Raw genomic sequence first — 228343 nt, forward strand, 5'->3', positions numbered from 1 at the left:
CCTCTTTATGTTGTAAATGGTATAGTTTCAGAATCAAACCCCAAAACCGTTAAAGCCGTTCCACTGCTCTATTGTATTTATCACTTGGGATAAGACCCTGCCAAGATCAACCATTCCTGAACCAAATATATTCTTGATTGCCATGGCAAACTTTTAGTACAGTACAGGTTTTTTTACAAGGGTTCATATCTGCCCCCGAACCTAATATAAATTCTAAATTGAAAAGACCTTTCCAATGCAAAACAAATTTTGACCTTACTTTACCATTGCTAGTAAGTTCTAGAAATGAAGTGAGGCTTGTTTTAATTTTATCCTTACAGCCAGGTTTAACAAGTTAAATGTAAGCTTCTACTCATTGCCCTCTACATATGGGAAAGCCAATGTGATCAAACTCACTAACTCAGTCACATTTTAACCTGTACTGATTCAACATTTAAATTTTATTATCTTTCATGCCTAACCACTAAAGTTATATCAATGTCAAAAATACCAATAGATATTTAGTTTTTCACTTGTCTTTCCTTCTGAATGAAGTTTCATTCTAAAGATCCCCAAAATATTGATTAAAAAAAGTTGCATCAAAACAATTTGAGATTGAAGAAAACTGATGATTTATCTCCCCTTATTGTGTTCATTCAAAAAGAAAAATATTCAACGATACACAGAACAATACATTAATTCACAAACAAGCATAGTGCATCAGTGTTGTCGGTCATTAATTTTTGGATTAGTTTTTTGTTACATTGACCTTTTTTGAAAATAATGTAGAGAATGCAAAGAACTATGTCTTTTTGTACCCATTCTCAATTTGTTTTGATGCAACTTAAGTTGTGACAAAGCATATAGATTTTCTACACATTGAAAATGTAAAATATCATCCCTGGGGCTACTATCTGAACCTTTTGGTGAGTGAGCACAGCAAATAAGCTAAAAAGCTTTCACAAATAGGTGATGTTTTACGATATCTATACAAAGATTATCTGTTGATTTCTATTGCTGGTCTTTTCCTCCTCCATAAGACAGTTTTTCACTTGACAAAAGCCAGCTGTTAACATCGCTGATAACTTCTCTTAAGACATTGTGCAGAAGCTGATGATGCCTGCTCTCGTCTTAGAGCCATGAAACAAGAATTATGGAACAACAGAGCAAAGTGATATAGGTGTAAGGAAAGAAGATAAACATTGTTTCTTGACAGATGATTCAAGTTATCTATTTTTATTTCACTAGGGAATCGCAGTAATTCATTGTAACCAATGCAATAAATGTTTTTTTCAAGGTACTGAGATTGGCAGGTATGTGGAGCAATAACAAGAGAACAATAATGTAACAAAGTTGATAATAAAAGAAACTTTATTGACATATTATATATATTAGCTTTATTAAATTAGTAAACAAAGACCAAAAGTAACAAAAAAGGAATGTAAAGGCGGAATGCTAAGTTAACCTACATCTTTTATACATAACCTACATGTGTAACACACAACCTACATGTGTAATAAGACAAACAATGTGTATTACATGTGTAATAGAGATTCTAATTATATTGCACTGATTAACTGAGTATGAGTGATGAGAAAGCTTACAGTGATTGAAACTCTACCCTGGTAAATTATAGATGTTAATATTTTACAATACATGTAGTACAAATAGACCAATTCAGAATTATACATGTTACCGTAATATTGTGTCCAAGAAATTTGATTCAGGTGAGTCATGCAATATGATATGAATACAGAAATATTTTCCAATTTCTAGCTTGGTTGTAACAACATCATTAATTGTATTGTACATGATGTTTATGATGATGATGCACATTATGAAAGGACAAATTGCAATTTGGTCAGAACTTTATATGAACTGCAATAGGTGTAGAGCAACACTTACGAGGCCCCTCATGGGGGGGTCCTAGTAATCACATAATCACCATTTTTTTGCCAATATAATCACATAATCATTAAATATTTGCTTATCTTTAGTAATCAAATAATCATAAACTAAAAATACAGTCCTAGGTAATCAAATAATCATGAAATATTTGGCTTAATAATCAAATAATCATTAAAAAAACGGCCAAGTAATCACATAATCAAAAACCCCATGAGGGCCCTCACTTACAGTCATGTCACAATAACAAGTTCTAATACGACAGAACCTAACACAAAAATTATAAAATAAAATAAAGAAGAGATAAATATATTGCAAACACTTTTCATTTTACCCTAAAAAGAAGCCATTTATAGCCATGATATTGATCAAGTAGTTAAGAAGAATGAACATTTCAGAATGTCAAAGGACAAAGGTCAATTTGATTGTTCTTATCACATACAACAAGAATAATATTAACCAATTAACTTAATTGGCAGATCAAAACATTTTAATGTAGCTATTTGAAAATATTACCCAGTATACCTTAGATTCTGAAACGACGAATTAAACAAAATTATGACAGATCTTAATCTTCAATGACATATTTATAACAACATATATATAGGTAAGTTTTAAATCTATACAGATTGTCAGATCTAGAACAAAAAGATTTTGAGCATTTACAAAACTGATACAATATAGGCATAACAACTCAAATACAGAAAGACGGACACAAAATAAACAAACTTCTACATGATTATATACCTAAACAGAAGCTTAACTTATTAGTACAACATCAATTGTTTACAAAAAGAAAAACATAAAGTTCTTTTAATCATGTAAAATACAAAATTTGATTGCTTTAATAAAGTGAGGGAAAAAAAGAGAATATTACACACAACCATTACCCCAAAATTATACATAAACAAAAAAACAATAAACTATGTAAAAAGAAAACATTTTAAACTCACAACCTATTGGTGTTTTAACAATGTTAAAAAATATCCAACAAAATAATGACTAAAAGACCTGAAGAAATAAAACTAAACTGGTCAACTATGCATGTAAGCAAGCAGTGTTAAATAGAACTTTGTTAATAACTAAAATTATGAAACAAAAGTTTGGGGACAAAAATATTACCTTAAAGTGAAATTAAGCTCCTATTTACAAATACGCATTCTTTTGTTTTGGCTTTTCAAAGAAATTCTGACAAAAATATACTGAACATTTTAGTGGCATCAACAACAAGATCATTTTAAAGATTCTATATTACCCTAAAATATGGGCATGAATTTAAATGAAGAAACCATTAAAGACATTCGGTCACAAGTTGAAAAACAAGCATAATACTTAATGCCATTTCTAAATTTTTTAGTGTCCACAAACCCCCACTTTTCCTTAAAAAGAGGAAGAAGCTTCCTATCCTCTCTACCACAACAATAAGCGTTAACAGCACCATATATTGAATACATATCTACATGATAATACACATCTAATATTATCAAAGAATTATAAAACAGATGTTAAAATGGATTTCCTTTCCCTCTCATAGAGATATTTAAACATACAAACAATCAAAACAATAACTGCACAACATATGCATCACAACTCTTATAAAACATGATTGATAATGCAGGAAAAAACTAACATAACAAAGCACCTACGATTCTACTATCTCTGTCTTCAAGAAATAAGAAAAATATATTATCTAACTAATTTATAGGTAAATAATTATAATAAGATTAAAGTAAAAAAAAATTTAAAACTTTTATGTTTTATGTTAACACTTAAAAAAAAAAGTTCTGGCTATTTTACAAAAATGTCATTTTAATGGCACTGTGAGTTAATATTAGATATGGCTTGATTTCATCCTTTTTTAATTATAATTTGATGTCTGCAAGTTATGAAAGGTTATACAGAAGGACTTTTTTTTATATATATACTTGTTAAATATATTTCATAGAGGTATAAACAGATTTACAAAATTTTTAGTGGCAAATATTTTTCCATAAGTTAGTGCATGGCTCTATATAAAATACAACACAATATCTTGTAATGCCACAAAAATTGTTTTATCATAAAAGCAATCAATCTGTAAATTATACAAGTAAATAATTTGTAAATAAATTCAATCAAATGTGTATATGCCATTTACCTAGAAAATAATCACAATAAAGGTGTGTAATGATACTTTGTATCTGTTCAGAGAATAATGAAATGGGTCCTTTCTACAATAAACATTGGAATAAAAAAAAAATATTGGTCCCAGTGTCAAGCATAATGTCAATAAACAGCTGCGCCATGAGCGCATGATACGCCCGACGTCTTGTGTGGAAGTTTTATGCAATAATCATAAATAGTTTCTGAGAAAGTTTTAAGCAATTACCATTTATTGCTTTTGAGACACGGCAGGACATGTGAAACCCCCCACCCTGTTTTATTTTTTTTACAAATATCACTAAAATAAAATTTTGAATCAAACCAAAAAGTATACAGATCTTTAGATTAATATAACAAAGAAGTGTGTACAGTTTCAAGCAATAATCATAAATTGTTTTTGAGATACGGTGCGACATGTAAAAAAAAACCTCCCCTTTTTTACAAAATACTCAATAACTCAAAAATAAAATTTTGAATAATCACCAAAAAGTATACAGATCTTTAGATTAATATAAAAAAGTGTGTAAAGTTTTAAGCAATAATCATAAATCGTTTTTGAGATACGGCACAACATGTAAAAACCCCCTCCCCCTTTTTTACAAAATACTCAATAACTCAAAAATGAAATTTTGAATCATCACCAAAAAGTATACAGATCTTTAGATTAATAAAACAAAGAAGTGTGTAAAGTTTTAAGCAATAATCATAAATCGTTTTATAGATACGGCGCGACATGTAAAAAAACCCTCCCCCTTTTTTACAAAATACTCAATAACTCAAAAATGAAATTTTGAATCATCACCAAAAAGTATACAGATATTAAGATTAATATAACTAAGAAGTGTGTAAAGTTTTAAGCAATAATCAAGAATCGTTTTTGAGATACGGTGCGACATGTGAAAAAAAACACACCCCTGTTTTAGTTACAAAGTGCCGTAACTCAAAAAGTTTAAATCTTATTTTCACCAAAAAGTATACAGATCATTTGACCATCATAAAAAACAACTATATTAAGTTTCATGAAATTTAGATAAGTCGTTCTCAAGTTACGGTGCGACATGTTTACGCCGGACAGACAGACGGACGGACAGACGGACGGACGGACACCGGACATTTGTATACCATAATACGTCCCGTCAAAATTTTGACGGGCGTATAAAAATCAACCTATCTTAATTGCCTTATATATTAATATTTCAACACATTAGTTGAACTGTTCTATATCAATTAAATCAATTATATATATTTCCTTTCTCAATTTTATTCAATTCATAATAAAAAAAATTTGATAACCAACAATTAAACAAATACATGCACATGTGCAACATTTCATTTATCCATTTTGTATTAAAAACTCAAATTAAGAGAAACTTAACTTTACTTTAATAATATCAATCATTTAGAAAATCTGCAATTTTGCTGAAATATTTGATGAACTGAAAAATAAAAGATGGTTATATATTTTTCGCTCAAGGAAAGACCCTCTGTGACTTAATTATAAATGAATACATCAATGATCATTGAATATAATATTGAGACAAATTGTAACTTGACAATAAAAGCAACACCACATGTTAACTACTGGATTTCATTTTTGTTGAAATGGACAGATACTTAAGGCCTTCTTGGAATAAAATCATATCTGTCGTCTTTACGTCAGTGGTATCTTCTCAGAACGTCCGGTCTCAAATGGATTCTCATCGTCCTGCAATGATTATTAAATTGGTTTTATGAAAGACAGCATAAAGAACCTTATATTCCCATCACATGTTTTAACAGTATAATTTTCTTTTGCCAATTATAAGCAACAATTATTTTCTCTTGATATGCAAGGTTCTGGGCAAAGATGGTACATGAAACATTAATCTGAGAAAACTTTAATTTTATTTTGCCCACAGTATATATAACATCAGAATACATTTTTTTCAAAGCTATAATAAAGTTGTGACCTGCCAACTATGTTTAACTCTTAAAGTTCAGAAATAGAATCAAACAATCAGTTGAATATGCAAAATCTCAATCTTCAGTAAATTACAACTGAACAAAAGTATCAGATTCTTCAATTTACATCAAAACACCACAAATCAAGTCTTTTTCCTGATGCTAGAAATTGATATGCTTAAATGTCTTTTAATTTTTAGAAAAACATTAAAACAAAAACAAAACTGAACAAAATTTTTAACTACGATATCCAAATAAATTAATAAAAAAGTTGAAAACAAAAACTAAATAAATACAATATTGTTTGCCCAGGTAATGCAATGTTTATCTGCAGACAGTCTGGTAGTACTTACTGGATTATAAAGCTGATTTAATAAACAAAGAAGTATAACGAGGTTTTCAATATGACAGAAACAAAACAGAAAATCATTAAAAAATTCTCAATTTCTATGTAGACTTTGAAAAGTGTCTTGAAAAGCATGGGAATTATATAATCCTATTCTCATGCACATCTGTAACCTCACTTGACCTTCACCTCCTATACTTACTGATGAAAATAAGTCTAATGCACTCTAGAAAAGTTTTAAAAGCAAGTTGAACTGTGAGCTTCTGCTCACTAATGATACCATCACTGAATGAAATGATGACCTTACTCCTAAAGTTGGGGTATAATTATATATATTTTTAAAGGTATATGGAGATGTGGGATTTCTGTCAATGAGACAGCAACCTGAACGACATAATAACCAAAAGACATCAAGAGGTGGATTTACAGTCTTCAACAATAGTCCTTTGGCTCTACAATATGTTCAGCTTTGAATCACACTTTAACCCACTAAATTTACACAGAAATTAAATTGAATAAAAGAACTAAGAAGTTTAAGATGGCTTGAGCCAAGATTATTGTTAAAGACTAAAATTTTCAAAATTTTTAAAGAAAATTTTCAAATTGATTCATTTCTACCTGATAACTAAATTACATATTTATTAAAAACTTTATAGATACAAATCTTACCTTATCTGTTCTTTTGCCTCTTATTTTATTGAGTATTTTTGATCCTCTGCTTGTTTTAAATTGTACAGAATCAAATTGATCTTCTTCTCCGTCGGACAAACCACAAGAATCTACTCCTGGTAACTCTCCATCATAGTTTGGTTCATTCTGGTGGGTTAATTTCATATACTTATACTCTAGACTGTAAAGTAGATCAACATGGATAATCATTTTATATCAATTAATTTTTTTAAAGCTATGATTTTATTTATCAATATCATTATTTGTCCTTGTTTCATACTCTTATCTAAAATCTCCCAGCGTTTTCCCAAAAATGTCTGTTTATAAACTTCCTTTATCATCAATGGACCATGGCTGTGTCGGCAGAGTCAAATAAATTGGATGGAAATGACATCCGCAAATGCTAATACAATTGGATTCTAAATATCATTTACTAATAATAAGTTGTCCCCTACTAAACTGACTTTGCTGAGCCCTGACAAACACTTCTTTCTTGTTGAAGTTAAAATTGCTCATTTTAGACGGTACAATCAAAGCGACTTTACCTAAAACTTACCTGACATGTACAACTAACTGAGACACACTATGTCAAGGTACATTGCAGTATACTTACTGATTATTATTCTTTTATAAAGATGAAAAAACAATCACTTACTTTTTATTTCTCTGCCAACAGTATATGACGCATATCAGTAAAATAAGTCCAAGGGCAACAACTGGTGGTACAACTACTTTCACCTAAATAAAACAGCAAGAAATAAAAATCTGATGCCATTACAAAATAGTTTGTTCCCCAAGCCTGTAATACATCTGGTGAAAGCAATGTTTTTTTTTCTCCTCCTTTCATCCACAAAACAGGTTTACTGAGTACAGGTTTTATTTAAAAAAACTTTTGGTTTCCACAATAGATCATTTATGAGACATTCATCTATGAATGTGGAAGTTTATTACCAGAATGAACATTAAACAAGAATGTGTCCATAGTACAGGATGCCCCCTCCGCACTATCACTTTCAGTGGATCGCGAAAATTGGGTAAAATCTCTAATTTGGTATTAAAATAAGAAAACTTATATCATAGGGAACATGTGTACTAAGTGTCAAGTTGATTGGACTTCAACTTCATCAAAAACTACCTAGACCAAAAACTTTAACCTATAGCGGGACAGAAGGACGAACAGACAAACAAACGAACAGACGGAAAAACGGATGCACAGACCAGAAAACATAATGCCCATAAATGGGGCATAAAAACGAACATTGTTTCAGCTTTTATTGTTAATCAAATAATGAGAAATAACTTCAACCTGACTTTTAACCTAGTTTCTTAGATTTTCAAGCATAAATAAAATGTAATTTTTAATGAAGAGGCAGGTTCTGAAAAATAAGTTTTGGAGTGGTCTTCGATATATTTTTCTGATTTTTTCTTAATCAAATGCAAATGAATTTCAGTAAATGTTTGATTACAGATTAGTTCCAACATTTGGGATTTTCTATTTCTCAATTTGAATGAAAAATAAATACCAAGAGACTATTGAATCGTTCATTAAAAGAATACAGAATGCTTTTCATATTTCAGAATATTTCTTCCTGTCTTGTTTGAATGTCTTTATTGGATACAGTGAACATGTGAAATTCAACTTTTTATAAAAATTGTAATTAAACAGTAAATCATCTTTTCATAACTTAATTCATTAAACTTTGATTTAGTTATCAACAAATAACAAGAAAAGGACAATTATTTGTACTTACAATGAAAGGAAGTTTAATCGCACATTTCTGTGTTTCAATTGCTGGTGGTTCTCCTATACAGTGACTGAAGTGAAAAAATGTAAAAGGTCAAATAAGGAAGGTGTTATTCAATGTATATTCTACATATAGATGTAATGATGCTTATTATTTTTCAGAAGTAAGTTATTTCAGTTAATAAAAAAGAGAAACCTTTTAAACAATATCAGTTGCTGAAGGCAACTGCTAGTATCAATATTTTTAGAAGTTACTGGTATAATTATCAAGACTATTTCCAGTCTAAAAGGCTGTCAAAACCATAGCAGCTACCCCTGTAGTTTTTACTGAAGAAATATTTCTACTAATTTTGATTCCTACTCAATAGAAAATCATGTTAATAAAACTCAATACTATATGTATTGTATAGACTCTTGTCTTAGTATTTAAGAAGTTTGTATGTTGACCTTTAGGTGTCTTTTTTTCACTGTTACATTGCTGTCTAATTGATGTATACCCAACACCACCTTATATGTGTACAAGACTAATAATTTTCCAACATATAAACAGTTATAACACTGATATTTACTCTGGTGTAGTATAATAAATATAAACAGTTCTACCACTGATATTTACTCTGGTTTTGTATAATAAATTAAACAGTTATAACACTGATAGTTACTCTGGTTTATAGTGTAATGAATATAAACAATTGTAACACTGATATTTACTCTGGTTTAGTATAATGAATATAAACAGTTATAACACGGATATTTACTCTGGTTTAGTATAATGAATACTCTGTGATCCATCCACACATTCTGCTACAATTTTGACAAAATCTTCCTTAGCACACTTGGGACAAGCATAAACAGTTTTCCACAGGAGATGGAAGTTACAGCCATCACATGTTCCATACACACATTTTGGCGGGAAAACTATTTCTCCATCATCTTCCATCTTTTGATCACATTTCAGGGAGATTATTGTATTACGTCCCTCTGGACAGGCATCTGTGGAACTAAATAGAAAATCAAAATATTATTTTACATTCATAAATGTATTAACAATACAGTATGCATAGTATAAAACAAGAACAACTTCAATTTCTCAATTCAACTCTTGCTTGATTCTGCATTTGACATATTCAGTTGTAGAAATCTGGAGTCGATTTCACAAAAAAACTTACGACTAAGATTGGTCTCAAGTCATGAGCAAATCAGTATACTTACGATAAATCTTAGTCGTAAGTTTTTTTGTGAAATCGACTCCTGATTTTAAAGTTGTTAAGGAGGTAGATTTAGGTTAAGGGAAATAACTCTTAAAATCATCAGTGCGTTTGTGTCAGCCATTTTCATAAATATGTTCTAAGCTTCTTGGATACATAGAATATTTCCAATCTGTTTCAGGTAAATGCTTAAAATTCATTGACGAAACTTGACTTTTACAAACGCATAACTGATTTAAAGAGTTATCTCCCTGAATCAAGGTCTACCCCTTAAATTACGTTGAATGCAGAATAAAATTGATAATGGAAATGAGGAATATGTCAAAGAGCAGACAACAGCAGACCGATGGGTCTTCAAAGCAGCAAGAAAATCCTTACTTGACCTATTGAAGGTAAACAAATGTTTGGGTATGATTTGAATGCAGCCTTTCAGCAAAATGTGAGGGAATACAAAACTAATATATATACATTAGTAAGATGGTGGTGTAGTTTTTGAAGATTATCTCTTGTTAAATGTCTCACTTTTCCATGTAACAGTTATACAGCTTCTACACAATATAAAATAAATCCTTTCCTCACAAAAATAATCAGGTAGTATGAGATACTTACTCTTCAGATTTAGAATAGAAATGTATGTCTTTTTCTGATCCTAAAATAAAACAGGAAACAATTATTTTGATTGACATAACATATATGAAGGCAATTAGAATGTGTGTTATTAATTAATATTCCTACTTTAATTTTTCTTTCAGCTAAAACTTTCAGCCAAATATCGGATCACAATATTTCATTTGGCTTTATGGAAACTTATTTTCCCCATATCAAACAATGGTCATTGGCAATTAAAATTTTAAACATTCAGGAAATACAGTTTTAGTCAAGTTGATTTAGTAAACATTCAGCCATTAAATTCAACACAGAGTCATTTTAAATTCTAAATCTTTAAAAGATGGTATATAACAATCCAAAAGTTATTTCATCAAAAAAAAAAAATATTACAAGCCTACCACATGGAACAGATTTGTATAGACTCATTGGTTCTCATAATCAGCATTTATGAAATAAAATGAAACAGCCAGCAGCTTTTTCATAAAAAAAAGTAGAATACTATTACATGTCTTTTGATAAAGTTTCAGCTCAGTTCTTATATTTACCCTCAGTTGGATATCCTTCTTTTTTGTACATCTCTACCAGGCTTTTGTTTGTTACTATCTTGTCAATGTAGTCACCAAGACTGGAAAAAAATAAAAATCAATTAGACAAAGGCTTTTGTTGGTATCACTTTGAAGTTACTATTAATTCATAAATCCTTGTGATGTTCATATCATCGGTTAAAATGGTGACAGGTTTGACAAAAAATAAAAACTTTTTGTTTGGCAGTATTATTTGCTTGTTGCATTTTATATTGAATTTTGTACATTGTTCAAATATAATAATAATTGCAAAAAACAATTCCAGTGACTAAAGCAGGACTGAGGGGTGGGACTCATAGCCAACACTGACTTCCAAATTATAAAATGTATACAACCACAATTTTCTATCTTGCTTTGACAATGCCTGAAAAGTCCAGTATGCAGCAGGTTCATATTCATATCATAAATATATGTCCTTGTATAGAATGTAAGATTGGTCACTATACTTTTAACACCAATACATATACATGATATAGATTATAACTGGTATTTTTCATATCAGACCACCTATCAGCCCGAGAGCTGATGGGCTCGAGGGATGATTTTGACCATGGGCTGATAAGGGGTCTGATATGAAAAATGACATGTAACATATATACTTCAGCAGATGACATACAGACAAAAATTATTTCTAAAATTACAAAAAAACAAGAATGTGTCCCCAGTACACGGATCCGCACTATCATTTTCTATGTTCAGTGGACCGTGAAATCTCTAATTTGGCATTAAAATCAAAAAGATCATATCATAGGAAACATGTGTACTAAGTTTCAAGTTGATTGGACATCAACTTCATCAAAAACTTTAACCTGATGCGGGACAAACGGACGAACTGACAGAAGAACGGACAAACAAATGAACAGACGGACCCACAGACCAGAAAACATAATGCCCATAAATGGGGCATAAAAATGAATTTGTTGTAATATATTTTACAGATTCTTAATATGTTTTTTTTTATCCAACTTTGTTATGTTTAACACAAAAAAAAACCAAAACTACCATAGAGGTGTATTTTCTGGAATTTGCCATATGACGTCGAAATGTCAAGCGCCAATGTTACAGAAAAGCATGCAATAATAACTGAAAGCAGTTGATATAAAACAGAAGCAGTTGATATAAACCGGAAGCAGTTGATAACAAAAGTCATTTAACACGGCTGAAGCAATTCTTCAAATTTAATGAATAAATATATGTACAAATTAGTTTTATCATGGGGTACAATTATACCATTATTTTCTATAAGTATATGATTAATTCATTTGTCTTAGGCTGATCAACTGTACATACCTGGTAGGCTGAGTAGAGAGTGATTTGGAAGAATCAGTGGAAGGTATAATTGTAGATCTACAAACTACTCCTTTTACTACAGATGATTCTGAAAATTTACTCTGAAAGAAAAAAACAAATATTGTCTGTAAAATTAACATACATTGATGATTAAACAACATATAAACTATCATAATGTGACTTTCAAGTTTTATTTGACAATTGCATTGCATTTTACATATTAAGTGTCCTCCTGAATCTCAAATGACAGGAATATGGCCATTTCAGAACTTTTATCAGATTTTGCATACTGAAGTTTGTTAAACTAAAACTAAAAAAATATCTCTCTAATTATCTGAAATATAATTGAATTTCTACAAATAGATGCACATATATGTAAACAAAGCATGCTGAACCAATTAAAAATACTCTTCAAATTGTCTTTAAAATATCATCAAATTTTCAAAACTAGTAAAAGAACAGCATTCTGAAGTCCACTTTGTGGCACATAATATTTTAGCTATTAAAGATCAATAAATCAAAAAATAAATTGTTTGTGATCTTTAAAACTTGGTTATAAATATATTACAAGACTTGCAACAAAATAATATTTTTCATATAATTTCTATTTCAAAGAGGCAATTTCTACTGTAAAAATAGTTAGTTATGACTCTTCCAAGATCTTGCTGATATAAGTGGTTGCCAGTAACCAATCTTGCTATACTAGTAAAACAAAAGGAACCATTCTTACCTCTGATGTTGACTTTTCAGGTGATGAAACATTTTGTGTACATGTGACCATTTTGTCTCCTCCACATAAGCTGATGTTAAATCCATGGTAATATTTAGTTCCTGATCCAGTAAACAGATTACTTCCCTTTACAAATGTTATCCTAAAAAGTAAACAGATTACTTCCTTTTTACAAATGTTATCCTAAAATGTAAACAGTTTACTTCCTTTTTACAAATGTTATCCTAAACATCAAATGGATTACTTCTCTTTACAAATGTTATCCTAAAAGTAAATACATGTACAATACTTATTTTTTACAAATTTTTCCTACAAAGTTTAAATTACTTCCCTTTATAAATGTGATCCTAAAAAGTCCATAGAGAACTTCCCTTTACAAACTAGGGCCTTTGTGGCTCATAGTCTAAGTAGTTCATCTACAGTAACTAGCAGTCACAAGCCTGTCAACTCTGAGCTTGTGTGTTCCAACCTTTCTCTGGGCAGGTGCATTTGACTCCAATCTTAATTGACAAAGGTTGCCAGTTTTCCTGCAAAACTTCCAAAAGGTTGGGTGTTTTCTCAAGGAATTTGGGCTCCCTCCACCAATATGAATTATTGATATAGCCAATTGAAAAAAAATGGTGTTAAATATCAACAACCAATCAGTTCCTTTACAAATGTTATCCGAATAATTAAACTGATAAATTCCCTGTAACAGGAATAACCTGTCAAGAATAATAGAAAAATTACACTGAAACATCACGGTGTAATACAAATAACACCTATAATAACATACTTGTTTAACTTGGTGAAGTCATAAAGTTTGCCCTCCTTGTCAGTAAATGTACAATCAGTGACACACTTATCTCCTGCAGCTGAAGCCTTAAGACCCTGTCCGCATTCCACACAATTATCTTTTCCCCAGGCATTAGTTGGTCTGATGATTGTATTTGGAGGACAAGCCTGACAAGTTGTAGAGTTACTGTGTACATCAATGTAGTGACCAGCTGGACAGGGAACACACCTGGAAAATAGAAAATAAATGTGCTTACACATAAAAAACAGAAAATAAATGTGCTTACACATAAAAAATAGAAAAATAACAAAATTTTCTGTCATATGAGTCAAAATAGTAATACCAAGGTAAAAAACTAATTGAGAGAAGTAACAGAATATTCTTTAAATGGTTCCCTGTGAGCATTTATGAGTTAAATACAAAAATACATACCGTATATTCCCAATTTAAAGCGCATCGTTTTATAAGCCACACGGCCGTTTTTAGGGGGGAAGATTGTTTTTGTCCTTACATAAAACGCACCTGAATATTAAGCGCACCCTGAAGAAAACGTACATTTATTCTACTGACCTTATAGTGTCATGAATATTTCCTCCTTTTGCAACTCACACCGTAATTTGTTTCATTTCTATTTTCAGATTGGTGAGAAAGTTGAGAGTATTTTTGAATATATTTATTTGTGTCATATTAAAATAAAAAATCTTAATAAAATAATTAAACTTTTCTCATTGTTTTAATTATGCCAGTTTCGTTTGTTGTTTTTTGTCAACAATGGCCATGTGTTGACAGCTTGGGTGTCCATTGAACCTTGTTGTTTTGATTAAAATTAGTATGGTATTGATTGCTTCTTTATTGTTTGAATTGGCATTATGGATTTTAATTAATCTTAAAAATGTATGCATGAAAGGTCACCCAAGCCATAAAACTGCCATTGTTTACCTTGATTATGACCTACTTACCTGTACCCACGTGTGAAAACTGTTCACCGATAAGTCAGAAAAAAATTAATTAAATCAATCTTAAGAATTTTATTGTTGTCTATAAAATAAAAGTTGAAGTTCTGAAAGTAACAAACATTTTTCAATTTTAATTTGGATAAATACCACATACAAAACCATTTACTTTTTGCAAGTCATTGTCTATTTTTAAATGAAAGTGATATGAGCCATGAAAAGGGGAATTCAAAAAAGATGGCAATAAATAAATGTCTTAACAGATTAAATTATAAAAATTAGTATTCTTTTTTTTTTTATTTAAACATCCAATAATATTCCGTAAAGATATTTCATTTTGAAACACAATAAAACGACAAACAGTTACTCCTCAATATTATATCCTGTATGGTACCTCTTTTCAAACACGATTATCTCTCTTTGTTTATGAAACACTTTAAAGTGTCGATTTAAGCACATGCATCGTCATTAAAAGAAACTTGGAATATTGTCAAGACACACAATCACTTTCTTTATTATTTCATTAGAAAATTTTATATTAAAACACATTAAATCAACTAACAACTACGTATTTATGATAAATACACAATTAATATCCTGTATGGACACAGTTATCTTTCTTTGTTTATGAAATGAACACTAACACATGGTTATCAACTTCCTGTAAACCAACAATGATTGAATGAAATAAAAAACAAACGATAAAGTAAATATATTTATTTATTCATAACAAAATATGCCACATTAACAATTTATCAAGTCACTGCAAGCACTTGACAATCTGACTGTCTCCAGAAAACAAATCCAGATATTTTTTTTTCACGGTCGTCCTGAAAACAGAAAATAATACGTACATAACACGCACCCGAGTATAACACGCAGGGACAAAGACAGAGAAAAAAACCTGCGGCTTATTTAACGATTTTTACGGTACTGTGGATTCATTTTATTTTCATGGATTGAAGACCACCTGCATTTTCATGGATATTTGATTTGGTGGTTTTGTCAATTTGTGCACACAACACCATAAAAAAATTGTTATTCGTTGAACATTTGAATTCATGGTTCACTTGTACCAACGAAACCCCGAAAAATTGGTATCCAACGAATAATAATGAATCCACAGTAATGACACATTTTTAAATCATTTTTTTGTTGGGTCTCATGAAACAACTGTTGAATTATGTTCCCACTACACAGCTTTAAAAGATATTTATAATTATTGCTATTTTATGCATTTTTCCTTTGATCTTTTTTTGTGATAATTTTTCATATCATGCTACTTGCTTGAGATGGAAAATTATTGCTAGAAACTAAGGAGGCACGTGGCGTTGCTAATAAAATATACATGAAGATGTCAACATCGTCATAGGTAAAATAGTGATAAACAGATTATCATTGGTCATCTCCAACTCAAATTGCTTTTCATGCTTTCGCCATACCGGCTCATGCAAGAAAATCAATCTCGTTGAGATGATCAATGATAATCTATAAATATATATCTACCTGTCTCTCTGGTAATCAGTTCCTTTAGAAAGCATACAACTATGTCAATTTATTTTCAGACAATTTCAAATTGTAGAATAATTCTTAACGATTGTTCCAGAATTTAAGCATGAGAGAATGGGAGACCCATATTATATTGGTTATTCTCATCGGAAGTTGTCTAATGCTTAGTCCGTTGCTGTGTGTGTGTTACATTTTAATGTTGTGTCGTTGTTCTCCTCTAATATTTAATGCGTTTCCCTCAGTTTTAGTTTGTTACCCCGATTTTGTTTTTTGTCCATAGATTTATGAGTTTTGAACAGTGGTATACTACTGTTGCCTTTATTTATTGAAGTTTTCATTTTAATGATAATTTTCTTCTGAGGAAATTGCTACCATCCACAATTATTCAATTTGTGTGCCTACCATCCCTCTATTAAGATGAATAATGGAATAGCCCAAAGAATGTTTGATACAAATGTCAACAATCAGTACACATTCCTGAGATATTTAATATGGTGGATTCATTAATTTTTGTTGATTTAAAAGAGAATTGTATTTTTATTATTTCATTAAGTGGTTTTGCCAAAGTCTGTATACATACCAATAGAAAATGTGTACTATGTTAATAATTTAAATTTCTGGTCTACCTATACAAAGGAAATCCAAAAAAATGGTATTTAATGAAAATAATGAATCCACATTATCAAAAAAAGGTCACACTAAAACTAAGAGTCAGATAATGATGATAACAACACAATACAAATCAGTCTAACAAAACTGTAATCAAACTTTAAACAATTTTGTAACATAACAAAAACTAATTTATCAACAATATGTTTAACATTGTGGTAACTTTTAATACCGTGCTACAGGGGTCTTTCTGTGAAAAGACAAAAACATTCCATCATTTGTTATACAGCAAGTTCTCAGCCATGAAACCAATATTAATCACAAACTTGGAAGCAATTTTTAAAATACTGGCATTATAGAATATAAGTGATCTGTGAAAAATTTGTTTAACAGTATTATCAATTAAACTACTCTGGGCATTTTTTCTCTCATATTTATATACAATTGTATACCTTTCATCAACATTAACCTTTGCACAATTATCCTTACCTATTATCAACGACACCCTTTGGACATTTTTTACAGCCTACAGCACCACCATCTAGTGAATTTGTTATTTTGATACTGTACATTCTAGCAAGGTCATTTTCAGCCACATGTCCATTGGTAAGATGTCCAATATAGGAGCGTTGGAAAGCCCAGGAGAATGTCATGGGACCTGATTTAGATACATCAAACCTGCAATAAAGAATCTGCATTAAGTAACTTTTATCCATATATTTAGAAGTATTAATGAAAAAAAAAGTTAAAATTATCTATTAATTCTGAAGAATGTAGCTAAGAATAGAAATCTCCTTATTTTTTTTACAGTTAATCCTGTAAACATGAAAGATTTTTAAAATGTTGATAAGATGGATACAGCTGTGACATTATAAATATACTTGCATGGATTTTTGAGAAATGGAAAAATTCCAAAACTCAATATATTCCTTGATGAATGTATACACATGACAAACCTATACAGTTCACATCTAATAAATGCATAAAACAAAACAGAAATAAGACAAGTAGCCAAAACAGATAAATTTAAGCAAAACTGTAAAATACTTACGAAAAGTGTGTTTTTCCCTTAGTACCTGACCACTCTTTTTTAACATCACTATGACCATCATATTCCTATAAAAAAATCAAAATTGTTTAAATTTACACAACTATATATGTTTCAAGCCACCACTTACTTACACATATTATGGGTTAGACACTGTTAGACAATGATGATGGCTGGCTTTTTAAGGTTAAGTGGCAGGTTAATTGCATAATCGGGATGAGAACATATTAATGTGATATCAATATGAAATATGCTTCTACTAGACAACTGAATTGCTTGTAATCAAAGTCCACTGGAAGACATGTCATCTTACCCGGACACATTACTCAGACCAAGAACAGACCAGTGAAGTAACAAATATCAATAGTTAAAGAGTACTAGAACATTTCCCTTAATATTCTATGTAAAATATGTGTTCAAAATAAAATATAATTATCTTTCCTATGAGCCCTATTTTTGTCTGCTAGGAGCAGGAAACAAATATGTAAATTTTTTTGGGATAGGACCGCCTAAGTAATAAAACAAGAATGTGTCCATAGTACACAGATGCCCCCTCTCACTATCATTTTCTATGTTTAGTTGACCTTGAAATTGGGGTCAAAACTCTATTTTGACATTATAATTAGAAAGATCATATCTTAGGGAACATGTGTATTAAATTTCAAGGTGATTGGACGACAACTTCATTGAAAACTTCCTTGACCAAAACTTCAACATGAAGCAGGACAGAGGGACGAACAAATGAACAGATGCACAGACCAGGAAACATGATGCCCATAAATGGGGCATAAAAATAATCTAACAATATAATAAGCTTACTACAAGAAAAACAAATTCACATCTTCCAGTGCACTGGGTAGAAAATTCAAATGAAATAGTTCCAACAATCTGTCTGTGGTCCTTTGATTCAGCAGTTCTAAATCCTGAGACTGTCTGCATCAGCAATAGATAAGCATCCTCACTGCGACCAAAATGTGTAACAAGGTGGTCTCCCATTGGCACCCAGCTGGAGTTGTACTTACATGTATCATCTATAAAAAACAAACAGTCCTTTGTTATAGTAATACTATTAAAAACATATTTAACTCTTTTTTCAAATTAAATTTATTCACCTGCAGACATTACAGTTTAGAAATTATAATGTGCAGAAAAAACCAGAATGTACCCATTGTCATGCTTAGAATATATATTTCCCTTTCATCATCAAAAGTAAAAGAAAACAGAAAGTGAATGTCTGGCAGATCCAAAAAGTGCACAAACTTTAAAAAACGGTTGAGCTACTGATCAGATCTGTTCTTTCATATCTTTTATTTTTTTAAAGGGACAACCTTTCTAATTTTTGCTCCACAATCTGATTATTTTCATAAAATGTCCCAAAATTGGGGTATCTTTCTACCACAAACAGAAACAAGTTTTACATGCAAAACACATTATGTGTATAAATAAACTAATTAGTTTTCTCATTTGAATAAATCACATTTTTAATGTAGGTGCCTCTTAGATGACTATACAGTATGGATTTTTCTCATTGACAAATGCAGTACAGCGGCCCATAATTGCTTAAATCCACTACATTTTGTCTCTATTGGATAGTTACCACACTGGCAATCATACCACATCTCATTGTTTTTATATACATTGTAAATTTTTGGTAGTGACATTACAGCTTATTATAAAACCTTACCAGAAAAAAGTATACATTCAGATGACATGTTGTTTGGCATTGTATTAAACCAATTCATTTCTAGGTTAAAGTCAGGTGAAGTAGAGGCAGGACATTTCTGACATGGTGTTTTTCCATCCGACATCTGATCATCTGGACAATACTGACATCCAGCAGTCTTAGATAGAAACATTCCAGGGTTACAAGGTGGACAGTCTTCAGCATCAGTTTTACCAGGCAGTTGAATGGACTCTGGTACATCTTTACGACATATTTGTGGTTGTATCCACTCAAATGATTTCTGGGTCTGTCAACATTATATATTTTTTAAAAATTTGCACTTAATCTAAATTAATCATTTACTTTAATATTCAGATTTTAGTTTGATCTCACAGATTTACAATTAGTCAGTTAATCCAGTTTATCCAAATAAAATACACAGCTATGCATTTTACATTTTAACAGGAACACAACAATTAATTAGCTGGTGTCATGAAGACAGACAGGCTGACAGAAGGATAATGGTAAACGTTAATACTAACAGGATAATTATCGTAATTCATCTCAAAAAGAAGGCTGTACGGTGACCTATGACCTATAGCTGTTCATTTCTGTATTATTTGGTCTCTTACAGAGAGTTATCTCATTGGCAATCATACCACATCTTCTTTTTTTATATATCAATAATTTATTTAATGATTACACATCACCTTTCCATTGACACATGGTAACTGGATCTGATAGTAGTCATCCTTAGTACATGGGGGTCTCTGGGTACAAACACCAGCGCCTTCATCTATAAATAGAAACATTCAGTATTTCTTCATTGAATACTTTTTAATTGAATGCAGGTTCCCTATTACATAATATTTATCCTGCAATCTTCAATTTTGTATACATGTAATCTATATGCAATATTCCTCCTGGTAACAATCGGTCATTTGTTCATAATTTTTATATGATTTGCAAATCTATAAATACTTGAACAGGATTCGTCTATAACACTTTTTCCCTTGGTTTACACTTCAATAAACCATGTTTCCGAAACTACTTTCAATGTGATCTATTCATGCGCAATACAAATACATAAAGGGATCCCAGGATTTTCAGCAAATTGAGATTGAAAAATAATAGCAGACTTGTTTCTATTTCAATGCGTGTATAACAGAAAAGAAATAATGCATTAAAGAATGGCAAATGCATCAAGTTTAGATTCGTATAAAATTCTGGGAAATTTCACGAATAATTTGGCGAATTTACGTCATGACAAAACACGACGTCATACAATTGAAAAACCGAAAGATTATTTCGTTACTTGTACGCTTCAAATTCAGATTATATCTAATTAAAATGAAGTTTTTGAGGTAGGTGCCGTTTCATTTTAGATTATGTTGCATTTATCGGACACTTATGGTTTTTAGAAAGTCAAGATGGCGGCGTACTCCTCAGTAACATGCTATTCTGCTTTTGATGTTAAATATAGTAGCCATCAAACAAAAACTGTTAATTGATAATCGCGTATGTTTGGCTGAAGAATTATAAGGATTTAACACATTTTTTCTACAGGTTAATATTGATGTGTAAACCAGGTCTCTAACTTACAAACTTGACATAAAAGTCGTTCGGACTTTGCATACATTAGGTGAAATAATTATATGGCTGCAAAAAGGGATTGTGCATTAGAAGCTAACACACACATCTTTAAAGTCCCACGACTTTCCTTTTCAGATTGAAAAATAGTAGTTATCTCTCACTATAATTAAATGTATTGTGAACCATGGTAAAACAGTGGATTACAAATCAGAGAAGTATTATACACTAAAGATTGCTTTGATTTAAACCACTTTTTTCTTTTCTTTTTTAACAGACCAAATTGGAGAAAGGATTAAATGTATTGAAATGGAGAGTAGTTGGAATTCAGACTTTTATTCAGTTTGTGAGTTAATCGCCCCAGTTTACACATCAATAACCTCTAGAATAAATCTGTTTAATCCTATAATATGGAGTCTCTTTCTCATATTAAGTGGTTTATTCACAATAACCTAAAGCACTGTTCATTTGTTTTGTGTGTGATTTTTGTTGATGTTGTACATTAACTGACTTTGTGTCCTGGATGGAGACTCCATATCCTATGTTTTTCTATTATATTTACTTTAACATCCATAAGCAGCATCATAATATCTTATATACTTACATGAATATTCAGTAGCCGGGTTACATGGTTTACACATATCTGCTCCTGGTTTGGAAAAGGTGTCAGGTTTACAAGGTGTACATATTTCAGAACCTTCACTGCTGTACGTCCCACTTTTACATGGTGCACATACTGAGGTAAAACCCACACCTACAATATCAAAAACAGTTACTTATCCATTTTATATTTAAGAAATAATTCATCAGCGAAGGGTAAAATATCAGCATAAAGGGACAACCCGTGGTAAAATCACGATATATTCAAGCCCCCATGAATTATTTTGATTCTAATAAGACAAATACGGCAATTCTTTTGGATCGAGGCGCCTGAGGTGGAGGTAAATATACACACTATTAAATTGGCGTAAAAGAACAGAACAAACTGAATTAGTGACATGCTTAAACTATTAACAATAACGTATCTAGATAGTTTTGAATGAATTTAAATGATAATTTACTTATATGTCTTAAATGTTAAATATGGCTTATACCACATTTTAGCATCGTTTGTTTAAGTTTTCTTGTGATTATTTTCGTTTTACAAGCGTGTATTTTCCCGTAAAATGCTTATATTCCTACGTCATCTTTCTATGACATTGGGTATCTCATTCATAAACCAGGTGCTCCGCAGGGCGCAGCTTTATACGACCGCAGAGGTCGAACCCTGAACAGTTGGGGCAAGTATGGACAAAACATTCAAGCGTGATACAGCTCTGAATTTGGATTGTGATCAAATTTTGACATTACCGGTACATGGTTTTTTTTTACACAAAAGAAATGTCAAGATTTTACAAATCAATTAAAGATTTCTTCTTCAAACTTTTTAAATCTAAAATTAAATAGTTGACACAGCATAGGTTTCTGACACAGAATGAATGTGGTCTAATGAACTTAAAAGGTTTTTTTTGCCTTTGAGCAATTCACTATGCTGTTGAATATTAATCCTCTCAAAAAAATGTTTGAAGAAATTTTCTTTTTATTTATGAAATCTGAAATGAGAAAAAATTTAACCCCCCCCCCCTTTTTTCACATCCCCGTTTCCCTTTTTCCAAAACTGATATCAATTCAAATTTCTAATGGAGTTTGCAACAATAACTACTCTTTTAAATACATCATAAAATATTAAAATGTAAAATAAAGTGCTTGTTATCACTGAATGGTAAAGATTGGTTGGTAGTAAAAGTGAATATACATTCTTTATTGTATAAAACAATAAAAAAAAACTTCATCAGCAACATTTTATATTGGCAAATTTCCAATGAAGTTATTTACATAAAGTTATTGGCAAATAAAAATAGAAAATGACATCATAGTCATGTCTGGCAAATGTCCAACATACATTATCTAAAAACATTTTAGATAAGATAAGGAAAAAAAGCTTCATCAGCAACATTTTATATTGGCAAATTTCCAATGAAGTTATTTACATAAAGTTATTGGCAAATAAAAATAGAAAATGACATCATAGTCATGTCTGGCAAATTTCCAACATATATTATCAACTACTATTCTATACAAAGAAAGATAACTCCAATTGAAAATTAATTGCTATTGCACAATATTGTGCAATTAGATATTTCTTGCTATTGTGCAATACTGTGCAATTGAAAATGTCTTGCTATTGCACAATACTTAATATGGAATCCTGATTTGGACCAACTTGAAAACTGGGCCCATAATCAAAAATCAAAGTACATATTTAGATAAAGCATATCAAATAAGCCCAAGAATTTAATTTTTGTTAAAATCAAACTTAGTTTAATTTTGGACCCTTTGGACCTTAATGTAGACCAATTTGAAAACTGGACCAAAAATTAAGAATCTACATACACAGTTAGATTTGGCATATCAAAGAACCCATTTATTCAATTTTTGATGAAATCAAACAAAGTTTAATTTTGGACCCCCATTTGGACCAACTTGAAAACTAGGCCAATAATTAAAAATCTAAGTACAATTTTAAATTCAGCATATCAAAGAACCCCAAGGATTCAATTTTTGTTAAAATCAAACTAAGTTTAATTTTGGACCCTTTGGACCTTAATGTAGACCAATTTGAAAACTGGACCAAAAATTAAGAATCTACATACATAGTTAGATTCGGCATATCAAAGAACCCCAATTATTCAATTTTTGATGAAATCACACAAAGTTCAATTTTGGACCCTTTGGGCCCCTTATTCCTAAACTGTTAATAATGCTTATTTGGGCCCCTTTTTGGCCCCTAATTCATAAACTGTTGTGACCTCAACTCCAAAAATCAATCCGAACCTTCCTTTTGTGGTCATAAACCTTGTGTTAAAATTTCATTGATTTCTATTTACTTATACTAAAGTTATTGTGCGAAAACCAAGAATAATGCTTATTTGGGCCCTTTTTTGGCCCTTAATTCCTAAACTGTTGGAACCAAAACTACCAAAATCAATCCCAACCTTCCTTTTGTGGTCATAGACCTTGTGTCAAAATTTCATAGATTTCTATTCACTTAAACTAAAGTTATAGTGCGAAAACCAAGAAAATGCTTATTTGGGCCCATTTTGGCCCCTAATTCCTAAAATGTTGGGACCAAAACTCCCAAAATCAATCCCAACCTTCCTTTTGTGGTCATAAACCTTGTGTTAAAATTTCATTGATTTCTATTCACTTTTACTAAAGTTAGAGTGCGAAAACTAAAAGTATTCGGACGACGACGACGACGACGCCAACGTGATAGCAATATACGACCAAAAAATTAAAATTTTTGCGGTCGTATAAAAAGCATATGACGTGGGAGTAGGATCGAAACAGCCCAGGAAATATATTCATATTTTACCACGGGTATGTTCTCAAAGCGTTTGAAGGACGTCATGTTAGAATTTGTATTATCTATATTAGTTCAATATATTCTATATACTGTGGATTCATTATTATTTGTTACATACCAACCTTTGTGGATTTCGTGGATACAGTTGAACTGCAAAATTAAATGTTTATCAAAAACTATTTTTCTATTTTCACTAATTTTTTTATCTGAATGCAGACTCCGGCAAAACCACAAAATTCAATATCCATGAACATGCAAATTTTCGTTAAAGTAATCCACAAAAATAAATGAATCCACAGTAACTAGAAACAAAGAAGATGTCACAATAATAAACATTCACATTTCAATATGGAAGTAAAATATGAACAAAAGGAGCTAGACATATAACTATGACACTTAAAATGTATACTAAATGTGGAACATAATCAGCAATCTATGTCTGTCATAACCTTGATCAATATCCTGGAATGGTCTTAAAAACGATAATTTAATTACATTTTCTATACAAATAATCTTTCCACCATTATAATGCACAATATAGCTGTAACTATCACAACCTTCCTGAAATGGTGTGAGTATATTGACTCACCTACAAATGACACATGCTCAGACGGACAAATGGATGACCAGACAATAACTTAATTCTATTTCCTGGTCTCCTACATCATGTTAGTTTACCTGTAACTTCAATTTTTCTAATCAGTACAGGTGCAACTGTTTTTTTACTTCTGTCTGAACCTATACCCACTACTCTCCATTTCAATACATTTAAGCCTTTCTCCAATTTGGTCTGTTAAAAAAGAAATAAAAGTAGATTAAATCAAGGCAATCCTGAGTCTATAATACTTGTCAAATCTACTGTAATACCAAAGTTATTAATACTTATAAGCAAAAGCATAGATGACTTCTAATTCTTAACTAAAAACGAAAAGTCATGTGACTTTAAAGATGTGTGTGTTAGCTTCTAATGCACAATCCCTTTTTGCTGCAATATATATCAAACTGTTTCGCCTAATGTATGCATAGCTACATGGCATGTCCATTTAATCACCAAAGTTTCATGAAATTCTATTGCATGGATTCAGAGGAGTTGGATTGACAAGAACAGGACTGACAGACAGGTAAAAAAACATTATACCCTTTTAATTAATGTTCAAAGCTTTTCATGTTAATAAATGGACACAGTTTGACAGCTGCCGGCTGGCATACATCCCAAAACCACTTACCAATTTTTATTTCAAAAATCAGGTTAATAAACTTTTTTGCTGTTACTTACACCAATGTGTCCCCAAGCTCCACTTTTAGTTTTTGATGGCCACTGATTCTTGTGTGAATGATCTAAATCAGATTCACATTGGTCGTTTTGAATCTAAAAAAAGAAGCAATTAATTCATACAGATTTTTAAATGCAATAGAATTTTAAGTGTAAAAACTGTTCCAAGAGTGGATGATATGCCTTTTCCTGGCAATCATTATAAAAAGGTTTGGTGAGTGAAAATTGTCAACCAAAAGTACAGACAATCAAACAAATATTTTCAATAACATGGAAAAAATGAATAAATTGCTAAAAGCAAACTTTGAGTCATGTCATGTGATTGACTTCTGCTGTTTTAATTATCTTACTAAATTTCATACTGCTTACAAATAAGAATGTGGCAGCTGAAATTGTTTAATGATTTTGCTTATTCATATTGCAATACACATTTCAGGCACACTTAAGCAGAAAACCTAACATTGAAAATTGGTAATTAATTGAAAGTCATTGGACCATGATCTGAGGGGCAGGTCCCTGAATTAGTCTTCAAACTGATACATTTGTATGTACTGATAGTAATGCAACTTTCTAGAAAATATCATTGATCTTTTACAAATAGTACCTATCAAACTGACTTAAACAGAATTTGTTTTTGTTGTGGCCACTACTTGTGAAGCAGATTTCAAAGCAGAAACTGCATACTCCATGTGGGAGAATCAAAGTTCATCCTCAGTTTTCAGTGGAGTTTAAGTTATTAGATTTCTTGTGTAGTGTTATGTGGAATGGTGTTTGTCTTTTTTATTTGAAACAAATTAAATAATTGCACTTTTAGTTCATAAAATAATAACAGAAAGATTTATTTATATATCATGTATCATGAATATAATTTCCTTAAAAAACTAAGGTAATTATTACTGAATATATCTAATATTCTTATTTTTTCTAAACACACTTTATAAACTTACTGTAAAATGGAACAAAGCAGACCCTTCTGATTCCTCGGGATATTGAAACTCAAACAGAACTGAGCCTGTCTTGACTAGATTTACAGAGTATGTCAACTGAGCATTGCAATCACCTGGCGTTACAGATAGATAACTTCCTTTGGCAGTAAATGCATTGCTGTAAAAGTGATTATATACCTACTACAAAAGTATTCAATTAAATACATGTATATATACTAAATTATCAACAGTACTTGTTGATAATGACTTAAATAAACAATGTAGTACAGATATTCTGTTGGGATGTGCCTGAGAGATATTCAAAACCTAATCATTATATATATTTAAGATGTAAGTTCAAACTGTTATTTCATTTTTTGTCAAAACTGATGCCGATATTGCACTATGTTCTATGTGAGTTTATTTAATATAATAAATTTACATCTACATATCAAGATTATATACTATGTACTGAGTTATTAGTTATAGTACAGTTTTTGATTGATAAGGAAATTATTGTTTTCACTTCAACCAGTATTACTGTTATAAAAAGACGATTTTTTCCTTATAAATTATTGTATATATATCTAATATTGTTATGAGATTCTATATAGGCTTCAAAGGCATACTCAAATAGAATGATTTGATAAAGTTATTAACCTTGAGCAGTTCACCGTGTCCTCATCCTCTCCCTCTCCCATTTCAAAATGGCGGAATCTGAATGATTCTGCTGTAGATGTAAATCCTTCTGGAATTTTCTCCCAATTTTCAAATCTGATGCCATCACCAAGTGAGAATGTACCAGATTGACAATGTTTACATTCCTGGTCTCCTGATATATCTAAATACTGCCCTTTATCACATGTAAAATCTACAAGAAACATACATAATCTACAATTCAATATACTTTGTTTTCACTGCTACATTTATCAATCCTAATTTTTCATTTACAATATTTCATTTTCAAACTATATTACACCATTTGTACACATAGTTTTCATGCCAGACATAGTATAGTACAAACTGGCATGGTATTAATCATAATTTTTTCCCGCAAAATTTTATAAACATTTCAAAAAGGAAACTCATATTCCCCTTTTTGGTTGATATTTCTGAAACAAAAGAATAGTAATCTAACAAGAATTTGCCTCAAAGGACACAATGTTCAGATCACAATTATTCCATGTACAACTGTAAGCTAAAGGTGAATTTTGAAATCAGGGTCAAAAGCATAATTTGAAATATATATTGATCAGGTTGATAATAACTTAATAAACAATGCAGTACAGATATTCTAGTGTTTTTGCTGTTACCACTTTCCCCCAGAAACTATGTTCATGATGTTACACTATAATCATGACAAGAGAAAGATTTTTTTGTTGCAGATTGTTCTTGCCAATGGCCAATGGGTTATTTTCAACTGCTAATAACCAAAATTCAGAGAGGGTTACATTTTAATATTTTTTTTATCTTCTGAGCCATGTGTTTGAAAAGAATGTCTCCTAGGGAGTGCAATCATTAACCAACAAAAAAATGTCATTTTAGCAGGAAGTATAACAACAAGCATAACTCACTTACACTCAGTCTCATAGTAATGATTTGCTACATGTCATGCATGTATAGATCAGTGGGGAATGATACTTATCTAATGCATTCAAACAAGTATATCCTACATGTATAGATCAGTGGGGAATGATACTCATCTAATTCATTTAAACAAGTATATCCAAGACTTTTCCCAGTATCTATAACTTACCACAACTTTTACCCCTGATAGCAAGATGTGGTGCTCCACAGTAAGTACAGGAGTTTGTAATTACTCAGTATTAATAACTTACCACAACTTTTGCCCCTGACAGCAGGATGTGGTGCTCCACAGTACAGGAGTTTGTAATTACTCAGTATTAATAACTTACCACAACTTTTGCCCCTGATAGCAGGATGTGGTGCTCCATCAGTGCAGGAGTTTATTATAACTCAGTAATAATAACTTACCACAACTTTTGCCCCTGACAGCAGGATGTGGTGCTCCATCAGTACAGGAGTTTATTATAACTCAGTATTAATAACTTACCACAACTTTTGCCCCTGACAGCAGGATGTGGTGCTCCACCCGTACAGGAGTTTGGTTTCTTTGGTACTTGGACTCTCCATCTGCCACCATTACTATCACATTCTGTATATTCAAAATGGTAATCTCCCTACAACAAAACAATACCATTATACCATGTAGTTATTACTTTGTGTAATATTTTTTAGTTTAATTATCATTTCTGAGTTCTTTTTTTCTTTTAATATGAAAATGGGTAAAATTTATTATGACACTTTTTATTTGTAGATTAAATACAACATGAATAGATGTTATACCTTCCTCCACATATATATAGTTTATTTAAAGTCATATATTTTAAAATTGAGAATGAAAATTATGAATTTATCAAGGGGACAACAACCTGACTAAAGAGCATAAAACAGCCAATGGTCACTAATGGGTCTTTAACACAGCGGGAAATTGGGAAATCCATCACCCAGAGGTGGGCCTCAGCTGACCCCTAAATAATAAATTGTACTAGTTCAGTGAAAATGGATGTCATCTTTGGTGACCGTCTGCTGTTGTCTGTTCTATGGTTGGTTTGGTGTTTCTTTGACACATTCCCCATTTCCATTCTCAATTTTATACTAAACTCTTAAACATATGCTAACTTTGAACATCAAAACAATAAAACCTTAATGTCTCTTCATAACTCTATAAAATTGACTATCAAATTAGGGTGTATCAGAAGTTTTACAGACTAATAATCTATATGTATATCAAGCTCAATAATCTTATTTACACCTATGTGTAGGAATTATTTTCATTTAAATGTGTATGATACATGCATGCTTTTTTTTACTGGGCCTGATTTTGTTTATCTGAATTATTTTTGCAAAAAATTTCTCACAAAAATGTCTAACTGTTTTAAAATACTTTAACAATGACATCATCAATATTTTCAAATCATATACATGAAATACACTAAATTCTTGCACAATGCACAATTTGAAACTGAGTAACTTTGTTTGGTTTTCTTGCAAATGTTCATGGATAGTAACTGTATACTTTAGAATGTTGTGCTCAATAGACCATGTTGTTTTTTAATATCAAAAAAGTTGTGATAAAATCTGTAAAATATGAATGTAATCTTTACCCCTTAAAAAACTATAATAAATGAGAGTCAATGAGCTTATTCAGAAAATTAAGGTTCCAATACATGCATGTTCCACTATTGCTGGTAATATTTTGAAGCATACATGTATGTACATGTATATGTTCTGTTTTTATAAATTGTGTACATGTTGAAGGTCATTAACATTAGTCTGATTTAGAAACTAGCCCCTATATATAAATCATGATTTTGTACTTATTAGTTAAATTTATTTGAAGGAAAATATTCTTTATAGGTTACCAGACCAACAATGCACCGAACATGAGGACAATTAGTTACAAGGACCTTCAGGCAAGGTGATGTGATCTACATTTCTGTAAATGTCAACTCCACAGGCATTTTAACAAACTTTCACTTATTTAACAAACTTAATGATAAAACATTCTATAAACATGGTAATTTCCTTTTAAAGAATACATGTTTTCTAAAAATAAATCTATACATGGTTTTCTTAAAAGCTTTTAACTAGTAGGAAATCTAAGATTCAGTATATATTTAAAACCTGATTTTATTCATGTAAATTCATGGCTGACACTGAAAATTATTGATTTGAATTATAAAAAGTTTCATCTCCATGACTCCATGTACATTATTTAAAACACAGTCAGTCCAATCTTTAAATGGATATTAGTTTTTCTATGCATGTGTGTTCCAAATTCCAAATACTGTTTTTAAAAACACTAGGCAATGATATAAATGGAGTTTTTTTTTAAACTAATTCCAATTCATTCTAATATAAAACAGATTATATTTCATAATTCATGTATATTATCATGATCATACATGTCAAAAGTATTACTCATAAATCATGAATATTGCATAGCTAAAAGCTGAATAAAAAATTATCTGATAAATTTCTTGAAAAAATCAATATGTAAACAGACAGAAATTGGAATGAACTTTGTATAAATGCCAGTATTACTTCTGATATGACCATCAGACTATAGATAAGAATGAAATGAAATATTACATTGTATAGTATCACATTCTCCCATAGAAGGTAACTAATACAAGTATCCAATCCTAATTGATAAAGTAACATAAAACTCTCTTGCGGAACATAACCAATATTAGCATGTTATAATCCCCAGTAAAAATATCAATAGGAATAGGATTGAAGGAAAGCCTGTCATTCTTATCTTTACTGTTCAGTTTTACTGGATCACCACACAGATACATCGTTAATCATTATAGTCCCCTTCCTTTTAATATCATTCCCCCCTTGTTTTAGAGATATTCAGCTCAATTGGACTGAGATTTCTGATAACACCCAGCATATCAACTTATTCCTCTTTTCAACATGTTCTCCTCATGCTCAAACGAAAGCTGAATTAAATTGGAAGCATTTACAAACAATATGAAGAATAGTCCCTCTACTATCACTTCCATTTTTTATCAAAAAAGTTATCTTAGGAAATTTAAATTATTTGGTCTGAAACACAATATTGAATTATTCTATTAAATGCTTCTAATAGAATTTTTCCTGCATCATTACCAGTCTTTCCAGCTGTATGACCTTACTGAATACATCCTAAAATTTTATTTCAGAATCCGTGTTTTAGAACATTATACAGTCTTCACGCTGAACCACAGGCACAGTAGCCCAGGTTTGTAAAATTACTGTTGGGCCTGTAAAAATCATCCCCACAAGCCAACAGAGTCCAACTAAAATTTTCAACAATTAAAATTCCGGGGCCTGTAGATTTGAAAGTTTATTGTGAAGACTGATTATATGTATTAGTCAAAGCTTTTTGAACATACTAGACAGTAGCAATAATTGTTAATACATGTACTAACTAATTTAAAAGACTTATCGTAAATATTTTTACTCTTTCCAAATTTAACTTTAAGTGACAAAATAGATTTGAAAAACTTTTGTCATTTTGAAAACTATTTGGTAAATGGTGAACATGATGCAAAACAATGAGTGCCAGTTAAATCACTGCAATAGAGAGACAGATGTAAAACAATTTCTTGCAAACTTCTCATAATCTACTTTGGGAATTTTATAAGACATTGTAAGAAAGAGGAATAAATGAATCTCTTGCAGTTACATTTGTACTTCATTGTAAATGTTTATATCGTACATGTATTTATACCTAATACTTTGAATTAGTATAAATGAATATATATGTGTGTGCTTAAGTGCCATTTTAATTCCCATGAATATCTGTTCTGAGTTAATACATGAAGGTTTGTATAATTGAGTATTTCAGAAGTCAGGTTTACACCTCTGGGAGAGTTTGGAAAAGATCTGGAAAGTTAGAAGGTCTACACATAAATGATAATTCATCACATATATATATATATAGCTAGTACAGTGCAAAATTCATAAACATATATGCATTTATTAAAGTTGAGATTGCATGTATTTCTAATTGTGTAAATAAAACATGTGAGTGTGTGACTTTCTTAGTGGTCATTTATTGGTTTAAATTTTAAATAAAGTTTGTGTTTAAAATATCTGATATTTCGGAATGGTCAATATTTGTCATTAAACATTTTTTAAATGTAAATATATTGATCATGAGTATGATGATATAATACAGGTTTTTGTTTCATTAAATCATTTCAAAAAATCAAATATATTTTAAGTAGACAAGAAAATATAGTGAAATGTTTGTGAAGGACAACTGACCGAGCTGCTACCATTTGTCCAAAAAAAAAAATCAAAATGCCTTTGGCTACTAATCATGAGGCTTTAGATAACATGTAAAAATCAATGTAACAGCAGGAAGCTAGGCACATGTAAATTGTAGTACATGTTGTATATTTATGCCTTTTATCTTCAAGTTAACAGGTGTTTCAAAAATAAACAATACAAATCACCTGGAGGCAAGCAAAGGTGATTATCAGTATATTATATTATACTATCCCTTCCATGAGATTTGTTAGATATGATATGAAAATAACCTTTACATGTACATATATAATACTAAAATTACGAGGTCCAATTTGTCAGCCGTCATCTGGTAAAAACGACAAATCAAAGAATTCAACTCTATCTATAACTAATATAGGACAATGGTGTAGATTAAAAATTACACCACTCCAGACCCTTTTGTTTTCAGCATAATTAATATTGCCAATAATTAACAAGTTCCGGGTCGAATCCGATACCGATAAAAATAGTATATTCAGCTATTACCTTATCTGTACGTTCCGCATTTGACAGGCGCACCACCAAACGGTGTATTTAGGATTTTGCTATATACACGGGTCATAATCAAAGGACTGACACTAAAAAATTCAATCATTGTCAAATTGTTCCCTATTGTAGTTTTATTCAGCAATCAGCAAGACTTTCTAAGATAACTAATATAGGACAATGCTGTTGATTAAAAAATACTCCATTCCTGGATAGCCAGGATCTTTTGTTTTCCAAATAATTAATATTTCCAATAACTGACAAGTTCCAGGTCGACGGGTTCAAACAGAAAGATCAGATGACAATACCAATTACTAAAATGAGGCTTAGGCATAGTTATATACTTTAATTCAGTCACGGACCCGCGATATCACGGGTGTGTACTTGTATTATATATAATTATGTCTTATTTGTTACAAGGATAAAGTTGATGCTTTTTACTATTCTTTAAAAATTATTGAGCCAGTAGAAATAATAACTGTATGCTCAAGGCTTTCAAATTTATTAAAGTTAATTAACCTTTAACATTAAGAGCAAATTGTATGCATGCTTCTAGAAAATTCATAATCAAAAGACTAAGTTGCTTCTATTTTCAGTAGCAGCTCAGGTATAAATCAGTCTTATTATGCTTTTGACTCTTGCATGGAGATTATAAAATTGTGTTTTCAAATCATGGGTTGTCTCCCTTTATTACAAAACAAAATAAGACTTTCACAAGTCTATAATTGTTATATATGCAAAACAAATTTGAACAAGATCAAAATATTGCAAGTATTGACATCTCCAATCATGTTGATAATCTACCAAAATTAGTCCACCCTTATACATCGATTGTAAATGTTGTAATATAAAAATTCAATGGAGGACAAATCAAAATTTAGAAAAATAAACAGTGTTTGACATGGGAATTGCCAAGGAATATAAGGTTTAAATGCAATATATACAAATGTATAGATGCAATATGAACAACATATATACCGAATTCGTTACTGATTCAGTTAGGCCTAAATTAAAATATTGTTTGTTTGCCCTTTTCCGACCCTATGTTTTGAAACAGGGTAGGTAGGTAAGTAAAATCTTTTATTTTACTTTTCCAAAAAATAACTTAGCTTGAAATATTTTCTGTTATTGGTAGGCAGGTAGGTATAATATTTTATTTTAGAGAAACAAAATCAGCATGGTGTCCTTTTTGTTTGTATTGCTTTCGTTTAAGTATGCTTTTACTAATAAGTTTCTGGGACCATTAGTATAATAGTCTCCAGAAGTTTTGAAAAAAGATTATCGTGTAGAATGTGAAGTTAATTCATATGCACTACTATTTTGTTTTCAAATATCAAAATATAGGGCTGTGTGGCATATTTTCAACATTTATAAACTGGAACTTTAGCATGTTTAAGAGTTTTAACTTGTACTAATATTCTGTACCTCCCATCATGTACTCTTACCTCGACCTAAAGGTTTTCTGTTAGAGATAACTTTATCCTGATAAAATATGTACGGGCAGACATACATTACTAGTAGAAAAAGTCCCTAGAGTGCAGGCATGGGGTAATCGTAATCAGTAATCGTAATCAGCTGTAATCGATTACATTTTGCAGTGTAATCCTATGTAATCAGTAATCATGCCATTTCTGATTACAAGTAATCGTAATGTAATTGATTACATGGCAAAAAACAGGTGTAATCATGATTACTTTTCAATTACTTTAAGATTACATTCATATGATTACTTGCTGATTACAAATCTTGTATATATATGAAAATAATTTTTGATAGACAAGATGAAAATAAGAAAATGCAAAGCTTGAATGAAAAATCATGAAACTAGTAATCACAATGATGACGTGATCATCTATATAACAAATCTGTATAACCAAGTGTTTTATTTTGTTAACAGTTTACAAACGGAAATTTACTCTCCAATATTATTTTGTGAGATTGAGCTCTTATGATACAAGAATATGCCTTGAAAGCATTTGTTTTCCTTTATTGAAAACTTCTGATATTACCTCCAATTTCATATCAGTTTACCCAATATTTTTACATAAATACATTGAAATTCAAATGCAGAAAACATTTAGTTCCTATTTAACTTTGATGGTCGGCATGAATATGTAAGCCCACTTAATTTAAAATGGAAGTTAAAACCAGGTTTCATTTATTGACAAAATTGAATAAATTTTATTTTCCATAAATTCGTGTATAAAATGTGCTTTCTTATTTTTATTCTTTATTAACTTTAAGCCTGAAGGCTCACCAGTATAAACAAGTACATGTACAGTGTATACATATGGCATAATATTGCAAACAATATGCATAGTAAACAATAGGTGACGTCAGAAGTTTCATCAATACAACAAACTGTTTCTTAATATAAAGAAAAATGTATAATCTTTCCTAAGTTACAAAACTGTTTTGTGTTTTCACCTGACAATAATTCTATTAATTTCAATTAGATCAAGTATTAAAAATGTTCAAACAAATAATGACAATCAACCACTTTTAACTTTATTGATATTGTTATTAAGACAATAAAATTTTAATACCCAAGCCCACCTATTGTTTGTTTAAAAAAATGGAAGTAGTGATTAACACCTGTAAAAACATTAATGGATGTGTCAATTAAGTCCCAACAGACAATAAAACTATACTTAATTTTTCCTTATTTCATTTTCAGTTTTTTGTTAACAAGGCAGTTGGTTACAATTTGAAGTTAAAAATAAAGTTATATCTTTTACATAGAGAAAGACACTTGTCTATATCAAATTACACATGTTACACCGTAACTGTAACTGTCTTGTCTATAAATTCTTTTAAAAAGATGAATAAATTAAGGCTTTTAAAAAAATCACCAAAATAAGCTTTATTGTGAGGATAAAAAGTTATCAAAAAAACTTTGATATAGCAATATACAATGTAATCATAAGTAATCTAAAGTAATCATGATTCAGGGGTGTGGAAATATTTGTTGTGAGCACTTGTCCCTGGGCAAGTAAAACAGTAAATTTCACTTGTCTGGGAAAAAAGTTACTTGCCCCGATGGTCCCAATAAATATTGAAGTATTTAATTGTTAGCTAATATCATGAATATATGATTCTTAGCACTTTTTTGCATCACAAACAAATGAAATCCATTTGTTTATTTTGTGTAAACCTTTAGGAAAGTAGGAAATGGGTTAACATCAATGGGACAGAAACCTAACAGCAAACCAACCAATGAGATAACATAATGCAGAGGACGATTTTACAGCAGTTTTTTGTTTAAAAAAATTGTAGCCAGTAGGTACATATACTAAATAATTTAAGAGGACAGTTAGTGAACATGGTGAAGTTTTGGTGTTTCTCTCTAGTGACACACGTTTTGTTTCTTTCGTAATTGTCTCGAGGGGCAATTCAATCATCTCTTCTATTTACCACTTTGACAACAAATGATGCTGACCTGTCTTCTATAGATGAGACAACAAATTATTTATTTTACGAATTTCCATCCAAGATAGCCAGGGCAATCTAATGTACACTATGTCTGAAATTCTGGCTTTCGAATCTTTTTTAAAATACGTGTTCTTCTCCATCTGCGTTTTAGGTTTTCTACTCGACTCATAACTCTTTTTGTCTTGCTTAACCGGTGTCTTTAATATTTAATATTTATCAATCTGACTGTCGATACAAAAACTAAAGAAAAGTACTTCCGGTGAATAATGGATAAAACCTAATCGACAATCCCGGGTCAATGGAAAAAATCAATGCAATGTTACGCAACTCGGGTTCGCATACCTATTTTTTTATCAATTTCCTTATCAATCTATTTCGGTATTATGTAATATTTTTCGTCATGGACATTGATGTTTATTGGTTTCTTTACATAAATTAATCATCTTTATATGTTTTGGAATTAATTCTACATTTTTGTTGGATTTGAACTTTGTCTTGTATATTTTTTTTACTTGTCCACGGGCAACCGAGACAAAAATAATTACTTGTCCGGTTGTTCAAATGTAAGAGTCGGGCGAGTCGGGCATAGCATTTCCACACCCCTGTGATTACAATAAAGAAAAGTAATCTAATGTAATCGATTACATATGAAATAGGGTGTAATTGTAATGTAATCGATTACATTTTATTAACAAAGTAATTGTAATTTAATCGATTACATTTTAAAGTAATCGACCCCATCCCTGCTAGAGTGTTTAAATTTCCGTGTGTGCCTGTGTTTCCAATAAAAATGCTACAAGACTTAAAACTCTCGCATTTATAAATGATCTGCATGGAAAATTTTTTACTGCCAAATATTGTCTACTTTACAGACCTTTGGTTCATGTCAGATATAAATAATATATCAATGCTGGTCGAAGGCATCGTTAACATAATCATCTTGATCTACAGATCACCGAAGGCCATCCCTACAGTACATAGGATACAAAATCTACACACGTTGATAATTTTGTATTGGACCAACTTTTGAATGACAGTAACCCTGCTCTTCAAGTTAATACACACAGAGTAACATTTGCCATATCAGACAAATCATGATTTCAAATCTTTCAAATCAATTTCAGACAATTGCTTTGAAACTCTAATTTCAAGTGTTCATGTCAAACACTCAAGTGATACCAAACAGGGACAAGACCTTACACGTCAGAGGCGGATTTAGAGGGGGGCCCAGGGAGCCCGGGCCCCCCCTTTTTGGAAAAAAATTTGGTTGCCTATTTAGGAAATCACTGAAGCCTTAGGTCAGTCAGTGGGCCCCCACTTATGAAAATTTCTGGATCCGCCACTGCACGTACAGGGAAGATAAAACCCGAGGATTCCGGTAAAAACACTTTGAGCGGGAAATACAATTATAGAATTTCTGGTAGGAACGAAAAAATAAAATAAAATCTTGCTGGTAAATAAAATACAAATAAAAGATTTTCAGGCGGAACAAATTTATAGGGTCGGTCGGTAAAGGGCAAACAAACAATATTTTAATTTAAGCCTTATTGAATTCGGAAACTATTACAGAGTAGACCACTTTCAAGTTTGTCCGTCACCAGAAAAAACTCGTCAATTATGTGAGACTTTACCAGATAAAGGGGATCGCCTGTATTCCTGCACTATAAACGTTCATCATGATCAAGCATCTTAGACAAGAAATAATATTTATTCTGTAGATACTAAATCACATTTCCCTAATGATACATGTAGTAGTGCTGAAAGACAATTATGAGGACACAATTTGCCAAATTATTCGTGCAATTTAGCTTTATAGTTTTCCAACCACTTGCTCAACATTGGAACGGAAGTGACTACTCCACTAAACAAACGAATGATAATTACTAAAACCAAAGTTTTTGACGAAAATGCATCGAACTTGAAATTTATATATTCAACATTAATTCGTTAACAATTAACCAATCCGGAGATTTCCAGAACTGTACAGTGTACTGTAGACCGAATAATCTGTCTCTTGTGTGGGTACATTTGTCATTTCATATTTTCTTTTCATCATTTGGCTATTTATTATTTTTTTTTTTTTGTGTCCACACGTGGACACACACAAAAAAAAAAAAATAATAATAAATAGCCAAATGATGAAAAGAAAAAGAAAATATGAAATGACAAATGTACCCACACAAGAGACAGGTTATTCGGTCTAAGTGTACTGCTACCAGTTAATTTAAGGTTTTCCTTCAGAAACATATATCACATTAATCTATTCATTATATAACAAACGATTTTTCCATCTGATGCATATAATTATTAAAATTGTAAACCAAAACTGCAAAAGTCTAAAGGCAAAGCAGCAATTTCACTGAGCAACTTCACTTCAGCAAGCAAAATTATGCAGATTTTTTTACAGACGACAAACTTACTTGGTGACATGTTGGTAAATCTAGTTGAAAACTCGGCCCAAACAAGAACAAAATAAATGCCAACTTCAACATTTCAATGGGCAGGTTGATGATTTTATGATGACAGTGCCCGTTATTCAACACACAGGGCTGATAGCACGTCCAAATATTGTTCTATTCCAACGCACAATGACAATTGCACCGGAAGTTATTATGTTTACAAATTCATTTTGTATGTTTTTTTCTAAATTTTAAAATCTGTTTGCTTATCTTGGCCATCGATTATGTTTTACATTAAAATGTTTTTGGTATAATTTTATTAATTTTTTGTATTTAAAACTTATTCTCACTCTATCGTGACCTCCAATGTGCACGCGAGATTTGGCGTTGCCAAGGTACACGAACTGCAAGATTAGTACCACTTCTGTCAGACAAATAGATTTATTTGATAAGTTAAAGGCCTGGAATAAACATGGCATCTAACACTTTATCTTCACGGAATCCCTATCCATTTCCTAAAGTACAAAATGATGCAGACTTTTACGGTCCAACATTTTCAGAGGTAATATTTCCATTTTAAATTATTGTCAATGTCGTGTAAAAAAGTTTATGTGATCATGTTAACTTTATTTTCGGACAGTCAGACCGCATTAGGTATCTTAACTCTTAATTGGAAAAGTGACAGCTATCATCAAACCATTAACGAAATCAAAGGAAAAATAAAAAATTTAAATGAACATGGAATTTTAATCAACTTAAACTGGACACCAGGACATGCCAACATAAAAGGAAATGATGAGGCAGACTCCCTGGCAAAAGAAGCTGCTAAAGAAACAGAAACACTAGCAGTTGATGACTTAGTATTTACAAAACAAGATGTAAAAAAAGCAGCTAGAAATTCAGTTACAAAAAAATGGCAACGCAGATGGGAAAACAGTAATGCTGGATGTTATTATTTCAGATTTCATCCTGAAGTTAAAAATAACGTAAACAAAAATTTCCCGTCAAAAAGAATGTACAACATAATCAACAGTTTATGAACAGGTTATTCTAAATTAAATGCATACCAATTTACATGTATAATAAACCAGCACATCAACTCGGAAACCTGTGATCACTGCAAACAAAAAGAAAATGTACAACACTACCTTTTTGAATGTGACCTGTATTCAGATGCCAGAGACAAATTATTCCATCAAATATACTTCATAACAGGACAAATTCCAACAGATTTAGACAATTTATTAATCAATTTGCCAAATGCAGAAAGTATCAATCAACTATTAGCGGAGTACATAGAGGAAACAAACCGTTTTAGTGGATAATTTAATACAAATTTCTTTTAATTTTTAATATTTTTTAATTTTTCATGCCATTTCGATAACCTAATTAACCATTTTTTTCTTTTTTTTACTTGATACATTTATATAATTCTATAATATTTTAAAGCGCCACCTACAATATCTAAGTACAAAGGAGAAACTACATTAGTGATAATAATTTTACAAGAGAGGATAATTCACAAGAGAGATTACTCTGTCATCACGACAAAGATTGAAGATTGAAGATTGTTAGGGTGTTCAAGTTTTTTTTTGTACCAAATTCTGTTTGATTAAATGATCTCATAATCTTTCAGAACTTTCTTTCCTGAACATTTTGAGCCTAAGTTTTTTACTGTAGGACAACACATCTCCGAAAAATTAATGTTTGAAGGTTTAAAGTTTTGACCATTTTATGGAATTCTATCTGGTTGCATATGTCCATGTGCTGAAAAAATCTTTTGTATTTCGAATGCATTGACTTTGAGTCTCTCAGAATTATTGGTCATCTATATTGGATCACCAATTTCTTTTCTCTGTTGTATAATCCAGCCGCATTTTTGCGCCTGTCCCAAGTCAGGAGCCTCTGGCCTTTGTTAATCTTGTATTATTTTAATTTTAGTTTCTTGTGTACAATTTGGAAATTAGTATGGGGTTCATTATCACTGGAGTAGTATATATTTGTTTAGGGGCCAGCTGAAGGACGCCTCCGGGTGCGGGAGTTTCTCGCTACATTGAAGACCTGTTGGTGACCCTCTGCTGTTGTTTTTTATTTGGTCGGGTTGTTGTCTCTTTGACACATTCCGCATTTCCATTCTCAATTTTAACTTCTGAAGCAAATGATTAAAAGTTAAAGATATTAAAATTTATTTGACGTATCTATAGTTTACATTTACATTACAGACATGGACATGATTGTATATGTTAATGATGACCAAGACATACTTCCCTAGGATCTCTGAATCTGAAGGAAAAAAACCTGCATTGGTTATCTTAAACAACAACATATACATTGAAATACATCAAAGTACAAAAATGCATCTTCAAAAAATAACACAATGTGTGCAGATTCATATGTTTTGGGTTTATATACAAATGTATGTCAATATTGCAATACACCTTAACGATATTCCCCTATTTCCAACTGACCCGGGAATCTGTCCTGCTTGAACTATTGTCACTTCTATACAGCCTACAAATATTTTTCATAGTACAAAATTGTACATGTATCATTTAATTTTCTTAATATAGATGATAATACACTTGTTATACATGTACTGTACATGTAGCTTAATGTTTTTGAATTACTTCAGTATTAACATTATATTTCAGAAAGAACCCTACAAACAAGCAACCCATTTAGCACAGAATGAAGATCCATGGAATAGATTGAATTCAAAATGCACTCTTAGTTCTTCAAGAAGAGAAGTGTTTCATTTTGACCCTCAAGCACCAAAAGACAGTTTAGATTTTATACTAAAATCAGAATATGATCATCATGATGAATTTCTGAGAGCTAAAAATGAAACATTGTATCAACCTGAAAGTAAAGGTTCAGAGCATGGGTAAGATAAGAATTATACCTTAACTGTGTATTTAAAATTAAGTTTCCCCATTTAATATCGATTTGATACTGATACAAAGTAACATGTACATGTAGATATCAATTTCATTTTAAATCTTTTAAAATGCGGTCATTTAAAATTCTTTTTAAATTATTCAATCTTACAACTATCGAGGACATTATACATTATACAATAAGGCTTATAAAGCAGAATTCTGTTTGTTTATTGCTAATCTGCAAGCCAGCAAATTGTTCTTACTGAAAACAAGGACATTATACATTAAGTCTTAAAGCAGAATTAACTGTATATTTGTTTATTGCTACCTATAGCTATAAGCCAGCGAGTTGTTCTTACTGAAAAAATTTTTGAGGTTTTATTCATATTTAAAAAAACTTAAACCATACCTATCGCTTCGTTATTCAGGGTTTTATAGGTTTTTCTAGACATGGTTGCTGCTGTTACTATAAAACAAATCTGATAGATATTTCTTGCTACAGAAAAAAGGACTGAAAGTGTGTTTTTGTTTGTCTATTTGTATGTTTATATTTGTTTTCTTTTCTTTCAGGAGAGTGTTAAAAAACAGAGAAATAGAAATTGTTCCTGTCAAACCATATCTATGCCACCCTCTACATATAACTGACCAGAAAAAGAAGGATAGCATTCATACCATTGAAAATGCTATAGGTAAGATTAGATTGTTTCTTAAGAAATAGATGTTTCTTCTGCAATGAAAAATCCTTGAACCTGCATCTGAAAAAGTATAAATACACAAACACAATAAGTACCCTAGAGTAGTAAAGCATGAACAGATGCATTTTTTTTTATTCTTATGATTTCCCCCCTGTTTTGCATGACCGACCCTCCATCATACACATGTACCTGTTTGTCCTACTATAGATCCCATATTCTCAGTTTCTTTCTAATTGCAACATTTATTTTTCTGTACATGCATTCCTCAATGCTTAATTTGATATGATAGGAAATGAAAGACATGTATTCATGATGGCTATATATTACTAAGGAATGTCATGTAGAACAGAAATTTCAGACTTTTTTATAGGGGATTCAGAGATGGTGACTGGGTCTAATTAAACTCCTTGGTTCTAATGAGGTTATCAATATTCTTAATGTGTTTTGAAATAATCATTGGTTATAAAAATTGGACAAACAATGTTCATTATTTTTTATAATACATGTAACAGATAATTCAAACAAGCTTCCCCTCGGCTCTGGTATAAACTATTATCAGATTATAATTTTCATAGTTCATAATATTATGCTACAAATTTATAAACTAAAATTCCAGACATTATGTTAAATCAATTAGAAAATTTGGAACTAAATAAAAAAAACATGCAATATTTTAACTTGTTATAAATTAAACATATTGACTTTTCAGATGGGCACCACACACAGACAACAAACAAAGGGTATTCTCGTAAACCTGATGGTGGATTTTTCACAACCTAGGATTATCTCCCCTTTAAACTAAAATTATTTATTACATGTCACTAACTATTATACATTTCAAAGTGAAAATGTTATAAAACGATGAAATGAAGAAATGTATGAAAAGAATTTTGAACTTAACTTTAATTTTGGTCAAATGTATGAAGGCTGATGTTGGTTGATTCATGTTGTATAATCTATAGCAGTTGTATTTATTTATGATACTAGTAAAGGCTAGGCTAGCTTCTATTGGTCAGATAAATATATATATTTTAATACTCATTCTTACTATAAACCTCTTGCTTATTTCTAAAGAACATGCATACTAATACTAAACAATATGTTTAAAGCACTAACAGTATGCTTGATCTACGCTTTCATCTGTCTTCCACTAACACTTTAGTCTTTTACCATGTTTTAACATTTACACTTCTGGTATCTGCTTATTCTGGCTTGGCTTTTAATTCCTTTTTTTATTGGTGGAAGTATTTTTTTTTGGCTATTTTAAATTAATTTCAATCTAAATTTTCAACATTTGCATTTAACAGTATTTATTACTTAGCTTTAATGATATAATCAGTATTTGAATAATGTAATCAGCATTTGATTATGATAAAAGTTGTAAAGAAAAGTTCTGACAGTACTATTTTCTCAATCCACATTTATATGGTTGAGGTATATTGTTTAAGCCTAATATATATAGACTGTAGGACTTAATTGATTTGAGCTTGAGCTCATCCATAATCTATGACTAGTTTTTAACATTGAAGAATTTTTCATTAGTTTAGTTCTGAGATAGTTTGTTTTTCTGTGTAATGTCACATTTTATACCCATAAAACCAAACAAGTCACATGCTTTTGGCAGAAATCAATGTAGAGTTGGATCAACAATACATTGTTTGCATGACATGTTAACTTATGGGAAATGTCACCATATCATTGGTTTCCACCTTGGTGAGTGGGTTAAAGTGTGGTTTAGTTTTTTAAGTGAATTTTGTTAAAATCATTCGAGAAATCTATTCTCTCATAGCGAAAGTGTGAAAGACTTTAGATAGATGGATAAAAACTGTCAACGTTGAAACAGAAATTATCTTGGAACTCTTTTATTTTTGCATGTTTTTACTGACTGGACATTTTGTGAAGTTATTAGATCATAGTATTTGCTACTAACTTTTCCCTTTTTCTCCTCTAACTTGCATCCTATAGAAAGCTCCCACAGTGATGGAACTAATGGTGGTTATTCAAGGAAACATGATGGAGGATTTTACTGTACATAGGAAGATTCTTCTGTACATAACTTACTAACACAGAGACCAGCATAAAACAGAGCAAATAACCGGCCATCTTGTTGTTTTATAATATCTTTTACCTCTAGATCTTTGTTCTTATGATGCAATGCTTTTATAATATTTATATGTAATTATGCAAATTTTCTGAATAATTGTGTGATGTAGTTTACAGTATTAATTAATCAGCATTTAAATTTATATTAGATTTATAATACCAAAATACAATTTTAGATGTGACATCGATTTACAAAATGTACATAAAATATTATTTTTGAAAAAATTTATTCATGACAAAAATGTCCTTTTGAATATTTTATATTAAAACAGTTTTTTTCTTTTCCAAAATTTTGGAGCTTAATTGATATAGAAAGAAAGGCAGTGAGTTCTTGTTATTTTAAACATAGATACATACTATTAGAATTTTTTTATATGCTTTTTTATTGAAGCTTTAAACCAGTGACATTCTGTGAAATACTGTGATATTTTTAGAATTTGATCAAATTGATTTTTGTTCTGTTTCTTTATGTCATTACAATCAAAAACAAAAATCATTTGATACAACTTCATATGCTTAATCTAGATGATTTATGGATGTATGTATCCTCATATTTTACTTTATTTTGTAGACTTCAAACGTATACAAGATGTTTGTGATGATATGCATTGATTTGTGATATTTTATAGTTATTATTAAATTTACAATTTAGTAATTTGAAATATTTTTCTTTATTCCTCCCACAAAAAAAATCAGCAATAAAAGCCTGGCTTCAAAGATATTGTCTTAAGGTGGTATAAATCTACATTTGTAAAAAATCACTCTGATTGCAAACAAAATTCTCTGTAATTGACATTATCAAGGTGATTCATCTCTTGATTGACAACATATTTGTCACATTTTGAGGACATGCTTTTTAACAAAGAATCACATGGGAACAAACTGTGCTCCTCTTACTGACTTGTTCCTTTATTTATATGAGGCTCTCTTCAAACAGGACTTCTTAGGGCTTGGGTAGAAAAAAAGAAGTTAACAGTATCCTTAAACTTCACTTTTCGCTATATAGATGACATTTTCTCACTAATTATTTCAAAATTTAGTGACTATATGAAAGGCATCTATCCTATCAAAATCGAGATAGAGTATACAACAGAAACAGTTAAATCTGCCACTTACATCTAGAAACTAACAAAGGGACGGCTTTGACTTTCCTATTGTCAACTTTCCATTGCTATGTAATGTTGTTCCAGCAGCACCTGCATACAGTGTAGATATCTCCCAGTTGATTAAAATTCTAGGCATTAATTTCTTATTCCTTGATAGTTCCAAGTGATGGAGTTGAAATCATCAATTAGTAAATTTTATGGATGCATTTAGGATGACCATTATGGAATATCTGTTTCACAGAAGACTACAGATATGTTCCTTATGTGGTTACACAAGCTTGTTCCCAGAATGTCAGTGGATTAGATTGATCAGAGGGTTTGTACTCACATGAGCAACACGACAGATGCCTTATGGAGCAGGATCTGCTTACCCTTCTGGAGCACCTGAGATCTCCAGATTTTGGACAGGTTCACATTGCTCAGTCTTAAGTTTTCTATGCTGTGTTTGTACTGTTGTTGGTCTTTTTTTGATTTTTTTAGCCATAGCATCGTCTGTTTATTTTTCGACAAGGTTTGGGAACCCCCTTAATTAATCACAGTATCTGTTAACTATGAAACTTGACACTCAGATGACTGGCAGTGTACAGAATTCATCATAATAATATGCAATTAAAATTACAATATTATCTCAATTTGGTTGATAATGATAATGATAATCTCATACTAGTATTATAACACTTAAATGTTCATTGATGAAGTAAAAAGTAAAATCACAAAAGTACTGAACTCTGAGGAAAAATCAAAACGGAAAGACCCTAATCAAATGGAAAAATCAAAGGGTCAAACACATCAAAGGAATGGATACTACTTTTGGATATTTATATAGAGATGAAAATAATTCATCTTTGTTTACAACAATGTATAATGACTAACAATTATGAAATCAAATGATTTATTCAAATAAATAAATTACAATGAAACAAGCAACAGAAGTTTAGCACTTATCTTAAAATAAAATCTTTTTTTTTTTTTTTATCTTATATCAATCTAGTTGCAAATAAACAGTATAATAATCATGTATTGTCTATTTTAACATTTCACCTAAATAAAAAAATATTGCATTTCTATCATCACTCAAATTAGATCTTCAAGTGTAAAATGTTTGATTATCTACAAATAAATGTTCATGGGTACGTCTTAAGGGAGGTACCTAGACAATGACTGTATTATGTTATATCTTTTGGTTTTTTTTGTTAGAGAGTTCAGTTTTATTGGCAGATGTTTGAAAGGTTATGTTTCAATTATTCAAAACTTTGTTTTAAACTCAACAATTTAGAGCTTGGCATTGACTTTTAAAACTTCTGTCTATTGCTGAAGATTGAAACTTGACCTCAACATAAAATAAGGATACTTGGGATGATTGCTAATGAGACAACCAGCCAGCATAAAGGTCATTGTACGGCCTTTGACAATGAGCAAAATCCTTACCACATTGCAAGCTATAAAAGGCCCAGATATAACAAGATGTTAAACAATTTAAATAAGATAACCAATAGCCTGATTTTATACAAAAACAACTAACATGATAGAGTGATATACAGAAACAAATGTCAACCATTGCATTGTAGGCTTCTGATTTGAGATTTCTCTGACAACCTGAATGTGGCCTTATTGTGAACACTTGGCAACTCAAAAGAATGTTTATTGTCATTTTTGGTGTTCATAGGTTCAGTGCCTTTCAAATAGATGATTCTATATATTTCCTAACATTATAATACATATCCTAATTGGCACCTTTGTATGGCCGGTCAGCTTCCATCACAGTAACAATATTCAATAAGTACAATATCACTGTGTATTATCAGTACACCGGATATAGGTACTAACCAAGCAGGCATGATCGATTTTGACCTTCCATGGTAACGAAAATCTTTGTTTTGCTTTATCAATATTCAACGTATATTTCTCAACATTTGAAATTCCTGCTCCCAAATAATTTTCGCATCGATTTTTTCCTATTCATAAAACAACTCTGATATTCTAATAAGAAAAATTAACTTGTACATGGGCAAATAGTTGTGAATGTCAACACCAACTTTCAATTTCGATACAGTTCTTGAGACATTTGCATGCTTTATCTGAAAGAAAGGTAATACAGGGCAAAAGTAATAGTTACCAATCATAAACCTACTTGTGATTACTCATTCTTTAAAACTTTTAGGGTAATAAACAAGTATGAAAATAAAGTTTTTGTGTACAGTGTACAACAACTGAACTATGCTCTATGGTTGGATGTTGTCTCTTTGGCATATTCCCCATTTCCATTCTCAATTTTAACGTATATAAGGATTTATGTGGTCAGCTAAACACCATACACAACGATTCTTTAGCGATAAAATATAAAAAAATAACATATGTATGAAAGATTTCAATGCCAACTATACTTATTTAACACACAATGACCTTCTATCAGAAAAAGAGATGCAATGAATATAGAATTATATCGGATGAGACGAGGGCCAACTTCTTTGACAAGTATTTGCACATGCTTTTACAATGTTTTAGTAATCCCTCTTGTTTTGGGAAAATAATGAGACATCTGTAATCATCAATCTACAACCAAATCATTTCTTAAAACAGCACTTATGTTTAGATTTAAGTACACATTGATATTATGTAAACAAAACAAAGATTTTCATTACCATGTAAGATCAAAATCGCTCACGCCTGCTTGGTTAGTACCTATATCCACTGTACGATGATACACGGTGAATATGCATGTTCATCAAAAAAATAATTAGGTTACAAAGTAGTAATTCCAAAATTTTAACAAGAATAGACTAACAAATACATAGACATACAAAGCACAAACACTTAATTCTTAAACATGATTATTTCAGTACATTTTGACAATTTTAGACAAATCCTTAAGTATCTGTATTTTGATTAATTAAAAATCAAGATGGCACAAGTTAGTATTTCATATAATCTCTAACATAATATCATTATTATGTTAATAAACTGAATTACAGTGAACATGTTATTCTATCAACATACATAATAAACATGTTTTTATCAAGGACCAACCCACGGGGGGATCTCTTCCTATATAAAGGTATATACATATGTGCCGCTGGAATGGGTCCCTTTTTTGATCCGTCAAATATATCAATGGGGTGCAATTTTACAGAGGAAATATATCAATAGGTAGTAATTGACCGATTGTGATATATCAATGGGTGATAAATATATGAATGGGTTATGATTTCGCTGTGAAATATATGTATAGGTAGGGATTTCACAATTATTCAATATATGAACGGGGGGTGTTTTTAAAATCCCAGCTGCACACCTGTACCCAAAATCCCATGTTGAGACCCCCCCGTGGACCAACCAGATTTGATAGAATGCACCATACAATCAAACTTATCCACGAATACATATTCATTTCCAAATTAAGAAGTCATATACAATATTAACAATAACATGTACCCTTTTTACAATTTTGAATTAACAATGATTAAATGCAACATTAACAACTTGAACAAATGAACATACAAAATTTGCATGACAAAATAAAATAAACTCAAGAATTGCACCACTTCTTTGTAGACACAATTTTCATTTTTATTTCGAGGTCATATATACATTGTTCTTTATACTTGTCTCAAATTCAACATACTTAAATGATTGTGGAACTTATCAAAACTGATGGAAAATCTCATTCATAGTGGCATCAGAATCTTCCAATTAAAAAATCAAAAATCAAAGGTCATTGATAAAAAATATCTCTGCTATTATGTCTATAGAGAATGCCTTGAAATCAGTAAAACATAGTTACTTTTTCACCTTTCTTTTAGGATTGAAAAACTATTCATCAGATTGTTTAAGTTAGCTTTTCTATTTCCAACATCAAAGAAATTAATTGTGGTAGCACATCTTTTTTATTAACTATACATAAAAGGCACACAAAAAGATAACAATATTGATGTCCCTTTTAACCCTTAGGCAAGATTAGGATAAAATTCTTAAATGTGTAAATGTAGTTATGTTACTATCAATGATATTGGCAACATATTTAAATTGAAACAATGTATGAGCTTTCTTAGCTTTTTTTTCTTTATTTTTTTTAAGTGAAAATGAATCATGAATTTTGCTATGTTTTCCATAATTGAATAGAATATGCATTTCATCTTCTTCTACCATTCATAAAAACAGAATATGCATTCTGCAAATACTTTTTTGTTGATATGAAATAATGGATTTTCTATTTTGTTCATTGCTTTCATACTATATATCAAACATCCATTTTATCATAGGAAACACTATATATTTATGGAACTTACAATTTTTGAAATTGAGGGCAGTTTCTGATATCACATTTTTAAATAGTAAACAAAGATGCACCACAATGATACAACATGTAATAGTTCATCAATTATGAGTGTATGTTGACAAAAAAAAACAACACATTTAATCTAGTCATCTTTGAACAAAAAATAAACAGGACATAACTGAAACAAACATGTAAGAGTGAAAAATTTATTATAAATACAGTTAATTTTCATGAATTACCAGAAAATATTGAAAATTTATTATGGGTGGAATCACCTTCAAAATCAAAATATGTTCTTAGTACATAGTAAACAACAATACACCTTTACAAAATTTATAAGTTCTAAATTTTCAATAAAAGAAGGCACATAAAATAATTTCCTCAATTATGTTTCCATTTAAATTTCTTTTACCGTAAATCAAATCAATATTAGAATGAGTATTGAAAGGCTTGTTCAAATTAATGAATATTATATTTTGTTTTTGATGCAGCACTTTTTGGTCGGACTTCCTTTGTTGGTGGGTTGGCAGTTTTTTTGTAATAGTCATGGATTTTAACCAAACGTGTCTGTACATCTCCCAGTAGAGGGCGCTTCAATGGTTCTCCATCCCAACATTCTTGCATCAATTCCCAGCAATCTGTATCAAAAACTGCTAATCTCTCTGGACGTAAACCTAAAATAATAGAACGAAACAGGTTGTTTAAAAAATATGTATTTGCAAAATTAGAAATACAAGCAGCATGATGTTTTTAATTCAAGTTTTTAGATTTAGATAAAAGTTATTGAAGTCATAAGATTTCTTTTCGGGTAAAACAGAACATATTATATCTAGTACCTAACTTTGATAAGGGGCCAGCTGAAATCCTGCTTCAGGTACAGGATTTTCTCATTGTGTTGAAGACCCATTAATGGGCTTTGGCTGTTTCTGCACTTTGGTCAGATAATTGGCTCTTTGACATATTCCCCATTTCCATTCTCAATTTTATCTTCTTTTGTACCTATATTCTTACCCTTTTTAACACCAGTCCACAAATGATCTTTGTTATCACAACGCTCGAAGGCAGTGGGCAGTTTGACATGTCCAGCACAAATATACCAAAACAATATACCAAATGCATAGACATCAACACTGTTGTCATAGCGACCAGTGAACAATTCTGGTGCCATATGAATAGGAGTCCCAACAATGCTGCCACTCATCATAGCCTCGGGTTTGCAAAAACCCAAATCAGTGATTTTGGCTCTGTTTGATTTGTCAAGCTAAAATGTAATTAATTAATAATATCATTTCAGAAAATGGCACATGATATTTTAGAAATTGATGTTGAATTAATCGTAAAATAAAATTAATACTGATTAAAATTTCCATTACTTTCAAATGTTCACAAATAACATTCACCACTTTTAAAAAAAAATAAATTCACTGTACAATATAACTTTAAAAGCAGTTTACTTCTAAAAAAATTTAAAGATACAATGTATTTGCTATGTATATTTAAAACTTTTATTCCCTGTATTTTCTGGCTTTTTTAGAGGCAAGGCATTTAAAAATATATTAGGCAATAAATTTAGAAATTGTTATTATTTCTTATTATTTCTTAGACTAATATAATTTTCCTACAGATATTCATTCATTTAGTCCCGAATTTTAAATATTGAATATCCAGAGACTGAAATTTGAGTGCATGTATTTCAAATGATTGTTCCTCTTAAACATTTACAGTGATCTATTCTTATTTTTACATAATTATGAATTAAATAATACTACTAAAAATTTAAAAAGTTCTAGGAAAAAAATCAAGATCTGTTAATCAGTCAAATAAACCATACTATATAAATTAAGTTACATATTCCTGGTAAAAACATACGTTGAGGATGGGGATTGGCTTAATGGTATAAATGAATGCCAGGATGATTGCTTGCTGATTTACATAAATAAATAAAATAGATATTTACAGCATGCATTTATGTCAATAATGATTTCAGATTTTCAATTCTAGATAATTCATTATTTCAATTTCTATTTCAATAAATATATTCATTTTTTATTCCTAACAATTTATTCATTTTCTTTTCTTAAAAATTTATTCTTTTTCTTACTTAAAAAATTTATTCATTTTCTATTCTTAATAATTTATTCATTTTCTATTTCAAAATATTTATTTTTTTTCTATTCTAAATTATTCATTCAATCTATCAAAATAATATGTAAATTATTTTTTGAACAGCTCCAGTGACGATTCTATGATAATGAGGAATGTTAGTGCAAAATTAGACAGGAAAGCTCTCCTATCATGCTGGCTAGACATGCAGGATAATCGTTGTTTGATATCTTTGAATTTTTCATACATTAACAAACTGTCAGCTCAAACCACCTTTGCTGTTCTTTGTGATTTTAAGATTTTCAACAAAACTTGTGACAAAAGTGAGTCAAACCAGAGATCCCAGTTCCAAATGTCCCATGTGTAAATTAAGAAACTCTCTTTTCTTAAAGTTAAGTTTCCTTGATGTATAGTGATTTAAAGGACATAAAAAATATCCTACAAAAGATATAAATAAATGGAAGTTAAATTATTTTTAAATTCTACACTTAAAATAGAATTTCTAAAGTTCAGGTGTTCATCACAAGTGACATAATGGCCTTCAACATGGAGCAACACCTCTCAAAGGTCATGATAGCTGTTAAAAAAGGTTATCTTTTGTATTACACATTAAACACAAAAAGTAGCATACAAAGATCAGTGTAGTTATTTTTTGTTATGAACTTTTCTTCAGAATATCAAACTAACTTTTAGATTACAGATTGTGTGAACATGCATAAAATAATGTATATGTGTATTAAAACATTCAATGTTTTAATACACATAAAAAAGTGGGTTTTAATGTCCTTACATTGAGGGGATACCCCTAGGTGTTGTTCCCAACCTGATAAAGGTCTTTCTTTGTGCATAATTTTAAATTAGAAAAGTCAACAATTATTTAATATCCTTACACATGAAATTAATTCCTGGTCTTGTAGCTACATGTTCATCTTTTCTACTGATATATAATAACTAGAATCATGCAAATAAACTTTAGAAAAGGCATGTGAGCTCATCTTACAAATATGACACTTTTTCTAGACCGCAAAACAGCACACGCAAAATAGTCGTCGCAAAGAATTGTAACCTTTGAAATTGTTGTCGCGCACTAAAACCCCCATGGGCACTTTCAAAACTTGGCAGGTATGTCATTGAATCAAATAAAAAGGGGGTAATAAAAATTTTTTTTATGAGTGGACAAACTGAAGTGTCTTACAAGCTTCATTGAATATAACTAAATATTGTAAAGTATATAACATTGATAACTGAACCATGTAATCAAGATTTAGATCAGGGTACCACTTAAAGTAACTGAGGAACTGACATCAGCATTATTTAAAGTTGAATATTGAATTAGTAAAGAGGTCAAGGTTATCTGACTCCTATCAGGACAATGATTTCAATTGACATATATTACGCTAATTACTCATAGTAAATGTGAAACATTACAAATCAATAAATCTAATGTTGACTTATGTCAGTCACTGAACCATAACAATAAGGTCAATGTTATTTGAGATTTGATAGATAAAATAAATTTCATATTGTAGGACAATTATAAACAAAATATAAAGCTTTGTAACCACAGTTGCCAGATTTGAATAGCTATGACTTGCAGGTGAGATAAAAACAAAATAAAATAGCTCTGTAGATTGTTTTAAGTAAAAAATATCCATGCAGAAAACGAAAATTCCATGCTGGTTAGAGAATATTCAAAACAATTGTGAATATAAAAAGGGAAATCAGAGTAGCATCCATGGGATATCTGTAAAAGGGCATGATTTAGTCAGATGCCTCAACTAAAATCCTGGACAATATGACAGTAACAACAAACTTTGAAGTGAATTTATTTATTATGAGAAAGAAATTTCAGACTGCACGCTATAAATTTTTCTAGAAATGTTGAATAATATTAAAGAGAAATTTTGTTTACAGAAGTTATATTTTCAAAGATATCAAACAACAATACAGAGTGAAAAAGTTATGAATTTTAAACACTATACCAAAACATTTTTGAGTTTGATATCCCTGTGTACTAGTCCCTGACTGTGTAAAAATCGCATGCCTTCAACAACATCGGCTGCAACAACTAGTCTGAAATCAGATAACATAATAAATAATAATGTACCAAAACATTTTTCACTGTGATGTCTCGATGGATTAGGCCTTCCCCATGGAGATATCGGATGCCCTCAACAACATCTATAGCTACTTGTAATCTACAAAATAAGGCACAGATATTTGAATAGGATAGCTTCAGCTAGAAGAAAATTTACTGATGTGAATTTAATAAATGAGTATGATTTAATTTCAGTATATATGAATGCGTGAGATGTGGGAATCATGTTGTTCTGATGAGATTGCTTTAATTTGTTATATGAGGTGCCTATATAATCATTGTTAAAGATCATTCTAGTATTTACAAAAAATATTTGTCACATTTTTTTAATAAATTTTTCTTTAAACTGGAATAAATAATGCTAAACATATAGATTAAGGTGACTATAAACTTTTGTAGTTACATTTATTCCTTCCAATATGGCTTTGACTGACTATTACTTCTCATTGACTTGAGGCTACTTGAAAAGACATTAATACAAAACTTGACTAGTTATTTTTAAAATAGGTTATACAGTTTTAATTTAATAAAATCTTCTTGGACCCTTGACAATGATTCCTTCAGACATAAAATGAACGTCCATATGACCAAATTTTTTATTGGTCCAAATGACAAATAATCTATGATAATAGATGCTAAGTCCTTTATCTTCAAGAAAAAAAATGTGATTCTTGTTTCAAATATAAGTGATTGTAATTTTGTATAAGACCATACCTGCTAATCCAATCTAAACCCTGTTTGATAGCACCATATAAATCTCTGACTAGTCTGTCCATCACCAGTAATACAGCAGGGTTTGTCCCACCTCCATAAGAGTAATCTATCACAGAACCACGTAAAGCAACAACTCGCTCATGCTCTGGAATGTTTCTGTAGGCATAGAAAGTAAAAAAATAAAGAACAACTCACTGATGCTGAGGTATTTTTCTGAATTTATAAGAAGCTAAAATACAAAACACTTGAACATGCTGAGAAATGTTTCTGTTAACATAGAAAGTTAAATAAAAAAGATTGTGTCTAAGGACTTGAATGCTGTGGTGGATAGTTGTCTAAATGACTATCTTATTCTGCCCCCCTCAACTTCGTAATATTCAACTTACAAGAGGCTCCCTAGAGCCTGAATTGCTCATCCAGTAAAAAAATGCATTTTTTACATTTCTTCTTTTCTTTTATTGTAATCAGTTGTTTAAATTGAGAATGGAAAAGGGGAATATATCAAAGAGACAACAACCCGATCAAAGAGCATTGTCTGACAACAGCCAAATTTGTAGATTTTATCTAGTAGCATGTTTGTAAGTCTTGCACTCACAATGTACTGAGTAGTAGGGATAGGTCAGTGGAATAGGACACTATTGTAAGTTTTGAAATAATATATAATAAGGACAAGAAAACAAGGTTGAGGATTTCTTACTGATATTGTTAAATAAATAAGATGTCAGTAAGAATTAAGAGATTCAAATCACAGTCAGATAATTGTCAGATCTATTTTAGTTACATGAAATAGTATAATATAGCTATAGGTTTATTTTTTAATTAAAAATTTGTGATAGGGTATATATTTTAAAAATTTAAATATATATTAAAATGGTGGTGAACTGATGTCTCAGCTGCTGAGCCAGTAGTCAGCCCTACCAAAAAATGATGCTTATAAATCTAAATCTCTAAGGTTAACACTTTACATAGTCTTTCTTACTTCGTATAATAAAATTCTAATGCTAGATCATTCCAGTGTTTCTCATCAGGTGGGACGACAGATTTTATTGCACATGGCTGACATCCTGCCCAGGAGTCACAGGAATACACAACACCATACTGTCCTCGACCAATTTCTCTTCCCATATGTGGCATACCTGTTAACGAGAGTGCACACGCTGAAATGTGTCGCCTTCTTTACTAATCATTGATATTATGTTGATAGTCCTAAATATAAAGCTTTATTACAACTGTCCCATAAACTTAACCAAGAAAATAAAACATTGACCAATGAACCATGAAAATGAGGTCAAGGTCAGATGAACCATACCAGGCAGGCATCTACAGCTAACAATTCTTCCATATAACAAATTTAGTTGACCTATTAAGAAAAAAAGACCAAAACACAAAACCTAACACTGAGCAATGAACCATGAAAATGAGGTCAAGGTCAAAAAAAATCTGCGCAACTGACATATAGATCATAAAATATTTCCATACACCAAACATAGTTGACCTATTGCATATAGTATTACAGTGACTTGACTGTTAGTGTTGCTCTCCACCAATTGCAACTCATTCAAAATTTTGACCAAATTGCAATTTGTATTATTAAACCAAATTGTTCAACTGGTCAGAATATTGAACATTTTGTTCAGCCAAAATGTGAAAGTGCAAGGTGATAAAATAAAACATACTTACAATCCTATAAGACTTTAACTCCACTTTAATGATATTGTGACAACAAATGGAAGTTTTTAACGACCTTGACTGACAAAAATCAGTCGATCAGTTTGTATATTATAATCATTTCCATGCTGAAGGGACTTTTATTATTTTGAATAAAGTCTTTTTGAAAAAAAAAAAAAAAATGATTATCTCCCCATGGAAACTTCTTACAAACATATTGCAATTTTACATATATTTTACTGAATATGAAATGTTTTAATTCACATAATGTCTGATTCTTATGAATATAGAATACTTTTAGAAAGAAAAACTATATGAAAGCTTAGTTTGGCCTTTTTTATAGCAATTGAAAATAATAACAGTTCCTTCAGCATGGAAATGACTATAATATATCTATACAAACTGATAGACAGATTTTGTCAATACAACATTAAAGTGGAGTTAATGTGTTATAGGATTGTAAGTATGTTTTATTTTTATCACCTTACACTTTTATGACTTGGCTGTGGTTTTCTGCAGCAGTTAGTTCAATTTTCTGACCAGTTGAACAATTTGGTCAGAATTTTGAATAAGTTGCAATTGGTGGAGAGCAACACTAACAGTCAAGTCACTGTAGAAAAACAGACCAAAACTCAAAAACTGAACTTTGACCACTGAACCATAAAAATGAAGTCAAAGTCAGATGACACCTGCCCGCTTGACATGTACACCTTACAATCATTCCATACACCAAATGTAGTAGACCAATTGCATACAGTATAAGAAAAAACAGACCATAACAATAACCACTGAACCATGAAAATGAGGTCAAGGTCAGATGACACCTGCCAGTTGATCATGTACACCTTACAGTCCTTCCATACACTGAATATAGCAGACCTACTGCTTATAGTATCTGTGATATGAACTTGACCACCAAAACTTAACCTTGTTCACTGATCCATGAAATGAGGTTGAGGTCAAGTGAAAACTGTTTGACGGGCATGAGCACCTTGCAAGGTACACACATACCAAATATAGTTATTCTATTACTTATAATAAGAGAGAATTTAACATTACAAAAAATCAAGTAGTCCCTTAACCATGAAAATGAGGTCAAGGACATTGGACATGTGACTTACTGAAACTTCGTAACATGAGGCATCTATATACAAAGTATGAAGCATCCAGGTCTTCTACCTTCTAAAATATAAAGTTTTTAAGAAGTTAGCTAACGCCACCGCTGCCGCCGGATCACTATCCCTATGTCGAGCTTTCTGCGACAAAAGTCGCAGGCTCGACAAAAATACTTATTGAGAACCAAATGAAAGTTTACCACAGAGTCATCTGCTCTTGACCAAGGTATTTAAACTTTTGCAAGTTTACCTGTCCCATTGAATCAATACAATAGCTATTTGTGCTCTGTGTAGTTTATTCACTTGGACATTTAAATTTCTTCTAGGAGAAATCTATCACTCATTGATTAATTTGCCTGAACAAAAAAAAAAATCTTCTTTGTTGATCGAAATACATGTATAAACTCACATAAACTGCATGTGATACGGTATTTATTCAATATCAATAATATATTTTCAATCTGTGCAATATATATATAAGCACTGATTTAATTATAAAAAGTTTATTTCTGATTTTTTTAAACTACTGCATGCATTTATGTTTCAAAGAATTTGCATGTTTTTTTGTGGTAAAGAATACATTTATGAAGACCTTTATTTAAACATTATCATTTCAAGTTGTTATTTGTGAACAGACTAAAAAAGCAAATTTTAATAGGTAAAATGTTGAAATTTGATCACAAATCAACTTTTAATTTTTAAATCAGTGTTTATATCTAACAAATTGAAAATGTATTATTGATTGAATAAATACAACATCATATGCAGTTTTATAATTACTTATTTGTACATGTATTACCATCATTGACAGTTCTATTTTTTGTTCAGGTAAATTAATCAGTGAGTGATAGATTTCTCTTGCAAGAAATTTAAAGGTCCCATTGAATAAACTAAACAGAGAACAATAGCTGTTGTATTTGTTAGATGGGACAATAGAACTTACAAAAGTTTAAATGGACAGGTAACTTGCAGGTGAATCTGTGGAAAACTATGATAGGGTTCGCAATAAATGTCATACATTTTTTTAGTATGAATTTACAATGAATTTTAAAAGTAAGATTTTTTTGAGAAAGGAATCGCCGGCCTTCCTAACAAATATTTAATGTATACCTTGTATCGAATGAGGCAACATACTGCAGTGAGGTGAACATGCAAGTGTGAATAAATGTAAAGACTTTCAACATTTCAACAAAGTAACATTGCTAATACAGATGTCTTATTTTGATTGCATTACAAAGCTTTATTCTTAATTTATAAAAAAACAAAACAGTTATAATCTCACCATGTAAAATGGTATCTTTTATTGAGGTACTTTCAAGAGCTACTTTGGCAACTTTCGGCGCATGAATCTTTCTAAGTTTAAGTCTTTCCTCTTCTATCTTATCCAGACGACCAGAGTGTTTCTGTTCCAACTGGCGCAATGCGGTGGCAAAGGCATCATGGGATTTGTTCAGTCGCTCTTTTATCTGACCTGATATACTCTTCGCCAATCTAAATTTGATTAAAAATTTGTATATTAAGAGTGTCTGTAAAATTACAATATTTATTTAAGATATTTGACTTTCATTTAAGAATTGAATGCTTCTTTTTGTAAATTTATTGGGGTGTAAAAGTGTTGACCGAAGTACATTTTGTATGAAGCGCGAAAGCTTCATTCTCAAAATGTGCGCACGGTCAACGCTTTTACAACCCCATAAAGTTACAAAAAGAAGCATTCAATACTTATAATTACATTTTTTAGCTATGATCATGAAAACACGAATTTTATATATTTTTTTATTTAATTCACCTGTGCACTTTATTGTTGGACCACGTGTTATCATGAAGAAAAAGTTGTATTGAGCAATGCAACTACTTACAGAATAACACATGATGTGCAGTTAGCCAATCAGAATAAAGTATTATAATGAAACATACATCTAATGTAATTATTACTAGAACATTTTACTTATAAGATACTTTGATGAATAAACCCCAATACTCAAGTGTTTGCACATTATTTCTCATACCTAGATACTTATATGAAAAAAACAAAACATAAAGGCTTTATAGTATCCTACAAATAAAGAGGTCCTGATTAAGAGAGTATGACTAAATTGTTTGACAAACCTTGCTTCACTGAGGTTACTAAGTATATCTGTTGCTAATTTCTTCTTCCATTCTAAATCTATCTTTGGTTGGGAATGCCATGGCATAGACTGGACCAACTGTTAAATAAAATTAATATGTTTCATTTTGAAATCCAGTTTACCAGTATATATTATCACCTAACTCAATGGCCTTAGTCACAAAGACATCCTATACTCCTGTTCACAATTATAAACATAGACACATTGACACATTTATTAGTACTGCTACAAAGTCCTGATTGGAGAACATGAATAACTCTTAAATTTGTGCTGCCAAAAATATGCATGTCTGAGAAGTATATCAGTCATAAACATATATCAAATTGATAAATAACTAAAACAGGATTTTCATATTTTACTATTGCTAAATATGAAACAAAAGTTCATAAAGTACTTTAATATATCTTTTTGACCAAGGGAGACCAGTCTTACTCAAATGTAAATCTAGATGATCAAGTTGTAACTATCCAATTAAGTTAAGTACTAATTGTTAACAAACAGATGCCTAAATAACACCAATAGTTGGTGGTCAGATAAGCCCAAATTTGACATTTTTCTAATTTTTACATTCAAATCTTGTCATTCGAAGTTTTTCATTCATGTTTATTTCATCCTGTTCAAAGTAACTTATCATTTCTACCTGCTTCATGCGTTCAAATAATGTCCTAACAAATGACGAACTTGACTGTAAACTGATTTCTACTTGGTAAGCAGCATTCACAATCTAAAACAAAAAATAATGACATATCAAATCATATATTCTTTAAAGCAATCTGATGAGTCAAGTCTTTTTCAACTGATTTTTATAGTGTGTTCTTATGGTGTGCTGTTAAAACATTGTCCCAGGTTAGGGGAAGGTTGAGTGCTCACAAACATTCTTAATGTGCTTGGCCCAAGTCAAGAGCCTGTAGTTCGGTGCTTTAGTGGTTATCTCTGGTTCATGTCTGTCGTATTTTTTGTTGTAAATTGTTTTGCTATTAACTAAACTGTTAGTTTTCTCAATTGAGTTTTGTTTCATATTTTTAATGTCAGGGCCTTTTATAGTCGACTTTACGGTATGGATTTTTCTCATTCTTGAAGGCTTTACAATTGCCTGTAATTGCTTACATCCACTTCATTTGAACTTTGGTAGCTAGTTAGCTAGTTGTCTCATTGGCAATCATACCAAATCTCTTTATTTTTAAACTACATAATATCTCACAAAAGTATTACAATCATGATTTATCTTAGTATGCAACAAAAAAAAAAACAGACAAACAGTTTCTGTCATAATTTCCAAAAACATCTTTTGGCTTTATGTATGGCATTACTGTCCCTCACAAATTGCCAAGTAAAATTTTGATGTCATATTGGAAAATTTTGAACATAATAATGCACAAGTGATTGTTATATTACTACAATAGTTTAAGTATTTAAACATCTCGGTCAAGTGTCACAGATTCCAAATAGTGATAAGGTATATACTTATCATTGTAACTTCAGAACTCTTTTGTGAATGAAAAGTGTATAAATGTGCAGACTTTAGTAGCAATAATAAAGGTTTTCTGAATAGAATTTAGATGAATAATTTGAGGTGATTCTATAAATATGATAGTATAATGAACCTAAGTGATTTACAAGATCCAAATCTACGTTATCATTATGAAAATATCTCATAAAGGAAATCCGGTAAATACATTGAAATACATTAATTTACCTGTTTAAGAGCTTCACTTGTTGAGTTTTCATTTGCATGGTCTTTATCTATCCTTTCTAAACTTTCTAAACATCTGCTTAAAGTTCCTGAAAAATACAAAAATATAAAGATATAATGGTGTTGGCCAACCATTGTTTCTGTATCTTTTGGAAGGAAATTCATGCATCTATTAACATTTTGGAACAAGACGTTTAAGTTTTTCTTGTTCTTGTGCTTTTATTATCCATTATACCATTACCCTGGTGTCAAAAATCTTTGCTAATCAAGTGAATAGGAGTGGTCTGGATCATAACCATTATTAGTGAAAATGGGTGTTCAGTACTTTGCTAATTTTTATTGATCATACTTTTTTGTGTATTTTGTTTGTATTACATAGCTTGATTTTAATAGGGAAGAGTTCAGATCTAAACATTAAGTGTATATGTGTATGCCCTAAGTCAGGAACCTTATCAATTGATGCCTATCTAATGTTATAAAAACATATGTGTCAATTTTTTTTGGTCATTTCCGGATCTTTTTAAGACACTTAGTGGCTTAGAGCTTGAAATGTATAGATGCTTGAAATAAGGGTCATAGTAACTTCTGTTTGCTGAATTATGACTACCTTCAGATACAGAGATATGAACTGGGACATAAAACTTAACCAACATGAACTTGGATGTAAACCAACCAACGTGGTTTAAACTTGAAATACAAATCAAATAACCTTCATGCAACACAAAGGTTGTCTCCCTTAGATGTACTAAGTACCTACATAAAAAGTTACAATATTATTGCCCTACCAGTTACTGTAAATTTAGAAATCATTGTGTGCAATGATTATTGGGATTTTCTCAATTTAGACTATGATGTGATTTTAATGATTGCGATATTGAGCAAAATCCTGTTTAATTCTTATAAAAAATTTCAAAATGTGAGTTTAAACTATTGTGATTATAACCCTGCCACATTTTTAGCAATAATAAAAACATCTCATTAATTTCTGAATTTACAGTACTAAAATCTGGTTGTGAATGACGTTGAAAATTCAATACACACAAAGGTATTGAATGTAGTTCATTAGTTCTCCAAAAACTGCTAAGGTGAAATTTAAACGTTAGAAATTAATATGGTCAGATCATATGTTTTAGTATATCATATGAATTTGTACAATTTTTGCTTTTTCAATGGAAAATATGACGTCATATCCCTTTCCTCCATGGATTCTTTTTTTGAACATACTTGATTTGCATAGGATTTTTTCAATACAAAAAAAAAATCATCAGGTTTAAAGTATTAATGCATTGTGAAAAGGAATATTTCATCAATGAAATTCATTGAGTCAGATATTCTCATGAATATCCTTTTCATATTGGATACAATTATTTTAAAGTCTGATGCAGACATTTTGTAGTCAAAGCGTTTTAACTGAGTTACTACACAGGCGTCATTATGGAGTAAAGGGTAGGCGTCAAAAGGCGACATTATGGAGGAAAGGGTTAATTACATCAATGTAATGTAGGGTTTTATTACGGACACATTCAACAACACAAATCCTATCAAATGTATGGGTTCCACAAAGTTTTGTAACAAGAGGCTGATAACTGGATTCTTAATAGCACTAAAAACTAGAGGCTCTAAAGAGCCTGTGTGGCTCACCTTGGTCTATGTGAATATTCAAGGACATGACAAAATTGTGTTTTGGCGACAGTGATGTGTTTGTAGATCTTACTTTACTGAACATTCTTGTTGCTTACAATTATCTCTATCTATAATGATTGACCAAGTAGTTTCAGTGGAAAAATTGTTAAAAATTGACTATAAAGGGCAATAACTCCTTAGGGGGTCAACTGACCATTTTGATCATGTTGACTTATTTTTAGGTCTTACTTTGCTGTAAATTATTGCTGTTTACAGTTTATCTCTATCTATAATAATATTCAAGATAATAACCAAAAACAGCAAAATTTCCTTAAAATTACCAGTTCAGGGGCAGCAACCTAACAACAGGTTGTCTGATTCATCTAACAATTTCAGGGCAGATAGATCTTGACCTGATAAACAATTTTACCCCATTTCAGATTTGTTCTAAATGCTTTGGTTTTTGAGTTATATGCCAAAAACTGCATTTTACCCCTATGTTCTATTTTTAGCCATGGCGGCCATCTTTGTTGGTTGGCCGGGTCACCGGACATAATTTTTCAACTAGATACCCTAATAATGATTTTGGCCATGTTTGGTTAAATTTGGCCCAGTAGTTTTAGGAGAAGATTTTTGTAAAAGTTAACGACGACGGACGACAGACGACGGACGCCAAGTGATGAGAAAAGCTCACTTGGCCATCAGGCCAGGTGAGTTAAAAACTTGACTCTGAGGAGGATATCTGTGTAATAACCTTGTGATAAAATAATGATTTGTGTTTCATACACTTGGCACTTAAGAGGGTGGTAAAGGGGGGATGTAAACACGGAAACACTTTAAATAAAAATCACAAAAACGTTGCAAGGAAAATATAAGAATCAGGAAAAACGAAGCACGACATATAAAATTGTAATAGGAAGGAAAAGCACTAAAAGTTATTACTCAACCGTCTTGGAGATCATGTAGTTATTATAAAGGGACACTACGACCCTGCGGTCACCTTTTAGTGTCTGCTTATTGCGTCTGATTTGAAAAAAATAAATTATTCATAGTAACTTAATAGCCATTAATATCCTGGGAACACATAATTTAAAACAATCTGCGGACTGACTTTGAATTTAGAACTGGATTAATTTTTAGTCAAATGCGGGACAAGCACGAGAAATTTAAAGTACTGACACGAAACACAGAAAATAAATGTGGTGAAACATGAAACACGCACATCTTACCAAATATGAGAAAAAGAGAAATAAAAGGGGCAGAAAAAGTTTCAAGATAATAACCCTTTACCACTCTCACTTAATTATCACATACTTAAGTACTATTGTTACTTATGAAGGATAAAGTTAATTAATTGAGAAATTAAATGAGGTACTTCAGTTCAAGCATGGATGTTATTGTAATTTAATATGGCCTTGTTTTGATGGTACTTAGGTCAGGATTATATAAAGAACTCTAAAAATACTTCTTTGTCAACTCCTGAATTCATTGTTCTATATTTATACAAAATTGCTTGAGATCTAAATTCAATTATCAAAATGGAAATTTCTTGTCAGAATTAGAAAAAAGCTTGATAAACCACTAGGTCACACAATAATGCAAGAATGCAGCAAGATGACATTAAACATTTTAAAAGTCAATACAAATAAAAAATATTAATTTTACAGGAAGTTTTTAGACAACAAATCGATTACGTGTTCTTGTTAGGAAGAAGGAAATTAATATCACAAAACAATAAATAAACAAAAAATAATCAAACATCTCTACATAGTCAATAATAGTAAAAAAAACAAACATATACATTGATTTATAAAGTTTTGAAATATATGTTATTCATGAAGTTTTCAAGCAGAATATCTACACATGAAGCCATAAATTATCCCATCCTATGTACATACACTGAGAATATTCTATATGTGTGTTGTGTGCTTTATATTTTTTTGGTGTTGTATATGTGCTTTGTTACAATGATTTAGATGTATGTGTTGCATCCATTGTACATGACTGATTGTTCAATGTGAGCTTATGTTATATTAATACTAATCTTTCCGTAAATAACTAAACTTACTGTAAATTCAGAAATTATTGTGTGCATTTATTATTTCAATTTTGTCATTTTAGACTTAAATGCGATTTTATATTTTACAATTTTAAGAAAACTCCTGTTTAATTCATAAAAAGCTTTTCAAAATGCAAGTTTAAATTATTGCGCTTACAACTCTATCGCATTTTTCGCCATAATAAAAACCTTGCAACAATTTCTAAATTTACAGTATCTGATATTTCATTTGAAACAGACCAAATGTGGTATATTTCCCTCTGATTTCATTAAGTTCAGAGATCAATCTCAGCTTACCTCTAAGTGACTTATCATGTTTCATATATATATATAAGGTCAACAATCAGGAAATGATGAGATGTCAATCAATAACAATAGGTCACTAGCTTGATTTATTGTTGGTATTTAACACCACTTTCAGCACTATTAGCTATTTCACAGTGGCCAGATTTTATTGGTTGAGAAAAATAGAGTGCATGAGAGAACTACTGATATTTAATTAAACAGGAAAACTTGCATTCCTTAGTCCACTAGACCCATGCCTACTAATTTTTAGTAAAGGACAAAGCCTTTTTCTAGTCAGATTAGTCCTCATTTTATGCTTAACATTTGTATCTAATGATTTAAATTTCTTTTGAATTTGTATATTATTTTTACTTATTACATTATCAACTAATGATAGATTGATTGTTTGTTGATTTATGTCCAGTGGCAAATATTTCATACATGTTCAAGCTGTGTAAAACAGAAAACACTATCAGGCCCTTGACATCTTAATCCTTAATACCAGATTGACGTAAATGTCCAAAAATGAAATCAATGTGACTTATCAAATTAATCTTCATCACATTTTGTTTATCACTGTGTGCTATTGATACCATGATTCAAATATCTAATATTTTTAAAATAATTAATCCACAATATCTCTCAATATGTTGTATTCACATAAAATGAAGTATTGAAATGACCACACCATGTACACACATGAAAACAAATTCGAAAATGAAAACTGACAATTTTTGGGAGGAAGTGTCTAGGTTCTTTCTAAGATTGACCAAAACACAAACTCAATTATGAAAAGCATTGTTATACCTTTTGAACCAAAAATTAGATCATAATCTGCTGACACACCAGAAAAGTTAAAACACCTGTTGTTTTTATGAGGGGGGGAAATGGGTTAAATGATATGCTCTGGCTTCTTTCAAAAGGAGATGCGGTTACCTAAATGAGACAGTTTATATTCATGACATTTGTGTAAGATCAAACTATCATTAAGTCTGAATTGAAGTCTTATACATAAAAGTATTTAAGATATTTTGGTTCTAGTTTTTCAGAACTTTCTTAAATTCACATTTAGGCTGCTCTTAAAAAATCTTATTAATTATGTCATGTATGTGGAAATGGTTAAAGAATAATAACAAATTTAGGTGGAGTAATTATATATAAAATATGTATCGTGGTTTATTTAACCTTAAAAACCACAGGTAGATAGTTTGATGACAGGGAACATCCTTAATCTATTACTCTCTTCCTACACACTATTCATCATGCTTCATAACGCAAAAGTTAATCAAATGAAATAGTCAACTATATTTCTTCAAATATAAGGAAAGTTTTAGGTGAAGTGAAAGTGAATGCACAATGAAACAGATTTATTATCTAAAATTTGGCAATCATCTCTGGCATGAAGAACTTTTATCAAATGTTGGAACAAAATAATGCATTAATAATCATGATTGAACAAAAGTTTGGGAAATTGTACAAAGCCGAGATGAAATATTGGCAAAATATTCTTGCAACTGACTTGAAATTTTGATTTTTTCAAAAACTGATCCAAGACCCCTTCATGTTATGCTGTTGCTATTGTTTTTCGTTAACATAACTACTGTTATAAGCATTATACAATATATTACAATTGTTATCCATTCGTTTGATGTGTTTGAGCTTTTGATTTTTGCTATTTGCAATGATTTGATTAGGGACTTTCCATTTTTAATTTTCCTTAGAGTTAGTATTTTTCTTATTTTACTTTTTAGCAGCTAATTTGAAATATTTGTAAATTCACTGAAGCATGACCATGGAGCAGAGCCAAATATATTCCTTGTGACTGCATGAATACCGTACAGCATGAAATACAAATGGGTCATTTAACATGTCTAAAAATCACATCAAATGAGTTAAGCTTACAAAGCTTAAATTTTTAAGACTGAATTTTAAGTCATCTATTTTGTCCTAAAGTAAAGTTCTCATCTAACCCTAACTGTCAATTTTTTAATGAAAGTAAAAAGTAGGAGTCAGACCTTAATGAATCAATAGTATCCGTTATTTAAAGTTCATTGGGAGAGAATTTTAGCTGACTATGCGGTATGGGCTTTGCTTATTGTTGAAGGCCGTATGTTGACCTATATTTGTTAATTTCTGTGTCATTTGGTATCTTGTGGAGAGTTGTCTCATTGGCAATCATACCATATCTTCTTTTTTATATTATCTATACAGCCACCAAAATAGGAATTACTCAATGAGAGGACAAGATCTATATAGCATAGAGTGAAAAAAATCCCTAAATATATTCTATCTCACATACTGGAACATGACAATAAAGGAACAAGTTGGCAACAAAAGTAGCACTTTTTGTTCTAAAAGGGATGCCAACAGTTTGTTTTATATGTAGATAACCACATTCCAATGTATAAAAAAGAAAATTTAAATATTCTTACAGCAGCATTGTGAATTAAATACATTAAGGGTCTGCATGGGTTTTACAGAATATAAAGTAATGAGTCATACTACAGAAAAATGGTCAAAAACATAAAGATAAGAGAAAAATAGACCAAACACTAAAGAATAGTAGGGTGCTAAGATATAAAGAATAGAGAAAAATGAAAATAAAATGTTTCGCTGAGCGCAGCCTGATATGACTGCAGAGGTTGAACCCTGAACAGCTGGGGCAAATTTGGACACAATATTTAAGCTTGATACTGTCTGAATTTGGATTGTGATCAAATTTTTGACATAATATAAGTTTCTGACACAAAATAAATGTGGTCAAAGATCTTATAACTATATTGCGCAATTGAAGATTTCATCTTGAAACTTTTCAAAAATTTGCTTTTCCAGTATGAGGATAAAATGAGCTCAAATTAAATATGGGTCTCTTAATTTGCACAATTTTATTTAAGCTGTAGTTTATATATCTTATCCAAATAATGTTGCCTGTTCTGAACATGTTTCAAAAGAACAAAAAATTGCAAATCAAAAATTCTTCTAGTAAATGTTATCAACTATCCTTGTAAGACATAAAATCTAGACCAACAGCAGAGAAATTTAAAGTGTCAACAAAAATAATCTAAAAATGTTGTTTTGGGGCATTTTGTAAGTTGAAAAAAAGAGGTTCTATGACTTTGCAGATAAAAAGTTGAAGAGTGCCTTTTGATAATTTTTTTAAAGTATTTTTCTGCACAGGGCATTGAAAATGTACTTTTTCAACGTACTAAACAAATTAAAAAACTTATTTTTATAGAAATATGGATATTTCTTGATTGCAAAAATATATATTTAAAAATTTCTAATAAAAATTCAAATGACTAATATAGACATAATGATTGATGGGGAATAAACTAATAAACAATGGTTTGTTATAATTAAAAGTTTTTAAATTTTAAAACTGTTTCAAGCCAATACCTGATAAAAAAAAAAGTGAACTAATCTAAGTTGTTGATTAATTACAGATGATTATTGGAAATTTATCACTGAGGTTGACATGTAATCATGGTAATGTGGTCAATTTGATTGACAGTTTAGGAGGTTGGGCATTGTAATTAAAAGTCTACCTTGTCTCTAATTGTTTAGATAATGACAGTTGTCAATCATACTATTATTGTATCAATACCCAATTACCTAATCAGAATGTTTTAAAAAAAAGCCTGCACATCAACACACCTTAATGACGTACAGTCTTGAATTAACTGCTCCAATAATATACCCATTTTTTTCAGTTTATATGTGCATTATGTGCACAAACATGAGAACCATAGGGAACTATGTTTCAGTGTGAATACATTTACTAACAGAAGCTAACCTGTCCTGTTGTTAGGGAGGCCAGTGCCTTAGTAAAGATTTAGAACAAGTTCTAATCTTTCCAAAAAAATATGAACCGTCCTTAAAACAAATTGTAAATCAAAAAATACCCCCCCCCCTACTAATTGAAACCCTTCTTGTAACAATAACCCCAAAACTCGATTCCAGCATTTCCTTTGCAGTATGGAACCTTGTAGTACAATTTCAGAGATCCATACACTTAAACACAAGTTATTGTCTGGAAACTAGAAAAATGCTTCTTTTGGCCCTTTTTTGGCACTTAATTCCTACATGTTTGAGGCAATTAACCCTGAACTCAATCTCAGCCCATTCATAAAAAAAAATTTGCGGTTGTATAAAATTAATTATAAAGAATTGAGAAAAATGGCTTAAAAAATTAAAGGTTACAGAATTGAAGGACTCCATCCCAACCTTCAAACATACTCAGTCTCAACATGCTCTAACCACTTCAAAACAATTTTGATCAAATATCTACATGTTTTGTCATAAGAGATGTTTAGACAAGTTTAGAGAGCCTTTACCATGATGTCAACATGGTTTTTATAAAAACAAACCAATGATTTACAATTTTTAAATGCAATCTATCAATTATTTTTTCAAATCATCATTTGTATCTGACTAAGACATTATCGTTTTATTTTAACCATGCTTATAACATGAATATGGTAAACAAACGTACATGTATTGATAAAATTTGATAAATCATTGCACTTCTCTTCACAGATTTATCTCATTTATCTACACACATTTATGTGTATTTATGATTCATTTGTGATAAAAGTTAAAGATGTGTCCAAATTTGATGTCCATTCAGTGTAATTACATTGATTTAACTTTTAATCTACTGTCTAATACTCTGTTTTGAGACTGTCCCAAAAACAGAGCATCTGATGATGTAGGAAGTTTTGGACTATCCCTACCTTGGACTATTATACTTAAGTATACTGTTAGTAAAATAGTCTTAGTCCCTCTTTAAAACCAAAACAAAGCAATTTTGTATTTTTTTTTCATTACTGCATGTACTGTAATGCAAAAACAATTCATTGACTTGGTGACATTCCCAGCAATAAGAACTCACATTCTGACGTGTCTGAAATTGATTATCATGAAACATACATATTTTTGTGCAGATTTTTGTTATAAATTGCAATAGTTACATGCATTAATTGCACATTTTTGTCCATATTTTAACCAGATGCTCCGCAGGGCGTAGCTTTATACGACCGCAGAGGTTGAACCCTGAACGGTTGGGGCAAGTATGGACACAACATTCAAGCTGGATTCAGCTCTAAATTTGGATTGTGATTAAATAGTTGACACAGCATAGGTTTCTGACACAGAATGAATGTGTTCTAATGAACTTAAAATTTTTGTTTTCTCTTAGAGCAATTCACTATGCTGTTGAATATTAATCCTCTCAAAACAAGAATGTGTCCTCAGTACACGAATGCCCCACTCGCACTATCATTTTCCATGTTCAGTGGACCGTGAAATTGGGGTAAAAACTCTAATTTGGCATTAAAATTAGAAAGATCATATCATAGGGGACATGTGTACTAAGTTTGAAGTCGATTGGACTTAAACTTCATCAAAAACTACCTTGACCAAAAACTTTAACCTGAAGCGGGACAGACGGACGGACAAACGGACGGACGAACGAACGGACAGACGGACGGACGGATGCACAGACCAGAAAACATAATGCCCCTCTACTATCGTAGGTGGGGCATAAAAATGTTTGAAGAAATTTTCTTTTTTATTTATGAAATTTCAAATGAGAAAAATTGAACCCAATTTTTTTAATCACATCCCCCTTTCCCTTATTCCAAAACTAATCTCAATTAAAATTTCTAATGGAGTTTGCAACAATAACTACTCATTTAAATACATCATAAAATATTAAGATGTAAAAAAAACTGCTTGTTATCACTGAATGTTATTTATTATAATTTATCAGTTGGTAGTAAAAAGTGAATATACATTGTATATTGTATATAACAAAGATTTAAGTTGATTCTGGACAAAGAAAGATAACTCCAATTAAAAAAAAATCTTGCTATTGCACAATATTGTGCAATTAGATATTTCTTGCTTACTATTCTGGACAAAGAAAGATAACTCTAATTAAAAAAAATTTGCTATTTCACAATATTGTGCAATTAGATATTTCTTGCCATTGTGCAATACTGTGCAATTGAAAAGACTTGCTATTGCACAATACTTAATATAATAATTTTAGATCCTGATTTGGACCAACTTGAAAACTGGGCCCATAATAAAAAATCTAAGTACATTTTTGGATTCAGCATATCAAAGAACCCCAAGATTTCAATTTTTGTTGAAATCAGACTAAGTTTAATTTTGGACCCTTTGGACTTTAGTGTAGACCAATTTGAAAACAGGACCAAAAATGAAGAATCTACATACACAGTTAGATTTGGTATATCAAAGAACCCCATTTATTCAATTTTTGATGAAATCAAACAAAGTTTAATTTTGGACCCCGATTTGGACCAACTTGAAAACTGGGCCAATAAATCAAGAATCTAAGTACATTTTTAGATTCAGCATATCAAAGAACCTAACTGATTCATTTTTTGTCAAAATCAAACTAAGTTTAATTTTGGACCCTTTGGACCTTAATGTAGACCAATTTGAAAACGGGACCAAAAGTTAAGAATCTACATACACAGTCATGACAGTTAGATTCGGCATATCAAAGAACCCCAATTATTCAATTTTGATGAAATCAAACAAAGTTTAATTTTGGACCCTTTGGGCCCCTTATTCTGTTGGGACCAAAACTCCCAAAATCAATACCAACCTTCCTTTTGTAGTCATTAACATTGTGTTTAAATTTCATTGATTTCTATTTACTTAAACTAAAGTTATTGTGCGAAAACCAAGAATAATGCTTATTTGGGCCCTTTTTTGGCCCCTAATTCCTAAACTGTTGAAACCTAAACTCCCAAAATCAATCCCAACCGTTCTTTTGTGGTCATAAACCTTGTGTCAAAATTTCATAGATTTCTATTAACTTAAACTAAAGTTATAGTGCGAAAACCAAGAAAATGCTTATTTGGGCCCTTTTTGGCCCCTAATTCCTAAAATGTTGGGACCAAAACTCCCAAAATCAATACCAACCTTCCTTTTGTGGTCATAAACCTTGTGTTAAAATTTCATAGATTTCCATTCACTTTTACTAAAGTTAGAGTGCGAAAACTAAAAGTATTCGGACGCCGGACGACGACGACGACGACGACGACGACGACAACGCCGATGCCAACGTGATAGCAATATACGACGAAAAATTTTTCAAATTTTGCGGTCGTATAAAAATGTAAGGAATAAGTTCTGAGTTTAGAAAATTATATTGTATCTAATTCTACAAAAATTATTACAAAATGGATATTACTAAGATCCATAGCCATGATAGAAAACCCTTTTGTCAATACAGATATATTGAGGGTGTATATTTAAGAACTGAATGCTTCTTTTTGGAAATTTATTGGGGTGTAAAAGTGTTGACCGAAGTACATTTTGTATGAAGCGCGGAAGCGCTTCATTCTAAAAATGTACGCACGGTCAACGCTTTTACAACCCTATAAAGTTACAAAAAGAAGCATTCAATACTTATAATTACATTTTTTAGCTATGATTATGAAAACACAAATTTTATATATTTTATTATTTAATTCACCTGTGCACTTTATTGTTGGAGCACGTGTTATCATGAATGAAAAGTTGTATTGAGCAATGCAACTGCTTACGGAATAACACGTGATGTGCAGTTAGCCAATCAGAATAAAATATTATAATGAAACATACATCTAATGTAATTATTCATATATAAAACATCTTTTATAATACCTGTATAAGAGTCCCTAAGTATATTGACTGATTTGACTAGTTTTCCTGCTATAGACTGATTTAAGGCACCAAGCACCAATTCTTGAAGTTGATAAGTACATATTTTAAGGCCTTTATGTGTCATGATTGCTCCATCTTCATTGAATTCAACACCTGTATGAATATAACGTCATAAAATAATAACAATTACAATATATCCATCTTAAAAATGTTCAGTCTAACTACACCTAAGCTTGTACAAAAAAAATGGTATTCAGAATTTGACACATACCATGGTCATGATGGTTTGAATCAATAAACCATCATGATGTTATATACTAAACTTTAAGGTGTAATAATCATGAAAATCCCTAAATCCAACCTGATAGTTCATAAAACAATATTGAAAACCAATTTTCTCAATGACAATTAATACTTTTTTTATGATTTTTTTTTTTTATATAAGTTTCTCAAAAGGGTTGGTTCAATCATGTCAATATTCTAAATTCTTAGAATTGCATATTTTCAAAAAGTTGACCATTTGAGACTCTCATAGGAAAATAAGACCCTTTAAATCCTTTAGTGATCATGGTATTATTTTATAAACTAAAATTAGGCCATGAAATATAAAGTATTTGAAATTGTAGAATTTAACATTGACAGTAATTGGACTGCATTAGTGGTTTATTCTTAAAGGCTGATCATGACAGAAAACAGGATTACTATGTCTACAAATCAGAACTTTTATCATGTTTATTGCAGGCAAAAAAAAAACGTCGGTTTGGTTTACTGGGTTGGAGAGACATTCCCATATATACAAATTCCCAAACATAAACTAGATTGTTTGACGATAAGTGTTGCTTCTTGTTTATGACATGTGAGAGTTCCAGTTATTTATTTAATAAATATTTTATGTTCGTTTAAGTGAAACGAATTAGAACATAAATGTATTTAGTTTTTGTCTTGAATTTCTTAATTGTTTTGTTTAAAGAGTTAGGCATGATGACCAATATGTTTTACAGAATTACTCTATCAATAGTATATCACTTTATGTATTCACTGATCATGCTGATAAACAAATGTTCATCATGTTCTATAAAATATGGACCTTAATTTGAAACAGACAAAACAATGCAAAATGTATACATTGGAGATAACCTTATAAGTTGCTCCACAATGAATAAAAGGTCAGTTACCCAAACGTTGCAAACATGTTTTGTGATATAATCTAGAGGCTCTAAAGAGCCTGTGTCGCTCACCTTGGTCTATGTGAATATTAAACAAAGGAAGCAGATGGATTCATGACAAAATTGTGTTTTGGTGATGGTGATGTGTTTGTACGTCTTACTTTACTGAACATTATTGCTGATTACAGTTATCTCTATCTATAATGAACTTGGCCCAGTAGTTTCTGTGGAAAATGTTAGTAAAAATTTACAAATTTTATAAAAATTGTTAAAAATTGACTATAAAGGACAATAACTCCTTAGGGGGTCAATTGACCTTTTCAGTCATGTTGACTTATTTGTAAATCTTACTTTGCTGTACATTATTGCTGTTTAAAGTTTATCTCTATCTATAATAATATTCAAGATAATAACCCAAAACAGTAAAATTTCCTTAAAATTACCAATTTAGGGGCAGCAACCCAACAACGGGTTGTTCGATTCATCTGAAAATTTCAGGGCAGATAGATCTTGACCTGATAAACAATTTTACTCAGGTCTGATTTGCTCTAAATGCTTTGGTTTTTGAGTTATAAGCCAAAAACTGCATTTTACCCCTATGTTCTATTTTTAGCCATGGCGGCCATCTTGGTTGGATGTCCGGGTCACCGGACACATTTTTTAAACTAGATACCCCAATGATGATTGTGGCCAAGTTTAGTTTAATTTGGCTCAGTAGTTTCAGAGGAGAAGATTTTTGTAAAAGTTAACGACGGACGACGGATGCCGGACGCAAAGTGATGGGAAAAGCTTTGGGCCAGGTGAGCTAAAAAAGGTTATGAAAGGTTACTAAGAAATAAACTCTGTATATACATTTTATCTATAATACAACCTGTAGAAAATCCAAAATGTAATCAGAGTGTCAAGTGTGAAATGTACTGAAGGTCATACATATGATCAAATAATAGATAAAATCTACAGCATTCATCCAGGAGTTTAAGTGTTTTCATATATAGCATTTTTGTAAACTAAATACATTTGTATCTGGGTTTTTTAGACGAGTTATACCTTTATTTTTTTACCATGTTAATTTGAACAGATCAACATGATCAAAGCTAAAAGGATTTATTTTACTTTATAAAATGCATGTTTTCTTTTAAATTTATTTGGAAAAACAGAAAACAGTGTATACTTCAATTACTCTTTGAGACTGTCAATTTAAATTCTGTTTTGACAACTTTGATAATACTTAAATGTTGAAGACTGTATGTGCATGGCCACCACAATGTTGTTTTGCAATTTTTGTCAATGGATTGCTGTCAAATTGACAATTCAAACAAGAAAACTAAAGAACATGACGGACTGCTGTCTGTACAAACTAGAGGCTCTAAAGAGCCTGTGTCGCTCACCTTGGTCTTGTGCATACTAAACAATGGACACGGATCAATTCATGACATAATTGTGTTTTGGTGATAGTGATGTGTTTGTAGATCTTACTTTACTGAACATTCTTGTTGCTACAATTATCTCTATCTATAATGAACTTGGCCCAGTAATTGCAGTGGAAAATATTTTCTAAAAATTTACAAAAATTTATGAAAAATGTTGAAAATTAACTATAAAGGGCAATAACTCCTTAAGGGGTCAATTGACTATTTTGGTCATGTAAACTTATTTGTAGATCTTATTTTGCTGAACGTTATTGCTTTTACAGTTTATCTCTATCTATAATAATATTCAAGATAATAACAAAAAACGGCAAAATTTCCTTAAAATTACCAATTCAGGACAGTAACCTAACAACGGGTTGTCTGATCCATGTGAAAACATCAGGGCAGATAGATCTTGACCTGATAAACAATTAAACCCTGTCAGATTTTCTCTTAATACTTTGTTTTTTGAGTTATAAGCCAAAAACTGCATTTTACCCCCATGTTCTATTATTAGCCGTGGCAGCCATTTTGGTTGATTGGCCAGGTCACGCCACACAATTTTTAAACAAGTTACCCCAATGATGATTGTGGCCAAGTTTAGTTTAATTTGGCCCAGTAGTTTCAGAGAAGAAGATTTTTGTAAAAGATTACTAAGATTTACGAAAAAATGGTTGACTATAAAGGGCAATAACTCCTTCAGGGGTCAACTACCATTTTGGTCATGCTGACTTATTTGTAAATCCAACTTTGCTGAACATTATTGCTGTTTAAGTTTATCTCTATCTATAATAATATTCAAGATAATAACCAAAAACAGCAAAATTTCCTTAAAATTACCAATTCAGGGGCAGCAACCCAACAACAGGTTATCCGATTCATCTGAAAATTTCAGGACAGATAGATGTTGACCTGATAAACACTTTTAGCACATGTCAGATTTGCTCTAAATGCTTTGGTTTTTAAGTTATAAGCCAAAAACTGCATTTTACCCCTATGTTCTATTTTTAGCCATGGCGGCCATCTTGGTTGGTTGGCCGGGTCACGCCACACATTTTTTAAACTAGATATCCCAAAGATGATTGTGGCCAAGTTTGGATTAATTTGGCCCAGTAGTTTCAGAGGAGAAGATTTTTGTAAAAGATTACTAAGATTTACGAAAAATGGTTAAAAATTGACTATAAAGGTCAATAACTCCTAAAGGGGTCAACTGACCATTTTGGTCATATTGACTTATTTGTAAATCTTACTTTGCTGAACATTATTGCTGTTTAAGTTTATCTCTATCTGTAATAATATTCAAGATAATAACCAAAAACAGCAAAATTTCCTTAAAATTACCAATTCAGGGGCAGCAACCCAACAACAGGTTATCCGATTCATCTGAAAATTTCAGGACAGATAGATGTTGACCTGATAAACACTTTTACCACATGTCAGATTTGCTCTAAATGTTTTGGTTTTTGAGTTATAAGCCAAAAACTGTATTTTACCCCTATGTTCTATTTTTAGCCATGGCGGCCATCTTGGTTAGTTGGCCGGGTCACGCCACACATTTTTTAAACTAGATATCCCAAAGATGATTGTGGCCAAGTTTGGATTAATTTGGCCCAGTAGTTTCAGAGGAGAAGATTTTTGTAAAAGATTACTAAGATTTACGAAAAATGGTTAAAAATTGACTATAAAGGTCAATAACTCCTAAAGGGGTCAACTGACCATTTTGGTCATGTTGACTTATTTGTAAATCCAACTTTGCTGAACATTATTGCTGTTTACAGTTTATCTCTATCTATAATAATATTCAAGATAATAGCCAAAAACAGCAAAAATTCCCTAAAATTACCAGTTCAGGGGCAGCAACCCAATAACGGGTTATCGGATTCATCTGAAAATTTGAGGGCAGATAGATCTTGACCTGATAAACAATTTTACCCCACGTCAGATTTGCTCTAAATGCTTTGGTTTTTGAGTTATAAGCCAAAAACTGCATTTTACCCCTATGTTCTATTTTTAGCCATGGCGGCCATCTTGGTTGGTTGGCCGGGTCACGCCACACAATTTTTAAACTAGATACCCCAATGATGATTGTGGCCAAGTTTGGTTCAATTTGGGCTAGTAGTTTCAGAGGAGAAGATTTTTGTAAAAGTTAACGACGACGGACGACGACGACGGACGACGGACGCCAAGTGATGGGAAAAGCTCACTTGGCCCTTCAGGCCAGGTGAGCTAAAAATGAATAATATGAGTAAACGAAAAATAAATAGCGACTAACAACAACCACTATATTACAGTCTTCTAATTTGGGACAGGTGCATACACAATGTAGCAGGGTTAAACACGTTTGTAGACTACCAACCCTCCCCTAACCTGGGATATTAATGTTACAGCCTAAAAAGAGACCAGACTATAAAATTCAATGGAAAAGGCTTGAGTCATCAGATCGACATGAAACAAACAAAAATAAAACAAGTAACAAGTAACAATGAACAAACATGATAAATGAACTTCACAGACACAAAGTACAGATCTTAGACTACTAACAAGTGTACCCCAACATCCAAATTAATATAAATGTAAATTGGTTTTTTTAACTACATGTATGTTTAAAGAAGTCATGTATACATAGATTTTTATACAATAGTAAAAGCCTACCTAGAAATTCATAATCAGCAGCTTTTTGTACCAACATTTCTGTATTTTCTGCTATGGTAAATCCTATCATTTCTCTGATCTCATTTGTTTTGGCCACACTTATTCTCATTAAAGATTTATACAGTTCCACTTCTTTTTCTCGTGCAAACGTCAATTTCTTTGGTGTAATTAACATGTCTCTTGCCATATCAAAAGCAGACATGATAAACATACTTAGACACCGTGAATGAGAGTTATTCAAAACTGTAGAGGAGTTTACTAAGTATCTCTGTAATGTCTGCTGAACGAACATATTGAAACGATAAGAATGGCTTTCAAAATTGTCAATTAGGTCACTTTCAGTTTCATAATAGTCAGACAAAAATGATCGTCTAGTGTTCCGACATGTTGGGTTCTCATTTAAGTATCCTAAATCACATAGCTGTTCGTAAACTTTGGTATTCTTAAGAATGGTCATTTTGTTCTTTCCTATAAGTGAATGATTTTGTGATCGTGAATTTCCATTAACTCTATCTAAAGTTCTTTCTATCCTCCTTGATGGTAAACTAGACACATTGTCCCTTTCAGTGTCCATTGTTGAATTTGTTGAATTGTTATTTGGGTTTTCCCCATTCATTAAATGTTGCCTACATTTTGGAACACGTATGAAGCATACAGATTCATACTGGGATATTTCTTGAAGATTTTGTAGTGTCTCAATCTCCTGTTTATTAAATTAAAAGAATATAATTTAAAGAAATCACAATACACATACCTTTTTTTTCTTTGATTTTTGTAAGTCCTTAATTTACTTGTTTAGAATTCGAATGTTTAGTAATTTTGCACTAGTCATGCTAGTTCTCTTTGTTCAAGTTCAGGGTTTAACCCATCAATTAATGTGCCTGTACAAAGTCATAACTACAGCACAGTATTTTGTTGACCTTTCTCTTGTACATGCATATATAGATATAGGTTAGTCACTAGTCAGTATGCAGAATTTCTCTTAATACTGCAGTGTACATACATCAGGAATGGGGTAATTGTAATCAGTATTTGTAATCCATTGTAATTGATTACATTTTTTTCAAAGTAATAGTCTATAATCAGTAATTGTCAAATCTTTTTATTACATTTCAAAGGATAACAGCAAACTTTTTTATTGCATTTAAGTTGAATAGTTTGACAAACTAAAACCTAGATGAAATTCAGGCAACTGCATGTATACTTCATTTTACATGGTATATGGTACAGATAAAAACGAATGCATAAATATGACTGGAGATTTTTACGAGTTGTCTTATCATATGCTTATCTCAAAGCTGCTTAATTTTTAACCAGATGTACTGACATATTAACTTTATTTCCTGCTTTTAAAACAAATTCATGACTTACAATGCTTGAAAATACTTAACGTTTAAAAATTGAAAATAGAAAAAAGCTTAGGTTAAGCATGTTAAGTGCTGTACTATATTTGAACTTAAACATTTAACAGGAAAACCTTGATCATGTTAAAATAACAGTAATCAAATGATCAATAAGATACAAGTTTTTGGCTTGGAAAAGATAAACATTTGATCTATCTTAATAATATGATATAAGGATTAAGAAAAGGTAACTGTCAGTCTTCTTGACAATGAACCAATACAATCATATTCTCATTCAGTAAAAGATGCGTGTACATGTACATTTTTGTACATTGTATAAATTTGTATCCTATTTTTAACTCAAAATAAAATAGTGTTTATCAATTTAAATAAAGTAAAAAGAATTCTCAACTGCCCTCTTCTACATGCTTTAATTTCATTCACCGAAAACAAAAATTTGTTGTCTAATTAATCTAGACCAGAACAAGGATATTTTATGAAAAAAATACAAAAATTCTAAGTAAAATGCAAATTATTTGAACATGTTTAAAGCTATATAATATTATTCATATTTTGACAAACTTGCATTACATCTGAATAAAGCCTTTAGTATTTAAGTGTATTTCCTTTTTTCTTTTGTTGAATTCTTATTTTTTTCTATTTCTTTTCCTTCTTTCTTACATTCTTTCTTAATCACATAATTATTTATTCATTCCTGTTCTAACTTCTATATATCATTATAACGTTGCATGCTATATATATGTATATGAAATGGTTAAGTGGAGTTTGTATTTCAAGAAAAACAGATAAATACAAGCTGTATAAGCATTATGGGCTCTGCTTATTGTTGAGGGCTGTACAGTAACCTATAGCTGTTAATTTCCGTGCCATTTGGTCTCTAGTGGAGAGCAGGGGTTTAATTATCTTTCATGTTGACTGGTACTTTCCACGTTTCTAGGTGGTACTTTTCAATTTATTCCATGAATATCTTATATAAAAATTCCTACATTTAGGCGGTACTTGTCAATAGCATAGGAGGGTAAAAGTACCGGGTACCGCCTCCTAATGAATGGCCTGGGAGAGTTGTCTCAAAGGCAATCATACAACATCTTCTGATTTTTAAGTGTGCAGCTTGTCCTTAAAAATTATCAGTGTATTTTTGTTTAATACGATCAGATGTGGCAGATAATATCATATTTGTAAAGATCACGGATAAATATAATTAAACCAATTAGTCTAGAAAACAAGTTCAATATTTAATCATATATATATCCTCTTTAAATTTTATTTAATCCTCTTTCATGGAAAATTCCAAAAAATTCTACCATATGTTTAGAATGTTATTTAAGTGTCAATCAAAAACAAAATTTGTAAATTAGTAAAAAAAATCTTAAATTGGACATGTAATATTCACTGTGACATTATAGAACAAGAACATTTATGTACTTGATCTAAAGTTATAAGTTTCTATCCACAATCCATTAAAATGGTAAATTGGTAAATACATCTATAGATGTACAAGATTTATTCACTGTGAAGATAACAAAAGTCACAAAGCTTCATCTCAACTTCATTTTTTTTTATATAAATGAGACCGGTAGTTTTCTTGTTTGAATTGTTTTACATTGTCATTTCAGGGCCTTTTATAACTGACTTTATAATGCGGTATGGGCTTTGCTCATTGTTGAAGGCGTACAGTGACCTATAGTTGTTAATTTCTGTGTCATTTTGGTCTCTTGTGGAGAGTTGTCTCCTTGGCAATCATACCACATCTTTTTTATATTAAATATAAACTAACCTCATCTGACAAATCCTCTGAAAAAGAATAAACCAGAATTGGAGAAACACTCTCTGTACATGTCTTATACACTTTGCTGATGTCTCCGAGGGAAGGTGCAACAATAATCTGAGCCCCCTGTCTGAGTATAACATGATTATAAGAAATTTCCAAAATGGCTGAATCTGATGCCTTGTCAGCAGAATGAATCTGTAAATCCTTTAGTGGTACAGTTTTGGATTGTTCTTTATAAGCATCTAAGTGATCAACAATTTCATAGTCGTCTGGCAGTGCTAGACTGTAAGAGAGACTCTCGCCATGTTTAAATCGCACCATACGAAACGGTAAATCATCATGCCCTGCAGAGTTAATAATGGGGAATATCCCATTGTTGAATATTTCATTTACAATCTTGAATTTTGAATAAGAGTTTTGTCCCAAAATTACAATTCCTGGAGGTCTTTGTGCAATATCCAAAATCTCTTGTTCCTCTTCTCGTAATAGTTCTGCTTTAAACAGTGACCCTGAAAAAAACATGAAATAGACAATTTTATCATTTACTTAGCATTGATATGATAGCTTTTGCATATATGTGTAATGAGCAGAAGTACACAAGCCATAATTTCCCACCCGGGCTGATAACCCATATCAGGTGCATCTCGTGCATAAAACCCATAATAGTGCCTGTCGTGCAAGTTACTTCCGGTGTTTCCGGTATCGGTTGTTTACTTTACCATTGTGACGTCAGATATTTTTTATGACAACGTCAAATTTACAGGAACTTTTGTGGGGAATGCCATTGACAATTATGAATCATTTTATAGTACAACAAACCTGGAGTAATAATGATCATAAAACTCTTTCAAAATGTTTCAAAATGCCTCTATAGGAAATGTTACCATACATACATGTATATATGGAGGTAGTGATGCTGTTGTTGGACAATTATAGTATATTTGATTCAAAATTTAACTTCTATATAAAGTTTTTGACTGTTTTGGTTATTGCATTTGTTTATTTTCTTACATAAAACTATTGTCGGAAGTATATGATAAAGCGATTAATACCTGGCCTGTTCCATATCAGCCTGGGTATCATCCCTTGACCCATATCAGCATATGGGGGTCTCGGGATGATACCCAGGCTGATATGGAGAAGGCCAGGTATTAATCTCTATGTATCTCAAGACATGTAGAATGTATACAAATATAAGACAAAGTTTCATAGTCCCATAGAATTATCAGCACTGATATATATATACATGTATCATAAAGATTCTAAATTTTAATTGACAACATATTTTACACATTTGAATAGTGTTCTTTTAAACAGACAGTGACACCAGCCACTTTGTGGGAACCAGCTCTTCTCCCTTTGTCGCTTTGTCCTTCATACAGGAACTTCTCAAGAAGAATGAAAAGAAAATAGAAGTTTTTATTTTTTTATTTTACTGTCTTTTTTTTACATTGAATCTATGGGAAAATTCTGACCCTAACAGTGACAGACAGACAGACAGACAGACAGACGGACAGACGGACGGACGGACGGACAGACAGATGGACAGACAGACAGACAGACAGACAGACAGACAGACAGACAGACAGACAGACAGACAGACAGACAGATGTACAGACAGACAGACAGACAGACAGACAAAGACAGACAGACAGACATGTTTTTGTTGTTGTTCAAACACAGCTAGTCACAGACATCTAGAATTAAATCTATTACAAATGTATGGACTGAAATGACAAAGGCAAGGCTAAACTGTTCTCTGGCCGAAATAATATCTGGCCAAGCTGGTTATGGCCAAAACTACCCGAAGCCTCATCAGGTAGCAACTGTATCATTTAATATTTCAAATAAAGATAAGAAGATGTGGTATGAGTGTCAATGAGACAACTCTCCATCCAGGTCACAGAAAAGATGCTGTCCAAGTATATACACCTAATCGCTATTTTGAAATCTGTCCTGATTGACCGCAGAATCTGCCCCGCTTGAACTTTTTACATCATACAACAATCACTTTTCCATTGTGGTGTCATGTGTTCTCTAATATGACGTCAAAATTTTACGGGAACTTTTGTGCTGTCCAGTAAATGGCAAACAAATAGCCATAAAGGTGTATTAAATAAGTAAATTCAGCTATGGTAACTGCATAATAATAGTTTGCTGACCATGGACATAAAATATCACACGGTCAAGGACCACAAGAGCTACGATTACACAGCTACTTATGTTTCCCACCTTCATACAATATTCAATAATCAGAATGAAAAAAAAAATAGTTACCAAGTTCAGAGTTTCCTGATTCGTTTATGTCATCAAAACAGCTCTTTGTCTCATCTAAAATCTGCTTTGTTCTTTTTGAAAACTCACAAAACCGATTCAGCTCAGCACTTAAACTTGTCATTGCGATTATCAAATAAAAAATAGGATATTTTTTAGTTTCATTTTATACACTATGAACCATTCGACCGAAGTTTCTATATCCGGGTCGTGGAATAAGAAGCGAGTATTATTGACTTTTCCATTGAAATTAATGTAAAAGTCCAAAACCATCCGCATGAATTGACTTCTGCACCAAAAACCGAAAAAGGCAAAATGATAGAGCTGGTAAAAGTACAAAACTTGTTATTAAATGCTGCTAAATTTGTCGAGAAGAGGAGAAGAGAACTGCATCTTCCAGTAAAACAAGCAGACGAATTTACAGGTTGCATATACAACCAATATATTAACAAAAAATACCTAATACTAGTACAAGAAATAATCAAATATGATATGTCTGAATCAAAGTCACAAGACACGGATCATCGGATGTTTCAAGTGTTATTTTGTTCATCAGACTAATTTGTAATTACATCTATGTTCTCATTTGTTCCTCAACCAAACATTAATTATTAATCCTTAAACCACAACACTGAGGCGAGTGCATATATAACAAGAACACCATATGACATATGATTATTTTATGGCAGTGTCTGTGCGTACCCGCATGCGGGTACGAATAGTCAAATTGCCATTCGTAGGCTACGCGTACCCACATCCGGTTTTATAATAGAATGCCATCGGATCGGGAATAAGACGTAAAATATATACTGGATTTGTCGCAATTAGTGAATAAATTGATTTTAAACTACATGTACTCATAAGTTTTATATATATATTTATATATAGATAATTGAACAGTTTTTCTCAGTTAATAAATATTCTTAAAATGGAAGAGAGTGATTTACATGTGGGGAAGACATTTCAAAGTTATAATGAATTTGATTTAATTTGCAAAGTTTTTAATGTATCATTATCTATAATTTAAAAACATTTTGAAAATATTATTTTTCATACTCTTTACTCGTTTTACACGAAATCCCCATATTATCGATAATTTCCGTATATATATCACGTTTTATTCCCAATCTGAAGGCATCTAAATATTAAAACGGATGTGGGTACGCGTAGCCTACGAATGCCAATTTGACTACATGTACCCGCATGCGGGTACGCGCAGACACTGCCTTATTTTATCTGAGCTTACCAGGTCAACAGCAAATGAAAGGGCAGTTGTTCAGCTAAGGTAAAGAAATTTAGGCAGTGTATGCGTGACCCATCCAAAAGTTGATGAATAGCCAACAGGGGTCAAAATTAGTGCTGGTCTGGTGGTCCGAGACCAGTAGAATTTCCTTCCGACCAGTAGATTTTGTCAGCTGGTGGTCCGGCGGACCAGTAGAAATTTGTCAATAAAATTCACTGATTGCATCATGATCTCGGTTTTTTTTTACAAAAAAATGTACCTGTGAAATCAATATTACATGGTTATGGGGGTTCTAAGTATTACAATTGATCAAGTTTAATTCTGTACTTGCTCATGAACAATCAGAACTGCACAAAACAACTACGAGAAGAAAGGAGAAGAAAGCACCCGAGGAGTTAAAGTAGGGAAAATCATTCTAACTATAAATCAAAATATTTTCAAAAGGTTGGTGAACATATTTGAAATGTAATTTTTGCAAGACCAGTAGGTTTGGAGTCGGACCAGTAGATTTTTCAGTAAATCTTAGTAATCTTTTACAAAAATCTTCTCTTCTGAAACTATTGGGCCAAATTTATCCAAACTTGGCCACAATCATCTTTGGGGTATCTTGTTTAAAAAATGTGTGGTGTGAACGGGCCAACCAACCAAGATGGCCGCCATGGCTAAAAATAGAACATAGGGGTAAAATGCAGTTTTTGGCTTATAACTGAAAAACCAAAGCATTTAGAGCAAATCTGACATGGTATAAAATTGTTTATCAGGTCAAGATCTACCTGCCCTGAAATTTCAGATGAATCAGACAACCTGTTGTTGGGTTGCTGCCCCTGAATTGGTAATTTTAAGGAAATTTTGCTGTTTTTGGTTATTATCTTGAATATTTTTATAGATAGAGATAAACTGTAAACAGCAATAATGTACAGCAAAGTAAGACCTAAAATTAAGTCAAACATGACCAAAATGGTCAATTGACCCCCAAAGGAGTTATTGTCCTGTATAGTCAATTTTTAACAATTTTCATAAAATTTGTAAATTTTTACTAACATTTTCCACTGAAACTACTGAACCAAGTTCATTATAGATAGAGATAATTGTAAGCAGCAAGAATGTTCAGTAAAGTAAGATGTACAAACACATCACCATCACCAAAACACAATTTTGTCATGAATCCATCTGCTTCCTTTGTTTAATATTCACATAGACCAAGGTGAGCGACACAGGCTCTTTAGAGCCTCTAGTTTTTCCTTTATCTATGGACAGGATAAAACTTTACTCATACCAAGTATTTCTTTATTTGAAACAAAGATAAATTCTGCTTAATTTGATTAAGATGCCAATTTAACAAAGACTGAATAGGGAAAACAATGTTAATATAATTTCTACAATGCATTTGTAACGGGAGATTACTTTTGAGTGAATTTTCTGGTAAATGGGAGATAATTCAATTTATAAAGAAGACTTTTTGGTTGAATAAACTGAATGTGATTGTTTTCTTTGTAATACTGGTTAGTTCAAGCATTACTGTCAAGTTTTGTCATAATTAGTTCAAAAGTTTAAGAAAAATGTAGTACATTTTTGTATACATAATGTAAGGCAACATCTACATCGATTCAAACAATATTTCTTCAAAAAATCCTATTCAAGCAACATGATGGTAGATTATATAAGTGATCAAATATTTATGTCATCTGCCTACAAACTTTTAATTATTATACAAAAGATGACTTAAGATTGATAAATACCATTAATGGACCACTTTGTATTCAATTTAATGTCCCTTTTTGGTCCATTTATACCTCTCATTTTCTCCAAATTTCAACTTTTTAGACCAATATTTACAAATTTTGGGGTTTATACCCCTCACAATCAAGTTGCCAGAGGGTTTAATGTTTTTGACCCATCCATCAGTCATTCTGTCCGTCAGTCAGTCCATCAGTCCTGTTCTTGTCATCGCAACTTCTCTGAAACCACTCAACAGAATTTCATGAAACTTTTTTAGATAATAAGGACATACTATGTAGATGTGCATATCGACAGGAAATTATGATTCAATTTTTTTTCCAGGAGTTATGCTCCTTTGAACTTATTTGCCCCAATAAACTACTGCAACAGTTTGTCATTGCAACTCCTCTGAAACCACACAACAGAATTTCATGAAACTTAGTAGTTAATAAGGATATACTATGTAGATGTGCATATCGACAGTAAATTATGATTCAAATTTTTTTCTATGAGTTATTCCCCTATAAACTTATTTGCCTCAATATACTTCTGCAACAGTTTGTCATCAAAACTCCTCTGAAACATCACAACAGAATTTCATGAATCTTTGTAGATAATGACATACTATGTTGATGTGCTTATCGACAGGAAATTATGATTCAATTTCTTTTCTTAGAGTTATTTTATTTGTCCAGTGACAATGTGGAGGCATGGGTTATGTGAGGGCGCTCACTAAGGTTCTTTAATTTTCACTCATTTATGAAAGAAATGTGATAATAAAAGAGTAATTGAAGTGTTCAAGCTGAATGAACTATCCATATAAAAGTTTACCGACTCCATGGAGGTAACAATTAGTCATTACGTGAAACTCAAATACCTTAGCTTTCATTGGGCTGAAATAAGAAATCAACATACCTTAAGTTCCATAATTGAACAAACTGGCTCCTTCAACAGGTACCAAAACAGGTAAACTTTTTAAAATTTCATGCAATTTTGTTATTAATCAAAATTATAAGTCAAAAAGTGTTATGCAATATTATTTAAAATTATCAGTCAAAAAGTGTTTTGCAATATTATTTAAACTTATCAGTCAAAAAGTGTTTTGCAATATTATTCAAGATTATCAGTCTAAAAGTGTTTTGCAATATTATTCAAAATTATCAGTCAAAAAGTGTTTTGTATTGGTTACCAGTTATTCAGTTTTAGTTTGGTAACATAACTACCAAAATATATATTTCATATTTTTAAAGTTACATCTGTGCTTTGGAACTTTTTTGTTTTAAATATATACATGTACTTCTTTCTCAAGTATGCTCTTTCAGACTGGGTTTGAATTAGTGGTGTTGCACCTATTTGAATGCATTTTTTGTCTAATATATTAAGAATAGACAACAGTTGTTGTGAATTCTTTATTTTAAACTGTTACTGTTTTGGAAGGCTTTAACTAATATAAATATGACATGTATGACACCATGAGCAACCCTTTGTACAATGTTAGTGATATATTTAGGTTATGTTTATAGGTTATCAATTAAAGCATGTTGATTTGACCATATCAGTAAATAAAAGTACCTAAATAAATTTGGTGTATGAGACAAGTTTGATCAGATATAATCAAAGTCCAGATCTATCATGTCTACATGTTGAGTTTGTTGACATTTAAGTAAATTTTATGAGGAAGTTCACAATTTGTTTTTCTTGATTTTTTCATCTCTGTCTTTATTACATTAGTTCAATGCATTCATGCTAGATTAATTTTAATTAAAATATCACTTTAATTTTTTATACACTCCTATGATGTAGAATATGCATTCCTGAATACACATATAAATAAGAAACAGAAAAATGAAAATATGGCAATATAAAATGGTTTATAAAATTACAAAAATGTGAATATTTACAGTACATCAGTTGTATTACGATTGTTATTGTTATTCTTTAGATTTAATTTGTAGTTTATGAATTTTGGCATTATCTGTTGTTGATGCACATCCAATGAGCAATGTTTCATTCTGGATTATAGCCATACTAACTGGTCGGTAAATATCAAGTGGTGTTAGTCCGATGCAGTTTATGACATTCCCTTTGGAATTCAGTATATGCAGATTTTCATTTGAAAAATCACATGTGATTATACTGTCATGTGATGTAGTAACTAGATCCCAAGGATCAAAGCATTGTTTTTGTTTCGGAATTTCAAGACCAGTATAATCCCACTTAATGTTTCCTTCATTGTCTATTGATCTCAGTCTTCCATTTCCCTTTGGTGGCCTATCAATGACGATTATATCTCCGTTTGTATTTGATGTTATTCTATGAGGAACAGTGAAAAGGGCCTCTTTATTTGAATCGAAATCGTAAACATGATCTTTTTTGCCATCTTCTGTAAGAACCACAACTTGACCTGAAATATTTTCTCCTTCTGATTGGTCTTTGACTTCAGTTGTACCCACAGCTACTTTGTTGTTATTAAGGACATGCACTGCTGTTGGAAATACTTTTGCGTAAAGCCAAGATTTGTCCATATTATAAAAATTCTCCATTTTCTTTTGACCCTTTTTCAGAATCTTGATGATGGGATCATTGACAAGTACAAGCAGCAGTTCTACTGATTTTAAAGCTACCATATCCCTTACTTGAATATCTTTGACCTCCTCCTCGCCACGGATTTCATTTGCTAGATTTATCTCTTGTAAAATTGCTTGTTTTGTGTTTTTTATCCAAATTGTGTTTTCTCCAGTTGTAATTTTTCCTATGAGATTTAGATTTGTTGAATAACTTGATTTTTCAGAGGCAAATTCAACATGGTCTGCATTTGTAAGGAGGCCTGGCTCAAGTTTCCCAAATATGTTTTGTAATTCACAAACATTGTAACTTTCTTCTTTAAATGTTAAAGTTGAGAATGGTAATGGATGTCTTTCAATTACAAATTCTTGAACATAATTCTGGATTCCATCAGAAATATGACATACATTTTTGATATTGTTGTGTTTACTATATTCCTCTGTTAGAGTAGCACTGCTTTTCAATTCTTTAATTTTTTCTTGTAATAAAGAGATATTTTGCTCAATATTTTCTTTAGCCATCAAGTAATCCTTTTCCTTTTCTCCAAGAAGTAAACTTGTTCGTTTTGAAATTTCATCCTTCAATTTCCTATCTTTTTCAGTTATTTTCTCCCTTTCACTTTCATAACTGACTGTATGCAAGGAAAGCAGTTCTTCAAACTTCGACTTTTCTGACAAAACAAATGGTAAAAACTTGCTATATATTTGATCTCTTTGATTGGTTAAATCTTTAAGCTTTTCATTGTGAATGACAGCTATGTCACACATAGAATGATGCTGATGAGAATCAGTTAAACATTTTGAACAAATTAATCCATGGCAATCACGACAAAATAGTATCAAATCATAAGTTGGATGACTTACACATGAAATAGTCTGAAGCTTATGTGATGGCAGATTTATGTGTTCTTGTGCTCCCAAGTACTGGTCATCTTTTTCGTTGTGTTCAGCCATTATGTAACTAAATAAAAAATAACCTTACATAAAGCAAGATTAAGCAATCCTTTGAAATTTTTTTTATCTTGCCGACTTAACCATAGTTATAAATAACTAATTTTTCATTGGTTTTTATCTATGTTTACTTCCTTTTTGTTAGTGTTTATCTATATTTTTATTATTCCTTCAGTACAAATGTGCACGAGCAGTTTTTATCTGTCTAATAAAGGATAATAAACAGTCATTAGGGTTGAAATTTATATAGATTTAGATTTGTTTTACAAATATTTTTAGACTTTAATATTTCTTGCCTCCTTCTTCCACTCAAAGTTATCTTTCTGACTATGTACCTATGTATCTACTGTTTTGTGACCATGACTTCATTTATAACGGAGTGTTTTCTTTATGATAGAAATAAGAAGATGTGGTATGAGTGCCAATGAGACAACTCTCCATCCAAGTCACATTGCATAAAAAGTAAACATTTATAGGTCAAAGTATGGCCTTCATAATGAGTTTTTTAAGACCAGAAGAACATTTATTTAATTTTTCTTTTTTTATCTTTTCAGAGAATTTAAAGATACTGAATCAAGAAAAGGATGGATGTATACTGTTTACCTGGGATGATGTGTCTGATAAAACTAATGCAAGTCAGATGGTTTTTTTTTCCAGTTTTAAAAAATAACTTTTTCTATTTGATCATGGAAAACTTGAAATTAGCTATATTATTTTCTGTAATAAGTACTCTGTAATTACAAATGATTTTTTTTACACATAATATATCTTATCTATAATAATATTTTTTGAAAACTGCAATGAATTTAAAAGAGACAACAATGCCCAAACCAAATAATGTAACACTAAAGTACATGAGGTTCATGTGAGATTACAGAAAGGCGTTTGGGATTCAATTTATATATCAAAACAAAATGAAATAAACCCAAACCCAAAGATATTTCCTTAGCCTGTCAATTCATATCTATCAAATGACTATTTTCATTCTGTTAATTATAGGGAGACATTGTTACCCACATTGGAATGTATGATCCTGCTAAACAGTCATACCAGGTACTTATACTATTTATTGATAGCTTTTATAGATTCATTTTCCTCAGATATGTTTGTAAAAAAAACATATTTTTAAATTCTTGCAGCACGTCACAATTCTGATACATCCCAGTAGGTTCAATGTTGTCATTTAGGCTAATTGACCACTGGTCAACCTGTGTGACTCATTCATCAAAAACATTTCAAGATTTGTCTATATTTATGACAAGACTTGAATCTATAGTAGTCTGTGTTAAGAGCTCTGTCTGAAGACTCATAACTAAATGAAAAACTTGTTTTTATAAAATGTTAAATGCATCAGGTCATCTTTAAATATCAATATAAAAAAAGTAGATGTGGTATGATGAGATAACATCCACCAAATTTTAAATGAAGTTGATGTAAGCAATTATAGGCAACTGTATGGCCTTAAAAAATGAGGAAGACCCATACTTTGTAGTCAGCTTTGAGAGGCCCAAACATAGGCAAAATAAAACAATTCAATTGAAAAAAAACTAATGGCCTTATTTGAAACAAAACGTTTTATGAAAAACAAATATGACAGACATGAACCAATGACAACCACTGTACTGTGGCCTCATATAGAGTGTGGGAGGGTAAAATATGTTTGATGGAAAACTCTCACCTAGCATGGGACAGTGGTGTTACACTACAAAAAATGTAAGAACAAACAACAAAAATCAACAAAAAAAGCTGAACCAATCAGATCAAGGCAAAGCAGAAAAATATCTAATAGAAACACAGACAGGAAGTGACAGATCTCTAAAAATAAAAAAAGACACCAACAACAGATCTAAAAGTTCTAGAGAGAAGTAATCCATGCATTTATCGTTAGAAATTCATGTGAGTCAAACAGAAATATAACAAGAATGTAATTTCACAACAATTTAATTATTTTTTGGCAAACTTCAATTATTCATGTTGGCTGTTGTTTTCTCCTACTATCATATATTTCACATATTAACTGAGTTGTGTTTTATAGTAGCAAATAGGTCCAATTGCTTTTTAAAAATTATTTCTTATTTGTATATTTTTTCTTGTAGTTATTGTATACATACACTCAAAGAGTAAAAGTAGTTTCCTGTTCTGTGAATGAAGGCAGATCTTTAATTGGTAAGGTTTGTAAGCTTCTAGTCCGCATTTATTTTATATCCTAAATCAGATATAACTCGTACAGCTATTGACTTAAACAAAGCTTTTATTTTAGAAAAGAGTACGTTTCAAAACTGCACTGTTTACTTTACCTTTTGAACAGTAGCTCTTCTAGGTCATTATGATAGTTTTGACAATTGGCAACTTGTCTGCAAATTGTCAAAACATATCCTAGTACCTAAGAGGTACAGTTCCACAGCTATGTTTACTAGGATCTTGAATCCTTTTACTTCCATTCTTAAGTAAATATAAAAAAGAAGATGTGGTACGATTGCCAATGAGACAACTCTCCATAAGAGACCAAATTGACACAGAAATTAACAACTATAGGGCAGCGTACGGCCTTCAATAATGAGCAAAGCCGATGCGGCAAAGTCAGCTATAAAAGGCCCCAAAATGACAATGTAAAACAATTCAAATGCTGGTTTGTTTATTTCAAATGTATTGTGGAAATGGCAAAATTTTGTGTTATCAAAATGATAGTAATCGTGTGCTGTTGTTAACTGAGAAACTACAGTATAATTTCCCATTTGTAATAGTCTTGAAAGGTCTGAGGACGTAACAATAATTTCCAGCTCCGTTTATCATCCTGAAATACAATACAAAAAACAAAGTTTTTAAGATATCATTTGCATTTCTAAAGATGTGATAAACTCATAAAGTCATAAATGTCAAACGTATATGTTCGCATCAAGTGCATTGCTTGCTTGTACACTAACGAATCCTTATTAAAAAGTAATTGTATAAGTAACTAAAAGTAAGAATCACCTAAAATGGAAAAAGACGAATATTTTGATATCATCAATTAAAAATTTATTACCCGTATCAGAAATAAATTTCTTACTGCATTGCAAGCTCCAGAAAATGCATAGTAACTATAAAAACACAAGACAGTCATTTCTTTTCTTTCACTTTTAATAATATGATCGAGAAACAACCTGATAAGACAAAGTCCATGATAAGCTGAGACAATCCTGAGATGACATAGGCAGAATGAAAGCTGTTTATTTAAATAATAAAATGATTTTTATACGACCGCAAAATTTGAAAAATTTTTCGTCGTATATTGCTATCACGTTGGCGTCGTCGTCGTCGTCGTCGTCGTCGTCGTCGTCCGAATACTTTTAGTTTTCGCACTCTAACTTTAGTAAAAGTGAGTAGAAATCTATGAAATTTTAACACAAGGTTTATGACCACAAAAGGAAGGTTGGGATTGATTTTGGGAGTTTTAGTCCCAACATTTTAGGAATTAGGGGCCAAAAAGGGCCCAAATAAGCATTTTCTTGGTTTTCGCACTATAACTTTAGTTTAAGTAAATAGAAATCTATGAAATTTTGACATAAGGTTTATGACCACAAAAGAAAGGTTGGGATTGATTTTGGGAGTTTTGGTTCCAACAGTTTAGGAATTAGGGGCCAAAAAAGGGCCCAAATAAGCATTATTCTTGGTTTTCGCACAATAACTTTAGTTTAAGTAAATAGAAATCAATGAAATTTAAACACAATGTTTATGACCACAAAAGGAAGGTTGGTATTGATTTTGGGAGTTTAGGTCCCAACAGTTTAGGAATTAGGGGCCAAAAAGGGACCCAAATAAGCATTTTTCTTGGTTTTCGCACAATAACTTTAGTATAAGTAAATAGAAATCTATGAAATTTGAACACAAGGTTTATGACCATAAAAGGAAGGTTGGTATTGATTTTGGGAGTTTTGGTCCCAACCGTTTAGGAATAAAGGGCCCAAAGGGTCCAGATTTAAACTTTGTTTGATTTTATCAAAAATTGAATAATTGGGGTTCTTTGATATGCCGAATCTAACTGTGTATGTAGATTCTTAATTTTTGGTCCCGTTTTCAAATTGGTCTACATTAAGGTCCAAAGGGTCCAAAATTAAACTTAGTTTGATTTTAACAAAAATTGAATCCTTGGGGTTCTTTGATATGCTGAATCTAAAAATGTACTTAGATTTTTTATTATTGGCCCAGTTTTCAAGTTGGTCCAAATCGGGGTCCAAAATTAAACTTTGTTTGATTTCATCAAAAATTGAATAATTGGGGTTCTTTGATATGCCAAATCTAACTGTGTATGTAGATTCTTAATTTTTGGTCCCGTTTTAAAATTGGTTTACATTAACGTCCAAAGGGTCCAAAATTAAACTAAGTTTGATTTTAACAAAAATTGAATTCTTGGGCCTCTTTGATATGCTGAATTTAAACATGTACTTAGATTTTTGATTATGGGCCCAGTTTTCAAGTTGGTCCAAATCAGGATCCAAAATTATTATATTAAGCATGTGCAATAGCAAGAAATTTTCAATTACACAGTATTCAGCAATAGCAAGAAATCTTCAATTGCACAGTATTGTGCAATAGCAAGAAATCTTCAATTGCACAGTATTGTGCAATAGCAAATATTTTCAATTGCACAGTATTGCACAAGAGCAAGAAATATCTAATTGCACAATATTGTGCAATAGCAAGAAATTCCAATTGGATTTCAATTGGAGTTATCTTTCTTTGTCCAGAATAGTAGTTGAATCAACTTAAATCATTGTTTTATACAATATACAATGTATATTCACTTTTACTACCAACTGGTAGATTAAAACAATCTTTACCATTCAGTGATAACAAGCACTTTTACATTGTAATATTTTATGATGTATTTAAATGAGTAGTTATTGTTGCAAACTTCATTAGAAATTTGAATTGAGATCAGTTTTGAAATAAGGGAAAAGGGGATGTGAAAAAAAAATTGGAGGGTCAATTTTTTTCATTTCAGATTTCATAAATAAAAAGAAAATTTCTTCAAACATTTTTTTGAGAGGATTAATATTCAACAGCATAGGGAATTGCTCAAAGGCAAACATTTTTTTTTAAGTTCATTAGACCACATTCATTCTGTGTCAGAAACCTATGCTGTGTCAACTATTTAATCACAATCCAAATTTAGAGCTGAATCCAGCTTAAATGTTGTGTCCATACTTGCCCCAACCGTTCAGGGTTCAACCTCTGCGGTCGTATAAAGCTGTGCCCTGCGGAGCATCTGGTTCTCATTGTCACCTTTACTAGCAGTCCTTATAACAGCAATGCAAATAATGTAAATCTGCTTCCATTTAATCATATATATGCATTAATAATTTGATTTACCATTTTCAGCATTTTCTGTGGTAACCAAGGACACAAGTGCCTCAGGACAGAAACATGGAAAAGGTAACTTTAATTCAACTGGCAACAAATTACTACTTACCAAATTATATTTACAGATTCTTTTTTTCACATTTAGCCTCTTCTAGCCCACTTTGCTGCAATTTTATTTGTGATTAACTGTAAAAGCAGAAATGGTTTGTTGGGGTTGAATTTTATTTACCAGTATTTGAATGATAGATATTCTCCACAAAATTAAAACCATACCTGTCATCCTCTGATAAGGAAATTGTATTTTAGGACCTGCATTGAGGAAGAACTATGATAAGAAATAAGCTATAGTTCATGTGCTCTTATGCACTTTTGTAAGACCATTCATATATGTAAAAGAATATGTGCATTATCTTATCATTTCTACAGTTTTGACAATTACAGAATACTTGTGTTTGATTTGTTTCCCTTCAAATTGCTCACATGAGAGCCGTGGTGTAGTGGTTAGAGCATCGGACTACTAACACAAAGGTTCCTGGTTCGATTCCCGTTTGGGATGAAAATTTCAGGAACTCAATTTTCGGCTCTCCCTTGACACCATTTGCGAGTATGGTCTTAAGGAAACGATGATAGTCCGTTGGAAGGGGACGATAAATGGCTGACCCGTGTTAAGAGAGAGCCATATCTCTTGCACGTTAAAGACAACCTTGTAGATTTTGAAAAAGAGTAGGCTAATGCCGCTACAAGGCAGCACTCGCACCCGCAAAGTGGAAAGGGATTAATATAAGTTGCAAAACTTGTTTCCCAATCCACTATAAATAAATATGTTTAAACTAAATTGCTCATATCAGGGGAGATAACTCTGATAATCTAAATTTACCTATTTTGTTTTGTAGGAAGAAAACAAGCTCCTGTGACCCAAATATTTGATCACAATATTGCAATTTGAGGTCATTGAAGTTTTATCCATTGGAAAATTTCTGTCAAAGTCATTGCCAAATCCCTAATTTATTTGAAAATTGGTTGATTACAAGCTTCCATGACTTGAATTGTGAATTCCATTGACTTTTGTCTTGCTTATATTTTCATGTATTAGTTTGTGATTAGGTCAGTTTATGGGGAACCACTAGTGGTATGTCAAAGATATTTGGTATACAGTTGTATCAGCATTAGAATATTTCATTTCTATGGAGACTATTTGACCCCGCCCCCTCAGTTATGGTTTATTGACTTTGAAATTTTGCTTAGTTTACATGTATTAGTTTGTGTTAAGGTTTGATTAAAGGGAACTACTTATGATAAGTCAATGGTATTTGGTATGCAGTTGTATTTGCATTGGCAAATCTCATTTCCCTGGAGATATTTTATCCATGTACCTTCAGTCATGGTTCATGGACTTTGAATATTTGCAAAACATACATGTTTAAGTGTTGCTATTTTAATTTCAACATTTGTATTATCGAAATCACAAAAAAGCAAGACATATCTCTGTGAAAACAGTTTATTAAGTTTATTTACATTTATTTCAGAAACATACAGTGCATATTTAGCAGAAATTCGTGCAGCAAATAGCCGAGTGTTTTCTCTTAACTTAGAACGTCCACACTTCCTGAAGATTCAGTTTCTGTATTTAGGTCAGCCATCAGCCAAGGAATGTCACATGATTGTTATGTTACACAAGGAATGTAAGTTATCAAAAATGTGAATGTGTAAAAAAAAAAACAGATGTGGTGGGACTTTCTCTTTTTATATGCCCGTTAAAATTTTGACGGGACGTATTATGGTATACAAATGTCTGGCTTCCGTCTGTCTTTCCGGCGTCCACATGTCACACCGTAACTTGAGAACCGCTTATCCAAATTTCATGAAACTTTATATAGTTGTTTCTCATGATGGTCAAACGATCTGTATACTTTTTGGTGAAAATAGAGTTTAAACTTTTTGAGTTACAGGACTTTATAACTAAAACAAGGGTGTGTATTTTTCACATGATGCACTGTATCTCAAAAACAATTTCTGATTATTGCTTTAAACGTCACACACTTCTTAATTATATTAATCCAAAAATCTGTATACTTTTTGGTGATGATTCAAAATTTTATTTTAGAGTTATTGAGTTTTTTGTAAGAAAAGGTGGGTTTATACATGTCGCGCCATATATCATAAACGATTTACGATTTTTGCTTAAAACTCTATACACTTCTTAGTTATATTAATCTAAAGATCTGTATACTTTTTGGTGATGATCAGGGTTTCCCCTGGGTCAATTATTTTTTTCGCCACCTCTTTCGCCAAAACAATATTTTTTTCGCCACTTTATTATTTTTTTCGCCAAGTAAGATAACTATATTTTTCGTTTAAAATTTACCTTTTTTTCTTACACCCCACCCCCCTTTTTCCCTTAAATAAGATGATTTTGCCCAATTGTGTCTATGATTATTCTGTCAAACTTATTTTAGAGTCTACATTTAATGAATAAACACTAAACATTTACTTTAAAACAACAGATTTTGTTTTTAACATAAAAGGGGAAAATATTCATTGTATTTTAAACAACTTTTCTAAATGAGGGGGCCACTATACTTTTAATTATAAAGAAGATATAAGTCCTGGAATACAACAAAATTAATGGACAGGTTTTGATTATATAATACCAGTATAGTTCATAGGGAAAATTTCTTTAAAAGAAAAATATCGATGTGCCCTTTTGTACTAAGAAGTGGTTTTTACAACAAAGCAAAAGCTTTTATCACATGATATTTTGATCCCTCATTTCATGTGTAGTCATAACATTGAAGGGCTACTCTCATTCAAGGGGTTGTTCCCAACCTTTTGGATAGATTTCTTCATAACGACAGGTTTCATTTCTTGACCATCGTAAATGAAAAAGTTGAGACGTAAAACTATGCTTGAAACACACGTGTCACTCAAACGACTTTAAAGTAGTCTCCCTAATCAAATACCTATATTAAAGTCAAAGGATAATTAAAGTTTTAAATCGGAGATTTTTCTTGTTTTTGAAAATATTTCGTCACAACAACAGCTTTCTTTTCTAAACTATCTTTAAAAAGAGAGGAGACGTCAAAAGTTTGCTTTAAACACGTGCGTCGCAAAGTGGTAAATAAATTCTGTATGTGACATTTAACGGAAGCCATTTAACCATATCATTTTGTCAAACAATTCAATCAACACCTTTATTAATTAGTCCTTTGTTGTCGGTAGCTATAAAATGAAATCAGCTGATTATTGATTTTCTGTCCAAATCTTAATGATGTCAAGGTGAATTCCGAGTATTGTCTGATAGGTAAAGTCCGAGAAACTCGAAAAAAGTAAATAAACAAGATGGAGGAAAATAAATCGTTCTATATATTTCTTTCGCCAAATTCTTTCGCAAATGACGAATTTTTATCGCCACAATTATTATTTTTTCGAAAATTGCGAAAATGGCGACCGCCAGCGGAAACCCTGGTGATGATTCAAAATTTTATTTCAGAGTTATTGAGTTTTTTGTAAAAAAGAGGGGGGGTTTCACATGTTGCATCGTATCTTAAAAAACATTAATGAACTTTACACACTTCTTAGTTATATTTATCTAAAGATCTGTATATTTTTTGGTGATGATTCAAAATTTTATTTTAGAGTTATTGAATTTTTTTTTAAAAAGGTTTTTTTTTCACATGTCTCGCCGTATCTCAGAAACTATGATTATTGCATTAAACTTCTCACACAAGACAAAGGGCTTATCATGCGCTCATGGTGCAGCTGTTTATTTATTTTTTTAAAGTGTATTATTTATTTTCAAACATAGTTCTTTTTTAATTTCTTTGATGAAAAAAACAGTCAGACATTGTTGGGCTGATAGACTTATAGGTTGATTTGAGATTCAAGTGGGCAAAATGATTTGCTGATATTATAATTGTTCGTTATAATGCTGCTGCAAGGATAACTTATTTTCTTTCTATTTTGATTTGCTTGATAATGGGTTGTTGCTGACAGGGAAACTGTTGAACAAAGGGTTCTCAACTTCTGACTGGTAAACAGTAAAGTTGAAGTCTTTTTTGTCAAAAGTTTAGGATTGCTATCATGATATGGTTCTTGAATATGAGTTTTACAGTTATCAACACATATTTTCCACTAGTTGCAACCATTATCCCATCCAACAATCCCTAAAAAATTTCCTTTATTATGACAAGGAGGACATGGCCAAGTGCAACTACTTGACCACTAGCCTGTCACAACTAAGGTTGTTTGTTTGAACCCCTTACATGGAAGGTGTGTCTGTCTCCAATCTTAAGGTGGTAACTAACACTACTGGGAGATAACTCTGTAAAATCAGTTATTTAACAGTTTTAACTATGTTGTGTTGTTAACGGAATATTAAGCTTTTCAATGATCAAAATAAGTGTTTGTCAAACTGCTATATAACCAGTGTAATTTTTCCAATAAAACGGTTGGTTCAAATTTTTTGAAATTTTTACATTTTTGTCAAAGGGTCAAAGTGATGCTTTGTCAAAATTTTATGAAAATTAAACGAGCCAAATTAATTTTAGTGAAAGTGTTGAGTACCACCTTAATTGAAAGGTTGTCGGTTCTCTCCAGGCAGTCAAGTGTTTTCCACTGATAAAAACGGAGTGCCACAAAATAGCATATTAACATGATAAAGCTGAAAGTGGCATCAATCTTTTATGTCAATGAGGAAATAATGATAGAAAAAATAGAGAAAAAAGCAGAAAACTAATCTTTATGGTGAGTGCTTCATGTAAACCATATAAAGAATTTCAATATCAAAGATTAAAGTAAATTAAATTATTATGAACTACTGCCTTGTAAATTTATAAAATGAAGTTTAAATTCTGTTATATTTTTAGCTATTGGTTTATACAGAATCCCACTAGGTAGAGTTGGGGACAGAGGAGTTGTAAGTACTGTTACATATATTTGATACAGAATATTTACAATAGATGATTTGAGAAATTACAATTCATTAATCAACTTTTAAAATGACAAGTCTGTCAGTTAAATTTAGACATTACTGCATCAACAATGATATGAGGAGATTTAAAAAGAAAAGATTTTTTTTTCTGACAGCCGGGATAGCATGTAATTAAAATAAATAAAACTTAATAAAAAACTTGATATTTTTTAGTGTTGTTGTGTTGTTTGATTGTTGTAAAACAAATTCATTATACAAAGAGAGGTAAATGTCAAATGGACAGTACCATTACAGTTAACAGTATGAAAAGTATTAAAAGTTTAAAAGTCTCTGAATGGATATATTTTTATGATTTAATGAGACAACAATCCCACAACACAAAAAAAAAAGAAAAGACATATATATTACTACACAGCTCTCAACCGGGGTAAACACAATATGTCAAGTTTCTAAAAGCAACTAAAAGTTTTAAATAAATTTTGCAAAATTCTCCAAATAGCAAAAAACTTTAAATAAGCCATAGGCTCTACAAGTCCTTAGAAGTGATAGAATCTGTACAGTTCAGCTAATGAAAAGTTTTATGATATTAAATACACTTTTTTCAGGTAATGAGTAAACAACCAGAGACAAAACCAATAGTGAAGAAGTTTGTATGGTGTCAGTGGGACTGTCAACACCAACAGTTATATTACATACACTACCGTCATCCAGGGGCCAGGGACCAAAACAAGGACCACCATGTACCTATGATGTCAGCTATACAGTTCTATCAATCAGCTCAATATGAAAATATTGTAAGTTTTTTGTCTGGACCACTTGTCACGGAATATTATTGGAAAAACTTGCAATGGTAGGGGACTTTTCTGATTTGAGTATGAAATAACTGTGACTGTGTGAAATCATAAATATTTGTCTGAAAATTAAGACTTTTTTTGTAAGCTGTTTTTTATGGCAATTTCTTGCTAGCAAGTCTTTACATCTGTGCTGGTTAGAACATGAATTTATGAATTTGAAATTGTCTTTATTAATTAAACATCTGCATTTATAAAAGTATTTTTTTCATGAAGTAAATAATAAACATTCATGTAAAATAAACATTTTCTATATTTTTTTCAGTTTGATGTGCTCATATCATTTCCATTTCCACATGTAAAAACCAGTATGAGGTAAGTGCACCTTTTTGTATACACATAAAAACATAAATAACTGCTGAACCAACACCTATATTTCATTTTGGAAAAGTTCCTTTCAGTGGATTTTGATAGTATGCAGGGTTTTCAAATGAAATTAGTTAAATACTGCTAAATTGAGAACACTTAAGGCCAAGGAACAGTAAATGGTCTAGGTCTATGTCACAGATTTTGGTACAATCTTGCATTCAACTTTGGCTCGTTGAACTACAACTGAAAATCGAAAAATTAATGCATTTATCTCTTTTAATGTCTGAAATGTTACTGATTTCATTCTGTCAAAATAGGCAAATATTTGTATATAATGCACATAAAATAAGCAAAACACATTCTAAAATTGTCTTAAAATCATAAAAATTCAATTTCTACTCCATAGATTTTTCTTGGTGGCCAAGTGGTCTAAGTAGCTCTACTATTGTAATCACTAGCCAGTCAACACTGAGTTTGTAAATTCAAACCACGCTCTTGCTGGTGCACTCGATGACTCTAATCTTAATTGACTAGAATTGTCAGTTTTAATATTGAAAGTTTTTGGTTTTCTTTCGGCACTCTGGCGTCCTCCACTAATAAAAACTGGCACTACATGAAATAGCCCAAAAGTGGCACTTTTAAAGATGCATAAATCACCATCAATCAATCAATCAATCAATCAATTATTGAAATCACTTTAACATATACTAAACACTTCATTGATGTGGACTAAGATAAAAATGTTTTTGTGTTAAAAACTTTTTTTTATATTGTAGGTCATTTTACAATTCATCTATCCTTGATAATGGAATTTCAGGTATGTGACTTAAGTTTGATGCATCTGAATAATATATTCAGAAATATCAGTTTCTATCTGTTGCTTTGCCTGTGCATATAAGTTCAACATGACATTTTGACCACATACACATTAAATGATAACAAGTTTGTGTTCACATTTAAAATGTTATAGTATGTAGAAATACAATGTGCATTGATACCATCCATAGAGAATGCATTCTAACAATTAGGAAATCTTTTCAAAATAATACAGAAAACAGGACCATTCACCTCTATATGTTATTCTAACATTCACAGTGAACCTTCAGCAGATGTGAGTTTACTTTAATGAGAACAATGAAAATTTAATGTATTTACTTGAATATTTCAGATCAATTCCTTAATTTAGCTGTTTTGACGCAAAACAATGGAACACTTTGTATCTGTTGTCAACAAATGGACACACCATATAACAGGGAGAGATCTGTTTCCAGAATGAGGTCAAGAACATCACCTGTATTTGATAGGTCAAGGACATCCCCAGCTTTTGACAGGTCAAGGACTTCACCTGGCCTTGACAAAACAAGGACATCACCTTCAGTTGAAAGGCCAAAGTCATTGTCAGAGCAGTCAGACTCTTCATCTATTGGAATGTCAAGGACATCACCAGATGATGTAATTTACTGTCGAATTGATTTTGATTTAAAACTCAAAGCAAATGAAAAAATCAATTGATAAAATTTATTGTAATCCTTGAGATACTTTTTTTGTGAATATTTTGTAAAGGACCCTATTTAACTGCAAATTTCAATAGTTAATCAAAAATATCAGTTATAACTTTGACTTTTGGTTAAATTGCAGTGTCATCTCAACGCCTATGTATGTATAAATGTATGTTTATGGCAATTGAAATGTTTTACTTTCAAGTACCAGTAATAAATCAATGAATTACATATATATGCTACCATTATGGATACATATTTGTTTTCTTATGTTATTTTTTCTGTAGAATAACCAGAATAACCAAGCCTGCCTGACTTCCAGTGGAAATTTTAATTTATCCAGTGTCTCTGAGTCTGATGATGAAGTTACAGAAATCAACTACTATATCAGCATGGTGCATCATGGTAGGAAGATTTTTTGACTTACCAAAACACTTTTTTTGTTATAAAAAGACGGAATATGTTGTAGATTTATAAAAAATAAACTTTAGATTTAGTTCTTATTTTTGTTTTTTTGAAACTCTATGTGAAGGCCAGAATTGAGAAATATACTATTGGAGATGCTTATCTATAGATTGTAGTACATCCCACTTTTGCACTTTTTAAAATTCTACTGTTCAATTCAATTCATCTCATCCAAAAAACATGTAGATTTTGAATATTGTGTCCGTTTATCTCCTTAGAATTTAGCTTTTCCTTACTATATACAAGTTTGTTTTACAGCTAAGGTCCTCCATGGCTGTGTATCAGGTGTGCCGTTCTCAAGGAGACACAGACTTCACTTTTCATGGCATGGTTGGTATAGTTGGTTCTCTGTATCATCTTTCAGAAAATGTCTGATTATCTTGTCATTCCAACTAAAAAATAGAACTGCTTCAAACATGTGGTGGTGACATATCAGATATCAATTAGCAAGTAGTGTTGATTGGATTTGTAATAAGCATTCTAGTGATTCTAGTAATGATATTTTTCTAAATAAGGCCACTGTTTTTGCAAACAATCATTCAATTCTTTATTACTTTGAGCAAATGATGCTCATCAGTACAAATATAATATATATGCAAATACAATATATCATAAATAAATACATAAAACATACATAACTGATAAATGAATACATCCGAGAAGAATAATAATCTATATTAAGTATTGGTTATAACATGTCTGTTCTACGTTTAAATGCATGGAAAAGAAATTTACAAAGGTTACATATGTCTTTTACATTTTCTGTGCTCAACAACTGTAAAAGCTTAAATGACGATGGACGCTTATAATAATATGGCTTAATATACTGTCTCCTAATTGCATTATAACAATCACACTGTAAAATGAAATGAACTCGTCTATTGTATTTAAAGTACAGAGAGTGCATTTTCTTTCAGATCTATTAACACCGTGATATCGTCCTGTTTCAACAAATAAGTTATGTGAAGACAATCTTATTCTCGTTAGATACACTCTAAAATTCACATGTTTAGTAAGGTAAAATTGTAAACGAACATTATTTATACAGTATTTATATAAAAAAACACTTTGGCGAGCCATCCAATAATTGATTCAAATTATAATCATTTAAGAATTGCATTGCCTGAAACTTTTGAGCTAATTAGATAAAGGTACATTGTAACATTTACAAATATATTGTGTATCCAGATAATTCTTGGATAACCATCAGGTTCTCTGCCTTAATAAATTATTTCTATCTATTTATAGGAGATTATTTAATGGTATTACTACCTGGTTATTTTATCCACATGTTAAATGTCAGTATTGAGTTTGAACCTTGTCATCATATTTTACTGCATGGTAAGTTATTACTAATTTCACAGATCATGTCATTATACAGTGTGTAAGATATTAACACATACATTTTCCATTAATATATAGATATAGGAAGATTTGGTACGAGTGCCAATGAGACAACTCTCAATCCAAGTCCCAAGTTGTAAAAGTAAACCATTATAGGTCAAAGTAAGGTCTTTAACACAGAGTCTTGGCTCACACCGAACAGCAAGCTATAAAAGCTCCCATAAATGACTAGTGTAAAACCTTACAAATAGGTATACCATTGGTCTATTCTATACAAAAGACGGAAACTAGAAACACTTATGAACCACAACAACAAACGACAACCACTGAACATATATGATATTGCTATTATAAAGAATTTGAGATTTTTTTACAGCTTCAGTGATTGAAACATTTTTTCTCATGAAAATTGATGATACTGGAATTTTCATACTTTTCTGAAATTCATAGTTATCTGATAAACCCATGAGACAAAGTGTTGTTTTGGACTTAAGATATTAGAATAACTGAAGTTTAATGTGGCCACTTCCCTGCTAAAGCTTAAAATGTAACACCAAGTATTTGTTGCCAAAAGTCTATTTTAGGAAATACAACTCATATTTGTGTATTCACATAATTTCAGATAAAATTGTCAACCTCCAATCTACTATTACAAATGAAGATGATTCTACTGGGACTCTTCCAAAGAGTATAGTGGTAACCAGTACTGATGTTATACCTGTATTATCTCCCCTGGCAAAAGATACATTCCACTTGTCAACATCCTGTCTCTATGATATACTGAGAGAGACACCTACAGGTAACTGTATTAAATATGAAATTTGAATCTTTAAAATTGGAAAGAGTTTAGAGACGTAGGCTACCATTTACCATGAAATTGGAGAACTCCAGAATCACAACATCATAAGGTATTTATGTAGTCTTCAGAAAAAGGCGGTGCAGCACATCAGAACACATTACTTCAGAAAATTTCAACTGTTTAAAAGAGATGATAGAAATGGTTGATCATTTTCAGATTCTCACCAACTGACAATATTGAATTATTAATAGGACCCTATTTTCTTAAACTAACTTTATATATAACCAGTACCTTAAAGAAAATATATATATAAAACAATTGGATAAAGTTTCACCAGACTTAACTTTATGGTGTCATTTGTAAAACAGATTTTTTGAATAATTGACTGTATACAGATTAATCTGTGCACACATTATAGTTCTAAAAATAAACATGTTAAAATTTTACCTTCCTCTGAAATAAAATTATATTTTATAGAACTTACCCAAACTTTGATTATACAAAAATTTCTTATAAAAAATTTGCATTGTTACATTAATTTTATAATGTTTCAACTGTTTCAGTTGGTTGTTTGTTTGACTACAGAACGGGTCTGATTTGGAAAGTAGAGATCAATAAAGACTCGTTAGTTAACATGTTCTCTGCTTGTTATATGCCAACTACAAGATCAGCATTACTTCATTTTGTCTTGCTCAGAATGAGAGATTTCTATCTTGTAAAAAGGGTAGGTAAAACATGCAACTAGATCTAAGATTATGTGGTATGAGTGCCAATGAGACAAGTCACAATTTGCTAAAAGTAAACCATTATAGGTCAAAGTACGACCTTCAACAGGGAGCCTTTGCTCACACCGAACAGCAAGTTATACAGGGCCCCAAAAATAACTTGTGTAGAACCATTCAAACAGGAAATCCAACCGTCCAATCTATATATATATTAGAATTTATTTTTTAAAACAGCTGATATGAGAAATTACAGGTGTACCATCAAACTGATCCCTATAGATATTACACTTGCATTCATTTTTGAACTGTTGGTTTTGTAAACATATGATGTGAATGCTGTTCAGTTCTAAGCTCAAGGTTTTGTTACATTCATGATGATAACACAGTTCAATATTTCATATTTTAGTTGTTTGAGATGCTAAGTAATGACATTCCAAGTAGAGAGGTTCCTGTCTTAATGTCAGAATTTTTAACAGGTAAAAGTATGCTATAATAAGCTATATATATAACTAGAAAAGACAAGATTGTATACCCTGAACTCACAAGACAATCTTAAGGTCATTTAGAAAAGTCCCAATTTCACAGTTCAAAGCAGGTTTATGTTGACGAATCATCAATATTCCATGGTGTATACTTGTGGCATTAGAATGCTGTAAAAAAATTAATATGCAAATTGTTATGTCTTGGCTTTAGTGGCTAACTTTTGATGCAGATTCTTTTCATGTACCTTATTTATTCTACTGATTTTTTTAAAATGAATTGTTTGTGAATAAGATATCATGTATTCATTACTAAGTTTGCAATCTAACAGTACCAAACAATATGAGATGTATCTTTACTGTATCATTTTGTACATTGGAAGAGTGTAAACGATAACAAAGGATACTTTGAATGGTATCTGATTGAAAATGATAAAAAAACAATAATACATAATTTATCTTAGGACCTTGTTTTTATTTAAGGAACAACTTACTCCAATATGAGAAGACAAACTGATAGAGAAATACTTAAACAGTTTCCATTTTCTATGGCTGAGACATTTAGAGGTCAAATTGAAAAGGTCAGAGAATGCTTCATGTTTATTTAAAGTTTTTCACTGAATCTCATTTTATATAGGTTATTTTATTATTTGTATACCCTACTTTAGGAGTGGGTCTAGATACAATTCTCTACAAGACACCAAATAATATAGAGGTTGAAAACTATATTTCACCTTCAACAAAGAGCAGAACCTCTACCACATAGTTATAGGTATTTGCCTTGATCAACACTAATCGGTTCTAAGTAGCATTGTTAGATGTGTATATCCGTCAAATAGGGTTCGCTTGACCTTAATATAGTTACATGGTTCATTGCTTAACATAAATTTTACTTATTAAGTTAATTTCTCAATAATAACCATTAATAACTTAACTATCTGTAAATATGTTTATTCAAATAATTTTGTGTTTATCAGACAGAAGATGGAGAGAGATTGGCCAGGTTATCATACTCAACATTACAAAGTATAAATATCATCACAAAAACAGCTAAAGAAAGACAGAAAAAACCAGGAGGAGCTGATGAAGACTTGTGGGACACACTCAGAAGGCATTTAAGACTCAAACAAATAGAGAATGGAAATAGATTCTCTCAAAAAGTTGTACAAAAGGCATTTATGAAGAAGAAAAGAGACATTGAAATGGTATTGAAAACATAGTAATTATTAGACCCTAGCCATTACACTAAACATAATAATTATTAGACCCTAACCATTACACTAAACATAGTAATTATTAGACCCTAACCATTACACTAAACATAGTAATTATTAGACCCTAACCATTACACTAAACATAGTAATTATTAGACCCTAACCATTACATAGTAATTATTATACCCTAACCATTACACTTTATGTTCACACACAGTCTGTCATACTTGATTTTCTACACCTTTTTTCTGAAATGCTTCAGACTTTAGATGAGATATTTAGTGAGGGTGGTAAAGGGTTATTTTCTTGATGTTTTGCCATTTCTATTTAACATGCAGTTGTGAAAAAGGTTTATTATTCACCGTGTTTCGTGAAATTGGTAAAAAGATCAACGTGCAAGAAATTTTTAATTGTTCGTTAATCGTGAAATGGCAATATTATTTCGCGTTCTTCCGTTCAGATACCACCACCCCCTTTTACACCCATCTTTAATATTTAGTCTTAATATAAGAAGATACATATTAAGGTTGAGTTGATCAATTAATAATAAATCTATAAGCAGTCTTATTATTTATTTGTTTTATTTGTTTTAGGGCCAAACAGAAACTCTGGCTAAAAGTTCAGATGACCATATAGGTTTCCTCACCAGTTTCCATTCAAATTTAGGAAGGTAAAGACTTAATATATATATTATAGAGTATGATATACCTTGTAAGAGATCTGTGGTAATAATAAGTTTTAACTATTTATGTTTTGTATGCTAGGACAAATACAGCTCTTACAGATATTATTTATAGACATTTTAATATGTTTAATGTTTTAAGATTTATGTTCTGGATAAGATTGTTGTTATTTACAGTGCATGACACTATTTGTTATATGGATTATTTATGTTCTCAGATTTTTCAAATTGCATGACATCCTTTTCATATTCATAGGAATAAAAGGAAATGTTAAGTATACAATCATGTCATGTTAGTTTTTGAAACTAAATACCTGATAGGGCACTAAGAACTTGTCTGAAGTCATTTTTAGCTCACCTGGCCCAAAGGGCCAAGTGAGCTTTTCCCATCACTTTGCGTCCGCGTTCGGCGTTGTCCTGCTTGTTAACTTTTACAAAAATCTTCTCCTCTGAAACTGCTGGACCAAATTAAACCAAACTTGGCCAAAATCATCATTTGGGGTATCTAGTTTAAAAACTGTGTCCAGTGACCCGGCCACCTAACCAAGATGGCCACCACGTCTAAAAATAGAACATAGGGGTAAAATGCAGTTTTTGGCTTATAACTCAAAAACCAAAGCATTTAGAGCAAATCTGACAGGAGTATAATTGTTTATCAGGTCAAGATCTATCTGCCCTGAAATTTTCAGATGAATCGGACAACCTGTTGTTGGGTTGCTGCCCCTGAATTGGTAATTTTAAGGAAATTTTGCTGTTTTTGGTTATTATCTTGAACATTATTATAGATAGAGATAAATTGTAAACAGCAATAATGTAAAATAAAATAAAAGTAAGATTTACAAGTAAGTCAACATGACCGAAATGGTCAGTTGACCCCTTTAGCAGTTATTGCCCTTTACAGTCAATTTTTAACAATTTTTTGTAAATTTTTGCAATCTTTTACAAAAATCTTCTTCTCTGAAACTACTGGGCCAAATTAATCCAAACTTGGCCACAATCATCTTTGGGGTATCTAGTTTAAAAATTGTGTCCGGTGACTCTGCCTACCAACCAAGATGGCCGCCACGGCTAAAAATAGAACATAGGGGTAAAATGCAGTTTTTGGGTTATATCCATACATGTCAAGTGACATGATATTTGCGTGTAATACACGCTTTTTCAACGGTTTACACGCGATGATTTTGTCACATGGCGTGTACACGCTTTTCACCACTTTACACGCAATTACACGCTTTTTCGTTCTTTTCATTTTTTGGTCGTTAGTGATGTCGCTATTCTCGGGTTTTTTCCTTATTCGACGATAAATACCGAAAAATTCGAAGTAATTGTTTGGCTGCCGTTTAGTTCTATATGGACAAACAATAAAAGGTAAGTAGTTTGTGATTAGTTTTAACGATTTTGTGACTTTCTTTCAAATTCACTTTTTAGGGGAAATGTGCACATAAAGAGGTCACTTTCAGGGCCTGTACCGTCGTCTAAAGTGCCGATTGTTAAGCCAAAACTATGTCTACGGCAAGATTCAAGATTTATATATGGAGTTCGAGTTTAAATGATCGAGTGACAAGTAACGCATTCTATGTTGCAATGATAAAAAACAATACATGTGAGAGGAGAAATAAAATGTAGCTATTTGAATAAGCATTTAACACGTTTATCTAATGGAAATCAAATTTATAAAACATTTTTCTTTTTCAATTTCAGTTTCAAATCTAGCCAACACGGCAACAGAAATCTACAGGCCATGGGGATAAAAATATCACAGAACTGTTGGATCAGCTCTCATAGTACCAGCTTTCTTCTGATGAACTACCCAGTTTTAACCAGGCAATAGCAATGGGAGCAATGGCAGAGATAATAGATGACATTTTACATTGCCATTCTTTCAAATCTTGATGAAGCTAATTCAGTCAAATATCAATTCCTACTGTGGGAGAGCCTTTTCAATTATAAAGAAATTGACACTGAATTCTGATCAGAACTTGACTATGTTACATTTGAATTGTGTGCTGTTATCAAATAAATGTAACTAAACTTGAAACTGACAGTTGTTTTGAATATGTGCCTAGTGGTGGTGCTTTAAAAGCAACATAACAGACCACTGTTTAATACAATAAAAGTTCACAGTAGAATATATATTGTTTTTTTATATTCACAAATTTGTATGAAATTATGAACATTACCACATTCATATTAACAAGTCCGCATCTACGTCACGCGTTTTCACACGCTTTTTAGCTCACCTGGCCCGAAGGGCCAAGTGAGCTTTTCCCATCACTTTGCGTCCGGCGTCCGTCGTCGTCCGTCGTCGTTAACTTTTACAAAAATCTTCTCCTCTGAAACTGCTGGGCCAAATTAAACCAAACTTGGCCACAATCATCATTGGGGTATCTAGTTTAAAAAATGTGTGGCGTGACCCGGCCAACCAACCAAGATGGCCGCCATGGCTAAAAATAGAACATAGGGGTAAAATGCAGTTTTGGCTTATAACTCAAAAACCAAAGCATTTAGAGCAAATCTGACATGGTAAAATTGTTTATCAGGTCAAGATCTATCTGCCCTGAAATTTTCAGATGAATCAGACAACTGGTTGTTGGGTTGCTGCCCCTGAATATGTAATTTTAAGGAAATTTTGCTGTTTTTGGTTATTATCTTGAATATTATTATAGATAGAGATAAACTGTAAACAGCAATAATGTTCAGCAAAGTAAGATTTACAAATAAGTCAACATGACTGAAATGGTCAGTTGACCCCTTTAGGAGTAATTGCCCTTTATAGTCAATTTTGAACCATTATTCGTAAATCTTAGTAATCTTTTACAAAAATCTTCTCCTCTGAAACTACTGGGCCAAGTTCATTATAGATAGAGATAATTGTAAGCAGCAAGAATGTTCAGTAAAGTAAGATTTACAAACACATCACCATCACCAAAACACAATTTTGTCATGAATCCATCTGCATCCTTTGTTTAATATTCACATAGACCAAGGTGAGCGACACAGGCTCTTTAGAGCCTCTAGTTGACATATCATCAGGGGTGTGGAAATGCTATGCCCGACTCGTCCGACTCGTACATTTGAACAACCGGACAAGTAATTATTTTTGTCTTGGTTGCCCGTGGACAAGTAAAATAATATACAACATGTACAAGACAAAGTTCAAATCAAACAAAAACATAAAATTAATTTCAAAACGTATAAAGATGTTTAATTTATGTAAAAGAAACTAATCTTCAGCAAGTAAAAACATCAATGTTCATGACGATAAATATTACATGATACTGGAAATAGATCGATTACCAAAATAAATTAAAACAAGAATGTGTCCTAAGTACACGGATGCCCCGCTCGCACTATCATTTTCCATGTTCAATGGACCGTAAAATTGGGTAAAAAATTCAATTTGGCAGTAAAATTAGAAAGATCATACCATATGGAACATGTTTACTAAGTTTCAAGTTGTTTGGTCTTCAACTTCATCAAAAACTACCTTGACCAAAAACTTTAACCTGAAACTCCCACTTTCATTTTCTATGTTCAGTGGACCGTGAAATTGAGGTCAAAAGTCTAATTTGGCTTTAAAATTAGAAAGACCATATCATAAGCAACAAGTGTACTAAGTGTCAAGTTGATTGGACTTCAGCTTCATCAAAAACTACCTTGACCAAAAACTTTAACCTGAAACTCGCACTTTCATTTTCTATGTTCAGTGGACCGTGAAATTGGGGTCAAAAGTCTAATTTGGCTTTAAAATTAGAAAGATCATATCATAAGCAACAAGTGTACTAAGTTTCAAGTTGATTGGACTTCAGCTTCATCAAAAACTACCTTGACCAAAAACTTTAACCTGAAACGGGACGAACGAACGGACGAACGGACGAACGGAGGCACAGACCAGAAAACATAATGCCCCTCTACTATCGTAGGTGGGGCATAATAAGTATGCGAACCAGAGTCGCATAACATTGCATTGGCTTTGTCCATTGACCCTGGATCGTCGATTAAGTTTTATCCATCATTTACCGGTTGTGTCATTTCTTTAAATTGTGTATCGAGATTCAGATTGGCAAATCTGGGCAAACTAGACAAAAAGAATCATGAATCGAGTAGAAAACCTTAATGCAAACGGAGGACACAGCGTATTTAAAAAAAAAAAACGGAAGCGAGAATCACTGTTCAAATTTAGTGTATTATGTACCTACTGGCTACAATTTTTATTCCAAAACTGCTGCAAAATTGTCCTTTACATGTCATTTCATTGGTTGGTTTGCTGTTAGGTTTCTGTCCCACTGATGTTAACCCATTTCCTACTTTCCTATTTTTTTACACATATAAACAAACGGATTTCATTCGTTTGTGATGCACAATAGTGCTAAGTAAGAATCATATATTAGCTAACAAGAAATACTTCAATATTTTTTGCAATCATCAGGGCAAGTAAATTTTTTTCCGGACAAGTAAAATTTTTAGTTTTACTTGCCCAGGGACAAGTGCTCACAACAAATATTTCCACACCCCTGATCATGTCATGTCATGACATGATTTCCCATTGTCAGAGGTTGACATGTATGGTTATAACCAAAGCATTTAGAGCAAATCTTTGTTGGGTTGCTGCCCCTGAATTGGTAATTTTAAGTACATTTTGCTGTTTTTGGTTATTATTTTGAATATTATTATAGATACAGATAAACTGTCAACAGCAATAATGTACAGCAAAGTAAGACCTAAAAAGAAGTCAACATGACCAAAATGGTCAATTGACCCCCTAAGGAGTTATTGCCCTTTATATAGTCATTTTTTAACAATTTTCACAAAATTTGTAAAATTTTACTAACGTTTTCCACTGTAACTACTGGGCCAAGTTCATTATAGATAGAGATAATTGTAAGCAGCAAGAATGTTCAGTAAAGTAAGATCTACAAACACATCACCATCACCAAACCACTATTTTGTCTTGAATCCATCTGTGTCCTTTGTTTAATATTCACATAGACCAAGGTGAGCGACACAGGCTCTTTAGAGCCTCTAGTTAAATTTCACTTTATTTTTGTTCACTTTACCTTTTAGAAATATTAATATACTTGTTGTATTCCAATATTGTTTTAAGCACTGTGTCTTCTTATTATTATAGATCAGAATCACCAGCACCAGTGTCCAGTTTATTCAGTGGTAGTGCACAGGTCAGGCCAGATACAGTATTGGGACTAGCACCACCATTTCTTCAGGGCAATACCATTTCTACAGACTCTGAAAAACTGATAACACTGGTTAATAACTTAATATTCCACCTCAAGTCAGGCCAGATCCTCTTAGAGACTATAAAATTAAAAAAATCTGTCATTTTCTGAACACTTTTTAGAAAAACGATAAGAAACTTCATGAAGTAAATGCAATGAAACCATCAATATAAGTTCATTGATACCTAGAATTTATGAATAATTTTGACAGTTTAAAAAAAAAACAAACTTTCAAGTCATCTCAAAATGGTATGCAAATATTTCTGGGTGCTTCAATGTATGGAATATACAATTTTTTTTAAATGTTTTTAATCCGTTGATCATTTGATACACATTGTACATGGAAAGCATAAAACACTTGATGTTTTACAATATTTTTTCCAGCTTGTATGTAATAAACTAAATCAAAGTACTGAAGTACTGAACATCAGAGGACCTCAAGTTGTGTTGAATTATTGATAAATGACAGGTGTTTATATTATACCTACCAGACAGATATGTTCACCATACAATATAGTACAAATATTAAATATAATTTGCTATCATATCTGAGATACTGACTTGAACTAGGAAACTTAACTTTGTGAATTATCAATGATTACTTGGTCAAATGAGAACTGTTAGATTGGCATTATGACCATATAGTTGCACACATACAAAAATCGCTAACATATAACTTATAATAGAGAATCAACATAGCAAACAATTCTTCGAGTAGCTATATAGTCACTCACTGAACTATGAAAAAGAGGTTCAAGACAATCATATCAAAACAGATAAATTGTAATATTGTGGCTAATTGAAAAATAAAGTGGGGAAAAATATATTGTTTTGGCGAAAGAGGTGGCGAAAAAAATAATTGACTCAGGGGAAACCCTGGGGCTAAAGATACCAGATGAACAGCAAACTCATAAATGGAGAATAAACTTACAATTCCATGACTAAAACTGAAAAAGACATGCATACAAATAAAAGTACACTAGAAACAACATAGAAAACTAAAGACTGAGCAACACGAACCCCACCAAAACAGGTGATCTCAGGTGCTCCGGATGGGTAAGCAGATCCTGCTCTACAAATGGCATTTATTAACAATGTGTGTACATGTAGTATCCAGGTCTTTTTTCTGAAACATTTAGCTTTTGGATCAATTGCTAATTAAATGGATGTTAACACAGCAAGATTACTATCCCTTATTCTAGATTTTTGTTGCAGTCAACACAAACTCTTTAAATGTTCATAAATAGCTTCACTGAGTTACATTTGTATCTTGGTTTTATTGTAACACAGTCAATCATTTATCCATTATATTTTTTTTTAAATCAGCAGCTATACATGTACATTGTAGGTTCTGTTTTCTAATTATTAAATGGTTCATTGTAAATATTACAATGTATTATATGTAGATAGCCATTTGCTAATGATGGTATTTTTGTTAGTTGAATATCACATTTGGATAGTTTTTCAACTGTTAGGTTTTTTTTACTTTGTTCTGGATTTAATACTTTGGATACCACTGGTATAGCAATGAGAACATTTTGCACTATACATATAGAACACAACTACCATATGAATGTGTCGGTCCTTTGTAAGAAACCTGTAAAACAGGCCTTGTAATTTTTTGGTGTATATCTTGATTTCCCGATTGTACATTGATGTGGCCATTAGTTTTCTTGTATATATTGTTTAACATTTGACATTTCATGGCTATTTCTAACTGATTTATGTATAGTTTTTTTCTGATTGTAAAAATGTTGTATGGTTATAAGCTTTATTTCTTTTTCATCATTTTGTCTAGAGCTGGTGTCTGATTTATACCAATCATACCTCCCTTTTCTTTTTTTATGAATAATGACAACAGTTTGGTTTTAATTTTCATTTATGTATGTACATGTAACAATATAAAACAGTATATATACATGTATAATCTCATTCCATCATTAATATTGGTCATTGTCGGTATATATTTATCTTTAAGTTTAACAATGTACTGTGAAAGAGCTATCTTCTAACAGATACTTAGTATATAATGGTTATTGTGAAACCACTGATTTAAAGGACAAGTTTCACTTATTGCCCAAAATAGCCTAAACTATAAAACTCCAAAAAGTTCTCAATTTGGTTCGTAATTTGGGTCTATTTCAAAAGTCTTAACACTCAGTAAATCAGTTCTTTTCATAAAAGTACATTTTATGTTCCAAATTTGTCAAAATGTGATGATTTTGGGCAATTTTCAGACCTGAAAGCTTTAAGCCTCAGGAATAAAGATTTGGCCCCTACCTACATGTACCATCCAAAATGTTTTGTAACCAAAAGAATCCAAATCTGATATATATAATTCATCAATATAAAAACTTTTTAGATCTTGGATGGCAGCCAAGTTTAATTATGCCAAAAACAATTAAAGTTTTACCATAGTTATCTGTGGTATAATTTTCACAATTATTCAATGGTTTTGTTGTGTCTGATTTTCGAATAGAAAAATAAAGATGGCAAGACCTGAACGATGCCGCCTAATTTTTTTAAGTAACATATGAACAACAGAGTCAGTGTGGGGCCACTAAGCTAAACTGCCCCCTTTGCACCAGCCAATATAAATGAATGCCTAGGGTGGGAATCGAACCCACATACACCAACTCTGTTGTCCCTATATTTTTTTTTAAAAATAAACAAAAACAAATTGTCAAGAACAAATTTAAAAATATAGCGCTCATAGGTTTGTCTCAATAAAGATTTGCTTAGTTTGCTCATGCAGTATCCCAATATTGCTCTCAATAGTATAAATAGGCTCATGTGTGCTCAAATAACCATTTAGATTAGTCTCAATATTGATATATATCTAACTCAATTGAGTAGATCTAGCTCAAATTTTACTCAACATATAACTGATCATATTTGCTCAATTTAAGATCTCATGGGTGCTCATAGATAAAGTTAACTGATTGTATTTCTCATAGATATAACTAATCATATTTGCTCAATTCAAGTTCTCATATGCATGTATGTGTGAACAAATGTCTAATATAAGTTACTAAAATTTGACATGAATATGGTTACACATTTAAATAAAATAATGCTGTAGAGTATGATAAGCACAAGTATGTCATCAAATTATCATATAATTTTGGCGATACATGTCATGTATGCCACAGTATGGTCAAAATAATACAATACTACAAGCTAAGGAAGACTTAAAAAACAGGACAGTTAATCTATATTTATATCTCCAAAACTGTAAGGTTTCTCCCAATATATCTATAGTAATTCAGTAAATGTGATTAACCCAAATTCTGACATTTCAGTGTAAAGTAAGACTCTTGATTTTACGAGCAAGAGTCTTTATACACTCAAATAGAGTCCAACTCTATTGGAAGAAGAAAAAGTCGAAGATTCTCTGAATATTATATAAACAATAAATTCAACCAATAATTATATATTAGAATTACTTACATAGACATAGTCAAAGTCATTACAAATTCCGCGTATTTTCCAGTCAAGGGACATATTCACATATACTAATGCAACAAACTAAGTCGGAGAAGGAGCGAAAATCCGAAACAGTATCTTAAAAAACAGAAAATAGTTCCGTGTGTGTGTCCAAGTGATCAATCTACTTGTTGTTTACGAAGAAAAGAAATTTAACTCCAAAAATTGTTGAGATCTTTATAAAAAGAAATTGTTGTTATAAAAAATACACAAATAGTAACCTTATCTTTAAAGGCCTTGCAGGTTCTTGTTACTCCTACCCAATCTGCTGGTATTTTCAAAATGGCTGCGGGCCGGGACGTGACCTGATAATTTATTTTAATATTATGACAGATTAAATTTTCCTGGTTTTGCTACGTTAATATTATAGACAAATATGCTACAAACGGTTTAAAAAGGTGACTCCAAATCAAATAATTGAAATATAATTACCTTTCTGTGTATAAATGTGTGAATTGATTTCCTCTCGATTTTCTACATGCTCGCTCTTGCCCTCTTGCGCACTCGTGGTATTCATCCGCAACAACAATTTTTCGACACGTCATTGATATTGAAGATCGTTTGATTAATATACAAATATTTCTAACGACAAAACATTTTCATATTATAAATTTTGCATTAAGAAAAATTAAAAAAACTGAGTATCCATTGAAAACATGAATTTTAAAAAAGCGATACGGAATTTTATTCTGCACTATATAGGTCCGCGGGTCTATAATGTCGGTTATTATTCCAACACTAATTATATATGCATCTCTTTGATCTTTGAAAAGTAGGCGATGGCAATACACCCGAGGCCCCCTCAGGGGCCTCTGATGTAAAAATGGTAAACAGTTTCATTTGTGCTTATGTTTGCATTTATTTTTGTATATTCATATTTTTTTTTAGACAAAAGAACTATTAGCTCAACACTTGGGGAAATATCTGAGAAAAGATGCAAAAACTAAGGCACAGAATGTAGCCAAGGAATATGTTAGTTGCCAGGTACTAAATTAGATGTAAGGAGAGACAAATAATAAACAATTAAACTAAAATAATTTCACCTACAAGCTTGTTGTATATTCTGATAGGTACTTTAAGAGTTATTTCTTATTTTGGATTCCGAAATAGGTGCAGAGCAGCTGTGCACAGATCCAGATACAATCCTTGGAGAGATATCCATAAAGATATCTATAGTTTAAAGAACAAAACTTTTAAGAGCAGATTAATAAATAGATCAAAATTTTATCATACTTTTTTTGTCTTTTTTTTTTTATCAAATGTGCTCATTTTACTGATATACTGATAGTTATGTTATGATATAGACTGTACAATATACATTTAGGGGCCAGTTGAAGGACGCCGCCGGGTGGGGGAATTTCTGGCTGCATTGAAGACCTGTTGGTGACCTTCTGTCTGTTCTATGGTCGGGTTGTTGTCTCTTTGAGACATTCCCCATTTCCATTCTCAATTTAATACTTGTATTTATTTAGAACTGTTATTGTTGTACATTTTAAGGTGCAACAATCAAGACAGCTATGTCACCTGTTATGGAATCTAAGGGGACCGCTTCTACCATACACAGACTTGGATTATTTACCACATTTGTGAGTTAATACTACTATTGTCTTTGCTTTTGATTGAAATCAGTTAGCAGATGATTTTCTTGGTATTAAGAGCAATACATTTTTGATTGTTCAATAGATTTATTTCAGTAAAATATATAAATATTTATCATTTAAATCTCTGTATTTTCAGAAAACAGTAGAAAAGATTATATACATGTATTATTAACTTTTTCTTTTAAAAAACAAAGGAAAGTGTGTTTGTTGACAAAATTGATAATAGTATCTATTGATTAATTTACCAGGACAGACCCCACCTCCGAGGATGAGTATGAATTATTTCAAATGTTTGAAAGATATCAAAGAGTTTGTAATGAGATGGCATTCCCTTTACCAGGAGGTAAGTACAATTTAACTTCCATAAAATATGATTTAGTATGATTGTCAATGAGAACTCTCTTCATATACAACTGCATATTTAAAAATAAGATCAGATTTGAAAATGAGAATGAGAACAGGGGATGTGTCAAAGAGACAACAACCCAACCAAAGAGCATAATATCATGGAAGGCCACCAATGGGTCTTAAGCACAGCAAAACATGCAACAGGACGCCAGCTTCAGCTTACCCCTCAACAAAAATCTACTAGTTCAGCTAAAATGAACATTTTTCACACTAAGCTCTGAAACCTGTAAACTATCATAATTAAAATAACATTTAAGAAACGCAATGGCTAGAGGTTGCTGAATTGGGACAGGCTGAGAAGGCAGTAGGATTAAACAGGCTAAACATCGTTTTATGAGTTCTCAACCCTACCCCTTTACCTCTAATCATGTGAATAAACAGTCACACAGCAATACACATAGTTCAAATCAATAAACAGTCAAACAGTAATACACATAGTTAAACTCATTTTCAGTTTTAAAAAGTCTGGGTTTAATGTTAGGATAGTAACAAAAGAAACTAAGCAAATGACAATGATCATCATCAACATAAATTACCAAATTGATTGTTTTGTTCCCTTCAAATTTAAAAGAATTTTTAAAATACATAAATAAAATTTCAACCAGGGAAAACAAATTCAGTATTCTGATCTTTTTAAACTAATATTAAAATCATATATTACATTTTTTTAGGATTTGCTTCATATTTTGCTGCCTTAGGATTTAGAAATTTAACAAAACAGTAAGTACCATTAGTTATTTATTTAACAGTGAAGCAAATATAGCATGTAGTTTTTGAACAATGAAAAATTTATAGATTGATTGGGTTTATTTGCAGGAATGAGTCTAGTAGTTTAAATATCTTTATCTTTACCATTTGATAGATTGTTTTATGGTGACTTGAGAAACCATGAATAATATAAAATCACTGGGACAACCTTATGCAGTATATCTAGGGAGTCCAGAAGAACATCCTAAATAGGCATGTAAAATCTTGCTCTCAGCAACATGAATTTTTCATTTTTTGAACTAAGCATCATTCCACATCACATGAAAAATATTCAGTTCTTTTTACTTTTAGCAGGGTTATAATTAGTGACCAAAATCTCACATTAAATCTTGTTTGTATATTTTCCAATCTTTTTAATTGTCTCAACCAAAATAAAAATACGGTAAAATGCCAAATTAAGATTTAAACAAGAAAAATGCATAATTCAGACTAAACCAGAAAATTGCATAATTTAGATGAACCCTTACTATGCCGGGTCTGTGATATTAAGGTCTTACCCATTAAACTGTTAGTTTTATTCTTGTTTAAACAAAGTTACAACTGTTGTTCTCATCTTTACATTTTTTTTATTATGCACTATTTATGGCCATTATGTTTTCTGGTTTGTGCATCTGTTCCTCTGTCAGATTGTTCGTCAATTCGTTCGTCCGTCTGTCCCGCTTCAGGTTAAAGTTTTTGATGAAGTTGAAGTCCAATTAAATTGAAACTTAGTACAGATGTTCTCTATGATATTATCTTTTTAATTTTAATGCCAAATTAGAGTTTTTATCCTATTTGCATGGTCCACTGGACATAGAAAATGATAGTGCAGATGAGGCATCTGTGTACTAGGGACACGTTCTTGTTTTTAATAGTTTCAATACACTAGGTATGCTATATTTAATTACCTTAGCTGGTTGTATTTCATAAAACTTCAATGTTTGAGAAAAAATGATCTTTTGCACTTTTAAATTAAAATTTGAATCAGAAAAATAATTGCCTCCAAGAAAAAGAAAACTTGTTTCAACAAGAACTGTTAGATAGCTGACATTGTTGATTATAAAGACAAAATGAAGTTGGGTATTATTCTTGATAATAGGAAAATAACTAGACTTAGTATGGTATGTGAAAATAGAACTTTAGAATAGAATGACCTTTATAAAAAAAAATCTGTTCCATAAATATCATGCGAAAAAGTAATTAACCATATCTAATTACAAATTCACTGCAAACATGCAACATGGATGATAGCTTAAATATGAAGAAAAAAAAATATTATCATATTGTACGAAGTGCCTTTCTTTGAGTTGCTGGAGTTATTTCCCTTCCTTGAGAAAAGATGATGTTTGTTTTGGGACTTGTTTCCTATCATCTGATGACTATGACTGAGGCAAACTGCAGTCCAAAACTTGGTAGGTTAATTTTATTATGTATTAATTTTTCTTGTTAATTTTTATACGACCGCAAAATTTGAAAAATTTTTCGTCGTATATTGCTATCACGTTGGCGTCGTCGTCTGCGTCGTCGTCGTCCTAATACTTTTAGTTTTCGCACTCTAACTTTAGTAAAAGTGAATGGAAATCTATGAAATTTTAACACAAGGTTTATGACCACAAAAGGAAGGTTGGTATTGATTTTGGGAGTTTTGGTCCCAACATTTTAGGAATTAGGGGCCATAAAGGGCCCAAATAAGCATTTTCTTGGTTTTCGCACTATAACTTTAGTTTAAGTTAATAGAAATCTATGAAATTTTGACACAAGGTTTATGACCACAAAAGAACGGTTGGGATTGATTTTGGGAGTTTTGGTTTCAACAGTTTAGGAATTAGGGGCCAAAAAAGGGCCCAAATAAGCATTATTCTTGGTTTTCGCACAATAACTTTAGTTTAAGTAAATAGAAATCAATGAAATTTAAACACAATGTTAATGACTACAAAAGGAAGGTTGGTATTGATTTTGGGAGTTTAGGTCCCAACAGTTTAGGAATTAGGGGCCAAAAAGGGACCTCAAATAAGCATTTTTCTTGGTTTTCGCACCATAACGTTAGTATAAGTAAATAGAAATCTATGAAATTTAAACACAAGGTTTATGACCATAAAAGGAAGGTTGGTATTGATTTTGGGAGTTTTGGTCCCAACAGAATAAGGGGCCCAAAGGGTCCAAAATTAAACTTTGTTTGATTTCATCAAAATTGAATAATTGGGGTTCTTTGATATGCCGAATCTAACTGTCATGACTGTGTATGTAGATTCTTAACTTTTGGTCCCGTTTTCAAATTGGTCTACATTAAGGTCCAAAGGGTCCAAAATTAAACTTAGTTTGATTTTGACAAAAAATGAATCAGTTAGGTTCTTTGATATGCTGAATCTAAAAATGTACTTAGATTCTTGATTATTGGCCCAGTTTTCAAGTTGGTCCAAATCGGGGTCCAAAATTAAACTTTGTTTGATTTCATCAAAAATTGAATAAATGGGGTTCTTTGATATACCAAATCTAACTGTGTATGTAGATTCTTCATTTTTGGTCCTGTTTTCAAATTGGTCTACACTAAAGTCCAAAGAGTCCAAAATTAAACTTAGTCTGATTTTAACAAAAATTGAAATCTTGGGGTTCTTTGATATGCTGAATCCAAAAATGTACTTAGATTTTTTATTATGGGCCCAGTTTTCAAGTTGGTCCAAATCAGGATCTAAAATTATTATATTAAGTATTGTGCAATAGCAAGTCTTTTCAATTGCACAGTATTGCGCAATGGCAAGAAATATCTAATTGCACAATATTGTGAAATAGCAAATTTTTTTTTAATTAGAGTTATCTTTCTTTGTCCAGAATAGTAAGCAAGAAATATCTAATTGCAAAATATTGTGCAATAGCAAGATTTTTTTTTAATTGGAGTTATCTTTCTTTGTCCAGAATCAACTTAAATCTTTGTTATATACAATATACAATGTATATTCACTTTTTACTACCAACTGATAAATTAAAATAATCTTTACCATTCAGTGATAACAAGCAGTTTTTTTACATCTTAATATTTTATGATGTATTTAAATGAGTAGTTATTGTTGCAAACTCCATTAGAAATTTTAATTGAGATTAGTTTTGGAATAAGGGAAAGGGGGATGTGATTAAAAAATTGGGTTCAATTTTTCTCATTTGAAATTTCATAAATAAAAAAGAAAATTTCTTCAAACATTTTTTTGAGAGGATTAATATTCAACAGCATAGTGAATTGCTCTAAGAGAAAACAAAAATTTTAAGTTCATTAGAACACATTCATTCTGTGTCAGAAACCTATGCTGTGTCAACTATTTAATCACAATCCAAATTTAGAGCTGAATCCAGCTTGAATGTTGTGACCATACTTGCCCCAACCGTTCAGGGTTCAACCTCTGCGGTCGTATAAAGCTACGCCCTGCGGAGCATCTGGTTTGAAATTCAGAAAATGACAATGAATTGTACTTTAAATGAAAACTAACAATTGAAGTTTCTTGAAACGGTTTACTTTCAAATAGAAATTTTCTATTCCACAAATTTGATACATGTATTTTATTTCAATAGTAAGTTATTTTTGAATTGAATATTAAAAAATTTACACAATTAATAAAAAATAATCACAATTGTATTTTTTTTGTTGGGATGATTCGTTGTTTTTATATTGTCAAATATACTTTTTGTAGATAATGGGCTTATGGAAGATCTTCTAACAATGCTTATAAAATTCAAGGGATCCAGTAAGTACTTCTTACAGTATGTATATATTGTTTTTATTATACTCCCACTCTAGGAGTGGGGCTGTATTGCATTGTCCATCTGTCTGTTTGTCAGTCAGTAGCTGCTTGACATTGATAAGTTGTTAAATGTGTGTCCAGTTTGAAAGACCATTGAAAATCTGTTTATCACTGTTCTCAGAGGTGGATATCGGGAGGGGGACCAGGGGCCCACCCCCCCCCCTTTTCTGGGGAAAAATTTTGTTGATTATATAGGGAATCACCACAGCATGACTGGAGCGGGCCTTCCTTGGGCAGTCAGTGGGACCAACTTATGAAAATTTCTGGATCTGCCACTGGTTCTCCTAGGTAACATCAATGACCAAGGCTCATGATGTCATACATACATTCTATTTCTAGTTAACAGAGAAAATCCCCATATCGCTTGAGTAGTGTGAAATGACAAATTATCACCAATATATAGTCAAAGAAAAATTTGAGAAATAGTGACCGTCTAAAAATAGAAATCTATGTATCCTTAAGGATACATTCGGCATCTACACGGGTGTGCCAAAAGGATACATTCTGCATGCGCGCGGGTGTGCCAAAAGGATACATTCGGCATGAAAGGGTTAAGATAAAACCAGGAAAAAAATGCCTAATTGGGATTTTACCAGAAAAATGCTTAATTCAGATACATCAGTATTTCTGAAAACTAGAACACAACTGATTAAAAAACAGAAAAGAAGGCCTAAGCTACCATATTATAGATTAGGGAACAAACAAATACATAGACATATTTGTGCTAAAACCAGAGGGCTGTCTTTAACAATAAACAATATTCTATGTAAAAAAGAAACGGTAGCTGCTTACTAGATTTTTAATACTCAGTTTTATCATGATCAGAAAAACAACATACAGTTTGTTTTAATGTTTGCTTGTTGTTATTTAATTTTTCTGTCAGTGCCATTTGTAATTTGGGGATGTTTGGTTTTTAATGGTAGAGGAAAGAAAATTGGCATTCCTTGTCATTCGAGATCATAGCCTGTCATACATGAGTACAGTTCAAACTCTAAACCTTAGATTTAAGAGGCTGATCATCACTGTAGATGGAACACAAAGACCACTAAGCCTCTGAGGCCACCACAACAGAAGGCACATAATATGATATACAGTACAAATAAGTCTAGAGAAAACCTTAATTCTGTGTTACTGGTAACTCAAATGTCAGAATCACAGATTCAAGTAAAGTAATACTAAATAATAGAGAGAATATTTACTGAAATCAAGCCTGCCTTTTTATGCTCTTATATCAATGTTCTTTTTTAGAAGATTATACATATGCTCCAAGAAAACTTAGGGACATTCCTGCCTTTACTGCATCTTTATCAGCTCCAAAGAGTGTTGGAAAACATGAAATTTTAAAGTTTGATAAAGTTTGGACCAATAATGGAAATCACTATAATCCCAGCACTGGTATATTCCAAGCTCCCAAAGAAGGACTGTATCAAGTGTCTGCTACAGTTATGTCTGCAAATGGAAAAGATATTTTTGTTAAACTCTGGCAGAATGAGACAAAAATGGTTGGATTGTTCCCTGGTAATGGTTATAGTGAGGCCACTATTAATATGGTATTACATCTGAAGAAAGGGGACAAGGTTACAGTCAGAGGGGAAGGTGGTAACCTTTATAGCAGTGATCATTACTACAGCACATTCTCTGCTTTTCTTATTTCATAATAAATTATTTTATTAATGCAATATGAATTATTATTTCTTTGATCAACAGGAAGTTCAATTCAAAGACTAGAAAAGACTTTTTTGAGCTGTTTGAAAGCATATACGGAAATTGTCTTAAAGATTTTGTAGACTTCTGATTTGAGCTATTTCTGCAGAAAGGGCAGGCATTCTTAACATCTCTGATACAAAATTTAATCCTGGTATCTATGATGAGTTTATTTGTTCACTCTCAGGGTAAACTATTTGTATAAAGTTGTATATTTGAGAAGGTAGAAAACCTGGATTCTTCATATCTTGTATCCAGACCTTATCTTACTAAGTTTCTGTCTGTCACATGACCATTGTCCTTGACCTCCTATTCATAGTTTAAGGACTGCTTGAAATTATTGTTTGTTTTTATGCCCCGTTTATGGGCATTATGATTTCTGATCTGTCCATCCGTTCGTTCGTCTGTCCATCCGTCCGTCCGTCTGTCCCGCTTCAGGTTGAAGTTTTTGGTAGAGGTAGTTTTTGATGAAGTTGAAGTCTGCTCAACTTAAAACTTAGTACATATGTTCCCTATGATATGATCTTTCTAATTTTAATGCCAAATTTGAGATTTTCCTCCATTTTCACGGTCCAGTGAACACAGAAAATGATAGTGCGGATGGGACATCCGTGTACTGGGGACACATTCTTGTTTTGTTATGTTAAAATCTCACTTATTATTGGTTATAGGATAATTAAATTTGATATATGCGTTTCTTCCTTCATCTTCATGTTTCCTCAGAGAATGATCCTCTGACCATGGTCAAATTGTATGGATCAAGGTTAAAGTTATATTATTAGGGACATTTTTTAGAAACAATGAGCTGTAGGTTAACTTGATATGGTGTATGGAATGACTGTAAGGGGCACATGTCAGCCTATCAGGTTTCATCTGACCTTGAACTCATTTCAAGGTTCATCAATCAAGGTAAAGATTTTGTTTTGATCTGTTTTTTAAATACTGATAGCAATAGCTCAGTTATATTTGGTGTATAAATTTAAAATAATCGTTAGGTGTACAAGTCAGTGTGTTAGGTATCATCTGACCTTGACCTCATTTTCATTGTTCATTGGTCAATGTGAAGTTTTTTGTGTTTTGGTTTGTTTTTCAAAATACCATAAGCAATGGGCCAACGATTTAGTCAATTGGTGTATGGAATAAATGTAGGCTGAACATGTCTGTCTGAATTATCTGGCCTTGGTAATATTAAGTTTATGTGATACTTGTAGGAAAACCTTTATACTTTAAGACTCAACATATGATCAATGCTGTCAAACTGAACTGTAGACACATTTAACAAGGAATTGTCCATATTTTGAGTTAGAGCTGGTAGACTTTTCTCTTATTTTGATATAATGTGTCACAAAAGTAGTGCACTAAACTATTATATCATTTTGAGATAAAGCAGGTTCAATTTTATTAATTTGAATTTATTGTCTTAAAAAAAACAACTCTGGGCTTACTGCAAAATCTCAACATGGGATATGAACTGAAGGATGTACTTAGGTGAGGTTTAGGAATTTGTGTCAAATGTTCAGACTTCTTGTTTTATTCCCATCAATACAGAGTAAAATATTTTGCCCAATAGCACCCACCACTTCTGTGCTTTTTGATATAATACTTTTTTGGAATTTGATGCAACTGTCGTACAAGTGAGAGGTTTAGCTAGCTATAAATCCATCATTTTCTACAGAAAATGTCTGTAGCAAGTCAGAGATATGACAGTTGTCATTCATTTGTTTGATGTGTTTGAGCTTTGAATTTTGCAATTTGATTAGGGACTTTCCATTTTGAATTTTCCTCGGAGTTCAGTATTTTTGTGATGTAACTTTTTACAGTTTTATAACCAAGTAATAACTTAAATTTCCACAGTGTATATTTTATCCAGTAGATAAATTAAATTTGGCCATGTAAGTGCCATTGTAATCGCAAATCCAACCTGAAGACTCATTAGGTTTAAAACAAATAAACCTAAGGTCTGCCAGTCCATCCTCTTTACTATTCAGTTCTTTACTATTCTGTCCATCTTTTGATATTACTCTTATACTGCTAGAGTAAGTGTCTATCAAAATAATGTTCCCATTATTATTTGTAGAAGATCCCATAGTCCTGTTAAATCCTGTTTACATTGCCAGATCTGTTTACCTGATACATCAACACAATATATTGCTTTACCTCTATAGTCCATATGGGCTACTCTGTCATTGCAGTAAACAATGTTAAACAATTGTTTTCTGATCTCATCTTTGATTGACTTAAATGTATTTCCTTCTAAGTCTATAATACGGATTTCATCACTACCCATACCAACAGCCAGAGAATTATTGAAGAATGATAATCCCCAGCAATTCTTGTCTTCAATTTTAATAACTTTGGTAACTGTTTCATTCTCAATATTGAAGACTTTAATGGCAGACTCTCTATGATAAGTTATGGCGATATAGGTCTGATTGATCTGTGTAACACAGATGGCATCACCAGATATAGGTAGTATTTTCTGTAGTGTTCTGATTGATCTGTGTAAGGCCAATTAAAATTAATTGATAGATTTTCATCCCCGCCCGCCCCTCTGAAATCTTCCCGCCCCGATTTTTTTTATTTTTGAAAAAAATACGATTTCCGTATTTTGTTCATTTCCGTTACCGGTAACCGTCGATAATTTCGTTTCATGTGAAACTTTCTTTTTCTAATTTCGGTTTTCGTATTTCTTAGAGAATTCTTACTAAATGATTAACGATATATTCTGCTGATATAATATGATGACAACATCATTTACCGAGAATAGAGATTGATTACGAGAAGGGCGTGAAATATTCGGGTTACGAGTAATACGCTGTGTCCAAGAACGCAAATCGCAGTATGTTACAAATGACACAAGGGACCGGTCAAAATTTATCGTCACATAGGACCGGTGCAAAAAATAAAAACATTTAATAAAAGTTACAACCCTATCGCTTTCTGACTGAAAAAAAAAATGATTTCCTATGCCAACTTAGTAATAAAAAAGTTGGTGTCCTATCCTACTTTTCCAATGTATTGTAAATAAAAGTATACTTAATAGAGGCATTTAACATATGTTGTCTTTATAATATGATCAAAAGCAACAGTTTCATGTTTTATTTTGTTGATTCACATACAATTACAGGCATGGCATTATCATAAATTATACTATGAATATAGCATTGAAAAAAACAAAGACATTGCATAATGCAATCAAACCACAAATAGGTGTTTGTTAAACTGAAAAATTAATGAAGCTGCATGTATCTTATATAGAATTTTATCAATACCTTTAAATATTAATTATAAAAACAAGCTCCAGGAGAAACATGAAACTCAATAGCATTTGGTTGAACTCTCTATATATATTTTAACCTGAAGACCCATAGGTTGCCTTGGAATGTGTTTTTTATTAGGAATGGTAATAATTGCTTTAACATTTTCCCACTTACAGAAAATGTACCTGATGTGACCCCCGAATTTTTGTTACTTTGTTGGATGATGTAATGTACATGATGTACATGATGTATGTTTGTTGCACTTCACCATATAAGTGAAATTAAATTTTACAGCAAAACAACAAAAAACTAAATGACATTGGATTCAGTAAGCTTGATATATATCTAAGATAGCTGCATAGTTTGATGAAAATCCAAGTTGATTTGAAAAAGTTATTAAAAAAATTAAAGTGTACTATCTCTATTTTGTCCGCATTGCAAATTCTAGCTTTTTTTTACCAAGATTACTTTAATTCTTAAATTTTATAACAATACAACAAAAAACTAAATGAAATGGGATTCAGTAAGCTTGATATATATCTAAGATAGCTGCATAGTTTGATGAAAATCCAAGTTGATTTGAAAAAGTTATTAAAAAAATTAAAGTGTACTATCTCTATTTTGTCCGAATTGCAAATCCTAGCTTTTTTTAAACCAAGATTACTTTAATTCTTAAATTTTACAGCAATACAACAAAAAACAAAATGACCTGGGATTTATTAAGCTTAATATATATCTAAGATAGCTGCATAGTTTGATGAAAATCCAAGTTGATTTGAAAAAGTTATTAAAAAAATTAAAGTGTACTATCTCTATTTTGTCCGAATTGCAAATCCTAGCTTTTTTTTACCAAGATTACTTTAATTCTTAAATTTTACAGCAATACAACAAAAAACTAAATGAAATGGGATTCAGTAAGCTTGATATATATCTAAGATAGCTGCATAGTTTGATGAAAATCCAAGTTGATTTGAAAAAGTTATAAAAAAAATTAAAGATGCCTATCTGAATTTTTATATAATAATTTTTATTTTTACATATTGTATATTATACTTGTTATTTTAAGTTTTGTTATTAATGTATTAAAAATTATTTCAAAGTAATCGTTTGAAAAAAAACTTGTGTCCTATGGATATTATCTGTGAAAAAAGTGATGTCCCAACAAAAGCGATTCCGGAAAAAAGTATCTGTCCTACTGCACTTTGCACCGGTCCTATGTGTAGATAAATTTTGACCGGTCCCCAAATGTTTGTGAGAAAAACACCTTGGATTTCTTTTATTTATACAATGTCTTTGTGTCAAGAAATTTGGACTGTGAATGAAACCCAAAAGCGTAAGAATCGTGGAACACGTTTGACTGGAATACAGAAATTGACACAAGCATGAACTTTATAGATTGATGACCGTATTTTGAGTTCAGAAAATCGACAAACATCTCGAGACAAACATACGCATTTTTAATTTATTAATTTATAGCAAGCTCTTAGATTTAGATTTATCCATGCCTTTCGTTTTTTGTAGAAAAACAGCAAACATCCTCTGTCCCAATACCCACGATAGAGTCATTAAACAACTTTATGTTCTACATTGTAATTATATTTGCATCTTGCATATTAAGGACCAACCCTATTATTTCAACACTGTTTGAGTTTTCATTTTATTCCGTACTTATCGTGCTCGTGTTGCATACCAATGTCTTTGTTTCATTTTATTAGGACAAAAAAAAACATTGCTTAGAAAGCAAAATACATTTGATATAGATGGGCGTTTTTCAATAAAAACGTATTTTCTTGTCCTAGCCACTTTAAAAAAAATGTGTTTGGTCTTTGCAAGTAATTTTTTGTGCAGTCAGTACATTGAATTAGATTTTACATTTTTAAGCAAAGAAACAGTTAATTTTTTAAAGGGATTGCTAATTTATTGATTCCTGAATGGTCCAAAACAACCAAAATGGCATGTCCCTAGAACGCCTGTTCAACATTCATACTCTAAAATATCGTAAAAAAATGTAGAAATAAATGTTATTTTTACTTAATATAAGTTCTTTAATAATTCAAAAGTATGTTTAGAGCCAACATATTATAATAAACAGCTTTTAACATAGGATTTTTAATTTCAGAAGGTGTGTCCCTAACAAAATGTCCACTACGAAACGAAGTCATTAAAATTTGCTAAAAAACCGTTTTTGTTGAGCCTGCAACTTTTGTTGCAGAAAGCTCGACATAGGGATAGTGATCCGGCGGCGGCGGCTACGGCGGCGGCGGCTACGGCGGCGGCGTTAGCTAACTTCTTAAAAGGTTTATATTTTAGAAGGTGAAAGACCTGGATGCTTCATACTTTGTATATAGATGCCTCATGTTACGAAGTTTCCGTCAGTCACATGTCCAATGTCCTTGACCTCATTTTCATGGTTCAGTGACCACTTGAAAAAAAAGTTCAGAATTTTTGTAATGTTGAATTCTCTCTTATTATAAGTAATAGGATAACTATATTTGGTATGTGCGTACCTTGCAAGGTCCTCATGCCCGTCAGACAGTTTTCACTTGACCTCGACCTCATTTCATGGATCAGTGAACAAGGTTAAGTTTTGGTGGTCAAGTCCATATCTCAGATACTATAAGCAATAGGGCTAGTATATTTGGTGTATGGAAGGACTGGAAGGTGTACATGTCCAACTGGCAGGTGTCATCTGACCTTGACCTCATTTTCATGGTTCAGTGGTTATAGTTAAGTTTTTGTGTTTTGGTCTGTTTTTCTCATACTTTATGCAATAGGTCTACTATATTTGTTGTATGGAATGATTGTAAGGTGTGCATGTCTAGTGGGCAGATGTCATGTGACCTTGACCTCATTTTCATGGTTCAGTGGTCAAAGTTAAGTTTTTAAGTTTTGGTCTTTTTATCTAATATTATATGCCAAAGGTCAGCTATATTTGGTGTATGGAAATATATTATGATCTGTATGTCAGTCCCGCAGGTTTATTTGACCATGACCTCAATTGCACGGTTCATTGCACAGTGTTAAGTTTTTGTGTTTTGGTCTATTTTTCTTAAACTATAAGTAATAGGTCAACTATATTTGTTGTATGGAAGCTTTGTTAGCTGTACATGTCTGTCTGGCATGGTTCATCTGACCTTGACCTCATTTTCATGGTTCATTGGTCTTTGTTTAGCTATCTTGGTTAATGTTAAGTTTATGTGACAGTTGTAATAAAGCTTTATACTTAGGACTTTCAACATAATATCAATGATTAGTAAAGAAGGCGAGACATTTCAGTGTGTGCACTCTTGTATAAAATCAATGTAATTTTTGTTTGCAAGAGATATAAACATTAGGGTCTTACAAAAGAAGTGATGCTTTTATAACGGCAAATAAATTGTTGGTAAAAAAAATTGAGCACATCAAATGGACCAGAGTGATACCGTATTTTTGTAAATGTCCACTACGAACGGGTCAAATCTCCATCAGTATCTGGTTTTAAAATTATGAAAAAAATATCAGTGTACAGCTTAATACATGCTTTGATGAATACAATCAGTCTTGTTACTTTTGCAATAAAGGGATTGTGGGAAAAAAATAAAACATGTGAATACGTCCCCTACGAAACGGTCACCTACGAAACAAGTATATGGGAGAAAAACGTTTCGTAGGGGACACTACCACTACCATGCAGTCTTTTTTAACTCTTTTTTCAATTATATTCGTGCAAAGCAAATACCAAGGGTTAGTTTCATGTTATTTTTATTATGTTTTTATTAACATAGAATAGGGTTGATGTCAACTACGAAACTTTTTGTCCACTACGAAACGGATTTGTCACCTACGAAACGCATCAAAATGTCCACTACGTTACACGAGTTGTACCTTCATATGTGAAGTACTGTCTAATCTTTATCGATAAAAAAATGGTTCTCCAATTCAGAAAAAAAAAATAGATTTTCCTAGTATATAAAGTAAACAAACTTGAATGTCTATAGGAAACATTTAAAATTGCAAACATATGTGTGTTTAGAAGCAGTTTCGTAGGAGACAAAAGTCCCCTACGAAACAGTACTGAAATTTTGAAAAAAATATCATTTTAAGGAGTATTTAAGATTGCACTTTTTGTTTACAAACAGGTCTATAATAGAGGTATTCAAAATAACTCTTGAAATTAAATTTTAGACAAGTTGATTTTCCATTTTTTTTAGGTCTGAAATATACGCTTTTATTGAAAAACGCCCAGATAGTCCAACTTAAGAGAGCATTTCTCCACATTTCTGTTGTTTACTATAAAATAGGTTTCTAAAGTGGCAATTACATGTAGAACAGTGGTTGCCAATCAGATATATATATTTACGAATTTGAAAAAGCGGCATCAGCATGTGGAGTATATGTGTCTCAATTGATACGTTACTCTAGAGCTAGCTAAAAGTACCTTAATTTTGTTGAACAAGGAATACTGCTTTCTCAAAAGTTGCTAAGACAGGGCTATGAATCAATCAAATTAAGGTCATTACTCAAGCAATTTTATGGTCGCCATCATGAGCTGATTGGCCATTATGACAAAAGAGTGTCAGAAATCATATCTCAGTGATATTCTTCCTCAATCATAACAACCTTCCATCATTACCGAACTGAACAAAGAAATAACATGATGGGTGCCATACGTTACGGTGCAGGAAATGCTTACCCTTCCGGAGCACCTGATTTCACTCCTGGTTTTTAGTGGAGTTCCTGTTGTTTCCTACTTATTATTTGTAACTGTTGATGTCTTTTGGTTTTATGAGTCTTTGGTTACTCCTTGGTTTTGATTGTTATTGTCTTATACAGGATACCTTATGGATGTATTTACATGATATAAGCTTATTATTACACTTGCATATATGAATAACACGTGACAAGAAGGTTTCATATGAAATGAAATTTAAAAAATAAAATCCTCCCACCCGCCCCATTTTTTTCAAAAATTTGGATGAAAATCTACTAATTAATTTTAGTTGGCCTAACACAGATAGCATCACCAGATATAGGTAGTATTTTCTGTAGTTTGCCAACAGAAGTAAATAGGTAAACTTTACCAAACTGTTCTACTACTTTTACTCTTCCATCCATCAGACAAATCATGTCAGTAATCGTCTTATTTATGTTGATATCTATCTTTGTCTCAATATTCATTGTCATGTTATTTATATTGGTTTGTTCACTTGTCTGTACTTCCTCCTCACACTTGTTTCTCTGTTCAAGTCTATTTTTGTTCTAACAACCATAACTTCTCTTAGGGATCCTAATGATCCTAACCTGAATAGTATGTTATCTATATCATCATTTTGCAGTTCATCAGCATATAGTTGACATTGTTGTTCAATCTGATGTAAACCTAGAAATGAATGAAGTGTAGAACTACTTTTTGTGAATGTATGCAAACGTTTTTTCATTTCCCTTAATTTTGTTTTCTCCCCTTCAACTTAATAATGAAATCTATAGCTGTTGATTTTTCCTGGTCTCTGATGTTATCTGTTTCTTTACATAATTTCTCCTCCAGACAGTCCAAATATTTATTTATTTCATTCCGTATTTTAACAATTGATTCCTTTATTCCTTCACTTTGTTGTTCTCCAGTTTTAATGTTTGTTGATTTATTATTTACCATTTAATCCAAAAGATGTAAAATGGATTTAATGTCTTTTTCTACAGATTCTTTGGACTTTTCAATCACTGTTTCCTCTACTTCATCTTCCTAACATTTGATTCTGTTACAATTTGAATAACTAGTGGGAATACATTCATCACAGCAAGGCATTAAATGACTGGGACACTACACGTTAAGCTGTTGACCATGTTTGTCACATTTTGTTTTGATAGGTTGGATGGATGGTTTATAACTTTTTGACTGATGATTACATGTTTTTTGGGATCTTTTGTGATGACTGGAACCTAATTCTTTTTCACATTCGTAGCACCTGATGTTAGCTGTAGTGTTTACTTTTCCTTCTTGACAAGGTCCAACTGGTATAGGTTTACTGGATGCCATGACCTTAACATATACAAGATAAAAGTTATTTAGGCTGAAAGTCAGGATTCACATGGAACAGGTAAAGTAGACGTCATGGCCTAAACATATATAAAATGTAGCTTTATTGTCAGTATCAACATGGCACAGGATTTATTCACTTTTTGATTATTGCTTATGTTCTTATAAACATAATAAAAATATTAATTAAAAGTTATATGGTTCAGTGAGCATGGCTAACATGTTAAACATATTATAAAACCTAAAAGATTTGTAAATCCAAATTTTTGTGATTTGTTGCAAATCTATGTAATTTTTCATTGTTTGTTACACATGGAATAAAAAGCATCTCCATGAGGGCATGATATGCCTGTCTTTTTTTAAAAGACCTCCTCAATGTCATATTAGATATAAACAATTCACCCAAGTTTCATCATGACAGGAAAACTGCTCAAAGCATTTTTGAGTTATTGTTTAAAAACTGGAATATCTGCTTTTTTTTAACCAATAAATCGGAAACATAAAATCGAAAATTTCTTCAAATCAAAACGGATTTCACCTCAATATATATAAACTATTCACCAAAATTCATGGATGTTGATGATGGACAGACAATGATATATTATAATAAGTCCTGTAAACAATTGCAAGCCTAAATAAACTGAAGTGACATGACAGCATGACAGCATAACAACTGTTCTTTTAGTCAATGTTTGATTCACTGAGAAATTCGAGGAAAAGGCTGATATCTGTGTCAGATATGGTTTGACTAACTAGCTTTACATTGCACTCATACTACCTGTAGTAAGAACTTTATCTCAAAGACTTTCAGCATATAATTGTATCTTAATTTTGCCATATTTCTTAAAATAATTTTGTTTATTTTGGCCTGGAGATTCATTCTTTATAGGCAATAATTTACCAGTCTGATGTTTCACAGAATAACTTTATATATACATGTATAATAATTATATTAATGACATAAAAGTTAATGTAAACAAGAAATAAAAAATTATTATTTAAACATGAGTCTTTATTTCGGCCTTGAACATTGATTATGTAGTTTTCTACCATATAACTTTTGATTTACCTAAAAGTTACTTCATCTATGTATGTTTGCCTCAATTTTTCATAACTGATGATCTACCATTGAGTTGAGCATGAGGACATGTTTATACCTGGACAAGATAATCACATTTAAATGACACCACCTGGTAAAAAATGTAAACATTGAAATGAAATATTTTATTTATTTATAGGTTGAAATATGATGGATTGATTATTTTCTTACATTAAGAATACCAGTAGACCAACTCTTTTTTGTACAACTGAATTTTATCTTTTTATAACTATTTGCTGTAAATGTTGACAAAGTTTGTAGTTGAACTATTCCATTTATTGATTGAAGTAAAGTAAAGATCATTCTATTACGAAGACAAATTAAGCTTATTCTCTTCATACCTCTAGATCTAGGCCTCCATTCTACAAAAACTGGTGCGAGACATTTTTGCTTATGTGAAAGGGATTTGTGCTTACAATAGATTATAAACTTAGAATGTGATAAAAAATGTGATGTCATTGTCACCCTCACTTATAATATATTTCAACTTAGAATGCCACAATTACATGATTTGAGATAAGCAGTCAATATTTCAAAACATTAATGCAATCCAAATACATGTGTTTTTATTATTGGGTAAAGATTGCATTTCATGCAATCTAAACCCTATAGTACTGACTTGATATCTAAATCTTCCAAGGTTCATCACTACCTTTTAGAAAAGGAGTTATCTTCCTTTGTCCAGAATTTTAGTTGAATCAGCTACAATCAATGCTTTATACTATGCAATATTTAATTTTACTTCCCACTGATAAATTAAAGCATTCTTTACCCTTCAGTGCTTAGAAGAACTTTGAATGTTACTGTTTAATTGTTGTATACCTTTTCTCCATGCAAGATTGTTCTCAAAATTAAAAATCAGGTGATGGATATTGATGCATTTTAACTATGTTATTGTTTCCATCAATTGTTTGTAAACTAAACAGTGACTTTAAATTTATTTTGTTCAAATCTTTCTTTTATTTCAGTCTGTTTTTACAGTATGTGGATTATGGTGTTATTCAGCTTACTGGAGAATTTTTAGCAAGGGTGCTAGCAGGTGATTTGTTATTTGCTTTAGGCTGATTTAACGGATGCTTTTATATCAAATTAAGTTTAAATTAAAAAGATCAGATCCTTAAAAACTATGTCAACTGTGAAACAACAAGAGCTTTATTAAAAGACCATGCTTTTGAAACTTTAAAGTAAATGGAGCTACCACATGCGTTTGTCAGCAGTAATTGTGTCATTTTTTTTTAAAGTGATGAAAATTCAATTGCTGTTTAAAAAGCCAGAAATTTAACCTAAATAATCCATAGATTGTCTAGTTTCAGAATTATATCCAGTGAAGTCACTGAGAATCAACAATTCTAATATTATAATAAATGAAACATGCAGGGTAAAAAGTACAAGTTTGGTTATATGCCATGCAATAATTTAGGCCATTGAGAACTATTATGAGAGGATTTGTCATGAAATATGTACCTACAGGATTTTAGAGTTTTTGTTTTGTATTAATTTTTTTGTTTTTTGTTTTGGTAGGAATTTGCGGATATGGTTTGATTTCAAATTTTGAAAGCCTTATACCCTTTGTATGGTCCATTATAACTAACACTAAGTGTACCAATAACTTAAATATATCTCATTGACGAAGGAGAAGGTCAAATTTGTCATGAAATAACCTGTATAATTTCAAAACAATTATTTAATATACACCAATTTGCAGAATTTATAGTTATGAATTATTGTCCTTTGATAATACATTGCAGTTAGGTTTAAATTATTCCTTTTGATGGAGGTATATTAGTCATTATAAAAAATAATAATTGGCATCATTTTCATTTAAATTGCAAAACTACAGCAAATCATTATTGTTTTCTCAAACATGCTGAGAAAAAAATGATTCACACTAAAGGTTGTTTTGTTGTGAAGTTTTTCAAAATTGGACTAATAATTATGTTACCAGAGTACATTTTTTTTTATTTCAGAGACAAATAAAACTGAAAATGTACCTTTACCAAAACTAGGTTGGGTAAAAATTATATATATTTTTGAATTTTTATTGAAGATATAAAAGACACAGAAGAAGGTGTGACGACAAAACATCAGTTGATATCTAGATTACCAAAAGTAAGATCATTAAAATTCTTTTGTGCCATTCTTAGCTGGGGAACCCTAGCTCTTAAGTCCTGATGATATGATTATATATACCTAGGGGATCTATGATGGGCATACAGTCAAAAAATATCATAAGGACCTAAGAGCTACGATTCTGCAACTAATGCCATACTATGCTCATTCTAACATGAGTTGGTATAATACGCATCTATATCTTTACATCATCCCAGGTAATTTTTTCAGGAGTAGAATGCAATACCATGTTAACAGATGCCTTATGAATTGATAGAAGACGCATATCTTTGGCCTTGTCAGGAATGTCAAAATTTCCCTTACTTGAGCCTCTTGTTTTATTAATTTAATTATTGTCATGATTTCAGTGACCATGAATTACCTCTTATGTTATCTATTCTCAGAGTTTTATGGAGGAGTGTTATAGACAGTGGAACCATCCTACTTGTCAGCATTACTTGGCCTGTAAACAGGTGGCTTCTAGGTTGACAGGTAAATATACCATTTAAATTCTAGGATTTTTCAAAAATTTACCATAAATTTCATATAGGAATTACTCATTTTAATCCCCTTGCCATAGTGGATGGGAGCATTAAGTTTTACCCTTGTCCCTATGTACCGGTACAAGAAATACACAAAAAGATTCAATTTTAAGCTGATTTTATAATATAGGTGTGCCATTATTCTATAAAGATTTTGTTTTTTTGTTTTAGAATCTCATCTACAAGGAAACAAAGAAACATTTGGTATGCTAGACCAGGATTTGTTTAGGAGAAACAGAGGTATATTGTACATTGTTGTTTATGAGCTGGTTGAGTAACCTGGAAATATCAGACCCATCATATTGTTAACTCCATATTTTGAACACCTTTTGTTTCAAAAAGTAACTTTACTTAATTGCAAGATCAATCCATAAGTTATCTAAAGAATTTGATTTTTATTCCAGAAGCTATTATATGAAGGACTTGTCCAGGCTAAATTTTAATGAAGTGGTTTAAGATATAGAATAAGAATATTGACTTCCCCATGAAATTAGTGATGGAATTGTCAATTCTTAAAACTACCTATCGTTTATTTTTATGGATAATGTTGTTATTTATATGTAAAAGTATTCCTCTATATTGTTATATAAGATATATAGCACATTTTTAAGTTTGTGTTTTAATTTGGGGCTTAATTGTTCAATAGTCAAACCACTTTTAAAATTAAAAAGAAAACATAAGAATAAAGGAAGGGAGACAATCAAGTTTAAACTTAACAGTAACACAATGTGAATTCCTTTTAACATGTAGAGGGAAATGGTCATTGTCCTAAAAATATGAATATAAATTATTGTTGTTTAAATGGACAATGAATATAAATTATTGTTGTTTAATCAAATGGACAAATAAACAACAGATGATGAATTTATGAAGATTTAGTTTATTTTATTATTCTTAAACAAAAAATAAAAAAATTCACGTTTCAGTTTGATGTTAAAAGCTGATCATGTTTTATCTTGAAAGGTCAAAGTTATAACCTGTTATGTGTCAAAACAATTTGACGTCTAAAGAAAAAGATGATATTTGTTATTATCTTCAGCAATTGTGTCTATTATTTACAGCTTTATATGTGATCTCTTTCATGTTATACCATACAATATATTGTATTATCTTGTTTTTTTTACAAAGGAACTTTATTGAAATGATGTCTTTTTTATTTTGAATTTGTGATAAATAACTGAATTGTAAATGAAATATTTATACTGAAATGGTATATTATATTTTATTTATTTCATCATAAAATGAACATAGTTCAAATAGCTGATGATATTATTTGGAAGATTTGTGAATTTGTTTGTGCCAAACAATGTCTTTGATGATGCCTTTTCAATTCATTGCTTTAAAAAAGTTGATGGGCCTTAAAATATGTTTCAAATCATGTTAGACTAAATTTAGTCACATCTTTTTGCAGATCATTAAAAATAAAAGTTTGAGATGGTTAAATCTAGATCATTACCATATGTCTCCAATCTCAACAGCTAAATTTTGAATATCTTAAAAGCTTTGCATTTTGAAAATGAAAATTCTCTAGTACTGAAATAATGTATCACATTTCATGCAGTGTTAGAATCTATATTAGTATTTTGTGAATCTGCCAGCCTATGTTCTTTTTTGGTCAATTTACAATGCCAAATAGTTTTTTTTATTTCCATTTTACAGCTGAAAGTGATGCATCCAGAATTGATGTTGTGTCATTCCCACCCCTTACATCATTTTTGCATATGTTGGAAAAAATAGGTAAGTCTCTATCTTATTGTTCATGTTCTTAAGTTTTCACTTCATACCAAAAACACCCCAAATATGTTTTAATATTTTCTACTTTGCACCATTCTGTAAATACTGTAAATAACACCACAAAATGCACTTTTATTTTAGCTCACCTGGCCCAAAATGGTTAGTTGACCCCTTAAAGAGTTATTGCCCTTAATAGTCAATTTTTAATAATTTTCATTAATTTGGTACATTTTCGTAAATTTTTACAAAATATTATCCTCTGTAACTAAAGGGCCAAGTTTATTATAGATAGAGAAAATTGTAAGTAGCAAGAATGTTCAGTAAAGTAAGATCTACAACACATCACCATCAACAAAACACAATTTTGTCATGAATCCTTCTGTGTCCTTTGTTTAATATGCACATAGACCAAGGTGAGCGACACAGGCTCTTAAGAGTTTGATGGTACACCCATTTTTTACCAAATTGTTTTGATGAACCTTTGGACTAGCAATCTCCAGAAAATTGGACAGATGCATGTTAATACGGTAATAAAATTATAAAACATACCTTCAATTTTTCTTCTTTTTTTTTTTTGTGAATTGAAATTAATTTTTTTTAACTTTATAAAATAAAAATTAATGAAGTTATTCCTAACTTCAGAATGCTTTGCAGATAATGTAATTATACCCCAGAAAAAGGGTTAAGAGTTAAATAGAAATCTGGCTTGGTATTGTTGTTGCCCATATAAGGCGAGGAATCAGGGTCAAATATACTTATTTACATATATTCATAATTATTTCTGTATATACAGAGATCGATTAATGTATATAAGTAAATCGAAATTCCTTATATAAATAAATCGAATTCCTTATATACATAAATCGAATTCCGTATATGTGTTAATGGAATTTTGTATATACAGAAATATTTACGTATGTACGTAAATCTAGTTCCATATATACAAAAGTAATTATGTATATATGCATAAATAATTAGGGCCCCGCCAAAGGCGGGTCGCCCTATAGTGATCAGTCTGTCCGTCCGTCCATCCGTCCGTAACACTTTGTGTCCGCTCCATATCTAGAGAACCATTATGATTTCATACTTTATACTTTACATGTTTATTAACCACCACCAGAGGGCGTGTCATGATGTATGTACAACTTCCTAGGTCAAAGGTTAAGGTAAAAAAACTTTGGTTTCAGTTGACAACCCTGTGTCCTGTGGTGAAGATCGTGTCCGCTCTACATCTTGAGAACCGTTATGATTTCAAAGTTTATACTTGACATGTATATGAACCAACACCAGAGGGTGTGTCATAATTTATGAACGACTGCCTAGGGCAAAGTTCAAGGTCAAAAACTTTGGTTTCAGTTGACAACCCCATGTCCTATGGTAAAGATTGTGTCCGCTCTATATCTTGAGAACCGTTATCATTTTAAAGTTTATACCTGAAATGTATATAAACCAATATCAGAGGGTATGTCATAATTTATGTACAACTTCCTAGGTCAAAGGTCAAGGTCAAAAACTTTGGTTTCAGTTGACAACCCCATGTCCTATGGTAAAGATCGTGTCCGCTCTATATCTTGAGAACCGTTATCATTTCAAAGTTTATACTTGACATGTATATAAACCAACACCAAAGGGTGTGTCATAATTTATGTGCAACTTCCTAGGTCAAAGGTCAAGGTCAAAAACTTTGGTTTCAGTTGACAACCCCATGTCCTATGGTAAAGATCTTGTCCGCTCTATATCTTGAGAACCGTTATCATTTCAAAGTTTATACTTGACATGTTTATAAACCAACACCAAAGGGTGTGTCATAATTTATTTACAACTTCCTAGGTCAAAGGTCAAGGTCAAAAACTTTGATTTCAGTTGACAAACCCATGTCCTATGGTAAAGATACAATTTTTTAATGCACATTATTCACAGCGGGGCCCACAGAGATGGCTCCCATCTCAATGATATCTAGTTATGTTTATATACAGAAATACATAATGTATAAACCAAAATCGATTTATTTATGTACCAAATTCAATTTACTCATATCAAGGACGTATGTTAGTTATAAGTCCTTGCTCATATACAGAAATCAATTCACGTATATACGGAATTTGCTTTACGTTTATACGTACTAATTTATGTATATACAGAATTCAATTAACCTATATACATGTTTCTAATTACGTATATACTTTAATAGAATTCCATATACACAGAAATAATATCTTTCTGTGTATACATAAATATTTCTGAATATGCGTAATTCGATATATGTATATACGGAATTATTTCTATATATAAGTAAATCCATTTATGTGTATACAGAATTATAAGATAAGATAAGATAAGATTTATTTTATTAAAGTGTCACCATCCATTACAATATCAATATATATATATATATACACATAAAGTCATAAGAACCTAACATTTAAGTAAAAGGATGCCAGCCAAAAACGACTTATGAGACACTATCATTAAAACAAACATCTAATACATACATAAAAGGACAGCTTTGTTACATTTAAAAAGTATTTCGTAAATAAAAAAAAAATAAAAAAAACATATATAATTTCTAGATGACATGTTTTCGTCGATAAAACATATGATAAAGGGAACTAGCTAAAAGAGGAACCATATTCTCATTACACATAAGATAACGAAGTTTTTCAATATCGCATAAATACTCAAAATCAACATTTAAAAGACAGGCTTTGGCATATAATTCATGTCTGATATCAGAGTAAAAACAACAATTAAAAAGAAAGTGTTTTTCATCTTCAATTTGGCAACTATCACAAAAAATACATAAACGGTCTTGTAGAGGTTCTGGTGGTCTAGCATATCGACCTGTTTCAACTTTAAGTTGTAACGAACCAGCTCTGAATAGTGACAAAATACGTCGGTGGCATCTATTATTAACTACTTTTACATAAGGCTCTGTACCAATACAAGTTTTAAACAATCTATAAAATCTTAATGTATTACCATTGACATTATTTTTATCATTCCATACTTCATGGTGCCAAGATTCTTTTTCAAAAGTTTGTATAGAGTCCCATACATTACTTCAATTTTTCTTTTCTTTTTTTTGTGAATTGAAATTAATTTTTTTAACTTTATAAAATAAAAATTAATGAAGTTATTCCTAACTTCAGAATGCTTTGCAGATAATGTAATTATACCCCAGAAAAAGGGTTAAGAGTTAAATAGAAATCTGGCTTGGTATTGTTGTTGCCCATATAAGGCGAGGAATCAGGGTCAAATATACTTATTTACATATATTCATAATTATTTCTGTATATACGGAGATCGATTAACGTATATAAGTAAATTGAAATTCTTTATATAAATAAATCGAATTCCTTATATACATAAATCGAATTCCGTATATGTGTTAATGGAATTAATTTTTTTTTTTTGTATATACGTAAATCGAATTATGTATATATGTAAGTCAGTATTTTTTACCCTGATTCTGCGCCGTACCCATCTCTGCAAAGTTTGTCTGTAAGGTCAAATCTGTAAATACGTAAATCGAATTCTGTATATTCTTAAATTGAATTTCGTATATAAGTTAATCAAATTTCTTATATACATTAATTGAATTATGTATAGACGTATATAAATAAATTTGGTGCATTTACTGTCTTCTGATTGGGTAAAAGTATTACTTTTATTTTCAATGTTGTCAATTTTTATGGTGACAAGCCCAATCTGACGTTGAGAATTCATACGCCAACATGTGTGTACGTTGTTATTGTTAATATAAATAATATAAAAAGTTCTTTGAGCCTTATTGTTGATAGAAATTTATTTATAATGAATGGCAATAATTTATTTTGAATTTATTGAACCATAAAATTAATTTTTGACTCTTCACATTTTACATAATCCACAATGTGAAGAGTCAAAAATTAATTTTATGGTTCAATAAATTCAAAATAAATAATAGCCATTTATTAAATCAGTATTTTTGACCCTGATTCTGTGCCATACCTATCTCTTAGAAGTTTGTTTGTATGGTCAAGGTCACTTAGTACATTCTACATTTTTTCAATATATGTGTTCCAATATATAATATATAAATTCATGTCTTATTCAGAACATTTGAATGACTTGAATGATATCATTGATTATTGCTACCATATGTGACAAATAAGATTAGGATGTATGTCTGCTTGATTAAGGTCACAATCTATATTTTACCATGATATTCCTTGTATTCCAATGTATAGACACATAATTTTCTCTGAACTGATGTTTGCTACTGTATAAAGGTTACTCTTTGTTGAAGGTCCTATGGTTGCCTATAGTGGTTTGCACCCTAATCATTTATACTCTTGTGAATAGTTGTCTCATTGGCAATCACACCATATCTCCTTATTTTACTATTTTAGTTTAACCATTAAAATTTACTAAATAGCATTTATAATTATTTTTCTAGATGCAGACACTAAGAAGAAAAATCAGGGTAATTTGACTACTCGCCAGAGTCCTTTAGACTCTCACTTTCTACAAGAAGTAGCATTATACCACACTCGTACAAAGACTAATTATGATATGAGTACTACTAACTTTTGATTATACTGAAATCAAATGTCTAGATATTTTATTATGTAAAGATCCCTTTGACTGTACACATGGACACTGTCTAAACTGTGATAAATATTTCTGGAGACAAAGAGATCAAAAGGAAGGATAACTCCCTTTTTGATTAAGGTGATTTTCAAGGTTGGTTGTAAACTGGCTGATATACAGTCATCAAAGCTAGTGTGATAATCTATATTTCATCTTGTTATAGCTATCAATATAGTGGGATTTTTTCAACAGGAAAATACCTTAATATAAAGTTTTTTTAGTGTATTACAATATTTGCTGGATACCATGGTAAATTATTTGTTGTACTGTGTTAACATTTTGAATCAAAAAAATCATCAAGAGTGCACTTATTATAATTAAGAACAGTTTAAATGGGTGAACTTGCTGAAAGCAAAGTATTTTGAAAATATCTTAAATTTTCATTCCATTTGAAATACATGAGGCCATACCCAGTTTCAAGATCAAAATGAATGATTTCTGCCAGTAACCTGTGAAGATGAAGTCATTATATTTATTATGTTAGTGCAATATTAAAACATGGCATTGTTAATATTTTTTTTATTATTTATGAAATGTTGATTTATTGTTTGATTTGATTTATTTTAATATACTATCAATTAAGTGCAATAATTCTATTTGTATTAAATATATTTTTGAACTAATTTTGTTGTTTTTATACAGCCGCAAAAATTAAAAAAGCTTTGGTTATATTGGTATCACGTTGTCTTCTACGTCGTCGTTGTCAGCCTCGTCCAAAGACAGATGGTTTCCAGATAATAACTTTAGTATAAGTAAATAGAAATTAATAAATTTTTATAACCACAAAAGGAAGGTTGGGATTGATTTTGGGGGTTATGGTCCAAAAGGTTTAGGAATAAGGGGCCAAAAAAAGTGGCTCAAATAAGCATTTTTGTAGTTTCCAGTCAATAACTTTGTGTTTAAGTGTACTGTGAAATTATACCACAAGTTTCCATACTACAAAGGGATGGTTATTTGAGAAGGAAGGTGGAGGTATGGCTCAAATCATTTAGCAATTAGGGGCAAAAAAGGGAGAAACAAGGGGTTTTCTGGTCAAAGGACAATTTAGACAATTTAAAAACAGTGTAAGGGAGATATTCCAATTCACTTTGAAAGAATATTGTTATACATATGTTTGATTATCTCCTTTATACTGCTTGAAAATTATGTATTAAATGTATTAAGAAATGATGATTGTCTTGAGATGGTTAGCTGTAAATTTATTTTTAGAATTTACTATTAATTAATATTAATTTTAACCATGACTGTATGTCATTTTATATTTTAATATTTTATGATGTTTTTAAATGAGTAGTTATTGTTGCATTAGAAATTTGAATTGAGATTATTTTTGGAATAAGGGAAAGGGGGAGATGAAAAAATGGGGGGGGGGGGGGGGGGTTGTAAATAAAAATTTGTGTTGGGGTACAATTTTTCTCATTTCAGATTTCAGAAATTAAAAAGAAAGTTTCTTCAAATAGGTTTTTTTGAGGGGATTAATATTCAACTGGATTGTGTATTGCTCAAAAGCAATTTTTTTTTTAAAAGTTAAACCACATTAAATCTGTGTCAGAAACCTAGATCTATGCTGTGTCAACTATTTAATCACAATTCAAATTCAGAGCTGTATCAAACTTGAATGTTGTGTCCATACTTGCCCAACTGTTCAGGGTTCGACCTCTGCAGTCGTATAAAACTGCGCCCTGCAGAGCATCTGGTTATTACAGGCCATTATTTTCTGTTTTATATTCATTAATTTTTGTGTAGCTTGAGACAAAAGTTATTGTAGGCACAACTTTATATCAACTTTTCTATTGACGCCTAAATTGATAAAAATTGCAAATTCCTTCATATTGTTTCACAGTCGAATGGGTTGAAACAAAATTTGTAAGTTTAAAGTTGGTGTTGAGACATTGTTAGGGAACCTTTTACCCTTATTTATGCTACAGTTGTCACAGTATGTTTACAGGATTGTTGAAACTCTGTTCTGCAGCAGGGATGGGGTCGATTACTTTAAAATGTAATCGATTAAATTACAATTACTTTGCTTATAAAATGTAATCGATTACATTACAATTACACCTAATTTCAAATGTAATTGATTACATTAGATTACTTTTCTTTAAAAGTAATCATGATTACTTGTGATTTCTTATGATTACATTGTATATTGTAATATTAAAGAATTTCTAATAACTTTTTATCCTCATGAAAAAGCTTATTTTGGTGATTTTTTTCAAAGTTAATTTGTTAATCTTATTTAAAAGAATTTAAACAAGTACAGACTACATTGTAACGTGTAATTTGATAAAATAGCTATAGACAAGTGTCCTTTCTCTATGTAAAAGATATAACTTTGTTTTTTTCTACAAATTTTAACCAACTGCCCAATTCACAAAAAACAATAGGTGAGTTTGGGTATTACAATTTTATTGTCTTAATTGCAATATCAATAAAGTTATAATTGGTCAATTGTCATAATTTGTTTGAAAATTTGGAATACATACATATCATAATATTTATGGCAAACAAAATTTGTTAAAATTGTCAAAAAATGAAATATGATTTTAAATTCCAATTTCAATCAAAAGGGCTCATGCACTTATGTATGTCGACCCTCAAAAAAAAAGAAAACTCAATGTTTTCTGTTTTTGAATTTCATTGTAGTTTTATAAAAATATAAAAATGCTTTCAAGACATACTCTTATATCAAAAGAGCTCAATCTCACAAACACTGGAAAGTAAATTCCTTTAGTAAACTGTTAACAAAATAAAACACTTGGCTATACAAAACTTGTTATATAGATGATTTTATTTATCACATTAAACAAAGTCCCATCATAGTGAATACTAGTTTCATGTTTTTTTATTCATGCTTTACATTTTCATATTGTCTATCAAATACTATTTTCCTATATACCAGTATACAAAATTTGTAATCAGCAAGTAATCATATGAATGTAATCTTAAATTAATCTAAAAGTAACTGTTTTTGGCAATGTAATTGATTACATTACGATTACTTGTAATCAGAAATGACATGATTACTGATTACATAGGATTACACTGCAAAATGTAATCGATTACAGCTGATTACGATTACTGATTACGATTACCCCATGTTAAGCATACACGATAGGTCAATTTGTTGTGAAGAATAGACATCTGTATTATTCTGACATATCTTCATTGGCTTGGACCTTAATTTTAGTAAATTTTCAGGTTATTTTAAAAAATGGTCCATGCCCCTGAATACCTGTGCTCCTTTTCATTTTTTGTGTTCAGGAGTTATGCACCTTGATTAATTGAAAAATGATATTTATACCCCCGCTTTAAAAAAGGGGGGGTATACTGTTTTACCTCTGTCTGTCCGTCCGTCCGTCCGTCCATCAGTCCGTCAGTCCGTCCATCAGTCCGTCAGTCAGTCCGTCCCATGAAACTTTCGTCACATTTTTCTCAGGAACTACACATCCACCCTTTCTGTAATTTGGTATCAACATTTATATATGTCAGCCATACCGTGTGATGCGTTTTCAGATTCATCACTTGACAACTTCCTGTTTACCGAACACTTGTCTGATTTTACACATGATAGCCAAGTTGAAAATTTTCGTCACATTTTTCTCAGGAACTACAATACAAGGATTTCTGAAATTTGGTTTCAGGATTTATATAAGTCAGCTATACCGTGTGATGCGTTTTCAGATTCATCACTCGACAACTTCCTGTTTACCGAACACTTGTATGATTTTACACATGATAGCCAAGTTGAAAATTTTCGTCACATTTTTCTCAGGAACTACAATACAAGGATTTCTGAAATTTGGTTTCAGGATTTATATAAGTCAGCTATACCGTGTGATGCGTTTTCAGATTCATCACTCGACAACTTCCTGTTTACCGTACACTTGTATGATTTTACACATGATAACCAAGTTAAAAATTTTCGTCACATTTTTCTCAGAAACTACAACACAAGGATTTCTGAAATTTGGTTTCAGGATTTTTATAAGTCAGCTATACCGTGTGATGTGTTTTCAGATTCATCACTCGACAACTTCCTGTTTACCGAACACTTGCATATTTTTACACTATTAATATTATCCACTTGCGGCGGGGGTATCATCAGTGAGCAGTAGCTCGCAGTTTCACTTGTTTAAGTAGTTTTTTGTCTCAGCTGCGATGATATGTCTACTATTTGTATAAAGGTTTATACTTAAGAAGATACAATTTGATGCTTCATGAATTGTATCACTTTAAATACCTTATGTTAGGAAGTTTCCAACTGTCATATGTCAGTTGTCCATGACCTATTTTATATGGTTCAGTTACTGTTTAAAAATATTTTTTTTTGTAACTTGATTTTCTCATTAGATAACTATATTTGGTATAAGGGTTCCTTGCATGTCTACATGTCAATGAGACAGGGTTCACCTGACCTTGACCTCATTTCATTGATTAGTGATCCAGGTTCAGGTTATTTGATAAGGTGTTTCTCAGATAGCAGTAGGTCAACTAAGTATATTGTATGGGATAATTGAAAGGGTTACATGACAGTCTGGCAGATTTCACCTGACCTTGACCTCATTTTCAGGGTTTATTGGTCAATGTTCTTTATTGTGTTTTTGTCTGTTTTGAGCACTAAAAGCAATTGGTCAACTATATATAGTTGGTGTATGGAATGATTGTAGGGTGTACATGATGGTCTAGCAGGTATCATCTAGATCATGAATCTTTTAAAAGTTAAGTGTATACGATACGTGCCGTTAAACCTTTATCTTGACTTTAAACATAAAAATCAATGGTCAGTAAAACAGGCAAGACATTTTAGTGTGTGCACTTTTGTATGAAATAAGTTGAGAATTTTTTTCACAATGCTTTTCATATTTTAATATGTTGTCTTCGAGTCCAAAATGAATATATTTATATCAAATTCGATTGAGAAGTTATGGACCCACACAGGGACTTTCTATATTAGTATAGAAAGTCCCTGACCCACATTGCCAAAAATTACACAAATAACTCTAATAAAAACCTGGGTTGCTGTCCCATTGAAAGCCACATAATTAGATTGGATACACATGTTCATAGAATAATATAAAGGATATTGTATGTCATTAAAAGGATCATTTCAGTTGTTTTGATAATTATAATACGTGGATATAGCAAACTTAAAACGATGATCATGGGTGGTGTCGTTAATAAGAGATGATATTAAAATAAACAGCATACACTATTCTTTTGATTTATGTAACATTCTCTTTGTCTGTTCCATTCAGAAACCTCTTGGCTTTACCTTTTGACCTGCTTCGTTTGTGATTAGTATGTAAATGTTCGTGATATCTTTTACAACTGTAGATGAATCATGTATGCCAGAACTTCCACAGAACTATCTGTTAGGCATGTGAATTCATGGTTTATGTAAATAATAGCAGTGATATTCTTTCAGATAGCTTTTTAACTGATTCTTTGTCCCAACGATTTTTTTCTTTTAACAGGATTGGAATGAATCTTGGTAGAATATAGCGAATACAGTCAGTAAACTTTGACTGAACTTCACAATCTAGCTAAATTAAATTACAGGATAGCTTCAATAGCAAAACATTGTCTTATAAACACTTGTAAATGTTTTTACATGACTGAACGAATTGATGTTTTGTTTTGATCAATTAATACGGTGAAATTTACTGAAGACTTAGTTCCGTAGCACACAAGTTAATTGGTTTCTGGTCCTACCTGTACCTGTTTTTACCAGATTTTTGAGGCAGTTCATTTCATATACTTTTGCTAAAATTAGTATCAGGAAAACATCAACAGATTTTGGATTCTATTTATGAATCTTTGCCATTTCTTTAGAAGGCTGGGGTAAGGATTAATTTTTGACATTTATAGAATGAAATTCAAAACAGTGTGGCTGTGGCCATTGATTGACACATTAAATTCATCCATTGACTGGGACAATTTAGGTGAACGTTTGTATGTAACGACCACTGTTCACGACGTACCTACGATAGACATTTAAACTGTGGGGTCTCCAAAGGTTTCTTAACGCCTTTAATTATAAAATAATTCGAAAAATTAATCAGGAATAACCTTTAAGTTTTGATTTATATAATTGATATAAATCAAAACATCGTGTTATTTCTGATTAATTTTTCGAATTACTTTATTAAGGTGTTGAGAACCTTTGGTGACCCCATAGTTTAAGTGTTTTTAAAAAGTACATAGTGAACAGTGGTCGTTACATACAAACGTTCACCTAAATTGTCCCAGTCAATGGATGAATTTCATGTGTCAATCAATGGCCACAGCCACACTGTTCTCAACACCTTAATAAAGTAATTCGAAAAAATAATCAGAAATAACACGATGTTTTGATTTATATCAATTATATAAATCAAAACATAAAGGTTATTCCTGATTAATTTTTCGAATTATTTTATAATTAAAGGCGTTAAGAAACCTTTGGTGACCCCACAGTTTAAATGTCTATCGTAGGTACGTCGTGAACAGTGGTCGTTACAGACAAACGTTCACGTAAATTGTCCCAGTCAATGGATGAATTTAATGTGTCGATCAATGACCACAGCCACACTGTTTTGAATTTCATTCTAATTCATGTTGCAACTTTGATATACACGTTCGGGTCTGTTGTTTTCCCTGTTAATGCTAATACAGTTTCAGGCTTTGACTTAAAGCCCTTATACTAGCCTATCATGACGTCTGTGTCATTTTGGTCTTTTGTGGATAGTTGTCTCATTGGCAATCATACCACATCTTCTTTTTTATATCTTCTTTGTCATTGAAGAATTGATTGCAATTAACTTCCATCAGCTCCTGATAGGTTTCTCTGATTTTCAATACGCTAACTTATCAATATAGAAATGGGAGATACCAAGAGAACATCAAAACCACAAGTCGAAGAGAAACTGACAACGCCATGGCAAAAAACGAAAAACTAGGAAAAGGCAAACCAGACCACACAACACATCAAAGAAAACTCAAAGAGTAAGCAAACGAACTCTACAAAACGTGGGTTAATCTAAGATGCCCTAGAAGGGTAAGGCAAATCCTGTTATTTCAAGGTTAAAAACAGTGTAGTATCAGTTAAAGCCGGGAAATTGTTTTAATGGTTTTCGGTAATTGATTTCCTTTTTACCTGTTGTGGGACCATTTGAGTGTTCTTCATACATGTAACAAATTAAAAAAGTAGCATATTGTTATCCTCCCTGCAGGTTTTCTTTGCAAAAGTGTTTGTCTTTTGTAATAGTTATCATCTCGTTCTGACTTGTTATAGTTGTAATATCCACGATCTGGAAACTTATAATTGTGAATAAAAGGAGCTGTTGGTCTATAGTCTGTTGAATGCACAAATAATTGTATACGGTGTTTATGTCTTTTTTCAAAGGTATACGTATTTTCTTTATCCGTACTAAAGTGGTTTCTAGTTTCTGAAGTTCATATAATAACTTGTTGATCTTTAAGTCTGGGAAAACAAGGCGTCAGAGGTGTATTTCTGAGTTGAAATTGGATACAAAGAATCATAAGTGACGTTTAAATAAAATCAGTTGAAAGGCAAAACAAAAAATACTAAAATTGAACAGCAATAAAACAAGCGTTTAGTAACTATATACGAGAGTACGCTCAGTTTGATTTGTGTGTGTGTGTGTGTGTGCGTGTGTTTATTGTTATTTTATAGGTTTTTTGTTGGTGTTGCTGATCAGAGAGTAGTCCAGTCCTTCTATTTGATTTAAATAGAGGGTGTTGTTCTGCTGTTATTACCTGTTCTATGTGAGCACCAACAAAATGTTAACTCGACACATTTGTTTATAAGTGTCTGTCCAAAGTCAGGAGTCTGCATGTAGTCCGGTGTTTTGTTGGTTGCCGTCTGCCGTGCTGGTTCTTCGTTGAATGTTATTAGCGTAAATCAAATCTCTTTTAAATTGTTTCCTATTTTGTTATTCCATTATTATACATTGTTGCCTCCCATATAGTATAAGTCTGCTCATTTTTGACGAACGTTTAATAATCTGTAGTCGATTACATTCTTCTTCTTTGTTTTTGGTGGATATTTGTCTCATTGGCAATCATTCCTCAGTTTTTCAAAATTTTACATATCAAGATATAAATGATTTATATAAATTAAATAAATATGTATATAATTATTAAATGAACATTTTAAAACAGTGTTTATATTTTCACCGGACTAGTAAAGATAATTTCCGACAACATAATTATGCATCGTCAAAAGCGTTTCCCCATAATAAAAGTTTAAGTTTTGGATTTGAAGATGTTACTATTCGCACGCGGTATCTGAGGTCATCCGATGCCGCGGCTGGATTAGTGAACTCTCGACCAAGTCGATTGTAACACAGTTTCATCAAAGTTATTGTAGGATTACATTCCAGAACATCTAAAAGTTTCGAAAACCCATCATTTGTAATACCACACATATTCAGTCCTAATGTTTTGATGGACTTGTTGCGTTCTAATGACGCTGCAAGTTTGGAAATACCGGAGTCAGCAATGAAGTTGGAGCTCAAATCCAGGTTTTTTATTGTCTTATAGCTTTGAATGACATCTGCTAATAAAGAGCAACCGGAAGCTGTTATTCCACAGTTTTCTAAATTTAATTCCAATAAACTTGTCTTATCATTCAAATGGCGACACATCATTTCTATGCCGTCGTCGCCAATGAAATTTCGACTCATGTCAAGTTCTATTAATGTTTTACTTTGTTGAACGCCTTCGAATAATATCCCACAACCAATCCATGAAATATTTGCACTTCTTAGACGTAACTTTGTCAATGACCTGTTTTGTTTTAGCATGTTGCCAATAGCAATGCAACCACTATCAGCAACTTCGAGAAAACTGAAGTCTAATTCATTAATGCATGTACTGTGTTTCAATGCTTCACAAATGTTTTTAAATCCGTCACTGTCTACACCCGTGGACGATAAATTCAGGTTTTTTATGCTTGAATTTTTTTGTAGGAAACAAGAAAGTAATTTGGCCCCGTCATTGCCAACAGAATTTAAACGTAAATCTAACACAGAAATATTCGATTTTGGCAAACCAACTGCAAGTGTGCCTATATCAGCTCCTTGCATTTGTGTTTTTCCCACATGGAGTTCTAAAATGCAATCATATTTTTCTATAAGTGTTGCCACGGCTTTAGCTCGAGTGCCACGCAGTGAGTAACCGGAAATACTAATGTTTATCATCGGCACGCTCAAGTCAAGTCCTGCCACTTCATCAATCAAAGTGGTATCACTGGACGATGACATGTACGAAATTCGGGAAGATCTTTTAAGAAGCATCGAATCGCGAGAATAACGTTTATAGTCACGAGCCTTTTCCAATTGCACTAATGGTTTTAACTTTCCAAGTTGGTTATTGAAATATCCAATCTCGAACGTTATGGACTTGTCCTCGTCGGGTATACCCGTTGAACATACGCCGGTGACTGGAATGTTGAAAATAATGTCATATGTTTCTTTCATAACGTCGAGAATCACAGCGATATCCTCATAAGTCAGTTTTGATTTGAGAACATCACAGAAACAAGTGAACTGACTTAATGTGCCTTCCATTAATGACTGCATTAAACTTTCACAAACTAATCGTCTGTCAGGATGGCCTTTAAAAGCCTGATAGTCAATTGCAGACACAACCTGTTTTTCTGATAATTCGTCCAATAAGATAGTAGGATCTAGCGTTTGACAAAGAAGTTCAGAGGCATTTTGAATAACCAATCGATGACTGTCAGATGAAGACACATCTACGGACATTTTTCGTGATCTGCCAATTGTTCGCCGTGGATTTAAGTCCGGTGTAACTATTTTAATTTTAGAAGATGAACATGGAGAGCCTAACATTATTGTGTCGAACTCATTAATCAGTGGTTTCTCATCATCTGGCTTTTGTATTTCGTTTTGAATGCTATTATTATTTACTAACTGTTTTGAAATGGTGCCATTCTCCTTCTGAACAGGAACTACATGCGCAGTTGGTACGTTGCTGTCGCGTGCTCGCGAGCTTTGGTATGCTTGAGACATGACGAAAGAGTTCCGATCCAGAGGTCCAACAAATGATGAACGTGGAGTACTTATGGACGAGGATCTAAAGAGAAATAGTCTGGGTGGTTTAGGTGGTGGTTTCAAGCTGTTAGTCCTTTTACAATGTTCATCCGGAAATAGTTTGTGACTAGCGTCGTATTTTTCATCGTCTTCTCTGTGAAGAAGATCCCTCTTCCCCTTGTCTCCTCTCCGTAACGAAAATCTCCTCCAAAACCTCCAAGGCTGTGCGTTTTCGCCTTCAGATTCTGCAAAATAAATGAAAACTGATTTAAGATTCGTATGGCCAGATTTCTAAACTTACTGAGGGTTTTTTTCTTTCCTATAGTTTTATGGAATTGTTCATTCAATACGATAAAGACAACATAGCTTAATGACATTTATATGTGAACAAAACATACTGTGGGGTCCACTTCAATGAGGCAGCAACTGAACGACAAAAATAAGTTACAAAACATATTATAGAGAGTATGTATAGTCGACAATAAATCAATGTCAAAATACTGGGTCTCTATTCATGTGTGTTTTTAGCTTTATTGGAAGATGTTGAACTTTATGATACGGTATCATATAAATTTATTTTCAGTACATAATTTTATGCAAACTTCATAGTCTTAATACGTGTTCATGTTTAAGGTCATGATAAATAATTCCTCAACCTACTCTTGATAAATACAAAAGTTGATAGCAATATACCTCTACCTTCTTTTAATACCTTAAAATGAAAATTTCATGACATATTCCTAAAGACCTGATAATGCATAAAAAAAATGACAGGATTTGAAGTAATACAGAGGTATACCACAACCCATGATAAAGGGGGTCCTACTATATGTCCCTATTCAAATGCATTTATCTTCAAAAAAAGGGGGGTTCTCATCCCAACCCCCTAGATCCGCCACGAAAGATAGTGTTCCTTTGTTACAAAGCATGACCGATGTTTATTTTAATTTTATTTACCAATCATGGGCCCTTTTGTCGGGCAAGATACATAAACATCATAATACAATGATTATTATTAAATAACATTTTTTTAGTGAAATACAATATACCAGCGTTGTGACCTAATTTGAGACACATATATTTTTTAATTTTGTAATAAAACAATCGAATATGACAATTTAGTAATTTAAAAAATGTCAGTCTTTATATAGAAATGTAAAAATTTAATGAAATAATAAAACTGTAAATAATATATGAGTCAGTATTGGTATGACACACATGCTGTTCATTGCCGATCAATTAATTTAATTATAGAAGCATTACTGCAGCCCGTATTGTATGCAAGAAAAAAATCAATTCTGCTAGACACCGCATATTACTATTTTAAACTTAAATGCTGGTACGCCAAACAGTATTCATTACTAGGTTTTTTTGGGGGGTTTCTTTTCCAATGAATATACTAAATAAACCCATTTTTGATACTAAAGAAGTAAAAAAAAATGACAGCTTGTGAAAACCTTTGTCATGACGTTCGATGTTTTTTTCATCTCATTTAAACCCATATAAAGTTTTTTTTCCGGCATCTAATAATGATAGAGCGATAACCTAACGAAAAGGGAGGCTTTATAAATGACAATTATAACATAATTTGCGACCTCCGATTTTTTTTTTTTTTTTTCAAAATTGTATACGCAAAGTCTACAATAATTTGAGTGATTGAACAATGAAAATCTACTCATGTCAAACTAACCAACAATTAAAACATCTTTATAGCGAACTTAAGTGTAGCATTTTTTGCTCATCTAATTGTTCGTTATAACGCAGTTATAGTTATTCGGACGCATTCTTTATTTTTAAAGATGCCATTATTATATGAAATGGATCTCTATTTTGTGTTCCGCTCTGAAAAGAAAAAGATAAAATAACCAACCTTGATGATGAAGAAAGAGATAAGCAATGATAATAGTTCCAAGTCACGGTCTATCATATTATAAATTCTGGATAAAATCGATTTGCAACACGTAAATATTGACTAGTGTAATATAGACGAGACTGCATTGATTACAGAGAATCCATTCGGCTATGGATATTTTAATGGCAAATAAATGGATTCTCTTTGTATCGAAACAATAGCCATGTGATGATTTTAAAAGTCAAAGTTTCCTCTCGCGATGATCACCAGAATAGAAAATCAAATCGAATAAAAGAAAAATAAGTGATTTTAAAATGGTTTTGTTCAAGTGTAAACTGAAGCCATTTTCTAGTCGAAATGTAAGATTTGAAATTGAAAACGGTTTTCAAAAGTGTAAAACTGTTACCGAGTTTTCACAGAATAAACAGAACGTACTTATAAACCAGAGTCTAACCTGCATTTGAATATAAATGCAAATAAAGTCTGCTCTATGGTAGGGTTATTGTCTCTTTGACACATTCTCCCATTTCCATTCTCAATTTTAAATAAAAATAAACATTGCTTCACCTTCATCACTATCCCAATTTTCGGACCACGCGGCCTCCTGTCGTCTGCAGTTGTAGGAAGATCCGCCAAAAAGTGAATGCTTCACATTTACCCACACTGAACAAAACGTCATCCTTGAAGTGAATATCACACATGAACAAGGCAATTTAGGACTGTTTTAGTTTTCAATATTATGTAAATATAGATGAGTCAGAAATAATTTCCACCATAAAAGGCCATTATCTTCATTAAATTGGCAGCGTTTAATATCAACAAGCAGCTGCTGTGAGCAAAACTTTAGACTCGAATTTATAGGTTTGCTTTAGTCTTCACACAGATGAAAAAGTGATAATGTTATAATTTCCATTTTTTATTAATAAATTCGTTTCGGAGCGTGGTTTCTAAAATTAAGTTTAATTGATTCCAGAATGACTTTGCAATGAAGCAAATCCAACAGAACTTAATAAAATGATACGAAAATTAAAACTATTATCGCACGGCAGACGGTTTACTTTAAAGCTGCCAAAATCCTCAAGTGTAAATTAGTTTCATTATTCAAGTTCGTATAATATACATCCCTCTAATAACTTCACGAAGAACATCTCAATAAACTTTTTAAGATACAGTAGACATCTGGATGAATATGAGAATTACAGTTCCATGAATGATAATTAGTTAATATAATCGAGGATTTATCAATACTTATATAAGTACTGCACGGCAGGTGCTTGCACAATTATATTTACATCCAGAATAAATAACTGAATGATAACAAAATTATGACTTAGATTCATCATATTTGTGTCAGTTTTACTATGGCAGATGGATAGTCAATATCGAATGGTTTGGTTAGCATACATCAAAAGAATGTCTTCCCGTTGTTTTTCCGAATGGATGAAACTCTTCAATCAGATGGTTAAATCCAAGCATTTGCGGGTCTGATGATGTTCAGAAATTGAAAATAACAAAGTAAAATCTGCTACTGCAGTAAAAACAAAGATAGATAGATATAATTGATTGCAATATATAGCATGTGTTTTCATCATTCTTCGATGCCAAAATTCCAAACTCTCATAGAATTCCGCATAAATAAAAACCATGTTACATCATAAGTGGTAATATGTCAAAGTATTCCTGATAATTAGAACCATTCTTACTAACACATATTATCAAAGCAGAGGATAGGACGATTTTCATTACAAAGTATAATAACAATAAAAGCAAACGGCAATTACATTATACAAAGATCTTAGAAGAGTCATGAATCTGTGAAGTCAAGTTGTAAACAGATTTTTTCAATATGTATTAAACGCCTGTTTATATTTATATACTCTCACTGTTTTCACATTAATGAGAAGAAATGCAGATCAGTGGAAATAGCAAAATTGTCCTGGTCATCCATTTGATAACATGAACTTACGCTTACATTTATAAACCTAAGACATATAAAACCAGCTGAATAGACTGCAAAATGTTAAGAATTACATGGAAGTGTCTAAAGTTAAAGCTGTTAGGTGCAAAGGATTATAACCAAAAAAGATGTGGTATGACTGCCAATGTCAACCCTCCTCCAAAGACAAAAATAAGTAGAAATAAACAACTATATAGGTCACCGTGCATCCTTTAACAAAACTCATTCCAAAGTTACATCCAGTTATAAAAGGTCAAACAATTCAAAGTACGAAACAATCAACGAAAAACAAATATAATATATAGCATCTAGCAACAATCTCTTATTCACGGGGTTCGAACTTGTGACAGGCACATACAAAATGTGGCAGGGTTAAACATGTTTGCGGACGTCCAAACCATCTTCTAACCTTGGACAGTGGTGTAACAGCACAACATAAGAACAATCTTTAAAAATTAGTTGAAAGGGCTTATAAGCATGCGTCGCATATCTTCATACAAAAACAAACATAAAGACGTCTGAATCAACCAATATAACAGTTCAACAACAGTTTGCATGCAGTTCGCAACAGTTGGCAGATAATCTTCAACAGTTCTCCGACAGTTATAATGTAATATTACTAGAGAAATAAAGCCACATCAAATTTAGAACAGTACCAATGACACAAACCTTTGGAATGAGACAGACGTATCATGATCGTTGTAACTGCTTATTTTAAAATATATGTATGTCCCTGGTGGGTTCTCACAGAAAAACTACTTCAAATTACATTTTCCAATAGCCATTATTTTGTCGATCGAAAAGGCATGATGATCGTAAAATTGTTGAGGAGATGGAGTAATGTGATTATATGAAGTAGATGAGAGGTACCCATACGGTAAAACCATCAAATACTGACACATCGATACACATCTAAATAACTATTGTTAGTCTACATCTGTTTATTGTTGTGGTAGCCAACTATCAATGTCTTAAACAGATGGTTCCTCAATTGTTATGTTTTCATACACTTGGGTGTCGTCAGGCATGATTGTACTAATGCATTATTATCCATTGTTGAAAATTTGTATAAAGCTTTGGTAAAAACATTAACGGTGAGGTATTAGGAATTTGTACATTTGACGCCGTTGCAGGAAGACGTCTTGCAAGGCTTTTTTTAATGTTTTGCTTTGATGCCGTTGCAAGGCTATATATATCAATGTTGTTTCCAAATTTTTTCCCTATCTGTTCCTATATAACCTATACGGTACACTCAACCCATTCCATATGTGATTTTTATGTCCAAATCAAGATTCTTTTGAAAAAATAAGGAGATTCGATACAAGAAAATAGAGTTAAATCACATACGTGATCTGTTGGTTTTTTTTGTGATAACCTGATTTTTTTTTAATAACCTTCAAATTGTCAGTTTGTCCTTCACTTTAAAACACCCTGAGCTTGCTTCTAGGGTTTGTTCTCTGATTTACGATTCTCATATATAATGTTTACGGACAGACAATAGGGTTGTAAAACTGGGCCAATAATATATTATATATTTAATCAATAATTAATGTAAATATTTAAAGAAGTTATGTGTCATTAGTCAAATGGTTTGTCTTGTCTAAAATATGTCACGAAAACGCTGATTATTAAATCTTATTGTTAGTTTTTGCCAGAACTGTCAATTGTAGATCAAAGATTAGTAAGACGATATGTGATCTATGTTTGTGTGTTAACCTTAGGCGACAAGAGGTGTTACTTTAATTATCAAAATTGTATACAATTATCTTTGTAAACGTTTTAAATTTGGATAAATACATGCATTTAGATATTTTGTACATGTATATATGTGTCAATAGTTTATAAAATTCAGGTTTTTCTTCAACTCGATGGGATTTCGAACCGAAAATTTGGTTCAGTGTATATTTTCCTTCCTACATAATTCATTCAGTACTGTGAAGTTAAAAAATAAAACAACTTGAAGCCAACAATGCAATTCGATGAGCATACGCACGTAACATTAGAAGTCCACTACAATATGAAATAGTAATAAATTTATGGCAGTAATATGAACAAGTAAAGAATATGAAAACCATAAGTTAACATGCAGGCTATTCAAATATTTCATACGGATAGTGAATTCAGCTCTTAAAACTTGCCATAGGTTCCCATCCAAAATATCAAAGACCCTTATTATGTAAGAGATCTATCTTATTTCTTAAACTCGTATGTTTTGTGGACAATATTGTAACAAATGTATTGCGTCTTCAACCTAAGGAGGACACAATTTTCCGAAACGGGTGATCATGTAATGATGTATTCAATGCATGTATTGTAATTTAAAACATTCTAAAATATTTCATTATTAGATATATAATTCTGCAAAATTAACAACTATCGAAATATTGACGAACTTGGATAATTGGCTTTTTTGTTGGTCATACTTCCAAAAGATAAACGGCAAGTAATAGTATCTTAAAATAGTCTATATACATTGTTTGAAAAAAGTGAATTTACGCAGTGTAGTGTTAAAGTTTGATTACAAACTTACTTGGCAATTCAGTAGACATTAAATTTCCAATGGACGTTATAACACGAGATAATCCGAAGTTTAGTGTTCATTGGCAGCATCTGGCGAATGGATATGATACCAAATCCCAATTTACACCTTAGCCTCCTAGTGTCAAGTAAATAGTGTCTGCCTGTTCTTATTAAGTTGGTTGTAATTAGAGCTTAATTGCCAGAGAAATGATGAGTTGTGAGGGATTAAGGAAGTTAAACCAGAATTAATGTGAACATTTGAGAATCATTGCTTTCTGGTCCGACAATTCATATTTTCTTTCATGTATTTCGATGAATTTACTTGTTGACTATATATTTACAATTGGCAGTTGATATGGTCTTGTTATGGACATAAAACTTGAATTATTCCAAGTTTTAAGAATGGGACGAATGCTTTTTCACTGATATTTTTTCAGAAAAGTTGTATCCGGTAAATATGTTAAGCTTTAACCGTTTATTAAATGTACAATTTTTACTTACGGTTACATCATCTCAAGTTATATGAAGAAGAAAAAATACAATAACAAAATACCTCAGACAAAGATAAATTCTTATTAAAAGGGGAAGTTAATAAATTATGAAAAATCAAAACGCTCGACTCTATCAAACATGCATGGAAAACAACTGTTTTGTTCCTGGTTTGGAACAGGCATTTACAAAAAAAGGTTAGTTAAACCTGGTTTTACAGTTAGGTACAACCCCTCCCCCCACACCTTTGTATTGCAGACGTATGTAGTTATGGTATTGATCAATTCTTAGCATATCAAATGCCAATTAAGGATCTTTTACTTTATCAGATGAAATGAAGTTGACATATGTCCAAGGAGAAACGTATACTGTCGAGAATTAGTCGTGTCTGTAATTGGATTACACATTATAAATATCAATACACTAATATTATCAATTAGCATTACATATGATACGTTTCCGATATTGTTATTTATATTTACATAGAATAAAAAAAGTGTAGAAAACAGCACAAGGCCACCAATAGGACTTCAACGCAGCGAGAACATCCATCATCCGGATGCGGGCTTCAGCTGGGCCCTCAACAATAATATGTTAGCTCATCGAAATGGACGCCATGCAGATCATACTCCGAAAGAAATAAAGAAGCCAAAAAAATCTATAGAATAACACTCAAAGAAACTAACAAATGCTAGATGTTCATGAATTAGGACAGACGTAAAAAGCAGCGGGTTAACAGGTTTTGTGAGATCAGAAGAAAATATCAAAAGTCTTTATAACTTAATCGTTACAAAAAAGTTTTAAACAAAGATACTTTAACAATTACGGACGAAAAACTTGGTTTTGAGTGCGGCCAAATCCATACCTCATATATCAGACAGAAAGAAAATGTCTATTAAAATCTCACTCGGTATGCTCGTCCGAAACTCAGTCAGTTGTTTATATTTAATTACATCCTTATTATAAACAAGACAAACATCAAGATAACATATATATTTGGTTGCTCTAAGTAACTTCTTTTTCTAGCAAAGAATGTTTATTAACATAATAATTCAACACAAAATATATAATAAACTATTCAGTTTTCCATTCGACAGAATGTGAAAATACATTTTTATAAAAATGAACTGAAATCGAACTTAATAACCATGACAATAAACGATCACTGTGAGCCGCACCTTTCATGAACTGACAAACCAACAATTTCCTTATATATATAGTATTTTAACGGAACCCCAACTTTAAACTAACCAAAGAAATAAATGTACATGTTTTGCCCATATTTTTAAATCCAACATAGCACGAGCCCGTTATACAACTTCACTAACCAACTAACAGTTGTCATAGAATAGAGAATAGAAACGTGGTGTTAAAGCGAGAACAACCCGACCAAAGAGCAGATAACAAAGTATAACTTTCTCAAAGGGAAAACCTAAAGTCTCAGAAAAAAAAATATAAACAATAAATCTATACATGTACCAACTTTCATTACATATCATGTATAGTTACGGAAGGAACGAACACAACGACTGTTTAAAAAAATGTATGGCTTTATTATTATAGGATGGTACATACATACTTCGCGTGTTTATATCTTAAGTTTCGTTGTTTACAAGTATCAATTATTTGATCTGAAAGATTAAACGCGTTTCCCTTTGGTTCTCCCTATAATACCCAAGTGACTTCATAGTTTTCGCATTTCACCTGCACGTCAATAAAAAAAAAAGATGTTTTAATCAGTGAAAAACAGTAAACCATGTACGCGATATCTTAATACTTTAACATGTCTGAAACAGTCGACACTGGTGATGTCACACGTACCAAGTTTTGATGAAATCACGCCACTCTTCCCGTTAAAGATCATTGTTAAAGAGAGCTTATGGAATGAATCTGATTTAAGAGAAATTGTTTATACATGTATACACCTGTGTGCATAAATGACACAGCAACATATCAAAACAAGAATCCAAAGAGACATCAACGAGTTCGCATACGACCTTCAGCAAAAGATCGGTGTTTTTACAATATGTCAATCTCTTAAATCGGGCCGCGTATCGAAAACTTGCAAAATAAAGGAGAACATTTCGTTGCTTGTTTACCCTGCAAATTAAACAAAATGTAGAAATTGTATGACATCTCATAGTTGTGCATTTTTTTCATTTTACTTCAATTAGTCAAGGGCATATATAATAGCCAGGTACATGTATACATCCTTGATTTACTTCTATCTAATATATAGTTGTTGTTAACTCACGAATTTGTTGAACTAGTTTATATATATTTGTTGAAGGCCGTAGGATGACCTCCGGATGACTTTTTTTTTGCCTTGTTGAGTTGTTGTCTCTGTGACAAACTAATTCCAGCGCTGTACTTTGATTTGGTTTCAATCTATTTTCACTTTCTCGTTTACGAAAAACAACTACATATTTGATATATTAAAGTTACATTTGTTTAGATACATTGTATACTGTTATGGGATATTCGTATTCGATACTCTTTCAGAATTGTGACTGGTAAAGTAAACCGCAAACATGCTCCCCCACCCTAATATAACGCGCGCGCGGGTCCAGAAAATATCAGATGTTTTTCAGATGAATTTAAACCATGGGTCTCAGTCAAGTCAATTCACGTCACGTCTAAGTCTAACTTAGACCTGTGAAGTTTGGTTTTTTTTTCTGAAGAGAAATAAGTTTTCTGACACAAGGAAAATAATTCTTTATATTTTTGTTTGTCACGGCAGTCTGATTGGAAAACATTTTCTTTTCGTTTCTTTTCTTTTAATATGAAAAAATAAAATCAAAAATGTTTATAATGTATACATTTTTGATTTAATACTTTGCAAGCTCCTTTTACAAACGAAGCCTTAAACATAAAAGTAAGATGATATGGTATATGACTGCCAATGAGACAACTACCCACTAGAGTTCAAATGACGAAGTTAAACCTAAATAAAAGCACACAGAAAACTCATTTACAAGTCTCCATTCAGTATCTTCTTTCAAGATAATGTCATCACTATATAAGGAAAGTGTCAGATTATTTAGTTGAGTCATACTTGTACTTTTACAGGGACGACAGGTTTATCATGCTGATTTAATATGGGGTTACTGTTGTCATGAAAATACAACTGATAATTACTGGTGTCGAAGAAAAATTTCATTTCTACAAAAATGGTTAAAATGTGAACGAGTACAGTCTTGGGCAATTGTCTCTACAAAAATACATATATATATATATATAAGAACATGTGGTATATATGTGTGCCAATAAGACAACTTTCCTTCCAATTCACAACTTGTAAAAGTGAACCATTATAGGTTAAAGTACGGTCTTCAACACGGATCCTTGGTCCACACCGAACAGCAAGATATAATACCAGTTTATACCTTTATGTTTTATAATAATGAATATGGTTTTTTTCAGAGTCGAGTGCCTGTGGAACGAGATAAAAATTGTTCATGGTTACAAATAGTAAATAATCATGTTCTAAATGGAAGCTAATTCTGACAACTTTGTTTTGTAGGTCTGTTCGTAACTAGAAGACTAAAGCTGGTGTTTACACTTTAACAATGTACAGAAACATCCACCTGTTCGGGTGAACGACTTTTGATCTGACGTTGATTACAGGTATCAATTATCAACACTTCCACTAAAGATTAATATGAACAACTACTTCCTACGTCACTGACTTCTTTTTTCCCTGATCAACATGAAAAATAAAAGACAAAAGCAAATGATACGACCCCAAATCCCATCCTAAAACCCTCAAAACAAGGAAAACAAGAAACTGAGCTGTCAAATTGACAGCTATTCTGGTTTTCTGTATTTTGAAATTAACAATCTACCAAGGATAATTAATCTTAAACGGTATAAATGAAAAGCGTCAATATCAAACTTAAACTCTATTTTTTCATCAGTAAGTACTAACAACACATTAAAATGTGCCGTCAGCCCACGGCTATCCGTCCGCTGTGTTTACCATTTTGATATTAACCGGACTGATTCGAAAAAAAACCAGTCAAAATGCATATATATAATAAAACACTTTTAAAACAATAGCGTAATTAATGTGTTTAAGCTTTGTTTGCTTATTAAAAGCAGAGTTGCTAAACAGTTTTAGGAACAAAAAACAACAGACAATTACAACAGCATACTTAGTCGATTGACAGTCCATTTATATTCAATATCACGACAGATATACATTCAACGTTTCGACTGTTAACCTCATGTTCAGAAATATTGTTTCCTTCTTAAAACAAATGTCATATCAAAAAGTTATTGACCGGATTTTGAGGACAACAGTCGATGGTCTTGGTCGTCTTTAGTGCTGTCATTAATCATTTATGCATCATTCAGAAGAGCTTAGGCTCTTATATATTTTATGTCGTAAAATTTCAAGTTGAACGTTTTTTATAGAAGGTTATCAGATATACATGTATATCACGGTTTTATAGCACTTAGATACTAGTATATCAAATAAATTGGTGTTTTATTTTTAAATCGATACTTTCTCTCAGAGTACCACATAAACATACAAATAAAACGCAATACATTCTCTCAAAATGCAATTGAATCTAAAACGAAGGGATCACGAAGTATATAAATGTAAAAATCATTATAACACGTTTTGTTATACATTATAATAATTATTTCACTTTTTGAATTAAAGTTGACCTTACTGTAGGGGTCATTTACTACATCCGCTTCTCTTTGATTCTATTCTGTTATGTAATAATTCATATTACCAGAAGATTGCATAGGTCAGAATAAAAGTTCAGCTTAAACCTTGTTTTGCCCAATCTGTATCATTTCAAATATTACCATCCTTATTCATACTTATAAACGATCTGTCTTCGTCCCTAAACATTCGAAAATGCTACTTCCTGCTACTTCTGTATTAAGTTCTGGACCCTGTTAAATCTTAATTCCATTAAACTTTATAAACAAGGATAATTGCATGTATACAGAAATAAATATTATTTATGTATAAAAGATTATTTAGTTCATACAGGCCTGTAAAGAAAGGCTTTAACGCTACAGAGGCATCCAAAAAAGTTTTGGGAAAATACACGTATGCCTATATGATATTTTTTTCAGTGGCATCATAACTGTCATTTAAACTCATATCTTCTAACATTTTTTTTTAAATTACGATTTATCTGGTGCACTTACATCAAAGATACATTTAAAAGAGACACTTTGGCTAAATGTTTAGCCGATTAAGGGTGTAACAAAAGAATTTATTCTGGGAAACTTCGGACTACAAATAAGACGAGTAAAACATCATGTCTGTCTCACCAGAATTCCGTGACTAGACTTTAGTTGGGGATACATTTTGTGTTTGTTCTTTCCGTCAATCTAACTGTTGTCAAAGCATATCTGTATTTTTTACGTCATCAGATTGCATCGGAATAGGCACATGTACTTCCGTTGAGCTACAGTATTATACTATCATTGTGCAAAGGTGGCCATCACGGATTTCGGATGAACTACGCGAAACTTTGCTTATTAATTTATCCTATTGAAATTACATGTATGTAACTTTTAGAAATTGAAATTGCTTTGTTAATTTTGTGATGGAATGAAGAGACAACTTACTGGGATTCGATATACGCGTGGAAAAATGCCAACATGTTCATACATTAAGCAGGTGTACGATCACAATATTTAAGCTCTTAAGCGCTTGGTTATCGATATGTGATAACTGATTAGACTTTTCTTTTAATACTTATTCAAATTTTTAATCTAAAAAAACACAAATTGTGTCACTAAATGTGGAGCACGGTATGATTTTATATCAACAAGCTTAAAAGTACTTTGACCTTGCTTTCATTTACTGCGAACTTTTACTTGATATCGGGTAGTTTTATCATTGCTTCGTCTGTACATGACATGTGTCTTTGCTATTTATATACAATTATTTAAGATTTCAATGTTTTCCAGTTCTGATTTGTATTGTAATGAATCCTGTATTTTGTCTTATGTATCCTTAGTCAGTTTACTTTCAATTCAAAACTTGTTCCAAACTAAAAGAAAAGAAATATCTAAGAAAATCGATTATTTTCTACACGTTTAATGTTGCCTTTCACTTTAATTTTTTTATTTTTTTTGGGGGGGGGGGGTGTCTTTATAGGCCAGCTGGTTTCGGTGATTTTAAATGTTTTTTGTATTTGTCTTCCTGAACATTTGGCGTCCAGATCGTACCATATAGATATATCCCAGAAACACGACGTGTCCGAGGAAATCGTTTCCAGGATAAACAAAATTCTGGATTATCTAAACTTATTATAGATAAGTGAGGTAATCCAAGATTAAGCTAAAAAATATATAATTTCAGTTTAATAACTTAACATTAATTAAGAAAAGTGATAACGATAAACAACCTTATCTGTGGTACCGTGTGTGGACTAGTCATTCATAAACATTTAATTCATACTGTTTACTTTTGTGACGTGCGATTCAGATAGAAAAACCAACACATTGATTCCTTATTAATTTCCCCAATACATGTCCTTATATCAGACGAAAATAAACATTACAGTGCTTGAGCTTGGCATTTACTCTCAAAGGATAATTGTACAATAATTATTACGAAATAAAGAATTCATCACACTAGATAGATTACAATTGTTTCTTTTGAAGAAGTCCCAAATGTATATATGTTATTGCCTCATTGCTTCGTGTATGTACATTTTCTATATATATGTTCAATTGGCTTCTGCGATCAATTTAGAGTAAGGGGATATACATGTAAATGTTTTCAAAATGCGTTTGCCGTTTACTTTATACTCATTGGTAAACGTTTCGGGTTTTTTTAGGTAGGTTTGTTTAATATGTATATTTTGCATGTATTTTACATGTATTCATACTCAAATAATTCTGTACACTCATTCTTTTCTTGACACACATTTTTCAAAACTAAATATTTCATCTGGCTTTCTCTGTTTAATCTAACAGGGCCAATACATCAGATTAAATATTCTTCGTCTGAAATTTACCTCAACAATTTAGATCTGCGGTAGCAAATATAATATTCTTTTTTATGTTCTTATGTAGTTTACAGGATAATATATCGACGGTTTTAAACATGACAGTTAAATTTAAAAAGTACATAATTATGCACAAAATATACGACTTTAATAACCCTGTGAACCAGAGACAGATTAAAAATGAATTTACCAGTTTAAATCGTTTAAAATAAAATCTAATCAGCTTAACCTAGAGTACAGTTACTGGTTGAATGTGAAATTTTTAGTCCCATTTTATATTTGTTAGCTTAGCTTGATAACTTTTGACTCACCTTCAACATTTTGCTTTGAAATGGGTCCTTTAGAATAAGGTTGAAAATCTGAATCCCTCTCTGCATACCGTCTACTAGCACAACTTAACTTTCCACCCATCGTTGTGACTTTTCAACTTGTAATTAATCCATTCGGTCTAAGTACATTTCACTTTTCGATAATAGAATGGGGTGATATTTTCTTCACGTTTTCACCTAACACCAGAAACATGCATTTACCTGTTGCTTACTGCACATGTCTGCATTTTCTGATTATATAAAATATGCACTTCACCTGAGAATTGTCAATAAACAACACAGGCAATACACGTCTATTTATACTTAATCACTCATTCGTCACATCCCTTCATTAAATATCTTCCTATTGTAATGAAATATTTCCCTAGTTGTAAAGGCGGAGATCTTCTTGTCTATTAGCTATAATTATATCTGTTTCGGGTCGTCAATGATCTGAAATTGTAATCCGTGTTTCGGTTTGACCCGTGGACCGTTATGAATATTTACATTTGAACATGTTTACGATCGATTGCATGTTAAAATGTTACATGAACGAGCAGTTGTTTATTCTTCTTCTTTCATAGTGTTTAAATCCCAACTTTGGCCGAACTTCAATATGTAATATTATCACCTTAATGTATGTAATAAATCCGAATAGTTTTTTTGTTAATCCTTGTAAAAAAGCGCCAACACATATTATCCTATTAACTTTCCTAATGGATCAAATAGATTACCTGAACAGAGATGTTTATTTTTCCGTCAACACACACCTGTCTTTTTACCTGTGTATCTATCAATCGTATAGTTATGATATTGATATGAAATTTTATATTTATCATTTACATTTTTAAAAAGAATACAAAGTGTGAAATTTGATTCCAAACTTTAGAACAATATTTGTAGACACGTTGTCGAAGACTTGTCAAAATAGGTAGAATACATATATCTCTTATGACCTGATGTATTAACAGATAAAAAAAGGAAGTCACCTACATATGTTCCTACATGAAATTTATACTTATTTTGTTTCTTTTGAACTATTATTGAACAATTTGACTTGTGTCGGTCCCATGTCTGTAAATCGGGGGTTATTGTTGTTTGTGGCTGCATGTAAGCATAGTATTTAGTTCTCATTTATTTTTATGTACTTTATAGATTAGGCTGTTTGTTTTCTCATTAAAATTGCGGGATCTTTTTATAGCTTGTGAAATGCTAAATGGGTTTTGCTCATTGCTGAAGACCGTATGGTGACCTATGAATGCTACTTTCTACGTCATACTAAACTTAAACGTATGTTACTTGTCTTCTGCTCGAACCTTCTTTATGTTTTGTCCGATCGAAAGAGAGAATCGCTCAGAGTCTGTGCAAAATAAGCTGCCGCTTGATCTGCAAGTGAGAACGAACATATATTCTTTAGCAGTTTTATTTCTGTCGAGCCTTCGACTTTAGTCCTACATTCCGTCGTCGTCCTCGTCGTCCACAAATATTGACTCTGTGGTTAAATGTTTTTGAAATTTTAATAAATTTCTCAAACTATCCTTGATTTCGACCAAACTTGGACCAAACTTGGACAGAAGCTTGTTTATGATCATAAGATAGTATCCAGAAGAAAATTTTGTAAAAATAAAATTCCGTATTTTACTTTTAAATGGATCTTAGTTTTTCTGCCAGGACACATTACATTCACTCTGGTTAAAGTTTTTAAAATTTAAAAACTTTCTTAAAACTATCCTGGTATTTCTACCAAACTTGGACAGAAGCTTGTTTATGATCATAGGATAGTATCTAGAAGGACATTTTGTTAAAAATTTGTACCTGTTTATCCGTATTTTACTTATAAATGAACTTAGTTTTTCTTCTAGTTAACATTACATACAGTCTGCAGTAAGTTCTTAAAACATTTTTTAAACTCATAAACTATCCTGGATTTTTACCAAACTTGGACAGAAGCTTCTTACATTCAAAAGATAGTATTGAGAGGAATTGATTCTTCCCCTCATTTTTGTTGAGCCTGCGATTAACAGCAAAAGTAGGCGAGACACTGGGTTCCGCGGAACCCTTACAAATTTTTAGATTATATTTGCATTTTGTTAAATCATTTATTTTCAACCAGGGGAAACGAGAGGATTCTAAAATTTGATACCCAATGAGTCGATGGAATGTGCATCAGGCTACTTTATTTATTACATAATACCAACTATCAAGTAGACATTTACCTACAGTGTCCTTTCTTACACTATATATATGCTCCCTCGTCTCAATGCATACTTGAAAAATAAAACAAATAAAAATTCATCTATCATCGTTTAATGTTGTACTCGCACCCCATAAATCTACGTTGATTGTTTAACAAGGTAAAACTGGTAAGCTTCGGCACCAAAATCCGCCGGAAAGTATATATATGCTGCTAAGTTTTCGATCAACAATCACCGAAAGAAATATTACTTGTTGATTAAACTTCATAGATTCGTAATATTTGTAAACACATGCGCTGAGAAACTGTTTAGTACCAGTATATAAATATACTTATGCATTCAATTGGTTCCATACTTTCTTTAACATTATTACCACGACCAGATTCTCGTTTCTTTAAAATGTCAACTTAAAAAAAATATAGTTAACACGAAACTGTTGATGGGGTTTATAAATCTCGCTTTTTCATGGTTTAAAGCATCGTACAAAAATGTTCATATTTCTCTTACAGTGTCCTTTAATATATTTTATGTATTTTTCCCTTCAGAATCGACACGCTTTATAAAAATCTCATTTCCGTCAATTTTCCGTTAGTTCACAATTCCTTACACAATTAGTAATTAAATGGTCATACAAAAACAAGTTACTGCAAAGATACACGAAAAGGAATGCAATCAGTAATCTATTTTTTAATATAACACCAATGGTACCAAAAGATATATCATCTTGACACGTTTAGACTTGCGCTTTTTTTTTTTATAATATTCAACAATTACCTTATTTATTTAATGTCCTGGGGCTGCTTGTTACCATTGACTTATGATATGCACAACGTAAAATTGTACCTTAAAGGCGGACAATAATGATTTTATCAGGATCTGAGGCTAGTCTCGATCATCCAGCCGCTTTATTTTTCAAAGTAGAGCGTCTGGATGACAAGTGATATAAAAATGGTAATTTATGACATTCGGAATAGTATCGGCCTTTTTAGTTTGTTGTTAGGGATAATGTCCAAGACGAATAACCAAGAAGTTGGTTATTGACTTCGGAAGAAATGACATTACGATAATATTATTGAAAAGCCCGAGTGTACCGATTGTTATTTAAAGCTATTTATATATTTTTGTGACGACATACAATTCATGGAAAACACCATACAGCATGGCCGCGAAGGAAAACATCAGCACATCCAACCTTGGTAAGATTCAAGTTAATATTATAACAACACACACTGTTACATATATTTCAATGCAACCTGATACACTGAGTATTTATATTCTTTCATGCATGTCTGTGCTACGAACGAGTTTATAATTATACAATAAATGTCAACTTGTGTGTTGACTGGGACCACTCGAACAGTCGTATACGCTATAAATACATTTTGTGGTTGATGTGTAGTATCTGTAACTTTATGAATACTTGATTGAAAAGTGCTATGACGCCGAAAGTTTCCTTCATTTAGAACTGTTGTATCTATCTAAATAAAGGAGTTTACATCTTGATATGTGTAAAAGAAAAAAAAGGGGGGAGCCTCAGGGGAGGAGGGATACACAATGATGTACACATTCAAAGAAAAACAAAGAAAGTGCATCTAGAAGATGCCATTTTTTTTTACATAGTATACAAAACGGTCAAAATGATTTATCATCGATTTTTTTTCTAAACAAATGCATTTAGCTTATACAATACAGATCAGTAAAAAATGGGACACGTTGTTATGAAGAGTAATTTCGTTTTACTCATATTTCACTATCTAAAAATTGAAATATACTGTTAGTTTTCAAATTCTGGACTGGTCAATTTATAATAGAAAAATGCATTTTTTTGCACTTTTTCTTCACACAAAAAAAGTTTATTTAATGTTTTTGTGGTTAATGTTAAACAAAGCCATGTCAAGAGAAAAACACAGCACATTCAATTTTCTGCAAAACAATAGAGTAAAACGATAGACAGTAAACAATAGATTTAGCATCAATGAAAGGAGGTGTTAATGAGGCAGCAACCGGTGAACCCAATGACATTAATTACCAAAAGTAGATATCATCATGATAAAGAGTTTTTCATGTATACTAAAAAAAAAAGTGAAGATAAAGGTACAAAAATGTCAACATTACACAAATAAGGAGATGCAGTATGAATACCAATGAGACAACTATCCACCCAAGTTCAAATGAAGTGGATGTGAGCAATTATAGGCAACTATATGGCCTTCAACAATGAGAAAAATCCATGCATGGTTGAGATAGAGAATACAAACAGGGAATGTGTCAAAGAGACACCAACCCAACCAAAGAGCATGAAACAGAATAATTCCACCAATTGGGCGTGTCTTCAACGCAGCGAGATAATCTTACACCCCGAAGCGGGATTCAACTTGTCCCAGGACAATTGTTTATACAATATATTTGTATGATGGGTTTTTTTCAAACAATTTGTTTTTCATATATTGCTATGCTGTGATCATAAATCAAATATGATTTTAATATTTACTTTCTTTTGTAGACAAACCAATGTTGATTTCTGGACACAGATTTTATGTGTAAAATATGAAGAATTAAAAAAAAATATGTAATATTCAGGATTTTCATTGTATCATAAACATGCTTCAATTCTACAAGAACAAGATTCAAACTGAATGATTTTTTTAATGACTGAATCATCAAACAGTTTAAATAAATCACTGTACCAAAATGGATTCAGTTTTCACGTCTGAATTGTATGTCATTTTCATGTTTCCCACTTTTATAGTTGATTATATGGTAGAGAGTTTTCTCAATATTAAATGCCATGCATACAGTGATTGCATTTGCGTATATCGTCAATGTCATTTAAACTCTGCTAGGTTGTTGCCTCGATAGCAATCATACCATTTTCCTTATTTTTAATTTTTATATAAAGGTTCCCAGGAGAAGTTATTGTTCTTGTGAAATTGTCCTTTATTGCATGCTTATACATGATGGATATTATATGAGTTGGAGAAGTAGAATATATCTTTGAGTTATTCTTTTTTCTTACAAGTCACCATGCAGTACGGGATAAATCCCATTCAATCTTTTCCAGGTGCAAGATTTAAACATGCATTCAAAGAGTATATATATATTGAGTTTCATGAATGACTAGTTAAGTTCTGTATTTCTCTATAGAAACGGGGTACACTGGTAAATTTCTTTTGTGTGAAGGTTGGTTCCTAAATATTTTCTTCCCAAAAGGATTGAGCGATTATTGGTGTAACAGCTAATACACATTCAAACTGTTTTGTCGATTGAAATTTTAAGATCAGTTAATTCTGTGAATGAAAATCAAGTTTGCTCATTGTGTGATCTCACTGATCTGCCAGTTATAGTTAAGAGATTTTCTACATTGCAATTTGTATGAGATATTTTGCTCTACATAGACGTAACTTGATGTGTGCTTTTTTGTAAGGTAAGTGCATCAGATATATCTGAAAGAATATACAAAAAGGACAGCATAAATTATAACAGGATTTACAGAAATGAAAATAATGAGACAAAACTAAGAAAAATAGATAAAACAAAGAATAGAGGCTAACGGAGATACAATATACGGACGGTTGGTTGCTTAATGTCCAGTGGCAAATATTTCATGCATGCATAAGACGATCATGATACAGTATAAAGAATAGAGAAAAGTGGTGTGCTATAATATGACAAATAGATAATAATGTAATTTTATAGTATGAAGATATAGCCTTTCGGGATACAGGTCGGAGAAATTATCACTCACTAAAAATAAAGGGTATATTGAATTGGGGCAGAATTATAGATTTAAGTACAACAGTCCACCTACGGACCCCTCTTTTAGCGCGCAATGAGCGTGGTATCCTCTATACATGAACATTGGCGGATCCAGAACTTGTTATTGGGGTGTGGGTGAGGGCACTACACTCACTCATGCTACAGTGTTTCCCTATATAATCCAACTATTTTTTCTTACGAAAAAAGAGGGGCTAGATCCGCTTATGACTATTACCAGGCAGAAAATTTTAATATTATGGGTCGAATTATTTTACATCATTTTTTGTATCATATGTACAGTGTTTGTAACGAAAAACTGCATAAGGCTAGCTTTTTTTAGCAGGCTGACAGATACTTGCCTACAATCGTGTTCCATCAAATATGTATACATTTACAGAAGAGGTTCATGTTTGAACGTAGAAAAGGCAGGAGCCCGGACAAGTGTGTGTGATCAACGCTTCATTTAAAAATAACACAAATGTTCAATAACACTTTATAAATAAAGCCCACAGAGTGAATCCTAGTTATTGTCTATATGATTGCTAGTTCGACCTTTCTTTATCAATTAATGCTTGTCTTTAGAAAAAAAAATGTACATGATTTTTTTTAGGAAAGCTCATCGTTAATTACTGTTTTTGATCGTTTTTTTTTCAGAAATTTAAACCAGAAAAGTAGTAAATCAAGTATTAGATAAAAATCATGACAAAAAAGATTAAAACTTATATATAAAAGTACTTTTAATCAACGAAAAAAATGCCCGAAATCTGAGTATTTATAAGAATTGCCAATTAAAGATTACTTTTGACTATAGATCTTTTTTTACATGTTAATAAATAAAATCACTCGGACAAGAACTCTGAACACTACAGGAATACATGTGAAAACGTGTTTGAAGCAGTTTTGTTTGTATTAAAATTGCCCATCAACAAGTTTGCCAACATAAGGTGCGTTACAAAAATGTCATGTACATATACTACGACACTGTTAACTGTTGTTTTTTTTTTTAATTATACTGGGGATAACGGAAGTGCTATTTATATATTGTTCTATATTTAATTATTTGTTACGCCCCCTATAAAAATCTGACCAGTCCGGTTAATCACCCCAGACGCTATATTTAAATATGCGTCTGGGTAATCGAGACTAGATCTGAGGCTTAAATACAGTCAACTAAATTATATGCCTAAAATTTGTTGAAAAAAATAGCATCTGGAAATGCCTCTCGGTCAGTCTTAAAAATCCAAAAATTAAAAATTCAATAGCAAATATAATAACACATAACTTCCTGAAAAAAAAAAGAAAAGAGAAACATTCTTCAAGAATAAAAAAATGTATGATATGATATGAAAAATATCAATGGCATCCTATACACATTGAAATCGTTCGTTTCAAGAAATTTGAAAGGTTGTCAACTTTTTTCAAAATTTTGCCAAATGTTTAAGGGTTGGTAAACATGCCCCTGGGTATTTTCTTGGTTTAAAAGCTCGTACATAAATTTTGCACGAAACTGTTGAAGGGTTGATAAATAAATACCTGAAAATATAAAGCCAAGGTACCATCATCAAGTGCTAGATATAAGAAGATGTGGTATGAGACAAGTCTCCATCCAAGTCTCGATTTATAAAAGTAAACCATTATAAGTACCATCAGCAAGTACTGTATATTTAAATCGAGAAACCAACCGCCTTCCTGCAGCATTAAAATTCCAACTTAACTGAATAAAACACAAAAAAAAACAAAAAAAAACACATGTTTAGAAAAAAAAAATTGAAAATTAGTTATACTTTATTGAAAAGCACTTTACGCCCATATGGACCAATGGCTTAAAACATTATACATAATATACAGTTTACATAAAACAATGAAAATAAACAATGGACACACTTTGAACTATAATTTGTCTTTTTTTTTAAATCAATATATATATATATATATATAAGAGATTCAAATTATATCAAGGACTCCCTGCCCTCAGTCTTAGTGACTTTTTTAAAAAGGAGCCTAATTTGCAAGTGTCCTGTTTTGTTTCAGGATTGAGAATATGTTTTAATTTATCTATATCATTTAAGTTATTATATTTATTTTCATTTAAAAATTCTTTTCTTAATTGTTCATTTATTTTACATTTAAAAAAGAAATGAAACTCATCATCTAGTACATCACAATGTGTACATAGTCTTAAATCTCTGGGAATTTTCCTGTATCTTCCAGTTTCTATTAATAAGCAGTGGTCACTTATTCGAAATTTAGAAATTAGTTGTCTATATTCAAAGTTTTGAGAAAGTAGGTATGGTTCAAAGTTATAGCTTTTCTTTATTTTTTTAAAAAGTTGGAGTTTGCTATTCTCTAGTAAATTTAAAATTTTATCATTATATAAATTTTCATAGGAGTTTTCTAGATTTTGTTTGTATATTAGCCTATTATTTTTATCCTTATTTTGGTTAACAATTTCTAAATCATTTTGACTTCTGACATGATTTACATAGGAGTACCAAGAATAAATACCTGCATATAAATCCCTGTTTGATTTTGTCAGTTTATAAGAACACTCCTCCCCAACCCCCTTTTCAATTTGCCTTAGGTTTAAATATTATTATTATCTATTTTTATAGATCAATATCCAATGATGTTCTCAGTAACTAGTTAATAAGATTTGTATAGTGGTACATAAACCTTCGTAAATATAAAACCGGAAATTTTCTGCTGGCCCCAGGCAATAAACGATGGTATAAATATAATCGATCACCGGTCGCCACATTTTCGAAGGGGAGGTAATCAAGAACAATGGCGACAACAAGCACAATGTTGGCATCTTTGGTGGTAGTTTTGTTGCCGTTTGCAGTGTTAGGTAAGATATTCCAATCAAGATCATCCTCAAATCATCTTACTACGATTATTTTACATAAAGTTACGAAGAGAAAGCATAGGAAATACAGTAACTGTTGTAGAAAATCCTATTTTTGATTTGCCGGTGTTGACGTGGCAGTTTCATCTGAACGTGTAACTTAATTATACACGATGCCACTTGGTTAATCTACCTGTCTTAGTCTGTTTACTAGTTTAAAAATGATTGCTAAGATTTCTGCCCTGTCATTGATTGAACCTCCCTGTAAACTGGTAAAGAAAATATTAAAAGTGACAATCCTGAAATAATTTTCTGTGAAAACAACTTAACAATAACAAGTGCCGAAGTGGTCATACTCTTGCCATGCTTTTTGTGTAAACAATACACTGCTTACAATGTATTTGAAATAACTTATTTTCATCTATTAATAAATATTATATCTTGACTCACCAAAAGGCTTCTAGAAATCACACAATCTGTACTAGTCCGAGATTACTCTGACGTCCAACGGCTGTTTTGCCAGACAAGCTGGGGCCGTGGGACGTCAGAGCTCGTCCCATATCAAAAAGTGGATATCTGCCCACCCAAAATAGATGCGCTGCTTCGTCGCTTCTGGTGCCGACTGACGGCCTTGGAATTATATAAATCGGGCATCAATCTGTTCATTTTTCATTTATCTCTTCATTTATGTAAGTTTCACTTACCTGCCAACCTTTATTTTCTCATTATAAGACAATTTTCACAGTGACCCATCGATTTCGGCATTTTGACTTTCACTTTCAAATGGACGTCAAGTTACGAGAGAGTTCGTGGTCTCGAGACTCAAAATATGCAAATGTTTATATTTTTTCACCTCCTTTATAGGAAATCGATGATTAACATTTAGTAGCCAATCATGATTTTTCACCTCCTTTACAGGAGATAGGTATGAAGCATTTAGTTCTGACCACGTTACAATCGGAAGCTCTCGGACATATAGATAACTTGCATCGTAAATGAACGAGGTGTTACATTATGGTCATTTGCATAAATCATCACTGTTTTCTCGTGGTCACGTGATAATCTTTGAAAATGAAAGGCAAAATGCGAAAATCGATGGGTCACTGTGAAAACTGTCTAATGATGAGAAAATAAAGGTTGGCAGGTAGGTGAAACATACATAAATGAAGAGATAAATGAAAAATGAACAGATTGATGCCCGATTTATATAATTCCAAGTTCGTCAGTCGGCACCAGATCCGACGAAGCAGCGCATCTATTTTGGGTGGGCAAATATCCACTTTTTGATATGGGACGAGCTCTGATGTCCCACGGCCCAAGCTTGTCTGGCAAAACAGCCGTTGGACGTCAGAGTAATCTCCAACTAAATCTGTACATCAAATAAAAAAAAAAAGTTTGCTAAATATTACTTTTAGTGAGACTAGTCTGACTTATCCTACTGTAGTCTAAAATTGGTCATCTTGTTAGTTCGTTACATTGTAGGTATTTATGTTTGAACTTAACACACAGGGTAACTATGCATTGACGTCACTACGCTACTTCCAGCGTAGAAAATTAGTGCAGAATACGTTTTCATAGTTATTCTCTAGTATTGCTCTAACATGCCAATTTTCTAATGGCTGTTTCAATCCCGACTTCCCAATGCCTAAAAACATTCTAGAACTTCACAAAATCCCACTTCCGGCCTCCCTTGCTTTGTGTACATTCCATTCAATGTCATCAATCTTGAGGCAGGCAATACAGTTCAAGCAAATTGTATTTTTATGAATTTCAAAATGACAAGCTCCTTACGTCTTTCATGATTTTCCTGCGAAAAAAGCCCATCCAAAATGAAAGGAAAACTACATGAAAAAAAACGATGTCCATGCCATTAAATATTTATCAGGAATTTAGAGTAGGTTAATAAAAAACAATTTACATTAATTTTTCATAGAAAAAAAAATTGATTAATTATAAAAAGATCGATATTCGGACCATCATGACTGTAGGTAAATATTCATACAAAATTCCATTGATGTCGAAAGGGATGGCAAAAAATAAGGTTTCCTGATGAATAAAACCCAAAATTATTGCAAACTATATATTTTAAAGCAATATCCCACAAAAAAATAATGTAATTGCCGTACACTGAAAAATCACCTAATTGACAATAGAGCAATTTGATTGATTTAACATCACATGATTTTGACGCTATTGGAATTTGAATGTAAACAAACAAGGTCACTAGGTTCAGTATGGGCCAGCATCGTACATTGAGATACTGAGAAACAATTATGAGTTACCAAGCTTGACAATACATGGTAATAAAAAATCAAAGCTACAATGTGAGTGTACAGAAAAATATGAAAAAAATATCCTTAGGTGAACGACTTATCATCATAGCTGGATACAACAGCTATTCTGATGTCCAACAGCTGTTTTTCCAGACCAACTTGTCTGGGCCCTGGGATGTAAGAGCTAGTCCTATATCCAAAAGTAGATATTTGCCCATCCAAAAATGAATTGATGTGCTACTTTGTTGCTCGAACTAACTGACAGCATAGGCCAGTTCCGGGATACGGTTTTCAGACAAATCTGTCATGTGACTTCCATCACCATGTGACAAAAATGTATGCATAGATAAGAAATTTCCAACACATGTTGAGCAAACAGGTGAAAAAGTTTTATTTTATACTGCACAAAATATTAGGGAAATTAAAATCTAAAAGGATGGTCACCCTCCCTCAGTTATACGGCAATCGCAATTATGTACTTACGGAACATTAATTATTTTTATACTACCCTACAAAATGACAATAATGAAAGTGCTGGAAACTTTAATAGAGCAGGGATATAGGCGCCTTCTACCTGGTAAATCATGTCATAAAGGCGTGTGAAATTAACGATCTTTTCCAGTGAAAGACATGATTCCAGAAATGACCTATTGGATCCAAATAAATCAGGCATCAATTTGTCAATTTTTCATTTTAATATCTTTTCATTTACATGATTTATGTAATTTTCATCTACATGCCACGCTTTATTTTTTCTCATCGTCAGAAAAATCTTGACTAGGTAAAAATATCGATTCAAAATAACACTGCTACATGTATGCAGTATGCTATGACATATGTGCATTATCTTCAGCTATTGCATCTACAAATGTAGCAGTTACATGTATTTTATACTTTTAAAGAAAAGGGATAATATGATTAATTGGCTTTGCTTTATCTGATTCATCTTTTATTTCAGGAAGCACATGTGTTTCACCAGATGTCAAAACAGAAACATACACAACCACTGATGGCATGGCTTCAATGGACACAGTTTTTGTTGTAGAATTCTCATTGAAATGTAAACAAAGGGTAGAGGTAATTGCTGATATTATATATTTCAAGTTATAAAATCCTTAACGAAACAGATTATGTCTACAGTGTTCCAGCTAGGCCCTTTTCAGAAGGCGAGGCGCCCGCCCTTTCCCGAGTGCCACCCTGTGCCCTTTTTACAGTTTCCAGGGCGCCCTGCCTTTTTTGAAGATCGATTGTATATTATTTTGTTCGTATTGATATGATCCACTAATTACTAAATTTTACCTGGCGAAAAGTTTATGCCTGTTTACAACCCCAAGCTAATCAACGGTTACAGCTGGTGTCATAGTCAGTCAGTGATTTCAACGAATAAACACAATGTGTGATTAATATCTTTATTAAAACATGCCCTTTTCATTTTATCATATCACAAGTTAAATGCCCTTTTTCAGGATTGGCACCCTGCCCTTTTGAAATCCTAGCTGGAACACTGGTCTACCTTTACTGATTCTGAAAACACATTACTAGTAAAACCCAATGCTTCAAACATTAGATTTTCATCTTCCCCTCTTAGTCTGAGGCTCTAATGAACATAAAAAAGGTTTGGAATTCCGAAAGATTTAACTTCTTCTTGTTAATTTTTCATGAAGAATACATTTATTCTTCCATCTTCATGGCCAAGATGTCAACCAACTTTCTTTAATAAACTTGTTCAGTTAACTAACAAAAGGTACATGTATAAAAAAAGAACACAACAAAGCTAAGTTTAGGAAAAATACTTAAATCTCCTAAGCTGTTTTATAGATATTGAGAATACAAGTACAAACCTGGGTTTGTATTTGTTGAGTTTACCAACCTAGGTTTGTCTGTATCTCAATTTACACTGTTTGTTTGTATGCAACAAAAACTAATATAAACATCTGAATATATTTCAACCAATCTGCTTTGAAAAAAATACACGATTAAGAAAAAAGATCAGGCCCATTATTGATGATATTTTTAGTTACAGTGTGGTAGTGACCCAACCTAGGCCTACTTCCATTGGTCTATACTACTGATGATATTTTTAGTTACATAGTGTGGTAGTGACCCAACCTAGGCCTACTTCCATTGGTCTATACTACTGATGATATTTTTAGTTACATAGTGTGGTAGTGACCCAACCTAGGCCTACTTCCATTGGTCTATACTACTGATGATATTTTTAGTTACATAGTGTGGTAGTGACCCAACCTAGGCCTACTTTCATTGGTCTATACTACTGATGATATATTTAGTTACATAGTGTGGTAGTGACCCAACCTAGGCCTACTTCCATTGGTCTATACTACTGATGATATTTTTAGTTACATAGTGTGGTAGTGACCCAACTTAGACCTACTTCCATTGGTCTATACAATAGCAAATGCCAACAATAACAACTGGTTAGCTTTAAATGTGTTTTATGAATATAGCCCTATTGGTTCCAGGGCTGATATCATGACCTAGACTGTGAAGGGGTCTGATATGAAAAATCCCATGTTATATTGGATATGTATCAACTTTGATTAATTCTTTTCCATTCAATGGAAAGAAATGTATCACTGAATATGCTTTTAAAAACTGTGCAAACATATTTAAAATTGTTTCTAAAATGCCAAGATTGAGAATATGTTTTATAATTATTTTTTCTATATTTCAGAATTTGAATTTATATGCTGATATACATGGTAGAACAGTACCAGCTTCAAAGACAAACAAAGCTGATAGTTACCAGGTAATACACAGTCTGCAAAAACATATAGAGTGCCTACACATACACAAATAATGGCTATGGGTTTTGTAACGATGTTTGATAACCAATCATAATCCTCAAAATTTACTAAGCCGGTAGGGATAAAAATATAAAGTAGCATGGTTTTAAAAAGGAGTGCATGGGGTCCAACCCCGTCAACACCCAATGGCCTTTAGATCAAATAGTGTTGACTTAAATTTATTGTCAAATAAAGTTAATTAATCAATATTAACAAAAGGACGCAAACAAAATGTAAATCTACATTGTACATGCATGTAAGGAAACAGCAAAATTAATTTCTTATTTAAACACCTAAATTTTGAAATAATGTATCTTTAGAAATACTGTGTATACTGATGTATGTTAAAATGTAACTGTAAAGGAGTAGGGGCATTAAGGCCTAGTTTTGGCCCAAGAAAATAAAATGTTTGATAACTATTTCAAATTGGCACATCATGTTTATAAATGTATAGGGTCAAGAAATATGAATAAAAAACATAAAGATTTTTATCTGATGACGTCACAATTACGTCATAATGTGTATTTTTTCACAAAAATGATGAAAAGTACAGAACTTCTGCAGTTTTCTAACTGTATTTCCGTTGTGGAAACATCCTGCGCAGCCGAGAAACAACAAAATAATTTAACAGAAGCTTTATTATAACTATTGGCATAATCTCACCAAATATAAAGTTGTTTCTTGGGTGCGCACATACTTTTTCAATCTAACATATATTTAAAATTTGATGAAAAACAAGGAAAATCACAAGATTTAACAAAATATGCAAGTTAAGTCATGATTTGTTGCCATGGTAACGTGTTCGATGTCAAATTTGTTTTGTTTTTCTTAGTATCTTATACCTAAGTCACGTTTTCAGTAATTTTAGAATACGTATGATAACTTTTAAATTTCCAGTAATTTTTGGGCCAAATAAGGGCCTTATTGCCCCTACTCCTTTAACTTGACACTCTCTTTTGTATCAACTTCAGATTAGCTTTTCTGAGGAGCATAAAAATTTACCATCAGGATCTTACCAAGTAAGATTATATGATGATGAAGGATACTCTGCATTAAAGAAGGTATGTATGATTATGTTGATATATATAAACAAATGGTTACAGAAAGTCATAAGCACCATTGAAGGTACATTAGAAACACTGAAGTTACATTTGTACATGAAAACAAATATTATATTTAATGCACAGATACAGAATGCATATACTGAATGCACCAACACAGTAAAATATAGTTGGAATGGATATTTCATATCTATCCATCTTATTGCTTAAATGTTAAAAAAAAACTTAATTATTATTTCACATTTGAGTTGGAATTTTCTACTGCTTTATATTAATTTCCAGTGAATGCCTACATGTGTAAAAAGAGAAAAAATAACTCTACAAAGAGATGGCAAGTTTCTGGTATTTTATACATACATTTCAAAGGAGATTATGTTAATTGTACTTATTATTGATATAAACCTCTTTCAGGCTCAAAGAAGTGGAGATGGAGAAAGTCAGATAAAACCAATCCATACTTTTTACATCAACCATCCAGTGAGTAGAATATATAATTATTTTACAAAAACAGCCATATGTAGTTCTAAATAAATGCAAAAATCTGCAAGCCTTGTTTTTGTGAATCTGTAATTTGTAGAGGTCAAATTTAGACATTTTATATGTCTATAATATTTACAGAATTTGAAAGGTATTTTTATCAGGGGCATACCTAAAATCTGAAATTAGAATTTTTCCAAATAAATAAAAGATGTGGGGAATATATGTCATTGATACATGTACAACAAGTGAATGGCACAAAAAAAAAACAACCAATAAATGCCTGCTTGTAGAAGTGTTGTAGTGCTTATCCACAGTACTGCATTGGACATTATTTGCCTTCAGGAACATAAGACTAATAATTTTGATCAGCTGACCAGTTGGAAGAAATGACTTCAAACTGCAACTTGAAAATTTTGTTTGCCAATTTGTATTTTGCAAGAGCAATTAATGCCCCTTGAAAGAGAACAGTAAGAATTTATAAGAAGAATGTAAAGTGAGTTATTTTCAAAATGTGAAAAGCATTTACCGAAAAAAAGCTCCTTGATAAAAAAGTTAATATTAAATCATTTTTGCTTTCAGGGAGTATGGAAAGGACCTTTACTACAGAGTGAATTTGTAGCATCAATGGTTGCCATTCTTGTTTGGTACCTCGCATACACAGCAAAAGCAAAATTACAGTCCAACTAGAGAATCCACCAATATGACATTTGTCTCTTAAATCATTCCATCACATGAATACTTAATTGTCATCTTCAGGGACTATACATGAAGACTATATCATTCAAGGAGAAAATCACTATTTTAAATTTTTGGTTAAAATTTCATTACTGGATTATGAATTAATTTTATTTTGATTTGAAATATTTTGGTAACTGATTTTGTAAAATGAAGACAGCTTCTTTTATAGAAATAAACAACAAGACAAAATACTGTTTATTAGAAAAGATTATGCAATCATTTTTATAAATTATACATGTTATATGTGTATACTTAAGAGCGAAATATTGACACCTAAAAACAGGGAACTTACTTTGTTTATTATATGATTGTGTGTAAAAGGTGTGAAAGTGAAAAGAATAAAATGTTTTTTTATTTATTATTATTTAGTTTATCTTATTTAGATCCTTAAAGCATAGAACAATATTTTACAGCAACATGCACACATCTTTAGTTGTCTTGAATTGTAAAACATTCTTTGACAAGCAACACCCTTTGGTTTCCTCGTTGAAATACTTGAAAACACTACCCAATGTAAAAATGGTTGTTGAAAAGACTCAATGACTATTCAAGCTATGAACAATGTTGCCTTTCCATTACATCTATGTTAAATTTACTACCCTACAATCACTTTATTTATGGCATGTTACTGGCCTGTTTAACAATTTTGTTAACTTCCAAATCAGCTATTAGTCTTTCAAAGAACTTTTTAAGTGTGAATTTGCATACTTAAGATTAAAATGAAGAAAGGTTCCTTACGTAAAACTCACAGAAACCTTTACATGTATTTGGAAGAAAAATCTCTGCTTGCAAACAAACAAACATAGGACAGAAAACATAAAGTTAAGGGTATTGCATTGTTACTCTGTAATTGTTCAAATTGATATGACTGCCAACCATTGAATAAATTGATAACAAAGCTCATAACTATGTAAAGAGAGACAACTCAAAGGTTATCACTGTTATTATACATGTATATAGTCATCATGAAGAATTTGTTATGTTAACAGAGTTATTATACTTGGAGCTTTACTTACATACACCTTGCTCATAAAAAGTAAAATAATAAAAATACTGAACAGAAATTATTCTTTTAAGATAACTGCAGAAGAAAGACCATCATTAAAAAATAATGATATAATATTTTGAGGCTTTCTGATATAAACTATGCTCATAACAATCAATGGAAGATAAACACAGAAGAAAGACATCCATATTAACAAATATACTCCAAAGATGAACAAGATTATGAGGAAATGCTGACAGCATCACATGCCATACTGGGAAGTTACAATGAATCTTATAAAACTGTGTCAATAGTGAAAATGCCAATCATTACAAAGATGACCAATAGATTAAGAATGATGGCAAAATAAAGCAAAAAGTAGGTAAACATTGAGTCCAGTTTATTGTGTGTAGTAAAACTCTCACAATTTAAAGGACGATTGCGTGCTACCATTTACATCTCAAAGAATAGCTTGACTTGGGATGATAACCAGCTGGAAAGAATTTTGGAAAGTTGCTAACGCTATTCTTTAGTTTCGTTATCATCTGAACAAATGGTATCCTGTGTTGAAGACCCATTGGTGGCTTTCAGCTGTTTACTGCTCTTTGGTCAGGTTGTTGTCTCTTTGACATATTCCCCATTTGCATTCTCAATTTTATCCTTCAATAAAATAACTCAAAATCTTTTCAATTTGTAGATGGCATCTATTCCTCTAAATAGATGTAGTCATTTGAGATTAAAGGGTTAGATGAGCTTTTATGGTTTATTTAGCAAGATTCGACATTGAGCACTAGTATATTGTATTTCAGTTGATTAAATGGGATTACTGATGTAGCTTTTGCCCAAGAAGTTACATTTACTATAAAAAGACGGGCTTTATAGTGCCACATTCACAACTTGGTTGAACATTACAGAATATCTTCGACTCATGAACATAGATAGCTCTATTTGTTATGGTTCAAGTCCCTTTAAAAGTCATATTTGGCAATAGTTCGTATTTGTAGGGTTTCATTGTTCTGCAGCCCTAGGTTTGATTTGCCTTTCAGGTATCTTGATATGAGTCTTATGTGTAGAAGAATGCAAGTCTGGCGTACACTATTATAAGCCTTCTATCTTTGGCAAGATATTTACATCTCCAACTTTCCGTTTGTTTTGGATAAGTGTTCCTTGAATATGTCATTTTTAAGGTTGAATAAAGTTAAAAGATTACACGAGGAAGATTTATCGCCTTATAAAACCTGGTCCAACCACCCACTTTCATTTGCAAAGCTTATGTACATTATGCACTAATCTATTTGATCCCCAATTAATTTTTTTTTTATAGATACGGCAGTATATGGACATATATTTCTTCATATGACTTCAAAAGAAGTATATACTTATATGCTGTTTCTATTTCTTCCTATGACCTCATCACTTGGCGTTAGTCGGATAGATCACTATGTGCCAAGTTGGAAAAAGTGTGTGAAACTAGTAAGAAAACCGTTGAATATTATTACAGAAGAAAACAGTTAAAAAATCTATTAAATATCGAAAGACACAACTACTTATCTATAACTTTCTACCAGTAACCTTCATTAAATATGATTAGTTTAGAAACGTGTTTTACATGTTACACAAAAGATGTACGGTATCGTGTACCAAGTAGTCCGAAATGTAAGATTACTGCAGAATATCATAGCAAATTTGAATGGCGACATACTATAAAAACTAATCGTCAAGTGGCAAATACTCCAACCATAAACACGACGAGAACGAATCAACACCAAATCTGAAAAAGAAAGGGTAATTAGACTTCCACTAAAACTTAAAAAAAAAAAAAAGAAGGTATTTTATTTTATTACGAAAGAGGTTTATTCTTGCAACAGACATCTTCGCTAGCCAAGGGTTACGATCCACTCCCGTTCTCTTCACGGGGTGTGGAGCGTAACCCTTGGCTAGCGAAGATGTGCAACAGACTACGTATGTGCTCTTTAACATGAAGAGGAGGTGACATTCTAAACTACTAGTACACGAAACATCGGATTTAAATTTGTATAGAAGACCACTGCCACGATCATCTTCGCTAGTCCAGGACTATGATCCACCCCTCTCCACTGCACATGGAGTGGAGTGGATCATGCATACCCCTTGGCAACCGGAGATGTGCTACGATGTACTCTTCTGCTTCTGCCAGGTAATGGCCACAATCAACGGACTGACTATTCTGCCATGGTTTGGTGCGCATATTCGACCACCCCCCTCCTCCCAAAATTTTAGAAATTTAATTCAGCTTTGTCATCGAGGCTTTAAAGGCCTCGACTGACGGTGCTGATACGACCCAGGAGGAAGAGCGTTCCAATCCCGGATGGTTCTTGGGAAGAATGAGTGTTTCCGGTAATCACAGGATGCTGATGGTACTTGGAAGGATTTATCATGCATGTTTCGTGTCATTCTTTTCGGTGGTATTAGACGACCTTCCTTTGACATGGCCACTTTGTTGTTTTCTATTTTGTATAGCATTGTGAGTCTCGCTTCTCTAGGGATGTCCATTTCAGATGTTGTAGCATCAAGTTAACGCTGGAGTGGTTATGATGCTTGTTAGATACATAGCGAGCTCCTCTTCTTTGTACCATCTCAAGTCTGTCAGTCTCTGTCTTAAGGTATGGATCCCATACTGGACTGGCATATTCTACAATTGGACGTACCATTGTTTTATAGGCATTCTCCTTCACTGTAGTTGATCCTATATTTAAATTTCTTTTTAGGAAACCAATTGTTCGATTTGCCTTATTGCATATGCTATTTACATGGTCATTCCATCTGAGTTCGGATGTAAATGTGCAGCCTAGATATTTTGCACTGCTGACTGACTCAAGAATTTGACCATGTAGACTGTATGAGGTTGCAATTGTCTTGTTTTTCCTGCTGATGGTGAGAACATTGCATTTGTCAGGGTGGAATGACATTTTCCATTTTGATTCCCATATTCCAAGTTTGTCCAGATCTAGTTGTAAATGATGTGAATCTTTGTTCGATGATATTGTAAGGTAAGCTATTGTGTCGTCTGCAAATAGTCGGACTGTAGATTTAGATCTAATTCCATCTGGCATGTCGTTAATGTAGAACAGGAATAGTGACGGCCCCAGTTCTGAGCCTTGTGGTACTCCTGACTCTACATCAATATGAGATGAACTTTCTCCATCAACAACTACTGCTTGTGTTCGATTAGACAGGAAGCTAGCGATCCACCTATTTACATTTCCTCGGATACCATAGTGTTCCAGTTTATGCATTAGGAGACTGTGACCGACCTTATCAAAGGCTTTCGAAAAGTCCATGATGAGAACATCTGTTTGCTTTCCTATGCTCATGTTGTTGGTGATATCATCCACAAATTCAATTAACTGGGTTTCGCATGATCTTTTGCTACGAAATCCATGTTGTAATGGATATAGAATGTTGTGGAGATCTGCATGATTCATAATATGGCTAGTTATTATGTGTTCCATGAGTTTACAGCAGATGCACGTCAGAGATATTGGTCGATAATTCTCTGCCTTGTATCTCTCTCCTTTCTTGAAGACTAGGCTTACGTTGGCGTTCTTCCAGTCGGATGGTAATTCCCCAGTATTAAGTGATGTTGTAAAGATGATAGTTAGAATTGGGGCTATCTCGGTTGCAAGTTCTTTAAGTATTCTAGGTTTTAGGTTGTCTGGTCCTGAAGCTTTATTTGGATTCATTTTTTTAAGAAGTTTTTGCACTCCATTTTCTGTAATGATAAGATCTTCAGCAGAAGGGTATTGACCTGGCATGTTACAACGAGATTTGAATTCTTCTGGACTATATGTCTCTTTGGAAGAGAATGCAGATTGAAACTGCTTATTCAGGATTGTTGCTTGGTCCACAGGATGCGAGTGAAGTACTCAATCACTACGAAGTGGTGCCACTCCGCTGCTATCAGTCTTCATATGTTTGATATAAGTCCAGAAACGTTTCATATTGCTGTGTGGTTGTGTTTCTTCTTTAGGTGTTACTATATTTTCGATGTACTTCCAATATGCACGACGTAGTTCTTTCTGTACTTTTTGCCTGGCTTCTTTGAATTTTGATGTAATCTTAGGATCCGCTGACTTTTTCTTTCTTTTGTATAGTCTGTCACGGCGGCGTATTAATTTACGTACATTTGGTGTTAGCCAAGGTAAGCTATCTTTCTGTTTCGCTATCTTGTGCGGGATATGGTTTGTTACACTTTGGTTGAGCTTGGTTTTGAACAATAACCAGAGTTCCTCTGCTGAGCTTCCATTTGAAGCTAGATTTCTGATCTTTTCATGGGTTTGGATCATTTCCTCTTTGATGGTTTCCCAGTTTGCCTTTCTGTATAAGGGGATGTTCCGAGGTTTTTGTTTCCTAGATAAGGGCTTGGTGTCTATTTCGCTGAAGACAATGTCGTGGTCTGAAACCCCAGGTATCAGTTTGGTGCGTGTGAAGCGTGTTGGATTGTTTGTAATCACTAGGTCGAGCGTGTTGGGGCCTCTTGTTGGTTCTTCCACTAGTTGAACAAGTCCATTGTCGTCAAGAATGTCGCCAAACTTGTAGTGGTTTTCTGACATGTTGATTCTGGTTTCAGGGTTCTTGTTTTTCAGTTCCAGCCTGGGAGATTGAAGTCGCCACCAACAATTATGAAGCATTCTTTGTAGCATTAACTTTTTCAAGACTTCGCCCAAGTTCTTCGAGGCTTTCTTCATTCTCTTCATACTCGTAGAGCGGCTTAAGCTTTAGAGAAATTGTTACAGTACATGATAATATTGTATTGGTAAACTTATTTGCCTCGATTTAAAACTGTCTGATCAATTTCGAAGTCGTGCTGTGAAAAAGACTGAAATAAGAATTAGTTTCTTCTAAATTTGTTGAATGCAGGATACGTTTCGATATACTAGTACATTGAAGTGGGCTCCTTAGTAATGAATTAACGTCAAATATTAATGCATTATGTATAAAATGATGGACAACATTTCGTTCTCTTTACATGCATGATATACTATTTTCACTTTAACCAATTAATTTCCGCTACATGTACGTAAGATAAAAGAGCTCCTGAATAACAAAAAATCGATTTTATTGAGATATGCAATGTTACTGAAATTTTATTACGACATAAAGTGCAACATTCTATCATTCCATTTTATTAGTCTCGTTGATGCACAAGTTTATTATATATGCCATCCTTTGGGTTTTGGTACTCATAAACACCGAATACAATCAATATTTTGAAGAATGCACGTACACTATACATTTAATCATATATATAACAAAGTATATGGTAATGGTATATATCTATTCTGTATGGTTTACAATATCTGATGCTTAATGGAATGTATTACTTAAACAGAATAATTGATGAAATAGAATTAAAGTGTCAAAGGGGAAGATAATTAATCGAGTTTATATAATTCTACGGCATTAAAGAAGTTATTTTACCCATATGATCAAAGAGAATCAGACACTTTGCGCCAAGTTTGACGGAACCAACACATTGCAAACGACCTTTTGAGTGATATTCTTGTGTAAAAAATAATGGTTAAAGCAGGTGTCTGACTCGTTATCTCAAATACCACTATAGCGAAAAGGACTTGAAACATTTCCAGTTTCCCGTAGTTTTTTTTTAATTCTTCCCCGTTCAAAATAACGGCAATAGCATGTGCTTGGACATCCGGTTTTAAAACTAGATTTGTATATGACTTTTAACAGCTCAATGAAAATAAACAAGGTGAAAACTTACTTATGTTGTGCTAAAAACTAAACAATACTAATGAACAGATAGTTGATTATGTCACCACGGATTATATTGCATGTCTTGGCAGTCCAATGCTTGACAATAACAAAAGTTACTTTCGTCAGAATCGGTGCCAAAAAGTGTGTAAGCAGAATTAAAGATGATCTTGTTTACAGCCACTTAACAATGTTTATATTTATCGAATTTACTCGTCCAGCAAGTGTTTGGTATTTTTAGCACGATCTATTTAATAAACATTGAATGGAATATTAAACCCCGTAAATACTTACAACTGAACCGTAACGGGGTGTGTTCAACAGCAGAACAAGATTATTCTGAAAGGGCGTGGAAAAGATCCCACAGGGACGGCTATAACGGGGAAAAGGTACTACAGTATACATCAGAACAGGTGAGTACATACATGTACTTTGTGTTTTGTTTTTTATGTTCATCCACCTGTTAATTAGTAAACATACCTTGTTATTTCTGTCAATATAAATAACAATGAGCATTCTTCAATACGTACGGTTAATGGGTTTAAATTCAATAAGTCACTACATCGCCGGGCTATTCGTGAAAATGTCATACTAGGAAACATTCATATACCTTTTCACACGTGTGTACAATTATTTACTGAATTTTACCAAACATACAAGTTATGGATTATTCGTATATTTCTACATTTGACATTGACAAATTTAAAATCCGAAAATGAAAGTACTTTATATCGTATGGTGGCATGCTTATAATTATAGTACTAACACGTCGTAGCACAAACTTGTGACTGAATGCTTCAAATCTTCAATGACGTAATTTTCAAAGTTTTCTTGCATTCGGGTTTCCTTAAACATCATGAAAATGCATGTACTATTTGCCACTGGACGTTAAGCAAATAACGACCATACATGCTATGTTCTATTCAAATTAAGATCGCTGACAGAGACATCTTATTCTTTGACTGATGGGAATTAACGCCAACTCGTTGGCAAAGTCTATACATACTACACTGCATGCAAGTGTTGCCCCGTTTAGGGGAAGTGCATTTATTGACCGTCTCATCCCCCCCCCCCCCCTCAATATATCGGCTGACGTTTAAATTTATGCTATAAGACCGATCTTAAAAAAAAAAAAAAAAACATACCACTTCAATCCAACTGTAAGGAGATTGAAGACCTACAAAAAATGAAGTATGGTGACACAATAAAAAGAAAAAGTTAATTTTCTGTAACCGGAATTGAGTATTCGGAGAACCAGGTAACACATTCTTTTATTGTTGCATCACCTTTGTTTACTTTTGATTCATGGAAATAAAAATGTCACACAAATTCCTGGAAATCAGCTATGAAAAAAGGCAATTAAGAATCACCCATCGGTCATTAATTGCAACCGACTCTGTCTACTCTGACATTTAATGTTATCCACATCTCCACGATACAAAAAAAAAAACATTATGCAATACTGTCGTATACTGATATTCAGAGAGCTAAATTCAGACTTTTTTATTACAACTCAACAAATCTAATTTAAAGATTATAGTACGCGAAAAACTGAATTAAAGGTGGATATTTAAAAAAAAACCCGAAAATCTTACCAAGGTTTTCATCACTGACTATTCCTCTATGTGACTAGGACACGGCTATATCGGCAACGTGAAATAGCTAGTAATGCAGAGAAATTTGACAGACAATATTTTAGACCGTATAAGTGACCTTCCAAACGCTTCAATGTTAAATAGTGCCACTCAAATTCAATGAAAGAAATTGATTGATAGATTGGTGTTTAACGACACTTTCAGCAATATTGTGCTGTTTCGTGGTGGTCAGTTTTTGTTGGTTGAGGTAGCTCAAATGAAAAATAGACTGAGCAATTATCTTGATGGAAATATTATGAGGACTCGAAAAGACCGTACTTATATTTTTTCTTGATAGAGGGTTGCTGCTCACAAGCAAGCTATTAAACCAAGAGTTCCAAATGCTGAAGTTGAAATCATCACTTCGTAAATGTTACGGACGCCACCAAGAGTTGGTTGACCGTTATGGAATAACCGTTTCACAAATGATATCGGATATGTTCCTTACGTCGTAACTACAATCCCCTTCCCTTTCATGATTGTGACCTACCGAATTAGACTATTTACCAGTTATCACATAATCAACACGACGGGTGCCACATGTGGAGCCGGATCTGCTTACCCTTCCGGAGTACCTGAGATCACCCCTAGTTTTTGGTGGGGTTCGAGTTGCTTATTCTTTAGTTTTCTACGTTGTGTCATGTGTACTATTGTTTGTCTGTTTGTCTTTTTCATTTTTAGCCATGGCGTTGTCAGTTTATTTTCGATTTATGAGTTTGACTATCCCTTTGGTATCTTTAGTCCCTCTTTTATATAGTATAAGACTATTAACTTTATCATTGTTCGTCCAGTTGTCGATTAGAATGTTTGCAACTTACAAGGCTTATGAAAACGGAGTCAATTTAAAAGGAAAGTGCATCTCTAAGAAGGATCCTTCACGGTGTTGGCTTCAACTAGTGTTTTTTAACCGACTTTTTTAAAGGTTCAATCACTATTTAAATATCACGTATGAAGTAAATAGTTTCAAATTTCAATGCGGTAATTCTAAGCGATTTTAACAAAGAATTATTGCATTCAGCAATATTCTTATAAATTAATGAAACTATCATTAGTTCGTAAGGAAAAGTGTAAACAACTGATCCTACACTTGATAAAAGTATATAATTTCAATAAAAAGCTATTTATTGTCACATAAAATAAGACATGAAAAATTGACGACCAAAAATGATGCAGGTGACAACATTTTGAAGTAGTTACATTTATTCATATGCTAATTCGTCATCCCAAAATGACATGTAATTTAGATAAACTATTTTTCTTTGTTACGCTCACGAGTACACATGTTATTGTCATGTCAGAAATTAGTTTTAAAACGTTAACTTGGGATGTTAGATATCTATAATACTGTCTCTTTTTATGCAGGTAAGTCAGATCATTGTATAACAAAATAAGTTAAGTACTCAACACAAAATATAGCATGCAACTTTAAGGGGGTCTAGTGCGACTATGTAGATTTTACAATTACAAAACTTAATAAATATACGTTGCATCATTGAATTGTTGTTTCAAAAGGCCTGATTTAATTTGTTACTATTACTCTAAACACGATACGATGGCAGCTCCATGTCGGAAATTACCTTGAAACATATTTTAGGGATCCTTAGTTGACAAATTGTTACGTAAAGCTTTACCCTTGGTTTATACCCTACATGCTTTGTTTCAGTGGCTGTCAAAATCTCCGTCCTTTATTCCAACCTACTAAGCAGAAATCATCATATTTGATACCATTGTTTAGTTTGTTGTTTTGATTTATCATGAAATAGTTGTCACCGGACGTTAGGCAAACGACAATGTGAACACCAATTAACATAGCTTGAATATTGAAGGATGGGTTAAATTCTGAAGTTTTGTCCCATATGAGATTTTACAGCGGCTGTCATAATGTCCACCCTTCATCACAACCTGCTTTGTATATAAATCCACGTATTAGTTGTACCGTTATATAGTTTCGCGTTTCGAATATTCATGAAATAGTTGCCACCGGACGTAAGCAAACGAGCTTGAATATTAAAAGATGGGCCAAATGCTCTATTCAATTTCACATGTGATTCAAGAGTGTTATGATAGAAAGTATTAGTAATAAAATCTAGCGAATTATAATGATTCATGCTGTTTCACTATATAATACATCATAGGTAATGAACTTTATATCTGTAGATATTATTTCGGCTTTATTAGTATACATCGACAAGCCTAAGGGTCGGATATTTAAAATGATAAACTCATTTATTTTGCCTGCAGTGAAAGTAAAGACAACTTATTAACACTGAAAAGTAGATAATTTAATAAATTACAAAGAATTAATATTTTTATGTTAAGTTGATAAATTACATTTTGTGAAAAAGGGATGGTTTTAAGGATTTTTGTTGGTAAATAAAACTGATAGTACAGGTACGTCTTATTAATTCAGGATTTAACACTGCATTTTATACGAAAACACCCTAACCGAAGCTAATGATTTATTAAATAAAAATGTGTTTTATTTTTTGGTGACATGATGCAAAAATAATGCAATGTGGTTATACGCTATATTTTTACGACATAAAAGTGACATTTCACGCATTTTATTCACATGACACTGATTTACCTTGTGAAATATTTTGTACATAAAACATTATCTAGCTTGAGTATCTGATCTTATTAAATAGGGAAAAATTATACCCTTTTAACATATTCTTTAGCGTTAATGTTTTGTAGACTGTTGTTCGTCTTTTCGTCGTTTTTCATTTTTTTATTGCAATTATTTTGTCTGTCTCTTTAACAAATCGTTAGTTTTGATTTTCACATTTGTTTTTCAATTTTCCCTCTGACAGTTGTTACAGTTTTACATTGTCAGTCTTAATTTCACATAAAAGTCAAAATGAGGCCCTGATTTCTGATATTTTCGTTTTCCAGTTAAACCATGACATCTCCACTCACTCTTCTTGTGGTCTGCCTTTTGATGCCATCCTTTGGAGATTCTCTACAAGACATTAAACCAGAAATTACTGTAGAAGGATCTCCTAACATCGTTGCCATTGTAGATTTTCACTTGGATACGGACAGCGATGGTAACTGTATAGATCTATCAAGAACCGGTATCGATTCCCTGATGGCTTTGAAATGGGCTAACGAAATCCTAGACAAAAATACACCAAGAACAACCGGTAAGATTTCAACATGGACTACATATAATGACAATGAATTTGGTTGGAATTAAGTTAGTTCTTTATACTATATGATGGATTTATTACATGACTTGGCGATTATAGAAACTTAAACGAGTTTGACGATGTCAAGATGGGTTCGCTACTAAAAAAAGTAACGATACATGAAAGTTAATCATTTGTCTACTATTGTGATTTGTGAACTTGTATGATATCGATACATTTTCTAGTTAAACAATTACAAAGTTTGTATAGTCAATGTTGCACTCGGTCCATTCAAAGACATATATACGTGTCTCTGGTCCATTGAACCTATAAGACACTTATTTGACAAATCGAATAGGTCTCAATACACAGGCACTTGTTTCTGAATTTTCAAATAATTCACAATTAAAATAAACGTTTATGTTCAAATATGTATTAACCAATTCTAATGTTATGTCATGTATATCTTATATAGAAACTGTAATGTTAACTATTTGAAAGCCTAAATTTTAGGATTTAACAAAGTTTTTCAAATATTTAATTTGAAGGTTTTTTGTTTAAACCTGTTCTATGTTATCATATTTCCAGGACTTCTTCTTTACGACTCATGTGGATCTTTAACACGGTCCCTGAAGATTGTCGGACAATTAATTAATACTCAAGGTTGTAGTAATTGTACAGAAATAGTCGGTAGGTAAAATGATACTTAAACATCCATTGATATTTTGTTTGTATGTATACAAAATGTTGAAATTAATTAGGCATGTTTTCCACCAAACAAAAATTATCAGTGGAAGGATATTAAGTGTTTTATTTCCTTACAAAGCGCATTATCTAGAAATGTCGAAGTATAATATACTGTCATTATTCAATCTAAAAATGTTACGTAATTTGGAAATCGTTCATGCATTTTGAATTGAAATTTAAGTGGCGCATTTAAATATTATATTATTTTGTTTCGGGGCAGAGATAATAACCAACTTCCACTGAATTTGTTTCACTCATGGGATCAAAACCCCAAAACTGTTGAAAGCCAGGGGAATTGAATGTCATTTTTTTATGCAATTTTATATAAATACGTATCTCCCAGCGGTATGAAAGGCTGTTTAACTCAATTTTGATACACAAAAAAAAAACAGTTCTTATAATTTACACACACTTCAATATACTAGTATTTAAAAAGAGTAAATGACAAGTTCAACTTGCTGGTGTTTGTGTTGTCACGTAATGTCATTTTAGCGATATTTTGTCATTTAAGCGGGAGGTTTGGCTAGCCGTAAAAATAGGTTCAACCCACTAATTTATTTTCTGAAAATGTCCTCTACCAAATCAGGAATATGGAAGCTGTTATAAAAAAGTTTGTTTCTATGTATGTTGACGTTTGTTTTTGTTGCACTTCAGCATTCCCGTTGTTTCTTTGTTTTCCTCTGATAGTTAATGTGTTTCGCTCTGTTTTAGTTTGTAACCCAGATAAGTTTTCTCTCAATAAGCCGTCTTCGCGATAACTGATATCATAAACCGCAAGATCATCGAAGCACTCAATTAAGCATAGAATACATAAGCTGGGGTCTAACTTCTACACTGTATGAAACATTATATATATATTGGTACGAAACGTACAACAGTATAGATTTCTAATTGTACACAAATATGAACAGAAGACAGTACAGAAAATAATTATTTGACGCTAGGTTTACATGCAATATGACCATATTTCTACTGTATATACATTAGGGATTCCTCAGGGTAATATACAGAATAGTGACTGAAATCGATGCTGTCCAAGATTTACGTTCACCATCACGAATAAGTTGACCAATACGATATGTCAGTCTATAACTCAATCGAGACTCATTTTCTTGAACTCAGTTCCAAAGACACAAGCAAATTCGTGATATCCGAAAATTTCATTAGTATGTTATATTTACTATAATTTCACATCGCTATTGTGACATTTAAACTGAGTGAGATTCATATGAACAATGATGCATGCATAGTTATCCTTACCCATTCGACTCAGCCGGTACGTGTCGGTACTTTTGGAGCTCACGCGATTCCTCCAGTCCTTCCTCGCATAGTTTGAATATTTTTAAATATACGAGTTTTTAAATTAGAAAAACTACTGTTTTCTCTTATCAATTTTCAATTTAGAAAAAATATTCTTGCTTAATGACGTCTTTAGTATATGATATATAATATTTCGACTTATCTGATAAGAAAAGAAGGTTAAATCCTAGACCCTCGTCTGATGCCCATATTTTCAGCACATTTATACATTTACAACCACTCTCTATGAGAGTCTGCAGATGATGCTTTGGGTGATTATATTCCTGCTCATAAAACAATCATACATAATGGAATACGCATGACCTTTGAAAGAAACGAGACCGGGTGGATCGACAGAGTAAGCATCTAATGCTATATAAAAAAGAAGATGTGGTATGATTGCCAATGAGACAACTGTCCACAAGAGACCAAAATGACACAGACTATGCATGCATCAACAGCCATGCAAATCCATACTGGATCCAAATGTCACAAATGGGATTAGAAAATACAGATCAAAACGACTATTATGGTATCTAAAGATAAAGGACAGCGAATACATGTCGCCAGTGTGTTTAGACACAGACACATCGTTTTGGTCAATCTAGAAGTGATGATGACTGTACAACTTATGAAGTTTCGATTTCAGTCGTATCCTCATACCTCTGTTGGGGCAGTTTTTGTGTAAGGACCACACGCCTGTTAATGAAGTCCGTATAATGTGAATATGCATGAGCGTAACGTATAATTTAAAATGTAAAAGCCATACGATGGAGCGGATGGTCGGATATCGCTGATAAATTGGACATGTTCGTCGTAGATTCTTGAAGTCGTCCATCTGTGTCAATATTGAGGAAAAAGATGACGACATGAATATTTTTGCCAAATTCAATCCCATCCAGAACCTATTTGATTCACTTTGCTGTTGCGTTTTTGGTTAGATTAATTCCAAAATGAACTTGAAAACAAAAGTTCCAAAATGGAATGCTCAGAATATCATTTGAAAGAAAAGTGTATATAAGAATTTACACTCGATACTTTTAAATGTAGACATTTTTCATTTATGGCATTGACCAACGAAATTCAATCTTAGGTACATCATTGCTTTTAAATATCAATATGTAAATTAACAAATTATTTTTTATATTATGCAAACAGGTTTAATAACATTTACAAAAGAGGGTATTCAGACAAAACTTTCAGAAATTATACGACCGTTTGGGATCGTTCATGTCGGAATATCACAGGGAAGTCACACCACCGTTAGTTCAGACCTGTCCTTAACGGTTGCAACCGGTTCTATCTGGAAATCTAAGGTATGTGATTCTTAAGCACAAAAACGTTATTGACAAGAATTTCTTTTTATCTATTTTCAACATTCGTTTAAATATCTGTTCGAGATACTTAGTACAAAGTATGAAACATAGAACGGAAAACTCAGGTTTTTGAAAAACGAGATGTTATAAGATATCATGTTCATATTTCAACGAAAATATCAATACCATTTAATAAAAACAAACAAAAACACTAAGAATCACAACTAAGATGTGAAATAGGTTTTACCAAAAGCAAACTGTTTTCTAAAGTCTGAGGATACTAGTAAGACTGAGATGGTTATATTGCAGCGCGAGCGATGTTCATAGTACTACATACTATTTAAATGTTTGAACTTTGATATAACATGTGTTCAAAAAATGACATTTTATTCACAGAACTTGATAAATATATTTTCTAGGCTGTGGTAAGGATATTGGAGGAAAATCATTGGCAGCATATCGACGCCTTTGCTATCAACAGCCCTCTTGCTTCAACAGAACTTGAGTTATTACTGACAATTGCCTTTTCAAATGATATCTGTGTCCGCAGGTCACAATACACAGACAATAGTTCAACCTTAGTGAACTTGTCGTCTGATGTAGTTGTTATTTTTGTGTCAGGTCATGATAACATCGACGAATTACTTTCAAGGTTGACGTCAGACAGAAGTAAATCATTTCTCATCGTAGGTGATTCTAACATTGACCTTGTAACTTCCGAATTAGGTAATAATACTTACTTACTAAAAGAACAATCACCCGTTATTCAGAATATTCAACAGTACTTAGCAAATGAATTCAGTATTATCAATAACAGTAAGCCAATACTTGCAGAGTTTTTGAAATCTTTGCCTTATTGTGAATATGATATAGTATTCAACCATACAGTCTGTAATAAAAGCATGATTCAGTATTGGACCTCTAGATTAAACGATCGAACTTTTCATAACGCCCTGACTGCCTACTACAACATCTTTAGACTTATATCACGGAAGGAAACATTCAGCTGTAGTGGGTATGATTTTACAAATTGTCTAAAAGCTGTCAGTTTCGTCACCCTTAGCGCCCATCAGACTCCAGCTGGAAATCCATTTCGGACACATGATTTGACTGATGGGAATTTCTTGGAACAGGTTCCAGTAATTGTAACTCAAGGACCATCGCTGTCATCTGAGGTTTGTTTTACATACTTTTTTCTCGATAAAAAAAAACCCAATAAAGATAAGACTTGGATATTTTCCAGAGATTTTTTTTTTAGATAGATGTACTCTCTTTTTAAATAAGATACTAGTAGATCAACCAAAATGTGAATAGCAGTATAAACAACAAAGAAAAAAATGTATAAATAAATGATACATTGAAAAATCTTAATTGAAAGTAAGAACACACAACTATTGGCAACAATAAAACGACGAAAGACAACATCGTTTGTGCTTCACTGATCACCCGTCAAGGTAACCCGTAGAGGTTAATATCATATAATAGCGAATGATAATTACACATGTTCTTTAAATATGTAATGTATGCATGTTCAAGTTGTAAGTGTCATTTGATCCATTCCTTATTATATATTTGTAGTATTTATATTGTGCATACACAAACATATTAAAGACAATAGGCTTATAAAGATTGTCCAGGTATCTTTGGTGACTTTTTACAACCGCTAGGTCGATGCCACTGCAGTCGGATATTTAATCCCCAATGGTATCACCAGCCTGCACTTGTATGCCAACATGAAATAGATAGTCATATTCTATAAATTAACTGTTCTTTAAATGTTCAAATCTATCGAACCACTGTTTTTTTGTCGATAGACATATAAGGACTAAGACTTAGTCCTAAGTAATCGACCTGAAAATGTGTTCAGTTCGAACAAACCCTAAAACTTACTGTAAAGTTAGAACATCAATATACATGTCTTAAGATGATTCCAGAATAATAAAAACCAATTTGCTTTCATAATTGTATCGAAAACATATTTATTTTGCTACACTGGGCCTTTTTAATCTTTGAAAGTATATGTCTAAAATTGTAATCAGAATATAATCCTGCCAACGGCAATATATATGCAGTATGTTTTGGACGTTTATCGTATTTTATTGAAATTACATGCAAGGCGTACATGTTAAACATATTTTACTGAATCGTTTAACGTTTCGAGTTAAATGTTAGATACAGGTTAAACATGTAATAAAAAGGTTTTAATATTGTTTGCCACTGAAAGAACAAATAGAAAAAATTATTCTACTCACTATCTTAGGACATTTTTAGATTACAGTTTTAGACGAAACCTTAGAAGTTTTAGGACATGTTTATGGATACATTTGAAAACGAGGCCCCTCATATCTGTGTCAAGTTTTAAGGGCAAGACAAAAGTTTTGTCTACGTGATACTCGAGCTGATAATTGTTTAAAGTTTATGTCGCGTAGCTATACTTGTATCTGAGGTTAATATAGTCAAATACAGGTATCTGAAGTTACATATAACAAGCTGTTGACATCGTTTTTGATTGAATTACCGAATTTGTACTCACCCTTTTGGAGCAACTGATATCAACTTCTGTTTTAGTTAGGGTTAGTTTTGTTCCGTCTTTAAATTTGTATGCTGTGTTTTGAAGACCGTTGATTGTTTTATTTTTCGTCGCCTTTCGTGATATGACGAGTTTTATCTGTCTCTCATCGCCGCCTCTATTTTTAAAACGCAAATGGTGACACATAGAAAGATAACATAATACTTTTATACAGATTATGCCTTTATTTCAGGCAAGAAATTAGTTTTAAACTTTGATCTTTTCGTACTTTATTTAGCTTTTTTTAAAAACGTTTTTGGATTCGAACGTCACTCATGAGTCTTTTGTAGACGAAACGCGCGTCTGGCGTATATACAAAATTTAGTTCTGGTATCTATGATGAGTTTATTTATTGAATTGCAATAAACACAGCTTAAACATCGTGAATCGCTTGACGTTTAGAACAGATGCACCAAAGGCTAGTTACCGTACATAGAAACCTGGTTACGAATGTCGTTTATCTTCTTTGGTCTTAACCTAGTATATAATTAATAATTATGTGATTTTTCGGTCATTTGAATATTTGATACATTTACGATATCTAGTATTGTCAGTGTAGGATTGAGTACTAATTCTACTGTTCATATGTTTCAGGTTTTCAGAATTGTCAATAATTCTATCATATATACAACAGGAAACTTCAGTACCATAAATAATATACAGTCTTCTTTATGTGATGAATCCTGTTACAAATGTGGCGAATGTTACAGACCAGAGGAGGAAATTAAACCATCCGTTATCGTAAAAAATGGTGACATTATTTTTACAGCTGGGTTTCCTGTGTATAAAGACTCCAAATATGGATCTCATTGTATGGAACTATCGAGAGAAGGCATTTTAATGGCACAGTCGTTCATATATGCAATTGATACTGTAAAAGATAAATATCCTTCGAAAAATATGCTTCCAAAAGTTTCTATTGGCGCTTTGGTATATGATACATGTGGAGGAAAAACTCTTGACTCGGCACACATTGTTAGTAATTCAAACTGCCCTTTAACCTTTTTCAGCGGAAAAAATAACAATACTATTTCCGGAAGCTTGTTGTCTGACATTAGATATTCAACCTCTATCCATTTACCAAGATCAGGGCCAATGACAAGTGAATTAGCATCGTTTACAATTTCCAACTTTGGATTATCTCTGTCGCAGGAAACATATGACGTATACTTAAAAGATCTATCGTCATTATTGAAATCTCTTAATTGGACGTATGTATCAATTGCATATTCTGACTATTTTAGTAAAATGAACTCTGTGAATAAACATATATCTGATATGCGAAGTGATGGAATATGTATATCTGATGAAATCTTTTTTCAAAACACAATAAACACAATCGATACAGTTGCATCAAAGGTCGTCAATTCTTCTCTTAAAAGCGGTGCAATTATCCTTTTAACAACGCACGATGATACCATTAAATTGATGGAACACCTTCGGGCGAAGAATTTTTCTTTTGAAAATGTCAATTTCATTTTCTTTGCATGGAATGCTTTATCTAATTTACCGAAAGGTTCAGTTGTAATTCGGCCACGGAGCTTATCTCACCCATCCCTCAAACAGGAGTTGAAAACACTTTCGGTTATTGAAAATGGTTATTACAGAGGACCGGTAACAGAAAGCGTAAATCATTGGTGGGTAAAATATCACGAGCGTCGCCATAAATGTCACATGTCAATAAAAGACAATACTATACATCCGAACTCTTGCTCCAATCAACCGACCTTTTCCGAAGATGATATCGATATGACAGTTCCAGGTCTAATTGTTGAATATGTCGACATTATGGTCGCAATGGTAGATGAACTATATAAAACAAAATGTCCATCTCTGTCCGGACCATGTGAAGAATTTATGTCATCTGATGATTTGGCAGATTATATTAAAGCATCAGTTCCCGGATTCACATTTACAGACGGTTCTAATAAAATTAGCTTTACAGCAGATGGTTCTTTGAAGATGCCATTAGAAGTATCCAACATTCAACTTTCTTCTGAAATCATGGTAAAATTCTCTTTCAGACCTTTATTGTAGTATTGAAGTTTATAAATGTAACTTTCATTTATAATTTGTGTTTCGCTTCGATTTTTGCTCGATTTATGCTCGATCTTGATACATTTTTTTCTCAATTTCGTGTTTCAATTTCAACAAACTCAAGATTTGAGCGAAATCTTATTAAAATCTGTTCCACGCAGAAACTCTAATTTTCCTTAATTTTAAATGGTTTTATGTTTTCTTTTTTTTACATAATGAAAACCCTTCGTTGATTACATAGTGGTATACTAATTATAATTCCATATCATAATTCTAAAACAATTTATATTTTTTCGTATGCTACCCGCAAACAGTTAATATTAATCGTCAGAAGTTAAAACTATTTTGCTGAATAGTCTTTAAATTGAAAAAACACCTGTCTTTTTTATAGAATAGAAATACATTAGATATTTTTTTCTTTCATAGATTGCAACAATATCAGAAGAACATGCAGTGACCATGTCAACAAACCAGATATATGCTTATGATTCAAATAACTCCCCTGTAGTAATTCAGCATCAGTGCTCTGGGTGGTGCCCATCTTGTCATCAGTGTCAAACAAATACTGCACAGAATATTGACTTCTATTACAAATCAGGTGATATCGATCTGTTTGGATTGTTTCCAATACACTCTATGGGTGCTAAGATAGGAATATGTGACCTACTTGCACTCAAGGACGGAACTGAATATCTTACCGAAGCTTTCCTCTATGCTATAAATACTGTGAAGTCGAGATATCCATACCTTTTACAAGGGATTTCTATTGGTTCTTTAATTGTCGATACGTGTTCCAGTGAAGACACAGTACAGCAAAGCATAGCAAATTTTGAAAGTTGCTTTGCCTCGTTTCCATCATCGAGCGGGAAAATGATTTCACCCATGTCTGTTCCAAGTTATCTTTTATATTCAAATATCAGTACCGCAGACGACTTAAGTGCATCAATTCAGCGACATGGTAAATTTGTCATGTCACACTCTACTGATTTTAAGAATAAAGAAACAATCATGGGAACGTTACAGTATTCATACGCGAGGTCTGAAGTCACTACAATTGTTAACTTTTTATCAGAAATGAAATGGACTTACGTTTCTGTTGTAGGTTCTTCGGAACTTCTCTATACGTGGAAGATGCACCAGTTTGAAGAACTAGCGGCAAAAAATAACATTTGTATAAATACAGTTCATTCTGTATCAGATTCTAGTACAGCTAAAAGTGCTGTTGATGCTATTAGTTCTGGTCCTATCAATATGAATGTTGTAATACTTTTCCTCTCCGTAGAAGATATAAAGATGTTTTTCGGTTCTAAAATACTCAGTAAGGTACATATCATTGGAGACACAAACATTGCATGGAATGGCTTTAACACGAATATCCAGATTCCTCTTGGAACAATAGTAGTAGATCGATCGAACAAGATAAATTCAGATCTGAAAACTTATTTAGATACCCTCAATTCTCAAACTATAAGTCGATATGAAAATCCTTGGCTGAAAAAATTTCAGACCGGACGTGAAAATTGCAAACTAAGCCAATCTCAGTCTTGTAGCTTACCCAATGATATAATGTTGCAGTCATCCAAGGTTGTATTGGAAACGGACATAATCCTTCATGGTTTACATAACAGATTAACAAAACTATGTGGACAACAGACAACCATGTGTAAACTGCTAGAAACGGAAGGATTGTCTCTGCATATGGAAGATTTTAGAAATATCAGCTTCTCTTATCAACAGGATCAGATAGTTCTCTACACAACTGATGCCTACATCGGTGCTTATCAGATACAAAATTTCCAAGAAAATAAAATGGTCAAGGTAAATATATTATTTCATAATTGTCAGAGGGCAACAGATCTCTAAGGGTTGATTCATACATAATGATTAATATTTAAAAAAGCATCCAATATCATGTATCGTAGAGTCCTGTCGTCTATATTTTGCTATTGCATCATTAAATTCAGAATACGGCACATAATTTGGAGTCATGACCGAACAAAAACCAACAAACGCTAACACAAGATTACAATAGTGTAGCAATTGTCCACTGTTGATATACTGTAATATATAACATCACTTACATTTCCAAAGACACAACCACATCTCCTTATTTGTTATAAAAAGAATATTCTTTATATATTTTTTTCGGTACATACTTTGACTTTGCAAGCTTATGATTAGTAGTTGAGGCATAGGACAACTGATTATTTTATTATTTTTTCGGGATAAAAAATAATATCTCATATTTAAAACATTATATACTTGCATGGTAGTCACTTGGATAACACTGTGAATATAATTGTAACAATTTTGTTTATGGGTACGCGTTCATAATTATAAGCCTGATATTTTCTTTATACACGTATAGTACGTCAGTGGTATAGAAGCAAGTAAATATATGCTTCAGGTATATCTAAATTTAATATATTTCCTTTGAAGGTTGGAGATTGGACAAATAATACTTTATCTCTATCCAAAGAAATTATCCGTGCATATAGTAATGGCGGTTTGGTACAGAAAGACTTACCATTGTCTCGATGTATCGGCACGTGTTTATGCACGAACATTAACAACACAGCAGAAGGAACAGAAATGCCGGAGCCTTACCAAGACCCAGATATGATCTTTTATTCGTCGTCTGCAAAATTCAACAGTAAATTATGGACAATAATTGTACTTGCAATTGCTGGTGGTGGAGTCGGGGCGTCCATGTTATTCATCGTATACGTAATTTACAAAACATGTATCGGTTGTCTGAATAAACGGTACATAGGACTTGGAATTCTTCTTTTGTTATCAATAACGGCACTATATTTGTCTGTTCTTCCGTTTTTGTTTACACCAAGTGAAATGGGGTGCACTGCAAGATATCTTCTACCAGGAATAAGCTATGCATTAGTGTATGCAACGTGTTTGGCCAAACTAATGTCGTTGAGATCGTATAAACTAATTGGATTAGGAGGTGAAATTTCAAATTTAAATCAGTTTTTGACAGTTACATTTGTAAGTGGTGTGCAAATAGCAATATCGGTGCAATATGTTGCCCTTAAAGGCCCGTTTATGGAAACAAGAATAATGTCGGATGAAACAATGTATGCTTGCAAATTTGACAAAGATGTGTTTGTAATGTATTTAATTTATGACATGTTATTAATTGTGATGTGTTCGTTATATGCTTTGACTGTTAGAAAAGAGAAGAAAAATATGGGCGAGGCTATTTTTATTCTGATTAGCAGCTGGATAAACATTGTTTTATGGACAGCTTGGGTAGCTGTAACATTTATAATATCACATGACTATGTGGAACTAACAATTTGTACTGGAATTCTTGCGTGCGCAACAGTGGTCGTTTTGACAGTATTTGTACCGAAACTACACAAAATTTCAAAGTTAAAATATGATGTGAAGAAAAATGGAGTTCAAAATGGTGGCTATAAAATCGACACAGAATTTATGTTTGAAAGACCTCATACTTTACCAGGTGGATTTAGAAGTTCTTACAATATGTCGCCACAAAAAACAAATCCGAAAAGTATATCTACGTTTGACTCGAGTATGAGTTATTGAAATAATCATAACGTCAAGAAAATATGATATCGTAGTGTATTTCAAATTTTATTCAAGAATTCATATCTTAAATGAAAAATTAAACAATACTGAAAGAGATTTGAGAAACTTTAGTCAACTCCTATGACAAAAGAACATAACTCTTAACTATTGGTGTGTTATTCAATCTCATACTGTGTTAAAGGAATGTTATCTTATAGATGGCAAATCGTAGTATTGAACAAGCATTATCATTTTCTCAACCTATTATTTTGTTTCAACACAACCTTTTGCGTATACATATTCCATTTTATATGTGCATGACTTGAATGATGAATACCAAAATATATGATATATTGTTTTCATATACAAAATGAATATAAGGTATATAAATCCTAAATGTCATTCATTATTTATTGTGTTCAACTCCTCATATGGGTCATTTTATTTTGTTGAACCGTTAACTGGGTTATTGCTATAGTGAAACACATTTTATATAATGATCAGAACTATTGAAAATGCTTGTTTCTTTGATTTTTTTGGGTCTCTTTTGACTAAAAGATCGGAAATACATATTCTCTACCATAATAATAACACATTGTCAACCATATGCCTACATTTTATGGCTAGACACATTTCAGTTTTCTTTAATATGGTTGATAAGTATTATTGTATCTCACTTGTTATTAATTATGTATGGTTCTGCTTCTTCACTTCACATCATCTCCAATGATATTTTCGTTCAATGAATTTTGGACGAATTTTTATAAGTTGAATATTTTTATAGGGATCGCTGAGTTTCAATGCGATGAAATGTACCAAATAAGATTTGATACACAACTTGGTACACTACGATCTCGATTGATGAGCATGGGGAATCGTAATGTAACGTAATGAGAGACAAAGAAAAAAGTAAAATTACAAAAATACTGAACTTCGAGGAAAATCTAATCGGAAAGTCCATAATCACATGGCAAAATCAAATAGCAAAACACATCAAAAACGAATAGACAAGAACTGTCATATTCGTGACTTGGTACAGGCATTTTCAAATGAAGAAAATGGTGGATTAAACCTGGTTTTAAAGCGCTAAACCTCTCACTTTGATGACAGTCTCATCAAATTCCGTTATATTTACAATGATGCGTGAACTAAACAGACACAATAAATACAATAGTCAAAATATTGGTACAGCAGTCATCATCGTGTAACAATTTTAAAAGGAACAATTTAACAGAACACAAAACATCTTTCAAAAACATGCATTGATTCGCGTGTCTGACGTCAGAAAATTTTAAACGTCACATATATTTGTCGTTCAATGTATATACAAACAATTTTAAAATTTCACATGGGCAATGTTAGCATACAGGGTTAAAAAATCAAAAGTATGTAAGAATTAATTTCAGAAATAGACCGAGATTTAAAATAGTTCAAAAGTTATATAGAATTTATAAGAATCCACAAATAGTTCATTCCACTACGCGACTGAATAATTTTGACGTTTGTGGTTCAACGTATTTTGTAATTCACAATAGAAATATATCATAATGACATATAATAGAACAATATCATACTGACGGTGTCTTTTAAAATACAGAAGTCTCAGTGAACTAAAACGCAAAAATTATACACTTTTTATGTTTTAGGGGCACACATTGATATATGGTTGTTGGGTTGTACGAATGCGTCCATTTTGCAGAATGTTCACTGCATTATTCAGGATTTTCAATGTACAATAATATTTGCATCTACTATCTAAATTTAGTAGATATCATATATAGCAAACTTTTGATTATAGCTATAAACTTTAAGTTTTAGAATGGCTATCTTACAATAAAAAATATAATTATAAGTTATACAGATGTAAAGCAAAGTACTAAGGATCTCTATCAGATCTCGTGTAATTTTGTATCCAATTTTCAAAAGCTGCAACATGCGTATAGTAACCATAGTGATTACTCCTATCGCATCCAACTCCCCATGAAACAATTCCGACCAACACCCAAGGATGATTTTCGGACAGTCTCATAGTGAGAGATCCACCACTATCACCAAAGCAAGCGTCTCCCATATTTCTTCTAGAGTAACCAGCACAAAACATGCTATCAGTAAAATTGCCTTGTCCAATATTGACAGAAGCACAATCATCACGATGTACATACGGTACGTAAACCTCCCTCAGATATTCTGGTGCTGCTTTCCGGAATTCACTATATTGACCGCACCCTACCACTCTTCCTATTTTATGACCGAGTTTATGGGTTAAGTAATTATTGTTAATGATAGAAGATGGTTGTAGACAGACTGGTTGAATATCCTCCGTAAACGTGACCGATCTGTCCAATTCAACCAAGGCTACGTCATTATCGTAAACAGCGCGTGCGCCAAACTTTGGATGAACAACGTAAGACTTAATACCATATTTAACACCACTTTCGCCATTGCAACTATTTGTTCCCAAGAAGATGTCGACCTTTTCTTTTGCAAACATTTCTTTAAATTCAATGTGAAAATGACGAATACAATGGGCAGCTGTTATGAGCCATGAACTCGATATGAGATTAGCACCACAGAACGTCTTATCCTGAAATGAAAATAAAAAATAGTTCAGGTAAGTTTTTTACTTTGAATAGAACATAATCATTACACACTGTCCTGTCGAAGGAAAATATATTGCGCCTGGCATCCCGTTTTCAAATTTCAGCCTCTCCCAATAATGTTAATGTCTTCAACCAATGTGAATAGTGCAATGTTTAATTCCTGCTTTAATGTGTTAACGAACTAGTTTTTGACATAATTATCTCTTCCTTACCACACACAACATAACAATTTAAACTTTAAAGTGTAGAAGAAGTAAAAGAACAAATTGTTTACCATCATACCTGACTACGCATGCGTAAAACAGCATGCCATGGTGCTGAAGCCTTGTCTACAGAGATCCCGAGTGTTATTCTCCCAGCCATTCTGACACGCGGATTGTGAACCAAAACATCTCTAGCACAGTCTGAAAATGAAGAAGAAACCATATTGTAAGGAATTATACTTACACTCAATGAAAAAAGTACTATGATTTATTTAAAGATCTTTAAAGTAACAATTTGGTTGGTTGGCTAGTTACAACTCTGAATATATTCTACTCACATGTTCGCCATATCACTGTGATATAATCAAATGTTCAAACTGACATATCTGCCCAATATATCAAGATGTGACAATTTTGGCATCAGCAAACATTATTTAAAAGAAAAAAATCGAAGCTGAAAACTATTTTGAATTTATTTACGTCCAAATTCTGGATCTTGACACAAAAGTTAGTCACGGACTGACGGGTGTAACAGACACCAGTTTTATAAGTATCTTTTAATTTTTTATGATATTTTTGAACATATATCAATAGACACTACGTTTTGGCAAAGTATAAACAAGTTCTTTCATTTTTAATTTAGACTCACATACTACCTTAAACCATAAGAAAATTTTATTGTCACTTGAAACAACTATAGCCCCGTCATTAACATATGGTTTATAGAAAAAGTTAACATGCATGAGGAACAGCTGAAAATACTTACAGGAATTAAATCCTGATGCTGGAATCACTGATAATTGAGCAGATCGTTCGACATGACAACCGTCATTGCTCGTGACTTGACATGTATATTCTCCCGCATCAGTAGTTACTACATTGGAGACTGCTAAATATTGTCCTTCGCTCAACGTCTGAAACAGAGGTATTATATATATAATCTATTTCCCATAAAAATTAAATTCTCACTGAAATATAAAGGATTATTTTGGTTCATTTTATAAAAAAAAAACCAACACAACAATGAAAAATACACGATAGAGAAACATATGACATGATTTCCAGTATGTCTGCTTCAAATAAAGGGATGATATATGATTGACAATGAGACAACTATCCACCAGAAACCATATGACTGGCACCGTATGACATTTAACAATTAGCCAAACCCATAATGATAGTAAGCTGTAAAAAGGCATGCTCGTGACCCAACATTTGAAAAGCAAAACAAAAAGAAAGAAAATAAATACCAAAACACAGAACTTAATCTTTGTTTGAAGCACAATTAGATAATAATAGGAACTCATAGTAGTCCACATTCTAACAAAGTTCAGTTCATTTGACCGTGAATAGTCGAATACCAAATTAAAGAACTTGTTAGTCTCATACCTTCAGAGATATTGCATCGCCTACTAAAAGCCGAATTTATCTTACGTGATAGCATTGCAGAAAGGATTATGCCATCCAATCAATGACAGCTCATTCTAAAGATTCAATTTGATGAACGAGGAAGACATGAATCTGGAGCATTTTGAAAAGAGATAAAGATATCTTTTTGAATTATCTTTCTTTTAATATAGATAAATGATATATTGAAACTAAAAAGTAATGAATTGTAAACACCAGTCATGCATTTACATGTGACTAATGAAAAACAATTAAAACGAGAAAACTAACGGCCTGGTTTTTGTCCAAAAAAGTGAATGAAAAACAAATATTAAATACAACCAACCAATGAATTACAGGCTTTTGACTTGAGCAGGAATTAAACAGAATGGCATCTTCGCTAGCCAAGGTTTACGATCCAGTCCTGTCCTCTATACCCTGGGCGGACTGAAGTAAAATTTCTGATCCACAAGGTAATGATTTTTATTGGTTGCAGTTGTAACTGGATGCAGCCAATTTAAAAGAGCATCTTTAAGGTGATCACATGTAAATGTAGAAAATGTAAATAAACAATTGCAACGTGATGATTGTGCAACAAGTCCACACCAAAAACAAAGGACAATATTTAGTGACAATCTTAAAGTTCTTAATCAACTAAAATATCCTTGGTATGTTTCTCGTGTAAATGTTGTAATGCCGACGTATATTTTTGTTTCCTGCTTCACGATTTGTTAATACAGGGCATCACCATTTCACACCTCAGCATTAAAGTGAGTTCAAGTGCTGCCATTGGTAAAGAATAGTGAAGTCGGAATGGGTGTGACTTTTATCTACCGGCAGATCACGCTGCATTGTATTCACAAATATTGGATTAATTTGCGAACGGTGGTGCGAATAGAACCGGATCATAACCCTTGTCTTGGCGCGCCAACCTACCCCTTACATTGGACAGTGGTGTTACATTACAACATGAGAACAAACTATAAAAAAATATTTTAAAAAGACTTAACTCTTTACATCGATACAAATCAGAAATACATCTAACAACAACACATATAGCGGGTGCGGCTTGGTACCTGTACATCCCAACCACAAGAAGACAATAAGAACATATCTGAGAGTACTCACAGTTCCTGGCAGCTAGTTCAAAGCAAATTACAGCTACAAAAATATGCATTTAAGACTAAATTATCAATCAGTACACATTCGACATCCAATGGATTTAGTGTGAAGACGTCATTAACAGTCAGATATAAGCATGATCTCGTGCAATACCAAGATACAGGTATCGACAGATTGTAAAGCCATGAATGTGCATAAGTATATTAAGAAAATACTTGTTTGATTTTGATTTACTGATAGCAAAATCAATATTATTACCAATAAAACAATATTCAATGATTTAAGTGTAGTGTAGAATTGGTAACCTTTTAAAATAAGTTCATTTAAATAGTCGATAAGTTTAATAACCTGGATCGTATCCAAATTTCCGGGGCTCGGTAAAGAATATCTCCTTAAAATTGGGATGTGCTAAAATAATTTTTCTACAGGTACAAGTTATTTAAAATATTTACTAAATTCCTCCATAGATATAAATATTTGTTTGATTGTACCGTACAATCAAACAAATATTTATATTTATGGAGGAATTTAGTAAATATTTTAAATAACTTGTAGTAACGAAATCCCTGATTCAATGATTTACCAGTAATACATAAATTACGCTCATTGAAATCCAAAAGGTCACATAAGGCAAGGGGATAGTGAACGTATTGTGAGATGTAAACAATTTAAGAGGGTGCCAAAGGGTTATCACCGTCAAAAATGGAAAAGTAAAAAAGGGAACGATTGGTTGATTTTTGTTTAACGGCACTTTACACACTATTGTGAAATTTCGTTGTCAGTTTTTATTGGTGGAGGAAGTCAGAGTGTTATGAGAGAACAACCGACCTTCGGTACGAAAACTGACAATCCCAGTCAATGAATATGGGAGTCGTGTGCACCTGCCTCATGCGGGATTCGAACTCACAAATTCAGTGTTGATAGGGTAGTGATACAGCAGTTTAACTACTTAGACCACTCGGCCACTCGTCCCCCTAAATTAGGGAACGAAAAATTGTCCCTTTTGTCGTAAATTTAAGTGTAGAGTTTCCGGTGTAAAACTGAAATATATAATTACAGATTCATAGCTTTAATAGAATTTCTTGTCTCTTTGATCGTTCGAATGGTACTGTCCATCTGTCAATAACCATTGTAAGCACAACTCATCTTACATCTCGTGATACATTTTTGTGAACGTTCACAAACGTGAATAAACGCATGGAAATATACACGAAGAATACTATTAATGAACGTGAAGTATTTGATATCATACGTTTCTCAGTAGGATTAATTAAGTCAATGTTTTGTTTGTCATTGGTTTTCATTAAACATAATAAAAGAATAAGAAAACGAGCTCTTATTTTAACATATTTATTAGGATTATCATAAAAACAGCTGTTTTAATAGTATTGACGACAACAAACAAAGGACAAATCCCACATTCTTCGCATTGTTAGTTATGAAACGATTGTTATTGGTGTTATTTATATTTAAACACACGTAATTACAGTAATATAAACATGATCACCAAAGATAAGGTCAAAAAACTATTTTACATCTTAAGAAGACGAAAAAGATGTTTTATTTGCATTAAATAGGCTCACAAAGAGCATAGTACAATAAGACTTAGATAAGACAATAACACTTACCATGCTGAATTGTTTTAAGAAAATGTGTAATTTTCGTTTATTTGCAAAAATATGCAAATTATATACAAATGAGCTTAAGCCTGCTGCTGCAGCATATTGAATCCTTCAAATCTAAGGTAGGGGATCACGGGGAGGTGTGGTCGGGATGAGAAGGCGGGGAAGAGTTGGCGGGAAATCGGCCCAAAGTTGGTCATCAGGTGCAAAAACCGTCAATTTTGACGATTTTTCGTCTTTTTTCTTGACCCCTAAGATCCAGGGATCCTGATTTAGGTATCCAGCTATAGTCTGCATGTAGAGTGGACCCCAGTTAACAATTGACCCAAACAGTTGTTAGTTGGGAATTAATCTGATCTTGGTTCAGCAGTCTAAAGAAGGTCATTTGGACCAAAAATACGTAATTTTCCCCGATTTTTGACTTCAACTGTACCTTCAATGATAATTACGATCGGTAGTTATATGCCTGCGAGTTTGTACTATTTTTGCAATTTTAGGCCTCTAAACTTCCTGTGTAAGGCACCCAGTTTTATCCGATTTCAATTTTCCAAATTCGAATTTGAGCTCAAAATGCAATTTATACATGAGAAACATGAATCTAGATGACCTCAGGTTGAGGGAACATCCATTAATTTCAAAATAAGTATCATACAGTTGACTTCTGTATGTATGTGTAGCCATTGGATGCAAATAACGGTGGTTTGGGTACGCCCGTCATATGACGGTTACAGCATGGTAAGGGTTAAAATAAAGTAATGTTATCTCCATTCAAATGAATTTGACAGAAAACAACGTCAAAGCATACACCAATCAACATAAAAGTTACAAACGAAGTTGCATTAGAATCTACAATAAAATATAAAAGTATTTTTTTGTAAAACTTCGGTTCGAATGCATGTCATTTCTTAAACATGTGTTTAAGGATGTACTTACAAGGTGAAATTAAACAAATTTTGGATTTAAAACTGATACTATAAGTCAGAAGAGCATAAGTTAGGGAACAAAATAAGATACAAATATTAATAGGTTATGTTTAAATGGCAAGAAAAGGTTGACTCGGACTTTTATCATATATTTGCATTGGATTATTTTGGTCTCAAATCGAAAGAAAAGAAATTTAGATTCTACATAAATTTTGGCAAATGACCTTAAATGATTGAAAAAAAATGGATGTTATGCGCCAAAATATTTTACCCTATATCATAGAAAAAAACAAGACTGGTTCTTCGCATAACACTTCTTATTTTACTGTTAATAATATTCAATGTTTGACAATGAACTTTTAGTAAAAAGTTTTCCAAGAAACTATTGAAAACGCGAAAACTGTTAAAAAATTTTAAAAACTAGATTTTCTAATTTTATATCAGTACCTACTTTCTGTGATCTATACCGTTCTATCATTTCATTGGGTAATTTTTGTTTCAGCATATATGAACGAGACATGCACAAAATGTAATTAATTCTCACAAAGTTTGATCTTAGAATCATTATGTTTCCCTATAACACTATTTTTCAATTTCAAGAGTTGAAAAAAAAAACGCCCGTAATTTCAAGTAACGTCATGTAATGGTGCATATTATTTTCGGTACTTATACATCTTCGGATTTCAAATTTTTGGCTTTGAGCGTTCCTGATGAAGGTAAATCCAGAAAAGCGCTTCGGACGCAATAAATTATTAAACGTGTTGTTTTATATTTTTATTGCAAGACTTTTATATGCATTTCCTTATGTGCGTATAACATTCAAGTCTTTTGGTTAACCATTTGTTGCAAAAACATGTAACCCGTAAGAGTGCGATCATGTTCGAATGAAAATCCTTCAATATGAAATAGGTATTGTCCAAAAAAGAAACATTACCGTAGACAGACATGTAACATGCTATTTAAAGTTAAATATAAAAGTAGTTTCATGAAAAGCATTGATATTTGTACGACTCCCTTACCTTTATGAAATGTGTATTATGTTTCTTGTGCATATACTGGTTTTGTGTCATTGATGTTTACTCCACATACTTTATTTTGTTTAATTGTAAATTTATTTGTAGTTATACAAATTGATGGTGGATAACACATTTTAGCTTTTAACCAATAAGTAACATACAAGATAATTTAAAACAAGGAAGACATTTCATCATTGATAATGTATAAAGCTACACTTCTTGGAAACAATTATAATTTCTGAGAAAGCGATGGGCTTTTGAGGCCAGGGGATACCATTTCTCAATAGGAAATGTATATAAACGGGCGATCTTTTGCATAAGACAAGAACACGCAAATCTTCATCTGAATATCGGGAAGATGATATACATGTATGAGGTTTTTTGTATTATTTTAATTCATTGATTATCAAATGGATATAAATGTATACTATGCACATTGTAAAATCGCAAGTTTACCGCTACCTGTTTTGCCTAGATGACTTTGTTCGCAATGATATAATATTTTGCTGATGAGGTGTCGTAAAGCAAAAAATGTCATTCAATCAATCTAGATGCCTTTGAAACCTTTATTTGATTCTCTTTCAATTAACTATACTTTAGATATTTAAAGTTATTTCATTAGATTTTCAAATGCATATCGAGTAAATTTTTATATGTACCGTTTAAAACAAATATAATTTCAATGTAATTTGCATAATTCATTATTTAATGACTTACGTTTTCAATAAAATTGAGAAAGGAAATGGTGAATGTGACAAAGCGACAATAACCCGACCATAGAGAAGACAACAGCCGAAGGCCACCAATGGGTCTTCAATGTAGCGAGAAACTCCCGCACCCGGAGGCGTCCTTCAGCTTGCCCCTTAAAAAATATGTATACTTCTACAGTGATATTGGACGTCATACTAAACTCCGAATTATACACAAGAAACTAAAATTAAAAATCATACAAGACTAACAAAGACCAGAGGCTCCTGACTTGGGACAGGCGCAAAATTGCGGCGGGGTTAAACATGTTTATGAGATCTCAACCCTCCCCCCATACCTCTAGCCAATGTCGAAAAGTAAACGCATAACAATACGCACATCAAAATTCAGTTCAAGAGAAGTCCGAGTCCGATGTCAGAAGATGTAACAAAATTAAATAAATAGAATGACAATAATACATAAATAACAACATACTACTAGCAGTTAACTGACATGCCAGCTCCAGACCTCAATTAAACTGATTGAAATACCTATTTACGCTAGATTAAAGGTTCATATTGTAAAAATGAACTTCTCAGTTGACATTTGCCGAACCTCAAAATGCAGGAAAAGATGATTATTACTTTTCACTGTATTTGTCATTCACAAATATATACTTTATTTGTTATGTTGCTTTCTCCAATTAATATATATACATTTAAACCACTGCAACTTGTTATATGACAATGAAACAGTGCATCTACCTTCAATCGTACATTATACCCATTGCTAGCGTAGATTACCTTAGCCGTATTTGGCACATCTTTTTTGAATTTTGGATCCTCAATGCTCTTCAACTTTTTACTTGTTTGGCTTTAAACATATTTGGATCTGAGCGTCACTGATGAGTCTTAAGTAGACGAAATGCGCGTCTGACGTACTTAATTATAATCCGGGTACCTTTGATAACTATATATACCCATTGCTAGCCTTAGCATGAACATGTAACCCAAATTGAATCTTCAAATATTTGATATGCAATATAAGAACAAGAATGTGTCTCAAAACTAAGTCACGGAAGTCCTTCTTTTCATGTTGTTAGCTACTGACACAGTAAATTAAACAGTTTAATCCTATCTTTTACCGATCTTCAAAGTCACTAACCCCATTGGCAAAATATTAAATATACTTTAAGGGGAATTATATTCTTCTTAGAAGAGACTTATAACATGGTTAAACAGATTACGAAAAGGTATTAAGCTTTCCAATTATGATGTTCAATGATATTAACATGCAACCGTATAATATTCCACATATGACATATTCTAATTCATATTTTCAGGTTATTGTAACAAATACATTGTCAAGCTTGCAACTCGTTGACATCAGGATGTTCGGGTAGTTATGTCTAAATAATCTGGTTTTTATACTTTTAAATACTATTGCTCCCCACAATTTTCCTTTTCTAAATGAGGTCATTCAAATTCAATTTTTCTTGCAAATTCGTTGGCATGTTTCATTTCATACTGAAACTTATTTTTATATTACCGATGTCGTTATATTAATATCTGATATCAACTTTAAGTTGTCTTGTAAATTTTGGATAAAGAAAAATTTCAATCCACTTAAAAAAAATAAAAAATAGAAAGTAAAATTGATTGCTCGATATAATCAATATCAAGGTCCAGTCAAATTAACAATTGGTTTGGCTAATTAAGTTAGCAAACATCAATGCCGGTCATGTTTACAATTGGTGAGGCGAGTTATGTTTGCAAACATCAATACGAGTAAATATAGCAATTGGTAAGGCGAGTTAAGTTAAGAAACAACAATGTTGGTCAACTGAGAGATTGGAAAGGCGAGTTAAGTAAGCAAACAGCAATGCCAGTCAAATTAGCAATTGGTAAAGCGGGTTCAGTTTGCAAACATCAATGCCAGTAAAGTAAGCAATTGATATGGAAAATTAAGTATCAAATAGCCGGTCAAGTTAGCAAACAGATAGGCTAGTAAAAATAAGGAACAAGTTTTCCTTTCACAAAGACATCTTACGACTTAAAATGATCATAAGTTATGCAAAATTGTTCATGACTAACAAATGTTTTATGTTTAGTTAAGACTCAAAATAACAATGCGTTCATAAACATGATGTTTAAAAAAGACGAAGTCGTCAAAAATATGATATATTCAATTTACTATTTCATAATGAAATTTGGATGATTTAAAAATAATTTGTAAAGAAGACAGAAATAATTTAATACTGTTTTTAAATATTGGGGATTACTAAAATTGAAAACTAATTTTGAAACTTACCTTAATGAAATTGTTTTTTTTTTCAAATACGACCTTCAATAGTTATCAAAGGTACCTGGATTATAATTTAGTACGCCAGAGGCGCGTTTGGTCCACATATGACTCATCAGTGACGCTCATATCAAAATAGTTCTAAAGCCAAACAAGTACAAAGTTGAACCAAAAATCTAAAAGGTTGTGCCAAATACGGCTCAATAATTACAATTTATACGCTGGCATTGTCTGAAATCGACTATTAGTAACCACAAGTGCTGATATTTCCCAACAAATGCGTCTTTTTATGAAAATAATTAATGATCACGAAGTGTTTTTGTCTAAAATGAAAACATAATAGTTGATATCTAGATTAATCCTAGGCAAATTCAATTTATCTTTGGTAAATTTATAGAAAGAATTAAGAAGTGCCTTCGAATTTGGTATATTTAAATACAGTTAGCATGTTGAACCTTGGCACCAATTCTAATAATTAGGTCATGAAATAAGATATCTAAAAATTTGACAACTAGATTTATAAACATTACTAATTACCACATTGGTAAAAAATTCAAAAACATTTATACATTTGACCTTCCGAATGTATATTTAATTTTATAATTGTATCTTGTTTTAATCATGTTGTATGTGGTGATACTTTATTAAACTATTGAATCTGAATCTACCTAACTGTTTACACCACTGGGTCGATGCCACTGCTAGTTGACGTTTCGTCCCCGAGGGTATCACTAACCCAGTAGTCAGCACTTCGGTTTTGACATGAATATCAATTATATGGTCCTTTTTATAAATTTCCTGTTACAAAAATTTGAATTTTTCGAAAAACTAAGGATTTTATTATCCCAGGAATAGATTACCTTAGCCGTATTTGGCACAACTTTTAGGAATTTTAGGTCCTCAATGCTTTTCAACTTTGTACTTGTTTGGCTTTTTAACTACTTTGATCTTAGCGTCACCGATGAATCTTATGTAGACGAAACGCGCGTCCGGCGTATTAAATTATAATCCTGGTACCTTTGATAATTGTTATGAGTCTGGTGAAATTTATATGTAAGATGAGATATTGTTTTTAGCAAGGGAAATTTTAAATATTAACTTAATTTTTTATTGATAACTTAATAAAGAAAATCCCTCTAATATAGATTCTCTTAACACCACACCCTTTGTATGGTGAAATCAATCAATCAATCAATCAGGTGATGAAATAAATTAATTAATCAATCAATCAATCAGGTGATGAAATAAATTAATTAATCAATCAATCAATCAGGTGATGAAATCAATCAATCAATCAATCAATCAATCAATCAATCAATCAGGTGATGAAATAAATTAATTAATCAATCAATTAATCTATTAATGAAATGAATAGTTTATTATGTTCTGTTATGTTGTGTTTTGATGATACTAATTTGTAATGCATCAAAATACCGGATTTTTAGTATTTATTATCGTTCATTGTACAAACGAGATGGAACAATTATAATTATTTTAAATTAGGACTGTAAAGTTTTTTTTTAACTTGTTCCAGGAAAGTAATTTGAATAGAAGACTTCTAATTAACCCTGCTTGGGTATAAACATCGGCATTTACCTTTTATGTTCTTTTTAAAAACATGTTTTATAGTAATTACAAACATGAATAAAGTAATAATCTTTTTCAGTTTATGTAATATCACGGAAATTACCATGTTCACTCTCTAAGGGACAAAGCATGGAAATCACATAATTGGAAAATATTAGAAATGAAAATATTTCTGTCTTATTAAAACAACCAAGCAATTGCCAACAATAAGGGAGAAAGGAAACGATACTTAATTTGAATAAAATTTTGAATTTTGAAAAAGGATAAAAACCGTTCTCAGGTGTTTTTCAAGACTGAATTCTTAACTGTTTATTTAATATTGAATTTTGTTTGTAAACATAAAAATAAGGATATGTGGTATAATTTCCAAATAAACAAATATTCACCAAAGTTAAAATAAAGTGGATGTAAGAACAACTAGTAAATGTATTCATTATTGATTAGAGCCAAGATAAAGCCTACCTGCGGGTGCGGGATTTTCTCGCTGCGTTGAAGACCTATTGGTGTTATTGAACTGTTTTCTGCTCGGTGGTCGGTTTGTTGTCTGATTGACATATTCCTCGTTTACATTTTCAATTCTAATTATAGGCAACCGTATGACATTCAATCATGAACCCGTACAGTGTAGTCGTAACCACAATTCCGTTCCCTTTTCACGAATGTGACCGTTCGAATACGACTAATTACCGAGTTTCTAATAACATGAGGAAAACGACGGGCGCCACATGTGGAGCAGGATCTGCTTACCCTTCCGGAGCACCCGAGATCACACCAAGTTTTTGGTGGGATTCGTGTTGCTAGTTTTCTATGTTGTGTCTTGTGTACTATTATCTGTCTGTTTTTTCTGTCTTTTTTCTTTATAGCCATGGCGTTGTTAGTTTATTTTCGATCTATGAGTTTGAATGTCTCCCTGGTATCTTTCGCCCTTCTTGTAAACTCTTCCTTAACATGGTACTGTTGTATTTTTTAAATCGTATATCACGAGGACAACAATAGCATATTGAAGAACATTCAAATCAAATCGTGTATTTTCTCTCCTCCGTACTGATGAAAACATAATAATCTTTCGCACACGATTGCTTCCGATTGGTTATGAATTATATGTAAGAATTCAATTTAAATCATGCCTTTGAATGTTTGATGTGTTACAAAAATAACATAACTCTATTTTAACACTATAATAGTGTCATTAGTATTAGCATCATCGCACTATTAAAAAACGGTAAACATTGCGTCATGGCCGAAGGACAATTTCCAATAGAAATTCATTTATATAGCAAGAATATCTAATATTGAAGTTAATCCTTTGTAATATGATGCATGCAAATGATATCATACTGCGTAAAATAAAATCTTCGAAAAGTATCCAAGAGAAGACAACGATTTGATGTTCACTTAATTAATTATTTTAAGTCTGGGACAATAACAAAAGACAAAGTATTTGTGCTAGACGGAAATTTGTTGGTTCTGGAAGAACGCAAAGGGTTTGGAGTTGTTTGTCTGAAAATGACAACAAAACGGAATTGTTCAACTTCCTTGCCGACAGAATTGCTTCTTTAGAGACTAATGAAAACGATTATGCCACTCATCAAGGTGAAAATATTCTTTGCAATTTCAATACGGATACTTCCCAGCTATCCCCTTGTAACCATGAAAAAGCAGATACACGAATGATTGTCCATGATAATCAAGCAGCTGAAAATGGTTGTAAAAAGTTGTTTTACGTAGTATTGACATAAATGTAGTAGTATTAGAAAATGCAGTACTCGCAAGATTAGGTGTGAACAAATTGCAGATAGGTTTTTGAAGGAATAAAGACTTTTGATGGCTTCCTGTGCACATCATATCAACTTTGTTTTGTCCACGTGTAACAGCTTTTCTTTTCTTCTGTGCATTTAACGGGCGTGTCGGCGTCGGAAAGTGAAGAGGTCAGTTTGGCAGACATTGGATGTATACTAAGATTTAACGGCCCGATTTTGTATGAAGACACAGACATGAACATCATAGAAGTATTTGTTTGTATCAACTATGAAACATCAACGTTTGCTGTTAAGAAGGCACGAGTAAAATCGTTTGCATGGTGGCAGCGGCCTTATGATGCTATTCCGCCTACCAAAAAATCATTATCATTACCTGTGGTAGGCGAAATAGCACCATAAGGCTGCTGATTCCATGCAAACGATTATAATCTTCTGGAGCACATCGACAGAGAAGCATATCAAGTTGGACATGTTTGGGCTCGTCCGAATTTATTCATTCGACATGTACCAACCAAGTCATGAACACAGGAGTTGGGTTAAAGAAAAAAACCCAATGACAATTGGAAACCAAAATTTTGAAATGCGGATGTAAGAAATTCAGTGGTGTTGGTAACTGTAACGCTATCGTTCTGGCCTTCCGCGTATTGGTAACTGTTAGATAGTTTCAGATAGTTATAAGACAAGCAATCTGTCTTTCTAAACAAACTATATATGCATTTGAACTTAAAAATAGTCAGTGATATCTCTTATTAAGTTGATAGAAATGATATAATTGACATTTTTCACGTTTTGCCGCCATTTTAGGACCGGAAGTCACTTTTGTCGGTATTGTTTTTTCGTACTTTAGGAACTGTTATTTATGTTTTATCAAAACTTACATTGGAATATACATATTACACAGCTTTCAAAAGATTTTCGAAATGTAACCAATTGGATAAGACGGCATTTGCAAAATTAGCGGTGGCCATCTTGAAAAAATGATTTTTTTTATGGCCAGCAGCTGATTTTTTTTAATTATCATGAAGTCCACCCATATACCAAATTTTATGCTTGTATCACAATTTGCACAATTATGTCCATAATATCTCCCACTACCTTCAACTATTCACCTTTGAAATATAATGTCACCTTTATACAAACAATTCATATTGGGAAAATTGATATCGTGACGAAAGTTTATAAATGGTTTCTACAGCCAAAGGTTCAAGTGGCGGCTAGTGAACAATTATGGTAAGGTAAGTACTGTCTTATTACCTAAGTAAATTGTATAGGAATGAATAAAGTCTTATGTTTTCTGATTAATGAACAAATATTTGCATCGTCATATTTCCTAATGCCATAATTGCTGTGAATTGCTGTCTCTAAACAGCAGTCAAATTGATGTGTATACAAAGTCTTTTAACGGAAGTACTACTTTAAATTAAAACCGTGTTTACTTGGAAAACAAACAGTACAAAACTGTATACATAAATTGATGTAAAAATTTGGATAGCTTTAGTTATTTTCAGACAGACTTACTGTTAATAATTTCCTACAATGTCATCTCGTAGCTTATCTTGTTTTCCGATTTTGCATGGCAAAAGAGAATCTTGAATATTTATGAGAATTTGTCACTTGCATTTGGCAGAACTTTTTGTTGTTTTCAGTAATATTAACATAAATAGCATTAATAGTTGAATGGGACACAAACGTTTACTAGTAAGCATCCCTTTGAATGGTCAATAAGTGCTTTAAGTCTCTGTTTAGTAAAACATTGCAATAAATGTTAGTAAGAGCATTTATTATTCTTACACATCATACCTTACCAATAAACCAATATAAGACAAAAAAGTTCAGCTTTACTACAACGTTTACTATTAGTAGTATGTTTAACTTTGTAACGATCTCAATGCCTTTGTAATCGATTGTAGAAATATGAAACATTGAAAGTTACACAGTGCAAATGCATTTATTTTTGTTTTCTATTTTTTTTTCTATTTCTGAATATTGTTACGTAACTTGTAAAAGCGTAGGAATGATAAAGATTTGTATTGCTATAAATTTCTCATCAATAACATATTTTATCCTTTGAACACAAGGAAGTGAAAACTGATGTCATCGTTACGAATGTGTCTGTGTAGCGTTTGTTTTCATTTAATATCACTTCAATTGCTTTGAATTGAAATTTATAATCTTGTAGAAATATAATAAGACTCATTACTCTTTCGACATTGGCAATTTGCTCTTTCGTATGAGTTCTTGCACATCTAAGTTTACATCAATTAACAAATCTTTGAGATCAAAATAGTATAAAAGTATCAAATTTGTTAATACTTTTACAAATATTTCAATATTTTGACTTGATCATGTCAACTTGCAAATTAAGATTGAAGAATTGCATGTCAACACGAATAAACCAACTTTAATGAATAAATCATAATTTAAAAACTATGTTGTCAGTGCCTTAGGAAATACTGCTAATTATGTGTACCTGCTTTTGTCACTGTAAACAATATTTTTCAACAATAATTGCGTGGTACAAAATTTTGCATAAAAAAACAACAAAAAACAAAACACAAAACACCAACAAAACACCAACAACAACATGAAAACAACAACACCCATTTCCTTTTATTTTTAATCATTTTGAAAAAAAATTGCTAAAATATTAAGACGACTTCAAGAATCAGTTATGTAAAAATAAATCCTGTTATATCAATTATACAAATATAAATCGTTATGATTAATATTCATTACAGCTAAATTTTAGTCCTTTAACAACTTATTTTTGATTTATGAGTATGTGTTGTTCGAATCTCTCATTCATGTTTTGAAAGGAGTAATGTTTGTTTTTTCTGCATCGCAATAAGTCTAGAAACAACACATTGTGTCCCCGAAGTTATAACTATGACGAAAGGTCGCAAATTTGCACCAGATAAAAGGGAATCAACTATGATTTCGATATATAATACGGTACGATTTTGTATCGTTTCAAATCAGAATAAGAACATCAGAAAATGAAAACGTGTTTTGTGTCAATTTGATATATTTTTCTTAAAAAGAATAAAAACCTTTCTAAATAGCTACTCAAACGGACATTTTTAGTACTTTTTTTTTTACCTGAGTAAGAGTCGAGAAAAAGTGAAACTCTATCAAATGAACAGTTGTCTGATTCCTCAATCTCCATGTGTGTAAACTGTATCATAATTTTATGATCTGGAAGAGGAGCTATGATTGTCATAGAACAATTGACATTCAAAATCGGCACGTGTTTATGCACGAATCTTAACAACACAGACGAAGCAACAGAAAAGCCGGAGCCTTACCAAGACCCAGATATGATTTTTTATTCGTCGTTTGCGAAATTCAACCGGAAATTGTGGACGATAATTGTACTTGCAATTGCTTTTGGTGGAGTCGGGGCATCCATGTGATTTATCGTATACGTAATTTACAAAACATGTATCGGGTGCCTGAATAAACGGTACATAGGACTTGGAATTCTTCTACTGTTATCAATTGTAGCACTGTATTTGTCCGTTCTTCAAGATATCTGCTACCAGGAATAAGCTATGCGTTAGTTTATGCAAAAGGCTTGGCCAAACTAATGTCACTGAGATCCTATAAATTAATTGGATTAGGAGGTGAAATTTCAAATTTAAATAAGTTTTTGACGGTGACATTTGTAAGTGGTGTGCAAATAACCATATCTGTCCAATATGTTGCTCTTAAAGGCCCGTTCATGGAAACAAGGTTAATGGATGATGAAGAAATGTATGCTTGTAAATTTGACAAAGATGTGTTGGTAATGTATTTAATTTATGACATATTATTAATAGTGATCTGTTCGTTGTACGCTTTGACTGTAAGAAAAGAGAAGAAAAATATGGGCGAGACTATCTTTATTCTCATTAGCAGCTTGATAAACATTGTTTTATGGACAGCTTGGGTAGCTGTAACATTTATAATTTCACATGACTATGTAGAACTAACAATTTGCACTGGAATTCTTGCGTGCGAAACAGTGGTCGTTTTGACAGTATTTGTACCGAAACTACACAAAATTTCAAAGTTAAAATATGATGTGGAAAAAAAAATGGAGTTCAAAATAGTGGCTATAAAATCGACACTGAATTCATGTTTGAAAGACCTCATACATTGCTAGGTGGATTTAGAAGTTCTTACAATATGTCGCCACAAAAAACAAATCCGAAAAGTATATCTACGTTTGACTCGAGTATGAGTTATTGAAATAATCATAACGTCAAGAAAAATATGATATCGTAGTGTATTTCAAATTTTATTCAAGAATTCATATCTTAAATGAAAAATTGAACAATACTGAAAGAGATTTGAGAAACTTTAGTCAACTCCTATGAGAT

At 31.8% G+C, this 228343-nt stretch overlaps 9 protein-coding genes and 1 long non-coding RNA gene across 16 annotated transcripts; 6 read left to right on the forward strand and 4 right to left on the reverse strand.

Annotated features, from left to right (window-relative positions):
- Positions 1-1332: 1332 nt before the first annotated feature.
- On the reverse strand, positions 1333-39284 carry LOC143066455 (endosome/lysosome-associated apoptosis and autophagy regulator family member 2-like). Of its 2 annotated transcripts, XM_076239378.1 has the most exons (22): positions 39106-39284; positions 28974-29100; positions 27560-27770; positions 26921-27077; positions 25977-26069; positions 25379-25490; positions 21899-22048; positions 20415-20500; positions 19726-20011; positions 18861-19072; positions 18045-18109; positions 17483-17671; positions 13923-14150; positions 13148-13289; positions 12418-12518; positions 11089-11168; positions 10544-10583; positions 9485-9727; positions 8734-8797; positions 7638-7720; positions 6983-7163; positions 1333-5731 (listed from the first exon to the last, which is right to left on the reverse strand). In XM_076239378.1, the coding sequence occupies exons 1-22, from the start codon at positions 39175-39177 to the stop codon at positions 5678-5680; spliced, it is 2976 nt and encodes a 991-aa protein (XP_076095493.1). In that variant the 5' UTR covers positions 39178-39284; the 3' UTR covers positions 1333-5677. The 2 variants fall into 2 exon arrangements, with proteins under 2 accessions (XP_076095493.1, XP_076095497.1); XM_076239382.1 differs by lacking the exons at positions 28974-29100; positions 39106-39284 and adding an exon at positions 28738-28779.
- Positions 39285-39449: 165 nt separating this feature from the next.
- On the forward strand, positions 39450-45416 carry LOC143066502 (protein CFAP276-like). Of its 2 annotated transcripts, none has more exons than XM_076239418.1 (4): positions 39450-39646; positions 41736-41968; positions 42534-42652; positions 43368-45416. In XM_076239418.1, exons 1-4 carry the CDS (start codon positions 39557-39559, stop codon positions 43436-43438), a joined length of 513 nt encoding a protein of 170 aa, XP_076095533.1. In that variant the 5' UTR covers positions 39450-39556; the 3' UTR covers positions 43439-45416. The 2 variants fall into 2 exon arrangements, with proteins under 2 accessions (XP_076095533.1, XP_076095538.1); XM_076239423.1 differs by having other exon boundaries at positions 44624-45416.
- A 1326-nt stretch (positions 45417-46742) lies between these two features.
- LOC143066472 (dual serine/threonine and tyrosine protein kinase-like) lies at positions 46743-84163 on the reverse strand. Of its 2 annotated transcripts, none has more exons than XM_076239392.1 (13): positions 83953-84163; positions 81682-82184; positions 78541-79243; positions 73314-73466; positions 61667-61752; positions 60611-60694; positions 59951-60048; positions 59124-59332; positions 56038-56194; positions 55059-55214; positions 54229-54319; positions 51155-51404; positions 46743-50817 (listed from the first exon to the last, which is right to left on the reverse strand). In XM_076239392.1, exons 1-13 carry the CDS (start codon positions 84071-84073, stop codon positions 50603-50605), a joined length of 2826 nt encoding a protein of 941 aa, XP_076095507.1. In that variant the 5' UTR covers positions 84074-84163; the 3' UTR covers positions 46743-50602. The 2 variants fall into 2 exon arrangements, with proteins under 2 accessions (XP_076095507.1, XP_076095513.1); XM_076239398.1 differs by lacking the exon at positions 54229-54319 and adding an exon at positions 54354-54444.
- Positions 84164-84217: 54 nt separating this feature from the next.
- LOC143066521 (protein pigeon-like) lies at positions 84218-146045 on the forward strand. The gene is made up of 31 exons (XM_076239431.1): positions 84218-84373; positions 90981-91057; positions 91426-91479; positions 92523-92592; positions 95788-95841; positions 97296-97451; positions 100635-100684; positions 101305-101493; positions 101816-101865; positions 102636-102676; positions 103028-103311; positions 103646-103763; positions 104082-104153; positions 105072-105164; positions 105790-105966; positions 106530-106690; positions 107098-107167; positions 107654-107751; positions 108148-108375; positions 108978-109054; positions 114195-114330; positions 118675-118770; positions 119284-119372; positions 119636-119730; positions 120467-120515; positions 137378-137448; positions 138457-138518; positions 138923-139010; positions 139232-139300; positions 140720-140797; positions 145233-146045. Exons 1-31 carry the CDS (start codon positions 84265-84267, stop codon positions 145367-145369), a joined length of 3198 nt encoding a protein of 1065 aa, XP_076095546.1. The 5' UTR covers positions 84218-84264; the 3' UTR covers positions 145370-146045.
- LOC143066492 (complement C1q-like protein 2) lies at positions 121838-126012 on the forward strand. Its single transcript, XM_076239407.1, has 3 exons — positions 121838-121954; positions 124223-124276; positions 125582-126012. The coding sequence occupies exons 1-3, from the start codon at positions 121882-121884 to the stop codon at positions 125989-125991; spliced, it is 537 nt and encodes a 178-aa protein (XP_076095522.1). The 5' UTR covers positions 121838-121881; the 3' UTR covers positions 125992-126012.
- Positions 146046-153522: 7477 nt separating the features above from the next.
- On the reverse strand, positions 153523-170339 carry LOC143066532 (uncharacterized). 3 transcript variants are annotated; one of them, XM_076239440.1, is made up of 2 exons: positions 169606-170339; positions 153523-155732 (listed from the first exon to the last, which is right to left on the reverse strand). In XM_076239440.1, the coding sequence occupies exons 1-2, from the start codon at positions 169703-169705 to the stop codon at positions 153640-153642; spliced, it is 2193 nt and encodes a 730-aa protein (XP_076095555.1). In that variant the 5' UTR covers positions 169706-170339; the 3' UTR covers positions 153523-153639. The 3 variants fall into 3 exon arrangements, with proteins under 3 accessions (XP_076095555.1, XP_076095560.1, XP_076095552.1); XM_076239445.1 differs by lacking the exon at positions 169606-170339 and adding an exon at positions 161827-161971; XM_076239437.1 differs by lacking the exon at positions 169606-170339 and adding an exon at positions 157907-158438.
- A 2347-nt stretch (positions 170340-172686) lies between these two features.
- Positions 172687-174493, forward strand: LOC143066560 (uncharacterized). The gene is made up of 2 exons (XR_012975671.1): positions 172687-172993; positions 174301-174493. It is a non-coding gene; the product is annotated as an uncharacterized LOC143066560 (long non-coding RNA).
- A 3752-nt stretch (positions 174494-178245) lies between these two features.
- Positions 178246-186118, forward strand: LOC143066587 (translocon-associated protein subunit delta-like). The gene is made up of 6 exons (XM_076239463.1): positions 178246-178401; positions 181630-181748; positions 183367-183441; positions 184450-184539; positions 184951-185016; positions 185599-186118. Exons 1-6 carry the CDS (start codon positions 178338-178340, stop codon positions 185704-185706), a joined length of 522 nt encoding a protein of 173 aa, XP_076095578.1. The 5' UTR covers positions 178246-178337; the 3' UTR covers positions 185707-186118.
- A 6343-nt stretch (positions 186119-192461) lies between these two features.
- LOC143066566 (uncharacterized) lies at positions 192462-209479 on the forward strand. Of its 2 annotated transcripts, none has more exons than XM_076239454.1 (8): positions 192462-192906; positions 197023-197273; positions 197847-197948; positions 200463-200620; positions 201040-201795; positions 203784-205196; positions 205653-207044; positions 207666-209479. In XM_076239454.1, the coding sequence occupies exons 2-8, from the start codon at positions 197030-197032 to the stop codon at positions 208791-208793; spliced, it is 5193 nt and encodes a 1730-aa protein (XP_076095569.1). In that variant the 5' UTR covers positions 192462-192906; positions 197023-197029; the 3' UTR covers positions 208794-209479. The 2 variants fall into 2 exon arrangements, with proteins under 2 accessions (XP_076095569.1, XP_076095573.1); XM_076239458.1 differs by lacking the exon at positions 192462-192906 and adding an exon at positions 195384-195489.
- Positions 209480-210449: 970 nt separating this feature from the next.
- Positions 210450-211773, reverse strand: LOC143066610 (prothrombin-like). The gene is made up of 2 exons (XM_076239479.1): positions 211658-211773; positions 210450-211359 (listed from the first exon to the last, which is right to left on the reverse strand). The coding sequence occupies exons 1-2, from the start codon at positions 211736-211738 to the stop codon at positions 210652-210654; spliced, it is 789 nt and encodes a 262-aa protein (XP_076095594.1). The 5' UTR covers positions 211739-211773; the 3' UTR covers positions 210450-210651.
- Positions 211774-228343: the final 16570 nt, after the last annotated feature.

This window comes from Mytilus galloprovincialis, chromosome 1 (assembly GCF_965363235.1).
Source record: "Mytilus galloprovincialis chromosome 1, xbMytGall1.hap1.1, whole genome shotgun sequence".
Taxonomy (NCBI): Eukaryota; Metazoa; Mollusca; class Bivalvia; order Mytilida; family Mytilidae; genus Mytilus; species Mytilus galloprovincialis.

Excerpts from the sequence above, each read along its gene's own strand:
- LOC143066492 (XM_076239407.1), top strand. The coding sequence starts at position 121,882 with ATGATGTTTGTTTTGGGACTTGTTTCCTATCATCTGATGACTATGACT. Across the intron at positions 121,955-124,222 it reads AAACTGCAGTCCAAAACTTG|ATAATGGGCTTATGGAAGAT; the intron begins GTAGGTTAATTT and ends TACTTTTTGTAG. Across the intron at positions 124,277-125,581 it reads TATAAAATTCAAGGGATCCA|AAGATTATACATATGCTCCA; the intron begins GTAAGTACTTCT and ends GTTCTTTTTTAG.
- LOC143066587 (XM_076239463.1), top strand. The coding sequence starts at position 178,338 with ATGGCGACAACAAGCACAATGTTGGCATCTTTGGTGGTAGTTTTGTTG. Across the intron at positions 178,402-181,629 it reads GTTGCCGTTTGCAGTGTTAG|GAAGCACATGTGTTTCACCA; the intron begins GTAAGATATTCC and ends CTTTTATTTCAG. Across the intron at positions 185,017-185,598 it reads CTTTTTACATCAACCATCCA|GGAGTATGGAAAGGACCTTT; the intron begins GTGAGTAGAATA and ends TTTTGCTTTCAG.
- LOC143066502 (XM_076239418.1), top strand. The coding sequence starts at position 39,557 with ATGGCATCTAACACTTTATCTTCACGGAATCCCTATCCATTTCCTAAA. Across the intron at positions 39,647-41,735 it reads ACGGTCCAACATTTTCAGAG|AAAGAACCCTACAAACAAGC; the intron begins GTAATATTTCCA and ends ATTATATTTCAG. Across the intron at positions 41,969-42,533 it reads AGTAAAGGTTCAGAGCATGG|GAGAGTGTTAAAAAACAGAG; the intron begins GTAAGATAAGAA and ends CTTTTCTTTCAG.
- LOC143066532 (XM_076239437.1), bottom strand. The coding sequence starts at position 158,018 with ATGACGTTTTGTTCAGTGTGGGTAAATGTGAAGCATTCACTTTTTGGC. Across the intron at positions 155,733-157,906 it reads AAATTGGGATAGTGATGAAG|AATCTGAAGGCGAAAACGCA; the intron begins GTGAAGCAATGT and ends TTTATTTTGCAG.
- LOC143066455 (XM_076239378.1), bottom strand. The coding sequence starts at position 39,177 with ATGTTGAAGTTGGCATTTATTTTGTTCTTGTTTGGGCCGAGTTTTCAA. Across the intron at positions 29,101-39,105 it reads ATTTACCAACATGTCACCAA|GGAGATTACCATTTTGAATA; the intron begins GTAAGTTTGTCG and ends GTTTTGTTGTAG. Across the intron at positions 8,798-9,484 it reads ATTCATTATACTAAACCAGA|TCACTGTATAGGAGAACCAC; the intron begins GTAAATATCCGT and ends TTTTCACTTCAG.
- LOC143066566 (XM_076239454.1), top strand. The coding sequence starts at position 197,030 with ATGACATCTCCACTCACTCTTCTTGTGGTCTGCCTTTTGATGCCATCC. Across the intron at positions 197,949-200,462 it reads TAATTGTACAGAAATAGTCG|GTTTAATAACATTTACAAAA; the intron begins GTAGGTAAAATG and ends TTATGCAAACAG. Across the intron at positions 200,621-201,039 it reads GTTCTATCTGGAAATCTAAG|GCTGTGGTAAGGATATTGGA; the intron begins GTATGTGATTCT and ends TATATTTTCTAG.
- LOC143066521 (XM_076239431.1), top strand. The coding sequence starts at position 84,265 with ATGATAGAGCTGGTAAAAGTACAAAACTTGTTATTAAATGCTGCTAAA. Across the intron at positions 84,374-90,980 it reads ACAAGCAGACGAATTTACAG|AGAATTTAAAGATACTGAAT; the intron begins GTTGCATATACA and ends TTATCTTTTCAG. Across the intron at positions 100,685-101,304 it reads GAGTTGGGGACAGAGGAGTT|GTAATGAGTAAACAACCAGA; the intron begins GTAAGTACTGTT and ends CACTTTTTTCAG.
- LOC143066472 (XM_076239392.1), bottom strand. The coding sequence starts at position 84,073 with ATGACAAGTTTAAGTGCTGAGCTGAATCGGTTTTGTGAGTTTTCAAAA. Across the intron at positions 73,467-78,540 it reads TGCTGATTATGAATTTCTAG|GTGTTGAATTCAATGAAGAT; the intron begins GTAGGCTTTTAC and ends ATATTCATACAG. Across the intron at positions 56,195-59,123 it reads AAAAGATACCATTTTACATG|GTATGCCACATATGGGAAGA; the intron begins GTGAGATTATAA and ends TCTCGTTAACAG.
- LOC143066610 (XM_076239479.1), bottom strand. The coding sequence starts at position 211,738 with ATGGCTGGGAGAATAACACTCGGGATCTCTGTAGACAAGGCTTCAGCA. Across the intron at positions 211,360-211,657 it reads TTTTACGCATGCGTAGTCAG|GATAAGACGTTCTGTGGTGC; the intron begins GTATGATGGTAA and ends TTTTCATTTCAG.